Source organism: Furipterus horrens, unplaced genomic scaffold (genome assembly GCF_987537825.1).
Source record: "Furipterus horrens unplaced genomic scaffold, mFurHor1.1.pri manual_scaffold_3, whole genome shotgun sequence".
Classification (NCBI taxonomy): domain Eukaryota; kingdom Metazoa; phylum Chordata; class Mammalia; order Chiroptera; family Furipteridae; genus Furipterus; species Furipterus horrens.
Genome location: NW_028327173.1, coordinates 162,549,278 through 162,825,640, shown reverse-complemented (window position 1 = coordinate 162,825,640; position 276,363 = coordinate 162,549,278). Strand labels below are relative to the sequence as shown.

The 276,363-nt window shown below is 41.9% G+C and overlaps 2 protein-coding genes, 1 long non-coding RNA gene and 1 other non-coding gene across 5 annotated transcripts; 1 reads left to right on the top strand and 3 right to left on the bottom strand.

Moving 5' to 3' along the window:
- Positions 1-40,581: 40,581 nt before the first annotated feature.
- On the bottom strand, positions 40,582-40,684 carry LOC150016572 (U6 spliceosomal RNA). The gene has a single exon (XR_016510204.1). It is a non-coding gene; the product is annotated as a U6 spliceosomal RNA (small nuclear RNA).
- Positions 40,685-51,767: 11,083 nt separating this feature from the next.
- On the top strand, positions 51,768-250,524 carry MYO1E (myosin IE). The gene is made up of 28 exons (XM_090270681.1): positions 51,768-52,156; positions 129,566-129,709; positions 137,361-137,450; positions 139,864-139,958; positions 155,163-155,250; positions 158,631-158,720; positions 172,288-172,419; positions 175,084-175,218; positions 176,647-176,779; positions 185,438-185,634; positions 188,796-188,876; positions 189,181-189,267; positions 191,597-191,683; positions 192,681-192,848; positions 193,843-193,928; positions 195,988-196,069; positions 201,174-201,280; positions 205,797-205,895; positions 212,076-212,220; positions 216,059-216,173; positions 216,377-216,546; positions 220,207-220,352; positions 227,471-227,617; positions 229,180-229,337; positions 231,228-231,320; positions 233,672-233,873; positions 245,117-245,286; positions 249,422-250,524. The coding sequence occupies exons 1-28, from the start codon at positions 52,154-52,156 to the stop codon at positions 249,496-249,498; spliced, it is 3,327 nt and encodes a 1,108-aa protein (XP_090126807.1). The 5' UTR covers positions 51,768-52,153; the 3' UTR covers positions 249,499-250,524.
- Positions 103,561-109,112, bottom strand: LOC150016571 (uncharacterized). The gene is made up of 4 exons (XR_016510057.1): positions 109,081-109,112; positions 107,916-107,998; positions 103,726-103,770; positions 103,561-103,631 (listed from the first exon to the last, which is right to left on the bottom strand). It is a non-coding gene; the product is annotated as an uncharacterized LOC150016571 (long non-coding RNA).
- A 5,927-nt stretch (positions 250,525-256,451) lies between the features above and the next one.
- CCNB2 (cyclin B2) lies at positions 256,452-275,500 on the bottom strand. Of its 2 annotated transcripts, none has more exons than XM_090270679.1 (9): positions 275,324-275,498; positions 272,909-273,037; positions 272,713-272,826; positions 266,160-266,330; positions 265,900-266,058; positions 262,721-262,957; positions 262,270-262,410; positions 257,771-257,881; positions 256,452-256,733 (listed from the first exon to the last, which is right to left on the bottom strand). In XM_090270679.1, exons 1-9 carry the CDS (start codon positions 275,345-275,347, stop codon positions 256,623-256,625), a joined length of 1,197 nt encoding a protein of 398 aa, XP_090126805.1. In that variant the 5' UTR covers positions 275,348-275,498; the 3' UTR covers positions 256,452-256,622. The 2 variants fall into 2 exon arrangements, with proteins under 2 accessions (XP_090126805.1, XP_090126806.1); XM_090270680.1 differs by having other exon boundaries at positions 256,656-256,746; positions 275,324-275,500.
- Positions 275,501-276,363: the final 863 nt, after the last annotated feature.

The window sequence follows — 276,363 nt, the reverse complement described above, 5'->3', positions numbered from 1 at the left end:
TAAATAAAATCTAAAAAAAAAAAAAGTAAAAAATTAAAACAATTCTCCCTAGTAGTGTTAATGTAAGAAGTGTTATATATGTCTTAACTTACATAATTGCTGGTGTATTCTACATAAGAAGAAAAAGTCAGCCCTGGGTTATGCTGAAATAGCATACAAAAACATAATGCAACTCGCTAGAGAGTGAAATTTGGAATAAAGTAAGATTTGTCTAAAGAGTTTATGGGCAGAAATTCTAGAATAACTGTATAATAAAATGGATTCATCCAGAAGCCAGTTTAATGAAGAGCATTATAGAAAGTTCCACTGCACATTTATTTTAGAAAACATTTCCTTCCAATAATTTTCAGAAAATAAGATATATACAGGGGTAGGCAAAAGTAGGTTTACAGTTGTGGGTATGCAAAACACAGAGCTTATTCTTATATTATTTATCAATTATTGTATGATTTTTCCATACGAAATATATATTATATATATTCTTTAAGTTATTCTGAAATTTCATGCCACAATGGCTCAGTTCAATACAGGTCAGTAAACATTTGTTTTTATTTACCTTAAACCAGCCTGTATGACAACACAGTTCAGACAATGAAGCCACATATAAGCTGACATTCTTGTTTCAGCTTCTCTGCCAAGTTGTACATTATTGGACAGTGATCCTCACAGTTAGGAATATTAAAAGACAATCTTTACTTCTGTTTCAACAACAATAAAAATAGAACAATACCCATTACATAATGATACATAAAACATACATGTCACAGTACAGTATCCCCTCACTTATCACAGGTATTACGTTCCAGACCCCCCCTGCGATAGGTGAAAATCCGCAAAGTAGGAACCTTACATTTATTTTAGTATTTATATATATTTTAAGGCTTTATGAACCTCTCCCACACACTTATAAACCGTTCCCAGTCCCTTCTTAACCTTTCCCACTCCCTTACTAATCTTGTCCACACTTTTATAAACACTACTTATGTTCTTAAACATATTCTACACTCTTAAACCTACATAACTTTAACAACATACGTATACAGTACTGTAAAATTTTATATGGGTACTCACCAGTGAAGTATACTACAACTTGAATGATGAAGGTGATGAATTAGCTGTGCAGTACTGATGATGATGAAGGTCATGAAGATGAGATGAATGTAGTGCACAGCAAAGAAGAGCGTTGCAGCTCTTGTAAAGGCACCACTTCATCAGGCAGTTCTTCAGGTGATGCAGCAGTATCTTCAGTCTCATCTGTAAATTCTACTTCTGCTAAAGGCACAGGTGTAACCGACCTCTTTGTTCAAGCGATGAACATAGTTATGGGGAGTTGCTGGCACTGCTCCTTCTTCTGATTGAGAATGTTTTTGTAAACTGATGTGGCACTGTCAACTGAATTTGCAAACTGCAACGAACAAACCACATGGGGGTCCCATCCTTCAGCCACTTGTTGAAGTTCTTTGTCCATTCTGACCATGGTTGCAAGACAATCAAGTATTACACTGACCTCCTCCTTTTTTTCATCCTGCTGTTCGTCTTGTTCCTCATCCTTTTCTTCACTTCCTGACTTAGCTCCTCCAGGTCTTCGTCCATCAATGGTAGAGAGTGCACATCAATCAGGGTATTTACGTCTTCAGTAGTCATGTCACTGAAATTCTCTCCTCCCAGTATTTTTGCCACCTTCAAAGCCTTATCCACCACAGAGTGGTGGATTTCCTCAGGAGAGAATCTCTTGTAATCATGGACCACTTCTGGCCACAATTTTTTCCAGCTGGCCTTCAAAGTCTCACTCTCCATCTCCTTTATGGCCTTTTGAATATTTTGGAGACACGATGCAATTGTGTACTCACGCCAGTACGCCTTTAGTGAGAAGTCTTCATCTGAATCCATAGCTTCAATGAGGTTTTGCAGGGCGTTTTGGGTGTAGAGTGCCTTAAAAGCATGAATAACACTTTGATCCATTGGCTGAATGAGCAATGTGGTGTTCAGTGGCAAGAAGTCTATCTGGACACCATCATATGTCAGGTCGACAGCATGGCCTCCAGCATTGCCCATTATGAGAAGCACTTTGAAATCAAGGCCTTTCTCTGTCAGATAAACCTTAATCTCTGGGATAAAACATTGATGAGACCAAACAGTTGTGAGGAGTTTCGTGATCCAAGCCTTAGGGTTGTGCATCCAGTACACAGGCAACATATTCTTATTTTTGTTTTTTAGGGCCCTTGGGTTCTTGGATTTATAAATAATCCCTGGCTTTATCATAAAGCCTGCAGCATTCCCACAGATGATTAAAATTACCCTATCTTTTTGGGCCTTGAAACCAGGGGCTTTTGCTTCCTCCTTCATAATGAAAGTGTGAGACAGCATCCGTTTCCAGAATAAGCCCGTTACATCCATGTTGAAAACTTGTTCAGGCTAATAGCCTCCTTCCTCGATGATGTCTTTGAACGTGTTGTTCACGTACTCCTTAGCTCCGGCTTTATCTGCAGAGGCAGCCTCTCCATGAGGAGAAATGCTCTAGAGTCCAAAGCATTTCTGAAATTTGTCAAACAGTCCTTGCTGGCACTGAATGGGGTTGGTCTGGATGGAGAAGCACTCGAAGGTCCTGCTTCAGCGTTGTCATCGTTGTCCTCTTCTTCATTCTCATCACCATAGTGATCATCCCTTTTTGCTGCTAAACAATCACACAGTTGCTTGGCCTTCGTCCGGATGGTGTTTGTATCCAGCAAGATATTCTTTTTTCTGCAATCATTTATCCACACAGCTAATGCAGACTCCATCTTCACAATGATCTTATTGCGTGAAGTAACCACCCTCTTTGCTGTCTTGTTGAAAGTCATGGATGCTGTAGACCTGATATTCTTCTTGTCCTTCTTTATATAGTGAACTGTAGACTCGTTGGTCCCGTAATGGTGGCCAACAGATGCATAGCTTCTCCCTTCCTTCAACATGTCAAAAATTTCCAACTTCTCTTTTATGGTAAACATCTTCCTCCGGCGCTTGGGTTCACTGCCAGAATCCTTAGAAGATGTGGAACATGTGGATGTCATTGTAGGGCTTGCAATAAAGTCTTTAAGGAAAATGTCACAAAACACAACACTGCAGAGCAAAACTACGCACAGCAGTCGGAGGTAGGAGTGAAGTGGACAAGGCGAGATGCTGAACATATGCGCACAGTGCGGGATAGCAGACAGACTGATGCTACGGTTACTGAGCCAATCAGCGCCCAGGATACACAAGACAATTCTCTGGTTGGTCGCCTTCCATCAGTCAGCCAATCATGTGCTGTGTACAATCTCACGTAGGCAAACAAGCTCAAGCGTACATCTCGTTTTCAGTGTAATGTATGTGTTCGTCCACAAAAGAAAAACAAAAAAAATACATACTGTAAACAGTGTGCAGTATTTTATTTCAATTTAATATTCTTTTAATGTTAGAATCATTTATTATATTTTTTGAAAATTTTTAGGTAAAAGTCATTAAAATCATAAATACTATGCATATAAATATGTATACAGTACCGCAAAATCCCACGATATAGCGAAAAACACGCGATAAATAATTAAACATAATATTTTTAAAAATCCCTCAATACAGTGAGGCCACAATAAGTAAACCACAATATAGAGAGGGACTACTGTATACAGTGCCATGCCAAGACATACTGAAGCTACAAGAAGGAAAAATCAGGACTTTCAGTCTTGTCCCTTAAAAAATGCTTGTTTATCATAGATTTTTCATTGATTTTGATTTTGAAAATACTGCATTGAAAGTAAGTCTTCATGACTTACTTTTGTGGGAACTCCCTTAAATTTTGCACTTGAGACAAGTGTCCTACTCACCTCACTTTGTCCCTGGCCCTGTTGGTATCATAGCCAATGTTTATGTGCCAGGCTCTGTGTTAAATGTTTTATCTATAGTATTTAATTTCATCCTTCCAACAACCTATGGGTAAAACTGAGGCTTAGAGTTGTTACATGGCTTGTCCAAGGTCCCAAAGCTCTTAAGTGCTAGAGCTTGAATTTGAACCTGGGGAGCACTTCATCTGCCCTTCCATTCTAAATGATAGCTTTGCTATATAGAGTCATATTGGTTGTAGGTCCTTGCTTTTCATCACTTTGAATACAACTTGCTATCGCTTCTTGCCTGCAAAGTTTCTCTTGAGAAATCAGCTGACAGTCTTGTGAGGACTCCTTTATAGGTAACTCTCAGCTTTGCTCTTGCTGCTTTTTAAGATTCTCTTTAACCTCTGGCATTTTAATTATGATGTGTCTTGGTGTGGTCTTCTTTGGGTCCAACTTGTTTGAGACTCTCTGTGCTTCCTGGACTTATATATATATTTCCTTCACTAAATTAGGGAAGCTTTCTTTCATTATTTTTCAAATAAGTTTGCAACTTCTTACTCTTTCTCTTCTCCTTCTGTTATCCCTTTGATTCGGATACTGGTACATTTGAAATTGTCCCAGAGGCTTCTTAAATTATCCTTGTTTTTTTTTTCTTGCTGTTCTGAATGAATGCTTTTTTCTTCCTTATGTTCCAAATCATTGATTTGATTCTCAGCTCCATCCACTCCACTGTTGGTTACCTGTAGGTTTTTTTTTTTTTTATTTCACTTAATGTAAACTTCAGTTCTGCTTGAGTCTTTTTTATGCTGTTGCCATACTCAATGAGTTTTTTCAGCACCCTGACTATGAGTATTTTGAACTCTGCAGCTGATAGGTTGGTTATCTCTGTTTTGTTTAATTCTTTTTCTGAAGTTTTGTTCTGTTCTTTCATTTGGGCCATATTTCTTTACCTCCTCATTTTGGCAGCCTCCCTGTGTTTGTTTCTGTGTATTAGGTAGAGCTTCTTTGACTCCCTGTCTTCATAGCATGGCCTATAAATTGTGTGGGGCAGACCCTTAGGTGATCACCAGGGTGGGGCAACCCGTTTCACCACTTTGTGGCTCTGGGGGGGGGGTTGCATTTAGAGATGAGACAATGCTGCTGCCTGACTTCTGGGGGTTTTCCCAGAAGGAAGTTGCTCCTGGTGCTTGTCCTGTCTCCTGTCACTTTGTTTTCTCCTCATATGCCACTCATGCCCTTCCAGCTGTTGCCCTGGTGCTGAATACCAGAGGGGTTGTGTCGGCATAAGTCGTAAATTTGTGTGGGCCCTTTAAGAGGAGTCTCCTGAGAATCCAGTCATTTCTTCCACCACCACAACCCCCACTGGTTTTTATTGCCAAAAGTTATGGAGATTTATTTTCCTGCCACCAGTACCCTGGGCTGCTGGGTGGTCTGGTTTGGGGTTGGCATCCCTCATTTCTGAGGTATCCCTCCTGATTTTTATCTACCACACGTAGATGTGGGACCCCCTGTTTCACTGCCTCTCTGTGCATCTCCACCCCTCCTACCCGTCTGGATGAATGTGGCTTCTTCAAGTCCTTGGTTGTCAGACTTACACACAGCTCAATTTTCTGACCATTCTGTGTGATGTTTGTGTTGTAGTTTAGTTGTTATTTTTTCTGTATTTGTGTGAGGAGGTGAAGCGTGTTTACCTACACTTCCATCTTGACCCGAAGTCCAACCATTTCTTTCTTTTGCGTGTAGTCATCAATGTCCTAGCCTACATATGTACAGCTCCTAATTTCCTGGAACACTTTTGGCTGCACCTAACACAAATGACAAGAACACTCTTTGCCAAGGACAATGACTGAGATAGTCACAGTATGGCTCCTGCCTTATTTATCGGAATCCTTTCTGCCCCACCTATATGATTCAACTAATTAGGTATATGCTCTGCCCTTAAAAAAGGGAACGGCTTATGTATTTGGTGCCATGGGAAAGGTAGAAATGACATCACTGGCCCACCCTCCTTCCTTCCACTGCCAGCTGAAGTCATTCTTCTCACAGTGGGTGTCTCTGAGAAGGAATATAGCCAGCACCGACTGTGGAATCAATGACCACCACCATCAGACAATTATCTGGCCCCTGCTTTTAGTTTTTTGGTTTATTGTCATGAACAATAAAATGATATTTCAAAACATCACCAGAATGAGGAAGACTTCCACCTCCCTCATCCCACCACACCTGACCTGTGCTCAACCCTCTGAGATTCTTTTTCCTCCACCTGTCTCCCCTGATCTCAGCATCAAGAGCTGATGTGGCCCTGTCCCTGTTGAGTATCTCTGCTCAAGTCTCTTACATTAGAAGTCGTGTTACAGAACCCCTGGGCTGCTCCAACTGAAAACAAACCCACGGGCTCTTTAGTTAGGGGTCCGATTGCCCACCGCCAAAATTACAACTCTGAATATTATATTTGAGTGAAAAGAAAAATTGTTTATTTAACAGTTACACATATCCTTGCCTCCCCTCTACCTAACCAGTTTTGGGGGGGTGGTCAGAAACACCGTTTCCCTACTTCCTAGGCACAGTTCAGCTTTACCAGCAGCTGCCAATCACTCTTCTGATTGGGGAGGTCCTTTCTGTGCTGTGCTGTCCTCCAGCTCTCAATGCAGGACCACCTGGATTCTCAGCCTCCTTGCGAACTGTCTTCTTTCTGTAAACCGCGTGGATCTCCTCTCCTTCTCCAGAGCACCTCTGAGAACACTCACCAGCGAGGGAGACAGCCCCAGAGCGTGCCCCAACTAAAGTGTTCGAAGCTGCCTATATATCCCTGATTGCATCCTCTGACGCAGTGGGTGTTGCCAATAGTTCTGACCATTCACAGAACCCCACGTAGGCTCTGTGTACCTTCCACACCATCACCTGGTTCAAGACTTCTCCCACCCACCTGAGGCCTTGGATGCATTAAAGCAATTTACATAATGAAAGACACCGGCCATCAGTCTCAGGCATGTGGAGGCATTCTGAAAGCTGCTTCCTTCTCCCCATCCCCCAGCCACAAACTCCGGGGATTTTTGGACTCTCCTGTTTCTGTAACAGTTGGGGCTCAGCTCTCCCTGGCATGTTTCCTTCCAAATTCAGCCAGAACAGTGAGAAACTAATTAATATTGGTTCAACAATTTTATTGTGCACATAGAGACACAATTTGGTAATTCCATGCTTAAAACTCAGAACATCTCTTTTGGTTAGGTCTCAGTGACAGACACAAAATTATTACTCATTCATTCTAAGTTTAAAACCTAAGTATCTATATCTAGCATCTAACCTTTAACATAATCAATTAGACATTTATTTTTCCAAGGAAGAGCCCACCCTTTTTCCAAGGGAAGAAAATAATAATGGTATTGTATTGGCAGGAAAATTTCCATAAGAGCTATCAACTTTTATTAAGTTTAAAGAAAGAAAATTATAAATAAAACTTTTAAAAATCTTCAAAGCAGGCATTTATTATGAGCAATATTGAAGGGCAGGACAATTAACAAGATGGCCCATATTAAGCCCCTAAAGTTGTAGAAATTATACCAATAAAGCCTTTTAACTGAGGAAACATGGGTATCTAGATTGAACAGAACCACCAAGTACCTGGCACAGTGAATAAGGAAAGACCCATACCAAGGCAAGTCATTTAAAAATTTCAGAATATTGAAGATAAACAGAAGATCGTAAAATCTTCCAAACTGTAAGCATGTCAGGTACCAAGAATTAGGAGTCAGAATGACATCAGATTTCTCAATAGTAACAATGGAAGAAAGATCAGTATGTTTGAAATTCTGAGAAAAACTTATTTCCATTTGAGAACTCTACACCCAGTTAAAGTACCCATGAGGTCTGAGGGCAAAATAAGGACATTTTCATATGTGCTAGTTCCCAAAAGTGTACCTCATAAGCTCCCTTTTCAGAAATTTACTGAAAAAATGTAAACCAGATGAGAATGTAAACCAAAAAGAAATAAACATGGGTCCAGAAAGTGGATGATTCACTCCAAGGTAATAGCAAAGGGCATTCTTAGGAATATGATAAAAGGAATCCCAAGACTGATGTCCACAGGTCTTATGGAGAGCAACCAGTGTAGACTGAAGCAGAAAGTAGAGCACCACTGTGGATATTTCAAGGAAGGGGAGAGAGGGTGGGGGGAGGAGAAGAAGAAGAAGGAGAAGAAGAAAGAAGGAGGAGGAGGAGGAGGAGAGGGAGGGGGAGGGGAGGGAAGAAGAGGGAAGGGGAAGGAAGGGAAAGGAGAGAAAGAGAAAAAGAGCAAGAGAAATAGAGAGAGGAGAGAAACAGATTACCCATATGTTTGACCATAATGAGGGAAATTATAGTTCATTCAGAAAGTTTGTAGATGAATCAGTGAGAGGTACAAAATGAACTAAGCCTTGGCCAAAAGAGGCAATTATTAATGCCAAGAATTTAAGAGTTGTACAATCATACTCAGCTCGGCTGTGAACAATAGACACAATGTAAACATTATTAGTTTAACCAAAAATTGTTATGTCATAATATTAAGAAGACTGGGGGAGAACAGGTGTATGTGGGAGAAGGTAGACTGAAGCAGCTAAGAAAGCTAAGTCCTCAGGTTCCACAGTAGGCAGACAGTAGATAATGTCTAACAGTATAAGCATATTTGATTTTATAAACTAAGTACATGTATTTCTTTGGTGCAAAAATTTACAAAAACCCAGAGTTAAGAGGAAAAAAATCATAGAGTATTTTTAAAGTACATGTACCTATTATTTTGAAAATCCTCAGGTTATTTACTTAAGAGTCTTATTATGCCTTTCTTCCTAGAACATAATTTCTGTATTTCTATTTTGGGCACATTTAAAATGTGTGGTTAGCAAACCACAATTCTTCCATTTGAGAATGGCATTATGAAACCTTTTTTTAGAGGACTGAAGACACTAATTTAAAAACTAATTTTGTTCAAGAGAACATAAAACCATTGGCTGTATAGTAAATTGTTCCATATATATTTTAATAACTTTCTGACCCAAAATAAAAAATCAGTATATGGCTTCTCCTGTCAGTTTTAGAGAGCTAAAAATAGAATAGTCAAGGTAAAGTGTATTGATGCAAAAACATTTTCAGATATATAGCATATTTATTTAAAGTGTGATGTGTGTGCAACTATAAATAATGTTTTAGGGCAAGAAAAAAGAAAAAAACCTTCATTTTAGTTAGTTTCCTAAGAGCTTGTATAATGAAAAACTACCCAGTTTCCCCTCCATCTGTGTTTTTCTTTCCTGCGATTCTTTCTTTTTTTACTCACACTGAACACTACGGCTGACACATCCAGTCACCAAACATGTGAAGGTTTTCCCCCACACTAAACAGTTTCCTCCATGACAGCAGCCGGGTGTCCTACAACTTATTATCTCAATTCTGACACTACCTACCTAGAGATAATGCCAGATCCCACAGCTTAAAGGCTCAGTCCCACAAGACTGGTCCCACCCACTTCAGATGCCAATCACAGGTCCAGGTTGTCACCTGTCCTTCTGACCAATCTACTATATAAATGAGTTTCCCATGACCTCCTCCTTGGGTTCGATGAACTTGCTAGAGCAGCTCATAAAACTCAAGAAAACAGTTTACTTATGTTTATTGGTTTATTATAGAAGGCTCTATTAAAGGAAACAGAGGGACACCCAGATGGAAGAGATGTGTAGGGCAAGGTGTGTAGGAAGGTTCGTGGAACTTCCGTGCCCTCTCCAGGTGCACCAGCCTCCCAGCTCCTCCTCTTGTGCACCAGTCCAGAAGCTCTCTGAACCCCATGCTTCTGGGATTTTCATGGAGGCTTCATCACGTAGGCATGGACAGTCATTAACTCCATTTCAAACCTTCTCTCTTCTCAAGAGAATGGGGGTTGGGGCTGAAAATTCCAAGCTTCTAATCATGCCCTGTTCTTTCTGGTGTCCAACCCTCATCCTGGAGCCCACCCAGAGTCACCTCATTAGAACAAGACACCCCTATCACCCAGGAAACTACCAGAGTTTCAGGAGCCCTATATCAGGAATCAGGGTCAAAGACCAAATCTGTTAATACAAAAGATGTCACTAGTATTTTTTATTGCTTCAGAAATCACAAGGGTTTTAGGAGTTCTGTGCCAGGAACCAAGGACAGAGACTGATATATATTTTCTATTACCTCACAATTATAAATAACAAAAAGCCAGGTGATCTTTTTACATAACATATATATTCCATGAATTACTTTGTATAGAAGAACTCCAGGATTCAGAGTCAAAAGACTTGGGTTCAAATTTTGGACTCATCTATCACTAACTAGATGATTTGGGGCAAGTTATTTAGATTTTTTTCTTCTTCTTCTTTGAGCCTCACTTCCCCCACCTGTTAAGCACCTAGACTGTGTCAGGCACTATTTTAGGCATGAGGGATACAGGTGTTAATGTAGTCTATGCCCTCATGGGGCTCATATTTTAAGTGGAGAAGATAAACAAGCAAGGAAAGCAATTTTAGATGGTAATGAGAATCATGCAGAAAACAAAAGACATATGATAGTGACTGGCATGGACCTCGGTGACTCGTTCAGAAAGGATGGTTAGCATGAACTTCTCTAAGAAGATGAAAGTTGACTGACTCCTAAACGATCTAAAGCCAGCTCTGTAAAATCTAGGAGAAAGTCATTACAGGCAGCAGGAACAGCCAGTAAAGAAGGGGCCTGGCATACTCGTATGTGGTGATGAGAAAGAAGGCCGGCATGGTAGAGCCTAGAATGAGAAGGTGTGGCTCAGTTGGTTGGGCATCATCCTGCAAAGTGAAAGGTCGCTGGTCTCGGCACACGCCTGGGATTTGGGTTCGGTCCCCAGTCAGGGTGTGTATGAGAGGCAACCAATCGATGTTTCTCTATCATATCAATGTTTCTCTCCTTCTCTTTCTCCCTCCCTTTCCCACTCTCTAAAAATAAGTAAATAGTTTATAGAATAAGAGGGAGAGAAAGGGGGGAACTAAGTGAATTTAGAGGACAGTATATGTAGGAGTTTGAAAGCTACAATAAATCATTTTGGTTTTATTTGAAATGAGAGCCAAAGGACAGTTTTAAGCAGAGGAGGAACCTGTTCTGATTGGCTCTGGTGGCTGTTTTCAGAATAAATTACAAGAAGGCATAGAATAAACAAACAAACTAGATGTAAGGCTATTATAGTAGTGAGGTATGATGATGGCTTGGATTACAATGGTTACAGGGGAGATGGAGATAGATAGAAGTGGACTGATTTTGGATGTAATGTAAAGGTAGAGTTAAGCCTTTAACTCTAATTAGTTAGGGATGGAGGAAAGAGAAACCAAGGTAGTCGTTGTTATTGTAATATGAGCAACTGGATAAATTATAATGCCACTTATGAGATGGAGAACTCTGTGGAAAAAGCAAGTTTAGGGGCACAGATCAAGACTCAGTTTTAGACATGTGAAGTATGAAATGCCTGTTAAACCTCTGGGAAGAAATATTAAGGAGGCAGCTGAAACTATGCATATAAAGTTGAAGGAAGAGTCTGAACAGATGTCATCTGACTAGCATTAGCTTATAGAAAGAGCACTTAAAGCCATGGTTCTGGAAACATCATCTAGGGAAGACAAGCAGATGGGGAATTGCATGGGTCCCAGAACCAAGCCCTGGAGTGAGAGGGAGGAACCAGATGCCTGGGATCAGAACCAAGAAAAGGGGAAGGAGATTGAGGAGGAAGCTGTGCAGTTGAAAGAGAACAGGAGAGGGTGATGGCAGTTCAAAGGCCAAAGGGCAGTATTGAGGAGAGCGTTGACCCAGTGGTCAACTGACTCAAAGGCTGCTGGAAAGGTTCAGGAGTTAAGGCCTAAAAAGTAAGTGATGGATTTGGCAACATGGAGGTCATTAGTGACCTCTAAAGGGCTGTCTCAAGGGAGTGGTAGGGACATGATCTCTGTTGGAGTAAGTTGGGGAAAAGATGGGAGATAGATGAAGAAGCAGTGATCATACACAAGGCAGTGAAGGGGAGCAGAAAAATGGGAAGGTAGCCAGAAGGGCATGATGCGGAAGAAAAAGAGGTTTTGTTTTATCTTCATCTTTTTTTTTTTTTTTAATAGAAGACATTAGAGCAGGTTTCTTTTTTGCTAGTAGTGATCCAGTAAAGGGAGAGAAATCAGTGATGCAAGAGAAAGGAGATAATAGTTATAAATAATGATTTTACAATCCCAACAGGTGAATAATTAAATACAAGTTTCCTTATATGGAAAACTTCCAGCAAGAACTCCTTAATTTTGAACAGTTCTGTGAAGATTTCTGGTGTTTTGTTAGCTTCTTATCATTCCTTCTTTCCATGTATTTAATCTTGAGTTTACATATATCCAATTTTTTGCTTGCTGAGAGTTTAGCATGATTCATGCTTGTCACAGATATTAAGTCTGTGTCCACATGAAGCATTATTTTGTTGTGATTAAGAGATCAAGTGCTGGAGTCAGACTGCCTAGGATTAAGCCTCGGCTCTGCCACTTGACAGCTGTGTGGCCTTGGGCAAGTTAATTAAATTCTCTGAGAGCTTCAGTGTTCTTTTCTGTCAAAAGTTAATAATAATAGTTATTTCATTAGATTGTTCCAAGGCTATAATAGGAAAATATATGTAAAGTGTCTGTCATATAATTGGCGTTTCATGAATAATAGCTGATATTATCATTATTACTATCATTACTGCACAGGCAAATACAAAGCAAAATGAAAAAATATCCAAATAGTTAAGAGATTTACAATTGTAAGAGTCAATAAATTGCCTAGTAAATCCAATAAGTGACAAAAATTTCTTCTGAATCACCCAAGTAATCTTTGTTTTCATACAGCTTCAAAAGTTATGCATTAAAGGGTTTTTAGGTTTGTTTTTTTTGGAACTGGATAGAGGTGGTGGTTGTACAACAATGTGACTACTAACTCCACTGAATTGTATACTTTTAAACAGTTGATTTCATTTTATGTAAATGTTATGCAAGTTTTATAAAGTACATTAACACCTACTATGTGCAGGCAGTACTATATGCCTCCGCCTTGTTTTGTTTATGAAGATATGGTCACAAGGGACAAATTAAAGCAGAGATGACATAATAGATAGATAGACATAGAGAGAGAGAGAGAGAGAGGGCTTAATGGTTTAGTAAATCTGTCCTCATGGAAAGAGCTTAAAGACCTTAATACTATCCTGCAGACAAGACCAAAGCTCTAGGTATTGGCCAGCAATAAATATGAGCTCTAGCTAAGCAGAAAAGTTCAAGCAGGGCACGTTTACAAGCAAGAATTTAGACAGATGTTTTAGACAAAAGAGAAGACATTCAAGAGACCATTATGTGAGGAAAGCAGACTTGGGAGAAGCCTTAAGCAGCACCAGGGAGAGCTCCCAGGCAAGACATTTCCTAGTTTACACTAAGAAGCTACTGCCCTTCTAACTCTGAAATTCCGGGGCTCCTCCTCTTGGAACCTAAAGTTCCTATTCTAAATGATAGCAGAGGTCTAAAATCACAGCTTGTCTTACATGATCTATCAGTGTCCACATGATAAAATGAATGACAAGTTCTTGCACAGGATGGTGGTCCCACATTAAAGCATCAGGCGACAAAGAAGCACTGTCCCACAATGACATTGTTTCTAAGGACTACTGGGGCTAAAGGCAGTGATGTGCACCAGGGTCAGATGCCATACAGATCGCATGTAATGTATATTCATTGGTTATTCCAGCATTTCTATTGATTTGCCTAAGGTCACATAGCTAGTTAGTCACAGAGATAATATTGATGGCAGAAGGGAGGAATAGTAACATTTATTGATCTCCTGGTCTCTATCAGGCATGAAAAAGAAGGAAGAGGAAGAGGAAGATCTGCTACCCCTCTTTTCCTTCAAAAACTCAGATCTTCCCCAGCTTGCCTTGCCTTTAAAGCAAGGACATCTAGGACTTAAAGACTTTTCTGACCTCTGGTGATGGGGATGACATCTGCTTCCATACAAGACTCATTGGCCAAACTTATAGACACCTGTCTTTCACTGAGACCCAATTCTAGAACATTGCTACCCAAAGCAAAGCATGATCTATGGACCAGGCATACCAGCACCACTTCTGTGTTAGAAGGCAGGTTCATGTGTCCCACACTAGATCCATGAAACAGTATGCATTTTAACAAGATTCCTAGTTGATTCCTATGCACCTCACAGACTGAGAAGCATTCACCTGGAGAACATGACCCCACCAGAACTTGACAGAGTCATCAAGAGCCTTGTCTTCTTCACTGTATGAAAAACAGCAGCCCAGGGAGGAAAAATCCTGGTCAATGGAATCATTGGGGGAAATATGGAATTTTGTGTTATAGAAGAACCCAGTAATACCTTGTCATTTGGAATTTATAAGGAACATCTAATTGATTATCTAATAAATCATATAAACAACGAGGGAGAAATGTGATAAAAGGGAAAATTCTCTCTAGTCTGATATTCAGTATGCAACAATATACAACTAGTATGAAACACGTTTATTTTTCCATTAAACTTGGCTGCCCAAATTTAAGAGTCTCCAAAAATGTCAACTGATATTTAGCTTCCCTCACTTAAGAGTTAATTTTTTAGACAATGAAGTTAATTCTCGTCACCGCAGAAGGAAGAACAGAGTGTCATAAAGCCACGGAAGGATGTCCCCACCTTCCCAGGGCCACAGTGACATGACTGGGGGATACTGTGACTAAAGGCATGTCCTAGTCACATAAATGTACAGGGGCACAGTGGGGATTGCCAGAATCAGTGGTAGAAGCTACATATAAGAGATGTGTTTTCTAGTCAATTTCCCAGGAACATTTTTGTTCTGCTTCTTAGACGGTAGTCCCTAAGGGGTGATTCTCCATTTTTACCCTTCAATGTGTTTTCTAGGCCATCATTTCAGATAAGCTTTCTGTGAATCAATCAAGTCTACACCAGGTACTTGCTCTGAGTCGAGATCTGGGCTGGGGAGTGTGAAGGGGACAGAAGGCTGGGTAGTAAGACACAAAATCTATTTAAGTTGCATGATTCCTAGCCTTGAGGGGTTCCTTGTCTTGCTGGGCAGAGCTAAGTTATATTTATCTATTTTATATATCTTATCCCAGCCCCGCCCCCCCCACACCCCTGGAAAGAAATCGAAGAGTAATAAATTATATGGCTCACAATCCAAGTGCTATAGGTGTTAAAAGAATGAGTTCCTTTTCTCTGAAAAGAGAAGAGGAAAACTTACAATAGGCTTTGATGAGGGTGTGTCATTTTAGTACTTAGAAGAGGGATTAAGGGTAGTTCCTAGAGAGGAAAATCAAGAACAAAGATGAGAGTTATTTAATATCCCTTAATTTTAATTTTCACTTCCCTAAGTGGGATGAAGACTAACACTATTTGCTCTGGTTGACACATAGGTTTTCTTTTTTCTTTTACTTTATTTTTTAACTGTTGTTCTACTACAGTTGTCCCATCCCGCCCCCCCCCCCCGTGCTCTCTCCTGCCCCACCCCCCACCCCCACAGTCAATCCCCACCTTGTTGTTCATGTCCATGGGTCATTTATACTAGTTCCTTGACTACACCCTTCCCCTTACTTCCCCCCTTCTTCCCTTATCCCTTCCCCTCGCTGTCCATTTGTTCCTTGTTTCCATGCCTCTGGTTCTATTTTGCTCATTAGATTTGTCTTATAGATGAGATCATATGATATTTGTCTTTTGCCACCTGGCTTATTCCACTAAGCATAAAACTCTTCAGTTCCATCCATGCTATCATGAAATGTAGTGTTACAGAACCCCTGGGCTGCTCCGGTTGAAAACAAACCCACGGGCTCTTTAGTTAGGGGCCCGATTGCCCGCCGCCAAAATTATAACTCTCAATACCAGAGTTTGGTGAAAAGAAAAAGAATTGTTTATTTAACAGTTATATAGATTTAGTTATTTGCGGATTTCTGTTGTTAAGTCTTATGCTCTTTAAAATACCCACAAACACATATCCTTGCCTCCCCCCCTTCCAAACCAGGCTAGTTTTAGGGAAGTCAGAGAAACCGTTTCCCTACTTTCCCAACACAGTTCAGCTTTACCAGCAGCTGCCAATCATTCAATCTGATTGGGGAGGTCCTTTCTGTGCTGTGGTGCCCTCCAGCTCTCAATGCAGGACCACCTGGATTCTCAGCCTCCTTGCAAACTGCCTTCTTCCTGCAAACCACGCGGATCTCCTCTCCTTCTCAAAACCGCATGGCGAGAGCCTCTTAAAGCAGCCTGGAGACCCCTTCTCCAAGCCACATGGAGGGGGCCCCTTCACCAAGCCACGTGGAGGGAGCACATGAGAGATCGAGAGAGCGAGAGCGAGCGCGCGGGCGCGCCAGAGAGAGAGTCAGAGCGCCAGAGCCAGAGCGCGAGTGAGAACCTGAGTCAGAGAGCCAGAGTGTCTGAGCTAAAATGTCTGCAGCTGCTTATATATCCCTGACTGCGTCCTCTGACGCAGTGGGCGTTGCAAACAGTTCTGACCATTCACAGACCCTTACATAGGCTCTGTGTGCTTTCCATACCGTCCCCTGGTTCAAGACTCCTCCCATCTGCCTGAGGCTTTGGATGCATTAAAGCCATTTTGCATAAGAAAGACAGTAGCCACCAGCCTCAGGCATGTGGAAGCATTTGAAAAGCTGCTTACTTCTCCCCATCCCCCAGCAGCAAACTCTGGGGATTTTTGGACTCCCCTGTTTCTGTAACAGTAGGAGTTCCTTCTTTCTTGCTGCTGCATAGTATTCCATTGTGTAAAGGTACCACAGTTTGTTTTTGATCCATTCATCCACTGATGAGATGGTGTTTGTATATGTTTTATTATCTAAAGAGTTAATCAAACTGATTAAATGATTTCAGTAACAAACCTACCAGTAATGGTTTAAAACCAGAATATCAATTTTTGATTTCACAACTAAAGAAAAAACAGCCAAAAGATTTGTATCAGTCTTCTGCGTAAGATTTTCGCCTGTAGTCAGTCTATTCAGAAACCACATTACGAGTCAAAAGGGTCATATTGGCCACCATTTATTGTCTGGGGCTCTCTGCACACATAGCCTTGTTGATTCCCCACAGCAGTCCTGTGAGGAGGGGACTTCACCCCCATTCTGCACTAGCCAAGCTTCACAACCAGTAACTAACGGTGTCTTGACCTCATGCCCATCTGGCTTCAAAGCCCAAGATCCGACCCCTCTGTTACCAGGTCTGGAAAAGGAATCAGAGCAAGAAAACTTATTCGTTAAGGTTTTTTCTATCATGCGAAGTCTTAGCATGAACATTTGGAAGAAAAAATAGCCAAATAAGTGAACTGAAGTGGACTTTGTACCAGCCTTGAGGAGCATTTCTGCAACATTTCTGAGCTTTATGTATTCATTCTTGGAGAGAAGAGATTCAAGAGACCACACCACCAACCTGCTCGTCTCTGTAAGTTAGAGAATATTGATTTCTAAAAGGTGAAAAGGGGGGTTACAACTAATGAATTTGGGTGTAAAAATCAGCTTGGATAAATGATACTCAAGGCATGTCTTTTCCACATATGGTAGACTTCCTGCTGCCACTGGTTGTGGCCTTACCTGTTTGTACTACTCTATCAGCACAATCTTAGAACTAGGTCCCGGTTCATTTTGTGTCCTCAATGCACCATGAAGCTGCTGCTATGACTGACGTTAATCTGGTTCCCCAGAAGAGAAAAACAAGTGTCTGCTTTCTTAATGCATTCCTGGCAAAGGAAAGTGAGTCTTTAAAAAAAAAAAACCATATATATATATAGCTATATAGATCATAGAGTAAGTTTAACACTTAGAGTTTGACATTAAGGAGGAGACAACAGTAAGAAAATCAAGTACATGTAAGAGGGGAGATGACGGGCTGGGATGGCATCCGAGGGAGGGAGGAATCAGGATGCTCGAGAGCACAGCCTGGTTGTCCAGTGCTCATCCCTCCGGACCTTCAGTGAGTTGAATTCACTTTCTACGTATAGAATCTCTCACTTTGATTTTCCTTTAAGTTATTTCCCAGGACTCTTAGGACGACAACGAGAGCTCCTCTAACTGCTTCAACACAGACTCCCGCAGCCCTACCCCCATCATGATCTTCAACCTTTTTAGTGATCCTTGGCATGTCACCTGGGGAAGACACACCTGCAAAAGTCTAGAATAATCATTTACAAACTCTGGCTGCTTACCTGCAGAAAAAGTTTTGCAAAACTGTCCTCCGCCATGTACATTTTATTTTTTAGTTTATTTTTTATTGTATTTTTTCCATTACCATTTAGTTCCCTTATACTCCCCTCCCCCCTCAACAATCACCACTCTGTTGCCCATGTCCATGAGTCCTTTTCCCTTTTTGCTCAATCCCTCCACCCACTAACCTCCCATTCCCCTTAGCTGTCACCCTGGTCTCTACCTATGAGAGTCTGTATCTATTTTGCTCGTTAGTTCAGTTTGCTCATTAGATTCCACATATGAGTAAAAGCATATGGTATTTGTCTTTCTGTGACTGGCTCATTTCACATGGGTCATTTACACAATGGAATTGTACTCAGCTGTAAAAAAGAAAAAAATTTTACCTTATGCAACAGTATAGATGGACTTGGAGAACATTATGCTACATGAAATAAACCCACGTACATTGTAAAGTTGACATCTAAAAGTTTTCACCCTAAGTTCAACTAATTGCAAAGGATGTCATTTCTGGTGTGATGATATTTTATTTTTTGTTTTTTTGTGAAATGATATTTTAAAATTGAACTGGTCCAACCACTTCGGAATAATTCCCATATGCAAGCACCACAGCGATTTGAAACATACTCGGTGGGATCGTTATGAAGACTCCAGGACTTAACAGGGGCACTGTGCCCTGTGTGTGAGAAATGCTGTGTATTTGCTGTGTATGGAGAGGGACAGGGGAAGTGGAGGCAAGATGTCAGCAGTCACTCTCAGGAAGGGCTGAAGCAGGCAATGATGATGATGAACCAGGCCATATACCCTCAACGCGTGTGGGAGCTTGCTCACAGCTGTGAGTCACTGGTTCTGCTGCTCTGAAGAATCTACGCTTGAGTGATGCAGCTTTCTGCTTCCTTGTCAGAGGGCTCTCTCCAGCACCAAGGGGTTTGCTAACACTGGTGCTGAGGCACAACCCACAAATGCAGGCATTTGACTCCCGCAGGGTCAACCTTCAACTAACATGGGGCAGAAGGTGGCGGAAAAAAGGTCCGGTCCCCCCCTCCTCTGATGGGGCCACTGGGAAGCTTATGCAGTTTCCCAGATGGTCCCCAGCAGGACTGAGTCCTGGAGGCTCACAGTGGGGACTGCCCTATGAAGCACACATTATTGCTGTTTTTCCTTGTCTTGCCACTTTCAAAGTCAATAAATAGATTTTAAGAAATATTTTAGAAAAGCAGCTCCATAATATGGTTGGGCATTGTTCTTGGCTGTGTTCCAAGGCCTGGTCTAGGGCCCTCCCAGAGATTCTGTAAGCTACTGAATGCCCCTTAAACAATCATTTTGGTTTAAAAACAAATCTTTGGTATTAAATGTGATTAGTAGCAAGAGGTACAGGAGAGTGGATCTCAGTGGGGGAATCGCTCTGTCACTCAAAGGCAGTTAAACTCCTCTCAGCCTCTCTACTATTCCTGCTGTTGCCATTAAAAAAAAAAAAAAAAAAAAAAGCACAAATGTGGTTGCTTATAACAGCACAAAGTGATTATCTTACAGTTCTGTATTGTCAGAGGTCCCATATAGGTCTCACGAGGCTGAAATCAAGCCCTCTGAATCCTTTTGGAGGCTCTAGAAAAGGTTCTGTTTCCTTGTCTTCTCTGGCTCCTAGAGGCTGCCCTTATTCTTTGGCATGAGGCCATTCCCTTCCTCTTCAGAGCCAGCAACAGCGGGCCAAGCCCTTTTCACAAGGCGTTTGCTCTGATCCTCCCCATGCCTCCCTCTTCCCCTTGGAAGGACTCTTGTGATTAGCTTGGCCCCATCTCAGAACCAACTGATTAGCAACCTTAAGCACATCTGCAACCTTAATTCCCTTTAACCATGCAAGGTCGCATTCACAAGTTCAGGGGTCAGGATGTGGGCATCTTTGGGAGAGCCATTGTTCTACTGACCAGAGCCTCACAGCTTGACCTGCACCTCTCCCTTCTCTAAGGATGATGGGAGGAAGCTGTGTCTCAGGCCCTTTCCTGAGAAATGGAGGCAACCATCTACCAATGACTAAAATAAAAATGCTCACATGCAATTAATGGACAGGAGGGAATGGCTTGAATTCTGCAAATGTAAGCTTAAGTGGGGAGATTTTTATAGGTTCCCAGGTTTATGACCCTTAAAATATGAAAATGAGGTATTTATTTCTATGTTCACAAGGTGTAATATGGGTTTTTTGTTTGTTTGTTTGTTTTTACATGTTGTCTTGACAAAATTTTGAGGTCTGGCAAGAGGCCACTCAGTTCTGCTTTTATGAGCAGCCAGTTAAATCCACGCCCCTACCACCTCCCTTACAGGTGTCTCACACTCTGGGCCACTAGAGACCCACTCTAACCGCCCCAGGGCCAGGTACCAGACAACCAGGGGCAGCCCCTAGGTCTCTGAATGTATTCAAATGAGTCAATTCTAAGCCTTCTCATCCTGCCCACCCAGCTCCTTCCCACAGAAACCACAACAGGGTGCTTACCCACAGTTCCCCTTTCTCCCTCCGCCTCCTGACGACTGACCCAGCGCTTCCCCTCAGTGGTCCTGCAGCTTCTCCCCAGGGAGCTGGGAGGGTAACAAACCTGTAGCACTCTTTCCAGTTGCCCTCTCTTGACCTGCGTCTGGCCTCGCCGGGCCTCACCGGAGGCAGCACCGTTATAAGTGTGTTTACCTCATTTTTCTCACTTTTTAATTTTTGCTTGATTTTCCTCTCTGCAAAGGGCTGAGGGAAGACCCTTCTCAATGGCTTCAAGACTAATTTTAAAGCCAATATAGGAAAGTCCAGAAAGGCCTGTAGCAACTTCATGGAGGGCTCCCCTCTGCCTTCTCACCCCTGATGCCCAGAGACCCCTTGGGCTACTCCACAGCAGGTGGGAGCAGAGAAAGGGCAGGGAAGGGGACCACCTCTAACACTCTTTCTTTGAGACTTCTGATTGGTTTGGAAACCAGCCCCCAGGGAAGGACCATAAATTCTGACAGCAAGAAACAATTTCACAAATAACCAGAAACTACTTCTCAGGCCCATGGGGCTCCAGCAAGTCTTTTCCGTTCCCCGTAAATTCCAAAATCTTCTTTACCAACACAAATGCCACCCTATCTGCCCCAAACCTCCCACCTTCCCTCTCCTCTCCAGAGCCCTGACTCTCTGGGATCACCTCCACCCCCAGGGAGGAAAGGCAAAGCTGGCTCCAAGGGTGAGTCTGGACCACCAGCCCCTGCACTGGAAGTCCCCTCCCTTTCCACAGCCCCTCCCATCTCACGTCTCACTCTGCCCCACTCCCCTTTTCTCTCCCCCGCCTTTTGTCTCCCACCCACCCCAGCAAGGGCTGCGGAAGATTCCACCCAGAGGTGTGGACCTAGGAGAGACACAGACAGCATTGTACTCCTCTGGCGGAGGGAGGTAACTTCATCCCTCCGAGGGGGAGGGGACAGAATGTTTCCTGTACTCGTCTTTCCTCTGCTCTGGAGAAGTGGTGCAGTTGTGCTGAGTTGGGGAACTGCTGGGTAAGTTCCCATTAATACCCTGAGTGCTATCACGCCCCGAGTCACACTTGCCGCTGAACCGCTGGTACAGTCTTCTCAGCGGGAGCTCCAGTGGTCTCCAGGGGAAGACGCACACATCCCATTTTGCTTGCGCTGCAGATCCAGGTCCGTCCAGTCCAGTTCTTCCCGTCCAGCTCTGGGCTCCCCACAGCCTTACGTGGAAAGAGCCCCTTCCCCCCAGCGTGTCCTCTGTCCCAGCAACTGTTCCCAAAGCAAATCCCAGCCTGTGTTCTTCCCACACTCCTTGACCCCTGGGGCTGAGATTTGGGCTATTCATCAAGCAAAACCCTAGAATAAAGTAACCATAAAGCTAATATAAGTCAACATCACTGTCAAAAGCAAAATAAATAGTCCAGTGTAAAAAAATCTGCACTCAACAAATACCTGTTGCATGAGTTTAGCTTAAATGCAACATTGTTCCAACTCATTTCTAACTTTTAAAATGGTTCCTTTCTTCTCACCACAGGATGTAGGAATATTTCCTAGGTTAATTAGTTACCCATTTTCCTGTTGAACTAAGTCACCAGAAAGTACCTGGAGCTCCTTCTTGCTCTGTCACTGTGATTTTCTCATAGTTTCAGCTCAAATCCCCCCCCCCACACACACACTCACCCCTGCCCTGGGGAGCACCTGGGGGTGCAGAGAATGAGTATTGCTTAATGGTTAACATCTGAGTAAATTCAGCCAGCTCCACTGCTAACTCTGTGACCTCAGGTAACTTTGCTTAACCTCTCTAAAACTCACTTCTCTGAAAAAAAAAAAGACCAGTAATAACAGTACTGATACTATTTTCTGTACTAATAATTCCTATACTATAATACATAATAATATGGATATTATTTTATACTAATAATATCTATATTATAATAATAATTGATAATTTATGCACTATATTGATGGTATGACACTTTTTTCTGCATTAATAATTTCTGTACTATAACAATAGCATGCTATTATTTTTGTACTATTTTCTGTAATAATAATAATTTCTTCACTTTATTAATAGTACTGCTACTACTTTCTTTACTAATAACTTCTACACTTTAGTAATTTCTGTGCTAATAATACAGGTGTAAAATATTTGTGCTACTAATAATTTAATAACGATCATTCTATATAATCGTCGGCAGCCGTCCGTCTCGAGAGACGATGGTGTAGCTTCTTAAGAGTCTATCTGCACCGCCGAGAATGGCTGTGCAGTCCAACTCGGGAGTGACATGGTATCTGTCTCCTCCCGTGTTGAATCGACATCTTGTGATGACGCTGAAGCTACAGAGCCTGGGCAGGGTAATATGGAGGGTCTGCTGTTGCCCATGCAGCAGACCCCCCCTCTCTTCACAGCTGAAGGGTCCAAGGGAAAGACGGAGTCGATACAGCTTGGGTTCAGGTGTGCCGCAGGAGTTGCCGGTGTTGACTACAACGTCAAACCGCCTTAGGGACTCCGGCTCCGGATTTTCTGTCGGGGTTTACTCCCTTAGCCTTTCCCCTGAAGAGGTATGCCGCAAGGCAGCGGAGGTTTTTTGGAGTCAGAGTTTTCCTTCTCTGATTCTATATAATAATTTATGCTAATAATATCTGTACTAATAATATTAATCGTTTTCTGTAAAATGAGGCTAATGATGCTACTGGTCTTATAGTTATTCTGAGAATTATATGAGAAACAAACAAGTGAAACACACAGAGCATGACACATAGGATGTGCTTAATAAATGTTAGCTATTATTTTTTAAAAAATTTTTATCATCACCTGAGGGCATTTTTTCCCCTCTTGCTTTTAGAGAGAGAGAGAGATGAAGGGAGAGAAACATTGGTTGTCTCCCACACACGCCCAGATCAGAGATCAGACCTGCAACCCAGGCATGTGCCCTGACCTGGAATCTAACCTGCAAACTTTTGGATACAAGACGACATCCAAACAAATGAACTACATCAGCCAAGGCGATGTTAGCTATTGTTGTTGCTGTTAGACTTCTAGTCAGCCTCCCTCCCAGCCCGTGTACCAGGGAAACTTGTGAATAAAACTTAAAACTGGCTGTTTTTATTAGGTCTGTCTGGGTACAGAAAAGAGGGCCCCTGAGAGCGGTCTGTGGGGAGGGAGAGCATCACGTTGCCCTGGGTGCCTCCTCTCCACCTGTGCAGAAAATTAATTGTTCCTGGTAAGATTAGAAGCAGGTATGAGAAGGGAGGGAATAGGCAGCATGGTCATGAAGTAGGGGGTTTTGTTCTCCTCTGGGTGGAATAGGAATTTCATTCAGAGGAACAGGGATGCTGGAGGAAGGAAGGGGTTCAGTTCCCTCCCTTGTCTCCACCATGGGGAGGTACCGTGGGCCTTGCCTGAGAGAAAGGCATCTCAGGAGTAACAGAAGATCCAGAGGCAGGAGAATCCGATTCTCAGAGAGACCTGGATCTGGAGCAGAGGGCAATACTGCGAGTGTTCATGGCCCTAATGGGCGGTATTTAGGAAAGAGAACAAAATTGGCCCCTACGCTCTTGTCTTCCTCACTTCCCCTTGCAGGGAGGAGCTGCTCTGCTGGGTAAGAACAGGCTGATGCAGCTTTAGGATGGCCCTTTCGGTTATTACATTTTTTTCAAATAGTTTTGTAGGGCTTTGTTTTACTCTCTATTTTATTTAAAAGGGAGCCATTCCTGAAACTATTTGCCCTGCAGCCCATTAATTAAGACACATTATTTTACATGTTTTCAGAAACAAAAGAACAGAAAAATCAATATGTGTGATGCCGTGGACCCTCATTCTCCACTTCCAGCCCAGCAGTGCTCAAGTGCATGTCCTCAGAAGCCTGGAACTGTGAATAAACAAGCAAACATAACCTTTCTTTGCAGGCCTTCTAGGAAGTAGAGGTACAATGCCTTCCTTCTTGTGTTCATCCAAAGCACACCTCCAAACTGAACGTTGAGGACTGACTTAACAGTCTTCACCAAACAAATGCAGCTTTTTTATAAAATAAAGATAACGCATGATGATTTCATTTGTAGAGACAGAAAATAGGGCAGCAGTTGCCTCACACTGAGGGTAAGAGTGGGAAATAACTGCAAATGGACCTGAAGAAGCACTTTGGGGTAGTGGGAGTGTTCTAAAGCTGGATTGCACAACTCCCTAAGTTTACTAAAATCGTTGAGTTGCACATTTACGGTGGGTGAATTTTATGATATGTGAATTATGCCTCAATAAAGCTGTTTTTTTTTTTTTTAATCATATTGTTTTCATTAAAAGCTGTTTTTTTATGCAGTAGGTAACTGGTTTAAATTGGCCAAACAACATAGTGGTTAGTACCTACATTATAGTCCTGACCACATAGTTCTCCATGTGAATTGGAGAAAATGACTTCACAACCCTCATGTGTACAGTGGGAGAGGATAATGCGTATCTCTGGAGCAGAATGACTATTAAATGAGGCAACTTGCAGAGAGCACTTAGCTCCTAAGTGGGCATGAAGCCACTGCTTCTGATAGTATTATAATTTACCCTAGAACCAGGAATGTGGTGATGCCCTACTGGGAGGGGTGAGTGTTGATCATTTCTTGACTTGGAAAGGGAAGTTCATTCTGGATTTTTCAATGAGAAGGCTCTGGAAAGATCATGTGGTAGCATTGTTTCCAGACTCTTGGGCCCACCAATGCCCTTGTGTCCAGAAGTTCCACAGTTCTACCCTCCCTTTCCAGAGGTCCCTGGATATTGACGTTCACCTCCTTTGGGTCACGTTGTAAGGATACAGGAAGTGAGATTTGTTATGAGGCACGTGGAGAGGGCAGCAGGCTGCAGGTGCTCCAGGCCTCTGGGTGACTGTCTCAAGCACGCCACTTTAGGAGATGCTCTTAGGGTGGATATGATTTGGGCAACTGGATGTGGACACTTGACATTTCTAAGCTCATTCTTCACACAAGCTCAGAAATGTCAAGTCTGACTATTAGGAGCATAATGGGATAACTGAAGTCTGCTTCAAGAAAGAGGCAGTGTGGGAGGAAGGGGCCTGGTCCTAAGAGCAGTTGAGATGGCTTATTCTCACCTTATGTGTGGAGAACACTTTATTCTGATGGTCTGAGGAACCATGGATGGACCAAATGAAGTATCAGTCATCCTTGGAGGGAAAAAAACATATAGTTGCATCATCCACATCCTCACATACCCCAAGCCCACTCTGTCCTTGGCAGGCTTACCTGCTCAGGACACACACACAATGAACAAGGAATCAAATGAATCTATACATAAATGCTAACAAGGAGAGGATATGCCAGACACAGGGTGGCTGGTTTAGATTGGGTGGTCAGGGAAGACCTCTCTGAGAAAGTGACATTTTAGCAGAGACTTGAGGGATCAAAACAAGCAAAGGTCTGGAAGGGCATTCCTGGGAGAGGGAAGAGAATTTGCAAAGGCTCTGGGCCAGGTGTGAGTTCTGTCTGTTCAAAGAGCAGGAAGAAACCAGCATAGCTGGAGCAGAATGGGAGGCAGGCACCACTGTGGTAAAAAATTAGTTTAGGGTGGTGTTGAGGGCCCAGACCTTTTGGCCTCCTGGTCACGAAAAACATGGATTTCATTCTAGGTGTGATGGCAGCATTTGAGGCGAGGGATCTGACTTATAGAAGATTATTCTAGGTGCTTAGAGAACAGGTTTCTGGGTGTAAGAACTTTGTCATCAAACAATTAGTACAGAATATTATACCAAAGGGAACAGCCCCTTCCACCCAAGAAACCTGTTCTCTCCTAGGTGAGAAGAAATAAGGACTGTGGACCTCACATTAGCAGAATGAGGAGAGGGGGTCTCCTCTCGTTTTCTCTTCCCACTGGGTCTTCTGTTTTCAGTTTAGGCTGCCAAAGGGATGTGTCTCCAATTCCTTTCCAGCCCCAAGCATAAATGGGTTTGCTTGTGGAGGTTTACCTTTAGAAATAATTCAATCTGCACTAATTTTCTGACATTGATTCTTCAAGACATTGGAGAAAATATTTATTAAGATCTGGAGGAAATTTATCACATAAAATGTTTAAACATGAAAATAACCAATAACCTCCCTGTGTGCCACCCATCTTAATTCTTTCTTTCTTTCTTCGCCACATCCCCCCTTTCCTTTTCTGAAACATCTCTGCAATTCTAACCAGATCTCCATTGTTTGGACTGAAAGACGACCCTAGATGAGGCTTTCCAGGCAGAGAAAACTTTCCATAAAAGAACCCAGAGATACCAGGGTGAAGAAAGGTAGTATTAGCCTGCTCAGGATGCCATAACAAAATACCACAGACTAGGAGGCTGAAACAACAGACATTTGTTTCTCACAGCTCTGGAGGCTCAAGTCCAAGATCAAAGTGCCAGCAAGGCTGGGTGCTGGCAGGGCCTCTGTCTTCTCTGCTTGCATGTCTGCAGTCCTCTTGCTGTATCCTCACACGGCCTTCCCCTTTCCGCTGTGTGTGTGCACGGAAGAAAAGCTCCGGTGTCTCAGCTGGGGATCCTATATCTGTGACATCTAATTTTATTCATACATTCATTCAATCCAAGAACCATTAATTCAGTGCCCCCCACATGAGAAGTCTCCATGTAGTCAATGCCCCCTCCATAAGGCACGGCCATGTGGGGGTCTCCAATTTAATATTCTTAGAAGCCAGACAGATGACATGCATTTGAACAGAAGCAGACATTATCTGCCAAAAAACATTCAAATACATTTAACATCAAATGGTAAAAAAACAAATGCAAACATCCGTCTAGCCAAGCAAAATACATCTAAATGACTAATTTGGCCTGTAGGCCAACAGTTAGCAACCTCTGGTGAGCATAATGGGAGTGACATTTGTCTCTAAGTGTAGGAACATGGGAGGCAGAAGAACGGGCAGCTCTCCTAAGACTCCTGACCTTCAAATCCTTGCTGGAGTCAAGGCAGAAGTGTGTCGAGTCTCAAAATAGTTAAGAGACATTAAAATAACATCACCCTATTTTCCACGCATGGAGAGAAATTTGAGTTTATTGCTTTGTATCAGTATAAAGCAATAGCAAACCATATAAAATAGTAATTTTTAAGGTCCCAACTTAAAAGATTACTTTCCCTCTACATATGCAAAGTGTAAAAATTTCCAAAATTAATCTGAAACCTTTGTCGCCCTTTCGCTGGAAGGATCACCTACTAAAAATTCCTTTGTTGTATGTTGACATGGCAGGCCTTAAGCACAGAACTGGAGGCCAGAGACCTGCTGGAGGAATGAGGGGGTCACCCGTGAGAATGGCATCCACCGGCCCAAGGAGAGCCTGGAACATAAGCCTTCATTGTTCAGTTAGGATTAGGGGTTGAGATGGAAGACAGATCCAAAGCCCTTCTTTATGTGTCTTTCTTAAAAGAAGCAGATTTCTTTAAGTTTTTGAGATTTATGTTTATTGTTAAAATATTAAATTCCCACTAGGGCCTCCCAAGTATTTTGATTTTTCATTGTGGCTATAAACTGGGAGACATAGTAAATTATTTAATGAAAAGGTAAAATTAGAGGAAATTTTCCCAGTCTTAGGGCTTCAGATGAAAAGGACCCAGACACCTGATCACATTACATCTGACCAGTAATACAGAGCACAGTTCTGAGTCCCACTTCCTCACCCTGAGTTCTCTTTTATGCACAAACTGGTTCAGGAGCACCAATGGTTGATCCAGCAAGGGAGATGTTACTCAAACAGCCAGTGGGTGTGAAATCCCAAGGCAGCATGGGTACTAAAGAAAAGAAACATGGGACTTATGAGAGAAGGGTTCTCAGCAGACTGGGAGTTTAGGAACTACTTCCCCAGGAAAGTGACAGGAGCCGAGAAGAGCAAGTTGACTGGAGGTCACTGGGAGCAGGAGGAGCCATGTGGCTTGCAGGAATGCCCCGCCTGGGAGGGAAGTGCAGGATGTTGGCGGAGCTGAAGCTTGACTGTAGCAGCTGGACTGGAGGGACAGTGGGAGGGAATGGCACCTGACAAAGCAGGAACGGCGTGGACCTGATGGCTCAGCGCTGTGTGGGCCACAGTAGGAACCCCGCTACAGGGTTGCAAGGTGGAGGGGGGGAGGCCGTGATCATCTTATGCCATGAAATGATGCCACTGGCTGTGGCATGATTAGATAGTAGAGGGGTCTGAGCGGACGCAGGGCAGACGAGGCAGAAGGTGAGAGTAGCCTAGGGCAGCGGAGATGGAGAGGAGGAGGCAGACATGAGAGCTACTGAGGTGTATGAGTGGTTGGATGTGCGGAGCGAGGGAGAAGGAGATGCTCAGCTAAGTTAGTCTTCTCGCTTGAGCACTGGGATGTATGGAGGTGCGTTCGTGGAGGCAGGGGGCACTGGAAGAGAGTGAGTTGGGGCGGTGACAGCATGAGTCAGTTTGGACTTGGAGAAGCCTTTGCATCCCCCAGCAACCCCTGGTCTTCCAGTTCACAGATCCCCACTGGTAACTGTTGCCATAGTAATGGAAGGAGGTTATCTCCGAAGCGTGGCTGGGCAGAAGGAGACACTTGTTGATGCTCTGCCTTCATCTCCTCCACTCTGGAGCCCCTCCAGTAAGTCCATTTAAGTTGCTTTATTTTTCATTCTGGCTGAAGAAGAAACTCAATTCTCCTATGTTGAGAAAAAAGTAGGGGCCTTCTTAAAATAGATGTGGAGTTCTATCTAGTCTTCTCCTTCCTGCCCTGGAGGGACTGGCCACTTGCTTTAAACATGGGGAATCAGATGAAGCAGAAGACAAGGAAGAGAGCCAGACCCCTGAGAATACCAATGGACAATGAGGACTGGCCGAGCCTAGTCTAGGGAGTGAATTCTCCCGCCCCCACTCCAATCCCGCGAGAAGGAGCATCTTGCAATTCTTCCAATGTGTCAAGCTTCCTCTGCTTTATGTCCTCACACACACTGTCCTCTCACCTTCCTCCTCTCCTCTGACCCTTCCATCTGAAGTCCCTAATCACACTTCATTCTGTGCTCAGGTACCACGTCCTTCAGGAAGCCTTTCCTGATGTCCATGGCCAGTGATGTTCATTGTCTATGGCAGAGGCTGCTACCAGCAGACACCCAATATCCATTCTCTTCTTTTTCTCTTGTACCATTTTTAAGCTGAGCACATGGTGCTTGGGATAGAAACTACATTTCTCAGCATCTTTTGTAGCTAGATGTGGCCATTTGGCTAAGTTCGGGCCAATGATATGAGAGTGGAAATATTTGCAACTTCTGGGATGTGATCTTATACAGAGGGGGCATACCTTCCTTCTCCTTCTTTCATTTGAATAGGATGGATGATTCTCTAGCCACCAAGTTTGACCAAAAAGCACAGGGATGGTAGAGCCTTGAACTGGAGAAATTGGGTTTGTTTCCTAAAGATTTCATGAAGCTACTTTATATTTTGCACTGCCTACCTCCTACCTTTATTTATGTGAGAGAGGAATAAAGCTTCCATCCTCTGTAAAGCACTGTTATTTTGGAGTTTGATAACATGCAGCCAAACCTAATCCTAACTTATCCAGCCCCCCATGTGTATTTTCCCCATGAAAACCTTTGCACCCTATATTATCATTGCACAGTTACTTATCTGAGTGAAACAAAATCTGCCCTACTAGAGTTTACACTATTCCATATGGAGATGCAACATAAGTTGCCCCCACCTAACATAACCAATCACTTATATATACCTCTGCCAGTGTCCAGGAGGTAACTGGAAAGCCAGGCCCCATTATGCAAAGGCAACGCTGTGGAACGACTGCAAATGCTGCTTTCCTGTCTCAGGGATTATAGTCTCTAGGCAGTGCCATGCTTAAGACTGTGTCCAGTCCAATATAATCAGTTATATTATAATACCTATGTATGGTGCCAGGTGGGTACGAGACTTATCAGGGAATCACTTCATAAATTATATAAATGTCTAACCACTACGCTGTACACCTGAAACTAATATAAAGTAATATTAAACATCAACTATAATTGACAAATAAAAATAAATGAATGAAATTATATAGTACCAAAAAAAAAAAAAAAAAGAAAAAGAAAAAGAAAGGATGCACGTTCCACAGTCAGAAGACCATCTTGCTTGCTAACGTATCCACATCACCTAGAACATGCCCCAAAGTGCCCAAAATAGAGGCAAAGGAAAAGGACTGTGTTCATTTCTCCTCTAGTGCCCTTCTCTCTCTCTTGGATTGAATAGTCAAATAATACCGCCAGAAAAATAAATAAATAAACCCACAGAAAACAACAAGGCAAAAAAGCACAAAAATGTCTTAAACTGGCATCCTGGAGTCTACATGTTCTGATGTGGTGGTATTTGGCAAATCAAAAGTAATTTAAAAAACTCTGAGAGTCTGGCATTTGGAATATTGAAAGCAATCTGGAAAATCCTGATGCCCAACATTGGTGTCTCCGACACTAGTTGCAGAGACAGATTGTCAGGATGATTTCAGGAAGAGCAGAGGAGTGAGCGTATCTGGAGAGACCCACTCATCTGAAGCAGCACTAATGAGTTCTGATGACATGCTCTGTAACAGACTCCAGCAGTGAGTCTGTGCTGATTAACTCACTTTTTTGGCTCCAGAGCCTTTCAGGGGTCAAATACAGTGTAATGGTGCTTTATACCCTTACACCAAGGGTTTCTGCTTTGATTGGCTCATCTGAAATTGATAAAGGCTTCAGAGTATAAGCAAACATACTAATAGCCAAGAGCGAGATAGAAGCACAAAATCTGGACAGTATCTTCATAATCTAAAATAAAAATAATTCCACAATAGCAATCGAATAATATCCAAATGTCTAGACAATCTGATGATTTTATAAGACTGAGGTCAAATGATGCTGGCTTTCTAGACCTCACTGTCTTAAGCCAGCAGAAGCTACAATAAAAACTCTTATTCAATGCAGAGTGTTTACTAACTAAAATGACTAGTTAATTTGCTACGTAATATTCCACTGGGTTCTCCCTTTCCAGCTCCAAAACCACAGTCACATGCCAGCTTGAGACAGGAAAAGAATCTTTTGTCTAGGGCCCCTGCCAAAGTAGCTCCACTCCCCAAGGGGTGCCCATGAGGGTTTATGCAAGTCTAGTCTCTACCACAGCGGTCAGAAAATCCATCTGGGTAATATCTATTTATGTGCAGTCACCAGAGAATTCATGTAAAATAAATGTATGTAAAAATAATAATGCCACAGGAGCCCAAATAAAATGACTTCTCTCCCTTACATTATGTGAAACCTTCTTCCCCCCTGTCACTGATCATGCCCATATGACTTTGGTAAACAGCTTTCGACCCACCTGGCTCCAGGGAGCACATGGTGACCACTGTGATGGGGCTCTCCATGTCACACAGACTCGACGCAGGGAAAGGCTGTACTTACAGGAGGATCCCAGCAAGGCCTCTTGGCACTCAAGGTCCTTCTCACACATACAGTTAACACTAAGCAGATATTTTGGGGGTACTTATTATGTGCCAGACACTGTGGTGGGTACTAGGGATAAATGTAATTTTTAAAAGTGGGATTCCTGCTCTTAGGGAGTTAAAGCCCATTGGATGGCAACAGCTAATGCCTATTGACCAGCTGCTGTATGTATTAGATGCATTTCCTCACTTAGTCTTCAGCCCTTTAACACAGAGGCTACTGTCATCCCCATTTTACAGATGAGAAAGCTGAGGTAGAGAAAGGGCTAAGTGCCAAAGTTTTCATGCAAAAACATAGAGCAGGCAGCCTTGGTCCAGAGCCTGCACTCTTTTTTTTTTTTTTTTAATAGCTAAGTTATTTTAATAACAGAGACAGATTCATAATTAAGTGTTTTAAAACATAGTCAAGGATTTCAAAATCTTAATCTTTGCATGATGGATTCTCACTTTTATTTTTTTTTAATTAATTTATTTTTTTAATATGCTTTATTGATTATGCTGTTACAGTTGTCCCAATTTCTTTTCCCTTTGTTCCCCTCTACCCAGTGACACCCCTCCCTCCAGTTGTCCCATCCCCCCCTAGTCCATGCCCATTGGTTGTGCATATAGTTCTTCTCAACATCTTCCTATCTGCTCCACTCCCTCCTACTATGCTTCTTAATTCCTGTACCATCTCCCTCCCTTTCCTCCCTGCTCCCTCCCAGCTGACCTCCCCCCAATATGTTCCCCATACCTATAATTCTTTTCCCACTCTCGTTGCCTACTTAGTTTGCCTTTGTTTCGATTCCCTAGCTTCTGTTGTTGGTTGTTGTGATACAGTTTTCATTTAATGTTCTTAGTTTTTATCCTCTTTCTCCTAAACAAGTCCCTTTAACATTTCATTAACAGTGGTTTGGATCTGATGAACTCCTTCAGTTTTACTTTGTTCTGGAAGCACTTTCTCTGCCCCTCTATTCTGAATGACAGCTTTGCTGGATAGAGTATTCGTGGTTGTAGGTTTTTGCTTTTCATTACTTTGAATATTTCTTGCCAGTCCCTTCTTGCCTGCAGAGTTTCTTTTGAGAACTCAGCTGATAATCTTATTGGAACCCCTTTGTATGTAATTCTCTTCTTCTCTCTTGCTTTTAAGATTCTCTCTTTATTTTTAATTTTTGACATTTTGATTATAATGCATCTTGGTGTGGTTCTCCCTGGGTCCAGTTGTTTTGGAACTCTCTGTGTCCTGGACCTGTAAGTCTATTTCCTTCCCCAAGTTAGGGAAGTTCTGCTTCATCATTTTTTCACAGAATTTTTCAATTTCTTGTTCTTCTTCACCTTCTGACAGCCCTATGATTTGGATGTTGGCCTGCTTATAGCTGTCACATAGGTTTCTGAGCCTCTCCTCATTTTCCTCATTTTTCGTTTCCTCTTTCTGCACTGGTTGACTGTTTGTTCCTTCCCTATGTTCTGATTTGTTGATTTGATCCCTGGTTTTCTTTTCCTCACCACTAGTTTCGTATGTGTTTTCACTCATTTCAGCAGGACTAGCCTTCATTCCTTCCCTGTCTTGTTTAAGATCTGCTGGCAGGTCTGTAAGCATTCTTAAAACCCAAGCTCTGAACTGTGCCTCAGAAAGATTTCCTATCTGTTGATCCATTAGGTCAGATACTTGCTGGCTGGTCAGCTGTGACACTGGGATCTCTCTCATGATCTGTGCTATCCTGACAGTTTTGTGTTTACCTTTGCTTCCTAGGCAGGGCTGTCACAACTCCTATGCTATAGGGGGTGGAGTCCCATGCACTCGTCACAACCGGGTGACCCTTCTCACCACAATGTGATGTTTTGTGTGTGGGGGCAGGGGTCCAGGATGGATTCTTGCCATTTACTCTCTGCTGAGAGACAGGGAGCTTCTTCTTCTGTACCTACCTCCTCTGGCCTTCACAGTCTAAGGCAAAGGGGGTCTGCTTTCCCCTGTATTGGACTTGTGAGCAGACGGGTCTGGTCTGCAGCCAGGGGTGCTCCCCAGGTGTTTCTCACCTCTTTTTAAATACGGGTGTCTGTGCTTACCGCAGTCCTGCCTCTATCACTGCTGCTGCCACCAGCACAGCTTTACCTCTCCACCTGCACTTCGCCCCTCCTACCCGTCCAGACAAGCACCACTTCTTTATAACTTCATATGTTGGCCTTCCATGTAGCTTTATTTTTTGGAACTTCTGATTATTTATGGTTTTGTGGTAGTTGTATTCCTTCTTAGTTGTGGAGGGAGACGCAGCATGTCAGTCTAGGCCTCCATCTCTTTGGAGCCTGCACTCTTTACTACTATGCAACCTGCTCTCCATTACCTTCCAATGTGCCCACTCTGGAAGCAGCGGGAGAGAGGGTATGCGATAGTTCAGGCAAAGCAGAACCATCTTTTGAAGACAGAGATAAGAATGAGGTAAAAAAAACGTCTTTCTAGGAGAAGAAGTCTAGAGGAGATGTTCAAAATGTTATTCCCTTGTATGGGGGGAAGGTTAAATTGTAAAGTCTAAAGAGAAAGTGGGAGTGTGGATGTTTTGTGCTCATTCTCCATTCTTCTCTCCAACCTTGATCTTGCATCTGAGGCAGTGGGGCAAGCACACCCCCTAAATAGGATCTGTGGCATCAGCACAGAAACCAGATCTGTCATATAGGTGTGATGCCAGACTTGTCAATTTGACTGGCTGGAAGTTTCTCAACAAAAACCAAGTGCTTCCTGGAGGTAAGATTGAAAAAGATTTTTGCTGAGGCTCTTTTTCTGGCTGTGTGTCAGCTTTTGAGAGTAATTTGAATGAAACTTTATAAGAAGTTTATTTTCAAGTTCTGAAAACACAAAATTTGCCAGATTTAAAGTAGGTAGTCTGGTTGACCAGACATTTGTCTGCTAAGAGTTTACCCTGCATCACCTTCCAAGAATCAATAAGCCAGGTCCAAGGGTTAACATTTTAGGAAGTGGCTGGGTGTACAAATGTGTTCAGCACCCCAGAATAGGAGGAGTGGAAGTGGGTCAGGAGAGACAAGGTCAAAAGCAGCACTGGCTAACAGCAGAGTCAATGTTTTGGAGTCAGCAGACGAAGAGTGAATGTGTTTCCTCCTCTTTAAAATAGAATTAATGAGAGTAAAATCAGAAAAGACGGCTGTGAAAATCATATGAGTTTATAAATATAGCTCACTCTACACATTGGCTGGCACATACGTTCTTTATAGATGTTAGCTGTCTTCCTCATTACCATCACCACCATCATCATCATCAACATCATCCTGGCTCTTCTGCTTACCGTATCTGTGGCCTGGGACAAGTTTTTTAATACCTCTAAGTTTTAGATTCCTCTTTACATTTAAGATAAAGAACAATGGTTGTCTTCAAGGATACCCATATGAAGATAAAACAAGATGATAGATACATATAAAGCACAATGCTTAGCAAATAGTAGGTGCTCATTGAGTGTTTTTGCCTATTGGTTTTAAGAGCTTTCCTTTTTTAATTTTTAGTCACAGCAGGTATTCTGGCAGGGATGTACATGACTATGAAGGGAAACACCAAAATCTGCCCATTGGGAAATGTCTCCTGGAAGAGACAGTCTAGTTTTCCATGGGAATTTTCCTTTTCAGTTTCTTTTTGAAATACTCACCCAAGAAAAATATTGATTAGTTGCCTCTTGTATGCACCAGGACAGGGAATCAAACCCACAACCCAGGCACATGCCCTGACTGGGAATCGAACCCATGACCTTTTGGTTTACGGGACAATACTCCAACAAACTGAGCCACACTGGTCAGGGCTCTTTTCATTTTCTGTGTAGCCCCATGTGACATTTCTCTAAGACCTCAGATGTCCTACATATTAAGGAGCATTTATTTTTTTAAAAAATCAGAAAATTGAGAATTTGGGGACCCATGGTCAACAGATTGAACAAATAAAAATAAAACTGTCCTTTATTTTATCTGGTAATTCTTCATGATGTCAATTTATCTTTCTGTAAAACCCAAGCTAAGGGTTGACTTGTGTTTTGTGACTTTCTGTGATGTCACAAAATTTAAGTTTGAGGTAATCTCAGAAAGATGCTTCATAACTTACATTTGATTTCTCAGGGTTGCTCCTTAAGAAAAGGATCTTCTCCCATGAATCATGTTGGGTATACATAGAAACAAAGTAGATCTTGGAGGTTAGACGCCAGTATAAAAGCTCTAGAACAACTTCTTCAAGCTTTCTCTTCATTATTACTTCCTGTTACTGTCAATAGAATGCTACATATTCCCTCCCTTACCCCTTCCCTAGCCCTAAGGTCTTGTCTCTCACTAATGGGAACACTGCAGGGGTTCCACAGTGTAAGTGATGGAGTAAACTGTGGCTTCCTAAGGATGATATTATGAAAACCCATTGCAAGCCTGGCCTCATGGGCTCCATTTTGTTCAACCCATAACATTCAGGAGATAGTCATTTCTCTTTCCAAACTTTGGTGGCATTTCCCAGTGACTTTATTTTTGAAGCGAAAATGTAAGTGCTGGAGCAAGTATCAAGTTAATGATATTTACTGTAGCTCAAAACCAAGACAGCAAACTTACTTCTAAGTATGTTTTTTTGATGGGGATGGGAGGAATACTCTCATATACTTCACAGAAAGTTCAGGTGTTACAGACTCTCCATGACTTCTCACCAACTGCCCTACCCTGAAACATCTTCCTCTGCAAGGTGGGCCTTGATGTAAGGCCCTCTGGTGTTTTCATGTCCAGTCCATATGCCATTACTGGCTGAGATCACATGGAACTAGCAGCCTTCAAGGCAGAGACGTTCAGACCCTAGTAGCTGAGAGGGGGATGAGAAGAAGCTGCTCCCATAGGCCTCCCAGCCTGAGTCAGGGGGAAGGGAAGAGGCTGCAGGGGGAACCTCCAGCCCCAGGGCCTGTGCTCAGCTTCTAGGCACCACCCACATGCTTAGAGGTTCTGAAGTTCTGAACTTAGGGCCTCCAGAACTGCCCCTGCCTTCTTTGGGTTGGGCCCACGGCATCTGACAAGGGTCAGAAGCCTTTAGGGTGGTACGGTTCATCTTCCTGCTTCCCAACAGATCTGACTACACATGAACCCCATATACAGAGAAGGGCATGGTGGCCCTTCTCCAATTCTCTGTTTCCCAGCCTAGGTATCAGGAACAGTTCTTTGTGACCTAATGAGGGAAACTAAAATTTCTGGCTAATATGCTCTGCCTTTAAAGATTTTCCCCCTTAGTCCTCATCCATAATAGTGCAGAAAGCTGCAAGGAACTGGGGGACACTTTGCTTCTTGTCAGAAGCAGGCCAAAGGGCGCTAAAGGGTGAGAGGTGGACCATGGCCCACTTAGCTCCCCCAACACCCATTCAGCAGAGGAAACTGAGTTGGCACAATAACCTTCAAAAGTCATGGAATCCACCTGCCTGCCTCCTAGCAGTGCTGGCAATTAATAAGCAGTGATTTTGACTATATACTTCCTCAAGTAATCTAGGGGAGGACTTTCAAAGAATGAGTTAGGAATACACAACATGGCTTTGTCCCTGTTTTGGGACAATGCATGGGATCCCAGAATTCTCTACCCAAATATCTCCAGGCTTGTTTCCAGGCCCTTTTACAGGTCAGTACATCCGGTGCTGGTATGTGCCCCCCACGCTTAAGGGCTTTACTAAGAGTGGGTGTGGAGGAAGGGCAGGGAAAGAACTTGGATGTGTGAGCTGGGGAGTCCATATGGATATGCAAGGGATTCCTGCTGAGAGGGTGAAGAGGAAGGGAAAGAGGAAGAGGGTCCAAGCATGGGCTGCCTCTCCATGTTCTGACAAGAAACTCCACGGAGTCCAAGCATTCTAAATGTAAACCTGGACTTCCAGGTTGTCCTGAAGGGATTTTTGTCAAGGTAGGAGGACAGAACATATTTTATTTATTTGTTTGCTTGATTTATGACTTTATAATATTTAGACATACGGTTTGTGGGTCTCCATCTGTGCTCTTGTCTTGGGGCCAATGACACTCCACACCCCAGCCATCAACCTTCTGGGAGAGAAAGCTTTAAGCCTGCCTGGCTCAGTGGTCCAGCTGAACCCACATGTGGAACAGCCTCACATCTGACCCAATCTCCAAACTGCCCTAATTTGGCTCCTAAGAGTGGTTTTATCTTACAGGGCATTGAGTAAAGAATTCACCCTTATGGCCACATTTTGCACAAATCCCATACTGGTTTTCACATCTGTGTTGCTTAGGGAATTAAACAGATCATAAGTTTTATCTGGCTTCCAGAAACCATTAAACTTAATTCAATTGAACTATGGTATGGGCCTTGGAGACGTGCCTGAAGAAGACAAGGTGGTTCAAATTTGGCTGACAATCAACTTTCTGTTCCCTGGGTGGCCTGTGCCTGCTGAAGAAGAAGGGAACACTGTCAGGCACAAGAGTTCCCAGGAGGCAAGTTGGACAAACACAAGGATGAAGCAGCTGCTAGGAGAGGGACTTTGGAAAAAGAAGCATGTGCAGGTATTGGGGGAGAAATTTTACTATGTCTTATGAGGAACTTGCCTGACTTTCCCAAAGAAAGATCAGTGAACTCTCCATTTTTTGAGGTTGCTTATAGATTTGGACCCATTTGTTTGTTTTGGAAGAGGGTCATTAAAGGAGGGGACCAAGTGCTCAGTCTGGCCTGAAGATGATCTTGGAGTGACAGAAAGAGCTATAAAGGGACCATGTGCATTTGGGTTAGCTAAGTAAAAGGAGTATCAGGCATCTGTTTCTCTTTCCCAGAGCCGGCTGTGTGAAGCCTTCAAAACAGGTGACCACATGTCTGAGATTGAGATAAGGGACAGTGGCCGCAGGCTCACTCAGGACTTCCTGGAAGATAAACTAAAAAAGAGACTTGTTGCATTTTTGAGGTTGGCTTACCAAACTTTGCTTTTAAATATGTGCTCTGGTTGGTTTGCTTTTCTGTTTTTATGGTAAAAGTAGTTTGTCTCGTTAAATAGAACTTGGAAAATATAGAAAAAGTTAAAGGAAAAGAAAAACCATCCATTGCCCTACCATCTGAATGCCATCATTGTAAACATTTGTTATATTTCCTTCAAGGCTTTTTTGTTCTTTGCATAGATGAAGGGCGTGTGTGTGTGTGTGTGTGTGTGTGTGTGTGTGTGTGACAGAGAGAAAGAGAGATTGATTTTAACATAATTGGATCCACTTCTCTAAAGAGCACTCTTTTCAAGGCAACAGGATTAATGTGATTTTTTAAAGTACTAAAATGAGTCATTTTAGGATTATTGAGCAACTTCCCGGGGTTTGGTAAAAGCCAAGTTGACTTTTCTTTATCCTGTCAGCAGAAATCATCTAATATTCAGCTCTCTTCTGTTGTTCAGTGGAAAGGATAACAAGATATAAATCAAGAGATGTGAAGATAAGAAATATAACTAAGGCACATACTACAATAACATCAATACTTTAAATTATTTCACAAACTTGAGTCCTTAGCAGCAATAGACCTATTTCTGACTAAGGTTAAAGAGGTAAAAAATCAGGTTTAATCATTTGAATTTTCTTTTTCTTTTTTTGTTTAAATAAAGATTTTGTTTATTTTTTAAGAGTGAGGGGAAGAGAAGGAGAAAGAGAGGGAGAGAAACATCAATTGGTTGCCTCTCACATGCCCCCAACTGGGGACCTGGCCCTGAAACCCAGGAATGCATCCTGACTGGGAATTGAACAGGTGACCTTTCGGTTTGCAGGCCAAGGCTCAATCCACTGAACCACACCAGCCAGGGCTAATCATTTGAATTTTCTGATAAGGCTGTCCTAAAATGGATTAGGATTCCATTTTCACGGCACAGGTAACTTCACATTTACATGGTGACTTTTCTCAAAGACAAACAAAGGATGGAATCTAACATGTCTAATGATGGAATATCAGCCACATATTCAGTGCATGGTAAATTACATTTTACCTGGAGCAAAGACTGCGGGGCCAAATTCATTTTGGTACAAACCTGAAGATACCAACGTGGAATCTCAGCTCATTATTTTCTCCATGAGTTTGAGAAAGTGCCTTGTGCAAGAAGCATTTCCAGTCAACTCAATAAGCTCTCAAACCCCTGGGCTTTTGTTTATGCAGATCCTACTACCTAGAAGATCTTGTGTTAACTCTACACCTTTCTAACTTGATTTTAAAGGCCAGGCAGACAACTCATATGCCACCATTCTGAGAAGCCTTCCTCGTGCTTTCAAAATCTTTGTTTACAAGACTTCTATTTAGCCTCTTTATTTTTCTGCCATATGTAACAACATATTCTGCTTGATAACAATATTTTTCAATGTTTCTGAGTAATATGTTTATAATGGTTAAAAAATCCAGCATATAAAACACATCTAAGCACACAGTCTTGCTCCTGCCCTTGCTCCCTCATCTCACAATCACTACTTGTGTTTGAGTTTCTTTGTATCTTTTGCAAAACATCTTCAGGTGAACATAAATACTAATCTATTATCTCCCCATCCCTATTTTCTTACACAAAAGATAACTTGATCTACACACTGTTCTTTATATATATATTATTGCTTCACATATATACTATTGTTTGATATACATACTATTTTGTGCATTTAAAAATATATATCATAAGTTTGCATGTCATCCTTTTTCAGAGGCCATGCTAATCTTCTCTGGATCGCTCCATTTTTAGTATATGTGCTGCCGAACATCTGCACTTTGCTCTTTCAGTTTTAACTTACCCATCATGACAAAAATCTTTCCGTATTGGTTCAGCTTCATTTTCTTTTAAAGCCTCTTCAAAATTAAAAAACAAAACAAAACAAAACTATTTCATGTTCTCTCCTAATATATTTAACCAGTTCCACTATTGATAAACATTCGGGTTGTTTCCAGTCTTTTGCTAGCCAATGATGCTTTGTAGACTGTTAATTCGCACTGTGCACATACATCATTGGATAAATTCGCAAAGGCAGAATGACTGGAAAAGAGACTGCACAATGCTGTAATGTTGCTAGAAGGTATCAAATTGCTTTCCATAGAGCTTTTACCTATTTATACTCCCACCAAAGATACAGAAGAAATCTGTTTCCTCCCAGCCTTGCCAACAGGGAGATAAGGAGAAAAATTTAGGAAGGAGTCATTTGGCATCAAAAGCAACAAGAGGACAACTAGATGAAAACTGTCAAAGGCACAGACAATATCAGACCTGGCATCTCCCCTGAGGTTTAACCAGTCTGTCCCAGAGACGCCTGGGAACCTCTGTTAGCTTCATCTGAACGTGTCTAACGCACCTAATTCGGAACTTACTAAACCAGGAGCCTTCTCTTGGCTTCTCACATTTGAAATTTTGTAGGAGAGAGTGTGTGCTGATAGACGTTCACTTTTTATTTTACAAACTCTAAATTTGTATGCTTTATTTTATAACAAGGAGTGCCTATTTCTTTTGTGATTTTAAACCAATGGTAATGCACTTCAAAAAAAAAATGGAAGTCTAGTCACTTTTTTTTGGCTTTTATTAATCCATTCAACTGAGACAGGATAGTGAGAAGGTAGGAACATTCCTTGGTAAGTGGAACAGGGAAACTGGGACACATAGCAGAACTCAATGGCCAAACAATTTACAACCAGATACAGAAGGTCACTACCCTGGAGGTAATACCTAGGCCTCAGTTATATTTCAGCTCCAGGCCCGGAAAAGCAGCAAAACTGGGTGGGCGTTGTCAGAACCAACTGCAATGATTCACAAGCCCCTGCTCTGTCACTGACCAATCAGTGGTGACCTGACCCTGAAAGGGCACACCTGGAGAACTGATGACTGAGACCTCCCTGAGGTTTGTACCTGAGAGAGAGCGATAAAAGCCTCAAGACAAAGGACCCAGTGGGTACTCACCTTCTGGGGACCAGTCCACACCATCCCCTATCCCCTCTCCTTCCCTTGTTTTTTTCTTCACAGGCACACATCTGCTAAATTCTAAGGCAATGAGCATCTGTCAACTTGTCCCAAGCTAATCCCCTGAACCCGTCCCCAAAGTCCCCTTTTCTCTGACTTCCCAGTGAACTAAGGCAGCCCAACATAGGCTCTCCTGTTGCTTCTTCTATGCTAGGCCCTTCCTTGTTTCACTGTCCCCAGCTTCAATAAACATACCCTCAGAGTCACCTGGACTTGTGTTGTGAAATCTTTCCTACACGAAGTCAAGAACCCACACGTAGCAGCTGGCCCTAGGCAGACGTGCTCAGGGCCAGGCCGCTTTCTGGTAACAACCATGTTTTATTCTGATTGTTTGTTTGTTTGTTTCCTTCCAGGTACCTAGGGGAATGATTTTAAATAACTTTATAGGGAAATTTATCAAGAAAAAAAATTACTTCTATTTCTTTATAAATTATCCCTAAATATTGCCCCAACCTCCAGCCACCACTCTTACGCCCACTCCAAATTTTTAAACGGAATAGAAATTAAGGGGAAAAAAAAAACAAACTCTTAATGAAATATTTAAGTAATAATTATTGAAAAAGTTTATTGGAGTTGGGATACTATTTTAGGGCAAATTTATATGGATAGGATTTGTGATGGCCGTGTGATGGTATTTGTATGTGCTAGAATGCACTTTTCAATCCACTGAGGTCCCTTAAATAAGTGCATATTTGTATCCATTTATTCCATTTGGAGCGAAATTGTACTTCAGAATTTAAGAAGCTGCTTTTAGAATCACATTTGTGGTCAAATATGGAATTCCTTTGCTACCAATACCTTATCAAAGTATCCTCCTGGTACCCTTGACCTTTGCACATTCACTTCTGTACAGATAAGAACATTAATGGACCTGAGCCATCTTTCTGATACAGCATCAGGCAAAAAGCAGGTAACAAAGGAACATTTTATTGATCTTACCGGCATGCGTCCTGCCAGCTCAGCTCACCAAGCAGCATTTAACAGCTATGTTCCAGCTAAGTTGCATTTAGCCTAGTTGCTTTATGAAAATTAGTGAAACATGGGAAACAGATAAATGCAACCAGTAAACAGAAGTGTAGTTCTCATAAACTTAGAGCAATGGAAACAAAGAAGATCATTTAGGTGTGCAGAAGGTGGTGAACCTTTAGCCTCAATGATGATGACTCATCCTGAGAACAGCAGCAGTCACTAGTATTCTAACCACTTTATAAGACTAACTTACCAAATTCTCACAATACTATGTGAGCAACACAGGATAGAGGTCCTATCATTATCTCTGTTTTTACAGATAAGGAAAACGATTCACAATTCCTAGAGAGGTAAATAGACGGACCCAAATCAGAAAGCTGCCTTTTAGATTTTAGGTGGTCAACGGCTCATCTGGGATGGAGAAGCCCAGACTTAAAGAACATCTATTATACTAAATGCTGAAATTATAGCTTAAGACTGTATCTAAGAGACAAGTCACAATTAGGAATTTGATACTATATTTTAGCTCTCTGAAAATAAAAAGCTCTCTTTAAAAATACAAACCTGTTTTTGAATTTAATACATCTCACATTGGTGTGTATCTTAAGAAACATGCTATGTATGAAAGTAGGAAGTCCTTGTGTTGTATATGCTTTTGATGTGCATGGGAAGGTGCCCAGGAAATGTTTGTTGTGGCGGTGAGTGAAACAGCAATGGTTTAGAAACCACACTGCCAACGAGAAACGCTCTATTCCAATAAAGCCCTGTTGATAATGGGGGAGCCTACTCACGCGTCGCAGCAGGAAGTATATGGGAAATCTCTGTACTTTCCCCTCAATTTTGCTGTGAATCTAAAACTTCTTTAAAAAGTAAAGTCTATTTTTAAAAAAAGGTAAATCTCCCCAAGTGTTTGTAACAGTATCTGGAAAAATGTCATCTTAAACACAGACGTATGTGTATATACAAATATTTATAGGCATATAAAAACACACATTTATAAGTGCATAATAATAAAGGCAAACATATGTCACATCTTAAATATATAAATACATTTATAGGTATATGATGATGAAGTTAAATGACAATGGTTGTTGTGAAACCCATGCATTTTTTTTTTCTGTTGAAACTGCCCTCATGATCACACCAAGACAATGGTGTGTATAAATTAAGGCATTAGACAGATGTAGTTGGCAAACCACTGAGTGAACCAAACTTGGAGTGCCTACAATATCTCCTCCTCAGAGATTCTGTTCTTATTCACCATCTCTTTTTAATGAGGCAGTAGCTTTAATACACCAACCCTGTGACAACATTTGTTTGGAATGCACCTGTACACACACCTGGTTCAGGCAGATCCTTCCATGGCTTGCTTGTGACCTGTGACCTGTAATCTGGGTGGTGTGGTTTGGTGGTTTGAAAGCTTGAGCTGGGTGAGTCAGATTCTCTCTTTCTCTCTCTCCCTCCCCTTCTCTCTCGAGAACTTGAATCAAGAAACTGAGAGGCAAGTTTCCAGAGAGCAATGGGCAGCATTGCTGAAAGTTAGTTTGGGGGCCTGAATCAGCATCATGACAAACTAAAGACACTTTGCAAGCTGAAGTCACCGGAAGAGGGGCCACTATGAGTAAGTGGGAGAATCTGGAAGTGACAGAGAACATCCATCCATGCAGAGAGGCCACAAAGCCGGAAAAGGACAGAGAGCTTGCACAACGCCACCTTCTTTCATGTTCTGCTTGTCTTGGGTTCCTGGACATATATCCCTTTAAAGTTTTTCTCATGAAGCAACCCAGGTGCTCCCCCCGGCCCCTTTTATTTTTTTTTGCTTCTTGTTACTAGAAGAGACTAAATTGGAACAGCAGATAACAGGAGAAAAAGTCTCTGACAATGGAGGATATAAACTTAAACAAACAAACAAACAAAAATAAAGACAAAACTACCCCAAAGCAAAAAAAGACAGGAGGACTAACTATACAACTCCAAACAGACATTCCATCTGAAAGTCCCCTGACTTCAGCTCAGGACAACTCTGTGAGGGAGTCAATATTTACATGGATAACTTTGAATCTTTAGGCACAGCTTGCTTAATGTTCAGTATATTTTCTAAAGGCAATGAAACATCTCATTTACTTCAGAAAAATTTTCCTTCAAGTTAAAAAAGTTTTTGTGCTTTAATAAGGTAAGGTTCATACAGTTATTTGTTATTTTTAAGTTTTTTAAATGCATGTATTTATTTATGCAGCCTTGCCTTGTTCCAGCAAAGATTAAGGATGATTTACCAGAATAAACAAAATCCAATCAGATATACATTGACAGGAAGAAGAAGAAAGAAAACCAGGGTGTGGACATAGAAATGATCCATGAGACTCAGATATGTGCAAAGCTCACTTCTGTGGAACACTTTGCTCCTGGATAGATCATGGATACTCATTATTTCATCATTCTTAAAACTGGAGAAAGGTCAGGGCTTATCTTTTAGATGTAAAAAATCAAACTGAAACTGGAAGAAAGAAAATATTGGCTTAAATCAGAGAAGATAGTAAAGGTATGTAAACATGCATTTAATAAGCTGAATATTTCTGTTCCCTTATTTTGGTAAAATAATTCCTTTATTTCAGTAAAGTAATTGTTACATTAAAGCAAAAAAATTTGTATTAATCAGCATCATATGACATTAGATAACCATTGAAAATTCTCTGCAATATCCTTTTTACAAATCAATATTAATATATTAGATGAAAAAAAAAGATGTTTAAAACTGAGTTAAATTCTCTACACAAATGTAATTCTTATGTCCCATAAAAAAGCAAAAACTTTTCCAGGACGCCTGGTTTGGATAGGCTTCCAGGGTTTTAATAAGTGTGTTTCTATTCATACTGGCCCTGCAGTAAGAAAAATTTCTTCTGATACACATTCCTACTACAGAGTTACTGCTTAGTGGGTAAGAGTTTGAGCTTCAGAGTCAGGCAAATATATAGATTTGATGAATGGTAGCTGAGTCATAACTTGGGCAAGATACTTTAAACTCTCTACTTAGTTTATTAATTAGAAATAAAGTTAATAGGGTTGTAGGGAAGATTAAATAAGATATTGTACAGTAAGCTAAGTAGCTCACACCTACTGAACCTGATGAATGATGCCTGTTATAGTAGAAACTGATTACCTAGGACATTTCATATTGATGTAATACAGGTTTCTATTTCCTCAGTGCCTTGTTAAAGATTTCTGGCCTCAGACTTCCAGCCAAGATGGAGGCGTAGACAGACATGCTGCGTCTCCCTCCACAACTAAGAAGGAATACAACTACCTCAAAACTAGAAACAACCAGAAGTTCCAGAAAATCAAACTGCATGGAAGTCCAACAAACAAAGATATAAAGAAGAAATACTCATCCAGACAGGGAGGATGGGTGGAGCTAAGGCAGAGAGGACTCGGTGTGGTAGTGGCAGCAGCAGCAGCAGCAGTAGCAGGCCGGCGGAAAGCACAGTTACACGTTTTAAAAAGTCATGAGGGACACCTGGGGAGCGTTCCCAGCTCCTCACCAGATTGTGCAGCTCACGGTCCCAGCACCAGGAAATATAAAGCCTCATTGCTTCTGACTGTGTATACCAGTGGGGGTTGGGGCAGAGGCAGAAACTGTCAGTCTCTCAGCAGAGTCTGCTTGTTTAAATGGTCCCCACAGTCCTAGAACATCCACAGACCCACCCGCTCTGGGAACCACGGCCAGGGCAATAGCTAGAGGGGTGCCAGTCCCATATAGAAGTGGAAGAAGTGCCTGGAAAAGGGGCGAGTGCTGGGCAAGTGGCATTGTTCCCTCTCAAACCCCTCCCCCATGCACAGTGCCACAACGTGGTGAAGCAGGTTGCTCTGTACTGATGAATCCCTAAGGCTCTGCCTCTTACAACGTAACAGGAGTGATAGCTCTATCTGGGATGCAGAGGCAAACAAACACAGGAGCCTGTCAAGATGAGAAGACAGAGAAGTATGACTCAAAAGAGGGAACGAATCAAGGTTCCAGTGGGAGAACTAAATGATGAGGAGATAGCCAACCTAACAGATGAGGAGATAGCCAACCTAACAGATGCAGAATTCAAAACACTGGTGATAAAGATGCTCACAGGCTTGACAGATATGCTTGAGTATGGCAAACACATAAGGGAAGAAGTGAATGCTATGTTAAGTGAAATGAAGGAAAATCCACACAAAACCAGTGGTGAAGAGAAGTAAACCAGGGTTCAAATAAATGACTTGGAACATAAGGATATAAAAAACAGTCAACCAGTATAGAATGAGGAAGCAAGAATTGAAAAAAATGAGGAGAGGCTTGGGAACCTCTGGGACAACTTCAAATGCGCTAACATCCGAATCATGGGGGTGCCAGAAGGAAAAGAGGAAGAGCAAGAAATTGAAAATGTATGTGAAAAAATAATGGAGGAAAACTTCCCAAATTTGGCAAAGGAAATACACATACAAATTCAGGAAGCACGGAGAGTCCCAGGCAGCTGAACCCAGAGGAGACCACACCAAGACACATCATGATTAAAATGCCAAAGGTGAAAGATAAAGAGAGAATCCTAAAAGCAGCAAGAGAGAAGCAGAGAGTTGTCTACAAAGGGATGCCTATAAAACTGTCAGCTGATTTCTCAAAAGACACTTTGCAGGCAAGAAGGGACTGGCAAGCAGTATTCAATATGATGAAAAGCGAGGACCTACAACCAAGATTACTCTATCCAGCAAAACTATTATTTAGAATGGAAGGGCAGAGAAAGTGCTTCCCAGACAAGGTGAAGCTAAAAGAATTCATCATCACCAAACCATTATTATATGAAATGTCAAAGGGACTTACTTAAGAAAAAGAAGATCAAAACTATGAACACTGAAATGACAACAAACTCACAACTATCAACAACTGAATCTAAAAAATAAAAACAAAATCCAACTAAGCAAACCAGAATAGGAACAGAATCATAGGAATGAGGATCATTTGGAGGGTTATCAGCTGGGAGAGGGGAGGGAGAAAAATGGGGAAATGGTGCAGGGATTAAGAAGCATAATCGGTTGGTACAAAACAGACAGGGAGAAGTCAAGAATAATATAGGAAAGGGTGAGGCCAAAGAACTTATATGCATGACCCATGGACATGAACTAAGGGGGTGTGGGATTGCTGGAGGGAAGGGGGATACTAGGCAGAGGGGAGCAAAGGGGAAAAAAATTGGAACTACTGTAACAACATAATCAATAAAATAAACTTAAAAAAAAGATTTCTGGCCTTATTTTCCCAATAACAAATTTTTATTTAATTGTATGACTGTAAATGCATTTGAATGTTCTTTTACAGTACTGACATGGAAACTAATTTCATTGCTTAATATAATCTTCTTATTGATTGTTTTCCAAAATGTATAAGCAGTGATTTTTTTTTCTGCTGATGGATTCCTATGGTAAATTGTGCTTTGTATTCATCTTGCTTTTTTTCTTTTTTCCTTTTCATTCAGCCCCAGATAAATGCAGTTAATCATGCCAAGAGATGTATAAAGGCTCATCTGACTAGCTCCATCATGTGTCTAGAATGAGTTTTACAATTTTTAAAGTTGACTTCACTTCATTGCCACTATGACTTTAAATAAGAATAAATATCTTGTACTATATTACTGAGTGGTCTGAAAAATAGGTGTAAGTCAAGAAAATTGGAAAAACTTTCATTTTAAAAAGTGAAGATTTGGGTGGGGAGTAAATTTGGTAAAAAATCTAGGCTAATTATAATTTATCGTTCAAACTAGGCCTTTTTTGGGAATGAAGGAGGGGTGCAGTTAATTATTTCACTGGGATAAACCAGGACTCTTCCAGGTAAACCAGGACATATTATCAACCTAGCCAAAACTGAATGTACCTCTCTAAGATGGAAATGGAACAAGGTAGGCTTAAAGGGATTCTCCATGAAATTATAGGCTCTACCAAATGATCACATGCTATATTCTATGTTCAGACTAAATTAGTGAGTTGTGCTTTGAGAATCCAAGCTAAACTTCTGCCCTTATACTATCAGACTTAGTTCTAATTCATATTCCTGAAGAAAAACACAATGACGGACACAAAGACCCAGTGAGGCAAAATGCCTATGATCCAGAGCTATGGGTCCCAATATTTTGGCATTTATGGCATCTTTGAGAATTTGATGAAAGCTATTAACTCTCCCTAAAGAAAAGGGCACACATAAACAGCCTCCACCACTGGGCATGCAATTTAGAGGACTGCAGTGCATCTGATCTCACCCTGGGACCCAGGTCTGAATCTCTAACCTAGGAACACATAATACAGGGGAAGGGGAAAGGAACCAACATTTGTTGTCCATTCTTACACAAACTTCTTTGATAGTCACAGCAATCTATTTTATAGTTAAGGGAACTGAAGTTCAGAAATTAAGATCTCACAGCTAGTTAAGTGGAAAAGGCAAACTTCAAATTCAGGATTATGTGTCAATAAATCTCATAATCTAAGCACTCCTAAAACAAAAATTAATATATATTTATATGTCAATCTGGAAAGGAATTTTATTACAAAATCATGAAAAACAAGCACAAGCATAGATCTTCATCAAAGTCCTACTTGCTAGAGTTGGTAAAACCTCTTGAAACTTGCAAGAGATTATTAGGGCAAATAAAAGTAAACATTTTTTAAACATCTCAACTGACAAATAGTGTCAAGGTAGTTTTAGATAAATCCAAGATGAAAAGGTTGTTGATGGATTATTAAGTGATTTTCAGTGTCTTATGGTATCCCTGGGTTAATTTAAGGAAAACAGCTACATCTTGCATGTATCACTTGAAGCCCATGTCAGTCCAACTACTGACCAGGGTGACCATGGACTGGATGGTGGCTTAGGCAACATGTTATTTTCAACCTAAGTAGTGTTTCTTGTGTTGGTAAACTCAAATTTCCCTCCTGACAACCGCTGATCATTAGTTCCTAAAATGCCTAATCATATTCTGAAGCTGATGTGCCACTGAGATATGGAATCAGATGTACCTGAGAATTTGGTGAATCACATCTGTATGTACCTAGAAATGCCTAGTACATAGCGAATGCTTAACAGATGTCTCACTGTTTTCTTTACAGTCTGTACTACAGACCACTACCAGATGAGTTTTGTAATCTAATCTATAGCTCCAAATATGGCAGTTCCTCACACAAAACTACTGTCACTTCTCATTATTTTTGTACATTTCCTATAATTATTTATTGTTTTAAAATTTATTTTCTCTCTCCATCATCCTAAAATCAAGCTCAGTGGAAACAGAGGTCATTGTACTCACAGTTGTCTTGCTGACCTATATAGTAGGCATCTAATTATATCTATTGCCTAACCGTGTGGATGATTACTACAAGAATTTAGTCAACATGATTTTCTTCCAATTCTTAAAATACAGATATAATTCACAAAGCATAAGATTCACCCTTTATATTTATAAAGTTGTGCAAGCATCACCACTGTCAATTTCATTGCCCCAATATGAAAACGCATATCTAGTAGCAGTTACAATTACTCCCATCCTCCCAGCCCCTGGCAATCACTAATTCACTTTGTCTCTATAGATTTTCTCCATTCTCTACTTTCATATAAGTGGAGTCTTATAATATGTAGTTTTTGTGACTGGCTTCTTTCACTTCATGTTTTCAAGGTTCGTCCATGTTGTAGCATGTGTCAGCAGTTACTTCTTTTTTAATGGCTGAATAATATTCCATTGTGTGTATATAATGCTTTTGTTTTCCCATTCTAGATAAGATGATTTTTATTTCATTGCTGAGAGAGAGAGAGAGAGAGAAAGAGAGAGAGAGAGAGAGATCAATTTGTTGCCTTGGAGGAGCCTTGACTGGGTATTGAATCTGCAACCTGGGTATGTGCCCTGACCAGAATGGAACCTGCAACCTTTCGTTCTGTCTACTAGATGATGCTCCAACCAACTGAGCAACACCAGCCAGAGCAACAAGATGATTTTAAACATCCATTTCAACTTTAAGATCCTATACTCAAGTGAATTGCTACCACCACAGTTCTTAAAGTAAATCAGTAAATCATTATGCTTCATAGTGTTTCTGTGCCCTGAAGTCTTCAAATCTTAACCACAGACGCCGTGAGCACAGTCCTGTTGTGACTCACCAAAATTACTTCCTGAACCCTTAAAACACTAAAATCACTCTTTACCTTTATTTATTTCAGAATTCTGCTCATTCTGCAATAGTGTATTCTTTTAGTTCTGATGGTCCTGCTAATTGCTCTCAACAGATACGGGTTGGCTGAGTTTGGATGGTGCTTTCTCCCCATTTCTCTCTCACCGGTCCATCTGCTCACTGCACGTGTAACTTCGTCAAAACGTCACCTCCCCCCTCCAATCCCCGCAAAAGCCTTCCTTTGTTTTCCAAAAAAATTCAGGTAAAAGGAGGGGTGGGGGAAATGGTATTTTTGACTTTCCTCACAATCCAGACGTTGGAAAGAAAAAGGATTTCCTTTGGGCTGCTGCCACGACTCTGATCTTTTATGATGATAAAATATTTCCTTCTAAAAAAAAGTTATGGGAAAATTATACCACTTCAGCTTGGAAGTTACACCTACTCTAACTATCGAGTTAAAACGGAAAAAAAAAAAACAAAAAAAAAAAACGTGAGAGGTTTACCTCTCTTTCACAGTTTTCTCCCTGACAGTTCAGGTTTGGCCACCGGGAGCGGGCTGGGTCAGCGGCGCTGTTCGGAGCCTCGCGTGGAGGACTACAGGATCCAGAGGTCTTTGGAAGCTCCAACAGCTCCAAGCTTGTTGGCTACTACGGTTTCCCTAAGGAGTGACGCTCCGAAAACACACACTGATTGGTCAGGCCTGAACTGAATTCTCCATTTATGGACACATTGCCCTGCCCGAGCCGAGGCTCAGCCAGAGGAGTACGGAGTAAGTGGCCGAAGAAAGAAGATCGAGGCAGGGAAGCAAGGCAGACGTGCTGAGAGCTTCGGACTCCTGTAGGCGGGCGGCGAGCTCCTGGTCCGAGCGGACTTCTGCCCCCGGCAGCACGCGCTCCCGCGACTAAGTAACCTCCGCGTCGCCCTCACCTAGCGCCGCCGATCCCGCCTGGATGGAGTCCCCCCAGGGTTCCCATTGGCTCCTGTGAGTGCTTGGGTGTCGAGAGCCTCTTTTTGGCGAAGGGAACCAACTTTTGAAGTTCGCCCAGGCGACTGCGTTCCAGCAGCCGGACCCGGCAGAGGCGCGAGAGCGCCGCGAGTCACCATGGTGAGTTGGCCGCGCAGCGTCCCTGGACGCCTGACCCTGGCTGGGGCAGGAAGCCTCGGCGCTGGGCACCCAACTTGGGCGCGCTGCCCAGGCCAGGGGTGGAGAAAGGTGGACGCCGGAGTGGGCACGTCGCGATCTCTTATTTCCTGCTGCTTTCCTTAACCCGGGACTGGGGGAGAGGGAGCGAGGGGCCAAGGAAAACTTTCTTTCAAGTCGCTTTCGGCGTCGCGAAACTTTTTGTGGCGGGGTTGCGATGGCTGCCAGCTGTCGGAAGCCAGAGCATGGGGAGATGTGTGTGCAGGGGCACGGCCCTCGGAGGGAGTCCCTTTCTTTCTGCTGGGAAGATGGGGCAGCCGCCTGTGCCCCTCTGGTCCCACCGGCCGGGCGCTAATCGCCGGCACGTTGGCGCGGGAGCCGGCCGGCAGCGCCCCCTTCGTCCCCGCACGCCCCTCCCGCCTGCGGGCACCGGAGCAGACTGCTTCCCTGTGTGCGCGGCCGCCGTTCGGCCCGCGCCCGCAACTGTCCCGCGGCCCTCGGCACGCTGGCTGGGGCCCCGCGAGCCGCACAAAGGCCGGCGGGGGCGCCAGGTAGGGCGAGCACCTGGCGGAAGGCAGGCTCCTGAGAGCGAAAGTGACCAAGTGCAGCCCGGAGCGACGCTGGCCTGGACTTGGATCGGAGCCGGCCTGGAGGGTCTTTGCGCCCTAGAGGCGAAGTAAACACCCCCACCCCCACCCCTTCCCCAGTGCGAGGTGACTGGCCCTTTCGTGTGTACCGTGAACAGTTCGCACGGGAGGAAGTCGATTTTTTGTTCCTTTTCCGTTGGCTCTTTGGGAATACCTGGAAGTGGCTGGCTTTTTCTCGGACCCGTTTCTTGACTTTTCCTCCTTTGCTCCAACTCCCCGCCCCCAACAACCTTACCGCGTCCCTCGGGCTTTGGTGTACTTTACTTTCCGAAGCACAAAAGCAAGGACTATTTTGAAGCGACTGGCAGTCCATCAGAAGAAGAAAGATCAAGTTCTACTGCAAGCCTTCATAGTTTCCACACTTGGTTTTTTTCAAACAGCCCTGCTTAGGTGGATGAACTATGTGGTCCTTCTCTGGTTTGTTTGGTTTTTTAACGACTGTGAAAGTGGAACTGAGTAAAAATGATAACCAGAACAGCACTATTTAAAATCTATCCCGCGTGACCAGCCTGAGGGACATGTAGCTAATAGGCCCATCGGAACCTACATTTAAAACTCAAAAGCAGCCCTTGACCCAGTGCTGTGCTTGTTCAAAAGAATTATATCACCTTTGCCCCTATCTAAGAGAACACTTGATCTGTAAATAAATTTCCTCTTTCGGTTGTAGGGTTTAAAAATCAGTCTACCCTACATTATTTTTGGAACCCCTATAAAGAACCATTTACTTACACTGGGTGGAGCTACCTAATTGGGCCAATGCCTAATTGGCAACTTGAACTTATGCAATGTGATAGTCCTAATACTTTAGGATTGCTATAATTATTTTCTGTGGTTAAATCTTTCTAGAGAAGAAATCAATGTGTTTTTGTCAAGAGCTTGAAGAATCTTACTGAATTTAAATACAAGAGCAAGTGGTACTTTGAGAAAATTAACTTCACTTAGTTAACTTGTTTTTCATGCTGGGTAGATGGAAAGGTAGTCTAGGATAATTATTTTGGGTGACTTGGGAAACTTGGTGCTCATTTTGGCCCCATTGCCATTGAAGTAGATGATTGGTCAAATGGGTAGAGAGGAAAATGTGAAGGAAGACAGCGGTTTCCAGAGTTATGTTATATGTCTGTGCGAGGACAGAGTGCGATTTACCTATTGATGGCTTCCCTGCCATCAGCACAGATGCCTGTGTCGTGGGCTGCCTGGAGACTATCAATGCATCGGACATAGTTGCTGAGGCCACTAAGACCCGGATTCCCTGATAGAGAATTTGAAACAGCTGGCTGTCCTAAACTAGGAGATGTGCCATCATTTGATCTACTGGATCTAGAGTAATTTGGCAAAAATTTAACAAATAATTTCTTCACTGGCTTGAAAAATTAAATTTGTTTAGTGGATAGGTGAAGCTGCCTTAGAACAGAACATTAACCTCTTTAAAAAAAAAAGTAAAGAATTTATTTATTTATTTTTAGAGAAAGAGAGGGAGAGAGAAAGAGGGAGAGAGATCTATTGGTTGCCTATCTTAATTCCCCCAGCCAGGACTGAACCTGCAGCCCAGGCATGTGCCCTAACCGGGAATCAAACCCACAACCTTTTGCTTTATAGGACAATGCTGATCCAACTGAGCCATACTGATCATGGGGGAGCATTAGCCTCTTAAATAGGCAGAAACCTCAGTTATGATGTTTATTGTTTATTTAAGACCTCTTTAAGCCAAATGAAGCTTCACATCTGTCTGGGTCTGCCCAGCTGCATCCCTCAGCTGCTTAGAACAGGAAGAGAAGGGGCATTGCCTTCAGTGGGTGTGGCTGAGTGTTAGCCTGGAGAATAGAATTCATCAGGCCGTTGGCTGGGCTGTAGGGAGAACACCTGTACTGTGGATCTCTCTCTCTCTCTTTCTCTCTCTCTCTTTTCATGGTATTTTAGGAAGTCTGGCAGCTCTCCACCAGTACCCTAGGCCCAAACAAGACTCATTCAGTTGTGACTAATAAGGAAGATTGCCATTTTCTGACATTAATGCAAATTACAGTTTATATTTGCCTGATATCTTCCTTCTGAAAACTCACTTTGGGATACTTTTCTCCATCTTTGGAGAACCAAAAACACTAGCTGTCAACAGAAATTTTTAGAAGACTTGAAGAACTGAAAAAAAAAAATCTTTATAATTTTATGTATGTTAGTTAGGAGGGTACCACTATCTCTTTTGACTTTAAGGAAAAATTTAAGGTATCCTTCATAGAATCTGGCTTATCGTCCGCAAAGGAAGTTCTCCGCAAAGGAAGTTTGTACTGCTGACGGACTGCAACTCGTGTCTATAACTCTGCTGTATACTTTGGACCCAGAAATTATGATTCATAGGTCTTCTGTGACTTAGACTGAAATATTTAAGTAAATATGAATTGGCCATCACCTCTGAATATATTCAAGATATGTTCCTTTTTCCTTAACTTGCATCTTATGAGTAAACAGGAGATGTTACACATAAAAATACACAGGAATGGACTTATGAACTTAGAAATCTGATGGATTTCTAAGGTAGATAATTTCCTTTGGGTCTTGAAGGCATGGCATGTATTTAGAAAGTCTGGAATCCATTTCAAATATGTTTTCTGGGAAGGTAACCTAGCCCATTCCCGCTGATTAGTTTATCAGATTGCTAAGTAGTTTCCTGGCCAAAACAACACAATACAGCAGAACAAAACCAGAAAGGAATGGGATAAAGTGCAGAAGATGGAAGCAGAGGGGTGAGGGAAAGATCTAGAGTCTAGGACTTTATTTAGGGTCGAGTGTGGGTGGGCAAGCAGCCTAGTGGGAACTATTTGGCCAGCGCAGGGGACAGACAGAAGCCCAGTGGGGCAGTGGTTAGAGAAGGATGGAAAAGTGGAGCAAGCAGACATTTGCAAAAGCTGAAAACGATCTCCTCCCCTGTTTGGCCTGGGATTTCAGCTATATCAGTGGTTGCAGACTCAGATATCTAGGGAGGTCAAGATAGTTTCTGATGGAGTGAGGTTGGCCTTGGGAGAGTAAATATGGAACATGTGCCCCATGTAAAGAGGCACTGTTACTTGACCCTAGGCCATGGTTACATTGACTGTATTACCAAATTGTCTTTTTTTAAAGAGAAGCTGAAAATCCAGGTTTTTCTACCACACCTGCCAATTTTTAAAGTGTTCTTCCGATCCTCACAGAGAAGCCAAATAAACGCCTACAGGTCAGCTGTTTGCCACCATTCCGTTGAAAGCTCAAAGTCGTGGCCTGTGAACCACTGTGCTTCCTTCCTTTCTCTCACCAGCAGGAATGTCTCAACTTTAGCCACATACCCAGGAAGGCTGTAGATTCTGATTGATAAATCTACACCTTCCCACTGGGTTTCCCTTAAGAAAGCCAGTTAGTGCTAGGGCCCATGGACTCTCTAAGCTAATAAACAGGGGAAATCGGCATCCAGCTGCTACGATGTGGAGCTATCTAAACACCAGTGAGACAGTTTTGTGAGTGGCGGCTATAAGTTGAACTTCTCTTTCTTAACCTATCAACTCCCTCCTCCAGTGAAAATTCACCCCATCCCCCAATATTGTATGATGCACCTCTTATATTAGTCTTTTCCCAGTTGAATCTCATGAATTCAGTGACTTGGAGTATAACGTTTTGCTCCTGCATTTAATGTTAATATCCTGAACTCACGTGAGACTAAAGGAAAGAGAACATGTAGTACTTTGCATCTCCTGATGAGGAGAAGATTGAGTCTTATTACTTAGTAGGAACTTATGAAGGCTTTTTTCATCAGCTTCAAAAAGCAGAAATATTTTGAAACCTCTATACAAGTGCAAGGTATTATGAGTTTCACAATGGGATATATAGAAATTATGTACAGTCATGATTTTCCAAGTTTGAGTCATCTATTTTGTTTTTACAAAGATGCAGGAACTTATTTTCTTATTAATATGTATTAAAATAAGTTTCTCTTTGCTAAGCTTTTTAATTTTATTTTTTACCTTGCTGAGACTTAATATTTACAGAGTAAATAGGGGGTTAAAGGTTAAATGCCAAAGGTATTAAAAATAAACATCTCAAAAAAATCTCAGCCTTATAAGCACATTCTGTACTAATGATAAACAAATTATGTTTTGAATTTGAACCTCAGAATTTATTTTGGCAGAGATGAAAGGTTTTTGGGCATCCTAGCAAAGTATTTTTTGTTTTACATATCTTTATGACAACCACACTGGAGAGAAATAGAACTCTAAGAGTCTTCCCTAAAATAGTGACATTGGCTATGGCCAACTTTATACTGTACGTTGTTAGCACTCCCTTCGGAGTTGCCACCATGGGAACAATGTCATTAACATTGTTCAAAGCACTTTAGAATGGTAATTTTTTTTAAGATCTTTTTTTTTTTAAACTTCCTTTATGACCTAAAATGTTTGTGTTCAGCCTGATCACCCATCTTACTCACTAGAATTAGCAGCAGGTTCCTCTGAGCTGTTTCCAGAATTTACATTCTGTCTCAATGGAGGAAAAATTGGCTCTACTGAAGATGTGCAATATCACATAGAACAAACTGTGGAGGCCAAAGGGGGGTAGATCCTTCCCGGAATAAGTGTAGCAACTACTCTGAGGGGGGCCACACTCTCTTGCATGTACTGAGTTCTGATGTGTTTGTTAAAAATTCATTCACAGGACTTCATAATCATATCCTATATTGCAGAAAGGAAAACACACTACATTGTAGAAACCCTAGAAGAGAGCTTAAGAATTTTGCCCTAAATCCTTTTGCTTGACTTCACAGAGGTTTAAAGGGGTTAGATAGTCTCAGTGTCTCAGAACTAGGTTTTGCTGAGCTGGTACCAGAATCCAGGTTTTCTGATCACAATCTAATCAGGTTTTCCCACCAAACCACAATGGCGGATTCGAGTCTATTTCCTTCGAGTCTCTAGACATGACCAGGTAATTTTCTTTCTGGGACCATTCAGAAAAGCCTGCTTGGAGATTTAAGGTTGTTACTTATTTTTGATTCATTGTTATCTTAACTATTAAGATTAATGAAACAAATTTAGAATAACTTACCCATAATAATACTACCCTAATGGTATTGTTTTCATGTCTTTGGGTCTTCTTCTGGTGTATCCAAAACACACATCGTTTTATGCAGTTGTAATTATGGGGCAAATATGCAATTCATGCTCTGTATTTTCCCACTTATTTTTATAAATCATTTTCCTTGGTAAGCATACTTATCATATTTTGGTGGCAGTGTAATAATCCCATGTTGCCGGATTGCCCAATCTGAGTCATAACTGTGCAGAGACCTCCCCTGTTTTGGACAGCATCATTGTCTGATGCTGTGCATTGGGAGGAGTTCCTCCTGCACCCACCAGAACTACTGTGGTCAGTAATGTGCTGCTTAGCATTCTGTCACTCCTTAAACATGGAGTCTGTCTTTGGTGTAGTCTGGAGCAGGACAGGCAGGTGTGGGGTGCACTACACACTCCCAAGTCCTGGCCCAAAGGCGGAAACTGTTGGTGTTGCCCTAGATTCTGGTGTTTGCATACAAATGTGTGACACCAGTGGGTGCTCAGGCCTCTGGCTCCACCTTGGCAAATATGAGTGATCTTGTCAGACAGTGCAAGTAATTGGAGATGGAGAGCTTTGATCCCTGAAGTGGAGAAGACATAGAAGTTGCGAAGGAGAGTAGCATACATGCTTGATATGTAGGCATTCTTACCACACGTGGTCGCAGCCACCGGGAGATCCAAGATGAATTAGGTACTGCCTCTGCTTATGACGAGCTCACAGTCTAGTGGGGAAATGATAACAGAAGGCTTTTTATACAAGTAATTTTATTACATTCTTACACCAATGATGGTTTTTGTTGCCATTTTATAGGTTAAAAAAAAGAAAAGTATGGTAAGGAAAAGAATTGCTCAGCACCATACAACTTGTATCTAATGAACCAAGGCTGCTAACTTTATGCCCTTTTGAACACAATTAATTATTTCTCAGTTTGAAATTTCTGAGTCCAAGTATATGTATAACACTTCATCATTTCACATACTCCCGAGGGAAGGCAAGGTTGATTTTTTTTTAAATCATTTATTTTAGCTAATTTTACTCAATAATACCAGGGCGGGATAATTTAGACCTAAGAACATTGTCTGTTACGACAAGTAATGGTCCGGGTTTTAATTTCTTTGTTTTGGGGCTTTGCAGATCACAGTTTGGGGACTAGATGGCATCACAGTGGGAGCAAGCATGAGTAAAAGTCATGCTAGAAAGCTCTCTGATCTCAGTTAGGTTTAAAAGGCAGAAATTAAGGGAAATGAGATAACCACAAGAAATTCAGCCCTTTAGTCCATATTATACATGACAGAAAACAAAGGAAAAAAATGCATATTATATCTTAGTCTCTTAGTAATCTACTTTTTTATTTATATTTATTTTTTTTAGTCTTTTAGTAATTTAATGGGCATGACCAGCATTTGACCTTGACTACAATTTTGCATGCTACAGTACTTGATAACAGTAATGCATAGAACCAAGATTTAATATGGATCATCATGTTTTGGACAGTATTATTGTCTGACTCTAAGGCATTTTCAACAACAACAAAAATATAAGGATTTTTTTTGTGTCCCCAGTTAGATGCAGACTTTTGTGATAGGAAGTTTTGGATTTGAATGTAGTAGCATCTATTAAGCTGTTTTAGGGTGTAAAGACAGCTTCCTCCAAGACTTGGTAATGTGCTAACGCAGAAATACGTGTACGAAGTGACAGCAATTGGTCTTTCCCCCATCAGATTGTCAGAGAGTCCTAATATTTGTGGGTGTCCTGGGGTCCTCTGAAAGCATGTTGGAAGCTGTTGACCTGTTCCTTGACAGTGTTTGTAATAGCAAAAACAAAAAGGAACAATCTAAATGTCCATTAGTAGAGAAATGCATAAAGATGTGACATTGATAACAGAGTATCAATATGGACAGATCTCACAAAGGTAGTGTGGAGAAACAAGTTGTAGAAAGATCGTCGTCGGCAGCCGTCCGTCTCGAGAGACGATGGTGTAGCTTCTTAAGAGTCTATCTGCACCGCCGAGAATGGTTGTGCAGTCCGACTCGGGAGTGACATGGTATCTGTCTCCTCCCATGTTGAATCGACATCTTGCGATGACGCTGGAGTGTCCTCTCCAGTGAAGCTGAAGCTACAGAGCCTGGGCAGGGTGATATGGAGGGTCTGCTGTTGCCCATGCAGCAGAACCCCCCTCTCTTCGCAGCTGAAGGATCCAAGGGAAAGACGGAGTCAATACAGCTTGGCTTCAGGTGCGCCGCAGGAGTTGCTGGTGTTGACTACAACGTCAAACCGCCTTAGGGACTCCGGCTCCGGATTTTCTGTCGGGGTTTACTCCCTTAGCCTTTCCCCTGAAGAAGTATGCCGCAAGGCAGCGGAGGTTTTTTGGAATCAGAGTTTTCCTTCTCTGTGTAGAAAGATATATATAATATAAAACCATTTAAAATCATTTAAGAAAAAATTTAGGGGAGGGAGTTGGGGGACTGGGTAAAAACGAAAGGGTTAAGAAGTACAGCTTGGTAGTTACAAAATAGTCATGGGGAGTCAAGTACAGCAAAGGAAATATAGCCAATAATATTGTAATAACTATGTATGGTGCCAGGTGAGTACTGGAAATATCAGGTGGAACACTTTGTAAAGTATATGATTGTCTAACCACTGTGCTGTACACCTGAAGCTAATACAAAATAATATTGAATGTAAACTGTAATTGAAAAAAAATTTTAAATAAAAAAACTGTCAAAAAGAAAATTTGAAAACAAAACAAGACTATATATTGTTTGGGGATACATATTCATATATGTATATATTTATGTATATATTCTTTTCAAAATATAAGTCAATGGACTAGAAAGGTATTCAATTCAAACTGCTGAAAGGGGAAGGAGGAAAGGAAGAGGACCAGTCAGGGGACTAACTTTAATGTTATCAGTAATGTTTTATTTGCTTTGTATATTAAAAAATCCAAAGCGCATATGATAAAACAGTATCATTAATTCTGGGCTGCATGACCATAGACATTTGTGTTATTCTGCATAGTTTTAACATCTTTTTCTAATTAAGAAGAAAAAACACATAAACATACAATTCTTCATATAATTTTAGGTGGCTCATAAACTTCCAAAGCCCATGCAAAATTCTTCCACAAGTTGTAGCAGACATTGTCTTGAGATGAATATTAGGGGGTATGTTCCATTTTGGATCTCTGTCAAGTTATTTTACTGAAAGTTGAATACAGTCAACCCGCTGGTTAAGTCCCACTGAGTGGTATGTAAAGTGTCATTAGTGATTATGCCCCAGGAGGTTCATTACATGTCAATATCTCTTGGTCACCTTTTCTTACCTTATTGTGTCTGTTAGCTTTTGGCATAACAACTATCCCAACTTGGTGGTTTAAATTTAAACGTCTATTATGTCTTATGATTTTGTGTATCAGTTGGACAGTTCTGGGCTGGGCTGGCTAATCAGCTCCCTGTGGTCAGCTGGTGGCCTGGCAGGAAATGGAAGATGACCTCACTCACATGTCTGATAGTTGGCACAATTTCATTTGGGGCAGTAGAAATGACTTGGTCATGTATGTCTTGTCACAACAGGCTAGTCCTGGCTTGTTTACATACTTGTGGTCACAGGGTCCCCAAGCACAGCAAAAGAGAAAGCAAGTCCCAGTGCATAAACATGTTTTAAACCTCTGCTGACATCATGCTTGCTGTTGTCCCATTGGCCAAAGCCAATCACTTAGGAGAGGACTGCCTGGGGGCTCAGATACAGTTCTCCATCCCCAGCCTTCTCTTTGGCTTGCCTTAATTGGTTGAATACATTGAAGCAGGACTAGATTGAGTGGCAGCACCTGTTTTCCCTGGCTGACCCTCTGAATCCCTGTGTATGACGGAGGCCCCCATGGCTGCTGGTACATCCACTGTTGTTTTCCCAAAACATGAGGAATTGGAATGGCAATGTTTTTTGTTTGTCTGTTTTTCAGAATAAAGACTCAGTATGATTTTTAAGTTGCTATTTTTGTTGGGCGGAGAAAAGTAAAAACAGAAGCTAACAGGAAAAAGAAAAATCACTTTTATCTGTTAATGGAAGCTTTGTGAAAATAACAAACATTTTACAATTAAGTCCAAACTGAGAGAACAATGAATCATGGCCAAACAGGACTGGGCTAGATGGCCTGTTGGACATAAGCATGGAATAATAAGATTGGGACAGGTGGGGCCAATACTACCCATTGCCTAACTCTGCCTTTTCAGCCAGCACTGAGCTTGTTGTTCATGTGGAGGAAGGCATTCCTCTCACACACAAAAATACTTTTTTTGTTTTGGTTAAAAGTCATGCCTTTTAGACTGTAAGATGGTTCCCAAAATAACACTGTGTCAATTCCATATTCTGGGCGCCACACACTATGCTGGCCGGGGTGGGGGTGGGGTGGGGGGGGTGGGTCTTCAACAAGCTGTAAATTGAGTTGAGTTAATTTAGCTTTGTGCTTAGGTCTTGAAAAATCCATTAACCTATGGATCTTTCACTTTGACTTTCTACTCCTTACTTCTTTTTTAAAAGTTTTATATTTTAAAGATTTTATTTATTTATTTTTAGAAAAAGGTGAAGGAAGGGGGAAAGAGAGAGGGAGAGAAGCATCGATTGGTTGCCTGTTGCAAGAGTCCCCAGCCGGCCTGCAACCCAGGCACATGCCCTGACTGAAAATCAAAGCATCGGCCTTTCAGTTTGTGGGGTGACTCCCAACCCACTGAGCCACACCAGTCAGAGTGACTCCTTCTCACTTCTTAAAAAAAAAAAAGCTAGACAAATGGGGAGAAAACTCATCCCTAACCTTGACAATTGAAAACTCATGGTCAGTCTTGTTTTCTCCATTTTGTAATGTGGTATATCACAGTGATTGCTTTGTAGGTGTTGAACCAACCTTGCATCCCTGGAATAAATCCCACTTGAACTTTTTAATGTATTATTGACTTTGGTTTGCTAGTGTTTTGTTGAGAAGTTTTGCATCTATGTTCATCAGGGATTTTAGCCTGTGACTTTTTTGTAGTGTCCTTGTCTGGTTTTGGTATCAGGGTAAAGTTGGCCTTGTAAAATGAGTTTGGAAGTGTTTCCTCCTCTTGTATTTTTTGGACGGATTTGAGAAGGATTGGCATTAATTCTTCTTTAAATACTTAGAAGAATTCACCAGTGAAGCCATCTGGTCCTGGACTTTCTTTATTGGGAGGTTTTTGATTAGTGAGTCAGTCTCCTTACTAGTAAATTGGTCTCTTCAGATTTTCTATTTCTTCATGATTCAGTCTTGGTAGGTTGTATATTTCCAGAAATTATCCTTTTCTTCTAGGTTATACAATTTGTCCAGTTTTGTTTTCCTGTCTTCTCGGCTTCCCTTGGATTATTTTGAAACAAATCCTAGATATCATATCATTTCATCCTATATGTGTATTACATTGGCCTTGAAATAAAGCAAAACTCAGCTCTTGGCATTAGCTATTCTTTGGGCAGGAAAAAGAGGTGTGTCTCAGAATCAAAGCAAGTAACTTTCCTTTGACTTTTAACAGTAAAGGCTTTGTTTCACAGAATAATGTAGACATCTTCAGTCACTGGGTGGACTTCTTAAAGCTTGGTCCAATCTCATGCACAGGAGTTTCTGGCAGTGATGTCTTGGCATCTGTTATCTTGGTCTGCAGGACAGGGTTGGTTCCTCACCCTACAGTTCCAGCTATGCTCAGGCACTGCTTTTAGGGATGATTGGTAGAACCAGTTTGTGGTTATTAAGCTCTTCATTCCTTCCTATACCTTCTCGTATCATGGTGATGGCTATGCAAGTAATACCTGTTTCTTTCAGTGATCAGATACTTGAACATAGAATCTCAAGATGAGAAATACCCCAGAGACTGCTTTGGGGTTTCTATGAAATTGTAAGCTGAAGTTTGTGTCTGTGTTCATTTGTGCATTTTTCCTGGGAAGAAGATACATAAATCCCCAGTGTGGTCCATGGCCTTCCCAAATGACTCTCAAAAGCCCCGAAAATTTAAGTAGCTTAACTAAGCTCACCTAGAAAGTTAATAGAAGAGGTGGCACTAGAATACAAGTCCCTTGACACACAGTCCAGGGATCTTGGTCCTCAATCTGTTTTTACTGTCAGTGTTTGAAAATCAAACATAATAAAGCATTAGAAGGGAGGTTGACAGTAGTAAGTTAAAATAATTTTTTGTACGATTCCCAGAGACACTAAACCAATATAAGTTATAATGAGGTAATGCTAGGTATTATTTGTTGACAACTAACTTGATTTTTCATAATAATAATAAAGCATAAAAACAGAGTCACAACACTGGTCTTAAATTTATTAAGTTTTTTATATTCCCCTGTGATCACAAAGAAGAATACATCTAATACAGACTTCAAATATAAATCAAGGGCCTAAGGTTTTGACTTTGTAAATAATTAAAATCTCATTTCCCTGGTGAGGATTTATTGTTATTAATTATAAAATTAATATTCACTTATTGAGGACACATGATAAGAAGGAAATTGCTGGGCTCTGGGCTAGGGCTTGGGATCTAGAAAAGAGTGGAACTAGGATAGTTTCTTGCTTCTAGCTCTTTCCTCTGCTACAAGCCCCCATCTATCTCTTTAGCATTTTCTTCTTTCCCCACAAGGCTTACGTCCTAGAAGCTGGAGGGATGAGTAGGAGGGTTGGAGGAGGCAGGAAACACAGTCCACACCTGTTCAGAAGTGAGGCCATATAATTAAGTTGCCAGAAGAAAGTGAGCCCTTCTCCCTCCTCCGTGGACCCCTGCCTAGCACCTCTCCCGTGGGTTTGGTGCACCAATGTGTCAAGCATTATGTACTGTGCAGAGACAATAAGGCCCTGACTTCTCAGGATCTGTGAATCAAAGTCTTCAGTTTTTGCAGCAGTTGTATTTGGTGTCAGTTGACATACGATGTAGTGAATTGCAAGATTCCACCACCTGCTATGTCCCCTGGATTCCAGCTCCTCAGTATGGCTTCAACCTACCTTTTTGCTTTGTCTCTCACTTAGATGGTCTGGCCAAGTTCCACCACTTGCTGTTTCGCTTGTAGGCTTCAGTGTTCTCACCTTTGGCTGCCATCAGTTCTCTCCCCTCCCCCATTCTGGCAGTAATTCTCCTTTGGGGTCAGACCCAATAGGATCTTCTTGAGTCTCATAGTCACAAGTTATCTTAAATCTGCTGGCTCTTTATGTGTGAAAGTTTTAATGATTGTTTATGGCCATTTCATCTTCCCTTCTGATCAGTTACCCTTCAGGTAGAGTCCTTTCCCGTTCATTTTCTATCCCACCCTCTGCCTCTTATTGTGACTTGCCATACTAGGTATATGGAACTATTTTAAGCATCCTGGAGGAAACAATGCTCGCATTTCCTTCTGCTGTGTGTGAGTATACTTCTTTAAAACTGCCCCCAGGTCTCTCTTGAGGGACAAAAGTAGAGCACAGAACTGCTGACAAAGAGAAAAACTCTGGAAACCCACTCCAGTAACCTGCTGTTCTTCATTGCTCCACTAATGGAAAGAAACAGGCGAGGAGTTAGTTGATCAGTTAAGGCGCCCTGTGATTCAAATGTCACCGGAGCCTTTGATTTTAGTGGGAATGAGGTCATCTGATGCAGGTGTCACTCCTCACTTCAGCCAGCCTGCCCCTTCGGAGAGATGGAGCGGTGAGGACAGAGAGAAGGATGTAGAGATGCTTAAAAGGGCACCTGAAAGCCAAGCCGCCCTGTCGCGAAAGGCCAGGGAATCAGTCTGCGCATCCCCCCACCCTTCTTCACTCATTGCCGGGCTGTGCTGTGGAAACCAGCCCCTCCCCTTTCCCCCTTCCCCGACTCTGCAGCTCTTTCGGAATCTGTGAAGAAAGTTCTCCCAGCAAACGGCATCTACTGTCCGCGCCACCAGCGCTTCTCACAAGTGTGGATGTTTAAGAAATAGGCGGAGATAATAGATGGAAAAAGGAACCGAGAGAATTGAAATGGAGTTTTTGATGTGCTTTTTTTATTGTATGTGGTTTTGGAGGACAGGTTTAAAATTCACAGGAAATCCAAATACTGTTAAATTCAGACTTTCCTTGGGAAATATTTGTACTGGAACTCACCAACTAACAAAATGGGCAGATTTGCACTTTTGGAGCTTTTTGGAGAAAGTTTTCCAAGCTCAGCTCCAGGTGGATGGGTGAAGTAGTCAGAGCTCTCCAAAGTGCAAAAGAAGTGGCCTCCAACGTGAGGCAAGAGGGAAGGTAACTCATGGGGTGGGAAAGATAGGTGTGACCTTCAGTTAGAACATTTTGAGTGACTTGCAAACCAGGAACAGAGGAGTTGGGATAGGCAGGGTAAGCTGGGGTTCTCCTGCCAATGGGAGGCTTTTGAGTGATATTAACTCATTGAACGTTTGTGTATTATTCTTAGTAGGCTGTAAACTCCCAAAGGGGACACTTTGTTCTGCTCGTTTTTTGTGTTTCCATCACCTCGTGCAGCGTCTGTCATGTGGGATTTTGCTGAATTGAACCCCCGCCCCCCCAGGGAAGCCTGAAAACCTTCCAATGCCACTGGGTTGTTGCAACACAGCCACCAGTGAGTGAGTGATTGATGAGAGCCGGTGGATTCAAGTAGACGGTTAACTAATTGTAAACTGGAAATGTTTTTCAAAGATAAAAATAGCCCCCTCAAATAAAACCAGGAGGGCTTCCTTTTGCGTTTTCTTTTAATAGAACAGGATAATAGCACGTTCAGCTCAGCTCCTGCAGAAGGCAGACACTGCAGAGGGCAGCTGGGTGGCCTGCAGTGGCTTCTACTCACTCCCTTTTTTCCCAGCGCCCCTGCAGCTGAGACCTGGCGAGGCCAAGTGCCCAAGGCCACACAACAAGCCCCAATTTATCTCCTCAATGGGGGGTGTAGCACTCCAGGCAAAATGGAAACAAAATTCCCCAGGACCCTTTCCAATGAAAAGCTTCCAACACCAAATGGAACCCTTCTAAGTCAGGTGTGACCCCACTTTAGGGCTTTTTTCACTGTGGCCTCACCCAGATAAGAAGATGAGAAGGGAGAAAGATCCATAAGGTTTTCCTTGCTCAGCTGTGTGGCCCTTTAGAATGTAAAAGTTCCAGATGGCCGGTGTTTTTCCTTAAGCAGCCTAACCACTCACCTGCCTAAGTGAGATCTGGTTTTGCTCCTCCGAAGGCAGATTATCTCCAGAGAGACAAGCTAATAGCTTAATTGTTTTGTTGATTCTGCCCCTCACAGATTCCAGAAGCTTCATTTGCATCAAGAGTAGAAAGTCTTCCCTCTGTCTGTCTGGGCACTTCATTTGGTTTTGAATGGCTCTTAACGTGTTCTCTGAATGTATTTTTGAAAGGGTAGTTAGCCTTGGTGATAGGTGTGGCTTTCTCTAAACTGGAGTTTTTCTGGGTGTGGGATGGAGAAAGTGAGAAAGGGAGAGGATTAAAAAAAAAAGATTATATACACTCCACCTATAGACAAACTGTAGGTTATTTTGTAGCCTGGTGTTTCTGATGTTATGTTCACTTGACTCGCATACTTGAGTTTTGGGGGATAAAAGCTTAATGCATGCAAGGGAATGTTGATAGTCTGACAAAAGCTATGCATTTACAGAGCTGTGGTTTGCTTTTCAAAATGTAGAAATGTAGACAAGGTTTGTTTCTTCACCTAGGACAAAGAATTCCAAGTATAAGACTATTCTGGTTCATGTAGTAAATGCATTTTTATAAGTTCACTGTCAGTGGCACAATTTAGATCAAATAGCTTTTTAATGCACTAGGACAGTAGTTCTTACTGCAGGGAGAATCTGACTTTTGGGAAGGGGAAATGTGAAGGATGAAGAGGCTGGGATACACTGATTTTGGTTAAATCTAGAGATATACTGCCCTCCTTTTCCTGACAACTGGAGTTTGGGAATTTCAGAGTTGGGAAGTCATGTAGCAGATCTTACAGTTATGAATCACTCAGACTAATACAGGATGATGCTATTTTTGGTTACGTTTGTAATTAAGCAGGGTTACATGATGATAAAGAGGTTTCAATGGCTTCTCCACTTTTGAGGGTGTCCTGTGCTTAGCATTCTCAGTAATTCTGTCTGCAGACTTTAGCCTGGTAGTGGGGGCTGGTATGCTTCTGTGAATTTAACTGTTTCCACCCCGTTGAAGAGAACAGACTCTGCTATTGGAATTAACCAGTTACTGAGGGCCCACTCTGCATCATCCAGCATTTGTACCTCCTTAGTGGTAGGTGTAATTTTTCTTGGTTTGCAGTCAAGGAAAAGATACATGAGTTAAGTAGCTTACCCAAAGTCACCCATCTGAAAAGTGGCAGAGGAGGGATTGAAATTCAGCATCACCAGAATCTAAGGTCTGCTTTGGAGTGGCGCTGTTTATTCCTAGGCATGTACATATCTCAGTCGTGGGTCCCTGGGCTAGAAGCATGGGCATCACCTGGGATGTTATTACAACTGCAGAACTTCAGGCTCCAGACCTACTGATTCTGAATCTTCATTTCAACAAGATATCCAGGCGATCGATTGCAAAGCTCTAGTGCACAGGAACACTGTGGGCCAAGCAAGGTAACGTGACTCTAAACATGTCTCCATAGGAAGTCTGATGGGTGTCCTCCCGGATATATCTTTCAAGGACAGGGATGCACCTAAGCATCCTGAACTTTCAGGGGTGCAACCATTAATCAATCCCCTTTCATTATGCTGCCCAAACAAAAATGACAAGCAGAGTTCAGGAGTGGGGCTGAGGGAAAGTTTTCTCCCAGGCAGTCTGGAGTCAGCTGTCCTGAAACAGGCGTGGTGGTGCCTACAGCAGGCTTGGCAATTTCTCAACCCAGAATGTCTCTTCCATGGCTGCTGTTGATGCCAGGCGTTCTACCATGACTGATCCCTCTGAGCTACTGCATTGTTCTTTATAAAACGCTGCTTCCTTGTTGGTTAGTAACACCTCACTGTGAACTAGTCTGTTGAATCATCCTAAAGTAGCCAAGAGCAAATTTTGTCAGGGTGGAGAAGGAAGAAAGAGGTCCAGAAGAGAATATCAATAGCATGAAAATAGAGAAGGCCATTGAAAAGAGCCCAATCTCCAGAACATTCCAGTCCTGGGGCTGGAGAAAGTGCAGTTACCTTCACCTCCTAACTGGTTTTCCTTTTAGAATTCCCCCAGACATCTAGGCCAGAGACATCTTGGTCCTTGTCTGTCATTCTCCTGCCTTCCAGACCTCTCTTGGCTCCCAAGCCCCGTGAGTATGTCCTCACGGTGTTCTCCCTTCCTTTTCACAGCTGTCATCACCCTAGTTTCAATCTGCATTGGTTTTCACTGGGACCATCAAAAGAGTTTCTTAAGTGATCCTTACTCTCATCCTCTGTAACTCACAGAAAGAGCATTGCCTGAATCATCTTCCTGCTATACAGTTTTGGATTTGTCACTCGTACTCAAAAATTCAGCTTTTACTGAGCACAGACTAAAACCCAACATGCAGTACTGTCTCAATTAAACTTATTCCAGGCTGCCTCTGTCTAATTGTTCTTTCCCCGTAGTCCTTCTGGAATGTGGAGACTTCATGCGGGCAGCCTGGGTGCCTTATCCTCACCACTAGTTCCTGGCATAGTGCCTGCACACAATAGGTTCTCAATAAATATTGATTGAATGAATGAATGAATGAATGAGCTGATTCTCATGTTGATGTTTTACAGTCTGGCAGGAATACACTCCTTGATCAGGCCATTTTCCATGACTGGACTTCCCTGTCCTTTTTTGGCATTTATCCAAATCGTTTAAGGTTCAAATAAAGGCTCATTTCCTGGAAACCTTTGCTTTAGCCCACTGGGTTAATTCCTTCTTCAAATCCGTAGCCCTTGTCCTGGAGTTATTTATCTGGTACCTAGTTATATGTTATCTTCCATTGCTATCTGTGTATAAGTCATACTGCCCAGACAGAATGAAAGCCCCTTGAGGTCAGGAATGATTTACATTTTTTTATACTCTGCAGAAGTTGTCATCCTTTCTTTTGGCCTTTCCACATTCCTGTGTGCCCTCCTCATTCCTGGTCATTCAGCTGTGCATCAGGTACCTCCTCCCCCCAGGAATGCGTGTGATCCTTGGGGACAGGTACTGTATCCTCTGGTCATCTATGGTTTGTTGAATGATAGATGCTACAAACTTTGTCCTTTTGAATTTTATCTCTCTTCTTCTTCTTCTGCTTAGTCCTTGGAACTATAGGAGCTATCATAATGAATATGAATAGAAGTTAAAGCTGCTGTGACTCAGAGTGTGCTCCCAGAGGGCGTGAAGGTGAGTCAGGAGCCACCTCAGACAGCACCCATAGATCTGTTCCACCCTGAGGGGAAGGTGGAGCCTGCCTGGTGATCTGGAAAGGTTTCTTTTTCCTCTCATTGTTTCCTGGAACTGAGTAGGACAAATAACTTAATTCTCTGTACTTCAATTTCATTCTTTAAAAAAAGGAAACAAGAATAGTTTACAAGAACATTATAGAATGCTTTGAATCCAATCATTGAGATGGATAAAGTACCACAACCCTATCAGCACTGAAATTCTGTACTAGATCCTTCTCCTTGCTCTCCTGCCTCTCCTGCCTTGCCCCTAAGTTGGAGGCAACTATTTCCAATAGATGTTACATTTGCAGTTTTCTAACAAACTTGTTCAAGTCCTGGCTCTCTAAACTTCAGAGAAACTGTACCATTTACCTCCAGTCCTGTAAGACATTTTCTTTGAGTCACATGTCTGTTAAGGAAAAACATGAAAATTACAATCAATTGAGTAAGGTTAGAGATGTTTCAAGAAAACAGACACATCCCTCTTTGAACTGCCCAGCTTCAAACTTTCACATCTGCTGGTTTGGGGAGGAACAAATGACAGAGAGAAATACCACAATGAAGTGAATTAGTAATGTATTCATTGAGTTTGGGCAGGGTAGTTTGTCTATTTGAAAAATTCTTGGCAAAATTTCACATCATCATCCTCCTTATTGGCTGGGTAAAGTAGGCTTATTGCATTTGAATTCTGAATAGTTCAGTTTACTCTTTTGTATATGGTAGACTGTTTGAAGTGCATTCTGGGGGTGGGGGAAAGATAACCATTTCTGCCTTACTCCAGGCTGGCGGAAGCACAGCCTTGTCTAGAAGCAGACTAAACATATGATTATATCCATTTCATATGTAATATGATAAAATGTTCTGTTACTTAGAGAATTATAATAGCAAGTAGAATTTAAAAAGAAGCAGCCCTGGCTAGTGTGGCTCTGTTGGTTGGAACATCGTTCTGTATTTGCAAATAGAAATAAAAAGGAAGCCGCCCCGGCCGATGTGGCTCAGTTCTATGGAGCACTGTCACATGCACTGAAAGGTTGCAGGTTTGGTTCCCAGTCAGGGCAGATACCTGGGTTGTGGGTTAGGTCCCCAATTAGGGTGCGTAGGGAGGCAACTGATTGATACTTCTCTCTCATATCAATGTTTCTCTCTCTCTCTCTCTCTCTCTTTTTTCCTCTCTCCCTAAAATCAATGAATGTATCCTCAAGTGAGGGTTTTTAAAAAAGAAATAAAAAGGAAGCATATATATTCAATATGTGTATGTATGTATGTGCATGTGTGTGTGTATTGTGTGTATGAGAGGGGAAGCCAAAAAACCCCAGAATTATCTTCTGGAAGGCAGGCCTCTTTTGTAATACAGGCTTCCCCACTAGGTGGGTGTTCCAGGAAGCCATCTGTATCAGTGTACCAGCTGGCATTGTTGTGAGAGGCTGCACTTGGCTTCAGTGAATTTTTTTTTTTAAGACTGCATGCATTTGCCCATTTCGTGATGGGTTACTTACAAGCGCTCCTGCCCACACCACACTGAGTGTTTAGCAGTTCTTGACCAAAAATGGCATGACCCTCATGTCCATCCTCCCCATTCACTCAATCTCACCCCAAGTGACTTTATTTTTTGTTTCCCCCAATGAAAAAAGTCCTCAAAGGGAACTGTTTTGCTGATGTGGAAGAGGTGAAACAAAAAACAACAGAAGCACTGAAGGGCACCGAAATCATTGAGTTCAGAAACTGTTTTGAGCAGTGGAATGGAGACTACTTTGAAAGTGACTGAAGTTTAAACATGTAAGAATAAATACAGAATTTTTTATAAATAAATTCTGTTTTGGGGGGGTCCCCTCACACACACACACACACACATTCAAGCCTTCCTCTTCCCTACGTGCAAGACACCTCGTTTGAAATGCTCTTCCCTCCTACATCATGGTCTGCCTTGTGTTAGAACCATCAGGATTGTGTCTCGGTAAGTAAGATGTGCTGCTCTAGAGAGCAGGGGTTTCTGGACATTAGCCAGTGGACCCAATCTAATTTAGAAGCACCCCTGGAGCTTAAAATAATGTCAATCCCTGAACTCCATCCTAGACCAGCTGAAATCAGAGCTTCTGCAGGTGGAACTCAGACTCAACTGAACTCTGAAAGCTTCCTGGGTGGTTCCTAAAAGCAGCCACTGTTCGGGGATGTTGGGGAGGGGCTGACTGTGCTGTAAGTGGTGTAGCACCACATGCAAACCCATCAGGATGTATTTTGCCATGCTGCCACAAACCACTGAACTTAGGAAGTTGGGTTTTTTGTTTGTTTGTTTGTTTGTTTTGGCAGGGGTGGCAGGGGGATAGCAGAGGGTATTTGTTTAATACAGCTGACTTCTGTAAAAAGAAGACTGGTTCCCAGGGGACTTTACAAAAGAGGAACGTTTGTGTGAACAGCACCTGGGGGCCTTCAGTCATGACAGGGCTGGAGCAGGCTGGCTAACGCCTTGCAGCCTGAGCCCCCTGCCCCTCCCTGCTTTGGTGTTGTGCCCTGGACCACAGGCCCTCACAACCTGGCCTGGTCTCAGTCCACCTGGGCAGGTGATTCAGCAGGGGTGGAATGAGGCTCCAGGATCTCTTTTTCACGAGGGTTCCAGGTGATTCCAGCAGCAAACGGGATAGCTGAGAACCAGTGCTGCCCAGAGCTGCAGGTGACATCGGTCTTGTGTCGTGAGCAGTGGTTCTTTTGTGACTCTCCTAGATTGTCTTTCTTACCCCCAGTCATGTATCGTCATGAGCCACATAACATTTCCGTCACCGGTGGACCAAGTATATGATGGTGATCCCATCAGATTATAATGGGCTGAGGAGTTCCTACTGCCTGGTGGCACATCCATCCTAATATCCTAACCCAGCATATTACTCACATGCTTGTGGAGGTGCTGGTGTAGACACACCTACTCTTCTGCCAGTTGTATACAAGTACATATAGCACTTACAGTTATATATAGTTCATAATACTTGAGAATAAATGATTATTACTTGTTTTTGTGTTTACTGTACTAGACTTTTATTTAAGAATATTTTATTTATTTATTTTTAGAGAGAGGGAGAGAAACATCAGTGCATGCATGAGAGATCATCAGTTGGTTGCTTCTCACACGCCCCAAATTGGGGATCTGGCATGTGCCCTGAGCAGGAATGGAACCGGTGACCTTTGGTTCTCAGGCTGGCACTCAATCCACTGAGCCACACCAGCCAGGGTTGTACTATACTTTTTGTTGTTATTTTAGAATGTACTCTTTCTCCTTACAAAAAAGAATTTTGCTGTAGAAGTTTGTTGTGTCATGCGGGCAGCAGCCTCATACCTTTCATGTTTGCTGCATCTCTTGATTGCATCATTTCTTTTGTGCTTGATTTAATCTTGTATTTTGAGCGGTAAACATGCTGTACAGGCTGGTGGCCCGGGAACAGTAAGCCATACTGTATGGCCTCGGTGTGTAGCTAGGTTATAGTAGACTATCCCATCTAGGTCTGTGAAGGTTTGTGTAGGATGTTTGCACCCCAACGAAATCGCCTTATGACACATTTCTCAGAACATATGCCCATTGTTAAGCAGTATGTGACTGCAATCATATACTTATTTTCTCTACAACTTTTATGTATTTTTTAAATTTAGCTTCTAATATCATTTGAAATTTATTTTTCTGGTGTGATGGATCACACCACATAACTTTTTCCAAATGGTCCTAAAAATAGTTTATAAAATAACGCATTCTTCATTCTCTGTTTTAAAGTTCTGCCTTTATCCTATACTAAGTTTACATCTCTAATATGTTTCTGGCTTTTTCTAATTCCATTGATTATTTTGTCTAATCCTGAACCAGTGATAAATACCATACTGTGTAAATTACTCTGGTTTTAGAATGCTTTTATATTTGTTTGGGCAAGACCTTCCTAGTTATATTCCTTTTAAAATGAGTTCTTGGAAATTCATATTCCTTTACTCTTTCAGATAAAACAGCGTCAGTGTCAAAGTCCCAAAACAGAATTTCTTTGGAACTTAAATTGCAGTTGGGTAGACTCTACATAGCCATTTGAGAAGGCGAACATTTTAATAACTGATTCCTTTTATCTGCCATTTCTATCAGCTCTTTCTTTTAGAGCTTCAAGATAATTAATTATGCTTTTCCTTACACAGTCCTTTCACATCTCTTATTAAGTTCATTACTGGGATTTTATAACTTCTATTCCTGGTTCGAATGGAATCTTTTCTATAACATTTGTTTTGAAAGTATTTTTATACTTTTTCCTTATAATTAGTAGACATTATGTCACAACCCACAGAAATAAAGTAAGAATCTCATTTATCTGACTAGGAAGGGATTGTATCATTCTGGTTCACTCCATTTTAATTTTAATTTATTTATTTTCAGAAGAACTATTCTTTTTATGTTTTTTTTATTGATTGATTGTTTTCAGAGAGAGAAAGGGAGAGCGAGAGAAACCTTGATTTGTTATTCCACTTATTGATGCATTCATTGGTTGATTCTTGTATGTGCCCTGACCGGGGATTGAGCCTGCAACCTTGACATAGTGGGACAATTCTCTAACCAACTGAGCTACCCAGCCAGGGCCTGCTTCACCCCAAATTGTTTCTTCATTAATAGGGTGGCTTGGACCATTGGGCCATCCTTCTGAAGATGCATGGTGGCTGCATGGCCCATGGATGCAGAGGGGGCAGAAGCTAGACTAAATTTGTTGGTAGCACGATACACCCTGTGCTTCTGAATAGAGGCCAGATGTTCTGTGATGTTCCTTCTCTTCCTAAAGGTGAAGAAAGCACAGTTAAAACTGTAAAAAGGAGAGAAGTGTTTTAATTTTATTTAGCACAATGAAAGATTTGGAAGTGGGACCAGGCTTTTACTTAGAATCTCTGTAGGAAAGAAGAATGATCCCAGGAATGAAATAGGAACTACTTACATAAAAGTGTTTTTCAAACTATAAAGTGATATTCAAATGTATTAGGAAGTACTAACTCCATGTATTTTAGTTACATTTGAGAGATTTGCAAACAATAAAAAATGTCATTGCTGGATACCCCAGGATTCTTGGCATGGCTTGAAGGAAAGATTTATGTGAAAACAAGAGAAATTGTAAGATTACTTTTTCATCCAGATACATGTCTAAACCACGAATAGCACATAGAAAACCTTGGGGAGTCTGGTAATCAGTGAATGTGCTATCTGTTCTTAGCATCTACAGGCTAAATACCCCTCCATTTCCAGGTTAGGGCATGGGAGAATAATGCCTCATTATTAATGGTTAATTAATAATGTCCCATTCCTGGTACCTCTCTCTGCATTTCCCTGTCTTTCCTCAATAGTTTTCTATCACTGGAAATATAAAAAGTAGTTAGGCAATCCTATTTTAAGATAAAAGCCAAAGTTAAAAATGAATGCTTAGTCAATCCAGTTCTAATAACTAGTGAGTCAAGAGTTTCATGTACGAAGATTATTCTGTTTACCCAATAAATTAAATTACTTTTTTTATCTTCCTGTTTCCACATTATATTCTGCTGCTACAAAAGTAGATGTGGGTTTTTGGTTTTTTTTTGCTTTGTTTTAATGTTGATTTTCCTTTTAAAGAAAAGGTTAGGCCCTGACCAGTGTGGCTCAGTTGGTTGGGTGTCCTCCCACAACGTGAAAGGTCACCTTTTCATTCCAGGTTAGGGACCTGCCTGTGTTGTGGGGTTGGCCCTGTTGCCAGAGGCAACTGATTGATGTTTCTCTCCCTTTTTTATTCCCTCCCTTCCCCTCTCTCTAAGAATAAATAAGTAAAATCTGTAAAGAAGAGAAAAGGTTAGGAAATCATTAGGAAAACAATGTATGTATTAAAATAAAATCTGTTCCTGAACCAGAAGACCTGTTTGCCATTACTGGGAGAAGTAAGGGGAGGAGAACATAACAATTGGAGACTTCCTAATATAGAATCTGCTAGGAATTCCTGGAACTGACATTTTATTTAGGATCTTTGGTCCTATACTCATGTATATTTCTATACTGTGGTTCTATACTCAAGTGAATGTAGATGTCAAAATGGTTTTACTGTTGAGTTCTACCACACTTTTAAGAGATGCACAATTTTTTCTAACAGTTTCAGGGCAGAGAAAAAAAGATTTTGAATTTTTTTCTATGAGGTTCATGAACCTCAATTAAAAACACTGGAGAAGGACAGTACAAGAAAACTAGAGACTAATTTCACTGATTGACATAAATTCCATCTTATTTTAGACTTTTTGAGGTAGAAAAGATTTTGGAGACATCCAGGCCATGCCTGCCACAGTTGAGGTGAGAAGACTGAAAATCAGAGTGGCGGAATGCGTATTCCACACCACAGTCTGGTCCATTTGTGAGGAAGGCTCTCTTAACTCTGCGATATCAGAACTGTGCCCCTCTCCGGAAGCGGTGGGAATTACCAGCGAGTGCTCAACTGCCTGTGCCCACCTTGCGCTGCGTGTGATCGATCACCTCCCACAAGCTCACAGCCACCCACTGAAGGAGATCCCACCGTCTCCATTTCTCAGAAGGGAAAGCTGTCGCTGAGAGAGGATAAATAACTAGTGTGTCCTGAGAGTCAAACCTACTTCTATTTAGTTTTGCTTTTTTTGTTCTACTTCTTCAACATTCTGTGCTTTGCTTAGGTGTTTTTTTCAAATCCAAATACTGACTTTCTGGTCAGTCAGCCTGTCCACCTATGGCTCCCAGACTGCTTTTAGGGAAAGCGCTTTCAGCGGGTGAAATGCGTTTATTGATACGCCAAGTCTTCGAAACTACCCTCTCTGTGGCCCAAATGGCTCTTTTGTCCACTTGATTAATCAAGCTTCTTTTTTCTTGATGTCCTTTTTTCTTCATAAACAGTGAGGTTTTAGAAATTTCTTTTTTCCAAATAAGTTACTTGAAATTACTTTGCAAGCTTATGGTCATAGCTCTTTAATACAAAAATAGACAAATTGATTAATAAAAGTGACAATGCCAGATTGGACTCTTGGTCTTTTTGTATCCATTAAGTCTTCTTGCCTATTAACCAGCTACTGTAATGGCTGCTTGTATTTATTGAATCTAAATATTATGTTCTTTTATGATTTTTCTGAAATACTTCTGCCTTGATTTTATCCTTAAATAAAAACCAAGTACTATAAAATTAGTTTTAATTTGAACTTAAAATAGCCAAGTAAATTAGAAGAAAAAATACAGTAAAGGGGAAAACAAGCTCAGAAAAAGCAATTATTTGCATTATATTATTTGATTGTGTCATTTGACGTTGCACAGGTAAAGGTAAGAGGAGCGAGGTCACTGAGAACTACCCGGGTTGTACCTCTTCCAATCTTGGCAATTTACCTCCTTCCTCCAATAGTTCATAGACATTCAACTATCTAGAGAATGTAACAAGAACTTAGTATTTCCAGGAATTAGGCCCTCATTGAGACAAGGATTTATGTGAAAGGTTTGTTTTCCTTAATTTCAATGGCAGGGTAGAGTTTTAAAATTCTTAACTGAGAGGACCTGAGAGGACCTGATGAGTTAAGTATGAAGGCAGGGGAAAGCACTCCTTTTTGAAAGCCTTTTTTTTCTTTAAGGTTTTATTTATTTTTAGAGTGGAAGGGAGGGAGAAAGAGAGGGAGAGAAACATCAATGTGTGGTTGCTTCTCGCATGCCCCCAACTGAAGTAGCCTGGCCTGCAACTCCGGCACGTCCCCTGACTGGGAATTGAACCTGTGACCCTTTGGTTTGCAGGCCAGTGCTCAATCCATTGATCCACTGAGGCACACCAGAGAGGGCCCTTTTCGAAACCTTTAAACTTGGTCCTGTCTTCCTTCCCCTGTCTTTCCACCTTGTACCTCATGTTTTTGCTCATCATCTGCCTATCATTAGAGCTGAGTTTGGAACTCTCCTCATTCTGAAGAATAGGTACAACAGTTACTTCTTTTTCCTTTAGAGAAAGATAGTTTGTAAGTCCATTTATTCCCACGCAACTAATGGAAGTTCCATCTGTTGAGTTTTACTATGCATATTTTTACTTTGGTCGCTACATATTCAAATTGCAACTCTCTCTAGTTGAGAATATTTAGAAAAATATACTGATAGTTGACTAAAGGAGAGGAAAAGAGAAAAATAGATGAATCAAAATAAGGAACACCTGGGAAGGGATCCTGAAGTCTCTAGAAGTGCCCTTCTGAGTTGTTGGGAGGGGCTTTGGCCTGGAGAAAGTGGTCAACAGAAGAATGGACAACTCTGGGTGTCCCGGGAGTGGACTTGAGAAATACCAACTCCACATATAGAATAGGTCTTGTCAAAGATTTTCTACCTCAAGAAACCAAGTTACCTAATATCTGGGGCTCCACTTGGGAGCCAGGTCAGTTGAACATTATTTAAGTGTGTGTTTAAAAATGCCGATGCAGTTCTTGTAGTTCCACTCCTGGCTTTGGTCCTTCTGCGCACTTTTTCTCGTAGCATCCTAAATTTTTAGCCACGGCGGTTTGTGGGAACTGACTCTTCCTGCCAGTGGGAAGTGGTTACAGGTTGCAGAGGGTTGAAACTCCCCTTTTGTCTTTCCCCAGTGAGCAGGCACCAGCTCTAACACTCCTGAGATCCTATAGACAGGGTCCTGGGTGGCCACTGCGTCCACGTGGGAGTGGGATTGGCTCCATGTTGTATGGAGCCAGCTTAATGGGAGCTATTCTGAAACCGCAGAGGAAACAATTTTCTGTTTCCCACTTCATAATTCAGCAGACAATTTTTCTTCATGGGTTGATGATATAGTTCTCTCCCTAACCAACAGGTTGAAAAAAAAAAATTGCTTGGCATAGATTTGGGAATCAGGAATGTGCTGTGTACTGAGTAAAATATTTCAGCTCCTTCCTGAAGCAAAAGGAAATTTGCAATACTGACCTAGCCAACGTGGCTATTACTTAAAAAAATTCCTATTAATGAAAATAGAAATTCAGATATAAATAGGAGAGGCTACCAAATTCCTAAGCCATCTACTACATTTTTTCATTTTCAAACATAATTCCATTTGCTTTGCCTCACAATGCAATTGTTGCTACAGGGCCACTTGTGTTACACCTAGTAGCTGAATCTGCAAATACCACAAAGCTTTCTTCTCTCAGAAGGATTTAGTTTGATTAATTGACACTCTTGGGTGACATTTCCCAGTTGAGTAGGAGGAAAATACTAGCTGAATTTAACCACATTAACCACATCATAGATGGGGAAATATAAGGATGTGTAAGTTGTATATTTGCCTTATTACTTACGTGAAGATTATTCTAACCTTAGGTTTTACCTTAGTCTATAGGAACTTTCTGAGCAAGATATTTTAGTCTATGGTAGTTTCAATGTTCTTTTAAGTCTGATACTGCAGGCTGAAGCTCTATTTTCTGCCAAATATGAAATAGAGCAGAATTAAACCATGTGCTTTACATGATAAAAATTATATCTGGTGGGTGTGCATGTTTAGAAAAATGATAATCAAGGTCACCATTTGTAGCTGTGGATCATACAACTTCTTTGCCAAAGTTGGTTTCAGCATGATTGCTTGCCTTTATGGGTTTTATTTTCCTATCTGTAGTAAATTCAGTTTGCTTATACTTGAAAATTATTCAGTGCAAATTTGTAGTGTGGAGTTTGGTCTGAGTCCTGGCTCTTGTAATTTTAAAGCAATTCCTTCAATTTTTACATTTGTAGTGGAAATGTTCACAATGTTCATAATAATAAATCACCTCCTGGAGTTGTCATAAGGGTCAAATTAGATAAAGTACCTGAAAGTGTACTGTAAACTGTAAATAATAACTGTAAGGAGCATTATATAAGCATAGATTTTCTTTAAAACTGGAGGGTTCTTAGGGGTGGGCTGTATGGATTACGGTAGGTACCAGAGAATCTTCTAGAAGGTCCCAACATGTGTCCAAAATTCAAGTCCTATTAAAAACACATATTTAAAAAATAAAAGACATTTGTTATGACATTCCTAGATCTATATTTAAAAGAACATAAACATCGAACCATTTTTTTAATCCAGGCAAAAACTTCAAGGTTTTCTTTTGCTTTTGGAGTTTACCGAGTGTAGTGACAGAGAGGAGTAGCAAATAGAAGTCAGTGCAGGACCGGTCCTTCTGAGTGACCAGAGAGATCCCCACACCATGCAGCTGGGAGGTCATGACCTACAAAGGCATCAGAGGCATGTGTGTGCATAGTGCTGCGCATATTCTTAAAGTGACGCTCCTCACATAAGTTAAGGCAGGCACAGTTTCAAATGATAAAGGTACTTTCCCACCATCCTCATGGGGAGTCATTTGAATGTATTCGTTTTCTTTTCCCATCATGTCTGCCAAAGTTTATTGGTAAATAAATATGCAGGCTGCTTAGCAGGGGCTATTCTCTGGGGCAAGAAGTGTATATACATTTTAAGTGCAAGTCCATCCTAGCCTCCAAGTAGCTAGGAAAAACAGGTGCTGGACTTCAGAGAAATCTGGGAGTGAGCCCAGCCAGCTCCCTCCCACTTTTCCAGCCCTGAGCATCATGTGGCATGTGCACGGGACAACTGAAGAGCAGCCCTTGACGCAGAACCAAGTGGGCTTTTTTATTGTTCACATTCAGCACAGGTCTGTTGATGCAAAAAACATGCTGTCCTGATGTGGCCACTGAATGAATCATCACTTGTTCCTTTGAAAAGCCCTCACATCTTGTGTTCTGATGGTATTTGGTGGATCCCATCTCATCCTGCCAAAGCCCGTGCTTGCCAGTGAAGTGTCTGAACGTGGTTTCAAGTAATTTTAACAAACTCTTTGATGATAGTCCACCTTTCAATACATACCAAGACTAGTACATACACCCACCAAGTTGCGCCAAATCTTGTGTTTTTTTTATTTTTATATTAACATCAAATTTGCACTTTGTTTAAAATGAAGTATAAATCCATGAGCTATGCAAGGAACGAATAAAGATTATTCTGAGTAGGCTTGTGTCCCTCGTGAATGCCCTGGTTTTTTTCTTTCATAGTTTGACCCATCATGACACGAACACTTTTTTAAATAGTTTTTTATTGTTACATTTTTCTTACGAAAAATATTAAAGATGTAAATCTTCATATTAATAAATATGTTAAAACTTCCTCAGCAACAGTCACATTAAGGAGGGGTTGGTGGATGTGGTTTTTGCAAATAAGCTTTTGTCTGCCTAGTAATTTCAGGTTTCTGAAAGTGTCACCCATAGACGACACCTGTGGGTGGAGTGAACAAAATGACAGCGATTTTTGTGCCAATCTGATAAGAAAATAATACTAAAATAATATTAAATGTAAACTGTAATTGAAAAAATTTTTAAATGTAAAAAACAGATTTAGTTATTTAGTAAACATTTATCTATAATCCATGTTTTGGTGACTGGAGATAATGGACTGTGTAAAATTGGGTAAACAATTAACCAGTTGCCCTAGTACTATTTATTGGCTAATCTTTTCTTTTTCTAATATGATGTATTGCTACCTTCATAAATCATTACATTTGTGCTTATATTGGAGCCTATTTGGGAACTATTTTTTCCACAATCTTTATATTCTTGCAATAGTAATAAACTGTTCTAAATTGAAATAAAAATAAATAAATCATGCTAATAGTCAATGTTAAAGAGTTGGCAAGTTTCTCTGGATTCCCTACTATTTTTGACCCTCCAGGCTGAACCAAAGGACCTGGCAGTGCGACAAGCAGGGGCTGCTGAACCCTGCCAACTGACTTCTGTATAATCATTGTATGGAGAGTTAATGGGCTTTGGGGAATATTTGGGGGAAGTTGGTGGCAATTTTAGTGCTACTGCCTGACTCTGCTTTGGGCCTGTAGCAGCTTCTGCCACTTTGTCACCAGTGGGGGAAAAATGCCGTTACCATAGTGGGTAAAGATGACATTTGATAGTATTTTCTTATATTCATCTGAGAAATTGTCTAAAATGGTCATAGTTTGAAGAGCAAAGCATTTTGTTGATATTGATGAGCTCTGAGACATCGATTACTTCTAATTTTAAGTGATCTCATCTGTCATAAGAATGAGCAAAGTGAACTAATAGAAGCTAGCAGTGGGAGGCTGTGGGAGCCCCTTGGCCTCAGCTTCCCTTTGGTCTCACAGTCCCGCCAGGCTATGGGCTCATGGGAGGCAGAGGGTCTGTCTTGGTCACCACTTTTTCTCTAGGACTTAGTGCTGTCCATGGCATTGAACAGGAGCTCAGTTTGTTAAATTAATTAATTAAATGAAAAACTAAGTAGAAAAGGAGATCCTGGAAACAGCTGCAAAAATAAACAAATTCCATAATCAGTTGCATTTCATGTAGGTTGTTTGGTTGGCTGGTGGGTTTTGGAAGGCCAAGAATTTAGGTAAAATCCCACCAGACTCCAGTCTTCATAAGGTTGTTGTTTGTTTATGATGTGATGGGTGGAAGAAAGGTGTCTTTTTTCCATTCTAGCACCATAGCTCTCCTGTTGATGGGAGTCACCATCAACCACCATCTGGTCCCCTTGTGACTGCTGTCCTCTGCTACTCAGAGATATTCAACATGGTGGACATTTAGATTCTTTCCATTTTTTGCTAAACATTCCTGCTGGTATTCCCTGTGAAGCAGGATTGCTGATTCATAGGATATATGCTTAGACACTTTGAGAGGAACTCTGTAATTGGCTTCCAGAAAGGTTTTGCCTATTTACATGTTCACCAAAGGCAGGAACAGTGTAGTTATGAGGATGATTCCAAGTAACTAAAAGCTAACTGCCTGTAAGCTCACAAAAATTTTGAGGACAAGAGATTCTTTATATTTCTTTTTTATCCACCACCACACAGTTAACTAATGAATATAACTGACCTCTTCAGTCAGGAAATCTCTACCTTCTATACTCTTCCCGATTGCCAGGGCATATTTCCAGGGGGTTTCAGAGGATGAAGAAGTAGCTCTTTCCTATGAGGATATGCTGGATACATGGTGGCTATGCAAAACGTATTTACTGAATTCACTCTTGTGTTTCAACTTTCAACTATAAACATACGAATAAAGGGAAAAAAGAAAAAAACTAGAGGCTGAAATGTAGGCAATGAAGAGGGAGTAGATCTAGGAGGAAGTGAGGAATCGGTTTGTTCAGAGGAATAAGGACACACCACCAATGGGAAAGAGGTCTAGACAGTGTGGTGGGGACTGGGTGGCAGCAGCAAGTGCTACCAGGTGTGAGGAGGTTGGTAAGTGGGTGGACTGTTTTAGAAAGTAGAGAGCAATGAAGCTGGGTAATTAAAACAACCTTGAAAAGCAAGATGTAGAATTGGAAAGTAAGATTTCAGAATTTAAAAGAAATGTGATATTTCTTAGTAGATTGTACTTAGATTGTGTTTACTAAGCAACAGCCACCTAGTGAGATTACTACAATGGCCAATCCAGGTAAGACCACCAAATCTTTTTGGAAAGAAAAAGCTTGGGGACTCATATCACTACCTCGCTTAGCTCCTTTTATAGGGGTTACAGTCGGGACCAGGGGAGGAGGGAATACTGTTAGGTTTGTTTGCGTAATAGAAAATACTTGACTAAACAACAATAGGTATGACCTAAGTGATAGGGAAATTTAGTTTATGTGGCTTTAGCATTGGACAAGTCAATCACAGTGCTGGGAATACTAACTAGAAATACCTATAACTAGACTGCTGCTGTTGTTCAGGTTAATTTATATTCTAATGAGGATGAATCTCACCTCCCCCAAGACTACCAAATAATGGGTGTCCTGGACCACTGTGTTCACTAATTCCGGTTTAACTGTGAGTTGTAATTTGGAAGTGTTAGCTTTACTTCTAATTTTGAGAAGGTAAAATTGTAAGAGTTGTACAAAAGCCAAGAATTCATTTCCATGGAGTTGGTTGCATTCGGGACATTGTAATCCTATTATGCACTTTGTGTCCACAAGAGAAGCAGCAGCAATTAGAAGAGGACTTTGAATTCTTGACCCATGACTTTGAGCAGGTGATTTAACCTCTCTGAAAACACAGATCCTAATCTGCAAAATGGAAATAATGTTTACTTCCCGTCACAGGGTTTGTTTGAGGGCTCAGAATGGGAAAGGAAATAAAGTACGGCAAAATGGAATCGTACTTTTTGCTTTCAAATTAATTTGTGCTCATATGTCAATTTTTTATCTAGAGCCTAGCACTTGGGCTTCATTCCACTTGAATTAGCCCTAGTTTATCCTTCCTTTAAAATTAGTCTACCTATTTCTTTTCCTCTCTTTTGAACATCACCCTTGTCCCTCAATAATAAAACAGAGCTGCAAGTAATGAGATCAAACTGTGAAACTCCAGAGTTGTAAAGCCAGACCTAGCTACAGGGAAAGAGAAAAGCAGTCTGATTAAAATAACGCATCAAGCTGAACATGACAAACAGGTATAGCTCTAACAGGATTACTCATATTTTTTAGGGATGTGCTACTGACTGTTAAAATAAGTAAATTTCAAATTGTTTAAGATATGAGCTTTGATAATTTGGGACTCAAATTCTCTTAGCTCATTGTTTTTTGGAGTAAAAGAGTGATGTGTATACATAATTTCCCAAAAGAAACAGTATGGGGATGATGCTGACAACCAAATTGATTGCAATTCGTAGAAGAGGAAGTCTGTACTGTATTTTCCTGACATTTGTATATATTGTTTCACGTCATCCTAAGACACAGGGTAATTTGTGACATGGTGCTGGCCTCTGATTCCACATAGTGGTCTTCCCTTAGTTCAAGGATTTGCTTCTTTTAATTGTAGATTAGCGTTTGAAAAGAAAGGTAGTTGTGATTTCAAAGGCTTGCCATGTCTCCAGAGATGTCGGTCTCTCCACAGTATAGTGAGCACAGCTGTGGTCTGCAAGGTTGCTGTCATAGCTTTGGGGAATTTGCCTCAATTTGTCTACATCAGGTCAACAAACTTCTGTTAAGGTCCATCTAGTAAATATTTTAGTGAACCATATGGTCTCAGTAAAACTCCTCAACTCTGCCATTGTAGCATGAAATCAGCCAGAGGCAATGTGTAAAGAATGAGCATGGCAGTTTAATAAAACTTTATTTATAAAAACAAACAGTGGGCCAGACTTGGCCCATAGGCTATAGGTTGTTGACCCCTGTATTTCATCATTCCCATAAACACAGGACAGATGCCCTTAGATAAAGTGGAATGCATTTAATTAATTTAGGATGTTGCTTTGTATATACCCAAAGGTTGAATCAAAAATAGATTTATAAAATTTTAATTAGAAATATACCTACAAAAGACAGTGTTATCACAATTTTCAAACCTTTACATGCTATATCAATAGAATAAATTATAAGACCTGGCAACAGACTTTGGGATTAGTTACTTTTCTCAAGTATTTACTTTTCTACACACTTAGTCTGCCATTTTTCACATTACAAGTCATTTTAAATTAATGCCATTGACCTAATTTAAAATATGAGTGTCATCCTGTAAACCCGAAGGTCTTGGGTTCGATTCCCTATCAGGGCACATACTTACGTTGCAGATTCGGTCCCGGTTGGGGCATGTAGAAGAGGCAACTGATTGTTTCCCTGTTGTATCAATGTGTCTCTCCCTCTCTCTCTCCTTCCCTTCCTCTCTAAAATCAATAAGCATGTCTTCGGGAAAGGTTTAAAAAATAATAGTAAAATGAAATGAAATGAAATGAAATGTACCGCTCTTAGAGCTGGGAACTCCAAAAGAGGGAGAGCAGGGAAGGACTGGGAGAGGCAAGTTTACCTTAAATGGTCCTTAAAGTCAACATCAGATACCTTGAGAAGCCATTGCTGCTGGATTTGTAAGTTCTTCAATTACAGCACTTTGATTCTTAACATTAAAAAAATTCTCCTTCCACCAGTTCAAGCCATGTGGAATATCTATTACTGCTTAGGAATTTACTGTGGCTTTTCATTGATCGTAGCCCCAGACTCTGGAATATGTATTAATTTATCTGGGCAGAGAGTGTAGGAGTCCACATGCAGAATAAAGTGAACTTTATGCTGAAGCTGAATATTGAAGCTGGGAATGATTAATTCTTAAAAAACGAACCATCAGCATTAATAAATATTGAATTCTAAGTTTACTTCGCAGTTTGCTTTTTCAGGTACTGAGGTAATCTGACTTCCCATTTAAAAGAGTTTTTTAATTTTTTTTTTGTCCCATGAACAATATTTGTTTAGAGTCATTGGTAAATTAATAATCTGCGTTCCAGTGTTTCATGTTTGAAATACCGTCTCACGCTGTGCTCAGCAGAGGGTTCTGGGAAGTGGGAATGGCTGTGGTTTGCTCTTTTAAAGACCTTCAGAGAGAATCAAAAAGCTGTACTTACACAGGAAGTAGGCCTGCCCACTGTTTGACAGCTGGCAGTTTCCACATGCAGTCATATGATGCCATGAACTTGGAAGGAACACTAAACTGTGGGAAAGTTTGGGTGGGCTTCTCCCCCCTCTGATTTGCAGAGGTCCTAGAATGTCCTTTAAATTGTTCCTGCAGCTCTTTTGAACAGATGTCAAAATCTCTTTTGGTTTGGAGCTACTCCAAATGTTTGTTTTCTGAGTCTTTGGTCCATTTTTCTCTAACAATGCACCTTCAGGTCACTGTTCAGGCACCTAATGCACTTGACTGGTCATAAGGGTCTAGAGAGCTCTGGCCCTGGCTCCACACTGCTTTCTAGTCGTGACATGCTAGGTAAGTCACTTAACTTCTCTGATTCCCTCATTCCCTCATTGAATGGAGGTTATAACAGTATGTACATCATAGTGTTGCTTGAGGCTTAAAAGGAATAACTCATGGGATCTGATATGAGGTTTCCTGTACAAGAATGTCAGCTCCATGGGGAAGCTGTATTCCCAGGGCCTCCAGCAGTGCCTGGCACACAGAAGGAGCTCAATAAATATGTGTTAAAGGCATCAATAGTAAAAATCCTGTACATGTTAGGTATTCATGCCATTATTGATAATAATCTCACACTAGTATTTATGTTACCGTTAGCTCAAGTTCCATTTTGAGTCCCTGTCCTCGCCTTCTGCTGCTGACAGTGATCCTGATCTGCCTTGATTAGCCCACGTGCCAAGTTGCTTACTCTGTCTGAGCTAGTTTATCATCTGTAAGTTGGAATAATAGTGCCCTCTCACAGAGCTATAGTGGGTTCTAGGTCTTAGTTTTCCCGAGAATGGATAGATATAAACAACTCTGGTAGCTATTCCTTTCCTTGTCTCTTGGGTTTTCCCTCGCCCTGGGGCCCACCGCTGGCTTCCCAGTGTGCGCAGGCCTGGTGAGGTCCTCTCCCCAGCGAACAGCCCTGTGGAGAAGCTTTGTCACAAGCGGCCAGATTTCCTCTCCATGGTGATCAAACATCTGTGTCTTGATAAGGTTTATCTCTGAACAGCTGGAATTGTGTATGTCCTTTAAGTTTCCTTGATTTGTCTTCATAAAATACCGCTAATACTACTACTTCATGTCAGAGGAATTGGAGGGAGACCAAAAACAACAGTGTGTCTGGGGGCTCATAGATGTTGTAAAATTAACTCTAACCCCCCCGCCCCATTTTGTCTCCAGCATCCCTTTGGTTCAGTGTCTGGTCAGTCGCCAGTCTGCTTCAGGTCGGTTCCTTTTCAGAGCTGACGAAGGCTTGCTGGCTTGAATTTGGGTATGGATCGAGCTGTCTTTCTTCCTGAAGAGTCTTTTCCAGTTCACACTCTCTGGGAGGTGGCACAGGTCCAGGGAGAAGCCATTTGCCCAGTGCAAGAAAACACACTCCCACTCCTGCCCTTGAGCAAAGGCCATACCCCACAAGGCTTTTTACTGTGCAGTTGATGCCCAGGGATAAACTTTCTCTCACACTCCTGTTGATGTGTCTGTCAGCTGGCCCTGGGACTGCTGGGTACAGCACAATGGAATCAGGAGCTGTCAGCACCATAAGACACTGGTACCAGCCCCACGACCTCGGTCCCACCACCCAGCTCCATCTCCTTCAGAGGTAGGAACTTCTGTGAGGTTTTGCCTTCTGTCTCCTTTCAGCAAGGGGTGAGCCTCCGCACTCCTGCCCAGCATCTCTAGGACGGCGCCCACAGTGCTGGGAAGGGGGAACAGGCTGTCCCTGGAGCTAACATTCTTTTGCCCACTAACGGCATCTCAGCCCTGCCCAGGATGTGTCTGGAAATCGCAACCCAACCTAGCCTTTCCTTGACTTCCCTTTCTCCCTCACCCACCACATCCTGGCCACGAGCATGTCCTGCATTTCTGCTTATAAGGATACATCGAATCTGACAGCTTGACAGCACTCCGTAGCTGCCACCCTGAGCCAGCTACCAGCATTTCTCACCTAGAATGGTATATATATTCCTACTTGGTCTCTGCCTCCACACTTGCCCTCCTGCATTCTCCACAGAGTGTTGTTTTTTTTAAAGTAAATAAATGCAAATATTTATATAATGTTTACTTGTGTACCAACATAAAAAGCACTATTGAGGACTAGATTTCTGAAAATACAAAATGATTTAGGTATACGGAAGGGAAGCTGCTGGAGCCTGGCAGTGTCCCCCACAAGGGGAGGGCCAGATAGGAGACTCCTGCAGCGAGCTGTGTGCTCAGTGAAATAAGCAAGTAGGGAAATACCTTCCCTGTAAAGGGCGATGGGAGCATCGGCATGTTCCTTCTTTTACTGAGGCCTCACCCACCTTTCAGTTCCTTGAGGTGCATGTAGCTGATTGCCTTGGTCTGGATGGCATAGGACCTTCCCACTGTCCTCTGAGGGGTCCCCTGACTTGCAGTTATACACAACCTTCTTACACGCATTGAAGGTGGATGGGATCTTGGTCACTCAGCCAACAAGAGGTGGATTCTGAACTGAATGCATTTGAGTCATTTTCCACTGTCCATTCTACTATATTTTGGAAGGGAGGAATTCATGTATTGATTGCATCATCTTTAAATAAAGCATACCTATAAAATATAAAAGTAGCAATGCATATTTTAACAAAAAAAAGTCAATAAGCAGAAACAGAATGATAAAATTACAAAGTCATAAATTCACTGTGTTGAAGTGATTTAGACACAAAGGAATAATTAAAAAACCAACAGATATCATTCATTGATGGGCCATTGAAAAACACGCAATTTTAAATTGGAAAGTGGATGGGTTCAGGCTGACCACTCAACTAATCTACTGTGCAATTTTCCAGAGGAAGTGAAAATTATTTGTGTATTGAGAAATACATAGCCATCTGGGTTTTCCCCTTCATCTAAACATCTGTTAATAAAAAATGTACCCCATGGAAGAGGAACCGGCCCTTTAAGTTTGGTCTTAAAGAATTAAAAACCATGAAGAATGTATGGTGACTTTCCTTTTCTTAATTACTTTGAAAATTTCAGTTGTTGTCTTTTGTGCTGTGAGAAGGTTCTTGATGCCTTCCCTTTCTGATTCACTGGACAGCCCTGATCATAGGTCATGGAGGTCAGAGCTAGAAGTGATTGTGGAGATCAATCTATGTCTCCCATTTATCAGGTGAGAAAATCAAGAGCAAGTATTAAGGGTCTAAAGACTTGCCTAAGCTGATACAGGTTCACTACAGATGTCATGAAAATAGACACCTGCTTCTACACTCAGCAGCTTTTAATTAGCCTAGGTCAGGTTAAGAAGGAAATACTGGTTAGATTTCAGCTCTTTTAATTAATTTTTTTTAAATAAGGAGAAAGAAGGAAATTCATAGCATTACAGGCCTACTTCAGTAATCATGAAAAAAACTCAAACAATCTAACTTTATACTTAAAAGAACAGAAAACAAAAACAAAGCCCAACATCAGTAGAGGGAAGGAAATAATAAATATTAGAACAGAAATAAATGTAATAGAGTATAAAAAAATATAAAAACCAAGATCTATATCTTTGAAAACATAAACAAGATGGACAAAGTTTTAACCAGACTCATCCAGAAAAGGAGGGAGGACCCAAATAAGTGAAATCAGAACTGAAAGAAGAGAAATAACAACTGACACCAAAGAAATACAAAGGATTTTGAGAAAATATTACAAACAACTATATGCCAACAAATTGGACAACTTGGACAAAATGGGTAAATTCCTATAAAAATTAAATCTTCCATAACTGAATCAGGAAGAATCAGAGAATCTGAATAGACAGATTACAACTAGTGAAATTGAAGCAGTAATCAAAAACTTCCCAACAAATAAAAGTCCTGGACCAGATGGCTTCACAGGTAAATTTTACCAAAGAACTAACATCTATCCTTCTAAAACTATTCCAAAAAATTTAAGAAGAGGGAAAACTCTCAAGCTCATTTTACAAGGCCAGCATTACCTTAATTCCAAAACAAGATAAAGACACCTACAAAGAAAGAGTATTATAGGCCAATATCCTTAATGAACATAGATGCTAAAATCCTCAACAAAATATTAGCAGACTTGATCCAGCAATACATTAAAAAGATCATACACCGTAATCAAGTGGGATTTATTTCAGATATTCAAGGTAGGTACAATATCAATAAACATGATACACCACATAAACTAAATGAAAGATAAAACGACATGAGCATAGCAATAGATGCAGAAAAAGCATTTGCTAAAATCCAGCACCCATTTATGATGGAAACTCAGCAAAATGGGAATAGCGGGAACATACCTCAATGCAATAAAGGCCATAGATGACAAATCCACAGCCAACATCATACTCAATGGCAAAAACTAAAAGCATTTTCCTTAAGATCGGGAACAAGGGATGTCTGCTTTCACCACTGTTTACCAGCATAGTACTACATACAAGTCCTAGACATAACAATCAGACACGAAGAAGAAATAAGAGGCATCCAAATTGGAAAGGAGGAAGTAAAACTATTATTTGCAGATGACTTGATTGATATTGTACATAGAAAACCCTAAAAACTACTATATCAAAAAACTTCTAGAAGTAAATGAATTTGGCAAAGTAGCAATGTACGAAATTGATATCCAGAAATCAGTGGCATTTCTATACACCAACAATGAACTATCAGAGAAAGAAACTAAGAAAACAATCCCATTTACTACCATCTTATTGTACCACCACCACCAACCAAAGGTACCTAGGAATAACTTTAACCAAGAAGGTGAAAGACCTCTACTTATAAGATTATAGGGCATTGAAGAAGGAAATTGAGGAAGATACAAATAAGTGGAAGCATATACCACGTTCATGGACTGGAATAATTAACATCATTAAAATGTCTACTACCCAAAGCAATCTATAGATTTAGTGGAATTCCTATTAAAATACCAAAGACATATCCTGCAGATGTAGAACAAATATTCCAAAAATTTATATGGAAACAAACAAACAAACAAAAAAAGACCTCAAATAACCTCAGTATCTTGAGAAAGGAAAAGTTGGAGGGATCACAATACCTGATATCAAATTATACTACAAGCTCATTGAATCAAAACTGCCTGGTCCTAGTATAAGTACAGGCATATAGATAGTTGGAACAGAATGGCGAGCCCAGAAGTAAACCCACACCTAATGGTCAATTAATATTTGACAAGGGAGGCAAGAACATACAATGGAGTAAAAACAGTCTCTTCAATAAATAGTGTTGGGAAAATTAGATGAAAAAAAAAGAAAGTAGACCACCAACTTATACCACACACAATAATAAACTCAAAATGGATAAAAGACTTAAATGTAAGTCGTGAAACCATACACATTCTAGAAGAAAACATAGGCAGTAAAATCTGAGACATCTCTCAGAGCAATACTTTTGCTGATACGTCTCCTGGGGCAATGGAAAAATAAGTAAACAAATGGCACTATATCAACTTAAAAAGCTTCCGCACAGCAAAAGAAACCTTCAACAAAACGAAAAGGGAACCCACTGTATGGGAGCACATACAGATGGCCAAAAGACAGATGAAAAAATGCTCAATGTCACTAATCATCAGAGAGATTTGAAATAAAACCACAGCACTATATCACCTTACACCCACCAGAATGGCCATCATCAATAAGTCAACAAGTGCTGGCAAAAATGTGGAGAAAATGGAACCCTTGTGCACTGCTGGTGGGAACGCAGACTGGTGCAGCCACTGTGGAAAACAGTATGGAGCTTCCTCAAAAAGTTAAAAATGGATCTGCCTTTTGATCCAGTGATCCCACTTCTGGGACTATGTCCTGGGTTCCCAAAACACCAATTTGAAAGAATACATATGCACCTGTATGTTCATTGGGCAGCACTATTTACAATAGCCAAGAACTGAAAGAGCCCAAGTGCTGTCAGCAGCTGAGTGGATTAAAAAACTGGTACATTTACACAATGGAATACTACACAGACATAAAAAAGAAGGAAATCTTATCTTTTGCAACAGTATAGATGGGCCTGGAGATTATTATACTAAGTGGAATAAGCCAGTCAGAGAAAGACAAATACCATATGATCTCACTTATATATGGAATCCAATGAACAAAATAAAAATGGGCATGGATACATGGGACAGACTGACTGGTGTCAGAGGGGGTGGGGGTGGGGAGACTGAGTGAAAAAAGGTGAAAGAATTAGCAAAAAAACATATAGGCATAACCCATAGACACAGACAACAGTGTGGTGATGGCCAGAGGGAAGGGGAGGGAGGCCTGGGTGGAGGTGACTAAAGGGGGGTACAAATGGGGACATCTGCAATAGTGTCAACAATAAAAATAAAGGAAAAAATAAAATAAGGAGGAAATGTTAGATTAATTTTTAAAAAATAACTCAAAATACCTTTGTGGAAAAAAGTTAAATTGATTGGACATGTCCGTTTTCATGCTCATTTTTTAAAAGCTATATTATTAGACTGTACTATCAAACTCCAACAAATCTGAATTGAAATGTGTACAGTATATCATCTCATCCAGCCATTTATCGTGCAGCATGTGCTGGTCAGCTGATATCACACCCTGCTATCTAGGATTCACTATAGGAATTCAAGGCCTTCAGTCAAGCTGTGATCATTTCCACAAAATCCCTGGTTAAGTAATTTGGAGATTCTCTGCCCGCCTTCCCCCATAGAAAAGAAAAATTGAATTAAATTTGATCGTGAAATCCTGAGGAAGGGGAAAGTAGTTCTCCAGACCAGTTGTTTCTTTCCAGAAAGCCTTAGCATGCTAAAAATAAACACAAATCCAATCATTATTTTACATTTGTAACTTGCAGCTGAGATCACCTGGATTGTGTTCTGTGCTGCTTTCCATGTGAGGCGCTTGGGTAGTGACAGGCACAGGCAGGGCCCAGCTCTCACCTACCTGGCTCCCGGAGAACGTTGACCCTGAACTTGGGGAAGCTTGGTCAGCATCTCTGAGATGCTTCGCCTCCATCTTTCGTCACCTTGATTCAACCCAGATTCTCCAGCATCCCCGATTGCCCTCCACCCCAAAACTTCCTCATTTCCAAGATAACCTGATTTACTAAATGCTTTAATTTTTAAATTAAAAAACAAACTATGTTCTTATATAACTTGGAGTTTAACCGATTGGACCTATGCTTGCACTTTAGTGTGTTTACACACTAAGAACGTGTATGTTTACACACTAAGAACACTGCATAGCAGAATTAAGTCTGAATTTTTTAACAGTTCATATGTCATATACTCAGCATTATTGTCCACAGAGATATATGTACTTCTTTGACTCTGTGCCATCCTCTTTGACTTTATAAAATCTAGTTACCCTGCCTTCTCCCAGCTAAGCCGTCTTTTCCTATTTATGATTCATGGCCAAACTGGGTCCTACCCTCTAGGATTGAGGGCACAGGGAAAGTCCACTTCATGCAAATATGCAGCTGGGGCAAAGGGGGATTCCCTTCCCTGGCCCCTCGCAACACCCGCTGTAGGTTCCAAACCTCAGAATTCTCTAGGATTCTGTTTTTTCTTGCTTTTAGAGGCTTCCTCTCTCTCCAGACAATGCATGGAGCTTCTGGGGTTGGAGAAGTCATAGTGGGCACCCAAAAGGGTCTTTGTTGCTCCACATTCAGAACACCAGAGCCCTGAAAGCTCACCAGGTGCTGTCATGGGCCAGCCAGATCCCAAGCCCACTGCTCTCCTGTAACCTGGAGTCCCCCTCCCATGGGCACGGTGGGACCCTACAGCTCACACCAGCATCAATGCAATCATCAAAGAAGCACACACAGCCATTCTCCACATCGTCCTTAATTCTGAAATCTGAATTGTAATTCTTACGTCGAAATTGTTTATTTTTGTGCTGTGTTAAGCAATTCCTGTATTTCATCAAAACCTAAGACTTGATTGGTTTATTTTTTTAAGAAACTGATGTTTACTTTTCATCAACCTTATTTCCATTTTCTGTTGCCATTGATTTTTTAAGAAGCACCATTTTTTGTGTACCTTTAAGAAAAAAAACATGCTGTTAACTAAATTAAGACATATCATCATTTGTAAAATTTATTCTTATTTTAGATATGTTAAAATGCAAAAACAAAACAATATGTTTTCTTGTCCCTCAATTTGCTTCTTAGAATCGATATAATCTAGGTCAGGACTTGGTTAGATTTCACTTTCCCTCTACAGAGCTACTTACGTTTTTAAAACAGCCAGGTAAGCAGGACAATTTCCTTTCAGCCCATCCCTAGCTCTTAGCTTCCTTCTTATCCCTGCTAGGTAAGCATTTTGAACTTGATAAACATTTGACTATACTCTTTAAATGGTCTAGATTGTTTAACCACCAAAGGGTTGGGCTTTTATATTTAAAAATCCGTGGGTTTCTATTTTCTTTTAATTTTACTTTTCGAAACTACGAAATAGCTTTTAAGGTCGAAATTGTCAAAGAAATTTGTAGGTATAGCTACAGCTTCATTTTGACAAATTTCACCTTTAGGCTTAGTTCCAGTATTGGTAAAATGGAAATCTGCCTTTTTCAAAGTGATTGTTGGATAATGAAGTAGGATTATAAGATAATAGCTGTAGAGATCCGGGCACACCCGAGGCATTCACTAAGTGCCTGTTACCGTCCCCCTTCACATCCAGTTCATTCTGTTTGGTGACTACATGAATTCCTGAAATCACTGCTCTAATTATGTGGTACCTTGCTTTAAAATACTCTGTGACTCCCCATTTCCTACTAAGGAGTGTCTCATGTCTTCTGAGACACATGTAATATGGGACAAAGGTTCTAGAGTGAGGCTGGGTGTGGTACCATATTGGTTCCATGACTTATAAATAACCTTGGACAAGTTGTATAGCCTCTCTTCCTCAGTTTCCTCATTTGCAGAATGGTAGCGATAATAGCAGTACCTACCTTATAGTGTTCTGACAATCACATGCACTCCCCAACGTTATACCAACTTTCTTTGCTGGCACTTCTGTCATTACTGTTCTTTAGTACTCCTGTGTTTCCAAGGAGCCAGAGAGTCTGTTCTCCCAAATCTGCTCCTCATTTCTGCCTCCACTTCTTATACAGGGTTTGCTGCTTTGGTGAATAGAAACTCCTCTGCCTGTACCCACGCTTCCCAATCAGCATGAGACAGGTACCAAAACCCAGCACTGCCCTGCTGAAAACAGACTGCGTAGTCATTCTGAGGTGGGCATGCTGTGTTGAGGGATATGAAACCCGTAAGAGGTCATCTTCTGTGCAGCACTAGCCTCCTTTGTGTAGGTCTCTGTTGCAGCTCTTTTCCCAAGTTATTTCCTCTGTTAATTTACCTTGGTCACTGTGATTTTAGAGTTTGCCCCTAAGACTCTTACTTTGTGTTTCACGTCAAATTAAAGCCTCTCAGCCCCTTGTTCCAGCTTTACAGTTTTTGGGAAGGAGAGAGGGGCATGTCTTACCCTACATGGCTTATCAAACTCTTGGAATTTGCTTGTTGACCTTTCTCATTGCCTCACTGGACAGAAAGCTCTGTGAGGGCAGGCAAAATACAATACCTGTCTTGTTTGTCTGTCTACCTACTCATAGCAAAGTGTCTGGCACATACTAGGCACTCAGTAGATATATTTTGGGTGGATGGATGGGTGGATGGATGGATGGACAGATAGATGGATGGAGCAACATGGGGAAGTATAATGCCCATTTTGGCATTTCCAAATTGCAAAACATCAAGTGTGCTTTCTTCTCTGCCTAGAGAGGAAACCACTTACAGCAAGAATACAACCAACTGGATGCTTCAGAATACCTTTGGGCTACTGAGGTTTTGTTGTTGTTTTTTGGCTCTGCTGCTGATAAAGCTGTGGGAAGTTAGTTATTAGCCTTTTTCAGTGATATCTTACTAATATCAACTTTTACAGGTCCTTGGACTGAATTCAGGTTTACTTCCCCAGTATAGTTTTAATTTTTAATATGCATTATTGGCTTTGTATATGTTCCTTACACAGCACAGTGCTTTCCTAGAAGTAGTGAAAAAGAATTGCTAGTGAACCCAGACCTCACATAAATCCCCTGTGAAGCCTGCCGTGGAAAAGCAAAAAAAACAGCATCCAATTCATTTGTGATAAAATGAATTTTGCTATTGAAAGACAATTTATATTGGCAAAAAGTAATCAGAAATAAAGGGGGAGGACAAATGTGAAAAAGCAGATGTGATCATTTGGTCTTAATATCAGAATTCTTTCTGGATTTTATTCATTGCCATTTCCTTTTATTTCTTGCCCGCCCTCCCCCTTCGTCTCTATAATGCCGCTGGAGAGAGAGTGCTGCCCACAGATTTCTTTGGCAGACTTGGGTATAAGTTAATTAACATTTTGGCCTCCAGTCTGGAGAGCAGACCCTGTTCCCTTTGTAATGGGTGCCATCAAAGAAGCTTTTCAAAGTAGTGGGGGAAAAAATGGCACCCACTCCACTGTCAAGGATTTTTATGAGGGTCAAGTAGCCTTGGCAGGAATTAAGTCCGGAATGACTTGGCTGCCGGAAAGAATGCCACAGCCCTTGTGACAGGTTAGATTTCCCATAAACCTGAATTCACTAAATTCTTAAGATGGTGAGAGATTGTTGCACTCTGGCCCAAGAATTTCTTGTACTGTATACCTTTGTGTTTGTGTGTGTGTGTGTGTGCGTTCATGCGTCTTTGGTAGTTTGACAGCTGCCCTCTCCTTGCTCACTCCCCTGCTGTTTTTGCCCCTCTCAGAGTCATCATAAGCCAGATCACCCTAGTGCTTGCTGGCCTGCTCTGCATCAACACACAAAATATTCTTCGGCGTCTGCAAAGTGTTCCAAAAATGTGTCTAAGTAACTGAAGAGACATGGCTTATTTGTCCTGGGAACAACTGATTTAATGTTGAAGTTCCACGCTGTGTGAGTTTTTACGCCAAGCCTCAAACGAATATTCACATTACTCTTGATCTGAGTGTGCTGGTTTTATTATTGTTACTAGCAGCAGCAGTAACACTGGAGTGTTATTTCCAAAGGCAGAGGATTCAAGGAGGTTAAGACGATGTGTGAACTCATTCAATCTTCCTAATAGCCCAATGAAGTATTAATTATCAGCCACATTTTACAAATGAGGAAACTGAGACACAGAGAGGTTAAGGAACTTGTCAAATATGTTTCTTGGGAGGTCAGAACTAGACCTATTCTAAGGTCCCTTCCAACCCTAGAGATTCAACTTCTTATTCAGATGGCGATGGCATGTACACAGGACCAAATATGTAGGGGGCAGGGAGAGGTGTGGAGTAGGTAGAGTATTGTATACTTGAAACCTGTGTAATTTTATTAACCAATGTCACCCCAATAGATTCAATAAAAATTAAAAAAAAAAAAAGAAATAAAACTCAATCCAATTGAAAAAACAAACAAACCAACCAATCACCTTTGGGGTGTATGTAACATCCTGGGTTACCTCACAGCATCCAAAGCAGAGGAGGGAGGAGCTAGACAGCTTCTGGAAGTTCAAGCAAAGGAGGAATTGGATCCTCTCTCCAGATCACAGGGTGCAAACGAGTGACCCCCAGGCTCCATGAGATCTGATGGTGTATTTATTTGGCCCATACATTTAAAATATTTTTGAGCCAGCATTTAAACATCAGAAGATTTCACATGAAAATCTAGATTTATACTCCTAGAAGAATCAGACCTGGCCTCACTGTGTCTTCATTTCCTGTGGTAACAATTGGCTGAGGCTTTGCAGTGGCTGCCCCTTCCTTCGGACGCTGGCCCTCCAGGCAGCCAAGCTTCCCCAGTTCCTGAGTCATTCCTTCATGCCTGACCCTGCAGGCATTTGCCTTGTAACCTCTTTGCTAGTGCAGGAATTCTTATTCTCGACAGGACCTCTTGGGCCAGGTAATTCTTTGTTGTCAGGGCTTACCCCGTGTGTTGGAAGATGTTTAGCAGCATCCCAGGTTTCTACCCAGCAGATGCCAATAGTACCTTCTCCTCAGTATGACAAATGAAAATGAATCTAAATTTTGCCTGTTGCCCCCTGGGGAGTAAAATCTTTCCCCCAGCTCCAGGAGAACCACAAGGGATAGGTAGTGAGCCTAAACCAACAACTCAGTCTCTGCGCCTCTGTATTATAAATTTCTGGGAATGAGAATCTGATTGGTCTGACTTGGATCAGGGGTCTTCTCCTGTAGGTGGCAAGGTGGCATTGAACCTCATGACTGCCACCTCCTGTAGAAATGGAAGCAGAACAGGAAGCCCAATAGGCATCCATCATAAGATATCAGAAAGAGGGAAGCAAAAGATGCAATGTGGCCACAAAAGAGAGAAATAGGTCTCAATAGCATATAATAATCTTAACTTTCCATAGGATGTTCTTTGTATCTATTTCTTCATTTTGTTCTCCCCACCGTTCTGTGACATAGTTAAGGCACATAGTTGCCTTTGTCATTCAGTAGAGGAGGCAACAAGTACAGAGAAAAGTTTAAATTGCTGCCTGTGTGTACATAGCAACTAGAGAAAGGACTAGCACCCAGGCTTTCTGGAGTCTACCCTGCCCCTCCGGTTACCCCTGAAACGGGAGCCCTCTGTAACACACCGCCCTGTACACTCGGGAGATTGTGAGAAAAAAGCCAAGCCAGCCGTCATCAGACTCGCCAGCCCTGAAAACGTGAACGATGCAGTCGCTCAAGTTTGCCGAGCAGGTTTAGTTGGCAGGAGGCCACCTTGTCTAACTCCTGCTCCAGTCAGTCTGGGTGTAGCCCAGCCATTATGGTCTCTCTCGGGTTTCGAATGCACAGGAACAATTAAGTCATTCTCCTAATTTCATGTGGTACAGAAAGTCCCAAGCCAAAAATACCATCCTTGGTTCCTACTTTTAGACTTCCAGAGAACTTCCCCCTGCTTTTCTCCCTACAGTTCACTTTGATTCCTTCCACTTTTCTCTTGAACGCACTGGCCAGATGAGGAGTCCCAGTTTACTTAATGAGGAGCTGCAGACGGAACACAATTCAAAATAAACCCAACCTTCGTTTGGCACAGGACTGGTGCAAGTAGGAAAAGTCAAAGGTCCTCCAATATAGAAACTTCAAAAACAAAGGGTGTGCCAATCTTATCTCTGGCATGGGGAAATATGAGAACTGGCCACTGCATGCTCAGAAAAAAATGATGGAGTGACAAGGGAAGTCGTATCTATACTCCTAGTATTATTTCTGGGTCCTCAGTAACCAAGGTTAAATCACTTTCTTTATCTTCGGTATATAGAATTTCTTGTCCCATGGGACTCTGGTATGTCCTGTGTTGCTGCCTTAAATAATTAATTTTTTTAGCTTTTCCTCAGGTGTGTATTGACAGTTACTCCCTGGCAATCAGATGGCTGATTTGGTCTATGTAACTTGCGTGTGACATGCGGTGTCACTGTCTGGTGCCGGCACAAGTTGCTGGACCGCCATTTAAATTGTTTCTAAAGCTAAATGAAATGAATTCTAATTAGAGGTGATTTTAAAGTTTCTTTTGTAAGAATAGATATTATAAACTTATTTAAATCATGTCTTCTCCCTAGAGCTGTGGTCCTCCAAAAACATGAGCCTGCATCAGAATCACCTGGGAAATCTGTGAAGCAAATCGCTGGACCCCACCCGAATCCCCAGGGCATCTCCTTCAGTGGGTCTGTGGTGGAGCCAGGACATGGCATTTCTGACAAGTTTCCAGGTGTTGCTGATGTTGCTGGTCTAGAGGCCCCTTAGGTGGACCGGACTAATCAATGATGGTGCTTTAAAGCTTAGTTTTCCCCAGCAGTAGTGACGACTGCTCCTTCTGCTTCTGCACCTCCATTTGTGTTGTCTCTGGAAAGGCCTCCTCCTCCTGTTGGCCAGCTAAGTCTTCAGCGTCTCCAGGTCCAGCCTAAGTTCCCATTCCTCCACCAACCCTTTCCAGACTGCTCTGGTTCAGGTTGCTTCCCTCCTCTGAACTCTTCCAGTTTTCAACTTAAACCCTAGAATTGAATCTGCTGCTTTGTATCATGTGCATATTACATGTTAGTCCTTTCCCCAACTAGACTGAGTAAGTTGACTAGTGAACTTCACATACCTCACACTCTTCTGTGTGTCCTCACACCCAGCACAGGGCTGAGCATATTGTAGATAAGTCAATAATTTATTTTCTGATGAAGGTTCAGAGGGAATTCAGAGAGGAAAGAGAATGCTGCATGTACCACCAGCTGATATACCCACCAAATTATTCTTCTGATACGGTAAACCCCTGTGGTCTTTGTGCCCAAAGCTATAGATCTTTCTGCCTGCATCTGCATTGTCCAGACTTTGCTCTTCTAGAGAAAGGATGTCATGGGCTTGCCCAATACTGTGGACACCCAGGCCCAGTCTCACGGTCGCCGTCACCATGCCCATTGTCTACTGTGAATGAGAATTGGTCACTGGACCCCAGGGCAGTGTGATGGCTGGAGGTGAGCAGTCAAGGGGGAGAGTGGAGAGGAGGGGGAAGGATGACGACTAGGCTGGGAAGGAAGATTGGGCCAGACTAAAGGCCTTACGTGACATATTAGGGATTTGGACTTTGTCCTATAGAAAAGGGAGGTTTTTTTGTTGTTGTTTGTTTGTTTAAAGTATATTTTATTGATTATGTTGTTACAGTATCGCAAATTTTTTCCCCTTTGCTCCCCTCTGCCCAGTACCCCCCTTCCCTCCAGCAATTCCACCCCCCTTAGTTCATGTCCATGGGTTGTGCATATAAGTTCTTTGGCTTCACCCTTTCCTATATTATTCATAACTTCCCCCTGTCTATTTTGTACCAACCAATTATGTTTCTTAATCCCTGCACCTTTTCCCCATTTCTCTCCCTTCCCCCTCCCAGCTGATAACCCTCCAAATGTTTCCCATACCTATGATTCTGTTCCTATTCTGGTTTGCTTAGTTGGACTTTGTTTTTAATTTTTAGATTCAGTTGTTGATAGTTGTGAGTTTGTTTTCATTTTTTTTTTAAAAGAGGGTTTTTTAAAAGTGGGGAATGACAGTCATATTTATTCTTTAGAACCATAATTCTGGAGGCCACTAACTTCTTATGGAGCAGGTATAAACTAGGCGAGACCCACTCGTAGAGTTTTGATTTGAAGCCTTCTTTCTTTATGCTCAACTCTCCTTATCTTTCTTTACATACTATGTCCATTTCCTAGGGCTGCCAGAACAAATTACCAAAATCTCAGTGGCTGAAAAGAACTGGTTGATCCTGTCACAGTCCTGGAGCCTGGACTCCAAAATCAAGGCATCATTAGGGCCATGCTCTCTTTGAAGGATGGGAGAGAATCTCCTGCCCTTCTCTTCCTTTCTGGGGCTGCCAACAGTACATGGTGTTCCTTGGTTTGTAGACTCACCCCTCCAGTGTCTGCCTCCGTCATCACACGGCTTTCTCTCCGTGTGTCTGTCTCTGTCTCCTCTTTTTCTTATGAGAACATTAGACATGTCGAATTAAGGCCCACCCGAATGACCTCATCTTAACTTGATTCCGTGTATAGAAGACCCTATTTCCAAGTAAGGTCACATTTGCAGGTAATGGGAGTCAGTACTTCAACATACCTTCTTTTGGAGGTGTATGCAATTCAACCTGTAACAGACACTTGCTTTGCAGCACCTTATTATTTTACAACTCAAGTGGCAGTGAGCTTGCAGTTATGGCCCTGTGTGATGGGCTCTTGGGGAGAGTCAGGAAGCCTTCACCACCAGTAATACTAGCAGCTCACTTAGGTAATTATGAAGGGAGGGTACACAGGACCAAAGCAGCAGGAGGTGGAGAACTGACCAAAAAGACCTATTAGGGTGCTAGTGCAGGTGAGAAATAATGAGCCATTAAGTAACTTAGTGGCCTTGAGAAGAAAGAGGAGTGGTTGGGGTTGAGAAACAGGTCTGAAGTGGAACTATAGGATTGGATGTAGGGGAGGAAGGAGTCAAGGGTAATCCTTAGCCTACTGAAAAATGTGAGTGTGCATGTGTAAGTATATAATATCTATGTGTTATATATATAAAATGAAGACAAACATGGCTATATATCTATATATAGAGAGAGATATATATGTAAAAGACATATCCTATATATAATGAAGATAAACATGGCTTTTAGACAGCCTTTTGTCTCTCCCAAATTAACTTGAATTATGCTTTATTGTGTTGGAAAGGAGAATCATTAAGTGGAAATTATATGGAAGAAAGTGAGGAGTAACCTTGAGAATGAAGATATTTTTAAAGGAAAAATGGGGGAAAAACTCACAAATTTTGGCCCACAGCCTTCTGAGAAGGTTCCTTTAAGTGAGTATCTTGGTCTAAGGGAACGGTCACCAACCCTGCTTGGTGGCTTGCTGATGCAACCCTACATGCCCTGTGTTCAAGTCACTTCCGGGCCGTCATCTGACCTGAGGCTGGGCTTCAGCTGACCTCCAGGGAGACTCAAACACTCTTAGTGAACCTAAATTGCCAGGTCCCAGCATTATCACCACACCATTCTCTGCCCTTCATGAGCTTTTGCATCCATTATCTCTTGGGACAATGGGAAATCTCCTGGCAGGTCAGAAGAACCGATTTCAAGTCTAGGGTCTTTTGCTTTTTTTTTTGGTTGATTTTTTGGGAGGGCAGGGTCTTAACTTCTCAAAGCTTCATTTTCTCATTAGTAAGGGACTAATAACACCATCCTTACAGGATTATTGTGAGGATAAATATCATTTATTGTACAGAAAGTGCCTGGCTCAGAGCTAGAGCACCACTCATGCAGGGTGAGGCAAAAGTAGGTCTGCAGTTGTTCATAGGGAAAAATAATATAGTGATTAATAAAGAATGATACAAGAATAAACTCTGTTTTGAGTATTCACAACTGTTCAGTCTACTTCTGCCACACCCTATATTTTATCTCCCCAACCCCCCCACCCCGCTCCCTCTGCTTCTTCGGTCTTTCACTTTCTTCCAGGTTTTCTGACTCTTTCTGCCGTTCTGTCTCTCTGGAAGTAAAACAAATAAAAATAAATAAGTTCTAACTTGCTGTAGAGGGTTTGTTGTAAACACATTGGAATCGATCATGAACTGCATACTCACCCAAAGGGCTAGATGAGGAGTCTTGAAGTATACTTGAAGGAAGCCCTGAGGGATGGTGAGAAGGATATGTCAGAATTATAATGCGGGTTGGAGACAGAATCTGGTTCTTGCTCTATCCCTTTCCCACACTGGCCAGTCCCAACTCCTGCTTGCTGTCCTGCCAATAAAGAACAACTCCGCTGAACCTCATCCTCCCGGAACCCAAGGTGCCCATGCAGCCTCTGGCAGATCTGGTTGGTGAACCCATGCTCAAGTGCCACCCGAGATGCTGGCGAGGGGCCACTGCCCAGGTCAGCCCAGCAGCTCCCCTGGGTGCCATCCACTTGGACTTGGTTTCGCTCTGACGTTAGAGAGCAGTGGCCTATATTTCCAGCTAAATAAACCGGGGCAAGGATCCATCTGGTCAGGCCTGCCTCCTCAACTTCGTTTCCTGGCCAGGAACACCTTCCCAGTGCCCCCTCTACCTACTCACATCCTGTCCTCAAATCCCTGACCAGACGTGTCACTTCAGAGTCCTGCCCTGCAGAAATGGTAGCCCCAGGTACAAAGACAACAGGCATGGGAAGGCTTGCTGCGATGTTTGTCAGAATACAGAACCAGAAAAACAGCCCCAAGGGCCATTCATGGGGTTTATAGATAAATGGTACCATGAGCAAGTCACTCACCATCTCAGAACTTCTAGCTCCTGTTTGTAACTTGTAAGTTACTAATATCCAGTCTGACTACAAGGACTGTGGGATGATGATTATTATATGAAAGCACTTTGGTAAATTACAAATGGTTTTACAAATATGAGGGATATGATGAATCAACAGTGGGAAAAAAATCCTTTGAGACCTTTTACAGATAGAGGCATTTTATATATTTAAACTCTTGGCATTCACAAACTTAACATTTGAATTTTTGCCAACCTGTGGAGTGATCCCTTAGCAACTTGCAGTTTAGCTGAGGTATATATTTTTGTCCATCCATGAACATGAATATCTCACATAGGATGGAAAGTGAATAAAAAAAGTGGTAGAGGTTAAAATTAGATTACATTGTAGAGTCTTTCAAGACTCATTAAAACACATTGGTTCAGTATTTTTTATGCCCCTGTTAGAGGCCCTGTCTTACTGGGAAAGAAGTGAGACAAAATGGTAAAAATTGAGAGTATACTATATAGTTGGATAAACCATAAATATGCTCATAAAATGATTAGTGAGCATAGCAATACACAACAATGTTAGAAACCAGTTTCTCCCTGTACTGTGCATTACTGAGAAGAGGGGAGGACTAAAATACAAAGCAAAGGGATTCAGGTAGGGATAGATTGGTGTAAGCTTGGTGCTATAAAACAACTCCAGGGATTACATTTAATTTTATCCCACTTAAATGGAAAAAATGTCCACGTGGTGTGTTTATTTCTCTCCCCCTATCTGCCACCCCCAGGGTGTGGCGCTGGTCCTTAAGGGCCCAAGTAGCACTTGGGCTACTACCTGCCAATTTTGAGCGAGGGAGGGGTGAGTGGGACCACACCTCTCTTTCTCTTACGACAGTCCCAGAACAGGCACACACCCCTTAGGTCACCTGGCCACACCTAGCTCGTCAAGAATCCAGGAATGAATTCTTTATTCTGAGTAGCCATGTGGCCCAGGACAAGCCAGAGATTATATCACTCAAGGACAGGAAGTACAGATACTGGGGCACAATTCACAGGCGCTGTCACAGTTCAACCTCCCATCTGTCCAGGAGCCAGCCGATTTCTCAGACAAGAGGAAGTCGGAATGGAGGAAGGGACAAGTTTGTGCAAGAAGATTGTGACTCAAAGCTTATCACGTCTGTTAGGGCGTTCTGGGGATTGTTTAGCTGACTGTATTTTTGGTTTCACTAAGTAAAGGTTTCATTTCAATTAAATTATATTCAGTGATCTTCCTGGCTTTCTGTTTGATATGAAGGATGCTCAGAGGCAGTTGTTGGAGAAAGAAAAAAGCAAGCCCTGACAGCCTCTGGTCTGACACAGTGGGGCCTCCGTGTCGTTGGAAACTGGCCTGGCACTCGCAGCCTGGCCATGTGGTTCTGTTAGACATGAGCACACTCGCCCATCACCAGCCTCAGATAGTGTCTTTCTGAAACCATGGTCTAGTGAGACCATGCAAGGCCACTGCATACTTTTGTCTAAGCAGACAAAAACAAGGTTCTTGTACAAGCCACAGAAAGCCCCACCAATCATCCTCTCCCAGCTAATAGGAGGGACCACTGCTTCTTTACCATTTTACAGCTCCCTTTGTGCTAGACAGCTCTCCCTTCATATAATAGTTACTGAAATATTTCATCGTAGAGCTGCCCACTTTCAGATACTACCCAACCTAGTGCAAACCCCTGTTTCCTTAGCCTCCCTCCCCAAGTCCGCCCAATCAAAGCCCAAATCCTGTAATAGGTCTAATACCCTCTTACCAGGGAGGCCACAGAGTCCCCCATGAACCCAACTTGTGCAACTACAGGTGTGTTCCTTGTGGTCTTTGGCTGAAAGACATCGACGTGTTACATGTGTCCTATATTCAAGGGGTCCTACAAACTCAGAAAAGCTTGAGTTCATTTAGAAGAGACCCTGCTGCAACCTTGGGCCAGATTCTTAACCTCTAAAAGCTTCAGTTTCCAGATCAATAAATGGAAGATGGTAAGATCAGCTGCAGAACCTTGTGAAGATGAAATGAAAGAATATGTGTGAGAGAATTCTTATATGGCACCATAAAGTTTACAGAGGACTTTCCTGTTCTTTAACTCATTGGTCCCTCACTAATAAGTTGACAAGTCTGTGATGGGGATGAGTGTGTCACGAGAGGAGGCTAGCTTTTGGGAGTGCAGCCCACTGGGCGAAGATTTCCTAGGAGGGAGGACATTTCTGAGGAAAGAAGGGGACTCTGGTGACTACAAGTTTCTATAATGTAAATAGAGAATTTATTTATTATAAAGTGCTTAGATCTAAATACGCATGCTAATTTGGAACCCACACTTTCCTCCAGAGGGGATGCTTTGTGGGCTGTGGGTATATTAACTAATATAGGTCATTAACTAAGGAGACATTTTAAACAAATCCTGAGGATTCATAAGGCTGTGATTGCTTACAAATTATTTTTTAAGTATAAAATAAACCTGCTCAAAGAGTTTGTTCTTTCTATGACTGATGTGACTATGATTTTATCATTTGGATATTCTCTTAGAGCTAGGTTGCAATCCCTTCAAGAAAGCTTGCCAAAATTCTTCATAATCATACCTCCAACCACAGAGGGTCATTTTTAGAATGTCTTTCTAAATTCAAACCCTGAACGATTTCTAGCTAGAAGGTTTCTCGATCCCTTACCAGCTCATTGTCCTCAACCAGTGTTCTTTACGTCATGCGACCCACTTCCAGGTTTCAAAAATTGTGACAGCATCAGAGGTAGATTCACTTCCTCCCGTGGTTTAGTCTGAGGGAGGGTGTGGGTGGGGAGGGTGGGTGGCTGAGAATGGTGGCGGAGGCTGTTCAGTGGTGCTAAGTGCTTGGTATCTTTTCCCAATCACGACGTAGGAAAGGGGACAGCCTTCAGCCCGGACCAGGGAGGCAGGACCTTGGAACAGGAAAACCCAGTCCACCCTCAGCCTTTTGCCAAGGACTGGTTTTGTTAGACCTCCTGGTTGGGAAGAGCTGCCCTAGATTTTCCTCTAGAAGAGATTCAAGAGGACCCAAACCCGAGCATTTAACACTTAACACTTTACCTGGTGATAAATTATAAAGCAGCTAACTGGTCTGTACACAGTTGCTCAAATGCCCTTTCAGTTTCCCCGTGGCAACATAGTCTGATCAAGATCCTACATTACATTAAAGATTTAGGGATTCCAGTTAGGATATTTAAAACCTCTTGCCAGGTGGCAGATGGTGTCACTTACCTCTCACACCAAATTTCTGAGTCTCACAGCTGGACAGGAGATATTTATAACAGCAGCATTTGAGGTAGGGAAATTATTATTATTATTTTTTTTTTAGAAAAAATCCAACCAACTTAATTTAAATGAAATAAATGATGATTAAGGGCTGACCGTTGTCTGTCAGAACTTGGGCTGGTGTTTCTAAAATGAAATTAATGACAGAGTTTTTAAAATGAGGTCATTCAGGTTAGACTTCAGCAGTCCCTGAAGATCAATGATTTGTGTGAGCCTTCTCAGCTTACCTGGCAGCCAGGGGTAATGTTTCACAGTTCGGTGAGAACAGCATTGCATTCTTTGTCCTGGTAGTCACCAGCCCATTCAGCATCTTTATACATGAAAGAATGGAATCTTATGTCATCAAAATTCATTCTTCACACTAGAACTACAACTGCAGGTTTCAGTGATTAATTTGTAAACCTATGTATCTTAAAAAAAAAAAAAAAATCTTTATATCCCCAGGGCTTGGCACAGTACCTTGTACAGGTTTTGTTGACTGGGATAAAGGAGTGAATCAGTGAATGACTGAATATGTGGAAAACACAGGATGTGGTTCAGGAAAAAGACCACAAGAGCACAGTTGTTATTAAAAGATTGCCATCCCTGAAATTATTATTATTGATGCCAATTCCTATTAATGTTTATGGATCATCGAGAGTTTTGGAGTACACTGCCATTACTTTCTGCCTCATTACTCTAGTTAGAAGAGGAAAGATAAGTCTTAAATGTAAGCTTTTTAAATAAAAAGTGTAAAAATTTCCTTTTCTAGTGCTATTTCAGTGGTAGCTATTGAAATCACTAACCTACGGGGACCTTTCAGGAGCGGGCTTCAGGCTTGTAACATCTGTGGCTGTAACATGGGCAGGGCCAGGAGAATTTTTGGTTTCCAGATAAGCTCACTGGTCACCATGTCTGTGATAATTTTCTATTGAGACAGTCTGGGCTTCTTTCCACAGTTTTGTCCCAGACTCTGGTTGTGGAAGTGGCCATCTACTGGTGGTTCTTTTATAATAAAGTCCTCTGAAGTAGTATTTCCACACGGGACTTCTTAGCAAAAAGAAAATGTGCGATGACTCTCCCCAGTGGGAACCAGAATGGCTGGGATCTAAGGTTGGACGTCGAGGTCTTCCCTCTCTGTGGCTCCAGGACAATTGTTGGCAAACTCTTCAAACTGGCTGGTTGAACTTCATCCTTTTCGCTCACCTTGTTCTTAACTCCCAGCCCACTTATCTCCATCCGGCTTCAGCTCTCTGGCCCCCAAACACTTCCACCACGTCCACCTTGTAAGTAGACAACTCATTCAAGTAGGATGAGGAGTGGGACCTGCGACTGGAGATGAGGCACATAGGCACACTGCTGCAGGGAACAGAGATAAACATCCCACACTTAAAGCTCTGCATATGTACAGACCTGATCTCCTTTTCTGCCTCTTTCCATGGTGCTGTCTGGGCCATTAAAAATCACCTTGACTCATACTTCTGGTTTTTAGTTCAGCTTCTAGGAATGCATTTCATTATTTCATACCCTGTGGAGGTGGAACTAGGTGTCACATGAGCGGCGCCGCCACCCAGCAACCTCAGGCTGTCTGGAACCCGCAGGTGTGATGAAACCAGCTACCATGTCTCTGACAGGCCCACATAGACGCAGCCTGTGTCTGAAACACGCAGCTTCTGCGAGTAATGTGTTCCCTCTGAATGCCAAATAACTGAGCTTTAAATTTTAATTCTATCAAAGTTGCCTGTCCAAGTTTGATGAGGATCAGGATATTTACATGATCTCATTGTATCTCCCCACAAATTGCTTAGCACTTACAACAGGAAAAAAAAGAAAGAAATTATTCAGTGGAGAAATGAGATAGTACTTAACCAAGTGATCAAGATGAATATCACCAACAGACATCATGTACTTCCAGGCATGATAGATACCTTGAGAAGGACTCAATCACTTGACTAAACTTCTAGCCAAGAAATGCAAAAGCTGAATCTAATTACAAGGAAACATCAGACAAACCCAAACTGAGGGAAATTCTATAAAAATGTAGCCCGAATTTTTTAAAATGTCAACATCATAAAAGCTGAAGAGTTGTTAGAAATGAAAAGTGACTAAAGAAATATAAAAACTTAAGTGCAATACATGATCCTGCACCAGGGGGGAAAAAATCTTGTCAAAGGACATTATTGGAATAATTAATGAAATTGGGATATTGACTTGGATATAAAGTATCAATGTTACATTTTCTGAAGTTGTTTACTCTGGTTATATAAGAAATGTCCCTTAGGAAATGCACTTTGAAGTATTAAGTAGTAAAAAGACAAAATGTTACATATTGGTAACAAATATAAGAATTCTTTGTATATATTTTTTGTAACTTTTCTGAGGTGTTGAAATTATTTCAAAACGAAAGGATGGGTAGGTACAATCAAAAACAAAATGAACAAAACCCTCAATTGCCCCTCTACCCCAATGCATCGGCAGTCAGCTAGATGAAAAGCCTAGGAAGAGATATCCCTCCCCTATCTGCCTCTCATCTTGACTCCTGAATCAAATCAACCCCGGGGCAGATGCAGATGATTCCTGCAGAAACACCCACCAGCAGGTTCCCCACTCTATTTAAAGGGCAGTTGGCCCTGAAACTGTAGGCTGCTCTCTCTTTCTCTGCCCCACACAGCCAAGAATTCTCTCAGCAACAGTAATGGTGGCCGCAAATTGAGGTCAGTAGGAAAACAGATCTGTTTTGGGTTGTAATGCTGCACATAATGCGATGAGTGGACAGAAAAGAATGTACCCCAGTGAAAAGATGGCCTGTGAACTCCGGGTCTGGTTCTGAAAATCCTTACGATGCCCAGCATCGAGAACAGGAAACATCAGTTAAAATGGGAAATTGCTGGGGGCTGAATTACTGTAATTCCTCATTTTACTTAGAAGTGGGCATGGTGTAGGGCCTTCATCCAGCGCCTGACGTCCCTGCTTTTCTCTGCCTTGATAATTTTGCCCTTGCTTTACTTTAGGGTGGTGCGTCACCAAGCTGAGAGGCTTTTAGGCTGGAATTGCTACCTTTAAGTAGGCTTAGAAATTGTGTTTTTAAAGAGCTGTTTGTTTTTTCCCTGTCTCCAGGTTAAAAGCAGTCTAGCTCTGTCTCTGGTTCTGGTTCCCTCCTCCTGCGCCCTCTTTATTTCTAAGTAGGCGAGACCCAGCACACAGAGAGAGGGACCCGCAGCCCAGCTTAATAATAACCTAGCAATAAATGACATAGCTATTATGCTAGACGGATAAACAGAGGGACATTCCCCAAAGCTGATGAGCCCAAAAGGAAATTTGCTCTTCAGTCCTCTCCCATCTCCACGACTCCTTCGGGGTTGTCTAAAGTGTCGGGGAAAATTTGCCAGCCTGTCCAAGCTACAAAATAGAGATAGTTATACCTGCTCCCTGCCTGCCTCTCCTGAGTTGCTTGAAGACTCACTTGGGATGATAAACAGCTCACTAGTGAGATGCTGGAAGCAATGTACTAATAAGAGGTGGTGTTATTTCTCCTACTGGATGGGGATCTCACTGAAGTATGAGAGTTGGGCCCTTTCCCTCTGGAAGGAAGACAGTCTTTCTCTCTGACCTGAGCCACACTCTGATGGGGATTCCATTTTGGCTGCCTATTTCCTGTCTCCACTGCCAAGTACTCAGCCTTTCCCTGCTGGCCTTCTCTCAGCCACCTCTACTTTTCCTACTTGTCTAGTCTGTCTGTTTGCTTTCTGCCTCACCAATGAGAAAACAAGCTTGACGAAAGTAGGAACCTTGTCTGTGTGGTCTGCAAGTGTTACCGCGGGGCCTAGAACAGTGCTTGGCTCCTAGTAGGGGCATAACTATTGGAATGAATGAATGAACAAACGAATGGACAAATGGATGAATGAATGAGCAAAGGCATGAAATACTTTCTGTCCTTAGTTTTCTTCTCTCCCATTCACTCTCTATTCTGCACGAGCTCACTCATGCTTACGGCAACAACTTCTTATAAGCCAATGGATGACTCCCAAATTGATGTTCCTGGTCAATTTCTGGCTCCTAAGCTCCAGAGCTTCAGGTCCAAACACCCAGCACCTATGTGGAAAAGATAAAGAAAGCTCAATAAAGTTTTCTGGAGTCAGAATATTTGCTTCTTGGCTGTTGATCAGGGCAAGTGATGTAACTTCTCTGTTGCTAGGGTTTCCTCATCTTAAAGTGGAGACTAAGAATAATACCAACTATGTAAGGTTTGCTAGGACAGTGAAATGAATTAATACATGTAAGCAGCTTGGTGTACATAGTGAGCCCTCAACAGAGTTCATTGGACAGGGATTTCATTCTAGCTTAGTGTTCCATCTGATAAACCAGGGTGATTGCCTTCTGCCTTTATTTCATGGTGGAATAAAATGACCCTCTGCTGAATCCTGAACTATTTTCTCCCAATGAAGCGCAGACTTATTTTTTGCTTGTGGCATTTGGACCATGGGTATCCACGCCTCCCTACTCATCTCTGGAACAGTGGCTTTCCCAGCCATGATGGTTCATGACCTGTGAGGCCTTTCCTTGGCCTGCAAGCTCCCATTGGCCCACCATCTGCAAGCCATAGGAGAGAACCCCTTCTCACCCCCCCCCACACCCCAACACACACACAGTACAGGTTCACTTCTCAGGCCCTGGCTCTAGAAACTCAGCCCCTTCTTTGGCTGTGTGAATGATTCAGGCAGCAGATAGTGCACTATGTTCTGATAAGAAAAAGACCCCCCTAAATGGGTAGGCCCTGCTCATTTTGCAGTCTTGTTTGTAACTATAGTAATGTCACAAACCAGTTGAGATTTTCATCACATTGGTCAGGAAATTCATAGTGAAGGTTACTACAGCAACCTTAACTCAGCTCTGGAAAGCATATCCCTTACAATGGGCCCTTTCAGAGGCTGGCCCCCGAAGCTGGGCAGTGATTCAGTCTATTCAAAACACAATGGGGCAAAACAGAATAGAAAGGAACTGCACATTGTTTTCAGTCCTACCATTGCCATCTGTGGCATTGCACACTGTGGTCCATCCTTGTGCCCAACTCTAGTTTTCTTTATGCCATAACACACTTTTAATTTCACAACTCACATGTCTGCCAGTCGAAGTGCAGTTCATGGAAGTTTAAATAATAATCACTCCATAGAGTGTACAAACTTACAGCCAAGAAGTGCTACAGAAACACCTTTAAGAAAAGATGGTACATTTTTGATGTGGAGGCAAAGGAAACAGCAATATTCAAACCATTTTTCAAAACTGATAAATTGGCTTTGAAACCTTGTAAAACAACCATGGATTTTTTTTTTAATGGATAAAATTTTAAACGACAAAAATAAAGTAAAATAAAATCACCTTTGCCTTTATTTGTAGCCGTTCAAAACAAACGCACCCAGCAAACAAAATTTGCCCATCAATCGGAAATGATTGGTTCACTTATGTTTTCTTTTTTTTTAAACCTAGAGGATGTTATGTAGGTTTTTCAAAGCTGAATTTAGTAGCCATTTAGCATGTGATGGAGTTATACCAAAAGAACTATGGTTTCATTACAATGGAAGTTGAAAGGAAACTTTTTCTTCTTTAAAATTTCTTTTCCTTTAAAGCATTTATGGTATTTTATTCACATGGTTTGCCCTATGATCAAACAACTTTTTGTTGTATATTTAGCTCTCTGGAGTTGTTTTATTTCCTTTCCCTCTGTAATGTTTCCCGCATGTTTAATTTAAATCATTTGCCTTTTATCTTTCTCAGCATCTCAAGCGATTTCTCTCTTTTTTTAACCTTTGTACTCTTCTTACTCCACTGAATTTTAACAAATAAATTGAAATGAGGTTTTCTCCTAAGTGCAAAGCTACCAGCTGTGTCTGTACCTTAAACGCACACAAATGCTATCAATCATGTGGTGAGACCTTTTGCTTTTGATGCCAATGAACGTGTGGTCACTCCCAGGTGTCTTGGGTGTTGGTTATTTGATCAGTAAGTTGTACTGTGCTTTTGGCCCAACTCCCAGGAGGAGAAGGAGCCATGGCCGGGGAGGATATTAGGACTGCTGGCTCTCCTTTTCCTTATATTTCAGGTCTCGGGGCTCAGTCAGAAAGGGACTTTTGTGCACTTGGGAGCAGAGTAGTACAAACCCTTTCAGCATTTTTGCAGCCAGAAACCATGCACATGTTTCTGCAAATCCACTTGTGGTCTGGCTGGCCGTTTTAGAGCACAGCCCTCTTTGGGAGGTGGTGATATTGACATCTCTTTTCTATTCACCGTCCTGCCCCAAACAGAGCACACAGGTTTTCTCCATAACTGGGTGGGCACCACACTCTTTTCTACCTAAACAGAGAGCAGGTCGAAGTTTGTCTCAACTCCTTGCAGACTGTGATTTCTGTTATTATTGCTCTGGGATCATTATTCTCATTCCTGCCCTCACTGCAAGGAAGACTGGAGTTTACTGCCCACCGCTCTTGACTTTGCAGGGCTGAGAGCAGCATGTGGTTTGACTTTGAAAGCTGTGTAATAGGTTCCTGCAGTGAGTCCCTACTTGGGACTGTTTTGGCAATTGATGTCTCTCTTGCCTATTTTGTCCAAGTGAAAATTTCTGTGAAGATATTTTAAACATATTTGAATGTCCTTATTGTGCTAAGAGGCATCTTTGCCACAAAGGGAAACCGTCCTTTATTCCAAAAAAAGTTGAAGGAGAAGCGTGCACTTACTGAAGACCTGGGTGTGGGACTCTGCCTTTGAAACTGGCTGTGAGGAGTACTTTGAAGGATATCGTATCAGTGTACCCAAATGCCCCTCTGTTTACAGTGGCCAATCTCTGTTCCGTGGCCAAGGCAATTCATCCAACGTGCCACATGGGACCTACAGGCAGCATCAGGTGCTCTATTTGAAATCTCACTACCAGATCGTCTCCCTTGAGATATTTTCACAGGATATTTGAATCCATTTCTTCTGTCTTCCACCATAGCCTCAATGAAAGAGCTACTGTGGGTTTCTAAACCCACCAAATCCAAGTACAGGTCTGGACTCCGTGACTTTTTGGCCAATTTTTTTATGTTACGTGGGGGTTATAGCACCTCCCTAGCTCTATAGTTCTTTTGAGACCAAATGAAGCAAAGCAGCAACATAGTGTTTCGCACATAGTAGGTACTTAAGAAAAGCAATGTCCATGCCTTGTTCCCTAAACACTGTGGAGCACGTTTCACGTTGATGTGGGTTGTCTTTGGGATGCTGTATGATATTACAAAATACACTAACCAATGGGCAGCAGTCACCACAAATTTCTTGGATTTTTCATGGAGTCACGAGCTTTAAGCCGGTGTGACTCACCCATGCCCCATAATCACATCAGACATGGTCAGCTTGTGTTTTGTTTTCAAGTTCAGTGGCTCTGGCAGAAAAAAGTTACAATTGGAAGGAGCACCATGGAATTCTCCAGCTAGAGATCTCTAGTCAGATTACAGTTTTCTAGTTTCTGCTGGTATTTCCCCTTATCTTCTTGTGAGTGCGTTTCTCCTTTACCTAGTGTTTCTGACTTTAAAGCCAATGCCTTGACTCGTATTCCCCTCCCCTAGTATTTTGATGGACATCAGTACCCTCATGCAGTCTGATTGCTAGAGGATCAAGGTTCACGAATAATAATGTTTATTTTTGAGAAATTAAAATATGTAAATGACTAGACTTATCTGATTGTTCTTTCCAGATGTTTTGTAGGCAATTAATACCTTCGCTATAGGTTTGCTCAGAAGGGACTGGCAATAGAGAGCCACACGATGCTGGACCCAGAGCTGGAAGGACCCAGGTTGTAATCCTGGTTCTTCTGTTCAGTAGCTGGAACAATGCACACGTATCAGCTCTCTGGGCCTCAGACTCCTCCCATGTAAAGTAAGAGCTTTGGCCTGACCCATCAATAGACAAGGCCAATTCCAGCTATGAAATTTTAGGACTCAGAATGTAAATATAGAAGTATCCTTGCCCCTTCCTTACCTTGCTTCCTTTGTAGTTTGTTTAGACAACTTCCCCCTGCCTTTTTTTTTTTTTTTGTATAAGGTATCAGTCTGTTACTCAAGATGGTCCTTACTGTATTTCTTCATTACTGGCTTCCTTTTCAGTTAGCCTCTTAAATTCCCTGTGTCTTTTCTGCAGCAACAATTTTTCTTCTACTCTGCTATAGTAGATCCCTGTTCTCAGAGAATCCTGGGGTCAAATGTCTTACATATGTGTGAATATTCATCACTTGAGCGTCATGAAACTTGAGAAGTTCCGTATTTCTTTATTGAATCCTGTCTCTGCTGTAATTGTCTTATTGGCCAGATGAGATGATGGTTCTCTTATTCTTTCTCGAAACACCAGGTACCCATTGAGGGCACTATTCCCAGCTGCCAGTGTTCGCAGTTCACTTACTAGGATTAACAACTTTCCTCAGCACTCACGGTGGGTCAGGCAGTATAATATGACCTTTCCATGCATTATCTACTGATGGTAGTTACTGTTATTATTCCCATTTTGCAGAAAAAGAAACTGAGGCTTAGAGATTGGAATCCTTGCAATGCCACTTTAACTAAATGTCCTTGAAATATTTTGCTTTCTTAAAAGACTTTTTAGTTATAAGAGACCTAAAACCTCTATTCATTTAGAATCCCGTCCCCTCTGAGAGAGAGGGTCTTCTTTCTCTCTCTGCATAACCTCTTTTACCTTCCTTTCCAATTTCTGTATTTTTAAAGATCTGTATTTACTTGCAGTTGAAGCTTTAGTAAGGATTGAAACTGGCCAAAGTGGCCTCTCCAAACCTGAAATAACTGAGTAACGAGGGTCCTGGATAAACTCACATAGAAGCCCTGCTGATCTCCCAAATTGTTTTTATTTCAAATTCATCCCCATAACTTGATTTCTAAACTTAGGGGTGGGTGTCACAGCAGGCAGAATGCTAAGAACCCGTTGATATTTCTGTAGGCAAGGACACAAAAACAAGGTAAGATTCTTGTGTTCTTGTTCCTCTGTGCTTCGCAGGCAGCCATGCCGATGACACCTGGGCCCAGGTCCTGGCCTTCTGCAGTCTGGGTGTGGCTTCTGATAGATTAGCTGATAACAGGGGCATCCGGAGGCAAAGGCCTGCCTTTAATTGCATTATCAAGTACAAACATGATTTTTTCCCCTCCTAAATTCTTTCACTTCAAACCTGTTTTTGTTCCTTTCCTGAAGTACAACGTGTGGGTTGTGAGGAGAAATGGCCAGGTGATGACAGGGTGTGAGAGGATGGACCAGGTGTTTTATCTTCACCCATGACGCTGTCCTGAGCCCGCAGGACCCTTGGTGACACTGCTCCTCGGTATTGGTTAGTGGCTGCTCCAATGGCTCCTCCCTCTGAGATATACTCACGACCCTTCCTCTCTGTCACCCTGTCAGCCAGCTTCTCTGTTGCGCGAGATCTTTCTGGATCCAGTCGGGTCTTGTTTATACCCTAAAAATCTCCCAGACCAACATCCTAAGCTACATTTTGCCCCCTACAGGAAGATGGCATCTGGTACCGCAGACAAAGCCAGATCAAGCAATCAAAGGGTCCACATATGCCCTTGCAAGGAGGAGGTGTGCAAGGCATTTCTCACTTCTGTACTGTGTTGAGAGTTTGCCAGTGACCGTGGTGCTCGGGGGACGGCCCTCACTCCAGAGCTCGTCTTCTATTCTGGACTCAGTGTCCCCATGGCTAACCGCCCACGCCCCTGAGACAGCCCTGATCACAGTCCAGGCCGTTCTCCCCACTGAGCACATCCTGAACAGCACCTCAAGTGGGAGATGATGCATCCGTACCCTACCTGTTGCACCTCCACCTGAAATCTTACTCTGTGCTCTTTTGGTGTTTCCACACTGGCTTTCAAAATACATAGGTAAGAAGAGAATTCCATCAACTTTACAAAGCTTTTTTTAAAAATGAGTTTTCTCATGCAGATATGCCTAAATTGTTCATTTTTCAGAAAAATTAGATAATATTTTTAAAAACCATAAAATGAGTTGATTATCTTGTATTGTCATACCTTTATTATTTTCCATGACTGAAATAATGCATATTTTACAATCAATGTAGAAAGATGCTGTGAATCATAGTGAGTCCTTGGAGACTGTTTCTAATCAGGTTGATATCAGTTCTGCCACACTCTGCTGATAAGTCTTTGCATATTTTTCTTTTTCCTCAGAACAGCATTTAAATTAGGATTTTTAATAGTTCATTTTATGTCACAAGGAATTGTTTAGTTGCTGCTTTGTTTTTATTCCCATTTTAATCAGTCATATGAACAAGAGCTATTACTTGTGGTAACCACTCTTCCTGCCTCATTACTTTGACTTTTTAATTCACTTAAAAAAATTTACTGAACAGCTCTCATTGCTTCAGGGACTATAATTTTTCAAGGCAAAAATTAGGACCCATAATCTGATAAGGTTTTGTTTTCTTGGTTTATGAATCTATTTATTGATGAAAATCTCGTCATTAGAGGTACAAAACCTGAAACACAATTAGGTGTATATTTCATAGATTGCTTTACTTGTAAAGAATAAAATTCCACAAAACTGACCTTGCCCAGGGTCACAGAGGTAGAACTTGTACTTGAATCCAAGTCTGTTGATTCTAAGCAACTGCTGGATTAACAAATGGAATTGCATGTCCCAACTATTGTACCAGAAAACAGGAGTGATGACAGGGAAGTCGCCGAGGGACTGACAAGTGCTTGACGATGCTATTGAGCAAGCAGAGCCACAGCCAAAAAGACAGACAGACATACTCTTCATCATTTGTTTGATTACACTATAAATAGGGGCAGATGTAAAATGAACATTTTTCGTATAAAGGGATTTCTACTATTTGATTCATTTTTTTCTATAGCGTGAAATACCTTCACCCTGTGATCAAGATGAACTTGGTATCCTAAACTGAGCTGTCTTTAGGGGCAACATTTTTTCCCTTTGATCTCTTGGGATGGGGGCAATAGGAAAGTTTTTGAAACTTCTTACTTCCTTGGGGCAGACTCTTTTTTCCCCACTGTAGCTGCCGCACCGGTTCTGAGATGAGCCCAAGCAACCTGGAGTTCATTCACCAAACCACGTGCCAGGCACTGCTCTGCATGCTGGGGAGAGAGCCGGGAACACATGTGCTCCCACAGCCAATGTCATGGCACAGAGTTTTCTCTGCCTGGGCAATGCCATGTAGCTGCCAGGCTTTGCACAAGGTACCCTACATACCAGTGATAAGGGTGCCTGCTTCATGGCGTTGTGTACATGAAAGAAGTTAATACATGGCGCCCAGTAAACCTGCAATCTGGCAGTTACTATTAACTTTAGATTTATTGCCGTTTTCAGTGGTCACTTACCGTATTACAAGAGGCAGTGAGCAATAATGGTTGAGCCCAAAGATCAGAGAGCTGGGCAGCCTGTGTCTGAGGCCCAGCTGTTGGAGCCGGACAAGTTAACTTCACTTCTCTGTGCTTCAGTCTCCTGCCTGGTAAGGTTGTGAGAATTAAATAAATTATCATGTATAAAATGTTAGAATGGTGCTGGTATGTGCTGTTGTGTGAGGAGAAGAATATTCTCCCGAAGGGGAGAGAGTCATGGTTGTAGGTTTCCTAGAGACTGAGAGTGAAAAGGATTCCACGTGTGGATAATAATACTTGCAGGAAATGCTCCCCTGGAGAGAAAGAATGAATTACAGGGACCCAAGAGAAAATTTCCTCCTCAGCCTGGAGACAAACCTGCACCCTGGGGACCACTAAAATGTCCCACACGTGGCTGCGAGGGTTTGCTAAGAGAGAGAGGACTACAGGAGGCATCTTGGGACTCCTGATGGAAAACACAGGGGACTCAGAACATGAATGTGGAGAGTTGCTACTTGTAAAAACAAAATCTAGGCTCTCACTTGCTGCCTCCTGGGGAATCTGGTCTTGCCACGTGAGATTTTCCACAGCGGAGAAAAGCATGCTTAGGAAGTACAGTAGAAGCCATTTAAATTCCGTATGGCACGACTCGAAATTAGTGGGAACAGGCCCAACAGAGAATGGCAGCGGGTCCCCATACGTGGGACAGGGCACCAAGGTGGTTGGTAGGATCAGGATGTACAGCCTCACGGTATATATTTTAAATAATATGTCTTCATTATTATTGTAACACATCTCAAAGAAACAGAACTAATGCCAAGCTAGTGATTTTAGGAGATGAATTTTTTAGGATTTAGCTAAATTAAAAAGGACAGTTTATAATAGAAAAATTTGAAGCATAGGACTGGTGGAATTTGTCCTATAGATAAGGCAAGTTATAAAAGTAGTTGATAGAGATAAATTATAAAAGTTATAAAAGTAGTTGAAAATGACTAAGGTTTAGGAAACACAGGAATATAGTATATATCACATCAGGGGTAAGAGGAGGCCCACCTTCCTGCTTCAGGTGGTCTTAACACTGAAGGAACTTTTAGGCTAAAAAAGATACAGGTCTGAATGTGCCTTTACAAGTCGCAGAGGAAATTACCTTGCTTTGCAAACTTGTGGCCTGGTGATGGGCAGCTGTTAAGAGCAGCTTGTCAGCCAGGACTCTCACCCTCATCCTGTTTGGGATAGGGGGACGGAAAAGGGGGCACCAGCACCAAAAATGTTCATAGCAAAGCCTTTAGGACTGGGTGATCATCAACTTCACCAGTAAAAACCACTGCACAGTTTCTGAAGTGCCATTAATACATGGTATGATGCTTCCAGAATAATCAGAATCTTTATACTATTTTATATCTTTGATGATATTAAACATTGACTTAATATTTGTAAAGTGCATAGAACAGTGCCTGACCCCCTCTTGAGTGTTACATGCCATAATTCATCAAGCCTAAGATGCTTCTGGTTGTAAGAGACACATCATTATTTTATTTTTCTGTCTAAAAAAAAACAAAACAAAAACCACTTTCAGTTAAGCTGTGACACAGCCTTGATTAAAAGGCACAGTCTAATTTCAGAATGTTAGAAAAAGAAAGAAATACATCTTACTATTGATGGAATGTGCTAACTTTTCATTTGTAACATATTAAATTGCATCTTTTCATTGACATAGAAAATGTTCCTTTTGGGAGCAACATTTCGGGCAGAGAAAGTAAAAGAAAGACTTTTTTCCTGCTTGGGTCCCATTGTTTAAATTTAAAGAAGAGTTGACTCAAGCTGCAAGCTAGGCTAAGCAACAAGAATTGCAGGCTTGAGCTGACTTGGAATAACAAATAATAGGGCAAAAATTTCACCTTACTAAGTACTTTCATATCCCTTATCTTATTTGATCTATTTTTTTCCATGAAAACAGCTATGTATGTGTGTGCACATTTTATAAACGTGCTCAGTAGAAAAATAAAACCATGTAGAAAGTACACTTAGAGATAAACAAACCTATTCCCATAGAGATTTTTAAAAATATACAGTATTCCCTCACTTATCATGGGTATTATGTTCTAGACACCACCCCCCACGATACGTGAAAATCCACAAAGTAGGAACCTTACATTTATTTTAGTATTTATATATATTTTAAGGCTTCATAAACCCTTCCCACACACTTATAAACCATTCCCAGTTCCTTATTAACTTTTCTCACTCCCTTATTAACCTTTTCCACACTTTTATAAACACTACTTCTGTTCTTAAACATATTCTACACTCTTAAACCTACGTAACTTTAACACCATATGTGTACAGTGCCACAAAATCCCACAATATAGCGAAAAATCCACGATAAATAATTAAATATAATATTTTGAAAAATCCCGCGATACAGTGAGGCCATGATAAGTGAACCGCGATATAGAGAGGGACTACTGTAAATAGCATTATATACAAAGGCCTGTCCAGAAAAAGTCCAGCCATTATTATAACGAGAATGATTTGCATGACATTGATGTAATCTGGCGCCAAGGAGAGTGGACTGGAATGCTCATGTGTGAACAATGACGACTTCACTGTACCTAGTCAGAGCGGGCAGTAGACACCATTGAGTGAGCAGGTGTACTGTGTGGCCATCGAATACAAAGTGAGCAAGTTGAGCAACAAATCTGCATCAGATTTTGCATTAAGCTTGAACATACCTCCATGGAAACTATTTGGATGATTCAGAAGGTTTTGGGGGATGATGCAATGGGAGCAGTACAAATAAAAGTGTGACACAAATGCTTCAAAGGTGGTTGAAAATCTGTTGAAAGTAATCCATGTTCTGGAAGGCCTGCAACAAGCAGGACACCTGAGAATGTTGAAGATGTATAGGCTGCAAACAACAAAGATTGATGACTGACTGCGAGAACTAGAAGGTGATATGGGGATTCCAAAACTGCTGTGTCCGAGATTTTGATACAGGTTCTTGGCATGAAACATGTTGTCACAAAATTCATCCCACAGCTTCTGCTATGTGAGCACAAGGAACATCGTTGCTGTAGTTGCTAACTTGATTCAGACTACTACCAATGAACCAGATTTCCTCAAGGTCATAACCACAGATGAATGTTGAGTCTACAGCTATGATCTGGAAATGAAGGCCCAGTTGTCCCAATGGAAGTCACCTGGTTCTCCACACGTGAAGAAGGCGTGGCAAAGTTGCAGCAAGATCAAGACCAGGTTAATTGTGTTTTTTGGTTGGGAAGGTGTTGTCCATCTTGAGTACACCCCAACAGGCCAAGCAATTAATGAGGAGTATCACCTCAATGTTTTTCATCGGTTGAGAGATGCAATATGATGAAAATGGCCACAGCTATGGGCAGCTGGTGATTGGCAGCTCATCATGACAATGCTCCTGCTCACGCGTCACATCTTGTGCAGAGTTTTCTGGCAAAACATCGAATCACCCAGGTGACTCAACTCCTTGGCAGCCTAGATTTGGTGCCCAGCAACTTCTGACTTTTTGCAAACTAAAATCACCTTTGAAAGGAAAGAGATTTCAGACTGTTGATGAGATTCAAAGAAATACCACAAGACAGCTGATGGCAATTGGGAGAACTATGTGAGGTCCCAAAGGGCCTACTTTGAAGGGGACTGGGGTGTCATTGTCCTATGTACAATGTTTCTTATATCTTGTATCTTCTCCAATAAATGTCTCCATTTTTCATAGTGCATGGATGGATACTTTCTGGACAGACCTTGTATGCAATTAAAACAAAATTTGGGCACCTTACCATCTCTTTCTTATTTATTTATTTATTTTACAAATCTTTATTCTCTTCCTCACTCAATTAGTCAAATCAATGTTGTCAGTCTGGTATGTACCGTCCATACTCTCACCCGGTCTCGTCATATAAAACCAGCTGTACCCTGGAAGGATTGGGGGGTTGGTGTGATTGTCTATCTTATTTGATCTTTACAGTGGTTTCTGGGGACAGTATAACATTAGGAACCTCTTCCTGAGCAGGTTGCTGAGAGGCCCAGACGAGCAGAGTGATTTGTGGAAGACCCTGTGGTTAAGAAGCCCAGGAAGTTCACAGCTAGGAGAGTTGGTCTGTAAGAGTTGCCCATGACTTTTCTGAGATCAAGTTGCTCACAGATACAGACATGTACCTGAGATAGTCCTGATTTATGCCTCTTGTTCCGGGTTTATTGTTAACAACACTTCTGCATACAAAGTGTCCCAGTTTGGACAATACATTATGTTGCTTTAGTCGTTTCCAAGAAGGTTGAAATCTAGCCAATTGCAGCTAAGAGACTGACTTCTGGACCTTGTGGTCCTTGAGCCAGCATCTATACATGGCCTTGACGATGACATCGGAGGTAAGATGGGGTATAAAAGAGCAAAGAAAAGAAAGTCAGAAATCGCCATGATAAGTCTCAGCTCTGGCCCTTTGTTCCAGGGATTAACTGAGTCATGCATGTGGAAATGTCATGCAATTATTGAACTTTTGTTTGGATTACTGATGAGCACATCTTCTACATTCATTGAGCCTCCCCCCACCCCATCTCACCCCCACTTTATGTGCCCATCTTATTACAAAGTACTTTCCCATCCCCAACTCCTCCAAGGAGAGGCAACTTTGCACATTGTAATCCCAGACGTTAACTTTACCCATTTGTAAAATAGAAATAGCGGGATTGTAGTATTCATGTCTTGCAGGTGGTGTGTGAATTAAATGAGATCATGTAAAGCATCGGCACATATGTATGGGTTTAGTAAGTGTTAGTTCTAATCACCCCAAGGGTGAGGGGAATGGGGGTGCTGGTTGGCTACTAACAGCCCCCACTCTTCAGAAACACTCCTTCTTTGTACTCTGTTCACTGTATTTCAGCACACACACACAGCAGACACACTTGATTCAAACATACATCTTCACAACACCACAGCAGTGAGGGGAGGGGGATCTAAATTCCATAATGTTGAAATACACTCCAAGCCCAATGCTGGCTTGCTGTGCCTGGCACATTGGAGACAAATAAATGTTTATAGTTGACCCCCGCCACCACTCCCATCATTTGCAATGAAAGTGTTTCATTCCAGTTAAATAGCAGAACTGCAAAAGGTAGAATCCCCAGGCTGTCAATTAAAACATTAAAGTCTAATAGGTAGTTCTGCACCTTTCCTGTTATGATTCACTGGGACGAAAAATGAATAAATAAACAAACAAGCTCAGTTCGAGGGCAGGCCAGAGTGTTACCCATGGTCCACTTTTCACACTAAGAATATGGTTTATCTGCTTCTCAGGGTGATACTCTTAACATAGGGCCATTCTAGCCCCAGGTTTTCTGGAAATCAGATCTGCTGTCCTGTTGTGCTCATGGACCAGTTAATCATTCCAGACATGATAGTTTCTCATCCAGACAACATTTCCCTATTCACCTTTAAAACCTTGAACCTGCACAGAACCCGGGCTTAGAATGACAGCCCTGGCTTCGGGATAGCTCAGTCACCACCCAGTAACCCCCCCCAACTGCCGCCCCCCAGAAAATTCTTGATAGTACTGACATTGTTTTCAATGTTTCTGTTTATTTTTAAATTTTACTAAGACATGCATTCTTTTTTAAATGTAAACTGCGCAGGCAAGTTTAAAACGGAAAATAGAAGTCACTCTTCTCTCAAAACCCCTTTCTCCCCAATGGAACTTTGTGTGTCTTTCAAGAAAACAATTATAACACATCTTCTAAAAAATGTAGACAAATACCATCATACTGATTGCTCTCTTCATGAAACTGTGTGTCTTGAAGATCTCTCCGTGTTAGCACAAGCAGATTCCTTTGTGGGGATCATGTGCCATATTCTAATCAGCCCCCGACCCCTGTGTCCACTCTTCCCCGTTACACACTGTGCCACAGTGAACGACCTTGTGCATATATATATCTTGGTATCTCTCGATGTAAATTCCTAAAAATGCAATTGCTGGTTCAAAGAGGGTGTGGATTTCATTTTCTTTTAGTTAATGGTATACATATTGGTCTGTGGGACTAAAATTTCGGTGCCTGTTTCCACATTGCTGTCTAAAAATACTGTACTCTTCCTAGAAGAGGGTGAGAATATGGGTGATCACCGGTCCCCAGGCCCTGCCGAACACTGGGCCTGTTGTATTTACACAGCACGTTTAATGGCCTCTCTTTTCTGGGCATTTGAAGACTGTAGTTAGCCAGTATGTGGTCTCCTCTTCTCTCCTGGACAAACCAAAGAGGGAAAATGCTCACTGAGACACTAGAGAGAGTGTCTGCAGAGTAAGGCTGTGGCAGGCAGGAGACACCCGGGCTTTCTACAGTGAAGGTCAGCTTTCAGGAGGAAACAGGCCTTGCTTCTGTGTCGACTCACCTTTGCTCTCCCTAGTTCCCACCCTGGTAAACACACACCGGTGAGTGACACTCCACCTTTCAAGTTAGTCAGAGAATCAGAGACCCGGTTCTTCCTCCGTGTGAGGGACTTCTGTGTCTTAGGGCCACCTCCTAAATGGGAGGAACAAACCAGGCCATTATGTGAATATGGGTGTATCCCACTTTCTAGAGCGTGTGTGTGTGTGAATCCATTGCTTTTTAATAAACTGAATCGTCATTAGAAACTAAACATAGACCCGAGATAATCAGCACTGAAGCCTCATCCAATGGGAAATATCTTCCTTGTAATTTGCCATAATTGTCAGGGGGCCGAGTAAATTTTCATCATCATTATTATAATTATTATTTATTACTTTCATTATGATTTCTCAGCTGGCACATCAGCTACATTCCTTCCTTTGTGCAGCGATGCCTCACTTATCCAGGACTCCTGGGAAATGAAATACCTTGTTTAAAAAGTTACCATTGTTAGTGGGGAAACAAAAAGGAGTTTCCCAACCGAAAAGAAGCCCACAGAGGGGAAGGAAGCTGGCACTTGCTGTGACAACCTGGTGAAAAGCGTCACCTGGGGAAAGTGACGCTTTTCACAGTCACTAGCCTTCCTCTTCCCAGCAGGCCTAGCAGCCAGTTCTGCCCCTACCCTCCCCGCCAAGAGTGTGAGGAAGAAGTGAAGGGGTCAGGGTTATTTGTTCCAGAAACATAATTCACATCCTCGCATTTCTAGGACAACAGTTTGTGGTCCGAAGGCAACTTTCAGCCTCTGCTGCTGAGGACATTGCTTAGGGCTGTAACAGTAACTGTTTCCCACCCTATTCTCCACGAGCTTCCAGACTCAGCGGCTGTGTTCAAAGGAAGACCTCTGGAAAAGTAGTTCTATGATCAAATTTTATTTTCTCCGATAGCAAAACAGAAAGGAGTTGTTCTGTTGCACTCTGGGGAACTTTTAAGCTTCCCTGAACTGGGATGAGAGCTACGTTTCCATGTTTGGTTTACAGCTTCCTGATGAAGTTGTCACCCTCTAGTAGACCTTTCTATCCTGGCTTTCATTTACCTACGGGTGGGTTCTGACTTTGTCCTTGACAATCTGAGCAGGCTGTCTGTCCCCAAAAGGCTCTGTGTGCTCCCACCCTCCCTCCCTTTACCTCATTTGAACTGTGGGCATTCCTTTGTGGGGGGTAGAGTGAGGAGAAAGGCATAGAAAGGTCAGTAAGGACACAGGGGTTGCAATTGGAACAACTTGGACAGTAAAATAGAGACAATAATACATGGTATGGGGAGTGGCTGTGAAGGTTAAATGAGTTTCCTAGTTGCCAGAGAGAAGGAGGGAGAGAGAGGTGAAGGGTGGGCGTATGAGAGAGACAGAGAGAGAGAGATTGAGATCTGTGACCAATTGGACATAGGACATGCACCGAATAGAAAATAACTCCAGTGTTTTCATCTTTGATGCCAAGAGAAGGTGGGTTGTTGACAAAGAATACATGAATTTTTAATGAATTTTTGGAACCAGTCTATCATTCTGTTGCCATCTTATTATACTTAGCAGGTAGAGACATCCAGTAAGTCACACGGGAGAAAGTGTGAGGAAACCATACTGTTGGGATGAGTTCATAATCCTTAAGACTTTGGTTCATACCTTGCCTTTGCTGCTTGACTGGTTGGGAAGTCTGTTTCCTTCTGTGGCAGCGTGGGAATGTTAACCCCGCTTCTCAGGTGGTGGTTTGGAAGAGTAAAGGGAGCCACCACCACATCAAATGGCTCGTTGCCTTGCTTACAGTGACTGTCCAATCACCCTGTTGGTTCCTTATCATCCTGTAGATGGAGGTCTGGAGACCCAGGGGTGGGACTCTGCAGTGTCAAGGGATATTTGGGTCCATGAGACTCAATGAACTCCACAAGGAGCCCTGTTTTCCTGGGGATAACTGTCATTAGAAGGAGGAAGTCACCGCCTCTGAAGCAGGACAGACAGAAAGTATCGCTCCACAGTGACACAGAGGACAGACCGACGTGGGTCACCCTGAGAAGGTGGTTTAGTGGGTCAGCACAACCACATGCATGTGCATACGGATCCCCCCTCCACTTCTTGTCCTTTGCAGAAGCTAACAGCTTACTAATAGTCCTTCTGTTTTGATCAACTGTGGTTACGTTATCCAAAGAGAAAGTAACATTTTTGCCTTTTTTAAGTAGGTGGGTATTTATTGGGGTAATCACAAATATACAAACACACCTACTGGTTAGTTACTCTGGGACCTTAGTTTTCTACGCAGAGTAGTTTTTGTGGGCGCCCAGAAAGAACAAACAAGGGGGAAAGGAGGGAGGTGTGACCAGAAATCTTTATCTGGTTGGAAGGAAACCGTGGATATTCGATGGAGATCCAGTGAGTCATGCTGTGGCCAGTGCTTTTTCTCCTTCTGCTTTGCCACAAGAGGAAGGAGTGGGGAGGTCTGAGATAATTTTGTAGAACTGATGCTACATGTTATTCTGAGGAAACCAAATATATCGTCTAAACAACTTCCCTTTGCAAGGCAGCATGGGTGGCAAGCCTTCCAGAATTCCCTGCCAGAGCCTGAGCCATGGCACTGGTATGCTTTTCCTAGGGTGGCCCCTTCCTGGCTGTTTTTTAAAAATTGCTTTTCTCAGAGCCTCTTAGAATTTGCTTTTATCAAAGGAAGAGAAAACAATTTTTAAAGGTGAAATTTGAAATGGCGTCCATCTTGTTTTCTTCCAATTAACTCCCCCTTATCTCAAAGAGCCTCCTATTATTACCTTTGGTCATTCTACGTTTGACATGTGGTCAGGCGGTCTTTCTAGATACCCTTATTCACAGTTTTTCTCTCGTTGGTCCAGACTCCCTCAAAAAGTGAACTCCCGAGACGGGGGCCAAAGCTGAGTCTTGACTGTGTGCCATGTCCAATAGGGTGCATGAAGGGTTTGAAGGGAAGGGAGAATCCTCCAATATCTAGCCTAGCCATTTGCCATTATTTCCTACGTATTTGCTTTTTTTTTTTTTGCCCCAGTGAGTGTACATTATAAAGAATATTCTTCCTCCTCTCCTCTTCTGGGAAAGTAAAAGTGTTTTAGACCCACATCAAATGACACTGTCTCCAGGAAGTTATTTCTATCTCCCAGGGTAAGGGAGTCTCCCTGCTGCCGGAACACCCATTTTACATGTGTTTGCATTTGACTGTTGCTGATGCATGAATCACATCTGTCGATATCCAGGTGTCCTTCAGTGGACGGTGAGCTCGCCAAGTGCAGCCAACATGCTGCTCCCACCCTCCCCCGGCCCCAGGACTTGGCATGTGGCTAAAGCTATGGGGGAAATGCCAAGTTAAGGGAACCCTTGCAGGCCACAAGGTGTTCAGAAGCCACTCCTGGTCTTAAGGTGTAACTTCGATAAGCAGACGAGGGCCACAGCTTCATCTGTTCAAGGAGGCCATGGGGCCAGATGAGGTACTCCTGCCCATAGCATGTTCTGTAATCATGTTTAGGCTCATGTCCCTTTCCTCATTAATATAGCAGTGATCTGTTGTCAAAATGTAGCTTATCTTTTGAATGTGGAAGGCCATTGTTACCTTGACAAGTGATAAGTTTACCAAGGAAAAATGATGGTAATGTGACCTAGTCATTGTGTGATACATATTCTTTCCACTTCTGAGTTCTGTCATATAATTTGCAAAACAAGTCTAGAAAGTTTCTATTTCACTGCTCATTTTCATTGATAAATATTATAAAATAATAAGGTTGAAGGAATTATTGGATAGTGTCGATCACTTATTGTGCTATACTCCAGACCCTGTTCAGTGCTTTATGGATGTCATTTTATTTAATCCTCACAGCAACTTATAAAGTGGGGCTTATTTCTCCCATTTTCAAATGAGAAAAGAGAAGCTGAAGCGGCACAGTGAGCAAAGATAACTTTTCCCCACTTCACTTAGTCTATAGGTGGCAAAGCTGAAACTTGAATTTAGATCTATCAATAGCAAAATCTTTGTTCACTCTGCTCTGCTGCATTTGATATGAGGAATATTTGGGAAATTAGCGACTTTTTTTTTTTTTAACTATCCTAATCATTGTGCACTTTTCATTTGCAGGGAAGCAAAGGTGCCTACCGGTACCACTGGCAGAGCCACAATGTCAAGCACAGCGGCGTGGATGACATGGTCCTTCTCTCCAAGATCACAGAGAATGCCATCGTGGAGAATCTAAAGAAGAGATACATGGATGACTACATTTTTGTATCCTTCATTCGTTTCTTCAGACTTTTCTAAGTGAGATGACAGTGTCCACAGTAAAATGCGGCTTTATTCCTGGTGTAGGAAGATCCATCTGAATGCTCTGAGCTCACGTCATTTTCACCCTTTTGGAATGTGGTTGTGTCCTTTTTTATCCTTTGGTTCAGGCTGTGGGAAGGGCAATGATGATGCTAAATCATTTCCCTGACATTTCACATAATCAAGATGCAGCCAGCATCCATCTATTTTAATCTGTGGCACTGTACCTTTGACGTCCTCTAGCCACGCACGTGGTGTCTACAACCTCTACTGGTCCTACAGAAAGTCCTGATCTGCAGAGTTCTGTTGATAGCATTGCCTACTTGCAAAGCAATTAAGATCAGACTTAAAAGGTTTAAAAAAAGACTGCCTCATGCAAACAATGTGTAATTTTGTCAGTTTTTCTGCATTCTTAGGTTTACTGAAGGGAACATGAGAAGTGAAGATCACCTACTGAAAATGCCTGACATTCTTGAGTTGTCCTTTTTATTTCAATTTTAGCTTGCCAGATGCCACTTTTTATAGGGCTTTTAAAATTCAGAATGGAAATTTGGTTCAAATGTGTGTTGACTTCATTATAAAAAGAGAACTGTGATACTTAAAAGTTCCTACAGGATTCAGGACTTTTGTTTGGTGGAACTTGGTAAAGATTTTTTAGTGGAATTGTTGCAGAATTGGTTATATAGACATATGAAGATTTGTGTAAAACCGGTGTAGTAGTATCAGCAAGTTTAACTTTGATGCTGTTGGTGACTTCTGAAGGTATGGTGTTATGGAGGACCATTACAGGTGGAGACTTTACAAACCTTGTAAAGCACATTTCAGCTTTTAACCCCCAAGCATGGGGAGAATCGTTTTCACATCGGTTACAATTAATTCTGTTTATTATTTCCACTGCTCATTTGACGATTAGTTAAAAGGACCCATACCTCTGTAACAATGCTTTTTCAGGGACTGCCTGTCTCATCGTTAGGAGCGTTCAGCCCACCAGGTATTTATTGAACAATACATTATGCCGAGGCACTTGGACCGTTCTGACCGACACTGCGGTGTTTCTTATTTACCATAGGAGATTTTGACCAAATATCTGGGTAGTTAAACTCTTAACCCCTGCTTTTAAGTGTTAGCAGTGATATTTAGATTTGTTGGCTATATTGATCAGGGATGTCAACCTACTGCCTGTAGGCAAAATCCTGCTCACTGCCCATTTCATAACAAGGGTTTTATTGGAACACAGCCGTGCTCAGTTGTTTTCTCGTCTGTGGCTGCTCTCGTGCCCGGCAGAGCTGAGTGGTTGCAGCAGACCATATGACCCACGAAGCCTAAAATAATCACCTTTCTGGCCCTTTACAGAAAAATCTTCGCTAACTCCTAGATACCTGTGGCACAACTTCCTTTAGCTTAATTGTGAAAGCAGTTGTATTCAGCTGTAAGGTTTAATTTTATTTGGTGGAAAAAATTGAAATATGCTCACTTTATCTGGGCTGATCATCATTAAAACATTTAAATCACTGTTATGGGCGTATGGAAACTGGCAGGTGATACAAGAAAAAGTTGGGTGCGGGAAGTGGACCTGGGCTGCCTGATTTCGAACCTTGCTCTGTATGGGCCTGGTGACCTTAGGAAGTTTTGTGATCTGTGTGCCTTGATTTCCTCACCTGTAAATTGTGAGTGACAATAAAATCTCTTGCCCGAGGCTGTTGTAAGGTTAAATGAAATACTGAATGCAGTTAAGTACACAATAAGCTTTAGTTATTATTATCATACACTAAGGCAAGTGTGTAAATTCCTCCCCTGTTTCTATATTTCTGAGTTATACTTCAAAAATTCAATTGTAACAATGCCTATCGGAAATTCAAATGCATTTTATCCTGGAAACTTTTATTGACAAGTCCATAAAAGGCTAACTTCCCCTGAATGTAGTTGAACAAATTATTTATTGGAATGTTCTTAGAATGCAGGCTTAGCTTATTATATTATTTACGTAGAAACGTGGGTTTTGATAACCTGGGTAAGAGAAAATAAATGCGATGTCAGTGGTTAGCAGCAGCCAACCCAGACATACTCATTTCTTCCCACAAAGATCACTGCCCCAAAACACTAGAGATTCCATGAGGACAAGGACTGTGTCTTTCTTATATGTCTTCTTTTAAAAGACAAAGTTTAAAAAGCCCTTTAAAGCAACACATTTTCATTTAACATGATGTCTAAAGGGGAGTCGAGCACAAAGGGGTATACAAACCGCCTAGAGTCCCGCATGTATGAGGAGGGTTAGTTCCTATACATCCCCTTGCTGTGCATTTTTCTGTTTATCCTCATACAGACATGCATATATATGTATATATGTGCTTTCTTGTTAATTTGAACAAAAATGAGATTCTCTCGTGTATTTTAGTTTCCGGTATAATTCTTGGCATGGTGCATTGTATTACGTATTCATTGAAATTTGTTGACTATCAAATCTTGCTTTTTATATTCAGATGGCAGAATTTTTAAATGACTCACAAAGAGGGGGCTGATTATGAGCCTCTGAATTGATGCCTTTGAATCAATGACTGACTAATCGTGTATTCTACCAAGGAAATGAGTTAGTTGACCACTAATGACTTCGTGTTTTAGAAATCTCTGCCCACTCAATAAATGAGAAACTCAGCATCAGCATCAATGTGCTTTCCATCAATAGCACAGAGCAGCTTTCAGCTCTGAGGAAGCTTGATGGGTCCATTGGATGTTTATGAAATAATACCAAAGGCGGAGCTACCAATCTTTTCCTCTGAGAAGTTATAAAAAGCTCCCCTTTTAAAAAAATCGGTTCCGTGCATTATTTTAAATAAGAGGGTTTTTTTTTCCCCTTTTCTCCTAAGCTTAATAAGTAAAGCAAGGAGAGATTTAATTTCACATTAAATTATAAAATTGCTCATGTCACCTCTTCTACATATAATACCAGCATGTTGTCTTGTATTGAAGGTCAGCATTTGGAACAATTGTAAACGCATTCAGTCTGAATGCACTTCCTTGTTCTACATTAGAAGAACATCTACTTAGAAAATGCTAACGTGGTTTACCAATAAACCCATATTTTTTCAGCTTTTATTCTAAGACAAGGAAGGTTTGATTTATCATCCATTTTTCCTGAATGTTGCCACACTCCTTACAATTAATTGTGCTTGAAAATGTATGAGGAAAACATTGCAGTATTTGCTCTTATGCCTGGTGAGGCTTCATTTATAGTCACTTGGCTGATGAAAATAGTTCTTGTGTAAAAGTACTCCATGCTCATTTGGTCCAGCCCTCTCCAAACTTGTTTTTCCTCAAAGACCACACTCAGGAGCATTTGGCAACTTCAGCCTTGAATTAGGGGTTGAGACTTTTGGGCCAGACCAGCTGGAGCTGAAGGCAATGCAGTTATTTCCGATGAGGTTTGGCCCTTGGCAGTCAGTTTGCTGGGGGCCTGCAGTGAGATGAAGGTTGGTCTGGTGGCTGGAGCCAGGGGCTCTAGTTCCAGCTTGACCATCCTCCTCATGTCTTCAGGCAAGTCCCGGCAGGTCCTTACCTCAGTGATAAAAGCAGGGAAGTTGATTAGATCAGTGTGGGTGGTTTGGTTATTGAATTTTTTTTAAGTTAAACTTCTATCTTTGCCTAATAAGACCATTAAAAACAAAATTGCAAGCCCTTGCTGGATAGCTCAGTTGGTTAGAGCACAGACACAATACACCACGGTTGCGGGTTGATACCTGGTAAAGGCACACACAGAAATCAACCAATGAATGCGTAAGTGGAACAACAAGTCAGTTTCTCTCTCGCTCAAATCAATTAAAAGAAAAAAAGAAACTGCACTACCATCACATTTACTAAAAGAAAGAATATTTTAACACCCCCAAAGTAGAAAGGAAACTTCCTAAGAATAAAGGACAGTCTTTTATTGTATAGATTGAGCTTTATGAAAAATTCCAGGCATTGTTCTTCTTTTTGTCATTCTTGTATAGGTCAACAAAAACTAAAAGATTCACAGCAAGCATTTGGGAACCAAGATGTGTTGGGTCCCTTCTGTCTTGTAAATTCTATTAAATAAGATGTCATTTTTATCGCGCCCCCCCCCCCCCCCGGCTTTTCTGTTTTGTTTTGATCATAACCTTGTAGCGCCATTCATTTTCAAAATTAACCTTGGGCCACACCTTCATAGCCAGAGATTATGTGGGTAGAGACAATGATGGGAACAGCTTTTTCCAAAGGCACACTTGAATTATGTAGTAGGGAGTAGGAGTGAGTTTTTGAGTTTTGGAGAAGTGACCCAACCCAGTAGGAGACCTGTGCTCTCAGGAAAGTAGCTGACATCTCTTACAGACACAGCCAAGTAGGAAAAAAAGCAGGCAGTTAGATAAACAATTAGGCCAAACGCTCACCTCAAATAATTAAATATGTTTGTTTCCTTTAAATCTAAGTTAAAATCTCTTGTCTCAATTCTTCCATTTCAAACCAAACTTTATTTTGCAGGAATCCTCCCAAATAATATGGCTCTTGAGAACCCAACTGGGCAATTTAGGGAACAGCTACAGTTTTCCCTCTTGCAACCACAGTCATCCATTCAGGACCAGCCTAGAGTGGCCTGAGAGAGGTTTTTCTCTGAGTGTCTCCTTCCCAGGCCCTTGCCAGAATTTATATAGGCTACTGATGGGAAGTCAAGACTTTACAGACTGTCTTTTACATAGCAGATTATTAATAGTGAGAAAACGTTGGCTCTTGTAGGAGCTCTTATACAAACCAACCCACATTCATTCAGTAACCAAGGGTTTGGTGGGTGAGAAGGGAGTGCTGAGGGGGTGGATCCTTTGGCTTTCCTGCCTGCATGCAGTGATGGGTAAGTCCACGACAGGTGGCAGTCACTGCTCTCCCTTTCCTGCCTAAGGGCGGGAGCCCCCTCCTCCGTGGAAACACATTGCCCACGTTTCTTTTAACCTAGAGATAAATGTAGGCAGACATCCCCTTGTTCTGAAATGAGGTTAGTCATAGCAGGGCTCTATTTTTTGAGAATTGGGTTTACCGTAAGAATTACTATATTTGTTTAGCATGAGAATCAGATTGAAGGCCAGACCTTACTTATTCGGTTTTGATTTGGTCCCTACCATGTGGTAAGGATACTTAAAAAATCAACTAAGGAAGAGAGTTTTGACTATTGAAAGAATCACAGAATCTAGTTTATGAGGGACCAGAGAGCTCTCTGATCGAACAGCCCTCAGTCCTGCATGCCGTCCTTGTGCTGCCAATTTAGGATTGCCAGTAAAACACAGGACTCCTGGTTAAATCTGAATTTCAGATAAATAACAAATAACTTTTCAGTACAAGTATGTCCCAAATATTGCTTGGGGCACACTTATTTGGGATATACATGCATGAATTATTTATTGTTTATCCGAACTTCAAATTTGGGCATTTTTATTTTACTTGCTACATCTGGCAACTCTACCAATAACAACAACAACAATAGCAACATTACCTGCTAATTAAGCATATGGACTCTAACCCTGGCTGGGTTGTTCAATTGGTTGGAGCGTCATCCCATACACTAAAAAGATTTCAGGTTCAATTCCCGGTCAGGGCACCTACCCTAGGTTGCAGGTTCAATCCCCGGTTAGGATGCCTACTAGAGGCAACTGATCGATGTCTGTCTGTCTGTCTCTCTTTCCCTCACTCTGAAATCAATAAACATATCCCTAGGTGAGGTTAAAAAATAAAGAGTGTGGACTCTATAACAAGACTGCCTGGGTTTGAGTCATAGCTCTGCCACTTACTAGTTCATGGCTTTTAGCAAGTTTTAAAATTGTCTCTGCCTCAGTTTCTTCACAGTAAATAGGATTAAAATAGTAACAGGGTTGTGATTAGGAGCTTAGATTGGCACCACATGGATGTGTATCTGTTTCATTAGTGTTATCAACATTTAGTCTGCAGCATTATAGACATTTAATAATTTATCAGTTCTAAATTTTGCCCCCACAAAAGCAGGCCATTAATCTATTGGTGACCTGATCTAACTTTGGCACTTGGAATTACATTTGCTCTTAGCCCTTCTTCTGTGACTGGCGATTTGGAATTACAATTCACTGTCTCACACACATTTTCTCTTAGTGCCATGGGCTGCGCCCATACCAACACTGGGTACATCTGGGTGCGCTCTTACAGCTGCCCCATCTTCTCTACTATCATTTTAGGTTCAACCCTTTCAAGTCTGAGATCTCTCTGGTCAGCAAAAAAAGATGCAAAACCAATCAAATCTTTCCACATTCTTTGTGTATAAATATTATTCTTTAAATATTATATGACTTATCCAACACTTGGCTCATTTGTGTTTAGTAATGGTACCAAAGCTGCACCTCAGAGATGTTAACGCAGGGCAAAACATGCATCTTGAAGTATGTGAGTTAAGGAAATTTCATCTACCACATGCCAGACACTGTGGTAAGCATTTTATTCTATTTATTTCCTTGAGTTCTTATAACAGCCCTATCAAGTAGGTCCTATTTTACCCCATCACCCATTAACCACAACTTACAGATATGACTTGGCCAAAGTCAGAGGAGAATTGGACTTTGGGAATGAGGCAGTCTGACCGGATTCAGTGCACTGCTCTATTTGACACCTGGGTCCTAACCTATAAATATATAAATGTCTCCTTGGAGGAGAAAATCTCATAGCTTTACATCTTCAACTGCAAATTTTCTATACATTTTGAAATTATTGATTAAAAGAAACAATTTTGAGTATGTGTGTTGTTTAGGGTTTTTTTGTTATTGTTTTCTTTTCTTTTTTTATGATTTTTTTTCCTCCATGAGGACAAGGAGTTTTTTCCATTGTATCTGTTTTGTTCACTGCTGAATCCCCAGCACCTACAACAGCCCTTGACCTGGTGTAGACACCCAGTTCAAACTAGTTGATCATTGAATAAATAAACGGAAATATTTTTTATGTTATAATGACCCTTGATTTACTTGGGCATGTTAAAATGTCATAGAAAACAGTTAAGACTTAGTATGAACACATGCTCTTCTGAGAGGCCTTCCTGGACTCCCTATGCAGAAATAACACCTTCCTCTAAGCCTGATCTGTGTGGGTTTGTAATTATCTGCTCTGAATAATATAGATACAAGTCAGTTCCCTAAGCTTCTAAAGAGTACTGTTAAATTCATCTTGTATCCCCCTCTATTTGTTAAATGAGTAAATGAATGCATTATTAGTATACCTAAGAGATAAGAACGTTCCAAGGAATACATATTATCATTTAAGAAGAGGAATGATAACTGCTCTTCACTCCTTGGTCATTTCTGTTTTGTTTTCTTTTTCCCCTAGCTGTACATGTCGCCGGTCTTAAAAGAATATGCTTCAATCTATTTAAAACAATAATTTCTTTTTCCAGCATCGTGGTAATTAAGTCTATTACTCTTCCTGGAGGGGAACAAAATCTGAGTTAGTTGCCTTTGTCTTTATTTGTAATCTGTTAGAAAACAACTACATGAGCTTTTCATTGGACAATCATGAATTTTTTATAACACCTGGTTACTTAATTTAAAAAAATGTGTAGCTATGAAGATTAACAATGGACCTTAACTGGATATAAATTCAGACATATATCGGATCCGTATTAATCTCCGTCAACCCTTTCAAGCAGATGCCATATTTTGGGGATAAGGAAATTGAAATGTATCAAGGAGCGGTAAGTTACATGCCACATAAATTACTGTAGTGTTTTTGGCTTCTTCGGTGCATGGGTAGTTTCTTATTATTTCATTTATTACTGTGACTCTGCTCCCTGTGCAGACCCAGCTCCATAGCCATTTCAGTTGTGTGATAAAAACAGAAACTGTAGTCCTTATTAACGTTTCATTACGTGGTTCATCACTTCCCCAGGCCTACCCATCTCTGCATCTTTTTCCCTTCGCTCTTTTCTTTGCAGCAGAAGCACAAGGGCATTCATTAATCCTGACCCCTGGAAAACAAACAAAAGAGAGCCCACACAAATTCATCAGTTGAAGTGGAAGGCAATTTACCCAGAGCAAGAGCCCACCCCATTGTTGCCAGATGAATGGTGCTGGTCGCTAGAGCCGAAGGAGGTTGCCACGCGAAAGACCTTTGATAATGCTGCCTTTATGGGAGCCCAGCACAAGGGGCACACTGTCAGCAGAGGCTGGGCGCTGCCCTGGCCCTGATCAGCGGGCCTCGGAGCAGCAGGCGCGGAGCTGGTTGGCATTCTCAGTGACGGCCAAGGCGGGGTGGATGCGAGTGCTGTGTGTTCGTGTGGTTTCTTTCCAGTTCTCTGAAGTGTCGCTACATGAGTCCCTTTTAGACCATTCATCCTTTAAAGAGTTTTCTAAAGAAATGCCCTAGAATTTTAAATATATATATTTATTTTTAACTCCTAATGGTAATAAAACAGCCCTGGTTGCTGGCTCTGTATTACTCTCCACCCCCATTTCACAGACGAGGAAACTGAGGCTCAGAGAGGTGAAGTATTCAAATCTTTTGAGCGTTGGAGCTGAAGTCAGGTCCTAATGAATTTCAGGGGCTTAGGGGAGGGAAGAATGAGGTAAAGGAACTAATAACTATCCTATAATTCTCATGTAGCTGAGAGGTTCTGTAAGACCATACATTGAAAATCAACTTAAAAACTAATCACATGCAAAGGTCAACTGTAACTAATTAATCAGCTTTAAAGCCTTATTGGGCAGTGACTTACCCACACCTTCCCCTCCATGCCCACTGCTTTCTCTCTTCTCCATTTCCTTCTGTTTTCTATCTTATAATCTATTTCCCTGTTTTCTAGGAGGTATTAAAAATAATCCTGCATAAGCAGTCTAGGCTTAAAGGCCATTTTAAAGCTATATCCTGAGGCCCATCCATGTATCCCCTCGGACTGTAAGGTGCAGGCAGGGACATATTCTTGTTCCTGTTTGGAGTTGTTTCATCTGCAAGTCCCAGGAATGACCTCCAACCCTCACTGGGCAGTTCTCCTTATGAGCCTCCCGCTCACAGCCTGAGGGGAAGTGTGGACACTGGATACCCATTCTTAACGTGTGTGCAAGCATCCAAGCACCCTCTTTCACCCCGCTCTCAGCAATCAATCCTGCTCTGCCAGAGCTTGCAACAAATGGTAATTTGTGGGCCAGGTCCCTTTTTCTACAGTATGAGTAAGTCCGAGTATAGCAAGGCCCAAAGCTGGGTTAGTAAACATGGTTGTACCTTGGCATAATACCCTGCCTTTTCAGATTACTTTCCCATCCATCATCCCAGTTTCCCTGTGACATCGTAGCACGGGCATTATTATCTTCTTTCTGGATCTGGTTTTGTTTTCACTTTTTTAATGTTAAATAGCCTTAAATTTAAGGAGCATCCTTTCTCCAGCTTTACACCCCATAAAGTATTTTTCATTTTAGTACTTTTCTTTTGAGGGAGTGGTGGAAGCAGCTGCCAAGAAATTGGAGAAATCAGGTCTGAAGTTATCTCAACACAGTGAATTTATTGGTGAATTGATATTTATGCATACTGAGATGTCCCATGACACTAAAACCCAGGAGTACATCTTCGTGTGGTAGGATTTTTTTCCCTACTGAGGTAAAACAAACTGGTCAAACCAGTGTATCACTTTAAAGAACCACACCTCTTGCCTTCTTAAGGAGAATTTTTAGTTTTTCTCCTTATTCATTGTCATGTCCAACTTTCCTCTTATTAAAAAAAAGATTGTGTAGAAATTTAGAATTCTAGTGAAGTCAGATCCAGGTTTTTAGTCCGCCTGTTGCCCAAGTGTCTCTAGAAATGTTTAGCAGTGGAATGCCACCCGTGGAGGTGTGTTTGGGTGGAAGGGTGTGTGTTGGATTATCTGAAGACATGGGTCATTCCTGAAGGCTGAATCACACGAATACCTACAGAAGAGTCCTTCCAAATGCCATCTTTATTTCGTTAGGTGTAGCTCCTCATGACCTAGACAAGTTTATGAATTCTTGTGTTATGTAACCTATAAGATATAATTATAGGCATTGGAACTAAAAAGAGGTATAGGCCAGGGCTGAGAAAAGAAATTTAATGTGTGGCTCGATCTGACTGTGGTTTTGTTTTCTGTTTTGCTTTTCTAGGCACAGTATGAAAACCCGCCACACATCTATGCTCTTGCGGATAACATGTACAGAAACATGATCATTGACAGAGAGAACCAGTGTGTCATCATCAGGTATGGGAAAGAGCCTGATTAGGTAAAGAGGCTGTGAGATCATGCTGCAGTGAGAGATTCTATCAAGAAGCAGTGTTTTTGCAATAGCTGCTGATGCATCTGAGTAACAGTCATGCTATCTGCTTTGTCTTGGTTGACTTTATAATTCCAAATCATAAAAACTTCTGAGCTTCTGTGGGTTTGCTGTTGGTTGCCTAAGGCATTCAGGCTTTGGGGCACATTGTGCTGGCCAGATCTTTTCTTGATCATCATCAGGGCCCTGAAGTAAAAATCGTAATACATCTCCCTTCTGTGTGATCACCCTCTGCCTTTGCTCTAATTTGAAGATCCTTTATGCCATAAGTGTCAACTGTTCTGTCAGCTAAGAGTCCTTTTCTCTAGGTCCGTCTTTTTGTTCTTTCCCCAGTAATTTAGTTCAGGTTTGGACTTTTTGGTGTACTTTGTCATTTGCTTTAAGTTTTCTGTGGGCCTTAGTGGTAAATGCTGGCATTAGATGTCTGTAGCTGTATTTAAAAACCCTTTTAACCTGACCCAACTCTGAGTCCTTGCTGAGGTTAAGTGCTTTTACAATTTTGTTTACTATTATGAACATTTCAAACATAAAGAAAATGTAGTAAGCATCCATATTTCCATCACTTAGAACTTGATAGTCGTTAACATTTAGCCACATTTGCATTCATCTTTTTTAGTTCTTTGATTTTCTTATCTGAAGCACTTTTAAAAACTTTTATTAGGGACATTTATAGACATATACAAAATTAAAAAGTGTTATGATAAGTCCCTGTATGCCTATCGTCCAGCTTTTAAATTCATTAGTATATGGCCAATCCTGTTTTACCTAATTCTTCCACCCTGCTTCCACTTGGTCATTTAAAGCAAATCCTAGGTAGCAAATCATTTCATTTGTTAATAATTTATTATGAACCTCTAAAAGATCACTTATATCACACCTTAAAATATCATCTAATGTTATCAGTTTTTAATATCATCTAATATTATCAGTCTGTTCCATGATTACTTTGTAAATTGTGTGTGTGTGATTTTTTTCTTTTTTTCCTTTTTTTAAATTGACTTCATTGAAGTGACATTAGTTAATAAAATTATATAGGTTTCAGGTGTACAATTCTGTAATATATCATCTAATAAAAATTTTATAGTTGTTTTACACATTACCCTTGGTTGCTATATCTCTTCTTGGCATTTATTTGTTAAAGAAAAAGGTCTTCTGTCTTGCAGAATTTTCTGTAGCCTGGGATTAGCTGATTGTACACTGTGACATTATACTGTCCCCTATATTTCCTGTAAATCAGTATTTATATCTAAAAGCTGCAGATTCAATGCTTGGGCAAAATGCTTCATCAGTGATGCTCTCTCTGAACTTAAGGCTCTTCTTGTTGAATAAGGCCTATAGGTCTGTCTTTGTGTGGTGTCCAGATTGCCAGTGGACTCATCTGCAATAAATTCTCATTTCACAGTCATTCTTTAATTAATGGTTGAAAACTAGCTACTATCTAATTCTATTATTTTTTCTATGTTTGTTAGATGGAATGTTTTTTTGTGGTTAACTTAAAATACTGTTTATATGAGAGAACTAGATACAAAGTTTGATTCATTGTCTTGACCAATTGTCAAAGCGATGAGTTGATGCTAGCATCCTCCCAAGGTAATATGTTTTTATTTTCAGTATCATTCCAAACTATTGGATTTTAAATATATTATCTGTTTAACTACATTGTGGTTTTTCTTTTGGGCTCACAAATCCTACCGTGGACCAATGAGAGCCCTTTGTATTGACTCCTATGTCCCTTTACTATGACCCCAGTAGCCTTTGATAGTTTTTGTATTTGAAGATGTTCCAGACTCATATTGCACATTTTCTGCCAAGCCCCAGAATCAGCCATTTCATGAAAAAGCTCCAGTTCATTTGAATGGGAAATGATATGTAAAGCCCGGCAACTAGTCACTGACTGAGTGCTCACTTCCATGTGTTGCCAGTGCTGCTACTTCTTTTCAGAGGACAAAGGAATATTAATTTTTAAAGAAAAATGGAACATAAGATTATAGAATTTTTACTTCTTTGATTTTTATATTTGTATCTCATTTCTTTTAATGCTGAAAATTTTGGTCCCTAATGACATTATCACAGTTACTTTGGTTTATACTGTGTGTGTATAAATATAAATGTAAATATAGAAGTAGAAATAAATATGTATTTATATATTTATAAGTAAAGAAATAAACATATATAATGGGATAAAGCAAATAAGTAATTTTGATAATGATATAAAATAACAATACCAGTGTGATTAGTAGCACTACTGAATTAACTCTAAAATTTCTTCGTTGTTCTTTTTGTCCTTAGGGTGTACAGTCAAAATATTGGGGTTTCTGTGTCATTAACACTCCAACTTCACCTACAGTTAGGTTTATTTATTTCATTTAGGATTTTAGGGATTTAGCATTTTTAAATTAAATTTTGTTTTATAATTGTATAAAATATCTACACGATTCAAAATTCAAGATTATAAAACAATGCTGAAGTATTTTCAAGGTAAATATAGACTTCATGATGTATTACCTCTAAATATTTCCATACACATTACTGGAAAGTAATATTTTTTATCCTCAGCCCCAGGACCAGTATCACAACTAAATAATTAATAAAAACGTAATATCATCTAAATATAAGCAATCTGCATTCAGTTTTCTGTAATTGTTGCAAATGCATCCTTTCCTGCTGGTTTATGTAAATCAAGGAACAGTGGTTTCCTCCCACAGGACCCCTAGAACCACCATGGCTTTATTTTATTTTATTTTTTATGATACTGGCATGGTGACGACACCAACCCAATTTTCCTATAGACACCTTTTTGATTTACCTAACGGCTTCCTTGGGATCTCACTGCACTAATTCCTTCAACTGGATTTTCTGTAAATTGGAAGTTAGCTCTAAATGCAAGTAAAATTCCCTTTGGAAGAAATACTTGGGTGATGATGAGGTGGGTTGCTTAACAGGAAATGCTTCCATTGGACCCCCGGTGAGGTCACTGGCCAACGGAGAGGTGGGGGATAGGAGGGGGAACTTTTTCCTGACTGGGATCAAATGAGAGTACAGGATGAGTTTTCGAATTCAGTCTGTTGCCTTTTCTCCTTCCTTCTGAGTCTCTAGGGAGATAAGAAGAAGGGTAAGGGTTCGGGTTGCATGAGCTTCACAGCCTGGAAGCTGCCTCTGTCTTGCCCAGCCCACCTCTCTCCCACTCCCTGGCCCCCCTGAACCTGTGCCTGCAGATGCACAGGCCCTGCAGCAGGACACCTGCCCACGCATAGGATCCTTCACTAACTACCAGAGTCAGGCCACACATCACAAGTTGAGAGCACAGTCCTCCTCAAGACCATCCTCACTTCAGACACCAGTGGGGGTCCCCAGGCCACCCTCCGTTCTGACCAGCTACCTACAAATTCAGGGGTTCCCACCACCCTCTCAGTTTTAATAACTTACTAGAATGGCTCACAGCGTTCATGAAAGCACTGTATTCATGACTACCATTTTACCCATCAGAAACAAAAAAAAGTAGAGGTGTATAGTGCAAGGTCTGGGAGGGATCCAAATGTGAAGCTTCTGGTTGTCCTCTCACCAGGAAGTCATGAAAGGTGTTATTTCCTATCAGTTATGGCAGTTGTGTTGCCAGGGACGTTCACCCGAGCCTTCGGTGTCTAGTTTTAATTTGGGCTCAGTCACTGCATGGCTGACCTTTAGTCTCCAGTTCCTCCAGGGGGTCAGAAATTATATGGTGCCTTCTAAAGCCTCCATCATGATTCATATTGTTACTATCTCAAAGCCCCCAGGCAAACAGAGAGACTCCTGTCAGGAAGGGCATTCCAGAGCTCTAGAGATTATCAGCGGCCCAGGGCAAAAGCCCAACCTCTCTTTCTGTTAATTTTTTATTACCCAAGACCTGTGGTTATCTGCTTTGAGAAGATAGATTTGCTACCTCTAGCAGCTCTGTGATCCTGGGCAGCAAACCTAACACTTGTCTGGACCATGGTTTCTTCATTTGTGAGTCGAACTGATTGACCAGATGACCTCTGAAGTCTCTCCTGGTTTTGGAGATCTTTATTCCAAATAATGTCAGAAGGGAGGGAAGGCAGGGAAACACAGTCATGGGTAGAGAGGCCCAAGCTTGCAGCCAGTGGCACTGGGAGAGCAGGGTGCTTGTTCAGCTAGGGGCTGAGTCAAATGAGACTGCTTGCATGTATTTGTGAACAGAAACAGACCCCATTCTCCTGGGGCTGGAAGAGGAACATGCTCCTTGTGCTATGGGCTTTGCCAGAGCTAGAAAGACTAAGAATTTTTCATCTTGTTTAATTAGAAAATTAAAAATGAATGACCTAATCTCTCTGGTGTTCTTTTCAGACCTTCACTTCCCAATTTTTCTACTGTGACCTTGTCTACAGGATGAAATGCATACTCTTTAGATGGGTCTAAAGAGGCAGTATTTTCAATTTCCTCCTAATCTTACTCATGTTTTCTAAAGAGGCAGATTTGCTGACAGGCAGCTGACTATTTCTAGACTAGAAATAAGTGTAACAAGCTGAATTTAAAAAGAAATCAGCCCTAGCTGGTGTGGCTCTGGCGATTGAGTGCCGGCCTGTGAACCAAAAGGTCGCCAGTTCAATTCCCAGTCAAGGCACATGCCAGTTAGGAGCATGTGAGAGGCAACCAATCAATGTATCTCTCACACATCAATGTTTCTCTCCCTTTCTCCCTCCCTTCCCCCTCTCTGAAAATAAAAAAATAAAATCTTTAAAAAAAAAAGAAATCAAGGAAGAAGACGGGTTATTTTCTCAAGCACAAGTCTCCACGAAAGGCTTGGTCTTGTATTTCGCATATCTACAAACTTGTTTTGTCAAAATAGCTAGGGTTGAACAGGTCAGGCAGACTGACTCTGGCCTGCAACTCACAAATGAGTGTAAATTAGATCCCAGTTCATGCGTTTGTAAGAATTCTGCTCAGCTGATTGCTTTCCTGGAACACAGCCCATGAGAGGAGCCAGATTACCATTAGAGGGTTGAATTCGGAACAGAGAGATGATCATACTGGCTGTTGTCAATGAACGGTGGCCCCCACCTCTGTCAGGATGTTGCTCTGTTCCTCAGTGTAGTCTATTCATTTGGGGAAAATCCATTATTTTTGGTGTTTATTTTCTTGTTCTGACTCCATATAGGTCAACCCCTTTTGTTAGCCTACGCTTTGTCCTGCCCACCCCAGCTATCTGTTAGGTTAGGGTCTAGTCAGGAATAAACACCCAGGGTTTGCCTTAGATGTTTCCCACGTTTATCCCCAACAGTCCACTGGCAGGCAGGTTAGGGAGAATGGCTGCTATAGATGCTAATTTCATCCACCATACCTTGTGTTCACTAATTAACTTTCCAGCAATAAATGTGTCCAATTCCTGAATTGACTTACTAGCTCAATGACTGTACAGATATCTGGGCTATACATCTAGAGATTCTCTTTCAGGTGATTTATGGTGAGCCATAGCATTAATAATCTTTTTTCAAGCTCCCCAATTTATGCTAGTTGAGAATTAACAATAAGGCTCCTGAAACCGTAATATCCCAGTCCCCTCTTGTCTTCAGCACCATTAGCTAGTCCAGGAAGTTACACTTCCTGAGGGCCTGCCCTCTGCTGGGTGCTTTCCACATAGGTCATCTCCTTCCATCCCAGGGTGGGTACCAGTATTGTTATTTCTAGAGGTTCCATCCAGAAAATGAGGTTTAGAAGAATTCTAAGATCCTCAAACTAGTAAATGGTAAAGCCTCTATTTAAACTTAGCCCGTCTGACTTCAACTTTCATACATTTTCTCAACATCCTATTGGTAAATGACACTCAAATGTCCCACATCTCAGTGGAGGTCCCGTATACGATGAGACAAGATCAGGACATTCAGCAAGCTTAGTTACCTTGGACTTACTTCCTAGGGTAAAAGTCTCCCCCTAAAACACGGGTGCTTTCTTAAACCCGGTCCTTTATACGTTGTTGGGCCAGGATACTCCCTGCAACCCAGGAGGCTGATGATTGTGTTTGTCATCAGTTGGAAGACTGACCGTTGACCCACAGGCATACTTAGTGAACGAACATGACCTTAGTAATATGTGAATCTTGATTTCTTACTGAGAAGTAAAGATTCATTTATACACTAAATGGCCATACCTGGGCCATTTCTTTATCTTGCTTGACCTATTATCCATGGACATGTATGAACTAATCATGGATGTGTTTTGATCCATGTATTCGGTGCATTCTGTCAATGAAGAAGCCCTTATCAACCAAGGAAGCCAGTAGGTTTATAGAAATACCTGCTTTTCATCCCACAGTGTGTCCCTTACAAGCCATGTAGTTATAAATGTGTGCATTTATCAAGAAGATTGTAGTGTGGTGTATGAATTTTGTTTATCTTTTGAGAATTTAGAAAATCTCTTGATGTAAATGGTTAATATTTGCTTAAGAAGCTAAGAGTTTAAATAGATCTATTTTGATAAATTTATAAGGAAGTATATTTAAATTATTTGCATTCTTCTCAAACTAAAACTTGAGATCATTCTTTATCAAATGGGAAATACACTATCTTACTATGTGAAAACATCAGAAAACTCCAATTGTGAGACTTCAGAGCATAGGCCTTTCCCTTAACCTGAGGGTTCACAAACTATGGCCCATTGCCTGTTTTTCTCAATAAAGTTTTATTGAAACAAAGCTACACCCATCTATTTCCATGTTATCTTCGGCTGTGCTACAATTGCATAGTTGAGTTGTAGTGACAGACCGTATCTAGTCATTTTGACAGGAAAAGTTTGCCAACTCCTGCCTTAAGCATCAGTTATCACTGTGATAACCCCCTTTATGTGACATACCAACATCGCAAATTTAACGAGCTCATAATGGTTCTTTTTACGTGACCCCAAAATGTGTTCCTCCACCAACTCTCTCTTCCAAACTCAGTTGCCAGATGAATGCTCCTTAACTATTATATCATTTAGTCTGTCCTGCTTCTGCTAAACTATCTCAGTGGCTCTCCACTACCCAGTAGAGTACAAAGTTTTTAGCTTGGGACACACCCAACTTCATTTTATTTCTACTCTAACCAAATTGTCCTGCTCTTTTCCCTCTTACGAGTCATGTTATTGCCCAGGTAGGTCTCCCTGTCTGGAGTTATTTCCCCCACCTAAGCCTTTCTTATCTGCCTCAACCCAGTGATCTTCATCCTCTGAATTTCAATAGCACCTCATATACTCCTCATTTTTGACACCTTCTTAATCTTATTGTGTTTGTTTTTTTAATTTGCATGTGCATATTTTAAGTAGTTTTTCAATCTTGATGACAAGAAACTGGTGTACTCTTTTTGGCTTCTCAGGTACACACAGTAAACGTTTAATGATAATTCTGAAGCTGAAATACTTGAAGTGAGCTCTAAGTGCTACTGCATTTACAAAAAGGGAAGATTAGTTTAGACGGAAACAGTCAGCAAAGGTACCACGGAGGATTGGGACTTGATTTGGGTCTTCCCTTTAAAATGTATGGAAAGGAGAAAGCACGAATGACTTGATAGCCTCTGGAACCCACACTGTGTAATGGGGAGAAAGGAGGAGGATATCGGTGTATTTGTTAGAAAAGACTTCCATTGACAGATGGTCCTTATCAGTAACTCAAAGGTACGAACTGGGTTTCCACTTCTGTTTCTATATAATAGCCATATAGCCTTTGTGCTGTAGTGCAGTATAGGTTGATTAGAGGAGATAAGATTGTTAGGTGACAGGTACCTCCTGGAATGATAGGCTGGGTGATCTACAGAGAAATCTGCAGGTCTTGCAGATCTTTGAGCAGAGACATGATACCACAAAAGGCTGGTTCACAAAGATAAGCCTTCTGGGAGAAAAGAGATGGGACCTTGAGAGAATACAGATATCTAGTGAGGTTATGTGGAGGGCATGGCCTGATTTGGAAAGGCAAAGAGGAAACTGATGTGTGACACTCAGTAAGCTCAGGAAGAAATAAATGAACAAAGAGAACATGGACTCCCGGCAGTGGCAATAGAAATATGGCACAGCTCTGGCTGCATTAGTATCGTTGACAGTGATGAACACCTGAAGACACAGGTAGACACACCTGTGAGCACAGTAAATAAGTAACCAATATCTGCTTAGCTCATTACTTTTTATTTATTTTTTATTATTTGCTCCCAAATCCAGAATTTGGATTTGTGTTTTAGAGTTACTATCAGAGACATCCATGCTGCAAATCTATTTAATGAAATAGTCTGGTGTGGTAAAGGGGAAGGAGAAACAGTAAGTTTTTCTCAAATTCTTTACTACTTTGTGGTGTGGGCAGAGGCATTTCTGAAGCCCCTATCAACTGACCTCTATGGAGACTTACAAGACCTTGGAGAACATCTATGTGGTAGTTTTATTGTTCCACCAGAAGTGAATTCCTATCACTTTTGGCCTGCATCTGCTGCTGCTGCCCTAGCCTGTTTCAAAAAATGTAATGTTGATATGAAAGTACTGCATTTAGTGCAGTTTTCCTCTTTTCTTTTTTTTGCTTGCAATATTCTGCAGCAGGTTTTTCTGCAGAATAGGGCATTCTGTCTTTAATGCGTCTGACACCAGTTTGCAAAGTCTTGTAGATGGTATCCTGAATACCTGCTGAATAAATATTATTTAAAGAATAAGTAAAGATGTGAAAGATATTTTGAACTTGCATCAAAAGGACTTGGTGACTCAGAATATGAGAATTTTGGTAGCGGGAAAGGAGATAGTTGTCACTACTGGATCTAAGATTTCTGACCTTTCTGCTTCAAAAGACATTTGGGATTTGAAATCCTTAATATTTATAGTAGTGAAGATTAAAAATTAGAAGGTTTTAAAAATCAGAGCAACTCTGATATTTGGCTTGTGTCTTGCCTCTGCCTAGGCACCAACAGGTGTCTCACGGATTCTCAAGTCGCCTTCCTGTCTCTGTTGTATTTCAGGAACCTTTTATTATTAGTATTGGAACTCTTTCTGTTTCTGTTCGTCCACCCAGTTTCCGGTTTCCCAGCAGCATTGCTTGGCCTTTGAGGCTCCCTAGCCCTCCAGCTTGGCATTGGGAGGTCCTGTTTGTTCACACCCCTGACTGTGGAGTCTACATGAGGACTGCCCCCTAGCTGGGGGTTTGAAGGGCAGGGTCTTGATCTACCTTTTCCCCCAAATTCACTGCAATTATTACCTCATAGCCTGTGTGACTGCTGAAATTCCTTTACCATCAGTCAGTGTTAATCAAGAGGGATGACTCATTTGCTAATTAATATGTTATCTATAATCATAATAGTTTACCTTTTTTGGATGGTTCCTTTGTGTCTTGGCATCTTTTACTTCTGTCATTTATAACCTGGCAGAGTAGGTATTACTACCCTCCCTTTTGCAGACCAAGAAACTGAGCCTTAGAGAGATATGAAACGTGTTAAACATGTCGCATTTGAAATGTGGTAAAGCCGTGCTCCAAGCGAGGGCTGCCTCTTCCACTGTTACACCTTGTCCACTTCTCTGCTGTTTTGAGTCAGCAGGTGTCAGGTTATCTGGTTGTTCATCTGTTACCACCCACAGTCACGCTGTGTAGTGGAAAGCTCTCTGGGGTTGAGTCACAGGGTGGATTCTCTATTCTGTTCTGTCTAATGTGTGAGACTTACGTAAGCCTTGGCCACTTCATCTGCAAAATGGGGATTAATGCCTTAAAGGGATATAAGGAAAGCTGAGTAAGGAAATATGCATAAACACTTTCTAAAAACTGTTCAGGAGTGCTATACAATATCTGCTGGTAACATTAAAAGGAATTTCAGAGCTAATGAGTAGCCGAGCTAGGGCTCAAACTTGGCCCCCATGCTGTGCAGCAGGTTCCTCCGATTGCCTCGGGCTGGGCCCGTGGGAGCCTTGCCATGGCGCCACTTTCTTGGCAGTCTGGGGATGAAATTTTGTCTGCTTGACCATCCTAATTGATTGGGAAGGAATAACAGCTCTTGGTCTTGTTCACACTTCCCTCATTATGTTCAAGACTGAATCTTTATCATTTACTCAGTAGTTTGGCATGAGTCTTTTATTTTGCATTTTATACATTTAGTCATTGCAGGTTCTTGAGGATTTGTTTCTCAGTGCTTTTCCAAGGTTTCAACAGATCACCCTTTTCTCTTCGGGTAACAGAGATGCTTCAACTCTTTGCCAGACCCAGGAGGGCTGCCAGGAAAGGAGTGTGGGAACTGAGTCTTTGGAGGAGTGTGTCCAGCACCTTCCTTGATGTGATTCTCATTCTTCATCACATCTTGTCTTGTGATCACAGTGGTGCAGGCAGGCTATTATTTGTTAGTTTTAACTGTGTGCGAGATAATAAATGTTTTTGCAGAAGTCTTACTTAAAGGGATGTGTAGCAGTAAAGATTCAGAAGTGGTTGCAAGTTTGATTATACTACAAACTGTGCTATTCATGGAGTTACTTGGTAAATAATGCAGATTTTAATGAACTGTCTAACCCACCTGAGGATTTTAAATACATACCCTCATCTGAAGCAATGTAGCTCCTGAGTCAGAGTGTCTCAAGTCCTTTCCTAGGGATGCCCCTCACTAGCCCTGTGTCCCTGAACAAGTTGAGGAGCATTTCTCATCCAAGAATGGGATTAAGAGTAGCACCTATCTCCCAGGGCTGTTATGCAGATTGAATGATTGATATGTGTAAAGCCCTCACAACAGTTCCTGATGTGCATTAAACACCTGATGGACACATGTTCTACAATGATTACATGCAGAATATTTTAATTTGCTCTCTTTTTTTAAAAAATTTTATTTATTTATTTTCAGAGAGAGGAGAAGAGAGGGAGAGAAACATTGACGTGTGATAGGAACATCAGTCAGTTGCTTCTAGCGTGCCCCCAACTGGGGACCTGGCTCACAACCCAGGCATGAGCCCTGACAGGGAATCGAACTGGTGACCTTTCAGTTTGCAGGCTGGTGCTTAATCCACTGAGCCACACCAGCCAGGGCTGCTCCTTTTTTTTTTTTTTTTTTTTATTAAATTGAGGTGTAATTGACTTAAGTTTTAGGTATACAAGATGATTTGATAAATGTATGTGTTGTGAAAATGATCACCACAATAAGTCTAGTTGACATCCAATAGCCATACATAGTTACAAAATTCTCGTGATGAGAACTTTTAAGATCTATTCTTTTAGCAGCTTCCTAATGTGCAATACAGTATCATTAACTATAGACACATTGCTATATATTACATCTCTGTGGCTTTTATTTCATAACTGGAAATTTGTACTTTTTAGCCTCCTTTACCCATTTCACCACCCCCAGCCCCTCACACCTGGCAACCACCAATCTGTGATGGCCAACCACCAGTCTCCTTTGGAACTGACGTTGTTTCTCAATTTTCTGGACTACTTTTCAGTCACTAATATGGTCGTCTTTTAGAACTTTAGTGTTAGAAAAGGTCATTTTATTAAAACTGTCCTTGTGTTTTTCTATCTTTGGGTTAAATCTTTTGAAATAAGAGTCAGGTTCTATCCTAGAATGGTCCTACATCAAAATCATAAGGTCAAAGAGGATAAATCCCAGTGGGAATTTTCAGAACTTCACTGTCTTGTTGATTTCTCACCACGTTGACACAGTTAACCCCCAGGTCCCTGAGCTTTATGATGCCACCTCTGTCCTCCTGCTTCTCCTGTGCCTCTCTCACCTTTCCATCACAGTCTCCCTGAGGAGCTTCTTCTTCAGCATGCTCCTGAAATGTCAGTGTCCCCATTTCGTTGACCTTGCTTTGAGCTGGCATGGACGTTAAGGAAGCTTATCTCGCCTGAGAAAACCTGCAGAGACTGTGCAGACTCCACGGCTGATTGACTCAGTGGTCCACTGATGCCATCAAAGATCAAAGTTCTTTTTCACTTCTCTGCTTCACAGTCCGAACATCCTAAGATTGGTTCCCAGTGGCGGTTCCAGGTGGCCACCAGTGGTAATCAGGAAGGAACGTTCTTCCTTACTTCCCGGAGGAGAGAGAAACCTCTCCCATTAGTCCTTCCTTCCGTCTAATTAGGCAACTTTGCTAATAGGGACTCCAGACAACTGCTGGGGACATCAGATGCACAGTCTTCACTGAGAATGGGGCCAGCTTCCCTATGCCTCGTGTGCCAGGACAGATACCAGAACCAAATCAGGATATTGTCAGGAAAGAGGGGGTGGGGAATATGCTCGAGTGGGAACAAACAGTGGCTACTACAGTCCCCAGGGTCCCAGCTCAGCCTGTTCTCAGTCATACTTTTCCTTAGTAATCTCACTCACTGTCACCATTTCAACTTGATTTTACGAGCGGATCACTGACATCACTCTGTCTTTTATCCTGAACCTATTCCTGTGCTTCAGACTCATGTTTTCAGTGGTCTGCTGACCGTCTCTATCAGCCACTGATCAAGACAACTTGAAAGAAATTTTATATATGCATATATGCATACATATATATATTTCACAAGTACACAACTGAGCAAAGACTTAGGTGTGCCGTAGAATTTGTCTGATACCTTCGCATTCTTTTAACTTGGGTTTTAGTCCAGGGGAAGAAACAATATTTTCCTATACTGAAAAGCCAGTATAATCATGTTTGTATATACTGTAAGCTTCAAGTAATTATCTAACATTCCATTATTGTACCATATTCTGGGCAAATTACCGGCCTCTGATCAATAAAACTCCTTTTTAAGTGTCTGTAAATTGAAACCAAGAAATGAAAATTCCGATCAATATTCAGCCAGAACTAATTATTTTAAATCTTCTGAAAAATATCACAATTACTGAGAACGTAGATGATATTGGATCTGGAATACCTGTTTTAATATATGAAACGAGTTACTTTCCATTACTCTTTTATTTTGCTTCCAACAAAAGAGACGAAGTATTTTGTTTGATCACATCATTAGCCAAAGACACAGTGGGAGAATCACTATACTTTTATTTCATAATTCTATATGGAATTAGTTATTTTTCCCTTCTATCTTTAACATACGTGTGCACACACATGCACACACAGTTTGCTATAAGGAATTCTAAAAATGAAAATATGTTTACTCATCATGAGAGGAAGTTGAATAATAATTAAAGAAATTTATCCTTCTTGAATATCGTTGTGATATGTGATCCCACTTTTTCTGGAAATGCTATTTTTAAAAATCTGAAATATATGGGTAATTGTCTCAAAAATGTAAGCATTGCAAGAAATCACATCAAAGGAAACAAGAGCCATCCAAAAACCAGCCCCTCAACAAGTCAAATATTTTTTCCTTGTTCCATTTCCATTCTTATCCACGCATTATTTTATTACATTAAAAATATAATTCTGCTTATGTTGCCACTTTAGTTGCATTGTCTTTATCTTGCCATGTAGTTTTCTAATTGTTTGTGTAATATTATATTGAGTGGTTGTACCATTGCACTCTGAGACTTTCTAGTACATATTCTTGAATGTGCACATTATTTCAAAAATTAAAAAATGAAGTTTTGTTGTTGACAAAACCAGTGTTAAAAATGAGCAAAAGTATGTTTTGACCCTGGAACTAGCATATAAGTCATCTGATTATATGGGCCATTTAAACAGATAACTTCCTTATGAAACTGAAATACATACTATATTTGTGCCTGTGAGTAAGGATGTTCTTTGTAAATTGTATGACATACCATCCCAGACTCACTGGTTTTCCACTTGCCCCGCATCTTCCTTCTGAAATTTCAGTTTGGTTTTCTACTTACCACCATATCTTCCTTACAAAACTTCATGTGACCCAGAAGCCAGGCACTGAATACTAGGATGGTGAATGAGCTGCTTAGATGGATTCAGGTCTTCGAGGTCCTCGAAGAGTATGGTTTCCCCATTCTTCCCCATAATCTCTCTAATTAGTTCAAGGAAGTTGAACAAAGTTCTGAGTTTTGCTATTATGGCTACTTTAATTATTTATTTGTTTTGTTTTGAAATACTAAATTTTTCCAAAATATATTTTAGTTTCCTTTTTGGGGTAGGAGTCACTTGGTTAGATTGTACCCTAAGCAAATGTTTTCTCTTTTCTTAAGTAACTAAGTAATTGATAATAATTCATTAGGTTGGGTGTTCATTAAAAATAAAAATAAAAAAATTTACTCTGCACCCTAATATTCTGATCACCAATTGCAAACAAAAATATTATCTGAATTTTTCATCCTAAATTTCACCACATTACATGATATAAATTCCTTTAATTCTGTCATGGTAACACAAAGGCTACCTATAGAGAGATGAGATTTCTGATTGACTTACACATGTTTTGCATTGAGTGTTTTGAACTGAGATCATCATCAATTCAAGGGAATTTTGAAGGAAGAACGGGCATTTTCACAAGCAGACTTTGGTAACAAAAGGGTTTTCCCGTGCAGTAAGGCCACAAAACGGAAGGTAGTCTTTGTTATTCAGGATATGATTAATATTGCCTCATAATTTATTTTTAGAACTTCAGTTTTTAAGTTGCTTGCATCGGTTCAAGGCATATGGGTTGAAAACTGGGAGTGCCTACTTTTCTGTTTTTTTAAATTATAGAAGTAATATCTGTGTTACTAAATATTTGATAAACATTGAACTGAATGAAGTCTCCCATGATTTTTCCTTTACCAAAACCTCTGCTAATATTTTGTGTTAGTTCTAGTCTTTTTTCCTTATGTACTTTTTTTTTCTTTACATTTTTGTAACCTGTTTTATAATTTGAACTGGGTTTCTTTCACTTAACATTACTTCATGCACTTTCTTCCTTGGTTTACACTCTTCATGTGAGTTGTAATTTTTGTACAACACTCCATCCTTCTGATGTTTCATAATGTCCCTAAGTTTGTCCCCTATTATCGGACATTTAGAATGCTTACTTGTCTATCATGTACATGATGATGATTGTTAAGATGTTGGTCCACACGCCACATTGATATTACTCATACAAGTCATGGGGGTGACCCAATCCTGCCATGATTTATTTGCCTTTCTCAATCAGTGTCGTGCATTTTTTACTGGATTTCTTTCTGCTTCTTTTTTGTTTGGGTGGGGGTGGTCAGAGAGGAGGGAACTGGTTGTAATCCACTTCACAGTGTGTATGTTTGCCTTTCTTTCCTCAGTGGTGAAAGTGGTGCTGGAAAGACAGTGGCGGCCAAATACATCATGAGTTATGTCTCCAGAGTGTCTGGAGGGGGCCCCAAAGTCCAGGTGAGTTTGTGATTTGGCCCATTTTGAGACCCTGTCCTATGTGAAAAGTAAGAGGCTCCACTTGCTGTTTGAGAAAGAATTTTTCTTCCACAGAAAAGACATTGGTTCTATAACCAAGATACTTGAAATTGCAAAGAAATAGCATGTTTAAGAGATGGAGATGCCAATATAGAATGAACTCCTAAAAACTAGTACAAAGATAAAATATCCAAAAGAAAAATAAACACAAAGAGCATGAAAAACAACTCAGAAAAAGAAGTATAAATGACTCATAAAATGAAAACTTGCTCACCTTCATGATAATAAGAGAAGTGCATATTAAAACTGTGCCAAAACACTCTTAACTATCAAAATGGCAAATTTTTTGTGGTGTTTTAAACATTCTGTTGGTAAAATAAGAGGGACATAGTTCCTCTCATACATTCCAGGTAGGAGCATGAACTAGTGTACTTTTATGAAGGACATTTCAGCAGACTATCAAATCTACGTGCAGGCACCTTTGACTTGTTAATTCTGCTTAAGAAAACGTATTTTTTACAACTTTGACATTTTATTTTTTTTAATATATTTTATTGATCATACTATTACAGTTGTTCCAATATTTTCCCTTTTGCCCCCTCCACCCTGTACCCCTCATTCCCTCTTGCAATCACCCCTTATTTCATGTTCATGGGTCATGCATGTAAGTTCTTTGACTTCACCCTTTCCTATATTATTCTTAACTTCCCCCTGTCTATTTTGTTCCTACCAATTATGCTCCTTAATCCCTGCACCATTTCCCCATTTCTTCCCCTTCCCCCTCCCAGCTGATAACCCTCCAAATGATCCCCATACCTATGATTCTGTTTCTGTTCTGCTTGTTTGCTTGATTTGTTTTTTAGATTCAGTTGTTGATAGTTTTGAATTTATTGCCATTTTAATATTCATAGTTTTGATCTTCTTTTTCTGAAGTAAGTCCCTTTAACATTTCATGTAATAATGGCTTGGTGATGATGACCTCCTTTAGCTTTACCTTGTCTGGGAAGTGCTTTATCTGCCTTTTGATTTTAAGTGATAGCTTTGCTGGATAGAATAATCTAGGTTGTAGGTCCTTGCTTTTCATGTCCCCGTATAAAATAATATGAGATTAAATCAAGCACAAGAGAAAATGATGCAGTCAACAGATGTGATAAACATGAGAGGTATGAGACTGCTGCAGATGTAACACAGCATATTTTACAACAGATATTTTTTATTAAGGAGAAAGAGTGCACTCTAAAATAACAACAGGAAGTATAGTATAGTAAATATATAAACCAACAACATAGCTGTTTATTATCATTATCAAGTATTATGCACTATACATAGTTGTATGTGCTGAATGAAAGGAAGATCTAGAGCATCACTGTATGTGGTGCATGTCATGTATAGAATTAGATTTTTAAGTAGTCACATTTTTAAAAAAAGTAAAAACAGACCTATGAAATTAATTTTAAAAATCCATTTTATTTAACCCAACATATCCAAAACATTATCATTTCAACATATAATCACTATTAAAAATTGATGAGATATTTTACATTTTTTTTGGTGCTAACTCTTTGAAATCCAGTGTGTATTCTTCCCTTAAAGCACATCTCAGTTGGGACTAACCATGTTTATAGATCAAAGCCACACGTGGCTCACAGCTTCTGTATTGGACCGTGAGGGTAGCTCAAAAACCTAGATTGGGGTGGTGCAGTCCACTTGCTTTTTTCCATTCATATAATCACGCCCTCATCCTAGAAGACTGATCTAGTGACAGGAATCCAGGATGCTATTTTGTGGGTGGGCTGTTCCTTTACCACAATTTACTCTTTCTCTTTTCCCCAGTACAGTTACCACAGAATTCTGTTGGACATATTGATAGTGGATGGATAGTTGGACACATGCATAAAGATTCTCAATTAACAAGTCTGTAATTAAAGAAGGCAAGAGACAAGGAAAAGCCTTTCTTTTGTTCTGTCCTACAAGAAGCTAAGTGTTGATAATAAGTGGTATGGGTATGTCTGATCTGCAAAAACAGATATCAAGGACTAGTGAAGATCTACATGTCAAAATTAATTTTACAAAGAAAAACAAAGTTTATATAAATCCATGAGTTTTTAAAGGAGAATAGGTGGCTTGGAGATGAGGTTTTTAACTTTTGAAACTAACCCTGTGGAGGGACCACCCAGAATTTATCTTTGGTGCTATTGCTAATGACATGTCCTTGGTCGATGGAATTCCATTTCTTCCTCTTCTGAAGGTTCAAGAGGGTACCAAAGGGAACACACTTGCTGTTAGGCAGCCGATTAATAATCAGTGCCTTAATCTAGTCCTATTTTCTCCAGATCATGACTTAGTGGCCAGATTGCAGACATTTAATGTTGACTTTTCTCTTTCTGTTTTCCTATGAGGACAATGATACAGAGCCCTTGGCTTGGAATTAGTCAGTAGCTACAGAGCACAAACCAAAGACTTGTTATTTCTGGAACATGTTTAACCGTAGCATGTGAATAATTAGAACTACAAGGAATGGTTCACTTGTTGAAAGACCTCTCCAACATCAACTTCTATCTGTTGAGCTGTCTTGCCCATGGGATGTTTTGCACACTTTTCACTCTGGCATAGAACTAGGGTATTTGAAACCCGAATTCTTATCCTTCGGTAGGCCAGGAATTTTTCCGTACAAGCCAGCATTGGCCCTTGCTACTCGAAATGCAGCTCCACGCTGGCAGGACCAGTTGCACCAGGGAGCCGGTTAGAAATGCAGACTCAGGTCCTGCCTCAGACCCACTGAATCCCCGTCTGCATTTGTACAGGATCCCAAGGTGATTCGTACATATTAAAGTTTGGAAGCATAAAGCTCTGTCTTACAATTTTGTTTGAGAAGGAGAAACTGTTTAATTTCCCTTAAGGTACCTGTCACGTGCAGTGAAGAGGGTAGAGAGGGGTATGCGACAGGCAGGTAGAGCATGTGGGCAGAGAAGGGACAGCGACAGGAAAGTTTCTGATCAGAACAGCAAGGAGATGCCCCTTCATGCTTCCCTTCCCTTCCAGCTGTGAGTCCCACACATCAGGGAGAGCAGGGTCAGGCACATCTGGTGTGGAAGCCCAGTCCAGGAATGTTTGTAGATCATGATTTGCTTGTGGCACCCTGGCTCCCAGGATCCTGCATCGAGTCAAGGGAGCTGGAAGACACAAAAGGTTAAAGTCTGTCAAAAGGAAAGAGTAAATCCTCCAGAAACCACAGGGATGTAAGGAGTTGAGCCTTGTCACTTGGACCTCACTCAGAAACCAGGTCCTCAGGGAACGCTGGGCTTTGCACAGTGTGGGAGGTGTTTGCACTATCCTAACCCCTGGTCTCTTTGTGGTGACAGCATGTCAAGGACATTATCCTGCAGTCCAACCCGCTGCTGGAGGCCTTCGGGAATGCCAAGACTGTCCGGAACAACAACTCCAGCCGATTCGTGAGTCTCTTCCCTATTTCACAAAATATCACCTGGTTGATCATGTGGTTATTCCTGACTTAAGTCCAGTGTCCCCAAGGATTTAACACCTATCATCAGGACACTGCCTTTTTAATCTTTCCTTCATTTTCCTTAGCAGTGTGCTGTCAGGCTTCAATTTGCCCTTTAACTGAAGTTATTTTTGAACCCCAGTATATAAATCTGATAATATTTAAAAACAATTCTCAACTTGAGTTGCCTTACTGAGGAAAATAAAAATTGATAGAAGTGTCAACTTTGGTGCTGGAAGAGCTTACTTGTCCTGGAGAAAAGACCTCTTTCCCAGACAAAGAAATGAGTAGACTAGATTGCAATGCCTTCTTGCTTTGCCTTTGCTTCATGGTCTGGGTCTGTGGGAAATGAAGGGACAGACACTTTGATCCGGCTCCTTAGAGAAAAACTTCCCCCTCTCTGTCCAGTAAAGTGAGCTGACTGCCTCCCCCACCCCTCATAGCTGGGTGTGTTTCTTTTATGTATATTCATGTAACATAATAACACCCCAAAATGATTGCACTTAACCTGACCAATTGCCTCCTGACTGGCCCACTTATCCAAGATAAGGAAAACATCAGCCAAATGCATTATCATGAATGTTTATGAAAACATTTTTCTGTCTCACTGTCTCCTGAGAATTAGAAGGCTGGCAAGGCTGAAAATAAATATATTCCCCTTGACAAAAAGCCACATTTACAAAAAAAAAAAAAAAAAAAAAAGAGTATTTTCCCAGTAGCTTTGATTTACATAGGTTTTGCATCTTATCTCATAGATTCTCTCTGGAAGTAGAGCCTTCAAGGAGCCATCTGTGAGGCTGATTCAGGACCATTTTAAAATAAGTGGGAATTTTGGAGAAAAATTATTTAGTTTTCACCCTTCTATTTTGTAAGGAAGCTTCCAATTTTCCAAGAGAATTCCTATTAAGTTCTCAGGCAGTATTTGTTAAGTTCCCTGGTGATTTATATCTGTCAGAATTGCCCTCATTTTCCTTGCTGTTCAGTATCATTCAAACTATTTATTCATTTCTTGACCTCGCTTACATCTTTGCTCAGTGCCTGGGTTGTGTTATCTGGAAGAAGTTCCTAGGTAATGCAATAGGAAAAAAGATGTGAATGAATTTTCCACTTGACCTTATATTTCCTTTCAGCTCCATCTGCCTTGTAAAAATGAACTTGACCAAATTCAACTCCCTTGCTACCCATCCCTCTCATGTGACTTCCTTAGAGAGCGGAAAAGTAATTAAATCAATATTTCTCTTGATTTTTCCTATACAAATTATTCTTTATCCTTGGACAAGAATGATACATCAATTTTTGTAAAACAAAACAAAGGTACTCAGTGATTATTATTTTTCTGATTATGAGATAATGTTATACAATCCCAATGAAAAGATGGGAAAGTGTATAGATGGGCAATTCACACACATAGTAACATCTAATGGGAATCAAAAGATGTTCCCATAAATAATGAGAAAAATGTAAATTAAAACTGTATATCATTTTCTGTCTCTCAGGTGGGCATACGTTAAGGAGATTGATAATACCAGTGAAAAGACACTATTGGTTGAAAATGGGCATATTTCCCCAGGAGATCAATTTGGTCATCCTTTTCAAACTTGAAAATGCTCATTGCCTTTGACCCAGCAATAGTTTTAGGACATAATGCCTAAGTTCCCTGTTAATAATGAAGTATTTAAAAAGTTATCCATAATATCAATATATTGTTAAATTTTTAAAAATAGGCTAAGGAACTATTTGCAACATGGTCCAATTTTTCTTTTAAAATGCACATTATATAAAGCATAATTAAGGATAAGGAATCCAAGAATGGTGGAATAGGTAGAAGTTACATTCATCTCCCAACACCATAACAAAATTGCAACTATAAATCATAGAACAATCAACCTGAATAACCATCTGAAGACTAGTGGAACACAGTCTTATAACTAAGGATACGCAGAAGAAAATATGTGGAGACTGGTAAGAAGGACAGAGATGTGAAAAGGGCTGGCCCATCAACCACATGAGGCAGTTGAGAATACAGAGGGATATCTCAGCTGCAAAGGTTTCTCCTAAGGCACGAGGAGTCTCAACCTCATGCTGAGCTTCCCAGCCTGGAGCACCTGTACCAGGCTATGAAAATCAGCAGGGATTTCGTCTGCCTGAGTGATGTGGGAAACTGCTGTAAACCAGGTGCCTTTAAAAGGGCCAGCTCAGAAAATCTCATTTGTTGGAGGGATGTAGCTTAGTTGGCATTGGAGCATACAGGGAGCGATTGGGTTATGTGGCTTCAGGGACAGGGCTGGAGGGACAGCCACCAATATCTCTGTGCTCAGTCCCTTGCCCATACCACCCACAAATGCCATCTTTCCTGGGTCAAGGACTCCCCTTCATGTGGCATTAGCCTGAAAGGCACCCTGGCCCTACCCTGCCAACTCCCTGAGTCCCTGCCCTGCCAGCCTTCACTGGTGAAGGGATCTGCAGGCTGTGGCCAGTCTGGGCCACTATTGAAGTCTTTCATGAAAAACTCTCAAGGAATTCTGAGCAAGCTCAGGGAGTGCCAGAGACACACAGGGAAAGACTGAATTGTGTGGCTTTAGGACAAGGGCCATTTTTTTTTACATGTAACTGACAGATGCCACTGTTCCTGTGCAAAGCCCTCACTCCATGTGGCCAAACCTTAATGAACTCCATTGGCCTCACCCTAATGACTCCCTGAGATCTTGATCCACCACAAAGGTAGGAAGGCTCCAGTGGGTGGCAGCTGGCCTTTGTGTACCCTAACACTTTCAATGAGTAGCCTCAGACCCAGCACTGATGGCGAGTTTGAATCTGTATTAACCTAAATATACCAGTTGCCCCTACCTGGTGACTTAATGAAACCCTACCTCACATAACTCATGTACTTCCTAAGGCTCTTTCAAAGGCTGAGCCTAAATAATGGGCAGCCAACAGGTGGTGACAGATCCTGGGGTACCTTGGGCCTTTTGCTGACCTGCCCCAGGCCTGGTACTAGGACAATTGGCCTCAGTGTGCAGTTTGGCTCCTTCCACATGCACCCAGGCCTAGCACAAGCAGTTACCAACCATGGATTGCACTGTAGCTCCTAAGAGGTGGCCCAGTCCTGGTCATAGGCAGTGTCTGACATTCACCTGCACTGGAGTCCCTCCCAAGAGGCTCCAGAACCAACACACCAAAAGACTGCGTTTAGATCACATCAGACCCAACCCAGTTAGCTTTACAAACAGCACACCCAAAGAGGGGTCTTGGCAGGTACCAAACCCTGCTGAGGCTAATTCTGCTTCTAAGGATCAGCACCCGCACTGCACCTCATACACTGTGGGTCGGGGTCCATCATCACAGTCAGCCAACCTGAGGGCAAACAGCAATCAACGCTCAACTACAACAGGAGGGCTCACATAACCCACACAAGCGACAGTCTTGGAGCACCAACTCTGATGATGAGGGAGATTGTTCCATTGAACCCCACAGGACATCTACTACATAAGGCCACCCTACAAAAGCTGGGAGACATAGCAGATCTACCTAATACACAGACACAAACAGAATGGGAAGGCAAAGGAACATGTCCTAAATGAAAGAACAGGAGAAATTCCCAGAAAAAGAACTAAATGAAATGGAGTCTAAGAGATACAGAGTTCAAAACTATGGTTATAAGAATGCTCAAGGAACTTGGGGAAAGAATGGATGAACCCAGTGAGAATTTCAACAAAGAGATAGTAAGTATAAAAACAAACATAGAAATCATAAAAAAAGAACCAGTTAGAAAAGATGAACACAATGGCTGAAATGAAGAATACACTAGAAGGAATCTACAGCAGATTAGATAAAGCAGAGGATTGAATCAGAGATTTGGAAGACAGAGCAGCAGAAAACACTATCACAGCAGAAAAAAGAAAAAAGAATTTAAAAAATGAGGATAGTTTAAGGGACATCTGGGACAATATGAATCATAACAACATCTACATCACAGGAGTACCAGAAGGAGAATAAAGAGATCAAGGGATTGAGAACCTTTTTGGAAAAATAATGACTGAAAACTTCCCTCACCTGGTGAGGGAAAAAAATACACAAGTCCTAGAAGCACAGAAAGTCCCAAACAAGATGAACCCAAGGACTCCCACACCAAGACACATAATAATTAAAGTGGCAAAGGTTAAAAACAAAGAGAGAACCTTAAAAGCATCAAGAGAAAGACAGTTATCTACAAGGGAACTCATGTAAGACTGTCATATTTCTTAACAGAAAAATTTCAGACTAGAATGCATTGGTGTTAAATATTCAGAGAGATGAAATGCAAGGACCTACAATGAAGACTACTCTACCCAGAAGGATATCATTTAAAATGAAAGAGCTTCCCAGACAAGAAAAAGCTAAGGAATTTTATCTTCACCAAACAAGTATTACAAGAAATGTTAAAGGGACTAATTTAAGAAGAAAAAAGAAAAAGGGAGGGGGAACATAAATATGTATAATAAAATGGCAATAAATACATACCCATCAATAATCACTTCAGATGCAAATGTATTAAATGCTCCAAACAAAAGACATAAGGTAGCTGAATGAATAAGAAAACAAGACCCGTATTTATGCTGTCTACAAGAGGCCCACTTCATGTCAAAAGACACAAACAGACTGAAAGTAATGGGATGAAAATTGATTTGGATATGAAAGAAACTACTGGAGTAGCAATACTTATATCAGACAAAACAGACTTTGAAACCAGGGCGACAATAATAGACAAAGAACATTATTTAATGATAAAGGGACCAATTCAACAAGAGTGTATAACCCTTGTAAACATTTATACACTCAGCATAGGAGCACCTAAATATGTAAAGTATATTTTGATGGATGTAAAGGGAGAAGTTGATAGTAATACAGACATAGTAGGGGACTTTAACACCCCACTGACATTACTGGATAGATCTTCCAGGCAGAAAATCAACAAGAAAATAAAAGTCTTAAATGATACATTAGCCAGATGTATTTAATTTATATTGTCAGAGCATTTCACCCCAAAGCAGCAGAATATACATTCTTTTCAAGTGCACATGGAACATTTTCCAGGAGAGACCACATGTTAGGCCACAAAACAATCTCAATAAATTTAAGAAGATTAAAATCTGATCACACAACTTTTCCGACTATAATGCTATGAAACTTGAGATCAATTACAAGAAAAAAACAAAACACATGGATGCTAACTAACATGTTACTAAACAATGAATGGGTTAACGATGTGATCAAGAAGGAAATTAAAAGATACCTTGAGACAAATGAAATTTAAAAGAAAACAACCCAACATCTATGAGACACAGCAAAAGCAGTCCTAAGAGGGAAATTCATAGTAATAAAGACCTATATCAGGAAACACCAAAAATCTCAAATTAACAATCTAACCTTACCGAAAGAAACCAGAAAAGAAAATAGTTTGAAGTGAGTAGAGGAAAGAAGTAATAAAAATCACAGTTGCAACAAATTAAATAGAGTCTAAAAGACAATACAAAAGGTCAGTGAAACTAAGAATGATCCCTTAGAAAGATAAACAAGATTGATAAGTCTTTAACTAGACTCATAAAAAAATAGAGAGAAAACAAAGATAAATAAACTCTGAAATGAAAGAGAAGTGACAACTGATGCCACAGAAACACAAAGGATTGTAAGAAAATGCTATCAACAATTATATGTCAACAAATTGGATAATCTGAAAAGAATGGATAAATCTTAGAAACATCTGATCTTCCACGACTGAAGCAAGAAGAAAATAAAAAGCTGAACAGACTAATTACAATCAACAAAATTGAAGCACTTATTTAAAAACTTCGCAACAAACAAAGTCCTGGATCAGATGGGTTCATGGGCAAATTTTACCAAACATTCAAACAAGAACTAACCCCATCCCTTCTCAAACTATTCCAAAAATTTCAAGAGGAAGGAAGGACTCCCAAGCTTTTTTTACAAGGCCGTCATTATCCTGATTCCAAAACTTGATAAAGACACAACAAAGAAATAAAATTATTGACCAATATCCCTGATGAACATAGATGCAAAAATCCTCAACAAAATATTAGCAAACTGTATTCAGCAATATTGTACATTAAAAGTATCATATGCTATGAACAAGTTGGATTTATCCCTGGGATACAGCAATGGTTCAGTATCCACATATCAATTAATGTAACAGACCATATAAACAAAATAAAGGATAAAAACTACATGACCATATCAATAGATGCAAAAAAACATTTGACAAAATCTAGCACCATTTATGATAAAAATTCTCAGCCAACTGGGAATAGAGAGAATATACTGCAATGTAATAAAGACCATATATGAAACACCCACAGCTAACATTATATTTAACAAGGAAAAACTAAAAGCAAAGCATTTCCCTTAAGATCAGCAACAAGACAGGATTGTCCACTTTTACCATTATTGTTCAACATAGTACTGCAAGTCCTAGCCACAGCAATCAGACAAGAAAAATAAAAGTATCCAAATTGGAAAGGAAGGAATAAAACTGTCATTATTTGCATATGACATGATACTGCATACCTGAAGGTTCCACCAAAAATTTACCAGAATTGATAAATTCATTAATGTAGCAGGATACAAAATAAATATTCAGAAATTGGTTGCAATTTTGTATGCCAATAATGAAATAAGAAAGGGAAACAAGAAAACAATCCCATTTACAGTTGCATCAAAAGGTGAAATAAAATACCTAGGAATAAATTTAACCTAGAAAGTAAAAGACCTGTACTAGGAGAATTATAAGACACTGGAAAAGAAATCAAAGAAGGTACAAATAAATGAAAGCATATAATATGCTCATGGATAAGAAGAATTAACATCATTAAAATGTTCATACTACCCAAAGCAATCTATAGATTCAATGCAATTCCTGTCAAAATACCAATGAAGTTTTTCACAGAACTACAAAAAATAATTCCAAAATATATATGTAATCACAAACGACCCTAAAAAGCCACGAGTATCCTGAGAAAGAAGAACAAGTCACAGGCATCATGCTACTGGTACCAAACTATACTACAAGGCTATGGTAATCAAAACAGCATGGTACTGGCATAAACACAGACACATAGGTCAATGGAAAAGACAGAGAGTATAGAAATAGACTCACACCTATATGGTCAATTAATATGTGACAAAGAGACAAGAACATACAATGGGTTTGAGTCTATTCAACAAATGGTATTGGAAAAATTGGACAGCTACCTGCAGAAAAAATGAAACCTTTTTACACCATATGCAAAAATAAACTCAAAATGGATTAAAGACTTAAATGTAAGACTCAAAAATAAAACTACAAGAAGATGTAAGCAGTAAATCTCTTATTTAAAAATTTTTTTAAAAATGTTTTGAGGAGCCTCCTTCACTGTTTTTCCGTATTTCTCTTAGCAACATGTTTCTTCAGGCAAGGGAAACAACAGAAAAAATAAACAAATGAGACTACATCAAACTAAAATGTTTTTCCATAGCAAAGGAAACCAGCAACAAAACAAAACAACCTACTGAATGGGAGAAGATAATCGCCGATGATACATCCTATGAAAGGTTAATATCCAAAATATTTAAGGAACTAATACAACTCAATACCAAAAAAAAAAAAAAAAAAAAAAATCAGAGGACCTGAATAGACCCTTCTCCAAAGAGCACATACAGATGGGTAATAGACATATATAAAAAATGATGCTCAAAGTCAGTAATCATTAGAGAAATGCAATTAAAACTACAATGGGTTATCACCTCATCCCTGTCAGCATGGCTACCATCAATAAATCAACAAACAACAAGTGCTGGCGAGGATGTGGAGAAATGAGAAGCTTTGGGCACTGTTGGTGGGAATGCAGACTGGTGCAGCCACAATGGGAAACAGTGTGGAGGTTCCTCAGAAAATAAAAAATGGAACTTTCTTATGACCCAGCACTTCCACTTCTGGGTATATATCCAAAGAAAACCAAAACACTAATTTGAAAGAATATATGCACCCCTATGTTCAGTGTTATTTACAATATTCAAGATATGGAAGCAATGCAATTGCCCATCAATATCGTCGGCAGCCATCCGTCTCGAGAGACGATGGTGTAGCTTCTTAAGAGTCTATCTGCACCGCCGAGAATGGCTGTGCAGTCCGACTCGGGAGTGACACGGTATCTGTCTCCTCCCGTGTTGAATCGACATCTTGCGATGACGCTGGAGTGTCCTCTCCAGTGAAGCTGAAGCTACAGAGCCTGGGCAGGGTGATATGGAGGGTCTGCTGTTGCCCATGCAGCAGACCCCCCTCTCTTCGCAGCTGAAGGGTCCAAGGGAAAGACGGAGTCAATACAGCTTGGCTTCAGGTGCGCCACAGGAGTTGCTGGTGTTGACTACAACGTCAAACCGCCTTAGGGACTCCGGCTCCAGATTTTCTGTCGGGGTTTACTCCCTTAGCCTTTCCCCTGAAGAGGTATGCCGCAAGGCAGCGGAGGTTTTTTGGAGTCAGAGTTTTCCTTCTCTGATGTGCCCATCAATATATAAGTGGATAAAAAAGAGGTGGTACATGTATACAATGGAATATTACTCAGACATAAAAAACAATGAAATCTTACCATTTGTGACAGCATGGATGGACCTGGAGTGTATTATGCTAATGAAACAAGTCAAACAGAAAGAAAAATACTACATGCTTTCACTATATTTGGAATCTAAAGAACAAAAATAGAGGAAGAAACAAGATAGAAGCAGGCTCATAGATACAGAGAACAGACTGATGATTTTTTAGAGGAGAGGGGTGTTTGTGGGCTGGGTGAAAAAGGTGAAGGGATTAAGGATTACAAATTGGTAATTACAAAATATTCAGAGAGACGTAAAGTACAGCATAGGGAATATAGTCAGTAATATTGTAATAACTATATGGTGCCAGTTGGGTCCTTGAAATATTGGGAAATCACTTTGTAAAGTATACGATTATCTAACCACTATGCTGCACGCCTAAAACTAATACAAAATAATACTGAATGTAAACTGTAATTGAAAAATAAAACTTAAAAACATATAATTAAAGTGCCTGTAATTCAAAGTTTGAATATATCATTATAGCGATTATTTAGATGGAGGAGGCGGAGGTGAAATCAGGGTGGGATTATGGATAATATCATTTTTAAAAATGGACACAAAGTATGAATCATAAAAATCCAAATGTTTCCACTTATAAATTTTATTAAGTTTTAACCATTATATTATGAAATATTTCAGACTCTGTTTAGAAAATAATACAGTGAACACCTGTGTACCCAGTGTCTAGCTTAAAAAATAAAACATTGCCAAGAGTCAAAGTTTGTTTTCATTTAACTTTTAAAATGCAATATCTTGCCTTTATACAATTTCCTGTTTGTTCCAGGTTGCTCTACAAGAAAACTAAACATTTTAATCTCTTTTTAGGAATTTTAACTTTTATATAACAACTTCAAGTTGTGTATAACTCAACTGTGGCCATATATAAAAATCACCCAGACTTTTTAAAACTGCTTAGGTCTGGGCACCCTTTCCTGGACACTCTGATTTGCTTGCCTGAGGTGCCACTGGGCATCAGCATTTCTTAAAGGCTCCCCAGGTTTTTCTAACAGGCAACCAAGGTTTCAAACCACTTCTAGAGGACTTAAGAGTTTGCCATTCACAACATCTGCCCGTCCCAGATGTGATGTCCTATTGGGTTTTGTTCCCCCGCCCCAATGGAGAATGGTGGGAGGTGGGGTGACATGGATGGACACTGAATTATTTCCTCCCAAGAAACATGCTAAAAAGACAAGATGGGCACAGTGGGAAGCACAGGGCATCTTGATCAGCAAGCTTTTATCAGGACCCACTGTAATTCGGGATAGCTGTGGTTTGTGCTCCCTCTCTATGTCTGATGCTTCTGGGCGCTTGTTTTAGGGTTTATTTTGGGGAGGGGATGGAGAGGAGTCATTAGATTAAGACAAACAAACCATTAGAGGGTAGCCTTCTTTTGTAACCTTTCTGATATATGGAATCGGCTATTAACTTAACAGGAGCATGGCAGGTGTTGGGTGCTGTGGGCAGTAGGAAAAATACACAGTGTCCTTTTCTTGCCCTTAATGAGTTGTTGGTTCTAGTCACAGACTTGTGGCCTGGCAGGATTCAGCTTTAAGATGGGTGGAATTCATCAGCATACATATTTTTAAAATATTACATGTGAATACAGTTAGTCTGGGCATGCTTTCCAGTTTGACCCTCAGCCACACCACTCCTTAACGCCCACATTCTCATCTTTTCCTTCATTTATGTTTATTCCTCCAGACCTTTCTGAGGAGTGTAGAGAAGCTAGATTATAATGAGAGGGGGGGGGGATGTCATTTACTTAATATGGGCACCTTTTCCAGCTAAATTCCAAGGTTTGATTCTCCTTTGTTCCCTATCAGCAGTAATTTAAAAGGAAATATTAACCCCAACAGTAACAAAAATCCCCATATCCACAACTAGCTGTAAAAAACCTTATTTATAATCAGGTGTTTTTATTTTATATAAAAATTTTAGATATTCCAGAGGTAAAAGGGATTGTTTTGCTCAAAGCCAATAGAATAAGCCTGTCAGAATGAAAATTTGCTTCTTCTTTTTAATTATATTTTATTGATTATGCTATACATTTGTCCTGATTTTTCCCCTTTGCCCCCCTCCACTCAGCACCCCCGACTCCTTTAGGCAATCCCCCCGCCATTGTTCATGTCCATGGGTCATGAGTGTAAGTTCTTTGACTATTTCATTTCCTACGCTGTACTTCACATCCCCATGGCTCTTCTGTGGCTACCTATCTGTACTTCTTAATCCCCTCACCTCTTCACTCCTTCTCCCATCTGGCAACCATGAAAAACACTTTCCGTATCCATGCTTCTGTCTCTGTTCTTATTTGCTTAGTTTAGTTTGTCTTTTAGATTGAATTGTTGATAGATATGTATTTTTGCCATTTTATTCTTCATAGTTTTGATCTTCTTTTTCTTAAATAAGTCCATTTAACATTTCATATAATAATGGTTTGGTGATGATGAACTCCTTTAGTTTTCTCTTGTCTGGGAAGACTTTGATCTGCCCTTCGATTCTAAATGATAGCTTTTCTGGGTAGAGCAATCTTGGCTGTAGGTCCCTGCATTTCATGACTTTGAATATTTCTTGCCAATCCCTTCTAGCCTGCAAAGTTTCTTTAGAGAAATCAGCTGACAGTCTTATGAGAACTCCCCTGTAGTAACTAACTTCTTTACTCTTGCTGCTTTTAAGATTCCCTCTTTATTTTTAATTCTAACATGTCTTGGAGTGGGCCTCTTTGTATCCATCTTGTTTGAGACTCTATGTGTTTCCTGGACTTACATGTCTATTCCCTTCACCAGATTAGGGAAGTTTTCTTTCATTATTTTTTCAAATAGATTTCCAGTTTCTTGCTCTTTCTCTTCTCCTTCTGGCACCCCTATGATGCAAATGTTGGAGTTGTCCCAGAGGCTGCTTACACTATCTTTGTTTGTTTGTTTTTTCATTCTTTTTCTTCTTGTTATTCTGATTGGTTGCTTTTTATTCCTTATGTTCCAAATCATTGATGTGATTCTCAGGTTCATCCACTCTACTGTTGTTGCTCTGTAAATTGTTCTTTATTTCAATTAATGTATCCTTTGTTTCTGACTGGATCTTTTTTATGCTGCTGAGATCCTCATTAAGTTTCTTGAGCATTTTTATAATCAGTGTTTTGAACTCTACATCTTATAGATTGCTTATCTCCATTTCAGTTAGCTCTTTTTCTGGAGTTTTGATCTGTTCTTTCATTTGGACCCTGTTTCTTTGTCTCCTCAGTTTGGCAGCCTCTCTGTGTTTGTTTTTGTGTATTAGGTAGAGCTTTTTTGGTTCTGTGTCCTGGAAGTTGGCCTAATATAGTAGGTGTCCTGTAGGTCTAGTGGCACAGCCTCCCCTATCACCCAAGCTGGGTACTCGAGGTGTGCCCTTCGTGTGGACTGAGTACACCCTCCTCTTGTAGTTGAGCCTTGGTTGCTATTGGCAGATCAATGGGAGTGATTTACCGAGGCCAGTCAGCTGCAAGGATTGGCTGTGACCACTGCCCATCAACCTCTGCTCTCTGTGGAGCATCAGTTGTGCAGGAGCAGGGTGGTGGTGCTCTGATGTAGTCTGTAGCTGCCCAGTGGGTGCACAGGCTCTGGGGTTTCCCAAATGGTGCAGGCCAAGGTCAGCCCCAGCCTGTGTTTTTCCCCAGACCACGCTGCCTGAGATGGCTCCTTCTTGTGCTTAGCTTGGAGATTCCCAGGCAAAGCCAAGCTATGGATCAAAGCCGGCTCTTGCTAGTGCTGGGTGTGGGGCTCACTGGGGCCAGCTGTTGCTTGTTTGAGAGGATTTAGGAAGTTGTACAGCATGAGCCAAGAACAGCCATTCATATGGAAAAACAGCTTGGGTAGGCCAGTGAGTTGGGTCGGATGGAGTCTCTGGGGATCTCCAAGGCGGGTCAAACAGTGTCAGCCAGGTTGATGGAGTCTCAGATATGGCACCAGCTTGTGGACTCTATGAGGGGAAAACTTAGAAAAGGGACAATGGCTTCTGTTTGCCACGATGCCAGACACTTTAGCCTCTCCCAGTATGCCACTGATGCACTTCAAGCTGCCACCCTGGTGCTGGAGCTCAGAGGGAGTGAGTCTGAGCAGGTGAGTCCGTGTGTGGGCTCTTTAAGAGGAATTGCTTGGGGCTCCAGCAGTTTCTTCCACCAATTCAATCCCTGCTGGCAGGTTTTGCAGCCAGAAGTTGTGGGAACTTATCTTCCTGGCACTGGAGCCCTGGGCTGGGGGACCTGATGTGGAGCTGGGACTCCTTGGTCCTGAGATATCTCTCCTGAATTTTTATCCACTGCACATGGCAGAGAAACCAGTCTATTCTGTGTCTATGCCCTTCCTACCAGTCTGGATGGATGTGGTTTCTTTAATTCTGTAGTTGTTAGGCTTCCATTCCACTCAATTTCTAATGGTTCTTAGTGATGGTTGTTCTATGTTTTAGATGTAATTTTGATGTGGTTGTGCAAAGAGGTGAGTCATGTCTGCCTCCACTGCCATCTTGACTAGAAGTCCCAAATTTTCTTCTTCTGAGAAAGGCTGATAGACTTCACTCCTTTTAGATCAAAGTGACCATGTGCTACTCTGTCCCATTCTTTACAGCTTCCGGCTTACCAAGGAAGCCCCTACCTGGGGAAAATGGACAAGGAATATAACAAATCCTTATTTAGTCAGGCTAGAATAATAGATTCTCTCAATACAGAATTGTGTCATTGGACAAGAGTAGGGCTATTGTCTAATAGGAAGAAGTGAGGAAATCTAGCCAGAACTGAGAATAATTCAGAATGTATCTATCATTAATGAATTTCCTTGAATTATATACTGTATCTAAAGCCTATTTAGAACATCATGTTTTTGTTTACTAACCATTGAAGGAAATCCCTAACTTTCTTGCAGGGAAAATACTTTGAAATCCAGTTCAGCCCTGGTGGGGAACCAGATGGTGGAAAGATCTCCAACTTCCTTCTGGAAAAATCTAGGGTGGTGATGAGGAACCCTGGAGAGCGAAGTTTTCACATATTTTACCAGGTTTTCATTTATATTTTTTCTTTACTACTTCCTTATTCCTTCTCCACTTTTAAGTTTGTTTTTTCCTCTCCGATCTCAGGTTTAGACAATCTAGTCTGGCGAGCCAAGCAGTATTTATTAGAATGGTATGTGTAAGTCAGTGTGCAAAAGAATTTTGGGAATGAATGACCCTAACCGTAAAGAAGAGTAAGTTCTGGCTGGGGTGAGAAGACAAATATTTCCCAAAAATCAAATAATCAAGAAAGTGTTGATAAACCTCAAACCAAAATTTTGATTCTTTGCCAATTAAAAATTCGTGTAGGGAGATTTGACTGGAATGGTAAGGAGAAAGCTATTACTCGGGAGGGTCAGGGTAACGTTCAGGGGGAAAAGGCGTAGGCAGGTAGGTCAGGTGGCCAGAACAAAGCAGTGGACATGCGAGCCAGGCCTCTTACTAGGTTTGCAAGGGCAGAAGTCTCCAAAAGGTGAACTGTTGGGAGAAAGCCTCAAATAATTGCCACTTATTCCCGCTTTGCCCTCTCCTACTTGCCCCCATGGCTACGGATCTTTAATACTAGGTCAAAAAGTTTTGACTTAGGCACTCAGTAGCCATTGGAGACTTTGGGTCTAGAGAAAGGTGGAGGATGCTTTTAAATTGTGTCCCTGTCTTCAGTGATCTTCTGATTCAAGTAATTTTAAAAATATTTTTAAGTATATTAAAAATATAATGATACCATAGACAATTTCCTTATGTGTGAGTTTATATGTTACTATTGCATGTATTGGGGATCCACATTAGATTTTCTTCGAGAAAAGGCTTGTGAATATTTTTTGTTTATTTTTGTTTTGTTCCAGTTTGAAGATCACTAGATTAGAAGGAAGTTCAACTGTGTTGGTAGCTCACATTCAGTCTTACCAATTACACTGATATCTTAGATAATGGCAAACAATTCTTCTAATTGGTATTTGTTGGTTGAAAGAATACATAAGTGACCAAAAGCTTTTCTGAATTCAGTCATATATATTTTTAATTATATTAATCAAAGCAGCATATACAGATGATTGAAAGATAATTTTGTATATCACACACATGGTATATTATTTGCTAATCACTTGAGCAAAGTTCATAATTGTTTCCAACCTCCCTGCCGCCCTCTGCCCTGAAGTCCTCTGCCCACAGGTTGGAAACCACCAGACTAGGGGCTGTGGAAGTGATCGACTTAGGAGAAGATGGAGTTAAGATTCTGACATAAAGTTGAAGCTGTGAAATCAGTGAGACTCCTGCGGGAGTGAGCGTGGAGAGAAAAACCATGCCTATATAGAACTGGGACCCTGGGGATGGCCTGCAGATTAAGGAGTCAGGAAGCTAGGGGAGGAAAGCCAGGGCGCTGAGCAGCAGGATCAATGCTCAGAACTCCTGCAGATGCAGGATGGAGCAGAGGTCTGGGGACCAAGAAAGAGCTGTTGAATGTAGCCCCTGGAAAGTAGTCACAGGAGTCGTTTCATCAGAATGGTAAGGGGAGAAGCCAGAGTGCAGGTGGTCAGCTTGTGATGAGAAAGGAGATGCAGCAGCTTAAAGAAGTTCACTGAGTCTAGGAAAAGCTTCTAAAGAAGGCAGAGAACACTGTGTGTTTGTAGACAGAAGAGAGTTAGAGAAGGGCATTGAAGATGCAGCTGAGAGGGGCTATGCAAGGTGGATGGGAAGGAGATTGAGAGAGAGGGAGGGAAAGTTTTTTTCTCAAGCAAAACACAACATAGAAGACAAAGCTAGATAGAGGGTGGTACAAAAAGATTTCAAAGAGATTAGTAAGAAAACTAGGGGAATCTGATGTCATGGATGACCTAGAACTTCTCAGCAATGAAAATGAGGTTCCCCATTTGGGGGATGTGTTGCTGAGTTGACGTGAGGAATCTGACCACAGTGGGGAAGTATGGATAGGAACTATCTATTTTCCTAAGTCTTGCTGGGTTGGAGCCAGCAGGGGTGCTGGAGCTAGCTTGCATGGGCTGTGCACATCTCTTTCTGTCTCTTTCTTCAGTGATATTTTCGTAATAGCTTGAAATCAGTCAGGGTAGGAGTACTTACTCCATGAAAACTGGCAAACACTACAAATCCATTTTCCTCAGAAGACTTGATGGCTAAACATTTCCAGCACATCCCTGGTGGGAGCCCTTTAGGAGGGTCTTGCTCTGACCTAAGGTGAAGATATCAAAGGGGAGCAAAATGCCAGGGACAGTCCTTTGGTTTGGAGTGCGAGACATGAGTGGTTTTCTAATACGCAATGAGCAGTGAGAAGCACGGAGGGGCCACCTGCACTTTAAAAAGCCATAAGCCAGTCAAGCAGGAATGAACTGTAATCTGGCTAGGATTCCACTCTTGAGGGGCCTCACCACTGAGGCACTGCAGGCCGGTCCCCTTATTGGACAAGGGAAGCCTCAGGTCTTGCAGGTCTGATCAGGGAGTTAAGAACCAGAACTTGGAGAGGGGATTTGGGGCTTTGACAAGTAGAGCCAGAAATCCTGAAGACCCGTCATATTTTGGAGACAAGGACTGCAGATAATTTTAGAAAGCAGGGCTAGAAAGTCCCATTGCCTGTGCTCAGGGGTGGTGGCAGCAGGAACCATGAGGTGCCTTTGAGTACTTTGAGGACCACATCTCACACACCCCACTTTCTCTTGCTCCAGCTCATCGAGGGCGCCTCTGCAGAGCAGAAGCACAGCCTTGGCATCACCAGCATGGACTATTATTACTACCTGAGCCTCTCTGGGTCGTATAAGGTGGATGACATTGATGACAGGCGGGAGTTTCAGGAAACTCTGGTGAGTGCTGGTGCAGAGCCAGGCAGGATCTGCTCTGCAGCTGGGGCGCTGCCACTGGTAGGAAGGGCAGCAAAGGTTAGCAACGCCAAGAACAGAGTGAAATTCCCACCTCCTGCTCTAGGCAGTCCATTTCCTAAAACCCATGTGTAAGCGCCCTTAAACAGACACCTGCCCAGTTGCCAGAGGGCCACTTAATGATTTGAGATGGGTTAAAAAAAAAAGTGAATGCATCATTACCTCCCACCTCCTTGCAGGAGTTCTGATGAACAGATAAAAACTATTGTGGCTACTATATTTACCATTCCCATTCACCGACAGCTTGCACAGTTGTTGAGCTGTTCCCTTAAAGAAGCAAAGCAGAACACTGATGATCTTAATGAGGTTTAGAAATTTTAGAACACCTCTCTCCACCCACTTTCTCTTCACCTCTGCACTGTACAAGTCCGAGGGTGATCCTCTCTCTACTCTCTACTCTCTTCACATTGTAGGTATGTTACGGTACAAAGGGTGAACCCAGGTAGATTATTGAGAGGTTACATCCTCCAGGAAACAACTTAGTAAGTCAATCTAGAACTCGGTGGAGGTGGGCTGGTCACCCATTTAGCCTCAAAGGAATGCATCACCAGTGCCCTTGGAGTCAGCTACCAGCCAGGCCCACCCTCAGCCCAGATCCAGAAGCAGGTGGGAGACTCTGAGTGGGCATTTGGAGGTCCTGGGCAGCTGGAAGGAAGCTGATACTTGTTCCTGAAAGGGGCAGGATGTTTTTCCTGGGTGCCAGGATTAAAGAGGCCACGTGGCCCTGAAGGAGTTGGGGGAGGCAATGCAGATAAGGGGCCTGCATGTTCCCAGAGTATAGTTCCTTTAGCAGATGGATATCGAAGACTCAGCCTTTCAGCTGCTTTTATTACATTTTGTGGACCTCAGAAATAAGACTTTTCTGATGATGTTTTATTTGATTTCCTGGGGATTTTTAATCAAGATCTTTTTGCAAGTACAATCTATTCTCAGTCCTCCCAGAGAAGGGAAAGACCTCTGAGGCTCTTTGGAGCAGCTGGACACAGGCACTGGTGTCCTTAGAGGGATGGGGGTGGCACCAGACCACAGCAGGGGATGAGGACAGACTTGTTGTTTTTGTGTCCAGCTGCTGCTCCAGTTGGGTACCTTTCCTCCTGCAGCTTTCTTTGCCCTTATTCCTGGAAGATTGTGTGCTCTGTCTAAGGACAGAACTGCCTTTCTAGCACTACTTTGAGACTTGAGAAGGATGTGTGAGTGCGTTGGTCAGAGATAATGTCTTACAGAAACTTCCAGCTGCCATCACACGCTAAGCCACATATAACTGCCCCACCCAGCCTAAGCTCAGGCTCCGTCATTACGTGCTCCTAAAGCTGGTCACCAGCTTGTGTGAGTAATTTCTCTTTTCGCTTGCAGCACGCAATGGGTGTGATCGGGATCTTCGCGGAGGAGCAGACGCTGGTGCTGCAGATAGTAGCAGGCGTTCTCCACCTGGGAAACATCAGCTTTAAAGAAGTGGGCAATTACGCCGCAGTGGAGAGTGAAGAGTGTGAGTAGCTTTGGCTCACAGTTGTCGGACAAGGGGAAACTACTGTTTAGCTCCATCAGAAGTAACCCACTGCTTTCCTTTGCTTAGATCTCAATCAGGGTATTTTGGGAGGAGATGAGAAGTCTTCTGGTCCTGCTGTGGCAGAACAAAAGGGCCTATGAGGGTGCAGGCCTTTCCTGTGTACCTACCCCTCTCCTACCACATCCCCCATTAAGTAAGCCAGAGTTACACCCAGACCATCAATGAATTTGTTTCAATTTATCATGAATGCTGGGGAAGTCTGTCAGTTTCGACATCTAGGTTTAAGAATAAAGTGATACTTCAATGAAGACTAGAGTAATAGCTAAGTAGGTCAAAATATTTGTCTCCTAATAAAAATCTTTTCTGTAACTGATCTTTAGGCTCTACATTTACCTAAAGATCATGAAGAGCAAGTGATTGGATATATGTAAATATGCAAAGTTCACAGATTCAGTTTGTTCCATGGGTGGGATTAGATTGGATTTCTGAAAATTGAAGGAAAAAAAGGACATTAGGACATTGACTATTGTGATGATATTGCTAGTGATCACCTTTCATGGTCACCTCTATAGTAGTCCGAGCCTGAAGATCTGAATGATCATTTTTCCTCTTTGAGAATGCATCAAGTCCTTTCTGTAGAGACGTTATGGATTATGCATGGTGCCATCTACCGCAGACACCATGGCGTGTGACTGTAGCCTCTTCAGCATCAGACAACCTTCCAGGCTGCTTTCAGAAGCCACCCACCCTTGCACTACCCAGGAAGCCATTTCTCCCTTTCTCAGCATTCTTCAAGGATGATAAATTTAGACGCTTAGTAATAAATAGTATCCCACTCATTGCTGACAATGCAGTGAGGCTATTTCCATCCCAAATAAGGTCCTTTTTTATATTTTTGTTTTCTTTTGTGATAAAAAGGGAAGTGCTGCTAACTTCTGATGTCTATCTGATAAAGAGCAAGATGAATTATGTTTATCAGGAAAGAAATGGGGTGGAAAACAATAAATTTACAGGGTGTCCATAGAATCTAGAAACAAGACCTAAAAATAAGAATAATAACTGTTTCTAGACTTTGTGGACATTGCCCTTTACATTTAACAGATGCATGTATGTGTGCAGGAGGGTCATTAACACTTGGTCTTTTAACATTGTCAGTTTTGGTTTGTTGGTGGTTTCTGTGGAAGGCAACTGGATTTCTCTGGCCTTCTTGGATAGTACAATCCTTAACCACCCCTTTATGCTGGAGAACGAAGTGGCTCTGACTCAGCTAGCATTTCCCCATATACTTGAGCCAAGAGGTAGCCTCTGCAGCCCACTAGGTAAGGCCCATGCCTGGCAACTGCCCACTTGGAGGTGCTGGAGTGTGGAGATCAGGAAAGGCTGTGCTTGAGACCCAACAGGCTAACAAAGTAATGTGTCCTCCTGTCAATACTTTGTTTCCTATTCATGGTTCAGATGGGTGTGCTGTCAAAGCTTTCCACACTCCCCCTTTGCTACTCAGCTTGTTTCCTTCCCCAGGGAACCAAGGCTTTGTGTTGCTTGTGTTGCCTTCAGGGGATATGTGTTCCAGGGCAACCATGCTCAGCCACTCATTTTTCCCACTGTTGTGCATTAATGGGAATATATAATATAATCTACATCCTATCTTGAAGATTATTTTATATCAATTCACTGAGGAGCTCCATCCTTTCTATAGCTGCATTGCATTCCATTGCTTGGCTATTTTTAAATTTATTGAACAAATCATCTGTTGATGGACATTAAGATGGTTTGGATATTCTGTTATTACAATACTGAATGAGCATTACTAAAATGAATAACCTGGTTTGTGTTGTCTTTCTGATATTTGAGTATATCGGTGGAATAAATTTATAAGGGAAGTGCTAGCCCGTGTTTTTAGAATGGAAGAAAGCAAACTTTCTCTAGCTATTGTAGGGAAAAAAGTGGTAAGATTCCCATCACAGATGAAGGAAAATAACCACAAATAACGACAAATTTTGTTGTTACCTGACCTTAGACTAGTGGATCTGTAGAATTTCCTGAGTCAAACCTTTACATTGCTGAGAAGTCAAACAAACCTCGACCTGAGCACATGTGCACCTGCCATTATCAATAAAGTGAGATGGTGTTTTGAAAACAAATCTTGCCCAAAAGATATTAAATCTAAATTAACCCAAGAATTTTGTTGAAGGGAAATAATATGATATAAATATTAATGGGAAGTACAAGCGACAGTGCCCCTCTTCTGCCCTGTTAATTTTTGTTTTAAAAAAACCTTGCCATTTCTTTTTTTTTTTTTTTTTTTTTTTTTTTTTTTTTTTTTTTTTTTTTTTTAAGTATATTTTATTGATTATATTGTTACAATAGTTCCAATTTTTTTTTTTTCCCCTTTGCTCCCCTCCGCCCAGCACCCCCCTTCCCCAACAATCCCCTCTCCAAGTCCATGCCCATGGGTCGTACATACAAGCTCTCCCGCCTCACCCTTTCATATATTCTTCTTCTTCTTTTTTTAAAATTAATTAATTAATTAGTTAAATATTTTAACAATAAAAAATAACAATTCCTCCCTCTCAGACTTAAGACCCTTTACAATCTTATAAAGGACAATGGATGAAGGTCTCGGGCTCCTCTAGCTGCTTCAAGCTGGACATGGTCGTCGTCCTACCTACCCGTGGGTCAAGAAATCCCTAATAAGAGTGGGGATGTGGAGGGGAGGGTGGCCTTCCCACAAGGGGAAGGATCGTGCAGACTCCAGGTTGGTTGGCTGTCTCTGGACAACGGCATGCTTGGTTTGACAGGCTGGCATCCTTGTTGTATTCTGGGGGCAACAGGGTTAAAGGACATCATTTAATCCGTAACCACTAGATGACAAAAGACAGGTATTAATTTTTCAATGTCCCACATTAGGGAAAAGAAGGGCTTCTTTGGAGGAAGGTGTGCCAGGTACATCTCACCTGTCCAAAACCCTTTTGCCCATTATACTTATTTTGGACTGAGGGAAATATTTTAGGTTTCCCCCATCTCAGGCCTCTGGGCTTTTTCTGTCCAAGCCATTAGGATAGAAAAGAGAAACCAGTTTTAAGGTGAAGCCCACAGACCACCCCGTTCTTCACCAACCCAGCCACTTAGTTCAGCCAAACCATTGAGTCTCAGGAGGCAGCAATGCAGACAGGATTAAGTGAGGCCTATGCATACAGATAATCACTCAGGTAATGAGATTGTAGGCTTATGCCCTTTGAAAACAGAAAACACATGTTAATTTATGTAACATAACCCACATACAAGTCTCTAAATCTGTAGGACTGTCTTATCGGAAGGAAAATCCTTGTCCTTCTAATATTCACTGAACTTGCATTTCTATTCTTTATATTTTTATTCCCCCCCCACTAAAAAATTTTCTGTTTGTTTGTTTTTCCACTACAGTTGTCTCACTTTTTTTTCCCCCTCTTGCTTCGCTGCACCCTGCCCCCCCCCACAGTCAGTCCCCACCCAGTTGTCCATGTCCATGGGTCATTCATACATGCTCCTTGACTAGACCCTTCCCCTTCTTACCCCCTCCCTCCCCCCCATCTCCCCCTTTGTTACTGTTAGTTTATTCCTTGTTTACATACCTCTGGTTCAATTTTGCTCATTTGTTTGTGTTGTTCATTAGTTTCCTGTAACAGGTGACAGCATAAGGTAATTCTCTTTTGTTGCCTGGCCTATTTCGCTAAGCATAATTCTCTCTAGTTCCAATCATGTTGTTGCAAATGGTAGAAGTTCCTTCTTTCTTTCAGTACTTATTCATTGTCATTTTCCCCCTTTGTACTCGTGTTCCTCTCTGTCTCTCTGTTTCTTCATCTTCTTAAAGCAGACCCTTTAGCATCTCTTGCAATGCTGGTTTGGTGGAGATGTATTCTTTTAGCCTTCTTTTGTCTTGGAAACTCCTTATTTCACCTTCCATTTTGAATGAAAGCCTTGCTGGGTAGAGTATTCTTGGTTGTAGGCCTTTGTTTTTCATTGCTTGGAATATTTTTTGCCATTCCCTTCTGGCTTGTAGTGTTTCTGCTGAGAAATCTGATGATAGCCTTATTGGAGCTCCCTTGTATGTTATTAGTTGTTTCTCTCTTGCTGCTTTTAGGATTCTCTCTTTGTCTTTGAATGTTGGCATTTTAATTATGATGTGTCTTGAAGTGGGCCTGTTGGGGTTCATCTTCATTGGGACCCTCTGTGCTTCCTGGACTTGCGTGACTCTTTCTCTCGTCATGTTAGGAAAGTTTTCTGTCATTAGTTTTTCAAAGAGGTTTTCTATCCCTTGCTCTTCTTCTTCTCCTTCTGGAATTCCTATGATACGGATATTATTACGTTTCATGTTGTCCTGCAGCTGTCTTAGAACCTCTTCAGTCTTGTTCAGTCTTTTTTCATTTTGTTGCATTGTCTGGGAGTTTTTGTGTAGGTTGTCCTCCAGCTCGCTGATCCGATCTTCTGCTTCCTCTAGCCTGCTTTTAATTCCTTCTACTGTGTTCTTCAATTCAGAGATCGTATTTTTCATTTCCTCCTGGCTCTTATTGATAGCTTCTATGTCCTTTTTCATGCTCACGTAATTTTCTGTGAGTTCCTTGTAGTTTTTCTGGAGTTCTTTGAAGTTTCCGCTGAGCTCATTCAGCTTCTCCATAATCCATGTTTTGAATTCCATATCTGATAGTTCGCTCCCCTCTATTTCATTTAGCACTCTTTCTGGGGATTCTACCTTTCCTTTTGATGGGAGGTTGTTTCTCTGTCTCCCCATTTTTTTGACTCCTATTGTTTGTTGGTGCTTCTTGGAATGATCTGCACTTCCTGGATCTGCCTCTGGTGGCGTCAGATCATGTACCAGTCTGGCCCTAGGCAGCCTGTTGGAGACTTCCAGGGATCTACTGCTGTTGTCTGTCTTCTTTGATTGTTAATCTATTCAATCTGTGATTAGCTGTCAGGCTTAAGGACTGTGGGTGTGGCAGCTTAATTCCTGTAGGCAGGGCTTTTGCTTCCCCTCAGGCTGACGCCACTTGGAGGGGAATGGTCTACCCGCAGTACTGGGGATGAGTCAGCACTGGGACCCAGTCAGCTGCTCCTCCAGTTCTCCCCTCAAAGCCACCGTGCCAAATTCTCCCCAAGTGTCTCCAGTCCTCTCTGCCTTCCCTCTGCTTGAGCCCAGGGTAAGTGGTGGCCAAAATATTTTCGTATGTGATCCACTTAAGAGCTCTTTTTCTCCTGCTGTTTCTCTCCGGCTAGCAAGAAAGCCTGTGGCTTTTCGCTTTTCACAGCTGATACTATTTTACTTTCCACTCTGTCGCTGTAGGCTGGGAAGCCCAGCTGGGGGTTTAGACCCTGCCCTTCTCAGGGGGAATCCCCGGCTGCTGAGCTGTTTCTCAGCCCCTTCAGCTGCCACCCGTGGGAGCCCAGCCAGCCCTTCCACGTCTCCGCACTCCCTACCGGTCACGTTGTGATGTAGCGGCCTTTTCTGTCTCTCCGTGGTTATAAGACTTCTCTCCAGCTGGTGTTCGGTTCGTTATTCCAGATGATTTCTCCAAAATTACATTGTAAATCCAGACTAGTTCTAGGAGGAAGTTAGTGTAGCTTCCACTTACTCCTCCGCCATCTTGTTTCTCTCGCCATTTCTTTTAAATTTGTAAAATGGAATTTTGTTTTGCTACATCCTGTTAGTTTCTCTTATCTTCTCTACAGTTCACATGTAAATGGAAAAATTTAATCTGACCTCGCTTTACTCTTTAACAGACTAATAGAAATCTATCTTCATTATCAAAATGTGCTGAAACATTACTTTCTAGCAGGTTCTCTTATGTTCTTCATCATTCTGATTAACTGTACCAGACCTTAACTGTAACTAGACTTCATCAGATTTTTTATGTGGTCAAGGTCTGCCCCGTGCTGGCCCTCCCCAAGCCTCCCCGCCTCTGCGCTGCTCCTGCCCGCCACACTCTCATACACCCTCATGGAAATGCACAGCCTGACGGGAGTCAATATGAGCAGCCCTATAATTTCAACACCAGGGCAGCTGCTGAAGAAAATATGAGGTCAGAAAAGGTTATACTTGTAAAACATGGCATGGATTTTTTTCAAAGCAAGTACTGGATTTCCCCTCTAGACTTCGTAACTGTTTCCCTAATCTTGTGGCTCTGGCTCTGTTCCAAACTCCATGCCTTGTTTTTCAAGTGCCTGCGGTCCTTTACTGGTGCCCTCTTCTACAGAAGATGCGTGAGCCATGGAAGTATGTACAGCATGTTTCTTTCTTTGTCTCAAGGACCCAAGGATTTAACCCATTTTGTTATGTTTCTGTAGTTATGGTCATGAAGATAACAGTGTAAACTTTTTCATCAAATATTTGAACCACATCCCCATGTTGGCATGATTATGGGCTTGGCAGAAGCTCACATTTACAAAGCAGACAAAGTGGAGCTAATTATTTGTTAAATCAGACCACTCACTGTGTAGTTACCAAGAAGACTGAGGGGCCCTGGTGAATGTACTGTAAACCAGTGAGAACCACTGTGTCGAGTGGAATATGCATGTACCCAACTATCTGCCTGGTGATGATGATGATGATGATAATCAACATTATATCTTCCCTTGGTGAACCTCTTATATGTTAGACACTTTGTAAATGGCTCTTGATTCTCACAACAACCCTACATGTGTCCAGTCTTATTAACGGGCATCTTATGTCTTTGCTCTGTGCAAAGCTAAGTTTCTGTTATTGGAAAACACATCCAGGTTCCTAAACATATGTGTTAACATTAAAATTAAACTAAAGGAGGGTAGGATGAGGACAAAGAAGGTGAAGGGGGTCAGATATATGGTGACAGAAAGAGATTAGAGTTTGGGTGGTGGGCACACAATGCATTATGCAAATGGTGTATTATAGAATTGTACACTTGAAACTTACATAATGCTATTAACCAATGTCACCCCAATAAGTTAATTTTAAAAACTAAACTAAAGGAAATGGCATTGACAAATTAGTGCATTTGATTTTGTACCCATGCCCTTTGTGAAAAAGGAAGCCCTGCACTAGTCACAGCATTTGTGTGAAACACTCACGTAGGTGGCATACACCCTGTTCTGGCATTACACTTTTGAAATGCATTCACTGACTTAATCTCATAGGAAGGTATATACTGAGAAATGTCAGCCTGTTCATCCTGACACCATCTGTGAAATTCAAACAGATTATCCTTTCGTGGGAGGCTTGTGATCTTTGAACATTATCGTAATAAGGTTTTTAACAAAATTCTTTTATCAAAGAATTTGGGAAAGCTTTATGCAGAAAAAAAAAGACTCATTCCAGTTTAGAATTTTGATTTGTACCCATAAAAATCTTTCATTAATATCGAAAAAAACCTGAGCATCCTTTCATTCCCCAGGATGGTGTCACTTACTCACTTTATAGTGTTTCAACCAGGAAAAAAAGCCCATTTATATTACTCACGCTCCTCTGGTAGAGTTTCTCGGCCTAAAACAAGCTGCTGAGCCATGGGAACCTCAGCTTTTCTTCTTGGAAGCCACAAACTACATCCCTACATGTCCTTAGGACAGGGCGGATGTGCTTGTGATATGAATAACACTAACACCCTCCATTTCATTTCATATACTACGCCCAGAGAAAGCTTCATGTAACACTCCTCTCCAGAAGCCATCCCGGCCCCTTTGACTGCAGCCCAAATGTCTCAGACCATTCAATGACCTCCACTATTGGAATTTGCCCCCTAACCTTTTAATCATCTACTTTAACTTTGGCGGCAGTAGCCAGTGGGGGTCTGCTCACTGCTCCTCCACCTTGCCTCTTACATTCCTGCCTCCTCGCCTTTACACATTACACTGTGCTTTCTCTCTTCCTCTGCATCTGTGCAAATCCTGTTCATCCTTTTAGACCTCACCCAAATCCCACATCTTCCTTGATCCCTGCAGCAAGTAGTAACATCTCCTAAATTCCCCTAGGACTTTATTGTCTGTCTCTGTCACGTATTTAACTTTTAGTAGGCTTCTTTATTTGGTGAACTACTTTTGTCTCCCCTAGGTTGTCTTCAGGATTTCTTAAACGTTTTCTGTCCTGTCCTTTCTCTTTAATAACCCTAAACATGGTAACTACTCAAAAAAAATATGCGATCGGTTGTAGTTATTAGCTTGATGACATCAAGTGCCTCAGGCTCTTTTGGAATGATGCTATGAAAACACTATCAAAAAGGAAGAAAACAATACTTGGAGCCAAAGAAATGTTTCTTGCTTTAGTTCCTTCCGGCTATCTTGCTGCAAGCTTGGAGAGGTGTCCATTTTAGGCATTCAGCTGTGATCTCGGTAGGGGGGATTGGTTTGCCACCCTTCCTGGTTCACTGGTTTGTATTATTGGAAGTCTCTATCATCAGAGGAATTGACTCATGTCATGGAACAATTGGGAAAAACCAAGTGGATGGATGTGTGTGGGATTGCTGATAAGCGCTCTTCACTGGACTGAAAGTTCTTCGGGACTAAAGATGGCGTCGTGTGTGTGTGTGTGTGTGTGTGTGTGTGTGTGTGTGTTTGCGCTTGCACACAGCCCTCATGTTTGTGATACTCATTGTTAAAATCCTGCAAGACATTTGTGGTTTATTTTGTTTTCTGTAGTTTTGGCTTTTCCTGCATATCTCCTGGGGATAAACCAGGACCGGTTGAAAGAAAAGCTCACGAGCCGGCAGATGGATAGCAAGTGGGGAGGCAAGTCAGAGTCCATCCATGTGACCCTCAATGTGGAGCAGGCCTGTTACACCAGGGACGCGCTCGCCAAGGCCCTGCACGCCCGGGTCTTTGATTTCTTGGTAGACGTAAGTAAACACACAGTGACACTGGTGAAGCTTCATACTGTAGCTAGAAAGAGTAAAACTGCTAAGGGTGTGTATTCTTGTTTTGGCTCATTCCTTTTACCCACTACCTTACTACTCCACTTTTTATTCTCTAATCCTGGGATCATTGAATCCTGCTTTTACTTCTAGAATTCCCCCTAAGACACTAATACGATGACAGCTTCTTGTGCACAATATGCAGAGTAAGGCAAAGATGGGTTTATAGTTGTTTGTGGGGACAATAACACAATAATTAATACATAATAACACAAGAATAAACTCTGTTTCACATACTCACAACTGTAAACCCACTTTTTCCCAGCCCTGTATTTATAGAGGCAGGACTGAAGACCAGGAAAAGAGGGGACCCGAGCAGCTGTCTTGATTTTAAGCCTAAAGATTTAGGAATGTTGTATAGGTCATCCCTTACTGTGTTACAAATTAGCCCGAAACTTAGTGCTTAGACAATAAACATTTATTCTCTCATTTGGAAGTGACTTGGCTTGGTGGATCTGATTCAGGGGTGAGATTGTAGTCAAGGTGCTGATAGGGCCTACAGTCATCCCAAGGCTTGATTAGCATTGGAGGGTCTGGTTCCAAGATGACACAGTCACTTGGCTGTTAGCAGGACACCTAAGGTCCTTGCTATGTGGTCCTTTCTTTTGAGCTGCTTGAATATTCTCGCAACATGGCAATCGGTTTCTCCCAGAGTGAGTGATCTAGGAGAGGGCAAGGCAAAAGTCATAGAGCTTTTACTCGTAATATCCTCATCTTGGACTCAAGGATTGCCACTCTGTAATATTCTGTTCATTAGAAGCAAGTCACTAAACACAGCCCACATGTAAGGGGAGAGAACCTAAGTTCCACCTGCTAAAAAGGAGGAGTATCTATCAGAGACTTTGTGTATAACCAGCTCTCCATACCTGTGGATTCCACATCCGAGGACTCAGCCAATCCAAATAAAAAGTATTCAGAAATTTAATAAATGTTATGTTGTTGCTGACTACGTAGTGAGGCCTATGATAGTTATGTCTGTAACTGAACATTCACAGCCTTTTTTCTTGTTATTATTCCCCAAACAATACAGCATAACAACTATTACATTGTACTAGATATTTTAAGTAATATAGAGATGATTTAAAGTTTATGAGAGGATGTGGGTAGGCTATATGGAAATACTATGTCCTTTTGCATAAGGGACTTGAGCATCCACGGGTTTTGGTGTCTATGGGGGTCCTGGATCTACTCCCCTGCGATATCTGCATGTTAAAGCTGCCACAGATTCTGTATCTTAAAAATACCACAGATATTTTTTAATGATGGAATAATCATCTTCATATACTTACATTTACATTTGCATATATATACATATTTATATATGTATGCCACCTAGAGTTCCCAAAATTAGTCTCTCAGCAGGGTAGCACTGCCAGCCACAGTCTATGTTAATCACTGCAGCCTCTGAATGGAAGGACAATAATAGCAAAAACTTATATAGAACTTACTATGTGCCAGATACTGTTCTAAGTATTTTAGAAAATAAGAACTCCTTTAATTCTTACGACAACCCTGTGACTTAAGTATTATTATCTCTATTTTACAAATGAGCTAACTGAGGCACAGAGAGGTTAAGGAACTCACCCAGAGTCACACCACTATTAAGTATTAGGTCTAGGAATTAAACACAGCTAATTCACAGTGCTCCAGCTATTCTACTTCTCTGCCTTTTATATAATCAAGGTAGAAAGAACCCTAGGGAAACCCTAGTCCGGGGCAGCAGTGTGGCCATATGATCCAAAGCATCTGTTTGCACCTAGGCAACAACATCAGTAAGGGTTGAAGTATGATAAGGTGTGGTTAGGGTATGTTAGGGCAGGGCAGCATACGCTAATTATTCTGTGCATGCCTTGTGGGTATTTTAAGGGTAAGATTGCTGGGAAGGTCAAGAACATGCCAAACATTAGCTGTGTTTTTAACTTGTCCAGAGCCCTCATTTTATCTACAAGGCAATCTTAGACCCCCTTATTGCTGGATTTGCCCAAGGCCATTCAGCAAGAGGGTCCTGCAGACCTGGGACTAAAACCCACACCTCCTGTCTCTTGTTCAGTGTATCCTCCAGTGCTGGGCTTCTCACTTGATTTCCCTTCCATCTTTCCTCAATGTTTTGTGTGGTTCGAGGGAATGAATGCCCCATGTAAGTGATGCTAATTAAAGCTGACATTTACTGAGCACCGACTGTGTACTAGGTACTGGGCTAAGAGCTGTATATTATTGCCTTTTTTTTTTTTTTTTTTTTGCCTGGAAAACAGCTCTGGTACTTCAAGATTCACCCAGGTATTCACCATCTCCAGGAATTTCCCTCCTATATTCCTTTCTCCCCTGCATTACTCACAATCATCCTCTAACCTACACTACCCCGCTGTCAGTAAGCCTATTCCATTGAATTGCACGCCTCTTCTCACAGTGATCAAGAACACAGATTTAGGCATCATAGCACGTAAATTTAATCCCAGACTTTCCCTCTTGCCCAGTGTGAATTTAGGGATTGCAATGCTATTGCTGTCATGCAAACTGCAGTGAGAATTAAATGAAACAACATAAGAAGGCTTTTAGCAAAGCCTAGAACATGTGAATGTTAAATACATGTAAGCAGATTTTATTATCATCGCTTTCATGGTAATTACTGGTATTATTATCCATAGTTGGCTCACCTTTTCTATAAGCTCCGCAGAACAGATTATCTTCTCAACATCCCTATCATATTGTGTTAGGTTCATTAAATAACTATTGAATGGGGTTCTTTATGTAAAATAGGTTTTACTTTGATCATCCAAAATGACATTTTCTTTCAATTCTCAAGACTTCCTGAAGAAAACTAATTCTGCCAAATTTAATAGTTTTCATCATTAAGCAAATATTGTTTTTTCCTACCGTAATAGTTTTTTGGGATCCTGGTGGTTTCTCAAAGTATTTGACATTGCACTGAGAGTTTAGGCTGTAAGTCACCTATCTTCTTATTGTCCTCTGTTCCCAGCAGGCACTAGTATTTGCTTTGCACAGAATTGCTTTCCTTTCCCCCGTATGTGCCCATTTTTCATGTGAAAGTAAAGGAATTAATTGCTGTGCTGTTTGCTTTCTCCTAGTCCATCAACAAAGCGATGGAGAAGGACCATGAAGAATACAACATTGGCGTTCTGGACATCTATGGCTTTGAAATATTCCAGGTAGAACCAGTTTAAATAATTGAGGCCTGGCCTGGGGAGGGTGATGCATTTCATCTAGCTTGAAGAAATAAATTAATTCTAGGCAATGAAAAAAAACCCTCATCATGGCCCAATTTTTGCCTCCGTACCTTTACCAAATTGGTTTCTCCTAAATATAAACTATGCAACTTCCTCCTGGTGCCTCCAACGGTTCTGTTAAGGCTTTTCATTTTGAAACATCTCAGTAAGTCATTCAAGAAATGACTTCAAAATGATTTTGCAGAAACCATTAATGGAAGTAACCTTTTCTTTTTTTCTTTTTCAGAAAAATGGCTTTGAACAGTTTTGTATCAATTTTGTTAATGAAAAATTACAGCAGATTTTTATTGAACTGACATTAAAGGCAGAACAGGTAAGGATCCCCTCTTTGTCTTGTTCTATATCTAACTTGTTTTATTTCAAAGGGTATAGATTACTCGTTTGGTAACAGGTTCAGATTAAAGTCTTGTCTTAGGAAACGTCCTTAATAGGCAGAAAAACCACATGCCATTGTGACATTTTAGTTGGTGAAATATAAATACCGTCTGCTACATTTTCTTTCTCCTTTAAGCAAATGTTGCTATGAAGTTGGACTTAGGACCGGCTGCTTTTATTGCTCTCTGACTCATTGGCCAAGTAGAAAATGGAAACCTAGTTCCAAGCCCAATTGTCTATGGTACATATTGTGTTCCAAAGGAAAACCATGGTTTTCTCAGCTTTGCTTTACTCCCAGTTCTTCCTACAAATAGCTGTGCCTTTAACAAAGCTGATATTTTAGTTCTGACTTAAAGTAACATGTCTTGCTTATAGTTTCTTCTGCAAGCCCAGTGTAGGTTCCCTTTTATTCTGGATACGATACTGTTTTTCGATTCTAGGGTTGCTGTAACAAAAGTACCACAAACTGGGTGGCTTAAAACACCAGAAATTTCTTCTCTCAGAGTTCGTAATCAAAGTGCTACCACAGCCACACTCCTTTCCAAGGTTCTGGGGAGAACCCTTTCTTGACTCTTCCAGGTTCTGGTGGCTCTTGACCTTCCTTGTTTTGTGGCAACATAACTTCAGTCCCTGCCTCTGTCTTCACATGGCCTTTTTCAGTGTGTGTCCAGATGTCTCTCCTTTCCCCTGTGAGGACACCAGTGGTTGAATTAAGGGGTCACCCAAAATCCAAGATGATTCTTTCACTTGTGAGATCCTTAGTTAACTACATCTGTTATACAAAGATCCTATTTCCAAACCTCACAATTCAAGATTTTAGCTGGACATGAAATCTTGGGGGGCATGTTCAATCCACTGCACATATGATAGGCTGTTCTGGGAATGTTTAGTGATGGAGTTTTCGTGCCTCTGCTTAGGAACCCCAGTGACCAGTGGCTTTCCCATAAACCTCTGCCCTGAAGATCTGGACTTCCCACCCCCTCATGCTAACTAGAGCCATACAACCGAGGGAAAGAATGGGATGGGCAGAGAAGAAAAAAGTAGGCAGAGGCTACATCATATAGCAAGTTTGTGGGACATGGCAGAAACTTCAGATTTTATAGCAAGAAGGAGGGGAAACTATCGCAGCCTTTGGAGCAGTGAGTGACATGGTCTGATTTATGTTTTGTGTTTTTGAAAAGGCGACCACTCTGGCTTTATAGACTTACAAAGCAGGGTGAGACCAGGAAAGCAAACAGGAATGGAAGTTTTAAAACCAGCTAGGAGACCACGACAGGAGACCGTGCAAGAAATGGTGGGCGCAGGGACAATAACGGCAGCAGTGGAGGTGGCGATAGGGTGGGAAAGATGGTCAGATCCAGTATATATTTTAGAGACTGAGTCAGCATGATCACTCGAAATAATTAGCAATGAGCTGAGAAGGAAAGAGGACTTAAGAATGATTTCTGCTTTTGTAGCTTGACCAGCAGGGCCAGTGGTGAGACTGTGTACTGAAGGTGCACTTAGGAGAGCAGCTGGTTGCGACGGTGGGGAATGTAGATTCAGAGCTCCGCCGAACAAGTTACATTTGAGAGGCTTGTTGTACATCCAAGTACGGATTCCAAAATCAAATATATATGAGTGTGGAACTCAGTGGGGAGGTCTAGACTAGAGAAATTAATTCAGGGGTCATTAGCTTAAGGAACTATTTAAAGCCGTGGCATTGACTGAACTCACCTGGAGAAGGAGGACCGCGAAAAGGTGAAGGCTGTTACGATTGAGCCTGAGGTTCTGCCTCCTGTAAAGGTCTGGAAGGAAGCTGACAGAGCAGGACTGCGGAGAGAGAAGGAAAACCAGGAGAGTGTGGTGCTGTTCATCAAGTTAGATGAGTACCTGACCTGAGCGCGGAACCTTCCTTTTAAGTCCCTACATGCTAACCTGTCCTGCTGTCCTATGTTAATTTCAGAGATTACTGTGAAACAGACCTATAGGTTAAACCATATTAAATTGCCATTTTTGAATGTCAGAAATGAGTGTGTGGTAACAATTTCATGTGGTTCTAACTGAATAAAAATTATATTCCAGCAATCATATGTTCCTTTTCTATTCCTCTTAGAACACACACACACACACACACACACACATACACACTTCATGTTCCAAGTTTTTGTCAAAGGGCACTCAAGTTTTTCTTTCTCAGGGATTTATATGCCTTTGATATCCATATGTGCAGGCTTCAGCTAGTCTTCACTGGGTAATAATATGAGGTCCTGCTTTCTGTCCTACAGGAAGAATATGTTCAAGAGGGAATAAGATGGACACCCATTGAATACTTCAATAACAAAATCGTGTGTGACCTCATAGAGAACAAAGTTGTAAGTATCAGTCTAGTGTGTCCCTCCACTGCACACTGGTTTACATTAAGTGAACTTTTCTTCTCTGCATCATTATTTTTAAACAGACAAAGTGACAACTTTGGTTTGCACAGAACTTTAGCAATTACATTAATTTTCTGATTATATGAGCAATAAATTTTATTTTTATAAATATGAACATGTGAATATGAGTAAAATGCCAATTTACAAATAGAAGTCTAAGAGAAGACAACTATCTTTTGTGCTGACAGCTAAGCATATAAAGAGACATAAAATTGGTCCTGCCTTCTAAACCATTCATATCACTTCTAGGATGTGAGTCCTAGAAATTATTCAAAAGAAAACATAATGGATGTAGACAGAGATCTTTACAGTACCATTTTTGGATTTTTTCTGTTTTCTTTTTCTTATTTTTTTTTTTCTTGTTTTTTTTTTTTTTTTTTTTTTTTTTTTCGTAAAACTCAAATGTGGAAACAGTGAAAACCTCCACAGACAATTAATTCAGTCATTAAGTAAACGATAGCATATCATAGCGAAATATAGCCATTGAAAATTATGAAGAGAAAGTAATGCTTGATGGAATGTGTACAATGTGGAATTGTGTAAACCATGCCTATAGGTATAATAGGCTGAAAGCAAACATTAAGAAATGGATTAGAGTCCAAGGAAATGTTTTAATTTTTCTTTTGGGTTTTTAAAATCAACTTAGTACAAATAAGATTGGGCAGATAATGATCTGTGTATGACTTTGAATAGAACTTCCAGAAGTTAAACAATTTTTTTTTTGGAAAATGGACTTTTCCTCCATCATTAGATCTAAGTGGTGACTCCCATTTGGGATTATTAATGGCATTCTTGCTCAAAGGGAAAGAGTGACTTTCAAGACAGTATCTTGAATCTAGGGAGCTGTTTCCTTGCTTAAGAAAAGACCCAATAAGCATTGTATGTATTTGTGAACAGTCACTAAATTGGGGCTTTGGCTTCTGGGTCCCATCAGAACCCTCCTGGGATCATGAGCATCCTGGATGACGTGTGTGCCACGATGCACGCGGTGGGCGAGGGGGCGGACCAGACGCTGCTGCAGAAACTCCAGATGCAGATCGGGAATCATGAGCACTTCAACAGCTGGAACCAAGGCTTCATTATTCACCATTATGCTGGGAAGGTATGGCTGGAGAGCTGGGATCAACAGGAAAGGAAAAGTTAACTTTTTCAGTGTCTACCTGTTTTAAGCCTTGGGGGTCTATCATCTGTTTTCTCACGAGACAACTGAAAACAATATCCATATAGTTTCATCTGCTTCACTGTGTTTTATTCATTCAACATTGATTTCCCTCAACAACATGGGACCCATGAAGTCTTTGAGGAGGCAATACAAAAGGCAGTACACACTACTGTGTCGTTTTTAATCACGAATCACTCCAGCATATATGAAGGAATGGCTTTTTGTCTGGCCTCTTGCTGCACCCACAAGCCTTCATTCCTTACCTGCCCTTGCCCACTTGGAATATAAATAAGGACAAAGGTGCACATTTGGTATTTGTTCTCATAAAACACATGATTATTGGATGCCTACTGGGCACCAGCTTTGTGTGGGTGCTGATGATGCAAAGCTAAGTAATTCGAGGTCATGATTTTAGGGACTTTCTAGTCCTGTGGAAAGCTAATAGTCTCACCTTTCATCCTAACTAATTTTTTGTTAACCCAAGTCCCTGAACATGAGTTTTAAGCCGAATTGGTCTAACTCTGACACCATTTGTAAGAGAGGTTGCAAAGCCTCAGATGACATGGCCCATTGCAATGGATTAATGAACATAAGTTGTTGTTTTTTAAATTTCATTCTGTCTTAGATGAAATTTAGGGAAATAATTAAGTTTATTATTTAGACATGACCATGAATCCATTGAAGAAGGGGTATGTGAGACATAGGTCCTCTAGGCCATGTCCACGACCAGATACCATTTGTCAGTACCCATAGGCCATCACCAACAGAGTTAGCTAACAAGTTAAATAGGATATGCACAGCTTTAATGTGACAGTTCATGATGAAATCTGGAAATATATACATTCTGGTAAGAATAGCCATGTCTACTTGAGATTGTTTTTCTTCAATAAAATACTTAAAGGATAAAATTGGATTTCTTTCCATTCTTGGCCAGGTATCCTATGACATGGATGGCTTTTGTGAAAGGAACCGTGATGTGCTTTTTATGGATCTGATAGAGCTTATGCAGAGCAGTGAGCTGTAAGTGTGTTTTGCTTTATCTGACATGGATGTAGATTTGATCAAGTTTCAATATTAAAACAAACTTGTAGATTGGTCAGCATTTCGTTTCTTTGAGCTTTTGGGTCTGGGTTATCATTGGACAACTTGGTTTCTCAAAATAGCCTTTCTTTTTCCAATCCCAGTCTTGCCCTTGTATCCCTAACACTTCCCGCGCCCAAATTCCAAGTGCAATCTGCATGCCCTGCAGGGCCCCTAGCTTCACCATTTTCAACACTGTTATCAGGGACAGGTGACAGCCGTATCTAACCAGGTAAGAGTGGAACAGTTTGGGTCTATGATACTTTGCCCTTGGAAAATCATCCCAACACTTGTTTCATGGTCATTCAATTTTTTCTATATGGCTAATAGCTTTAAAAGATTTAAGTTAACCTGAGTTCCTGAAGCAGTTGGGAAAGGGCTCTAGATCTCTGGGAGAGGCAAGTCAAGAGGGATTGCTTCAGAGATCCATTTTCACTGCCAAGACCCTGTCGAAGCTATAGGAGCAGGAGAAGCTTCCCCCACCCTGGCAAGCTGCTGGAACTCTCAGGACCAGCCCTGCTCTGTCCCTTCCTCCCCTCGTCCCTGTGAAGGTTCCTAATATCCTGGGTAACAAGGATGGCACATAATTTACATGATCAGAGCTGTACATGTCAGGCAAGAACCATATTGCACAGTCTTTCAGATTTACAGTTTCAGAGCTTCCTCCAAGGAATAGCTGCCCTTTCAGTCTCCGTTACTTGAACTGTCATAATATCAAGGTTAACTTCCTTAATCAACAGCAGCAAGTCTGATAATTTTCTAAGAAAGGCCTAAATACAACAAAAGCAAAACCGAGTACCCTTTTCAGGCCCTGGTCAGAGGTGTTCTGCTCCATTTAACTCTCTTCCTCCTCCCCCCAACCTCCCAGACTTCCTGTCCCTCATCATTGCATACCTGCAATTCCTTGCACTTCCTTGCACTCACACCTCTCAGCTTTGGAGATTCTGAATTTCATTTCATTTGAAAACACATAAAATCTGCTTGTTTCTCTCTTAAAAGGTCAGGTAAGCCACAAGTCCTGGCGTGTGGGTTTTATGACAGTCAGATGCAGGCATGATGTTAGAGATTTTTTTTTTTTTAATTATTAGAATTACCACCAAGTTTGAGAGCTATTGATGCTTCCACATAAACTATCATCCTGTAGACATGGTCGATTGTTTATTAAACATATTTGCTGCAAAAAAATCTATAATTATGTCTGGTCAGTTTAAAAGTAGATTGCTGGGGAGAATTTTTAGAAAATTCAAGATACCCAAAGCCATTTAGGAGGAACTGAATATGAGTGTCAGATTGCTCATTGACATGAATCACTTTATTCAGTGAGTCAGCAAATATTTATTGAGCACCTACTGTGTACCAGGCTATGTGCCAGAACGAAGGGGAACTAAGGTGTCTAGGACATTGTCTGTGCCATGCACTGTGCTACTGGCTTCTAGTGGGCAAAAGCCACTGTCACTGCAAAATATCCTATGATGTGTTGGACAGCACCCTCCCCCATGCCTCCCAACAAAGAATTAGCCAACCCTAAATCCCAAATATCAATAGCGCCAAGGTTGAGAAACCCTGCTTTAGAGCAAAGCAGAATCTGAATTGGATCTAGAGAGTGAGTTCAAGGCCCTGAGCCAACTCTGGTCTGTCTGTCTTATCGAACTCAACAGACCCATACTGTGCCATGTCCTGTTGTCCAGGTGTACCTCAACTCCAGGGAGGAGGGGGACTCAAAAGGCAGAGTGTTCAAGTTTACTTCACAGCCTTAAACTCTGAAGTGCTTATATCTTAGAATTCTAAGAATTCTTCTCCTGTTTTGGGGGGTGGGGGGTGGGCATTTGTTCTGTTTGTTTTTCTCTGTTGTTACTTATTTCCCCAGGTCACATCTTGATGGCTTGTGCTTTGAGTCAGATGGCCTTTCTGTGGCCAAGGTCACACTCCTCTCCATTCTGTGCAGAAGCAGGCTTTCAGCGCCTCTGATTGCTAATCCATTCTCTTTCTCCTTTTCCAGACCTTTTATAAAGTCTTTATTTCCGGAAAATCTGCAAGCTGACAAGAAAGGGCGCCCAACTACTGCCGGAAGCAAAATAAAGGTTTGTTCTATTTGGGGAAGTTTATAGATTCCTATAAGAGGCAGGGTTTTCTAAGAGTCAGGAACTGTACCCCTGAGCCAGGATGATGTCAGCGCGATTGATGGGTTGGTCACAGATGCCCAGAAGTCCTGTCGCTGCTTGAGAAAAGGTTACAGGATGCAAGCTGAATTTGACTTGGCTGTACTGAAACCCCAAATGGATATTAAATACCTCGGAGCTTAACAGTCAGCAGATGATGATCAGCTACTTTCTAAGAGGAAACAGCTTTAAACTAAACCTGGAAATATTCACATTAAACTATCCGAGAAATGTGATGGGTCAGAGCCACATTTTGAATTTTGATGACCGTTTTCCAGAACAGACCCCAAAATTTGCCAATTGTGGAACTTGATGTACTTAAAATTCTGGGCCTTATTTGTATGCCCTTCCACCTCCCTAGATCTTTAAAGCCCCTCCTTTCTGAGAATTACAGGCACGCGTGGCCCTGTGGTGTCTCCACATCAGAAGGAAATCTTCCTGTTTCTCAGGAGCCCTTTATGGGGGTGCACTATGTTATAGGAGCCATTGTGTGGCGAATTTAGAGGTCGTGTTAGACACAGTTAATCATGTGATTCTTTAAGAAGAAATAATCACTGGACTATTTTTTAAAAACCATATCCATTAAAAACATTTTTTAAAAAAGTCATACCAGTTAAAGGTCACCACAACATTATAACTGACGGAACCATCAAGTGGTTAACAGCAGGGCTCTGGGGTCCCCTCCCCTCTGTTCATATCCCAGCTTTGGCTTTTCCTCACTGTGTGGTTGCCAGCAATTGCCTAGCCTCTCTGTGCCTCTTTTGCTTCATCTTTAGATAGAGCTCTTAATGAACAAAATGAACTAACAGGCAACACAGAGACAAACTCAGAGATGGACAGATGACATCTGGGGGCGTGGGGGTTAGGGGATGGAGGAATTGAGCAAAAAAGACTCATGGACAAGAGTGTGGTGATTGCTGGGGGGAGGGCGGCATAAGGGGACTAAATGGTAATGGAAAGAAAAATACAATAAGCATTAAATTTTTTTAAAAGATGGAGATCTTAATATCTGTCTCAAGGCAGGTGCTGAGTTGCTTGAATTCAATAATCTATGTAGGGCATTTAGCTCACTGCCTGAAACAATAAACACAATGTATATTATCTCTCATCAGAGCCTGCTCTGGCAGTCCCCTTCCCCATAGGCCCTGCTGATTTGTCTCTGCTTAATTTTGTGAACACTTATATGTATATGCTGGGTCCTTGCCTAGACTGCCCATTGCCTCTCACCGTCTTTGTGTGTCCAAATTCTACATGTCCTTCTCACGGTGTCCTCCTGGATTAACCCCAGCCTCAGGGACCCCATGGTTATTGTCTGTTCTGTTCACTCACTCTTCTCTGAGTGTGGCCTGCCTCCTTCGCCCTGGAGGGCCAGAACACTGGCTGGAATAAAGGAACCCATCACTGAAAGCTCATAGCCACAAGAAGATGCCAGTCACAAGGATCCTTTGGGTTTTGTGGAGGAAGTCAGATGCAAGCTGGGTTTTGAGCTGAAGGGGAGAGTCCTCTGGGATTAGGGACAATCGTGTTCAAAGAACTAGAGAAATTTAAATATCTGGATTGAGTTCCCTGGAGCAGAGCACTGAGGGCAGAGAGCAGATGTAATTCTCTTGAGGCCCTAGACATTTATGTCTGTGTGAAGCTTCTGACTCATGCCTTTACTTCAAGGATATGGATTAGCTCTGGGCTGGAAAATCGAGTCACAAGATTGTCACATTCAGATCCAAGGGACCCAGATCATCAAGGTTGTAGTGACTCACTTGCAAATGATCTGGATTCACAGTGGAGCTTATTTCCTATAAAAAGGAGGGCGGGGTTAGGGGCCTTTTTATCTTCTTGGAAGACTTGACTCCTTTCTTCCTTTCATTTTCTTGTCTAAGCTGAATGCTCAAAATTGCCACCTTCTGGATGGACTCAAAATGTGCAGGATTTCAAGGCCTGCAAGGATTGCTGTCATCTTGGAGAGGGGGGGAGTGTTGAAGTCAGCCAGCTTAGCTAGAGGGAACTCACTGTGCATATTCTCACCCCCCGTGGTGCCCTCCTTGGTGGACGGCGTGACCTGTATGTCTGATACTCTGCCTCCACATAGGCATGACAGTCTCCCTGTTTTATGTGTCCCCTCTGAGGCACGTTGCAGATGCACGGCCATGGCTCCATCTCTTATACCTCCCTATTCACAGTCTTTTGCTGATATTAAGTAATGATATCTGTGGGGTGTAAGCATTTAAAGGGATCCTGAGTTTCTTGAAAGAAAAATTAAATTTAAGGTAGTTTTAGGGTATTTTGTTGTATTCTAATTCTTTAAAAAAGCTAATCATAAGATTTAATTAATAGAATATATGTTTGGTGAAAACTACCATTATCTTATCTATAAATAAGAGTATTGTCACTTTAATAACACTTGGTGTTAAGGCTTCACTAAATTCTCCATTGTGGCTGGAAGTGACCGGTTTTGACATTAGAGCCGAAGACTGATGCTCTAGGGAAATGGAACCAAGCTCTGAGCTGGCAAAGTGGACTGGGTTGCAGCTGGATCTGAGACAGGTGCAGGCACCCTGCGGTGATTGGGCTGGTTAACTTTTACCACCTATTCCAACCTTTCGATTAAGATATCAGAGGTCTTCTAGTTCAGCCTATGTAGTTTACAGATGGGGAAACGGAGACCCGGAGAAATTAAATGATCTGCCATGTAGCTCACAAATAGCAAAGCCAAGACCTCAACTCAGGCTTGTTAGTAACCTATGTTGAGGGCAGCACAGGAGCTTTGCCCTAAGCCTTTTCTCGCTGTCCTGTTTGCAGATTTTAACTCAAGCTTCTGTTGGGCATGTGCCTTTGGTAGTTCATGGACTCAGGGACTCTTCTTGCTTGGAGTCAGGGTGAATCCAGTTACTGCTTCCTAACCCCCTTGGGGGGCATCTATTGACTCATACTTAAATTTGGGATAATTTTAATGGTTAAGATAAGATGTATTCCTGTTTGCTGAAACCTAAAGGCTGAATTCCTTATACATCACACTAAATAATCCCATACCTTCCTTAAGAAGGTAGGGTACCATTGTAGTTAAGAATCAGACTTCAGAGCTCACAGACTTGGGTTCAAGCCTCAACTCTGTTGCTTACCAATTGTGTCATTATGAGCAATACTTTATTTCTTTAAGGCTCCATTTTCTCATCTAAAAAATGAGAATAATAATAATAATAATAGTAGCTCCCTCTTAGAATTGTGAGGCATAAATGAGAATATCCATGCGTACAGCCCATGATGCATATTCAGCGATGTTATCCATTGCTGTTTTGAGCTAGAAAGAGCTGTGTCAGGTGGCACATTAATTTAAGCCACACTTGCCACTATATTTTCTTATGCTAAAGGGAAAAGAAGATATGCTGTTAAATGCCTAGGACTAGAGTCTGCCAAGCTATTCTTGGAAATTAAAAAGTTTTAATTAAATCAAAAAAAAATTTAATCCTCACCTGAGGACATGCTTAATGATTTTAGAGTGAGGGCAAGGAAGGGAGAGAAACATCGACCAACTGCCTCTTGTACGGGCCCCGATGGGGGACCAAACCCGAAACCTAGGTACGTGCTCTGACTGGGAATCAAACCTGCAACCTTTTTGGTTTACAGGACAGTGTTCCAACCTACTGAACCACACTAGCCAAGGCAATAAAAACATTTTTTATTTTTTTAATAAAAATTGAGAGTTTGGAGACTTAATAAAAAAGCTTTGTTATATAAGCAGTCTCTCTCCAGCATCACCTTGTGTGTTGCAAAGATGATCAGATTTGTTCTCAAGTACAGTCTACATCATCAAAGACAATAAGAGTCAGTTTACTTCTTCCTCATAGGGCTTCACTTTGGTCATGTAATCTCTGCAGCTCTGCCCTTGACTCTCAGCATTGCAAAGAACGCTACATTCTGCAGATCTAAACAGAGAACTTGATTTACCAGTGAACATCTAACTTTGAACATACCCAAGAGTTTTTCCCAAAGGTTTCAGATTTCCCAAACCCAAGAAACCAGAAAAGCCCTAATTGAGAGAGGGTTGTCTGCTGCAGGCAAATCCTTTCTGCTGACTTTATAATGGTTTTCTGGCTTCAGAGACCCCTTTTCTCTATTTTCCTTCAGAGGTTTTTCTCTCCTCGCACTGATTTGCCTGGAAGGGGGGAGTCTGCACGTGTGCCCCATCCATGGACCCCCCAGGGTGTGCTCAGCTGTGGTGGTGTGGGTGCTGATGTGGGCTCAGCTCCTGTTTCTTCCAACTACATTTATGATACTTAGGACTTGAAATTCTTTATCTGCAGTTTCAGCTTTATGTGGCTTTTTCTGCTTAAACCCAGTTCCGCTCTGGCGCGAGTAGTGAGAAATGAGTTCATACTGAATATGTGAGCTTCGTGAAGGTGTAAGTTACATAGCAGACTGAGGGCTCAGAGGCTACAGGTTTGTCAAAGGACATGCTGAGGAAGAAGGTGAATGAAATGGCACATTAAAGGTTTATAAACTCTGAGAGTCTGTGGATCTCACACCTTTACCTATGAATTTCCATCTTTTTAGTAGACGGTGCTTTATTGGCTGCGTTGCCAGAAAAGAGAATCAGGGGATTTTGATGATTTATCCTTTCAAATAATTTGTCTCTTCAGCCCACCAAAAAAAAATTGAGGACAGTACGAGTATTTGTAAAATTAACTTAATTTGTTAATAACCACATGCTCTCTTGTTTCTCATTTTAAAAATTGTACGTGAAGATTTACTGCGTTTCTGTATTTCTGTTTTATTTTATTAACTGTACTTAAAAGGCCTAGTTGCTTTCAAAAATCTAATTTCAAAACCATTTGAGAGTTAAAATCATCGTAAAAGTCAGTAGAGCTTTAAGCAAGTGTGGTAGACCTGAGTCAAGCCTAATGAACAAATTGTCATGAAGATTAATTTCTAGCTATATATTTCCACACTACAGTTTCACAAGTCTCCTTGAAAACTGGCCTGCTTCAGAGAAAGTTCCCTGTTTCTAATTGATGTTATTCTTCCTTTCTAGAAACAAGCCAATGACCTTGTGAGCACCCTCATGAAATGTACACCTCACTACATTCGCTGTATAAAACCAAACGAAACCAAGAAGCCCAGAGACTGGGAGGAAAGCAGGTACTGTCAAGACAGTAAACGGAGCGGTCAGAGCCGCTTTCCACGGGCCCTGGCAAACTTTCCCTCTTCTCACAACGGGATGTCCTGTGCCAAAGACAGAAGCAGTTTTCATGTCCTTTGTCTTTAACTTTTTCAGGACAAAGACTATATATATATATGTATTATTTTTTCCCCTCCTTGCCTTTTCCTAAAATGTTAGCAGTGCCATTTGGTTCAGAATTAGCAATTTATAATGTTTATCTTGGCTAGTCTGGGGGCAGATGGAAAAAAAAAAAAACTTTTATACCGCAGTCAGGATGGTTTTAAAATTAGTTTAAGGCTCTGTGTAGACATTCTTAGTACGCTCCGCTCCTCATTGGAACCCACAGGATGTGGCCTAGAATGCTTAGCTCGGGGTTGAAAGGGAAGATCCAAATTGCTGGTTAAAAAGCAGTCCCTCATTTACTGCTGCTCATGAGGATCCTGGGGACGTGCTGCAGCTTCTGTACGTCCCCCGGCTGGGTTAATGAGCAGGGCGACTCCCCGGGAGGGAGCCAGCCAAAAGGAGACGTGTGGGGCACTAGTGTGCAGTGAGCCCTCCGGCCTGGCTTCTGCGCGGCATGGGCTGTGCCAGACGGAATCAGGGCGTTGCGCGGAAAAGGGTTCAGATGATAACTAGAGAGTATAGTTTTTGCATCCAGCTGGGGGACCCAGGCACACATCCCTAAGAGGCCTGATCCTACTGTCCGTAGGAACACGGTAAACAGAACTGAGGAGAGACCTTGTGGGCAACTTGGACTCCAGAGAGGACCCAACCATTGTCCTCAGATAATCAGGTCCCGGGACTTGAGCATACCAGAATTGCAATCTTTCTTTTTAACTCTCTTGGAAAAAAGTAGATAGATGCTAAGGTATCGAGGGACTTAAAAGTTCAACTTGAACAGGATTAAAATCTGTGACTGCTAATTACCTTCTCTGAGAGACTTGTATAGGTGCCTTTCCCGCCCTGCCAGCAAGATCCTTTCTAATCTAAGCAGACAGATAATACCCTGACTCCTGGCGACCCTGTGGATGAGTGATGTCCACAATGTCCTGTCCTCGGCAGCTCTGCTCGGCTCCAGTAGACACGTGTCTATGGCTTCTTGTATGGAGTCCTAGAATATGCGTTTTTAAGAAGGTCCCAGGTGGTGCTGACAATGATGGTCCAGGAATCATACTTGGAGGACACTAGCTGATCTAGAGCGAAGGACTAGACTGGGGTTTTGAGGAACTGTGTCCTTGTGCTGGCCTCTCAACCTAAGAGAAACACTTAATCTTCTCAGTGTCTTCCTCTTTAAACTGAGAGGGTCAACCCGGACTGGGATCTCCTTCAGTCAGACAGAATGAACTCTCCCCGTGTCTGTCAGCCTGCCTCTGCCTGTCTCTGTGTCACTCCCACGCTCCCCCTCTCATGTTCACGCACATACACACCACACCCATGCACAGATACATACAGTAGATGGGTGGTGTCCTAGGCAGCCTCCAAAATAAATTACGTGAGTCCTAGAAGCAAAGCTATTACTAACGGATGCTTTAACCCACTCTTCCTCCCACTTCAGATTTCATTCAGCTTCCGTTCCCCAGTCCTTTCCAACAAACATAATCTTAAACAAACAGAACCATAATCTTGCTCACCTTGCGAATACAATACCTTCCCAGCACTCCATCCCCTACCCCACACAGATTCTCTGCTGAAAGTCCCTCGAGTGTAGAGATTTTGCAATAGCTGCTGTTTGGAAGTTCCCCAACCATGATGCTACCTTCTCATAAAATCCAAACTGATTCATCGGAATATCAGACAGTGGAGAAGTTAAGACACTGACACATTTATAGAACTTCCCCATGATGCTCAGTTTTTTCATCACACCCCTTATTTGACTTACAGCAAAGAACTTCATAAGTTACATTCATGTGAACTGGTTTTAAGAATTCTAAGGTATTTGTTGGTCAAGTGTTGATTTATATTTTCACTAGGATTGCTTCCTGGGGTCCCCCCATCCTAGTTCAGGTTTATTTTGTGACGGGTGGTTTCACTTCACCCATGAGTGCGTAACGCTGGGATCCTTGGAAGGGCAAAAATTACACTGGCAAAAATTACACGGTCAATTGGAGCTCTTAGTGGACAGGGTTACACAATCTGCCAGTTTGTGGGGTGTGGTTTATTTTTCTTCTGTTGAAAATGTTTTTATGTTTTATGTTTTTATGTTTGGCCCTGGCAAAGTTGCCTGCCCTGGATTCTGAATTGGCTGCTCTAGCATGGTTCCCAGACCTTGACCTACTTGTGTTAATGGCCAAAGACACTCCGGAAGAGCACTTCCCTACCTCCCTGTAAGGGGAGGAGATAGCACAGTGAAGGGGACAAGTGGGCATTGTCAGCCTGGCTGACGTTTACTGAGGAGGTGACAGCATCCAAGAATATGCAAAATGTGCTCGGATGCTTTGATTACATGAAATTTTAAACATTACAAAATTTGCTAAATCTGATTGTCCTGTTAAAGAAAATTTCTATGCAAAATTTCCTGATGATGGAAGTTAAAAGTGAAGGGAATAGTGTTTTAACATAAGGCATAGTCTTTCATAGGTGATTCACGGGCAAGGAACGTTTCTATTGTAATCAATGGACGATGCATTCCTTACCTCAGAAGCTTGGGGTAAAGCCAATAGTTATGAAAAGTACTTAAAATGAGCAAATATATCTATCTGGCAAACTCATGTGTATTTTACTTAGTCCAGAAAAAGCCCGTGGTGAGTTTTAGATTTGGAGGGTGGGAAAAAGGAAAATTTCTTTCCCAAATTAGATTCTTTCCTCTTTAGTTAAACAGTTTTGTGTCACCAATCAGATGTGCGTATTGAATAATAATTCTTTATATAAAGTTTTTTTAAGTTAATTATCTTGAAGGGGCTGACATTTCTGGATCCTAGTTCAAGTAAGACTAATCGGACCTGAGATATTTCGAACATCTCTCACTGTGTGACCTCATCCTTCCTGGGACAATCAGGGCTCCACCCCCTCTTCTAGCTCAATTTTTCCACCTCTTCCTCTCTCACCACCCTGGGCCACAGGCCTTTCTCATCTTTGTGCCTTTGCTGTCACTGTGCCCCTGCCTTTCCGTCCTCTGCCCCTGGTAAATTCAGCTCAGCCTCCCAGGCTCAGGCACATGTCACTGCTTCTGAGAATCCTCTCACCAAGAAAAATTCATTTCTCGATTCCCCTGTCCTGGTTAACTTGTGGTAGCTGTGACTATATTAGAATAACAACTTTTTATGACACATGCCAGGAGCTGGCTAAGTGCTTTACATGGAATGTACCCAATAAGAAGGAAGAACCAACATCACCATCCTCATTTTACAGAACTGGAAACTGAGGCACGGAGGCATTGCATAGTGGCAGAGCCAGGGGTGTGCCTGGCTCTTGACCACTGGGTTATCCGTGAGGTCTTTAACGCCTAGCACAGTGCCATACAGAGAGCCTTGCTGGGGAGACAGCTGTCGGGGACCTGTGTGAAGTTGTAAGGGGGATGCTGCCACCTGCCCTTTCTGCACAGCAGATTCACAGGGGGCCTGTTCCCTTCATCATCAGTGCAGGTGACCCCAAATGTATCGAATGGACTGATGGGGAGCTGCCTTCATGCCACAGCATAATTCTGACATCCCATCTCAAAAGAAAGATGAAATTTACTTTGTACTTCATATTATCATGTTCCCAAGTGTCTATATTAAACCAACCTTATTCGTCTCCACAGAGGGAGTGATCAGAAGCTAGTGTCAAAGATCTGTGTCACTCGGCTTCCAAGATAGTTTGCTTCTCGGGGGCGGGGGTCAGGGGGCGGGTCACAATTCACATGTTTGTGCACCAGCCCAGACATACCAGAACTACTAAACCAGAATCCAAAGTGCAGAGGTGGGACATGGGGCAGGTCTCTGACAAAGATCCCTTGTGTGAGAGCATCAACTCTGCATCCATTTTCCAAAATACACTGCCAGTGTTTTACTGTTATATTATAAAACCGAGCTAAAACTAACTTACATATTTTTAGAACATTGTTAACTTAGGTATTTGAAATTAATAGTTTTATATGCCCTTTTTTTTATATTTTAAAAACCTGGAAGGCAATCTCATTACCTCTAGCATCACTATTAAACTTAAGGTTGATAACAAAAACAGCTCTAGTGTCATTTGATTCAAAAGGGACATGTCTCTTTAGTCTTTTGAAAAACTGATATTTTTGTTCACAATCTGGGTGATAGATATGACTTTTTGTTTTACTGTCTTTTAAACTAGATATGTAAAGTCTCTTCTGTAATTGATGTATTTCATAATAAAATATTTTTAAATTAGTATTATATGGCGTGGGGGTCAGCTCAGACTTGAACACTATCAAGTGTAGGTTTTTTTTTCTCTTTATCTCAGATTTGGGAGGTTGTGGGGATGGAGGGAGGGGAGAGCAGGGTGAAAGAATTACCCAGTAACATCCTGGCTCCACTGTCTCCTTCACAGGGTAAAGCACCAAGTAGAATACCTGGGTCTGAAAGAAAACATTCGAGTGAGAAGAGCTGGTTACGCCTACCGGCGTGTCTTCCAAAAATTCCTACAAAGGTAATGAACTGCTGACTTTATTTTAAACAGGCTTATTGAAATATAATTTCCATATCATACAATTCACGCATTTAAAGTATACAATTTATCGGCTTTTAATATATAAACTTGTGCCTCCTTCATCACAGTTAACTTTAGAAGATTTTCATCGCCCCCAAAAGAAATCCCAGTTCCCTGATTGTTAACTCCTAACTAGGCAGACACTGCTTTCTGTCTCTGTAGGTTCACCTATTCTGGACATTGCATATCAATAGAATTACACGGTATGTGTCCTTTGTGTCTGGCTTATTTCACTTAGCTAGTGTTTTTAAGGGTCACCCATGTTGTTGCATATATCAGTGCTTCATTTCTTTTCATTGCTGAATGACATTCCAATAGTGTACCCATATGCCACACTTTACTTGTTCATTCATCAATTGATACACATCAGTTGCTTCTACTTTTTGGCTGTTGAGAATAACAAATAATGCTGCTCTCAACATTCATACGCACATTTCTGTGGACATGTGTTTTCATTTTGCTTTCATACCTAAAAATGCAATTGCTGGGTCACATGTTAACTGTGTTTAACCTTTTTTTGATGATCTGCTAGTCGTTTTTTCCCCACGGTGGCTATACCAATTTACATCCCCACCAGCAGTGTTTGATGGCTCCAATTTGTCTGCATCTTTGTCAGCATTCGTTACTGTCTGGTTTTTTTATTCTATGCATCCTAATGGGTATGAAGTGGTTTTGATTTGCATAACCTTCAGGGGAAATGATGTTGAGTATCATCTCATGTGATATTGGCCATTAGGGAAATGTCTGTTCAGTTCCTTTGCTAATTTTTAATTGAGTTATTTGTCTTTTTATTATTAGGTTGTAACAGAATTCTTTTTGTTATCACTTGTTGTAGATTCGATCAGTAGCCATAAGTAATTGCCTGTTTAGGGTAACACAAATTCAGGAATTCATGAAAATTTTGACATGGGAAGGGCTGTGGTTTAACTTGATTGTGCAAATTAATAGTATGAAGACAATTTCAGGAAAATATTTAACCTACTTAAGAAAACCTCAAAATTTTTGTACAGTCCATATATAAATTTAAACTGATTTTTATATTTCTATTAAAGTGTATTTGGCAGACCTATACTTATTTTGTTCTTATTTTCTGATACTTGTTTTTGAAAAGAATAAAATTTAGTGTTCTTAAAATATTAAATGATTCTAACTTCTCTAATGACTCTAAATTAGTGGCATTTCACTGTTTTCTACATCTATTTAACTTCCTCTAAGAAAGAAGGAAGCCATATTTAGCATTTTAATCATAAAATAATTATGTTTTCCTTATGATACAAGAGCAGGATATAAGAAATTTTTGAATTCAAATTTTTTGTAACACAGGTTAGCAGGCTGAAGGAGAGCTTAGTTGTACTTTGGGCTTGTCATTTCTTGTATCATGAGATTGGGATGCCGGTCACCTGTACAGGTTATTTGTGTGAAAGGTCAAGAGAGGCCTAACAAAAAGGTAGCTCATGTCATACAATAAAGCCTCATCGACTCTGCTTTCTCATATTCGAGATTCCCAGTAAGTTTGGAGGTGGATTAGCCTAGGAATAAATTCACCTTCACAGCTCTCTAAATTAAAGGGGCCGCTACACCTGTAGTGTAAGCAGAGCCGGATGAAAAGAAGTATGTAGGAAGCTGAGAAAATACATTTGTAGAGCTCTTGCTTTGCTATAGCAGCATCCTTTTGCTGACAAACTATGAGATGTTCCTTATGAAAGACTTTTTAAACAGATTGGGAACACTAGCTTAGCGCAGCGTTTCTCACAGATTGGGAACACTAGCTTAGCGCAGCGTTTCTCAGCCTCAGCTATTGCATTTGGGCTGAATGAGTCTTCATTGTGAGGGCCGTCCTGTGCACTGTTGGGTGTTTAGCAACGTCCTTGGCCTCTACTCACCAGACGCCGGTAGTGCACTGTTGCCCACAGCCCCTCTGCCAAGATGTGACAACCAAAAATATATCTGGACAACCTCTTAACATTCGGGGGGGGGGTGGGGAGGTGGGCAGTGGAACAAAGCCATTTGAGAACTCTAGCTTATATAATCATGTAGATTTTGCAAAACTGCATTTTTTAAAAAAATACCTTTTTCAATTAAGAGAAAATAATTAAATGCAGAAAACTGTGTAGGAAAGTGTTTCCTCCATCTTTCCCTAGCTCTGAAAAGCCTGCCTTGATAACTACAGAAAAATTTATAATTTTATTCTTCAGTATTTTTCCTGTACTTAAAACTCTTTATTTGATCCTTGCAAATTCTCTTTGATTGGCATTATTATTGAAAACTGATCAGATTTTTTTTTTACTCTAACCTTGATTACTATTATTATTTATTTTATTTTATTTTATTTCTTGAGAAACCCAATTCTGCGGACCTTCTTGCCTCCACATTATTTAAAAATAAGCCTACAAACCTGGTTCTCAGCGGCAGTGCAGTGAGCTCACAGCGCAGGGAAGAGCAGGAAATCCACACTCCCCTCACAGGAATGTCTGAGGTGCCCCGAGCAGGTTGTGTTACTTGTTTACAGTAGCTCCTTAAATGACCTGTGAAATGACCTCGTGGGATATAATATTCCAACCTCTCTCAAGTGCCATGCTAGCTTCATGACTCCATGCATGACACTTTCTTCTGTACCCTAGATGTGTAGTGAATGCCTCTTATGCTCTTTATGTTGAGGGACTTTCATTGAAATGATTCTGTTCTTAGATACTTTCCTTCTTAGCTCTCCTGCAGTGGGCTTTTCCATTCAGAGGAGACAAATAGCCCTGTCTTATGAAAAGCAGACTTTTCTGATGTCTTACTTTTTGTGATTTGAGAAGAGTGGGAGGGTAATAAAATTTGGAAAGAGATTTATTTTTCAATAAAAAGTACACTTTTAGTCTCCTACTCAAAAGCAGCTAGAAAGCTATATATATATATATATATATGTCAATGGGCAGAAAGTATTTCTCCAGAGACAAAGCAGTTTTCCTTAAGATGTGTGTCTCCCCCTGATTCTCAACATGTGATCCTCTATGAACCATCTTATACCTGTACTCTCTCCATGGCTGAGAGAAAAGGCTTTGTTCATAAAGATATTTTCTAGATGTTCACAGAAAGGATGCCAAGTGAGAAATGGAAAGTAGCAACCTGAAGGGAAAGGATGTATTAATTAATACCCAGCACAACTGTCCACGGGTGCATGCATCATCATACATCCCTCCCTGAGAAGGAAGCCCATGGTTCCAACAGACCAGTGGTTCATACATTACCTAGATCTTAAAAAATAGGAAATAAGGGCTTTTTGTGTGTGTGTTCATTATTTTGCTGAAAAATACTTCATATTTATCAAACCATGCCTCTTGACTTTGAGAATTGGAGACTAATAATCAAAAGATGCCTTGATTTTCCCACCATGGGTCATGTGCTCTCAAAATAAATCCTTCTCTGCTTTAAGCAATGGAAGGAAGATCCCTTATTTCCCATTGGTTCAACACAACTTTCTTGCCTTTAGGAAGTGTCAAAAATTTGTGAGAAATGGCAGTCATTTTGAGTCTCACTTTGGAAAAGTGTCTGTAAAGTAGAAAACACCTTTAGAGCTGGGCAGGGAGTGCTCCTTATTGTGGTTGGAAGAAATAAGCCTAAATGTGGGTTCTGACTCTTAGGGGAAAAATGTGATAGAAATGTGAGAGATATGCAAAATATAGCACCGTTTACACTTCCTCACAAACATACTTCCCTTGACCTTGACCCAGTCCCTCAGAATGTGGGGCTGGAAAAAGGATGCTTATGAGCAAAGGCATTCCATGTCATGGTCAAGAGAGAAGAAAGAATAGGGAGCTCAGGAAAGTATGAAATGTAGAAGGCCTCCGACCGGCTGCCAGGATTTTTGTGTTCTTGGAGGCTGGAAACTTCCTTAACTCGAACTACCAGCAGCTAGAGATCACTGGGGTCTGAGCTGCATTTCCTTTGAGGAGGAAACATTGGATTGGTCACCTTAGAGATAATAAGGTGCCTACCTGTCTCTAAGGGCAGGGAAGAGAATTCTAGGTAGAGAGAACAGCTGGTGCAAAAGCCTTGAAATGAAATATTGCCATATTTTAGTCTTAAACTGAAAATATTTGAGGAAAGGAGTATAAGCTATTATGCTCACCTCTCAAATTATCACAGGCACCTATTAAGCAGTGTGCCATTGTCATATGCAACCTGTTCCCACTGGTATGTCCTGGAATAAACAAGTGAACTGGGTATACTTAGTAGGAGAGCATTGTGCCAGAATTCTATATCTCTCCAATGGAAAGAAAAGGGGATGAGGAGGATGCATCAGGCTTTGTGAAAGCAAAGGGCACCACCACTAGTGGTCATTTGGTCAGAGGGCCCTGGAAACGGCAGGCTGTAGTCATGTCTTTCCTGGACCCAAACTGTTAGGAGGCCTTCTCTGGAAAAAGGAGATAATATCTCTGCAAAACAAGAAAAAATGAAATGAGAAATACAGCATTATACAGCATTATTTTAATAGGGGGGGAATGTGAGTTGCAATTGCACAATAAAGACACTTTATGATTTTGATTTGATCAAGACAGGCAAAACTGTATTCTCAGAAACTTGTCAACTTGGAGGTCTGATTTTTTTTCTTTCTCGTGCATGCTCTGCATAAAATTTTCTCCCCCATCCATCTAGATTGTAGGACCATTGCTAGTTTATACTAGGTTCCCCCTCCCCCAGTGATGTCTAGAAAGATTCTGTTATCCGTCATTTATATGTGGTTTTGTTTATTTAATTGACTTCATTGCACTATTTATGACACGTATTTGTGCTAATATGTGGCTTTAACTAGGCATTTTCATTTTTAAGCGTTTTGTCTTTAATTATGAAATAAGAAGATTTCCTTTTCCCTTGGATGCCAGAAACCAGTATGAGCCCGTAGTAGCTTCTGGAAACAAAGGAAGGACTGGCTCCTCCACACACCCCAACTTCTTGCCTGATTTCTCTTTCCATCCTTCTTTCATTCCTTCCATCTTTGGTATCTTCTGTATTTGACATCATTTAATGTGCTTCTTCTCTCTCCTCTATTACGTCAGCCTCTCATGTACGTGAGACAATTGGTTCTAACATAGACACATGTAGGAGTATATAACTCTTTAAAAGAAATATTCAGCACATCAACCAACTTGTGTCTTATAGAAGAAACAGATTGGTGTTCAAATCCTAGCACTGATACTAACTAAGTATCCTTGGATGAGTCCGTATTTGCCTTTGTTTCCAACTCTGCAAAATGGAAAGGCCAACTGATCTGATTGCCGTAAGAATAACATGAGGTCATACATTTAAGCACTAAGAACAGCACCTGATGCAGACAGCGCCTGTGAATGTCAGCCATGACGGTAGCTATCCCCACCACATGCCTGGCATGTGGGAAGATGCTGGTGTGCACTGTGAGCCCCACAGCTGTGGCATCCACTCGTGGAGGTCTGGTCCTCATGGATGAGACTTGCATTAAACAAACACAAACCTGAGCAGAATTATAAACGACAATACACAATCTGAAAGGAAAAGCTTTTGTATGAAAGAAAACAGCAGGGGGGTGCTTTTGCTTGGGTGGTCCAAAAACGCCTCTCTGGAAGTGTCACTGAAGGAGCTGCCACTCGAGTAGCGTGGAGGACGGCACACTGGCCCAGGGAGCAGCATGGGCAACGGGAGAGCAGAGCAGAGAGGAGAGAGTGCAGGAAGCAGCCCTGTGACTGACTGGGGTGTACAGAGTTCCCAAGGAGAAAGCTGCGATGTCCTAACAACAGCTACTCAGCAGGCTTTGGGAAACTGCAGTATCTGTTAAGTGCTCTGAAGAAATCCCGGGAAATCAGTATTGAGAAAAGACCCTTTGATTTTGCCTAAGGAGAATCCCTGGTGACCTTCAGCAATGCTATTTTTAGACAGCGATAGAAAGGAAAAGCAGATTTTCACCGGAGTGTTAGCATGAAAATGGTCAGATGGGAGGGAGGAGGAGGCATCCCAGACCCAGTGGACTTAGTTGTTGAGACCCATCCCTAAGCCTTCCAACGGAGGTGAATGCATTGCCAGGACCCAGCAACATCAGCTGCCTTTGGGTGGCAGTCCAGTCTGAGCCTGATCCTTTCCTTCTCTCCCCAATTGTCCTCACAGGTATGCCATTCTGACCAAAGAAACCTGGCCCTCGTGGAGAGGGGACGAGAAAAAAGGTGTCCTCCACTTGCTGCAATCCGTCAACATGGACAGTGATCAGTTCCAGCTCGGAAGGAGCAAAGTGTTCATCAAAGCCCCCGAGTCTGTGAGTGCACGGCTGACCCCTCCCCACGACCTGATGGGCTTCTTGGTTTCATCCTTTGGTTCATGCCTTACTGTTACCTTCTCAAAGAAGGCTTTCCTCTGCTCCCAATGGGAGGATAGGTCATTCTCCCCACGCCTGCTCCCTCATAGCCTTCAGGGCATAGAATGGTTTCTTTCCTCTTCTAGATGGCCATCTCCTTGAGGTCAGGGACTCTTGTCTGTTTTGTATGCCATTGTGTGCTCAGAGGCTCATACAGAAAGCAGCTCACGGCCCAGGCCAGGTAGCTCAGTTTGTTAGAGCATTGTCCTGATACACTAAGGTTGTGGGTTCAATCTCCAGTTAGGGCATGTACAGGAATCAACCAAGACTTTGTAAATATGTGGAACAACAGATAGATGTCTCAATGTCTCTCTCTTTCTCCAAAATAAATTAAAAATTAAAGAAAGCAGCTCTGGGAGGTCCCCAATAGTTTTTTACAGTATCTAGTAGCGTCTGAGCTAAAAGAGATTCCTTTGCCTACAAAGGAGGCTTGGATAAACCTACCTTCTCACCTGGGTTGACACCAAACAGGCCTAGGCTTCCTCCTTGAAGGTGTAGCAGTGCTTAGGGGTGTGAATTCTCAGGACTGTATCTTGAAGACCAGAGCAAGCCTGGAAAGGACATTGAGGAGATGAATAGGTAGGAGGAGAAACCTCAGGATTTATAGAAAACGAATATTTGCTGTAAGGAATTCAAACAATTTTACAATTCACAAACTTTTCCCCCCATCATTATGTTTTTATTGTAATTTTTTTTCCATTACCATTTACTCCCCTTACACTCTGTTCCCCCCAGCAATCAGCACACTGTTGTCCACGACCATGAGTCCTTTTTCCTTTCTGTTCAATCCTTCCACCCCAACCCCCCCCCCCCGCCCCACTAGCTGTCATCTGCTCCCCATCTGTGAGTCTTATTAGACCACCACAGATTAATTGGGAGGAATCTCTATCTTTCCTGATGAGGTTGTGGTCACTGTGAGCCATAGGAAGTTCTCAGTTGAGTAGGAATCCAACACGGCCTCCCCACTCTGCCCAGCGAGCTCTGAGGCTGTGGGGCAAAGACATTCCTTTTTAAGTTGGAGAAACTGCTGGAACTAACCCGGTTCAGCATCATCATTTCTTGAGATTCCTGTAACAATCACAAGGCTCCATTTCAGGAGCTTATGGTGAACTTGGTAAAATTAGTCATTCAATCACGGGGAAATAACATGAGAACCTGCAGTGCTGGCAATAACGGGAACACTTGGCTTCAGCCAAATCCTGGCCTCGTGGTGAGTTTCCTTCTTTCCAAGGGGCCGCAGCTGCTGTTCTGCCTGCCCCGTAGGACGTCAGCCTGAGGCCCACAGATGATAATAGCTGCTGGGGAATGGCTTTATGGCTTTATGAACCATAAAGGCTATCAAGTAAATAAAGAGCGCACATCGGTAGATCCCATTTTTGAAAAGTTTGCGGTAGCATTTTCCACTCTGAGTTATTTGTAGCTTCACAGCAACTTCATTTCCAAATATAAAATGAAAATGTTGTGCCACACACCGCTAAGCAGCCCACAGAACAGTTCCTGTTCTTTCTAAAACAGGATGGAGCGATCTATCGGTACAACGCAGAACTCCTCTGTTCTTTCATACCCGCTTGTACTTTTTCGACTTGTTAGATTTTCACATGTAATTTAAACAGCCTCAATGTTTTGCATGCTTTTTTTTTTTTTTTTTTTTTTTCTGATTCAGTGGAACTTGGGTGTTTTAGTTCCAAAATCAAGATTATTTTTGGTTTTTCTTTCCCTTGTCTTCCTCCCAATTGCTTTATTATCATCACTTGAGTCTCCTTTCCCCCATCTTTTACACACACACGCACATGCACACACACATGCACATGAACACACACACACGCATGCACACACACAGACACACACACCCATTACCATTACTCTCTCCTCCCCCCTCACTCATTTGTCCACATTTAGCACTGACATTGCAGATACTTTTACAAAAATTGGTTTTTAAAAATCTACTTTGTGATTTTTTTTCTTGACTTTTATAGTAAATGTGCTGAATATGCAAAATAACCCATTTGTTTTAAGAACCCACATTAGACATCAGGCACCAAAGGGTTTGGTTTTGCTTATTTGTTACATGTGTCTGTGATTTGGGGTTTCTGTTTTTGCTTTCTTCCTCTCTCTCTATTTCTTCAACCTCCCTGACTTCGAACCCACATGGCCTTTGAAAAGAACCTAAAACCCAGCTAATATTTGAAGTAGCCCATAGGGAGTTGGAAATTGGTTGCCTCTCCATCCTTTCTGAGTCACAAGTGTATTTTCTGTGGCGTTCCCAAAATAGTTCTGGGAAAGAAGGAGAAACCAAGACTTACACAAAAACCCAACACACAAGATAAGGAACACTAATGCATATTCTTACAAGAGGCAACCGCAGGGCCAGCATTGTAAACACTCTGTCCCGTTGTTAAGCCATGTATATTCCCTTTGGTTTTTAGAAATCTGTCTCTCATGCCTGCTGTATATGGCACTGGAAGCCACCGAATGAAGGGGCCCCGCCCTTGTTGTCTCCGCGCAGCTGGGGCTGTGGGAAGGGAAGGAGAAGTTGAGTGACAGGAGGGGATAGACGTGGCCCCTGAGTGTAGACCCAGATAAACAGAGACAACAAATCAAGCCCAGCTGCCTTCAAACCAATTTTGCTTGTTTACTTCTGGAACGTTTTTGCAATGTTTGTTCATCATCTTTACTTTGGGTTTTTAATTGGTGCATTTTATTTTCTTTTTCCTAGAGAGTCATGTAAACAGCTTCCTAGGTGAATGCAAAAGTTTCCCACCATTTTATGAGTTGATTAAATGAAGGTTTACAGAGAAAGACTTCTATGCCAGAGTGGGGAAGAGGCTGGCAGAGTCTGGAGGACTTTGGTTCACGTTCCAGACCCACCCAATCTTGGTTCCAATGTACTCATCTATAAAATGGAGAGAATAGAAATATATGGTTCATGCAGTTGTTGAGGGGTTAGATGAAAAAAATTCATGGGAAGCATCTAAAATGATTCCTGACCCGAAGCAAGCACTTGGTGCCTTATAGCTAATTGCTATCATCTTCATGATTCTGGAGCTTCATCGGGTGCGATGCAACAATCAGTATGAATTGTTAAAATGACCTGAATCTCAAGACCTGCCCATGTCTAATATGGGCCCTTTAGCAAAATAGTCTCGGTCGCTCTTGGTGAATCCAGGTCCTAACCAGCACCTCCTCAGCCCTGCTCTACTTACTCTGGTTTATCTTCTGCTGCAGTTCTCCCTGGAGAATTCCACGAGGCAGGAAGTCTATGCTTTCCTCTTTCCATAGTAGCACAAACTCTGCTCCTGAAAACACTGGAACATTCTATTAAGAGACTATATGCAGCACTGAACAACAGCCCCACCTACTCATTTGATCTGGCCATCTAGTGGCCTCTTTGGATCTAGGTGGGGAATAAGTGGGTAAATTCTGCATCATTCATTGGACTCCCACAGAGACTATGAACAAGGCAGGGCTGGTAACATTATTAGGGTCCAACTGAGTCCACTCAGAGCCAGCTATTTCCCTTTATGTATTCTTGTTAATAGAAAAAATAGACAGAGATGAAAGTTAATAGTGATCATAAACAATATCCCCTACTAATCGTTTCTCAAATTTATTCCTGAGTCTGAGAAGCTGCTTTTTTGGTAAGTCCTGGACTAAATCGAAATAACCTTGAAATAACCCCCTAAAAAGTGATGCTCGGGTCTTGTAAATTGGCTCACATTTGTCCTTTTTACATTCACAGCTATTTCTTCTTGAGGAAATGAGAGAAAGAAAGTATGATGGGTATGCTCGAGTGATCCAGAAAACGTGGAGGAAATTCGTGGCCCGGAAGAAATACGTCCAAATGAGGGAAGAAGGTATTTCGATCATTTTGTTTCATACATTCAACGTATCTCGAGAATAATTTTGAGCTTGGGTGAAAGTTATCAAGTTTATTTTACTTTGCATATAATGTCACATGTGAAAAATCTTGTTTCCTGTTAGAGTTTTTCTGTGTATTTTCCTCCTTTTCCTGGGGGGACTGAGCCTTCTCCCTTCCCTGCCCTTGTGGGACTTGCAGCCTCAGACCTCCTGTTGAACAAGAAGGAAAGGAGGAGAAACAGCATCAACAGGAACTTCATCGGGGATTACATCGGGATGGAGGAGCACCCGGAACTCCAGCAGTTTGTGGGCAAGCGGGAGAAGATCGATTTTGCCGACACAGTGACCAAGTACGACAGGAGGTTCAAGGTACACGCCAGCTGCCCACCTCTGAGAGCCACCAGAAGGATTCCTTAGTTGTAAAAATAACTTGTAATTTTGCTTTTCTTATTACCAAAACAGAACATGTTCATTGTAGAAAATTTTAGAAAATATAGAGAAGCCCAAAGAAAAATAGCTGCCTATACCCAGAAAGTGTTAATATTTTGTGTGTATCCTTTCGAACTTTTTTTTGCAGACATACTTCTATATATTTAGTTTTATAAAAATGATCTACATTACATGCTGGTTTATTTTTCTGGTTTTGTTTTGTTTTTTAACATACCAGGGAGAACTTTCCATATTAATAGATGTGTCAGTATAAATTATTTTGTTTAGTTGTCTAGTACAATTCCATTCAACAGATACTATTTTTTTTTTATCCTCATCCAAGGATATGTTTTTATTGCTTTTATTTTATTTTATTTTTTAAATATTTATTTTTAGAGAGAGGTGAAGGGAGAGAGAAAGAGAGGGAGAGAAACAATGTATGGTTGCCTCTTGTGCGCCCCGAACTGGAGACCTGGCCCACAACCCAGGCATGTGCCCTGACTGGTAATTAAACCAGCAACCCCTTTGCTTTGCAGGCTGGCACTCAATCCACTGAGCCACCCCAGCCAGGGCTGTTTTTATTTCTTTTAGAGAGAGGGAGAGAAACAATTGATTGCCTCCAACACGTGCCCTTACCAGGGATCAAACCCCAAACCTTATGGTGTATGAGATGACACTCCAACCAGCTGAGCCACCTGGTCAGGGCTACTCTTTATTTTATTTATTTTTTTATGATAGTAAATAAGGAAGAAGAGAAAGCCTGCTAACAATGGCTTAATCAAAAACTGATTTAAAATATAGCAGCCGTTTTCCTGACCAGGTTGCTCGGTCTGTTGGAGCATCTTCCCATGCACCAAAAGGTTGCATGTTCAATTCCCAATCAGGGCACATACGTCGGTTGCAGGTTTAATACCCGGTTCGGGTGCCTACAGGAAGCAACCCGATCAATGTTTCTGTTTCTCTCCTTTCCTCTCTCTCTAAAACCAATAAACATATCCTTGGGTGAAGTGTGCACTGAGTATCCTTTCATGGATATCTTTGTACATTTGTTTGCTAATGCTTTCAGAATAAATTGATAGGAATGGAGTCATCAGGTCAAAAGATACAGAATATCAGGCAATATTGCAAAGTGTTCTCACCCATCTTCCCTGAGTAAATGAGTAGCCCTACTTTCATGTGGCCACTGGAGGGACACTGATGTTTTACCTATTTCCTCAGACACCTTCTTTCTTTTGCTGGATAAAATCTTGGCCCCAAAAGTAAAATCTGAAGCCACCATGGTTCATGGATCCCTTAAGAGCTTTTTTGATTTGTTTATTTGTTTTTTGATCGGGAAAAAAAAAATGAAATAAATAACAGTATTAGCTTAACAGGAAGGATTTTGTTGTTTTGTTGAAGCCAAATTATTTCTTACAACCTGAATATGGTGCCAGCTGTTCCAGCAGCCGGTATGAATGCAAAGATGGGTGCTTATGTCTCTCAGTGGTGTTTGGGTATGAGGTGTCTGGGAACCTACATATTCTTTTTTTTTTTTTTTTTAGATTTAATGTGTTTTATTGATTAAAATATTACATTTGTGCCGATTTCCCTTCCCTCTGCTCCCCTCCACCCGGTGGCCCCCCTCCCTCCAGTTGTCCCCCCCTTTTAGATTATGTCCATTAGTTGTGCATACAGTTCCTCCCAACCTCTCTCCGTCTATTCCATTCCCTCCTACCTTGATCCCCAATTCCTATATCATCTCCCTCCCTTTCCCCATTCCCCCTCCCTGTTGACCTCCCCCCAATATGCTTCCCATACCCACAGTTCCTTTTCCACTCTCGTTGCCTATTTAGTTTGCCTTTGTTTCATCTCCCTAGCTTCTGTTTTTTAAACCAGTCCCTTTAACATCTCATATAACAGTGGTTTGGATCTAATGAACTCTTTCAGTTTTATTTTGTCCTGGAAACACTTTCTCTGTCCTTCTATTCTGAATGACAATTTCGCTGGATAGAGTATTCGTGGTTGTAGGTTTTGGATTTTCATTACTTTGAATATTTCTTGCCAGTCCCTTCTTGCCTGTAGGGTCTCCCTTGAGAAGTCAGCTGATAGTCTAATTGGGACCCCTTTGTACATAATTCTTTTCTTCTCTCTTGCTGCTTTTAAGATTCTCTCTTTATCTTTAATTTTTGACATTTTGATTATAATGTGTCTTGGAGTGGTTCTCCCTGGGTCCAGTTTTTTTGGAACTCTCTGTGCTTCCTGGACCTATAAGTCTATTTCCTTCCCCAAGTCTGGGAAGTTCTCCTTTATTATATTTTCACTCAATTTTTCAAGTTCTAGTTCTTCTTCCTCGCTCTCTGGCAAACCAATGATTCTTATGTTGGGCCTTTTATAGCTGTCCCAGAGGTTTCTGATCCTCTCATCGTTGCTTCCCATTTCCTCTCGCTGCATTGGTTGACTGCTTATTCCTTCTCCATATTCCAGTTTGTTGAAATGAACTCTGGATTTTTTTTCCTCACCATCTGTCTCGTATGCGGTTTTGTTCCTTTCGTTATGAAAGTTTTTCGCTTCTTTCTTATCTTTTTCCTGCTCTTTTGTGAATTCTGTAAGCCACCTGATAACAATGGCCCAGAACTGAGCCTCTGACAGGTTTCTTATCTGTTCATCTGTCAGGTTCTCTATCTGCTGCCTGGTGAGCTGTGTCACCGGGATTTCTATAGTTGTCTGCCACATTTTGACAGATGCGTTTTGTTTTCTTGGGCCGGCTGTAGGGGGCAGTGCCTGTGTACGCGTCACAAGTCAGCGACCGGTGCCTGTCCTATTTCGCAGCCCTGTGGTGCTTTCTTTCTTTGGGGGCGGGGGTCCAAGATAGATTCACACAGTTATTCAGCTAGGAGACCGGGATCCGTCCTCCCACCCCCCTGGGCCTCACTGTTCAAGGCGATGCTGTGGCCGCTCTCCCCAGCGCCGGGGTCGCGCACCGCCAGGGGCTTGACTGCCGCCGGGCTTTTTCGCCGCCCCACCGCTGACCGCAAACAGCGCTGCCCTCTTTAACTCTTACCTGCCCAAATGGCACCGCTGGTTTATAACTTCATATGTTGGGCTTCCGTGTAGTTTTATTTTCTGGAATTTCTAGTTATCCTTTGTTTTGAAGTAGTTGTATTCCTCTCTAGTTGTAGAGGGAGACCTAGCGTGTCCGTCTAAGCCTCCATCTTGGCCGGAAGTCCCCAACCTACATATTCTAAAGTCTGTTGATAATTGATTTTTAAGGATTATCATTAAAATGAAAACTTATCCATTTTCAAAAGTTAAAATGCCATGGACTCAAAAAATACAAATGTGCTGTAGTAGGTGGTAATTGTTAGGGGTGTCGGCGTGCCCAGGACTGCCCCTTTACACCTGTTGTCCCAGTACCTCAGGTGGGTCCATATGAGTTTGACATTTTTGTAAGTCAGAGAGCCAAATATCACTAATTTCACATATGTCAGCCTAATTACTATTAATGCTGTCCCCATTTACTACTCAAGACCACTTCCCTTCATCTGGTAACAGATGCCCATGCTGTGGACAGTTGTCACTTGGACATGTCTCTCCGCCTTCTGAAAGCACCTCTTCTTACAGGGTGTGAAGCGAGACTTGCTTCTTACTCCAAAGTGCCTGTACTTAATTGGCCGAGAAAAGGTCAAACAGGGCCCAGACAAAGGCCTTGTGAAAGAAGTGCTGAAGCGGAGAATCGAGATGGAGAGGATCTTATCTGTGTCCCTCAGGTGAGTGGCAAGGGGGTGGGCCCAGGGGTGCCCCATGTCTCCTCAGTATCATTACCTGCTGTTCCAAACACAGCCTGATGAAGAGCCCTGAATTTCCTCGTCTTCCCTGCGAAGACCTGACCTTCAGTGGTCTCAGGGATTCTGATTTGACAGGAATGAGATACCAAGAAAAAGTCGTGTCCTGGTTAGCTCCTCTCATCAGGAGATACTCAGATCCTTTGTTCCCATAAAATTTGAGAAATAATCCTAGTATATGAAACAAACAGAATATAATTGCTGTTGCTGAAGTGGGACCAGGAGTCCGGAGCCCTGGCCACAGGTCCACCTCACCCACGTGGAAAGTCTGGCCCATTTCACCAGCAGAGGCCCAAGCAGAGGTGGCCTTTAGGTCATCAATGTTGTTTTTCAGTTTGCTGTGGCCTCTGACTGTCCAGGAAGAAAAGTTTCTTTGGACTCCTTAAGTTCCTTTCTGTCTGTTCATTCAAGGAAGGGAATACAAATTGGTTTCCATGATCTGTAGCCCTGGAACCATTGCCACGTGCTCCCTTCAACTCCAAGTTCACAGGCTATCTCTGTCGGCGCACCGCTTTGTTTTGGCAGAGGGGCTCTGTGCTTCGGAGACTTCCCTAAATCTTCCCAGGCTAACAGCTCCCAAACTCAGTTCCCTCTGATAAGAGGAAATCTCCCAGTCTACCAGAGGCTAAAAAGGAGGAAGAAAGGCCCTTTGAGCTCAGTGGCTTCCTCCTTGAGTTGCATCCCTGAGCTCTTCTGAGGGCACCACCGCCTCTGCCAGGCAACCTTTGGGCTATCATTTCATCGAAAGTAGTGATGTTCCTCGTTGCTTGTGAAAACGGCTTCCCAGAATTGGGACATCTCTAAACTCTCATTTCACACAGAAAACAAAACTGTTGCTCTCAGGAAAAAATGGGAGCAGGGGGGTTGTGTGCTGAGGCATCTGGCCTACCAGGCTAGAAATCTTGGCTCCAGTGAAATAATCCAAAGCAGATTTCAAGTGGCGTCCTTTCTTGCCTGTGTCACTGTGGTTTCTGATTCCTACCTGGTCTCAATTTTCCTGATAAAGGACCAGGCGGTGCAGTGAGTTTGAGCATTTTAAACATTTCAACTCAGGGTGTGAGCCCCTCAGCAGCCTTTTGGTAGCCCCGCCTCAGGTAAGTCTCGGTGCCATGAATTTCAGAAAAAGGCTTCAGACGCTGTCTGGTCTCAGAAGGTCTTCCTGAGCATTTGGCTCCTGGGCTGGGTTACAACATGAGCCACACTCCTCCTGGCTAACTGGGCCCTGAGGCTGCCCTAGGTGTCCAAGGAACCCAACCGGAAGCTTCTCTTTCTTTTCTGGCACAGGGAACAGCCATTCCTGAGCTAAGCTGGGTGAGCTGAAGCACATCCCGGCTCTGGAGCACATGCGCTCTTTAGGCTGAGAATGACTGTTATTCTTCTTCCTATTATTATCACCCAGGTCTGTCTTCAGCCTTCAGGCCACTCAAGGAGTACTTGAGCATAAATACTCATACTTACATTTGCATCACACACTTGGACACTGTCTTGTTGATCAAGTCCTGAGGCTTATCAAGGTGTGGGATATTCACCCTCAGGTATTTTTTCTTCTGTCTTTTTTATGGTCTTCTCTCACAGTTTCTGGGAATACAGCATCTCATGGTAAAACCAGCTTTTTTCTTTTGGCTTCCTCTTTAGTATTCATGGTCTGGACATTTGCTTCCTGTGGCCTTTCCTTGTGAGAGGCTGTAATAAAATGAGGGACTTAGCCTGAAAGTTGCTCTGACACTATGGAAAAAAGAGCTTGAGTCATTTTAACTTGTGATCTCTGCATGTTATAGTTACTGAACCTCACATTTGCCACAATTGATACTATTCCCTTATTCCTTTCATTCACTGGATTAACTAGTAATCTAAACTAAGTTAGGAATACAGGAGGATGGGTGATGGTGTGTATAGAATCAAGCCCAGAGTATAAATTGATGTTGGTACCAGACCACCAAACTTGTGTGTGTGTTCCACATATTTCAGTACAGGCAGAGAGAAAGATTTTAACAGTCATCTTGCACTTCAGAAAAACGTTGTAATATGTATGTGTGTTTTGAAGACTAAAATGAGGCTTAGTACTTGACTGTTGGCTGGAATGACCACCCAAACTTGATGGTTCAGCCTGTCTCCATCTTTTCTGACATAACCACTGTCAAAGCAAAAATAGGCTCCCAGCTCCCTGTTTAAACAAACCTACAATTTGAAAACAGTTGCAAGACAGTTTGGGGAATGTGAACACAACTAAATATTTGCGATGAAGGATTTCTTGTTCATTTCTTTAGGTGTGATAATAGTATTATGGTTATTTTTATTTAAAGAGGCTTTATATTTTAGAGATACTGAAATATTTAAGGATAAAGTAATATAACAGTCACACTTTGCTCTAAAATAACCTGGTTTGTGTGTGGAGGTGGAGGGAGTGGGCTTCTAGACAGATATGATTGTGGATTGATATTAATTTAAAACTGACACTTGGAAGTTCCTTCTACTAGTCTATATATATTTGAAATTTTCCATAATAAACAGTTTTTCTAATTCTTCAATAGACATTATATTTTTAGAACTATTTACTTTTTATAAATATACTGAAATATATCTAGTTGAATTATAATTGAAGTTTTTTAAAAATGTAACTCACAAGAAAAAAATCAGATAGGCCCAATGGCTCAGAGAGCTCTGCAGACTGCAGCTGCTCAAAGGGACGGCAGGGTAATTTGAACAGGAAAAAGCCGCATCTACGTAGAAGTTAGACTGAGACACTGAGCCCCGACTTCTGCCTTCCCTGGAGACGTGGTGAGAGGGTCAGGAGATGGCGCACCAACAGAGAGTCGAGGCAATGGGCTGGCACCGTGTGGAGTCTGCAGACGTCAGTGTGTGAAGGGTCCTTCAGGAGCCGCTGCTTGTCCCAGTGCTGCCCTCACCGCTCTCTTCTCTGAAAAACTCGGTTTGCTGGGAGGGTAGCCACAGGCTGTCATAGCCCGTGCTTTTTGCTTTCCTGTTTTTAGGTGATGAGGTAGGTGCCATCAAATCTCATATTGGGGGGCTCTCTGAGGAAACTTCGAGGAGTCCTCATTCTAATAGCTGACCGCCAGAGGCCTAAGACCAAAGGCTACGTGGTTGCTTGTGTGGTCAGATTTCCCAATCTTTGTATGTAACAGGAAAATCGACCCGTAAGAGGGGGCTTCAGACCAAGGCCCCAGCTCCCCTGGTCACCGCGTTCTTGCCTAGACTGTCTCATTGCCTGATTGCCCTAAACCTCTGGTGGTCAGAACAGTTGGCTCCACCACCTGCCCTGCTGACCGGAAGTGTTACTGAAATCTTGACTTACTGTGACTTGTTGTGGCCTTTGAGCTTTGGGAACCTGGGAGATGTCGGCATTTTTGTACTGACCACCTACCTTGTGTTCAGCCCTGGGATTCAAAGGTGAACGAGACGTAGTCACCGCCTCAAGGAGCTCCCTCCCGTTCTGGAAGGGAGAGCAGACACCTGAGTAAACCTGTGCCCACAGGTTGCAAGTGTTCAGAGAGCGATGCGCGAGGCACTCCCTGTGAGCAAGGACAGGAGGGAGACTTTGCTCCTTTGCTCCTCTGCGCCGGTGGTCAGGTGCAGCTTCTCCTGGGAGGCCTCGGATGAGGCCCGATACAACCTTCATCTGCACTTCCTCAGAGAAATGAAGTGGGATCCCCAGCTGGTGCCCTTGCTTTCTCTGAGTGGTTGCATTCTGGAGAAGGTTTATTTTCTTCTTGATTTACCTATGTACTTTTCAGTTTGCTAAAAGGAGCATATATTTCATAATCGGAAAATTTTTATAAAGTCTCACATAAAGACAGGGCTGCCCTAGCAAATTCCCTTTTCGTCTTTAAGGAGGAAAAGAAAAACTCCTTTAAGACTTGACTCAGTGTTTTGTGACTAACATTTTTTTTGAAGAAGGTACTGGTTAAGGGAGTAAAACGAGATTTTCTAGTGTTGTCAGCAATACTGCAGTAAGCCACAAAGATGAGGGGATAAAAAACAAGCAGAAAGCCAAAGCTGGGACTAGACTGGTAAGGGATCTTTCAACACAAGGTACAAACATCTGTAAGGAATTGCAGCTTGAGCATATGAATAAGACAGGGGTGAAGTCCAAAGATAAGTCTGATTTTTTTTTTTAGAACAAATAAATGTAAAAGCTTTGTTTCCAGATCTAGGAGCATGGGCTGAGGAGAAAGGAACAGGCTGGGACTCTGGCCCCGACGAACATGCCTGGGTCAGGGAAGGGAGGGGTTTTTGTATTTGATGGTTGAAGTCAAAGTGTCCAAACAATTTCTTCTCATTTCCAGGCTCATGCTGATTATTGACCTTGAAGTTTTGGCCCGCTTGGTTGTTTTTTTGTTCTTTATGGTAATGAAACACCTAATAAATCTAAGCACATTAAACTACTCAAGGTTACTTGGGTTGGGCTCATTTAGCCCTGCTGAATAATCATTAGTCCCGCCTAAAGTACTACCTTATAAAGACGCATCCAGACCTGTTAAAGAACGCTTTGAGTCCAGCCGCCTAAACAGGAGCATCGTACCTCACCCCGCCCACCAGGAAGTGCGGTGCTTCCTGTTTCTCTTTCCCCAGGTGCACACGCCCTTCCCAGTGCAACCGTCTCCTTGCTCCTGTGCTGGGGCGCTTGCACTTCATTTCATAAATTCCAGATGCTTTGGAAGAGCTGTTCTGAGCAGCTTGTACATAAGTGCCTTTTGGAGTTTTGAATTGCTATAATTGATGTGATTGAGACAATTTCAGAATTTTCCTAGAAATAGCAAGATGGTAGTAGATTTGATGCCTCAACCCTCTGGGGTATATTGTTCCCAAACTTTAAGAAAAGTTTTCAGTTCCTAGTTTGGAAGAGTTTGTGAACAAGAATGAACAGTGAGGACTGTGAACTGTCCTACAATACCCATTCTCCTCTACCTGTTGATGGCTGGCAGGCTACCCAAAGACTATAGTTCCCAGGCTTCCTTGCAGCTAAGTGTGACTATGTGACATTGTGCTGGCCAGTGGCGTATGAGGAAAAGTGATTGTACCATTTCCTGGTCACATCTGTAAAGAAAAGGAGTAGAGGCCTATCTCCCTGGCGCTATAGAACTGTCACATTGGTCCTGAATGTTGTTTCTGTACATGCTGTTGAGTGGCAGATAAAAAGGTTATGTTGTTTAAACCACTGGTTGTCGGGATCTTCACCACAACCGAAAAACCTGTATCCCAACCATCACAACAGTATGCAGGAAGCCTGACTGCAATGGAGGGATGTCTGCAAAGAAACTCTTTGGGTAGTAATAATGACCAAGTGCCCCACCAAATGGCCGTTATGTGTCCCAAAATCCCTGCAGCGTTCTGCCTTTGTGGCTGTGAGGGGCAAGCTCCTTCCCCCCGGTGATGGTACCTAGCTGCTGGTTTACGCCATTCCCCCTGTGGTTTGTTTACGCTGCCACTTCTAAGTCCAACGGTGTTGTGGTCCTGCCTTAGACCTTTTTTCTCCTGTGGATTACCAGACTCCTCCTGCAGGAAGACAGGGGGACTGGGGTTCCGGGGAGAGAGGCTGTGGCTGCATCTACTGGCTGGCTGGGTCATGTTTAGGTCCTTAGCTGCTCGCCTCGGCCCAGAGAGAGAACCTGAGAAGCCTAGGGTCATCCAACAAGGCTCTTTCTGCCCAGGGAAGACCTCTGGCCCCACAGACTGCCCTCTCCAACCTTATACGTATTCATGGCACTGAACAGAGAGACCTCAGGAGTTTCAGTTTAAATGGATCAGATTCTACATGGAAGAAGAATCCGCTACCTCAGAGACTCTCCACACCCAGGCCCTCCTACTGGCCTCAGCATCTGGCTTTGTCACGGCACAGTGATCCTGCTGGTATAGTGCGACCAGGGCCCCTGAGAGCAGGGCACAGCTCCTGTGTCATACGGCTCAGCTCAGGTTACTAAAAAGACATGCTGTTGGCATTTTCTGCACTTGGAGGTTTTAAAATATTACCGTGGTCAATTCATCGAAGAGGGTTCACTTAATTTGCTTTTAATAACTTGGAGAAACACTTACCAGGCCTAATGAAATGTTACTTAGAGGGTTGTCTTAGATATTTGACAGTGGTGCTCGGATGTAATTGTAAACCTATACAATACGAAGCATTTGGGGTGGTCGCCTCCTTCTCTGGGCTGCGCACCTAACAGCTAGGGAATAAAGATTCTCAATTATATATGTGTTGTGATTTCCACAGTCTAGCTGGGCCTGGTGATGGAACTGTGTATAGTCAGTTCCCCGCTACCATTAGGTATCTTCCCCAGGACTAGTTTTGCCTGAGCCTCCTCTTCCCATTTTCCCCTCATGACCCAAGTTTGCCCCCAGCCATGCCCTGTCCAAACATGAAGCTGCCCCAAAGGTGTGTTCTTTCTCCGTCCCACAAACTTTATTAGCTCGAACTTGATGACTGTGCTTGCTTGCTGTTAATACACGTGTCTGGTGTATCTCTGTAAAGCGGTATGTGTGTCCATTCAGCAGCACCTGGCTCGTGTTACAAGCTGAGCGCCGAGTACTTAAAGACTCCTAAAAATGAGTGCGTGTGAAGCCCAGGGTGTTGACTTCCCATTTGATAACTGAGCTTATACTTCTTCAAAGTAGGATTTATTACAGTAGCTGCAGCCATGTCATCAATTCTACTAACTTGGAACTTATATGGAATTGTTCATTTTCAGCCATGTTCTCATAATATTCCAGATTTATATGATCTTAAGAACATAGAAATTGAACTTGAAAATGGATTTTTAAAACAATACAGACCAAATCATCCTTAAATTCCTGATTTTGAAAGTCACATGGGAGAATTATTTGTATGTATGCTTTTAGTGGGCTATAAACTTTCTTCAAAAGCAAATTGCAGTGATTTTATTATGTCATTCATTGTTGTGTTTTGTTATAAAGATTACCACAGAAAGAAACATTGTAGAAACCTACTGCTGTCTTACAGAATTTTTAAAATGAGTAAAAAAGCAATGGAATAAACAACTGTTGTTATCTTTCTAATTTTTTTGCAGCACTATGCAAGATGACATTTTTATTCTTCATGAGCAAGAATATGACAGTTTGCTTGAATCCGTCTTCAAAACTGAATTCTTAAGCCTCTTAGCAAAGCGTTATGAGGAAAAAACCCAGAAGCAACTACCTCTGAAATTTAGCAATACGTAAGTTGGGATCTGGGGCCCTAACTTCCGAGTGAAACTAGCAGGGCCCTTGATCTCAGTGCTGGGGTCCAGGCTGAGAAGTGGGAGACCTGTGGGGTGCGGCCTGGTGTCTGACAGGCTCCAGGCCCTTCAGCAAAGCCCAGCCCTGTCTGCCTTAGCTGCGTCCCCCGTGGCATTTCAGGACTGCAGAACCTAGTCCCATACTTGTCACACACTTTGAAAAGGCCACTTTTGCATTTCTGTGAAACAATGACTTCATCAAATGGTGTATTTTGTCATTTGGACAAAGGTCACCAAAGTGAGACAAGGAAGGCAGATTTTTGTAATCACCAATAAAAGAGTATTTTATTTAGCAGAGTAGCCAAAAGTAGAGTAAGGCTGGAAGAAGACAAAAGACAAAGAAGAAAGTGAATGGAATGGGAGCTTAAGTCCCCAAATCAGTATACAATAAAGACCTATGGGTGGGGTACTGGGGACTCTTAGGTGACAGATGGCCAGTGTCTTGGCTCACGGCTCACTTTGTTTTGCTTTGGCAACATGGTCTCATGAACCAGATACTGGTTTACAGTCAAGCTTCTAAGTTACTTTTTTTCATCTTAAATTTCCATCTATAATATGGAGATATTTTCCGTCTCTTAACTACCCACAAGAATGAGGCCAAAGTAAAGCCTTAACTCCACCACGAGGGAACCTTACCCTGATTAATGCTCCTGTGGGTTCATTGAAATGGATACTGGTCGCCGTATGGGTCCATCACAGCTTTTCCAAGGAACAATTGGGCTATTAGTACCAGAAGCAGTTATTTTTGTCTGGAAATCTGTAATAAGGGAATAACAAAAAAAAAAAGAAAGAAAGAAAGAAAAAGAAGACTATGAAGAGCCAAGCCACTCAATAGAATAATAGGCAGCTACTTAAAATTATGATTTTCTGGTCTGACAACATGAAGAAAATGTAAGTTTCAAAAAGCAGAATGTGAAATTGAATTAGGCATGTAGGCAATATGAAAAATAAATGCTGGCTGGGGAGTTTTGGGGTTCTGAGTAAACCTCACTGTTAGCTGGGTTTCAGTTGCTAGGCGTTGTCTTTTCCTTTGCCTGGCGTGGGAAAACGGAGAAGGGATAGAGCTTAGTTAAATGATAACCACATTCTACGCCAAGGAAGACGCGGGTTAACGTGTGTCTGGCATCTCCCAGTCCTCCACAGACAGACCCAGGGGAATCAGAGAGGCACGAGGACACACCACAGCAGATGTAGCCTGGAAATTGTCCCCTTTCTGCTGTCCCCCGGGGAGTCCCACCTGAGTCTACCTGCAGAGTGACATTAGCACCTGTCATGGGATGCCTCCCTCACCACCTGGTTTCTCATCAGTGCCAAGCCCCAAATGCTTCTGCCTCTAGCCACTGGGCTCCCCTTCCATCATGCTGAACTCAACGGCTGCCAGGCTCCTCCTTGGGCCCTGTGTTGCTTGAGATTTCCTGGTCTTACCTCATTTTCACAGCAGGTTTGGCCAACAGTAGAACTCCATTCTGACTTGTTAACTTCAACAAACATGCTTTTCGCAGGCTGGAAGTCAAGTTGAAAAAAGAGAACTGGGGTCCCTGGAGTGCCGGGGGCTCACGGCAGGTGCAGTTCCACCAAGGCTTCGGTGACCTGGCCATCCTCAAACCCAGTAACAAGGTGCTGCAGGTCAGCATCGGACCCGGGCTGCCCAAGAACTCCCGTAAGTATCCAGCGGGCCCCACGCAGAACCAGGGCTGGGCTGCTGGGTTCTCCTGGCCTGGCCTCCCTTCACCCTGCCGCACACCAGCCCCTCTGCTCACACCTGCTCGTGATACATGCGCAGATCTGCGGGACAAAGAACCATTACTTCTACTGCCTCCTGTGGCTGGCTTTTCTTCTGATTCAAACATTTCAAGTGAAACCAACCTCAAGGCAAATGCACGTTCAACCTTTCTGGATGACCTAGTAGTTATGCCTGGTATTCCTGGCACCACAATATTAATTATGTTCAAACCAGTGTGTTGGTTTTACATTTCCTGGCCCTTTCCAGTCAGATCTTGTCCACGATATAAAACTTACCCTTTCCATCAACTTTAAGAAATTGGCCACGTTTACCAACTCTAGTGGATTCACTAAGTTGCTGTGCATCTCATCCAGCACCTCCCACCTTCATTTAAAGCATGTCATTAGGTGGCAAACGTGTACCAATGCACCCAAGTCTAACTCCTTCACTGGACACTGAGTCCTTTTTTATTTTTGATTGATATTTATAAAATTGTATTTATAATAAACAACATAGGTAATTATATATGCTATATGTGTATATAGTATAGATATCTCTGTAAAATTTAGTCCATATGTATGGTCAGTGAAGAGTGCCAGATACAAAACAGGCCTTTATGAAGTCTGTCTGAAGAGATACACATTCGCATGCACCATGACGCAGTAACACTACAGATAAACAGCTGATCAGAAAATGCTGGGGTATGTCTGTGCATTACTCAGTACTTGCAGGAAACAGAGCGCATATTTAGGGGGGATTTTTGAAGATACTTTTAAATAAAAGAATTCTTTACCGAGAGGTGGATAGGGTTGAGGGAAGGAAATGGGCACCAGGGACAAAGAACAGCAGAACACTGTCATTACCCCTGAACCTGAAGGGACAGAAGGAAGAAACAGTTGGGCTGAAGGAAGCAGCAAGTCGCATACCCCAACTTCTCTCTCATCCGGCCTCCAGTCTCCCAGGGTACAGAGCATGGCAAAAGCGGGCCGTAGGTAACCAGCAGGATGCGTGTGAGCAGTGTTCAGTAGGCCCCAGAGTGGAACACTGTCTTGTTGCTTCATATGGTGACGTTGCCCCAAGACCCCCAGACCCAGCTCCTTGGCTTTGTGCTACTGATACCTTGTCCTTCCTGCTCTTCTTTTCACAAGGCATTCCCTCTGCACCCCTCTGCCAGCTGGTTTAATGCTGCCTCCCTTCACTGCTTCCCTTGCCAGTACATCTGCCTCATCTACCCACATGTGGCTCTGCCGTCCCATTCCTAATTCTGGTCCGTGATACTGTTCCATTTAGCACTGACTCATTTTCTCATGCTTCAGGTCTCTCTCCAGGGTACAAGTCTGCTTCTCCCCTTCATGGCCTCTGTATGTAATTGGAAGACTGTAGAACATAAATTATTGCATGAAAGGCTCTTGACATAAGCCGAGGTCCAGGTAGTGCTGAACGTGCTTCATGCAGGTGACCTTGGTGTGTAGCATTTGCATGCTCACTTCCTTTACTGTGTTCAGAATAGGAGGGCAAACATTAAAATGTCCCATCTGTCTCTTTTGAAAGTCTACACAAACAGAAACCCCTTTGTAAGAAAACTTAATACCTCTTTGTATAGTTATTGTCTCTTGACATTTTAAAACTGTATCTCCATCCGCATAACATCCAGCCCCCTCCTAGCAGGCAGCTAGCAGGACAGGATTGCCCTCAAATATCTGCAACCATCCCTTGCAGATCTGGGTTCCAAATGTCTCACAGGTTTTGCATAAGCAAAATGCCATCAGGAGCCATAAAACCAACCCGTAGTACTGACTGTAACTTGGTCTTGCTTGTTTGTTTCAGGTCCTACCAGAAGGAACATCACTCAGAACAGAGGTTATTCCAGTGGTACTCACAATGCCAACTACCCAGTGAGAGCTGCCCCTCCCCCGCCAGGTAAGCCAAGCATGTGTCGTAGACTGGGACCATTAACCTGAACCCATTACTTGTAAAATATATTTGGAAAGAAATCCATTAGCAAGTAAATGCACACACATTAGCCAGCCATAAGCCATTACAGTGCCACATGCGTCCCAACACAGTAGCACTACTTGTGACCCTGAAACCGAGGGAAAGTATGAGCTGGTGAGACTGAACACTGTCTGGATTTCACTACCTAGCATTATTACTCCCTTAGGAAAGGCTTCCTCCAATCAGTAAGAGACAGAGGTTCCTTGTCTTTGACAACCAGAAGGTTGTAGGATGCTGCCTTTATAGAATAAGGGTTTTGCCAGGTATAACCTCACCACTATTATCCAGTTCCAGCCCATCATGACAATATTTTGCAACTAGTTTGTGGCTTAATACATTGAAAATGTTTATTCTTAATCAAGTAGGCTCTAGGAGAACTTTTCCAACTAAAATAAAATCTGAACTACAAAATTGATAGAAAATTATTTTATTTTATTTTTTGATACAAAAAATGTTTAGATCTTATGTTTCATATTTCTCATTTTTTATGATAAAATTATAATATGCAGGTCAATAATATCCAAACCCAAATAAATGTAAGACTCTCTGTCCTTAATAATATGTTTAGTGTTTGACGGGAGCTCTCGAAATTCACAAAAATGTTTCTCCATCACTCACAAAGTTCAGTTAATAAAAATCTGCCCCTAGAATGTCTGATGTTAATAAATTGGGGATTCTTTTGGTTCCTGTGCTAAAATATGGACACTGTGCCTAGCAGTGAGAAGCGAATTCTCATCTCTTGGAGTTCCCATCCTGCCTGGCTCAGCAGTCTCTCCTCCCCTCTGCCTTTATCCTTGAAGAAAATCCAAGCACAAAGTAACCTAAGAGAACCAGTGTGGTATTGCGTTAGTAAATGTGCCAGCCCACGTGCAAAATCCTGGCTAGAACACCTGGAAAGCTTATTTGCCTCAGCTAGCAACTAAAATCACCTCAGACCAAATACCTGACCTTGAGCATGGCACCCATCCACTCTATATGACAGTTTCCTCATCCATAAAATGAGGCAGTTGGACCTGACCTCTTAGCTCAGCACTTCTCACACTATCTGTGGTGAGTGACCCGACCCGCATTGTAGTTGCTCTTTTTCTTGATTTTCAATCCACCACACACCATACTTCTTTAAGGTAAAATAAAAAGTACTAGAAGAATGGAATTTTAAAAGCATGTAGAATAATAAGCCAGCATTTCTTATTAGATGTAACAAATATGAAATATGCCTCTGAAACTGCTACGAACATTTCTAAATGTTTATTCTTAATTTCTGAATTCATGTAAGGTGACTGGGTAACAAGCAGCATGGAGAGGCCCAACCGTTGTCCCCCCTTGTGGACATCACGGCCCTAGAGCTCATTGCTCCTCTCCTGACCTTGGCAACCTTGGCAGCAGTTGGGGTCTCACCAAGCTCCCTTTTTTTTAAAGAAGAGATTGACGCTCTGAAAGTTCATATAACTTGCTCAAGGTCAACACGGCTATCTGAGGCAGAGCCAAGACTGAACCTCTAGATCATCCCACTGATACCAAAGAGTTTTTCCCTTAATTCAGTTGGAAGAGACTTCATGGGGGTTCACTGAAGTGTGCCTTCTTCACTGTTACCAGTCTATCAGTGGGAGAGGAGAAAGGGGCTTCTTTGTACCTACATGGAATGATAATGCCCCTTTCAGTCAAGGCCCATGGTTTGGAGCCCAAAGCCATCCTCCCTTACTTACCAGAAAATGTGATCCTGACTAGGAACAGTTGTCTGGCTAAGAGAGCTTGTTCTCCCCAGAATGATCCAAGCAGCAGCCACGTGTCCCCAGCCCCCCTGCCTGTGTGAGGTGCTCCCTCCACTTCTCAGAGCAGAGGACACCCAAGACTGACCCTTTGCAAATGGGTGTCCAGCTATTTAAGCAGCTGCCTGCCAGCCATCTTGAATCACAACCTTATAGTTTTTCTTAGACCCAAGAATGTGTCTGCCTCCCCTGAAAGGTAGTTTCAAGCTTACCTTTTCTTGAATGGGCTTTGAAACGCTGGATATCTGGTGATTCTACTGTCAAATTCAGCCAGCGTGTGGGAGTGTGTGCTGTGTTCCAGACACTTGTGGGGCAGTTTACAGTGTATTAGCTCTATTTCTCACACTGTATTGGCAATTACACCCTCCATCTTTTCACGTGGGGAAACTGAGGCCTGGCGAAGTTAAGTAAGTTGCTCTTGGTTAATAAATGGAAGACATTTAGAGAGCCTTTTAGCCAAGGATCATAAAATGGAAGCTTTGTTTTGTCCTCTTTTCCGCTCTCCAGGATACCATCAGAATGGAGTCCTCAAAAACCAGTTTGTGCCACATCCCCACGCTCCTGGAAACCTGAGGTCAAATCAGAAAAGCCTGTACACCACCATGGCCCGTCCGCCCTTGCCACGACAACAGTCCACCGGCTCAGACCGGGTGTCACAGACTCCGGAGAGCTTGGACTTCCTCAGGGTCCCAGACCAGGGTGCTGCAGGGTAAGATTCCCACTTCTTGTGACCCCCATCTTCATCAGCCCACCACGGTTCACGGATTTCCCTGGGCCGTCTGTGCATGACTCTGAAGTTCAGCTTTCCACCCATGTGTTGTAACCCAAGACCCAGTGCCGTGAGGCCCTTGCTGGCATTTCTAAAAGTACGACCAACTTGATAGCACACAACTCATTCTCCGGAGAGGGCTCATCCTAGAAACATCAGGAGACGGGTCCCCTTCAGCCCTGAGATTGAATTACTCTGTGACCTTTCTGGCTCTCGGGCAAGGCTGAGGAATAATGGGGTGTTGGGTTTATGTCTTTGCCTACAGTTGCATCAATACCATAGATCAGAGTCGTTAGGCACATGGAGAATAACAGCCCAGAATTTTATGAGGTGCAGACATTTGTTTATGAATGCAGATCTTTAAGGCTTTAAAACGAGAGCTTTTCAGTTTCTAGAACAGAAGATGAAGAATAGTTAAAAGAAACCTAGGCTTTTTCCCTAGAGGAAGTGAAGATTCCTGAAACTGTGTTATCAGAGTTATCAGTGTGGAAAGAGATTAGATGCCTCCTGTGGCATCACCAGGCATATAACTAAGGCTGACTTCAAAACAATGAGTGAACTCTGGCAGGTGGTCGATTTTGGAAGCAGTTCACAAAAATCATTCTGGTACTCCCTGACAGGTGTGACTCAGTTGGTGGAGCGTCATCCCACAAAGCAAAAGGTAGCCAGTTTAGTTCCCAGTCAGGGCACATCCCTGGGTGGCAGGTCAGGTCCCTGGGTGGCAGGTCTGGTCCCTGGTCGGGGCACGTATGAGAAGCAACCAACTGATATTTTTCTCCCTCCCTTCCCCTCTCTCTAAAAAGTAAATAAAATTAAAAAAAAAAAAATTCTGGTAGCCCTAGGATGTAAGGAACACCTTGTCCCTGGAGCTATTCAGGCACAGGGGAGATGGAAATCACCAGGCAGAAATAGTGTAGAGTGATGTTGTCAAATACCAGAGAAAGATAAGAACCCGACTTCAGCCCCTATTACTTATCTAGTATTGGATCTGCTGCTTCCCCTCTCTAAGCTTCATTTTCCTTATCTGTACACTGAGGTAATGGCACCAAGCTTGCACAGTTGGTGGGAGGACTAGAAATTATGCATAGAACACCTAGCATCACACTGGGCATGTAGTAGGCTACTCAGTCAACTGGAGTTTGATACAATGGGGATGGTGATTGCGATGATGATATAACCATTATGTCTCATGAGGTGGTTGACTGTGTGACTTTTAAGAAATCTTCCAACTCTGGATGATTCTTGGTGGTAGAATAGTTCTCTCCTGAACCCCCATCCCCCTCTCTCATACCCTCCTCTTTTTTTCCATTCTCTCTGTGTCTCTAGAATGATGAAGACATTTCTAATGGGATCAGGAGGCCTGTGTACAAAATAGAGCAGCGCCCCTCCCTCTGGGTGGGCTGCCACCCATTCACCTCCCTGCCCCATTAGGAGAGGTTTCTCCTGCTTTGTCAGCTGCCTTCCAAAGACCACAAAGCCCTTGGGAACTTTACCATATTATCTCCTGGTGCTCATTTTTCCCTGGCAAGTCTTACCTCATTTGGGCTACAGATATGAAAGCACGTTAGTTTCATACAAATGGCCCCTGGTAGAGTGGAATCCACCCCTTCATTAGAGGTCTTTCCCCACCCCACCCCCAGTCTTGTATAACTGGCTATATCCCACCAGTGCAAATGATCCTGGTCTACCTGATTGGCTTGGTCTAAAGCAGTGCTGCTCAAACTGTAATGAGCGCCAGAGTCCCTGGAGAACTCACTGCCCACTTCCAGAGTGTTTGATTTTCAGTAGGTTTTGGGTGGGACCCAAGAATTTACAGTTCTTCCAAGTTCTCAGAAGATGCTGCTGGACCAGGGACCACATTTTGAAAACCACTGGTCTAAAGTCTGACCGCTAAAGCCAGGGAAGGTTCTATGTAAGAATAAATTGAACAAGTGATGTTGAGGCAACCGGATTACTCCATAATCCAGACATGCAATGAATGGACAGAATCACTAAAATAATCAAACGACCCTTCCTCGGCCCAGTTGGATGTCCCAGAGAAGGCAGGGATTAAAATCAGTGCACAAAATGCACCGAATCTCTTAGCTCTGTGTGTTAGCTTCCTACTTGCTTTGGTCTTGGCAAGCAAAAACCATCTTTCCAGCCTGCTTTTGCAAGTTGCAGACTTGCACACCAGCCAGCCAGGAGCATCTGTCAGCCAAAAGCAGGCAGTTAAGGAACATTGTGTCTTAACTGAGGCTGCTCCCTTCCAGCCCTCAGCTCTGCGGTTCCCTGTTTAAATCTATCACACCCTTCGCCCCCGTCAGGCTAAAGATGAGGCCACTGTGATGTTGTCATGGTGACGGCCATGAGGCTGGAAGGAGAGGGCATGTTCACCGCTGCCTCCCAGGCAATACGTTTTCCTGACTGTTGCTGTGTAAAACTCACGATCATATTAGAACACTGAGTCTGGTAGCTACAAGAATCTCAGCCAGTCTCCTCACTGTACACTTAAATCTGCTGTGGTGCAAAATTTCTTCTGAAATTGTACTCTGGCCCCGAGTGGTGTGGCTCAGTGGGTTGGGTGTTGTCCCGAAAACTGAAAGGTCGCCTGTTCGATTCTGGTCAGGGCACATGCCTGGGTTGCAGCCAAGGCCCTGGTTGGGGGTGTGTGAGAGGCCACGCATCAGTGTTCCTCACGCATGTCGGTGTTTCTCTCCCTCTCTTTCTCCCTCCCTTCCCCTCTCTCTAAAAATAAATAAATAAATAAATTTCTTTAAAAAGAAATTGTACTCTGGTTAAAGGCCAGAGCTTTTACTTAGAATTAATTTTCTAAAAACACATAAAAGCGAAAATGAAAATAATTTCTAATGTGACCAGGGACCCTAGACGTGCGTTTCAGGAGCCTCGTGGTTCCCTTCATTTAATAGCTCCTCTGTGCCAAGAAAACATGAATTGCTTTGTTCCACAGGCGGTTGCTGGAGCCAGCAGGGAGCTTTGGGATACCAAGCTTGTACCTTTCCAGAAACACAAAAATCTGGGCACATATATCACAGTTCCAAACAGTGACCTTGAATTTGCCAATCTAGGAAAACAAGATTACCACAGTCTTTCTCTCCCCAGGCTTTCACACCCTTGGATTTCTTTTCTTTCCCTCTCCCACCCCCAGTGCACTTTTCTTTATAGACATATTGAGCATAAGCAATCATTTCTTTTGGATCACGTAATGTGGATAAAATCAAATGGTATAATTAACACCTCAAGTTAATTCAGGAAAGTCTTTGTCAGTTCATTTTTGGTTCCGTCCAGGTTTTTCTGGAGAGAACATGAAGCTTTCACTAAGCTAATTACCACCCCAACTGCATCTGTTGCCCTTGCCTTGCCACATGTGTGCCCTGGGTGCTATTCTTCTCGTTGCCATCGTCATCATCGTCCAAGGAAACTAAGAGAGATGTAGAGGGATCACTGTCTTGCAGTCCTTTAGCATACCTTTTTCCAAGCCTGATTCAGGTGAAAGATCGTTGCTGATTCTCAGGGAAAGAGAACAGGTTGAGCAAGAATCATATAAGCAGGCCATTCATCAGCCTTTGCTCTGACTTGATAGGAACACTTGATGTGCCATCAAGTTAGCTTTAATATTTTCCCTCCAGTAACTGAGATGTACATCATCTACCTGCACTTTATTATTGGAAGTATCAAAACCCATGCCGGAGATTCTTTTCTGTTGACCTTTCTAATCCTGTGGTCCATTTCCTGCGAGGACAACTTCAGGAAATTTCAAAATACTCCAGAGGTTAACCCAGCAAGCAGTTGGAGAAATGGGAAAGTATCGGGAGGGCTCAGCGGTAGGGCTTCTGGCCACGCCACAAAGGGGAGAGATCAATACAGAAACTGAAATGCTGCCTGGGTGTCTCTTGACAAGATTCTCCTAATGGAGTCATATTTTCAAGGCGCTTAAAATTTCCAACAAGTGTCCAATAGCAATAATTCTCAACCCATAAGCTACAGGAGCAGCAGCCATCTCCTGGCCCGAGTTGACACAAAGCTCAGGAATTCCTGGCATCCACTCCCACATTTCCAGTAATGTTTATAGATTCAACCTTTTGGAATGGACCATATTTTAAAGAGCCAGTGAAATAAAATGCCATTATTTTCCTTCTTGGAATTTCAAGGCATAAATTTCACATCTGCAGAACAGGGGAATGCTATCTAGAAGCTCAATCCCAGCTAACCCGGCAATAAACTAGGTTCACCCCACTGCCCCAGAGGTGTGGCAGCTGCAGAGAAGCTCGCAGAAGGTGGCCTGTTGGATGACAGGTGCAGGGACTGGTTGTGAGTCCCAGTTCCTGTGTTTCTTTCTTCATTGATTCATTCATTGAATATTTTCTGGGCCCTGGCCTTCTTTGTGCCACATGCTGGCACATGGATCATTTCGCTAATTACCTGCTGTGCTGCCTCATGTTCGTCACTCTTTCTACACCTTGGTGTCCTCACCTGTAAAGTAGGGATAATAATAATATAATTTTAAAGCCCACTCCTCAGGGTTTCTTGGAGATAAAATAAGGGCTTTGTAAATGATAAAGCACTATGCAATTTGAACATTTATTTGTATCTTTTATGACTGTTATTCCTGTGCTTTGGTGTCATGGGGAAATGGTAATGTTCTACCAGGATTGAAAAGTGTGTGTCCTCTGGCCCAATTGCTTTCCTTGCAGGAACTCCAGAGCCCTGGACTCCCAACGCCTAAGCCTTAGGCATTGCTGGCTTTAATGGGGAATGGGCAGCCTGCAGAAGCCAAAACAAGGGGACCAGTCAGAGAGACACCTTCCTTCCTCCCTCACCTCCCAACCCTGCACACACACGTAATAACGGTGCTGCTCTGTGGGCTCAGAGCACTAGCAGAAGAGACCTGTGAGGTAACATTACAACAGACACTAGCTGTGTTTGGACAATGCGAACAAAGCCCCAAACTCCTCCCGCTCTACCATTCCAGGCTTCCTAGTCAAATGTCCTTTGCTCCAATCATCGGAACTCACAGCCCCTGGGAAGTGACGGGCATTCCCAGGAGAGAGCGAATGAACAAACTGTTACTTTAGAGAGTTTTGTTTTCACTGATGTAATTTGGGGTTTTTTTCCTTGTGGACTTTTGGCGTCTTGTGAGAATGGTCAGCTGTCCACGAGGGTTCAGATGTCAGACGGCATCTCGATGTCTCAGGCCAAAGGCACCCTTGGCTTCCCCTGTCACTAACACAGGACTTCTCCCGCAGTGCAGGTCTTCACAAGGCAAGCCGACCTCGCTTGCTTGGTGACTCAGGAAACTGTTGAGTGGGTTATAATGTGGTTGCATTAGAGGTCTAATGCTCTTCTCAGGAAAAAGACCTGCTGTAAAAGTAAGTTGCTGTAGCTCAGCTCTTTCCTGTGTTTTCTTAATGGGGAGTAGACACAATAAAGGGGTAAGTGTGTACAGATTAGCCTGAAGTATAGGTCAAGAAGGAGCAGGAAAACTATATTACATTGTGCCACAATTACATATCATGAAACATGGATTTGCTCAGTAATGAGGAGTTTTCTAATTCTGAATTTTATATATATACATACATACATATATGTAGTGAACCTTTGTTATTGAAATAGGAAAAATATTTTTGTTATTGTGAGTCAGAAATTCTTGCTCAAATCCTCATGATCCCAATGAAATAATTGTGTTTTGTTGTTGTTGTTGGGTTTGTTTTTGGTTTTGTTTTAATGAGCGCGGGGAGGAAGGGGTATTGATGTGCGAGAGGAAACATCGCTGGGTTGCCTCCTGCTCACCTCCAACCAGAGACCCCGCCCACAACCCAGGCCTGTGCCCTGACTGGGAATCAACCGGCAACCTGTCAGTTCTCAGGCCAGCGCTCAATCAACTGCGCCACACCAGCCAGGGCAATGAAATAATTGTTTTTAAAACACAATTTTTAGTCACATCAGGTTTATTAGGAATGCAAACATCATAAAATTCCAGAAGTAAGGAAATTATCTAAATCATACATTTCCGTTACAAAACAAATCTAGGTTTTGTTGCTGTCACTGTTAGATGAGTGCATGTGAGCTCTCACGAGGTTTTGTGGGCGGGGGGTGTACTGGTGAACAGCTGGCCGGCTGAGCTGTAACACCGGCCAGTTTCTACTCACCATGGCCAGTTTCAAGCTGCCCCTGGTCTTGGTGTTGGGAAGAGAGACACAGTCACACACCATTATCATTAGGTAGGGGTGTCATTATGCAAAAGCCACAGACAATAACATCAGAGTATAGATAGAAGTAAAATATAGTAAAATAATTAGGAAGGGTTGTTATTAGTATTTACTGCCTTTGCTTTAATATGATTTACCCGGTCTGAAGTGTGTTTGATTTCATCTCTAATAATGACTGTAACAACTGGCCCACAAAAACCCTGAAAGCTGTGACAACCTGCTCTCATGGGCTGCACTGAGCCAGTTCCAGCTCCCTGGGCACGAGGGTCTTGTTTGCGGTGGAAGAAACTCTGAGTTCGTTCTTCACCACATTGGCCCATTGGCAGTTGGCTGGGAGTGGAGGGCTCCAGGCACCTGGAAGAGCTCATTCATCAGTTTCTGGCAGGTCACCAAAAGTCATTATCTGTCCTCATTATTGATTACACAGGATCGCCACCTAGTGATGCAGAGGAGATTGTCTGAGTTTAAGACTGAGCCTGGCTGACATGGAGCCTGGAAGAAGGCTGTTCTAAGCTAACCATTTTCTATGGTGGTTTCCAAGCCTACTGTGAGGTGAAACGCAGACACAGTGATTGCTTCCTGGGCTCTGTGTACATCCAGCAGGAAACATTTTGTTGGGAGCACTCTGTAAAGCTCTCAGGATTAGAAAAAGGACCTGAGCCGTTGCCTGAGTCCCCCTTTTTTAATCGATGAAGACACCTGAAGAAGTGAAGTGGTGCACCCAAGTTGTGTGCCAGCCAGTGGCAGTGCGCTGACTCTGGAGCCGGGGTCCCTTCTGCTGCAGTCACTCCAGCAGAACGTGCAGGTTGAGGGCACCTGGTGTGCTTGGTGAGCAAAGACCAGAACCCGCCCAGGAGCCTACTGTCCCAATAGTGACACTAGTCGCTGTACTACCCCATTGATGCCCTGTTCTGGGCAGGTGTGGGGTTCCAGAGGATGTGGCAGGGGTTGAAATGAGATTTGAAGGCTGAGCAGGAATTGGCAGCACTAGTGGGAGGGCAGAGGCAGCCCAGGGGAGTGTGGCCAGAACTGTTGGTGTGGCTAGAGTTCTGGGAGCCTTCTGCATAGGCCATCCTGTCATCCACTGACGGAACCAGCAGGAAATCCCAGCGCCCTTCCTTAGGCATTTCACAGGGGTGTTGTGAAGTTAAATGAAGCAACATCTGTGAAAATGCCTCGCTCGGTGCCTTGCCTGGGACAGGCAGAGCCCGGGCAGGTTTAGCTGCATCTCATACAGCTACCAGAGGGGCTCCCCGATGACACCCCATCAGCTGACATGTGCAAGAAGAGTGGAGACATCCCTGATGACACCGTGGAGCAGAAGTCATTGGTGAGGACGGCCTTGTGTAACTGGCTCTCTCTGGGAAGACGCTGCCCTCCCGGAGCAGTGGTACCCCTTCCTGGCCACAGAGGACATTTAAACAGGAAAGAGCCAGACTGAGTGGTGACCTCAGGGTTGCCCTTTTCCCATGCATTCCCACATCCATTCCCCACCAAACACTCTCTTCCCCAGCAGCAGTACCCATCTCAGCGCTGCCTGGACTCTCCCTGCTCCCACTTGTGACTTGCCATAAACCCCATTCGGCCAGCTGATAAGGGACCAGGGGGCTTTGCCTTGCCAGTGTAGTGGCAATTGTCCAGGGCCTGGGGCAATCAAACCAAGTTGTCTAGGATCTACCCAGGAACCCAGATTCCCCAGTAATCCCTAAGGTTTTACTTTGACTTTCCTGACAAGGTAGCCTCTGATGCCTTGGGATCAAAGACCCCCGACCTCCATACCCACCCCCACTCCCCAACTCTGCCTGGGATGCCAGCAGCTGCAGCACACAGGCTGGCGGAGGTCACGCTGGGTGTCAGCAGTGCCAAAGGGGCTCATGCAGCTTACTTTTTTTTTTTAAACCAGTTTTTGTTATTTTTTTTTAATCAACCGTTTTAAAGTACAGTGCACAGTATAGTCACAGAGTCCTGCGACCATTATCCTAGTCTACTTTTAGAACATTTTCATCATCCCCAGAAGAAAGCTTCTTCCCATCAGCAGTGATTCCCCTGCCCCCAGCACCAGCTCCAGGCAACCACACTAATCTACCTTCTGTCAATATAAATAGCCTTTTTTAGATATTTCATTTAAGTAGAATCATTCTTCTTCTCTTGAATTTGCTCCTAAGCATGACATTCTTTTTTATATCTTGTAAATAGAATTGTTTTCTCAGTTTCACTTTTGGATTGTTCATTGCTAATGCACAGAGAGCTGATTTTGATATATTGATCTCGTATTCTGTGATCTTGCTGAACTTGTTTATTAGTGGCGATAGTTTGTTTAGCGTACTCCTTAGGATTTTCTATATACAGATCATCTCATGTGCAAACAGAGGTATTTTCTCTTCTCTTCAATCCGCGTGCCTTTTATTCTTAACTAATAGCTCTGTTAGAGCTTCCAGTACAGCAGTGAGCAAGCCCGGTGAGGGAGACCTGTTTTGTTCCCAACCTTAGGGGAGAGCGTTGTCTTTCATCAGCGAAAATGGTGTAAGCTAGGTATTCGTGGCCAGGGGTTCCTAACCCCAGCCAGGGCTCCAGGGCTTCCATGAAAAAAAGGTGGGGAGGCACCGGTGTGGCCTGTGGCAGGACACACACTGGGGGCCAGCAGGGGCCTCACCAGGCAGGGACTTTCTTGGCCCCACGGAGGATTTTGGTCCATTTCCCAAGAGCAGAGAGAAGCTGTTAGAAGGAATTTTAGTGAGGGAGAAGTAGGATAAGGGGAACTCATAAGTGATGAGCTGAGGTGATGTTTAGGGAGCTCAGAAAGGAAGCAGCTGGCAGGGAAGAAATGAAGGAGGAGGAACTGAGGGCTTAGTCAAAGCTGGAGGCTGCTGGGCAGAGGGCCCAGGGCGGGGTGGCGACTCCTGGGATGGCTTGGCAGAGCGAGTCCTACCTTTCAGGGGTCATTTAGCTTTATCTCTCCACTAAGAGGCTCCCCTGTCCGGGAACTGCACCCAAGTCCCAATATTCTTGGCTCCAGATGCCTCACCAACTGGCACTGATGGTGGGTTTCTCCCCCTGGACACAAGAGAGGCCAGAGTTCCATCTACGCCTCTTTGGGGGAGTGTGTCTGTGTATATGTGTGTGCATTTCCTCCTAGCCTGCTCCCTGGAACTAGCAGGCCGAAGGCTTTCCTCCCTCCCAGGGTTTTCTAACACACCCCGCCCTCCACCCGTTCCCTGTTGCTGGGAAATCACCTGACTGCTGGCACCCAGGCTAATGGCTCTTATTAACTAAATGCTGACACCCCTAATATATAGGTTGCTTAATTAAAAGCCTGTGTGCCCGACCAGCTTTCAAAGAAGCCAGCACTTCTCAGGCAGGGATTGGGGATTTCCAGTAGACCAGGGAGAAAATGATGTCATGCTAAGGATCTACCAGATGCCTTTTCTCTGATAAAAGTGCATGGTGGGGGTGGGAAAGGTGGGGACAGGGTTGACCTGAGAGGACTGAAGCTTCTGTCACTGGGGGGTTGGCTCCCTCCCACGAAGGAGGAGAGCCCCAGGCAGCACCAAAGGAACAGCCCTACCACCCAGCTGACATCCAGTGCCCCCTCCCCCCAAGCCACTCACTCATGATCCGACTTAGTCATCAGCACCAGTTAGCATCTGGTATCACAGGACCTCAGCAAGGATAGTGGGGCTCTGGCCTCCGGAGAGCATAGCTCAAAACCGCGTGTGCTTTCTCCTTCCAGAACTCAGACCCAAGGAAAGACCCTCCCTTCTCCTCCTTCCCATGCTGTTAGCAGGTGTTCACAGACCCGCCAGACCTGACAGTCAGCCCCGCCATGTTGAGTGCAGGCCAGCCTTTCTTAGAAGAAATCTGAAGCTTAGGGTTTGTAAGCAGATGAACGTAGGCTTTTCTTTGGTTCGTCCTTAAGCAAAGTATGTGTGTGTGGGGGGGGGGGGGGGTTTCTATATTTTTATTTCCTTTTTCTCTAAATGTTTTTATGAATGTATTTAATAGATGTTTCAGATATAAGTTTAAAGATCTTACTAAATAAGAACAAGCTGTAGTTATATGCCTTGAGACAACATGTGAATGGTGACAGGAAGCAGGATAGTATGTTTAAAGAATACATTTCAAGCTGGATTAGGGTTCTAGTCCTGGAGATATTTTTGATTATCATGAGCAAGGGGCGGGGGTACTCCCAGCACTCAGTGGGTAAAGGCCAGGGATGTTGCTGAACACCCTACAGGGCACAGGGCAGTGCTGATGTTGACAGGCTGCTCTAGATAAACTCTTGCACAAGAACATTTACAGTAGCATGTTTTATAATGAAAGCTGGAATCATCCTAAATGACCATCAGCAGTGGGTAAGTAAATTGTGACATATTCATGCAGTGGACTAGCGTAAAGCGATGAGAGTAAATGAACTAAAACTATGTATCTCAACAAGGTACATCTCAAAGATGGAGCGAGTGGTAGTCGGAAAGGATTCCTTTTGTACACTAAAAATAGGCAAACTACGTGGATCATTTAGGGAGATGCGTGTGGTTACACTACAAAGAAAAGCAGAATTATGAACACAAAGTGCAGGGATGGTTCATTCTGGGAGGGACTGCAGCTGAGGAGAGACTTCTATGGCACCAGCAAAAGTTCTATTTCCTGAGTTCGGGGAGGAGGGTAGATTCATGACTATTTGTTTTATTATAATTTAGATGTGTGTGTGTGTGTGTGTGTGTGTGTGTGTGTGCTTTATAAACTTCTGTATAACTGTGTCTTTTCCACAATATGCTGGGGACACAATAACAGCAGTTGGTGTTCATTAAGAACTAAATGCGTGCTTTTGCAATGACCTTGTCAGGGAGGCTATTTTATTCTCAGGATGGAGCTGGATTTGAACTTGAACAGGCCAGTGCTGGCCCCATGGTCCAAGCCACTACACGGTGCCTCCTGTTGGGTGCCACCTCTCATCTGCCTCCATTCTCTCCATAGGGTCCGGAGGCAAACAACCAGCAGGCCTACCCCAGCAGGAGGCAGGCCCAAGCCCCAGCCCAAGCCTAAGCCTCAGGTGCCACAGTGCAAGGCTCTTTACGCCTACGATGCTCAGGACACGGACGAACTCAGCTTCAATGCCAATGACATTATCGATATTATCAAAGAAGGTAAGTGCGTGGCTGGCTGGCGGGCTGGGACAGCCTCACAAAGAATATGCAGTTACGTTGTTATAAAAACTAGTTTAAACATGAAGGAAATGTAGGGTCCCCTCTAACTGGAACTTGTAGAGGTAAGCCACATTGCACGCTCAGTTTGATCAAGACTCCAGCTTCATTTTTTAATGCTTCTTTCGGCTCCGCCCTCTTTTTTATATCTCTTCCCTCCTCAGACTGGTTTTCCTCCTGGTAGCAAAATGGCTGCATCACAGATCAAACATATCTGAAAGCTGTCACTGAGACTTCTTCTCTTAGACACTGGGCAAAGTCCTGGCTTTCACTTGACTGGACCACACTGGTTGTGTGCTCACCCCTGAACCAGTCTCTGTAGCAGAGTGGGTTAGACAGGGCAGGGACTCTCCCACCCAAGCTCCAGCGAAGGTGATGGACTGGAAGCCAGGGTGGCAACCTGTGACTTCTGTTATTAAAGTGGCTGAATGTTCTATTAATTTAGTAGAGAAGAAAAGTTAGAATATAATATATGCAAAATCAAACATTAACACCTATGGAAACATAAAAACAAAGATAACGCCTGGCTTAGGGTGTTAGAAAAAGTACTGTGAAGGAACGGACATTTGTGGTGAGGAGTGGGGAGACAGACAGAGAAGTCCCAGAGGCTAGAAAGAGCGGGTCATTTTAGGGCAAAGAGCCGATGCTTGACTCCATGCAGAATCCCCAAGGAGATGCCATGGGAGACAAGATGACACAGTAGGAGTGGCCTGGCCATAGAAGACTCTGAATGTCAGGCTCAAGGAGACTGGTGAAGGCGCTGGCCGGCCGGCAGGTTCGGGAGCAGAGCGAGGACAGCCTCCGTGAACAGCGGTCCTTGGCGAGTTTAGTTTTCAGGAAGAGGCGGCCAAGGACAGTTCCAGGAATTGTTTTCAGCAGGTGTCTTCATCACACGAGTTCACTTAAGGGAGAATTCTAGGTCCCTGGACCAACCTCCTTTGAACCGATCTCTGGGTTTTTTTTTGTTTGTTTGTTTTAATCTTTCTTAACCATCTAGTTTTCTACAAGTTTCAATAGTTTGAGCCATTTAGTAGTATTATTCAAAAGTGTCAGAGTAAAAATAAGTGTTGAAATAAACTCTAGTAAACACAAACAGGATTTTTATTACCAGCTTTGTTCGGCAAAAATATTGGAAGTAACCTAATATCTAGTAAAGAAATTGGTTAAAAAGAGCTTTGCTATATCCATTTAGTGAACTTTGATGCAAAAACTTTTTATCAAAGATAATGATATGAAAGTACAGTATTGAAATAGAAAAATGTTCATGGAAAAAAGGAAAAAGGTTATCTACTGTGGACTATAGTCTCCTTTTTGTAAAAATATAAAATGTATATGCCTATATGTGTGTGTCTATGCCATAGAAAATGTTGAATTGGTCTCCTTAAGTATTGAATTTTAAATGAGTATTGCTTTCTTTTCATTTCTCAATTCTAGAAATAACACGCTTAGGTATATTTAAAACAATTGCATATTTACATAAATGTAGAGTCCTAGAAGTTGTCAAAACATGTTTTAAGTTATCACTGTAATTTAAACAGTGTGGTATTAGTGCAGGAATAGACATGTAGATAAACGGGGTAAAAGAGAATCCAAAAACAGACCCCTGTGTAGATAGGTATTTAATATATGATAAATGTGGCTTTGAAATCAGGGGAAAGGATAGACGATTCCTTTCTATTTTGAAAAGAAAAGAAAATGAGCTATTTACCTCATACATGAAAAAAATCAGGTGGATTAAACAGCTAAAAATATATAACTAAATTATAAAACTGTTAGAAGGAAACCTAGAATACTATATTAATCTTTGGATGGGAAAAGCCTTTCTATGGAAGACATCAAGCCTCCAAATCATACAGGATTTAACCTCATAAAAAGGCCAAGTTAAAACCTTTTGCATGGTGAATAGCACCAGGAGCAAAATTAAATTATAGAAAAGAGACTAGAAAAAGTCGTTTTACATGTATAAACTCCTCCACATGAAGAAGACAAGCAATCCTGTCCCGAAGTGGACAAGGGCTATTGATCCTCCCAAGTCATCAATGAAATGCCACAGAGAACATTTCACCTGTGACACTGGGCAAAGATTCAAATCGGATCCAAACCCTTAGAGCTAAATGAGTTTCAGAAATCAGATGGGAGCTTTTAGGAAGTTAATAATGGTGTGTATGGATACATATAGAACACCCCTTGAGGGTCCCAGGGCAACTCCCTAGATCAGAATCAGTGTTTCTGCTATGAAACATGCGCATTCACACTCTGTGGGAAGAGACATCATAAACTCATGTCAATTCAGGTCAAGTTTTGCCATCAAATGAGTTTCAGAAAACTTTTAATTTTAAGAACATCTGGATGTTGCCATTGCAAACAGAGGGTGGATTATAATATCTGCAGTTAGTGAGGGAAATAGGTAACCTTCTTTCACTGTTTCTTGCTGAAATAGACTTTGGGAAGGAAATTTAACAGTACTTCTTACCATTTTTAAACCCCCATGTCATGGGTTTGTATTTAGCCCCTTCCACCAAAATAAATCTTAAATAAATAAATATTTAAATGTATAAAATAAACATAAAAGTCCTATAAGTAAGTATAGGAGAGTTTTCTTTAATAATATCAATGTGGGAAAGGATTTCTAAACAGGGTAGAAAACCAAGAAGCCCTAAAATAATAGATCATTTGAGTCAACTACTTAAATATTAAAATATCATAAAACATTAATATAGTAATAAAAATGGGAGGAGGATATTTGCAACTCATGACAAATTCACAAATATATAAAGAACTCCTAATCAACAAGATAAAGACCAACAACCAATAGAAGAATAGGTAAGTGACAGGAATAGTGGCATGTGTGCAGCTATAGGAAGAGAATATGGAAGCTCTTTACACACTGACATGAAATGATCATTAGTGTACATTAAGGTTTTTAAAAAGTGCAAAACATGTATTATGCATAGCATGTGATCATTTGTGTAGAGAAGGGGGCCATTTTTACAAATACTTGCTTTCATGTACATGAAATATCTCTGAAGAAAGTACGAAATATAGGTAACATTGCTTGCCCTCAAAGAAGGGATCTGGATGGCCATTTCCACTGTTTCTCTGTTTGAACTTTTGGAAGTATGTATAAAAGTATTACCTATGACAAAAATAACGTAATCACATATTTTTCTTACAAAAGTTAATACAGTAGAAGGTCCATATTCTTTGACTCATGAATTTCTCGTATAGAATTACTTGCACGTAGGTGTAAAGATATACACGTGGCTGTTTATTGCGTTAATAGTGAAAAATTGGGAACACATGCCCATCAATAAGGAAGCAGCTACATAAATTCTGGAATACAGTGCAACTGGTTAAAAAATGAGATACAGACATGGAAAGGTTGTATCTATGAAGTTTTGAAAAGCAAGATGCAGAATCGTACGATACAGAATGGCCTATTTCTGTTTATAATGAATATACATTTATAATCACAGAAAAAGTTCAGGAAGAATATATACCAAATACTCATTACTGGGGACAGGCCAGGGATTAAGGTGAAAAGTAAGGACTAGAAATGTTGCAGACAAGGTTCTTCCAGAAGCAGAGTCTTAAGTGGAGTTAGGAGTGAAGAGAAGGGGAGGAAGCAGAACTAGGGGCCATCAGACCAGGACACAGCCAGACAGTGTGCCAGCCAGCAGCTGCTCCAGAGGTGAGACTGCCTGTGGCGGACACCGGCATGGCATGCCTAGACCCCAGCTCCCCATGGGCCGCGGCCGCCCCGAACCAGAGCCATCAGCCTCATCTCAGAGGCTGGACTGTCCAGAAGGGCCGACAGCAGCATCTCACAGCTGGGCAGCAGCTCCTTCCCTGAAGAGGCCCTGAGTGCCCCATCTGTGTGTCTGCTCTATGGGAGGGGTTACTTTTTACCACAAACTTTTTTATTTAAAATAAAAGAAAATAAAGAAGGAAACAGAACGTGGCTGGAGCCAAGCCGCCCTTGCCCATGGGAGGCACGGTGGGAGCAGGAGTATTTGGCCCCAGGGAGAACAACTTCACTCCCCTTCACCTGTCTCCCTGTCTCCCTGTCTCCCTACAGATCCGTCTGGCTGGTGGACGGGCCGGCTACGAGGCAAGCAGGGGCTATTCCCCAACAACTATGTGACTAAGATCTGAGCTGCACAGAGACTCTGGCATGCGGGGTGAAGGAGCTCCAGGCACAGATGGGGGCAGGGACATTTGGGGCTCCCCTTCTGATCTGTGGCGAGCAATTGCTTCTCCATGGCCTGGACTTATTCTGGCACCTTCCCCAGGACACTGAAAAACTGGATTGGGGAAAGGGAGCATCATTCCATAAATGATCCTAAAAGAGAGCCTATTCATAGGAACCCAGGAGGGCAAACAACCACCCACTAAGATTTATTTATTCTATTTAAACCCGGCGAGAGGACAGGTGAGGTCCACTCAGACCTTGTTGGCGCTATGAAAACAGCACCCCGCTCGTTCCCCAGGCGCCGGGGACGGCTGTAGGCGGCCACTGACAAGTGCCTTTAGTTGAAGAGCACATTTCTCTCATCCCTCTTTTCCTTACCTGACACACAGCATTCCTGTCTGCCACCTCCCCTCAGGGAGGCCCTGCTCTCTGCAGGCTGGGCTGAGCTTGGCGTGAGTGGGCACTTCCTGTGCAAATGCCAAGGGCCAGCGTGGCCTGCTGAGCCCACAGGTGCAGGGGGCGCTGGTTTACACTTGCCGGGACCATCGGGCTGCCGGGCTGAGCAGGGGCTGGGGCTGTGCTGTTCGCCTTGCTTTCTCTGGGTCTACAGTGGGAATGTGGCTGGCCCATGTTGGTTTTGTGTTTAATGCTGTACCTATTACTAGAAGGGTTTCTTTTTTTTTTTTTTTCCCCAAGCTGTACATTTATAAAAACAGATCATATACTGTATATATAAAAAATCTCAAGATGGTAGAAACATGTATGAATGTACTAAGTAGTATTCCACTGTACTTATTCATAAAGGTAGATTTTACTACAGAACTCGCACCAGGTACTTACAGATGTGCACTACTCGTTTTCAACTATAGAATCAGTGTTACCGCTTTCTCGCTCAGTCCTCACAAACCCTGCCCAGCCCTTCCCTACAGGTAATTCTCCTCTGCCCCCCTCCTCCTACCTTCTAATAAATAAAGGAATCAGTGAACCACCTTGCTCTTTCTCAACATTTATTACGGGCACATTGTGTCGACATCCCCAGGAAAAGATACTTTGAAGTCCTAACCCCCAGTGCCTCAGTATATGACCTTGTTTGGAAATAGGTTCTTTATAGAGGTAAACAAGTTAGAATGAAGTCATTAGTATGCACCCTAATCCAATATAACTGGCATCCTGATAAAAAGGGAACTTGGACACAGATGGACGCACGGAGAGGGAAGACGATGTGGAGTCAGCCAGCTGCGAGTCAAGGAGAGGGGTCTGGAACAGGTCCTTCCCGCAGAAGCAGCCAGCCTTGCCCCTGCCTGGATCTCAGACTTCTAGCCTCCACATTGCAAGTCCGTCAATTTCTGTTGTTAAGCCACCCAGTCTATGGGATGTGGTGAAGGCAGCCCTAGCAAACCAATTCAGTGTTACTGCAGTAATAGTGCAAAGTTGGGGAAAACGAAATGTGCACCGATAGGAAAAGCTTACAGGGGAAACTCGCTTCCCCGCTCCTCCCAGGTGGCACAGTCATTCTTAAGCTATCAGGAAAGCAGGTTTGAGCAGCCACACCTTTGTGTTGTTTCAGAATCCCCAGGTCTGAGGGGGAGAAATTATTAGGGGTTACATGTAGAAAACAAAATTATCTAAATCTGGAACAAAGTAAACCACTTAATTCTGTGTTTTATCAAGAACAGGGCCCTGACTATTGTGGCTCAGTGAATGAGTGTCACCCACAAGGAGGGAGGTCATTGGTTCGATTCCCGGTCGGGGCACATGCCTGGGTAGCAGGCCAGGTCCCCAGGTGAATCGCATAGCAACCAATCAGTGTTTCTCTCTCACATTGATGTTTCTCTCCCTCACTTTCTCCCTCTTATCCTCTCTAAAAATAAATAAAAATCTTTAAAACAAAAACAGAAATGGGGAGCAAACTTTATTAACAATAACAATATTTAAAGTAGATTTCAGTTCTGTTTTGTTCTGTGACCGTTTGAGAGAGAAAAATAAAGCCATGATGTGATAACATGAGGAAGGCAATCTCTATGTTCTATAAAGGACTTTCACATTCTTGGATTCACTGAAAGTGGGAGGAAGGAGATAGAACCATATTTCCAACCAAGGCTGCTTTCTCACGGGCAGGGACACCAAGACCACCTTCCGTTGTTACCATACACCCCTGGCTGGCTAGGATGAGCTTGTTTTTCCTCCTAAAAATCAGTCCTGGGATAAAAGAAACCCAACTTCTAAAGAATTTGGGGCTGACAGGTCAAGTCTGGATTAAGCACAGATTCTTTCAAAAAGGGCTCTTTTAAAAAAGCGGGGTTGGGGGGCTCTCTTGAGGATGTCCTAACTCAAGCTTTGGAGAGACTAAGGTGACTTTGATGGGTAATGGAAGGGGTCACAACACGTGAAATTCCTTAAATAAAAATTTATTGGCTTTAAACAGTTTTCCCTAATGTTAAGCATTGAAAGAAGGAAGAGGGAGAGACAGAAGCAAAGGAAAGGAAAAGCAATCCCAATTTGGGGGGAAAATTCATCTGGCTGCTTTTAATTAATTATTGGTATTTTAAACTTGTGTGTAACTGGGGCCCCTCGGGCTCTAGGTGACCAAAAAGGAACTGGGTTAAACATCCCCACAAGCAGCAGGAAGAACCCTCACCAGTGAGGATCACAGAGCAAGCCCCCATCCCTGCGCCCGTGTGCCTCACCCAGTGCTGGGCTTTGAATAGGTAGGTGAATTTACGGTTACAGGTGAAAAAAACTTAGCATTACTTTATGGTTACAGGTGAACAGGTGAAGAAAACTTAGTCATTACCTTAAGTTTCCTCTAATCGCTGGAGTAGCCAGACCTGCCGTTTTGTTCACTGTTCAGTTAAACACGTGTGGTTAGTTTGAGAGTCACTTAACCTAGGATTTAGAGAATCGAGGTCTTCCCCGCCTTCTAGGATGTGCCGTCCTCTTTGGGACATGGGTGTGCATGTGCGTATATAGCACACGCAGAGCAGTAAAACGCAGTATAAGGATGTGACAGATGCCTTCGACCGAAGGTTTAAAGTAATCGAGAACCAGAGAGCAAGCTTGGGAGGTGGGCGCTAGGGCAGAAGTGTTCGAACTAATAGACCAGCAGCTCTCCAACCAACCCATCGGCCTCAGAACCCCTCTACATGCCTCAGCATTACTGAGGGCCTCAGAGTTGTTCCGTTAGTTATAGCTGTCAGTATTTACGATATTAGGAAGTCAAACAGAGAATTTTAAAACGGAAACAAAAACATTCCACCAACTGCCAGAGTGATGGCATCCTCACGTGTCATGTAGCCTCTAGAAGATTCCACCAGACACCATTCACAGGACTAGAGTGAAAAAAGAAAAAGCAAATAAACTCTTAGTATTATCATGGAAATAGCTTTGACCTCATGGACTCCTTGAAAGGGTCTCAAGGGAACCCTCAGTGTTCTCCAGGCCACAATTTGAGAACCACTGGGGGTAAGTGCTCATAAACAGGGGGTGCAGCAGGGAGAGACACTGGCGCTTCCACGGTTCTTAGGGAAGCAAGACTGGCACCAGGGAGAGGGCAAAGGGTGAAGCCCTTTTATGAGCTTGCTGCACTGGCAGCCCAAACCGCCAACATGTTGTCCCAGCCCATCTGATCAAACGTGACAACATCATTATGAAGTCCAGCCCCATGAAGGCTGAAAGGGCATGAGGAGTCATTTCCTTTTTAAAGGACATTTCCTGCAAAGGACACACACCATGTCCACTCACTGCTAGCCAGAAGTTGGTCGTGGGACCTGAACTACAAGGGGGGCTGGAGTCTTGCTGGGGATACTGTGTCTCTGCATAGAAAGCAGCTTGTCCCGGGTGCCAGGGAGAGAGCTTTGCCCTCCTTAAGCCTGTGGCTCCTTCCAGGCAGAGATGCTCCCACCAACAAGATAGACAACATGGCTGTGCATTCCCCTGGCTGGCCGCCCAGCAGAGTTTATACGTAATCCAGATCCCTTCCCTTGTTGACTCCAACTCCTCCCAAACCTCCCCTGAGCGAAGCTGGGCAGACTTTTACAAGTGGTTTTCCGGTGCTTTCGTTGGTGGTTGGGAGTGGAGTCTGGTCTGACTAGTGTGCACAGTGCATCTGTGGTGAAGAACAGAGTTCCTGGCACACCTCACTTTTGTGGTCAAGAGTGGGAGCCATCCTGCAATGTTGCCCCCTTCCCCTCCTGGTTTTGCGTCTCTCTGAAGACCTAGCCTTGTCTTCACAGTTCCACCTGAATTCAGGAACTCACTTTTACTCCTACCAACTAATCTTGATGCCTCCTACTGCACTGTACCTGCTGCCTCTGACCCAAGGTCACATAGCTCTTAAGTGGAGGATCCATCATCTGAACCCTGATCTAACCTAACCCCAAGGCCCATGCTTTTAATCTTTGTCTTCAACAAATATTAAGGAGTTTAATAGCCTAATTGTTAACCTTTAAGCGTCTAATATCTTTCAAAAGTCAAAAACCTAGCTCTGACCAGTGTGGCTCAGTTGGTTGGGCATCTTCCCACAAACCAAAAGGTTGCTGGTTTGATTCCTGGTCAGGGCACATGCCTGGGTTGCAAGGTCAATCCCTGGCTGGGGTGTGTGTGAGATGCAACCAACTGAAGTTTCTCTCACAACAATGTTTCTGTCCCTCTCCTTCTCTGTTCCCTCCCCACTCTCTAAAAATAAATAAAATCTTTTTTAAAAAAACAAAAACCTAAAAAGAAAAACTCACAAATAGAACTCAACAGCTATAAACCAGTAACTTGTTTGATGGGCCACAGCTGTGTCTAACATACCTTGGAATACCGAGTCCATCATAGCTGCTCCCATTCAAGCACCCGCGGAAACTGCTAAAGGCTGGACACACTCACTTCAGTGCTACCCTCAGGGAGACACTTACCCCATCTTACAGACCCAGCTTCAGGGTCTGCGCTCTTCAAATACTGTGGTTCCATTATCATTTTCTAATTTGTGTTTTTATGGTGCTATGACTTCTACTTTTATAGCTCATTTCCCATTTATAACACTTTAGTTTTGGGTGCTTGCTGTAGTGCATAAGGAAGAATCTCAAATGTCTTTTTTATGGCATCCTGAAAGTAGGAATTTCCTGAGTCAGAGTATTTAATATTTAACTAAGCAAAATATGTCATAAAGAAGTTGTAAAACGTCTTTGGAGTATGCCTACAAAACCCATCCTTGCTTGAGAAGTCAGAGCTCAAGCGTCCCTGGGGACCAACTGCTTTTCAGAGTCAGGAAAGCTCCCTTTCATGGACTCAGTTACCATTCACACTTGTGACCTAAGTCAGTCTGAGGCTGCCGTGGGAATAAGTCCCACTATCTCAGCAAGGGGTATTTTTTTATAAAACTTTATACTAGGACTTTAACATATAAAGATACTCAGTTTCTCTAAATGCTTAGACTAGTCAGGCAGCCTGGCTTACCCTAGGAAAGGTGGGGAGAAGCAAGGTTCTCCTCTGGGGGTTGCAGAACCAGGCACCTGTGGGTTTTGCTGTCCTGTAGAAGGCAGCTTTTTCCACTCTAGGTTTGGGAAATGCTGAGATAATTGAGTTTACTGAAGCCTCTCAGAACCTTTATGAATCTTACATGCACTTGCAATATTTCCCAAATGTATTTGACTAGTTCCTTTCTCTCAAAAGGCCAATTAAACATCTTGTTGAACTAATAGTTTGGAAAGTTGTTGCTATAAGACTCATTTATTTTATGAGAAGGGTTTTTTTAAAGTTAGCCGTTGGAAACAATACATTGCCCCTTAGAAAATAATCTCAGGCCCACCACTAAAAAAAAAGTTGCCCATAGTGTAGTTGAAATAGCACAATAGAAAAATGCATTCCAAATTTCAACTCAAACATGTCACAGGCCCATTTTCTTTTGCCAGGTTCCTCATGATTGCTATTCCTGGTCTCAACTGAACCTTTGATATTGAGACATATTGTGAGGGTTACTCACAGCGGCCATAGCCCTAGTGGGCCAGGTGTTCCTGTACAGGAATTAAGAGAATAGTTGGGAAGTTTCTAGAAAAGAAACTGTTGTGGTTGTCCTCTCATTTTAAATTTTCATAATGAATCAATTTTTTATATTCAAGAAGTTTAGGTCCTTGGCTGTTGTGGCTCAGTGATTGAGTGCCAGCCGGCGAACCGAAAAGCTGCCAGCTTGATTCCCAGTCAGGGCACATGCCTGGGTTGCAGGCCAGGTCCCCCAGCTGGGGGTGTTCGAGAGGAAATCAGTCAATGTTATCTCTCACACATCAGTTTGTCTACCCCTTTTTCTCTCCCTTTCCCCTCTAAAAATAAATAAAATCTTTAAAAATAAAAAAAGTTTAGGAATGGGCTGGCATTCACTGAAGCCAAGTTCTAGATTTTCCATCTGAGAAAATGGTAGGAGGGTGTTCCCCAAAGCCATGAAGGCAAGATTTTATATGCCATTCATAATATAATACAGTATTCCCTCACTTAACCGCGGGTATTACGTTCCAGACACCCCCGCAATAGGTGAAAATCTGCGAAGTAGAAACCTTACATTTATTTTAGTATTTATATATATTTTAATGCTTTATAAACCCTTCCCACACACTTATAAACCGTTCTCAGTCCCTTATTAACCTTTCCCACTCCTTTATTAACCTTTACCATACTACTTATGTTCTTAAACATGTTCTACACTCTTAAACCTACGTAACTTTAACAACATACGTATACAGTACCGCAAAATCCCATGATATAGCGAAAAATCCGCGATAAATAATTAAATATAATATTTTTTTAAATCCCACAATACAGTGAGGCCGTGATAAGTAAACCACAATATAGAGAGGGACTACTGTAGCTCAAAAAGAGATTAGTCAAAGCAAGTGCCTACTGAGTCTTTCAGTACAGAATACACAAATAAAATCACACAGGATACCTTAAGAAAAATCAATCACTTTATTTTTCTTCAATATATAGTTAGAAAATAGGTCTGAAAAGAGGTTTCACGAAGACCAAAGAAGTGTGTATAATACAAAGTCAAGAATTCCAAATCAGCAAGACAAAGTGCACAGATGAAGCACTCTTCCTTGAGGACCCCGGCGGCCTAGGACCGTCCCATCAGAGGCGAGGCAAGCTCTTGGATGGCTTTTGAGTTCAGCTGAGGAATGGTGCTGATCTTCAGGAGCTTGCTGCTTGCATACTTATTCTTGATGGCCTGAAGAAGTCATCTGTGGTTAAGGATATATCAGACCCCCTCCCTTTCACCTTATACCTGTTCCTAGTCTAATTTACAAGTACAGAAGGGCCAGACCCACGCTCTTCAGGTGGTAGGATGATGCCCAATCACTAAAGCCAGGAAGCGCTCTGACTTCATACTACGTTGTGCCTGACAATTTCCTTCCATGCCTAGTAATGGAGAAGGCCCAGCTGGTAGTACAGGTGATGGGGAGCTAAATGATTTTCAGGTCTGAGGAATAGGCTTTCTCCCATAAGCTACCAGAAGGGTGGGAGGTGGAAGCTGTGTTTATCATAACTAAGTGCTGTCAGAACTAAGTGCCAGGCTTGCCAGGACTGGCAGCAATAACTGGCAATAAAAGTGAGTGGCGCAGTGCCCTGCACTTATTAACAGAGCCCAGACAATACCTTTGACTAAAACGCATCACATCTCCAAGGTGCACTAAGCCAGGATGTGAGGACCCACACAAGTGCAGGGCAGCACCCAATCTCTTCTGGCTCCTTTTCTCAGGTGGGCCACGCAGGACCCTTCCTGAATGGGCTTCTCGCCCCTCCTTCTCCACCATGCTTGCTATACAGGTGCCTTTCAGTCATTGTCCCAAAAGACCCTGGACAAAGGCCCTGAGTAATATCACCCAAATACCCAAGCCTTCCATAGGGCCATTTGAGGTGGGTCCTGGCTGTTCCAGACCACAAGCCAAACAGCCTGTCCTGCCTGCTGAGTGCCCTGCCCAGGACATGGGGGCAAGCATGGATAAATCCACTGACCCGTCAGCTGCCAGGCTGGCTAATCTGGGCCTGGAGGTTGTTAGCCTATCTACCTTTTTGAAAGAGTCTGCTTTCTGAGTTTGTCGGTATGCCCATTCCCTGCTATATGAGAATATTATAGTTTGTGCTAAAATAAACTCTCACAGATGCCAGTATATTTACACGAAGACACAAACACACACAGATTCACATACTCTCATATGCAAAACCTGTAATGCAATGCTTTTCACAGCTTAGGAAAGTACTTACGATGAATTTCGTCAGGTTCTCGTTTACTTTCACTACGTTTTTGGCCATGTGCTGCATGACTTCCAATACCTCGTTCTCTGTGTACCCAGTGTAATACTGCTGCTTTAAGTTCTGGAACACAACGCAAAGAGAAGGGGCAACATAAAGCCTCCACTTCTTTAGAAGAGCCCATCTTACACATGCTGACATTGCTTAGGTAAAAGCTAAAGAAGAATCATCTTACCTCCTGGAAATTCAGTCACAGTGCTACTCACTAGCATGGCATGAGCAAAGCAGCCAGTAAAGCAGGATGACTGCCCGTGAGCAGGACTAAACCAAGATGTTTTGCAGCTCTCGGCTACATCAGGAGTCAAACTGCCCGTATTGTCATTGTTTAAAGAAGGTGACACAGGTTAAGTGGGGTACTTCATGTAACAAAGCTTTCACACCTGCCTCTCTCCCCACACGGAAGGAGGGTGGAAAGTGCGGCAGAGTAGAAACAAAACCCAACCAAGAAATGTCCCCTTCATGATTACGGCAGAGACCTGGGACTAAGACATGTCACATGTCACATGTTCCCCCGTCAAAGCCCAACATGACAGTGACTGATGGGGAGCTTGACAGCCCAGAATTATGACAAAAACCGGGCCACAGGGAGCATGCGAATCTACCAAATCCAGAGGAGCTATGCAGGGTTCTCTTGTTGGGCCTGAGCAATCTAGCACCACAGGACAGAGAGCGCTCAGAGAAACCCCTAGGCGCGGTCTCGTGACAGGGCCTCCAGAGAACAAAATTCAAGCAAAGGGCAGTTGTTGATTGATAAGACTTGTCATGTATAAAGATATGTAACCTGACTTTACTTCAGTTCTGTGGTAAATTCTAAAACCTAAAATACATCTCCTTCACATGTACAATATAACTGGGAAAATAAACCACAATTTAATCTTAATCCTCAAATAGGTTAGTTAGCCCTGGCTGGTGTGGCTCAGTGGGTTGGGCACCGTCCTGCAAACCTAAAGGTCGCTGGTTTGATTCCCGGTCAGGGCACATGCTTGGGTTGGGGAGGTGCAAAAGGCAACCAATTGGTTTTTCTCTCGCATATCAATATTTCTCTCCCTCTTTTTCTCCCTCCTTTAAAAAATATGTCTAAAAATCTTTTAAAAATAAACAGGTTTAAAAAAAAAGGAACTAGCAGGAGCAAATCCTGAAATAACACACAATGATTAATACTAAGAAATCAATTAACCTATAGTTAATAGGTTTAGAGCGCAAGGAAACATGTCTGAGAATCATGTAATTTGGCTAAAATGAACCCCTGGTACCAGAACCATGTACCATTCACATACCAGTGGCCTTTTTGCCTCAAGCTTTTTATTTCATAAATTTCAAATCTGCAGAAAAACTGAAAGAATAATATGAATATCTTATATCCTTTGTGTACATTAATCAATTATTAACATTTTGCCACTTTATCAGTGTCTGCAACTCACTTTTAAATAATGCAGCGAAAATTATGTGGAGTGTATAGATATATATTTCTTTACATAAGGTATATGTGGATTTTCCACTGTGAGGGAAGTACACACACATACACCTGACCCTTGAACAATTTGGGAGTTAGTGGTGCTGACTTCCCTCACAGTGGAAAAATCCATCTATAACCACAGTCAGCCCACCACATACACAGATTCCCAACCTTGGAGTTGACCCTTGAATAACTGCACAGGTCAATTTTTTAAAAATTCACAGTAAGACCTGCCCAAGTCAAACCTGTGTTGTTCAAAGATGGACACACAAGTTTTCCTGAACCATTTGCAGGTGAGTTGCAGACTCCTAAAGCATCCTCTAAAAAATATTCTCCCACCTAGTCACAATATCATCATCACATAAGAAACATTATCAACGATCTATAATATCATTGAATACATAGTCGATATTCAAATTTCTCCCATTTTTCCTAATATATCTTTTATAGGTTTCTTTTTAGATCTGGGGTCGAATCAAGATACACACAGTACATATTTGGCTGTTGTGTCTTTAGTCTTTTTCAAATTTAATACAATTTCCGCCCTGACAGGTGTGGCTTATTTGGTTGGGTATCGTCCCACAAAGTGAAAGGTCACAGGTTTGACTCCCAGTCAGGGCACACGCCTGGGTTGCAGGTTTGGGCCCCGTACAGAAAACATGCAAGAGGCAACCAATCGATGTTTCTCTCTCACATCGAAGTTTCTCTCCATCTCTTTCTTCCTCCATTCCCCTCTCTCTAAAAATAAATAAAATCTTAAAATTATTTTTTCCATTTTCTTGGCTTTAAATAATATTAACTTTTTTGAAGAATCCAGGCCAGTTTGCTTCTGGAACATGCCACATTTTGGATTTGCCGGTTTCCCTGACAAGTGAAGCAGTGTCAAACATCTTGGGCATGAATTCTGTGCGGGTGATATAATGTATACTTTGTATTGCACCAGAAGGCAGTCAAGTCAGGTGGTTCCCACCACTGGTGATGCCAAGTTTGACCACCAGGTGATGTGGTAACTACTAGACCTCGCCATCACAAGCATAGTTTTTCTTCAGTACTGCTACATATCTGTAAGGCGCTATTTTAAGACCATGTGAATCTTGTTCCCCAAAATCATTTCACCTAATGGCATTAGCATCAATTGACCAACTAAATTGCTTCATTTCTAACTCCATCATTCTTTCTACTTTAGTTAGCTGGCATTCTACTGATTTGAAAAGGAAAAGCCGCATCCCCCCCTTCTCTCCCTCCCTCCCTTCCTTCCTATCTTTTCCTTTTTCTTTCTTTTTCTTTCTTTCTTCCCTTCTATCTTTCTTCCTTTCCTCCTTTCTTTTGCATCATTAGGGACTTGTGGATTTTAAAAAATGCATTATAATCTATTACTTTCACTAGTCTTTGTAATGCTCCAACTCAGTCAATAAAAGCCAGTTCCCATCTCCTTCCAATGTGTTGATCTTTGCTTGCTATCAGCTACAAAGTGGTCTGGGCTCACCCTGTACTTGCCCTGCCACTGCCCTGAAATCAGCTGTTTCTCAAAGGAGCCCTAGCTGTATCCAAGATGTGGGAACTAGGTATGTTGGTTGCTACTAGATGGTCATTGTTTTCTCGGCCCTTTCATTATCCATTTACTGACCTTTCCAAAACAGATTTAATATTATAGCGTTTTCCCTTTTGTTTTTAATTGTTAACAATATTTTATCTTTCTTCTTACAGTGAAAATTTGTTCTTAATAACATGTTTATTTGTTTTATCCTACAAAATACAGTTTCAGAATTATAACAGATTATTAACAAACCTCCTGAGTAAACTTCAAATCTGTTACCTTTTTCAGTCCTCTGTCTTATCTAACTCCACAGCCCACAAACGATACAGTCAGAATGCCGGGTTCAAAAGTTGCTTGAATTAATTTTTCCCTATGTTCTGTACCAATTTTGTACATTGTGACATTATCTTTGCTTCCTTCAATTTTAGGGTTTACATAAAATATTCATGTTGTTCAAAAGTCAAAAAAATAACGTTATCTTGTATACAAGTTAACTAAAATTCCAACCAGAAGTCCTGCTCCCATCCTATACCTTCCACCCTGCCCCCACCTAACCTCACAGGTATCCACTCACAGTAGTTTCTGGTCTATCTCCTCTACTTTTTGAAAAATTAGCAAATACATAAGCACATATACTCTCATTTCCCTTCTTTCTTACATAAAATGTACACTGTACACACTTGAACAGAGAAAACAGCTCCACCATGGTGCCTGCATAATCATGCTTGTATCCACATAGGCCACACGGGCAAAGGCCTGCACCACAGCTTATTTATCTTGGCAAAATGCCCTGTGATCCTCCCGGAACAGCAGGGGATGGTTGGCTTGGGAGGAGCTGCCTCCAAGCCAGCTCCCACTCACCTCCCTATCTCCCCTGAGAGGCTGTTAGGAGACCATTTCTCATCACCTCCTGGGTTCTGAAGCGGCTCTTGCTCTGCTGCTCTCAGGGTTCAGCTACAGATCATACCACTGCTTAGGGGCAGTCTAGAACTGGCTCGTGCACACAGGGGTAGCCCGTGCCTGGCACTGCACTCATCCGGCCCCTTTTGTTTCCGTGTTGTCCTCTTTGGCAGGTGAGACAGGACCCAAGGAGCTAGCATCTTTGGCTCCTTGTAGGAATTGAAAAGCGGCTCACTTTATCTGTACTGACAAATCAGTCCAGCCTTGGCCTTGCTTTGTCTTGTGTGCTTCATAACTTGCCTGTTTCACTTAACAAAATGTCCCAGAGATCTTAGCATATTAGTTCTTAGTGACCTTCCTCATTCCTTACAACTCTATAATGTATTTGTATAACATGGTATCGTCACCTGCTCTCCATCTGAATTGTTTCCAGCAGCTTTCTTTTAGGCCTCTGGACTTCTAACAATTGCTTAAGGATAGTGCTGTGAAAATGCTAAGCCCTTTCCTATCAAGAGGGCCTAAAATATGACCTAATTTCTTCTTAAACCCAACACTCACCCATTTTCCTTGGCCTAGAACCTTCTGGGACAGGCAGGAAGCAGCCGCTGCCACCTTGGAAGGGTGATAATGCACCATGTCGTAGTCGATGAGAGTCAGCTCCATCAAATACTTGGCTAAAGTGTGCTGTTCAACATCAACCTACAGAAGAAGAGCCAGGTACAGTTAAGAGGCACAGCAAAATTTTTGTCTTGCAAAATTCTAGGTAAAGGCCTAAGGACTCAAATCCACTTAACTCCCTTTTCCTTCCCAGAAACTGCTCTATTCCACAGTATGTTACAAACATAGGATGTGAGGTCTTTTCTCTTAAGAACTGATGAGGTAAGTATTAGGACTTATCTAAAAAGATGTTTCCCATAAATTCATAAACTTTCCTTTAAACAGATCAATGTTTCTGGGGTGAGACAACAAGCAGAAAAGTGAGGTCTCCGCCAGAACTGGGGGCACTTACCTCCCCGGCTTTTGATGCCCGCCTTAGGAAATGTAGTGGCAAAGGCCGACCCAACTCAAATTTCAGTTCTTTCAAAATCAGAGCTTCCATTTCTCGGATTTGGGCACCGGTATATGCGTTGTCGGTGATATAAACAAAATCTTCGATATTTGGAGAAAACATCTCCTCATACTTGGAAGCCAAGAGCAAAGCTGTAATCCCAACCAGTTGAAGCTTCTTACGAGAGACTGGCTGAATCTAATTGAAGAAGAATGTGTCAAAGTCAAATCCAGCAAGATTGGGAATCTGGGTGGAAGAGATAGGGAGGGAACCAAGTCCTGGAGACATGTACATCTACTGTGCTCACACAGGAAACCTACATGTTAATAGCAGTCCCACCATTGCTCACAGCAGTTGTTACTGTACTACTATGTCCAAGAACAATGCTAAGATTCTAACAATCACCTCTTCCAATCATCATAGAAACCCTAGGAATTACAGACACACACCCCAACCACCACACACACACAGTTGCAAACAGATGGCCTCTGAGAAAAGATGCAGACACCAATCCAAAATTACTCAATTGCTGTCATTGTTCCAAGACCACTATCCCATGTAGGAAGCCCCTACATGGCACTCAGCATGACTGGATCAGGATCAGGCCAAGTCAAAAAGCAGGAATTTGACATATGCCCAGGGACAAGGGTGTTCTCAAATGTTTCCTTAATCCTCAACAAAAGTGCACTTATTCATCAGCCTGAAGAATCTTTCAAAGATGCTTCAGGGACAATGAAAATCTCAGTCTAGGGTGTGTCACCATGAATTTCCTTTAAAAAAAAATTGGGACTTTACTTTTCTTGCTTCAACAGATTATTGAAAATCTACCAAAAATGACTGTATAATGTAAACCACTCATATAATAAAAACTACCAAATCTATGGTTTCTTAGGATTTTTTTGTATCTCAGGGTCATTATTATAAAGTTATTGTTGTATTCTTCGTACTTGACCTAAATCTGTATCATAAATGTTGACTTAAATCAATCGAATCTGCAAGGCTGTTTGGTAGATAACACACTAATAGCTTATGTCTGGAATTCCTTTTTTTTAAGTATATTTTGTTGATTATGTTATTGTAGTTGTCCCAATTTCTCCCCCTTTTTCCCCTTCTGCCCAGTACTCCCTTCCCTCCAGCAATCCCCCCCACCGCAACTTAGTTCATGTCCATGGGTTGTGGGTGTAAGTTCTTTGGCTTCACCCTTTCCTATAGTATTCTTAACACCCTCGTCTATTTTGTTCCTGCTAATTATGCTTTTTAATGCCTGCACCTTTTAGTCTATTCCCTCCCTTCCTCCTCCCAGCTGAACTTCCAAATTATCTCCATACCTATGATTCTGTTTTTATTCTGGTTGTTTGCTTAGATTTCTTATTTATTTAAGATTCAGTTGTTGATAGTTATGAGTTTGTTGCCTTTTTAATGTTCACAGTTTTGATCTAGTTTTTCTTAAATAAGTCCCTTTAACACTTCATGTAACAATGTCTTGGTGATGAACTTCTTTAACTTTACTTTGGGAAGTACTTTATCTCCTCTTCCATTCTGAATGATAGTTTTGCTGGATAATCTTGGTTGTAGGTCCTTGCTTTTCATCACTTTGAATACTTGTTGCCAGACTCTTCTTGCCTGCAAAGTTTCTTTTGAGAAATTAACTGATAGTCTTATGGGAACCCCTTTATGGGCAACTCTCTGCTTTTTTCTTACTGCTTTTAAGATTCTCTCTTTATCCTTAACATTTGGCATTTTAATTATGTGTCTTGGTGCGGTCCTCTTTGGGTCTAGCTCGTTTGGGACTCTGTGCTTACTAGACTTATATCTCTATTTCCTTCACCTAATTCAGGAAGTTTTCTTTCATTATTTCTTCAAGTAAGTTTTCAATTTCTTGCTCTTCCTCTTTTCCTTCTGGCTCCCCTATGATTCAGATGTTGGCACATTTGGAGATGTCCCAGAGGTTTCTTATACTATCCTCATTTTGTTTTGTTTTCTTTTTTCTGTTCTGGTTGAATGTTTAATTCTTCCTTATGTTCCAAATCATTGATTTGAATCCCGGCTTCCTTCCCTTCACTGTTGGATCCCTGTATATTTTTATTTCATTTAGTGTAACCTTCATTTCTTTATGTTGTTGCCATACTCAGTAAGTTCTCTGAGCACCTTGATCACCAGTGTTTTAAACTCTGCATCTGATAGGTTGGCTATCTCTGTTTCATTTCGTTCTTTTTCTGGGATTTTGTTCTGTTCTTTCATTTGGGCCATATTTCTTTGCCTCCTTAATTTCTGCAGCCTCCCTGTATTTGTTTCTGTGTATTAGGTAGAGCTGCTTTGACTCGCCACAGTCTGGGTGACTGGGGCTTCTTTCAATCCTTGATTGTCGGACTTGCATACAGTTCAATTTTCTGACAGTTCTGGGTGTTATTTGAGATTTAGTTGTAATTCTTCTTGTGGTTGTGCGAGGAGGCAAAGCGTGTCTACCAATGCTTCCATCATGACTGGAAGTTCCTGGAATTCCTTTTAAGTGGTCTGTGTTTTTGCATTACCAACTGGTAAATACTTTGGTGATCACCTCTGCCTCTCAGCTTAACTTTTTACATTCCTCTTTACTTGAGACTTTACATTCTAGTACACTCCCCACACATCCTTTTTTTAGTACCCTAAAATACTAGAATACACTCCCCAACACTGTTTTAAAATATTCTGCTTCCTCCCACTTCTACCATGATTCAATGCCACAGCTGGCTGGAAACTGTAAAGTTCTCTAGCCAAACTCCTCACTTATCAGAGGAAACTTAGTAGCAAAGAATACCAGGCTACAGAAACTGTCAGAGCAGGCCTGAACACCAGCATCTAAAGGCACCACAGGCTCCAGTCTGACTTTCAGACCACCTGCTGGTATATTTCCTTTGATGAATGACTGTGGCAATGCAGCATTTCCCCGAGCACTTCCCAGCAGGCTGACCTTACACTAATGCCCACCACTGGTCAGCATCACCAGACATTTAACACACTTGGACCTAAAAAGCACTTAAATTTCTTTGGCTTCTCATGAATTGGCTTTTCATCTTTTCCTCAGAGCTACCACATCTTGGCATTGCAAAAATTCAATGTTTTGTGACCCACTGGTATGACGTCCCTGAAGCCACACTTACCTGTAAAAATCGATCCATAATGGCGATGCACATGTACAGGGTTTCCTGCAGCAGCCTAAACTTGGAATGGACTTGCACCAGCCAGTCCACCAGAATGGCACGCATACGTCCATTTATATCTTTTCCATCTAAGAAATGTGGATTTATGGACTGCAGAACCTGTTGGTAGAATTAAGTTTAAAAAGATAACCTCATTTTCTTCCTAGCTGTGTGGTACATTCCACATTGCTTATACAGCCAAAATACCAAAGACCACTCACCTCTAGCTGCCTTAGATACTGGTAGATATCCTTAACATAGTCACTGCAGAGCTGAGGGTTCTCCCAATCTTCAGTATCAATATCCTCGATTTTGCACAGCAAGGCATCAGAGAAGGCTTGACAGAGGTTCTCTTCCTTCATGGAGATATCCTCAAGTGTGGGAGAAGGAGCCTACATAGACAAATTAAAGTGCATGTATTACCAGCTTAGGAGTAGCCTTCACCACAAATACATGCAGAGCCAACTGGTTTAAAAGGACCATATGTATCTTTGAAATATGTTAAAGTCAAAACAAATACATTTCAGAGTAAGAGGTGAATAATTCATGGTATAGTAGACGAAGTTTTTAGAGATCTACTCCTCTGTTTAAAACTCTCTAATTTCACTCAAAGTAAAATCCTAAGTCTTCACCACGGCCTGTGGGCCCTGCATGGCCTGGTCCCTCTCCTTCCCTTGCCAACCCGTCTCCTACATCTCTCCCCTTGCTTTGCCTCACTTAGACCTACTGGCCTCCCTTCTGCCACAAACCAGCTTGTCTCTGTATTCACATGGGTAATTCCCTTTTCTTCAAGTTTTATTTAAATGTTACCTTCTCAGTGAGGTCTATCTTGACTATTTAAAATGACCATCTGCTTCCTATTCCCCCCCAACATACATTTCATTTTCCTGTGTTTTCCCCCATATAGCCTATAGCCTTCTAATGTATTATAGCTTACATATGTATGGTATGTATTATTTTCTGTCTACCTCTGCTAGAATGTAAGCTTACATTTATTTAAATTGATTTTGTCCACTAAGGTATCTCAAATATCTACATCATCCCTAACATACAGTAGGTACTTAATAAATATTTACTAAAAGAAACTTAAGACACCTGGGTTTAGAGAGTCCTAGAGCTGACAGTTCACTTTAGCAGCAGCCTCTTCTGCAAGTGTAATGTTTTCTTCTCATCAACTAATTTATTCTAAATTGAGAAAATGTTTGGCAACTAAAAAGCAGAAAAGCACATTCCAGCCTATGAATAAAATAGGAGGAAGCAAAGACTGAGCAAGTATACACCCAATAATTATATTCTTATGTTGACAGAGTGATTATTTACTTAAAAAAAACATTAAAGATATATAAAGTTAAAACAAGTATTTAGTAATAAAGTATAAATAAACCAATACTAAATTTTTTAAAGAATGAGAGGTACTTCTCAAAGTAAAACCTAACAGAATTGCTAGGCTATAAAGAATATGTATTAAAGTAATAAAATATAGGAAGAAAGAGAAGGCTGTATAATAAACAATTCTGATTTACATTAAAGCTCAATGATTATAGTTTCCAATCTTAGAGGACAAAATAACAACAAACTATACATAGCAAATCAAAACAGGCCCTTCCCTCTTAAATCAAAGTCATCAAACTGAGGAAGGGCCAGGAGACTAAGAGGTATGCTGGTAGGCATGCCATTTTTTCAAGAATTTAAGAACCTCAAGGGGCTAGAGTAAGAAACGCTACTTGGGGTACCAGGGAGAAGCCTAGGGAAGGTTACCAGAGTGGGAAAGACCTCCAGGAAAATGAGTAGGCAAAAGTTACACCAGCACCAAGTCCCAGGGGAAGCCAAGGGATAAGGCAAGTCTGGAGACTACACACTGACTTGGAACGGCAGGAGATGGAGCATGAGGCATGCAAAGATGTGCTGGAAAGGGGAGCAAGGAGCTTAGATTTTATCCTAAGGTAAGTGAACCCACCGAAGGAACTGAGCAAGAGTGGTGAGAATCAGATGTGCATTTTAAGCACATGTAGCTTCAGTTTAAGGTTACTTTTTCAAGGATAAGTGTTATCACCCTCCCTAGGAAGGCAGTCAGTTCCAGGAAGCTGGCTTAAGGAGGCAGAGGTTATCATCATGTGCTGCCTCAGCAGCTTGAAATGTTTACCTGTGTCTATTCAGAAGTACACCTGAGCGTAGCTACATCCAAAACCACTGCGATAATATAAGGATATAGCTCTGGTCCTTAGTTTAGCATTCCCTAAAAGCACTCCTATTGGACTCCGACATAATTATTCTAAAATCCTTTCTAAGATCCCATTCATCCATGCAGGTGGTAGCCTAAGCCCTATGAGCCAAATGGGCAATCCTCTGCCCTGCCTGCTGCATGCAAAACTAAAAAGTGCATCAGCTGGTTAAGTGGCACAAACCTCTGAATGACAAAATCAGCCTGAAGAATAAAAACCTTCAAGTTAGATGAACAAAGGAGTTCTGTGGATTGTCAGAGACAACTGAGAAGTCCTACCAGAAACAATGAAGGGGTGAGATTTTGCTGAACTTGAGAAACTCCTGTTTGATCAGGAGCAGGGTGGAGTGTAAGTAAAGGCTAGTGAAGTTCCCCAAGTACTGACACTGAGTTGAGTCTGTTGAGAGAACGATTAATATTGATAGGTAAATATATAGGCATTTACACAAGTCTTGGTAAAACAGAATTCCTTTATTTACTAAATTTATGAGGCTAAACATCATAAATCAATGTCAATTCCATGCAACAAGGAAGGACTCCAAGCAAAACTGGTGATTCTGATCAGTCCATGATCTGTAGCAGCTGAGTGTGGACTCCCGCACACAGAGAGGCACACATAACAGCAGGAAGGCGAAACTGGCTACTGTGATGGCTCTAAGGAATGTAATATGCAAGAGATTGAAATCTGGGGGGCAGCGAGAGTAGTAAAAATGAACTGACCTTTTTGGTTCTGTGTACTCTATATATTTCTGCATTGTCTTGCCTTTTTATGACGATATTTCATGGGTAATTAAAAATGAAAGGCACTCTATTTTTGATTTAATGTGAACAGTTGTGCTTAATTCCCTTTTATACATACTTTCCGTATTAGGGAAAGTTAGGTCATAAAACATTCTTATATTTGAATAATGACTATCCCTAAATTTAGTGTTGAAATCAAACCTATAAATCTAAAAGCTAATACGAATTTCTAGCTGCAGCTCCCAGTACACTTGCTAACCTTGCATCGATCTCTTTTACAGAAAATTACAGCATATTAAGGCTTGCTTTTGCTCTGCCGTTCCCAACCTGATTGGGAGCTTCTTAAAGACAAAGTTAGTGGTTCATTCAACATATTTCCCCAGGGCCCAGCAAACATGGGGCTAGTAAATAAGATTTTCTCTCTCCTTCAAACTACTCAGTGTTTGCCAAAGCTTCATTACTCAGCAAAAAAGGAAACACCCTCCTCTCCAAAATTTGCAGGATAGTAAGCTCCTGCAAATACCTGTGCATGGCTGACACCCTTTCAAGGCCTCAGCTAGAACCTCTGGTGATCCAGCTGCTTCATCTGCTACAAGACAGAAACCTGCCCTCCAGTTTTGCAGAGGGGATAGGATGAGTTTGATTGACTAGAGGTCTGGGAACATCTGTTTTCATGAAAAGGTGGCTCATGTTATCAGCTTTCCAGGGCTCACTGCTGTTAGACACTTTGTGCTCGACTGGCATTTTAAACACCTGCAGGGACTGGCTATAAGGAGCAACAGTGACTGCAGATGGAGCAGAGGACAGAGCAAAAGCCAGAGGGCTGACCAGAGACAGGAAAGCAGAGAGGGCTACCTGCCGGGAGGTGGGGCGTTCCCTAAATTATGGACCTTATGGTCTCTTCTGTACTCTTTTCAGTGCATCTGAAGTGGAAACAATCATTGTTCATTAATCCCTGATGTCTTCTGAAATAGAAGCACATTTTAGTCACAGAGAAGATTTTTATATGAACTGAGCTGCAGATCCATAATTCTTTATCTGAAAAACAGTGGCCTCAATTTTGTCAGGAAGCTAGAGAAAAAGGAGTCAGCCAAAAAGATAAGAGTAAAGGGAACTAAAGAGTGAAATTCTGAAGTAATTTCCCCTTTGTTTTGTTTACAATATTTTTGGTTCATTGCTTTCTTTCCGTTTTTGCCTATGTTTTTCTTCTCCAGTTCAAACCGTAATATGGTGAAAAGTCTGAAAATTTTAAGAAAATGAAACACAATCTTAATATAACTTAATAAAATAACCACCATCAATATTTTGCATATAAATGCACACTTTTAAAAGTGTGCATTTGGGGTTTCACTGCATCATATTATAGAAATAATCTGATTTTTTCCTAATGTAACATGCATTTTGACATCTTCAAGTATTCTATTAAACCATGGTATTTACAGCCCTGACTGGTATGGCTCAGTGGGTTGGGTGTTGTCCGGCAAACCAAAATGTTGCCAGTTCAATTCCCAGTCAGGGCACATGCCTGGGTTGCAGGCTAGGTTAGCAGGTAGGGGCACGTGAGAGGCAACCAATCGATGTTTTTCTCCTTCTTCCTCCCTTTTCTCCCCCCTCTCTAAACATAAATAAAAAAATAAAGCATGGTATTTACAGCATTTCATTGAATGGATTGGACTGAACTAATATAAAATATTTCTATATTATGAGATATTCATTACAGCAATACTGAAAAGTCCTAGGCTGTCTTTCTGATCATAGGATAAATTTTTAAAAACATATTTACTAGGTATGGAGAATAACCATCTGAAATATACTGCCAATGGCCTTCCTGGAATGTGGGAGGAACCACATTCCAACAGTCACCCACATAAAATGCTTCGGAACAGTCAACAGCTCAAGGTCCGAAAAGCTGTTTTGGGTCTGGCATTTAGGAGGCCACTGGACACCTCCCAGAAAAGGCCCATTCAAGGAAGGTCCATCCTGAGCATTTGTTCTGAGCTTTAGTTCTTGATTTTGAGCTTTTTTCTTCTTTCTTAGGAACAGCAACATCCTTGCCACCATCTCTTCTAAGTAGAAGCCTCCCAAGTCTGTCCCACTCCTTCAGATGTTGCTGGTCCATATTTCCCAGTGAATGTCTCTGTTACCTCAATACATCTGAAGCCAAACAAGACACCTTCCCCAAATCTACCTCCCTCTCTTAACGTCCCTATTTTTTATTAATTTATTCCTAAATGATTTCTTAAATACTCAGTGCTTAAGGGTCTCACTCTTCCACTCCAAGCAACATATCCAAAGAATTCCTTCTACATACAAGATGATGTCTGTGAAAGGAGTTCTGGCACATTCTAACACATTTAATGCTGTCTCCTAGTACATGTATAAGCTAGTTCAAGACCTCATCAGCTCCTGCTTAGACAACTGCAATACCTCCTAATTTATGGCCCTTCCATGGCCACCCTACACTGCTTTTATTACTTTTCTTCTCAACTTTCCAGATTCCTCACTGCCTTACAGCGACAATTTTCAACCAGTGTGCCGCAAGAATTTTTAAACCATGCAATACCTGACGATTCAGTCAGGGGTATTGACGTCTTTTCCCTTAGACTGTCAAATTTAAAAAATGACAGCAGCCAACACAACAGCCATCTGGTATGAAAGACTCAAAATTATACTTTTTTTGTATATGTGTGTCAGATCAGCAAAAAATACATTTTTGATGTGTCACAGATTTTTGGTAATTAGTTTACGTGTTCCATGAGATGAAAAAGGTTACGAATTGCTGCCTTACAGGATAAAATCGAAATTCCAAGGCCTTCAAATCCAGCTGTAACTTTCTCACCCAGTTCAGACTCGCAGACTCCTTACCTGAAGGGCAAGATTACAGGTCTATTTTCACTTTGGTGCCTCAATTCTTGCTATTGCTTTGTTCCCCTGAGAGGTGTTTTTTCCAGTCAGCTTCTCTCTATCCTTACAAATGCCACTTATTCCATGAAGCTTCCCCTGACTGCTCCATCCCTCAGGGTTCTCTCCCTCCTGTAGGTGCTCTTTCCAAAGGACAGCACTTCCGCCAACCCGTCCTTGGACATTCAGTCAAACGCATTGCCCACAGCATCTAGCATCATTCCCTAGAATCATTGCTTTAATTTTCAGGTACATATGTCCCTTCTTGATAAGCTTTCTGAAGATAAAATGCCTCTTTATCAGCTTTAACATAATTGGATATGTATAGTAAGTGTTCAATGTATATATTTCTCAAATACAACCTATGTTTTATTTTGAAAATTTTCATACAATTACATATATATCTTTGAGCTGGAGAAAAGCAAAGCAGTTGTTGCATTCTCAGCACCTACAACAGGGCCAGTCTTATAGTCATTACATGAATATATGCCATCTAGGAATGAGAGCATGCATGGACTTGAACATGTGCTGAGTTACCAGTCACGGAGACTACAATTTATCAACACAGAATGTTGCCATTACCTTGTTCTTACATGAGTAAGAACTGTGAGATTCGCACCCTTCATGGGCAAATTCATTCCTATGGTGGATTATTTTAATAAAACTTACCAATTTCACTAAGAGATCACTATATTTATTTGGATTTTAAGGTAAATTTTGTTATTCAAGGTCATAAATATTAAATTAAGGTATCATCACTAAAAAGTTGAATATCTTCATTTCCTAGAGTTTCAAATAGGGCTCTAGTTATGAACGGTCTTCAGAAGCTGCAGTATGGGAAAAGGCACCTTGCAGTCTAACCAAAGATAGTCTACCTCATTAAGTAAGTTTGTAAATTCAGAACTTCCTACCTTTGGAGCCAACATTTTCATCTGTACTGGTTTCACAGAAGCAACAGGTTTCAGCTGTTTGCTGCCATTTGTTGTTTTGGTGGGCTGAGCAGGCACTTTGGTGTTGGGAGCTTTCTATGAGGAAAAAGAAATGTGAATAGGGCAAGACGGCAATGTTGCCCCCAGTGGGCACATGCACAGTCCCCATGGCTGTTACCTTAGCTACTTGTGTGGCTCTGGTTGTAACTTTATTTCCAATCTCTTCTAAAACTGCTCGACGGAGTGTCACATGACTCTTTGATTTAGAATTAACTCCTGTGTCAATATTCTCCAAATCAGTGGACACCTAAAAAAAATAATAATAAAGAGTTGAGACAATTGAAAATACTTGGTTAGTGTCAGATACCCAAATTCAGAATTGCTTAAGGAAAGGTTACTATGCTGAGATCTATTGGCAAGAGGAAAAAGGTACATTTTAGGAAGTCTAAAAATACTATTTGCATTTGATAACATCACTCTAAATTAGGCGGATTACTCATCTACCTTATCTATAAAAAAAGATAATCCCACTAAGAACTTAACAGAAAAGTGATTATTTCTCATATAGCACCATGTCACTTGTTACAGAGGCCTATATATTAAAGGTATCGACAGTATTTAAAAACCTTCCTTTACATCCCTGGCTGGTGTGGCTCAGTGGACTGAGCCTGGCCTGAAAACCAAAGGGTTGCCAGTTTGATTCCCAGTCAGGGCACATGTGTGGGCTGTGGGCCAGGTCCCCAGTAGGGGGCGCACAAGAGGCAACCACACATTGATGTTTCTCTCCTTCTCTTCCCCTCTCTCTAAAAATAAATAAAATCTTAAAAACAAAAAAACAAAACCTTCCTTTATAATAATTAGTAACAAGTGCAATTAAGATACAATATTAAAAAGTTATAATGTGTCTGGCTGTTTAAAAATCAGATGTTTAAAACCTAAACTACAGCCCTGGTTGGGTGGTTCAGTTGGTTGGAGCATCATCCATACAACAGAATGTTGCAGGTTCAATTCCCAGTCAGGACACATACGTAGGTTGCAGGTTCAATCCCTGGTCAGGGGCATGTATGGTCATATGGGAGGCAACTAATGGATGTCTCTCTCTCTCTCTCAAATCAATAAAAATACATCCTCAAAAAAACCCTAGCCCTGGCTGGTGTGGCTCTGTGGATTGAGCACCAGCCAACGAACCAAGGGGTTGCCAGTTCAATTCCTAGTCAGGGCACATGCCTGGGTCCTCAGTTGGGGGCGTTTAGGAGGCAACCACACATTGATGTTTCTCTCCCTTTCTTTCTCATTCCCTTTCCCTTGCTCTAAAAATAAATAAATAAAATCTTTTAAAAAACCCAAAAACCTAAACTAGTTTTGATTCTTATGCCATTCTAAAAATCATAAGTGCTCATGTAGACATGCTCTTGTAGAAATACAGCCTTCTAAAATGAGGTTACCATAGCAATGGACGCTCTCATGTTAAGGATACTTAAAAAGGTTTCGTGGGAAAAAGAGTTTTACTCTCAAATTCAGAGAAATTTGGAATTGTAATAAATAAAAATTGTTAGTTGACCTTAACCTGTTTTAGACATAATGTGTTTAGAAGCAGAATCTGCTAGGAAAAGTAATTCATATTGAAAAAGTTAACTTTATCATGGAAGTGAAAAAAGCATGTCACAAGAAAAAGAAACAGAAATTGGGAGTCCTGATCCTAAAGTATCTCCCAACAGTGGATTTGAATGGACTTACCAGATAGAAAGAATTTGACTATAAAAGAACTTTATGGAATAGATTAGACAAAAATTACTTGTCAGTTCGACTTAGATACACAAAAGGATTGGAAGTAAAAACTGAATGTATTCAGTCATACTGTTCAATTTTTCCAGCAGTAATTGCCAATTCTTAAGTGTCTGGCAGTTTAATGCTTATAGGTGGAAGCCTGGTAATGTGACTAAATTTAAATCAGCTTTTTACACTGGTCTTAAGAGCCAGGAGGTTGGAACTCAGGTGTGTTTTGACACTCTATTTTTCTGCAAAGGACAAGTGGATCCAAGTACAATTCAAGCCTGCAGAAAAAAGTATCCAAAACATCACCAACTCTTCGATTTTTTCAGTGATGAAATAAATGATCAAACATTCACAATCCTTTCCTGACTGCCATATTTCTTCCCGTCCTTCCTCCCATTCCCACCACGGATCCCTTAGCGGGTAAGGGGTCTGAAAACAGGGGAAAGAAACCCCAAGAACCCTGTATTTAGACAGCTCTCTAACAACAAAGAGCACTCGGGATCGTTTTCCTGACTATTAGGCCCAGGCTCGAGGGGCTCGTTTTACAAGTACCACCTCCGAGGCCCTTTCCAGAACTTTCCCCACTCCAGCTCAGAGACCTGTAGGGGAGGGCAACCGCACGGCGGAACCCAGGCCAGGAGAGGCCGAGGGGGAAGCGGGAAGCCGGAAGAAGGGGAAGCGGCGCCGGCTGGGACAAAGAAGCCGGAGGAGAAGGAAAAAAAAAAAAAAAAAAAAAATAGCGAGAGGCGGCCAAGGGGACTGGGGAGGGGGAGGGCTGAAGCCCCAGGGCTGTGTCCGGGGTTACCGGTACACTCACCGTCGGGCGCCGGAGCAGCGCCATGAGGGACGGGGCAGGCGAGAGTGCCAGCCCGGCCCAAGGAGTGACGCGGACTGGACGGGAAGGACTCAAGGGTCTGCGGCGCCGTTAGGTCCGCGTTCCAAGCCTGCACCGCCGGGAATCTTCGGGTGTCGTCTAGTTCCAGGATTCAAATAGGCGCCGCTCGCGCCCCCATTGGACGGCTCTACGTACGGCGCACTCTTCCCGTTGGCTAAGCGGAGAAATTTCTGCATGCTGATTGGCTGAACTTTTCAGACTCGTTTGTCGTAACAACCGGTTGTTTTTGTGCATACTGTCTTTTAAAAAATTTTTGGCCTCCAAGATAAACAAAAATGAAGCGTCTCATTGGGAAAGCAGACGTAGCACGCCTTCTCTGAATTTTGACAAGGCCTCAGCTACGGATGTTTCTCTATGTACTGGGTGGGCCGAAGTTGGTTTTAGGGAACACCCTGAAAATGCCATGTCTTATCCTTATTCTTCTTCCGGAAGTTTCGAGTTGGAGTTTAGGTTGGTTTGGGTCGCGAGCAGGCACCTCTGGGTGGCTCAGGGCTGCAGTGTATTGGGTGACTGAGACGCAAACATGTGCTAAAGGAGTGGGAATTGTGGTGTTTATTCAAAAGCTAAGATCCCCAGGAGAAGCAAAATAATAACAGTAATAACAACAACAACAACATTGCTTGGTGTGTGTTGTGGTCAATGCTCAATAAATTTTCGTCGAATAAATGATCCTGTGCAGAACGCTTTAAAATGAAGAAGAAGGTGTAATCTAGCCATTTTAGGCAGAAGGGTAGGAGGATCAGGTCAAGGCAGGAAAGGAAAAAGTGAGAAAAGGAAAGCGGAGAAGGAAGAGGTATGGAATGGTCCAACACCCACGGTAGAGGTAGTGGGATGACTCCTGATAATAGGCTCCATCTAAGAATTGCAGCAAGAATCCCTATCATGCCTATTCTACTCTTTAAAATATGGTTTAGCTCTCTGTTCCGGGGGTACCAATGCGTCTTAAATGAAGTTAAATGATC

Excerpts from the sequence above, each read along its gene's own strand:
- CCNB2 (XM_090270679.1), bottom strand. The coding sequence starts at position 275,347 with ATGGCGCTGCTCCGGCGCCCGACG. Across the intron at positions 266,331-272,712 it reads TGAAAATGTTGGCTCCAAAG|GCTCCTTCTCCCACACTTGA; the intron begins GTAGGAAGTTCT and ends TTGTCTATGTAG. Across the intron at positions 262,411-262,720 it reads GGGCATCAAAAGCCGGGGAG|GTTGATGTTGAACAGCACAC; the intron begins GTAAGTGCCCCC and ends CTTCTTCTGTAG.
- MYO1E (XM_090270681.1), top strand. Across the intron at positions 176,780-185,437 it reads CGCAGTGGAGAGTGAAGAGT|TTTTGGCTTTTCCTGCATAT; the intron begins GTGAGTAGCTTT and ends TGTTTTCTGTAG. Across the intron at positions 212,221-216,058 it reads TCATCAAAGCCCCCGAGTCT|CTATTTCTTCTTGAGGAAAT; the intron begins GTGAGTGCACGG and ends TTACATTCACAG.